We start from the raw sequence: 288,358 nt of genomic DNA, 5'->3' as shown, positions 1-288,358 counted from the left end.
CACCATGAGGCTAGTTATACACAAGAGACTTAAGCAGTGTGGTCCAACTTCGGATGCCTTAAAAGATCAGAGGAGGTAGACATTTGTTATTTGATACTATACTCACTAGTTACTTCATTTTTGCATTAAGATATACTCTTGAGCCAATGAATTGTTCAGTTAGTCACTGAACTGTAATAAAGGTAAGAATTATTCTGGTGGTAGACTTGTATTTCTATCTCAATTCCACACCATGTCAATTATTGGGTATTAGGAAATTTGGTTATTCTCCTGAGACTCAGGGCACTAGTGTGTAGCAAAACTGTAGTTCGACTTAATGATGTGTGGACATGCACAGTCCCGGGCTTCCTTCTTCACTGTTGCTGGGGTTTGGTTGGTTGGTTGGTATGGTTTGGCTTGGCTTTGGTTTAGGCTGTTATGAGACATGGAGCTGGAACTTGTGATTTTCCAGTCTCACCACCTGAGTGCTAGGCTGGCAGATATGTGCCACCAAGCCCAGCTCATGGCCTGGCTTCTCAGAAATGTTACTTCTCTTTCTCTGAACAACTTTCTGTTGATAGTCACTGGTAGATTCTATACGCAATGGATAGCAAATTCACTTAGGCTAGTGGTTCTCAGCCCATGAGTCGAAGCTCCTTTGGGAAGCAGAACATCCCTTACACAGGGATCACATATCAGATGTCCTGCATAACAGATATTTACATTATGGTTCATAACAGTAGCAAAATTACAATTATGAAAACAATTTAATGGTCATGGGTCACCAAAACATGAGGAACTGTATTAAAGGGTCCCAGCAATAGAAAGGTTGAGAACCATTGGCTTAGGTGCTCATTAAAGTGTTTTATATCCTTAAATATCTCATTTTTAGAGATAAAAAGATTTTCAAGACTCAGGAGCTCAATGATAAGGTAGTCTTCATGTAATGACCCATTTCATGGCTAGAATTCACATCCTATAAAAGTTTTAAGATAAAACAACAACAAAGCCAGGCATGGGGGTGCACGCGTTTAATCCCAGCACTCAGAGGCAGACGCAGGCTGATCTCTGTGAGTTCAAGGCCAGCCTGGTCTACAGAGTGAATTCCAGGACAGTCAAAGATACACAGAGAAACTCTGTCTCAAAAAACAAAAAACAAAACAAAACAACATTTAAAAAAAAAAGCAACAAAACCCTAAACACCAAAGAGCTATATCTGTGGGCCCAGCCACATTTTAATATTAGATTGGAGTCACATGGTACCAAGACTATACCCAGTAGAAAGGAAGGAAGTGGTCACCTCAACTGAAACAACACAATAGTGATGAGATCACACCAGAAAAGACATGATATTAGAGCAACCACTCGCCCTATGACAAAGCTCCCTTGGCTTTATTGGTAAGGACAGGCTGAAACCAGTACAAACAATTTTGTTTCTAACCCTGTGCTTTGCCCGGAGTCGTCTCCAACACAGCTGCCTGAACTGGTAGGATGGGAAAGGATTAGGGTAGAAAGCAAGATGCCTGCTCAAGTTACGCACAAAAATCTATTTTAGATGATTTACAAATAAAATTACTCAACGCTACTAGGAGATAGGTTAGGCCAAAATGTTTATCATTTTGTAGCAGACTAAGTTATAGTCATACGACAAAACTGTGTGCGGCCATCAAAAGGATATTTTGAAAAGCAGGGCGTGATGATGCATGCCAATCAATATTCCTACTGGGGCAAGTGGATTGAGAATTTGAAGCCAACTGGGCTACATAGTGAGATTTTGTCTTGAAAATTTTAAAAAAAAATCTTTGGAACATTTAATAATACAGAAATATGTAGATTGTTGGATGAAAACAAGTTGTAAGTGGTATGTAAGCCGGTAGCATAGTTCTGAAGAAGGGCTGGAGAGAGCAAAGGGAAGGAAAGGGAGGCAGAAGGAAAAGGAAAGGCGTGGACACATGTATATTCTATTAGTAGTAATTTACTATGGAAAAATAGAAATTTGGGTAATTTTTTAAAATTTTACTTTGCTTTTAAAAATGATCTGTGTTTCTTACACTGTATATGGATTGCCAATAATTTTGAAGCTACTTCTATTTTATATAGCATGTGTGTTTGTGTATATGTGTGTGCCACAGTGCACGTGGGAGTCGCAGGGCAACTCCAGCAGATCGAGCTTGGGTCATGAGGCTTGGTGGCAAGCCCCTGTACATGCTAAGCCGTCTTGCTGGCCACTGAAGCTATATTTAGAAAAAAAAATTGTCCAAATATCTATATCAACTAAAAATAATAACTGGAGGAAGAAATTATAAAAGGTAAACTAGTCCCTATCAATGTTTAAAGTAAGTTTTTAAACGTCTTTTGCTTAAAATAGACAGAATATACCAATAGTTCTGTGACAGTAAAAATAACAGGTAGCCAATACAACCGTGTGACACCCTCGCTGCTTTTACAGAATCCCCAGTTTAGTGTCCGAAAGGCTGCCCAGTCACGTGTTAGCCATTTCTACAAAACCCGTGAATCTTCACATACCAGACAGCAAAAGGAGCCTGAATGGATTGCACTTCTACTCAGCAGCCCAAGGCCAGCCCCTGTGCCGGTACTGAAGGCTGCCTAACCAATACAACAGAATTCCCTGCCTTTCAGTCTTTTCTAAATAAATATTAAAAAATAAACACACACAAACACAAAGACACAACTTTAAATTTATAGATGGCACCAGCCTAGGAGATAATAGAAAAAACAAACAAACAAAACTCAAAAGTATCAAGAGCCCAGAGTATTGAAAACAAGTTAGAATTCAGAATCCGAACCAGAGCAGGAAAGAGGTGAGGAGTCCAATTCTCTCCCTGGGTAACACCAGGTAAGGAGTTGCAAATGCCCTTAGAGTCTTAAGAAAAACTACAGGGGCGCTGTGGACCCCAGGAAAATAAACATACAAGCAATGGTTTTTCCTTTTCTTCGGCTGCTTATCAATGACAGTGCGTTTCCTTTGTGTTCAAGGAAAGTGGGTCTGGAGTTGCGGTCACGTGACTAAGGAATGGTGCAGTATTCACTCCTGCTCTTCACACCAAAGACAGGCTAGGCTGCTTTCTTAAGGTCAAGAAACTAGTGAGTGACCAGGTGGGACTCTAACCCAGGCAGCCTGTTTGTGGTGTGGGTACCCCGAGAGACACACTATTACACACGACCCGCGTTTGACCCTTCAGGATCCACACAAAGGTGAAAGGAAAGAATTGACCCCACCAAAGCTGTCCTCTGACCTCCACATATGCTGTGACCCACAATGCACACACACCATGAGTGCATGCAACACAATAATAGTTGATAATAATAATAATTGATAGCAGTAATAACTGATCATAACAATAATAGGGTTTTTTTTTTAAAAAACTCCTGGTTTTGATTGCGTTTGTGCTGTTTACTGCAGCCCCACAGAGAGGTTTAAGGGGCCCAGGGTCAGGGAAAGGCTGAATTCAGCCACTTCAGGCTAACAAACAAGACAGAGGAGTTCACCCCCTTCCCTGGCATAAAAAGGTACAGCTGGAGCCATGTCAGACCACATGGCGAAAGTTCCAAACGTGGACACCCTCCAGGAACACTTGAACCAATACCAGGACAACTCCAAACTAATGTCTGGGGATCTGTAGCCGAAAGCTTGGCCATGTCTCCCAGCAGGAACAGTGTGAAGGGCCATCCCTTATGGGCTCAAGGCATCAGCTTCACAGAGATAAACCCCGTGCTCTGAACTGAGACCAGCCTGAACTGGCGAGCACAAACCTCCGTAGAACTAGCTGGACATCTGGTAGCAAAACACCACTAAACAGCGCCATAGTATGTTTGCAGGCCTTAGGGCAAACCCACCACACGTCCGAAAGTAGCCCAGGATTGGAGTTTACCAGGGAATGAGTAACTCAGAAAGAGGTTTGCAAACTGTGGGTCTAGACCAGATGGAAAAACAAGCTACTGGCTTCCATGAAGCCAGCACATGGTGCCAGCAAAAGCCGACTCCTCCTCCAGGACCACATTCGGGGAAAGAATGGGAATTATAGTAATTGGAATCACACATACTTTCTGAGGCAAAGAAAGTCCCCACTATGAAACCAAAGGAGGTTCGTTCGCATGGTCTCTGGTTCATTGAGACACTTCTGCCTGGCTCCCACACCCAGTGCTGTGTTGGGCGGGAGGGGGGAGGGGTGATTCAAGCAGAAAACAGTCACCACAGCCAGGAGAACACAGTCTTCTGAATGAAATTAGCTGTTGTTTTCCTGCCCACCCCCTTTGGCCTTGAATGATATTTACACAGGAAATATGGAAAAGGTAAGGCTATGATTAAGTTTGTCTGTGCTGTGAGGTGGAAGATAAAACAGACACATAACGAGGAAGCTGATAAAAATCTAAAGGGATTTCTACAATAAAGACTTAAGTAAAGAAGAACGTTTATGGATACGATTGATGAGGCTTGCAGAATGGTTCAGCACATAAGGCACTTGCCACCAAGCCTCATGGCCTACATTGAACCCCTGGGGCCCACACGATGGATAGCAAGAACCGAATCTTGCAAGTTTTCCCCTGATCTCCACCAATGTGCCATGGCACAAACATGTGCACAAGCATGTGTGTGAAAACATACACACTAAGTAAATAAAAAACAGAAATCCTTAATAATTTAGACCTCAGAATTTCCATTCTGTTTATTCCCCCATAAATCTCCCTGAAGCTCTAACATTGTAGATGCAAGAATTATCGTGTAGCTATAAGATGTAAGAATTACCAGAAGTCTCACCAACCTTGCACACCTAAATGTCTTAAAATATTTCTCACTAGGACTTTCACTTTGGGTCAACTGTATCACAACTTGTTCCACCCACGCTCGTGAAGATCAACGCCATAGGCATTAAATGACCATCACTTATTCATCAAATGCGGCGAGAGACCAAACAGGCAAATACCAGTGTCTCAGAGGTTATGATCTGAAGAGGAAACATAGAACCATGCAAAACTGTACATAGATTTAAATGCAGATTTTAACACACTGAATCCACCACATGGCCATGCACGGTGGGTGAAGGCACGACAGTATAGGCCAAAGGCTGCGCTGGGCATGCTAGAGCTGCCAGGCTGGACAGGGAATAGAGGGCTCTGTCGCCTTTGTGTCAAGGTGAGGCTTAAGAGTGGTAGGTAGGTAAGGTAATAGGTGTCCAATTCCAGCCGCAAAGCTGGCCAGGCTTCAGAGCTGGCACTTATGTAAACACTCAGAGCCATTCACCTTCCTCTGCAAAGCAGACCAATCCTGCCCACCCCCCAGGTGGCACAGAGGGTAAGGCGAGACTCCCGCGGCACATTCTCGGCAGCCGGCTGGTGCTCAGGAACTATTAACACCATGCCTTTCTGTAATTTAGTCTGGAACATTTTTCTGTCCCGGTGTCATGACACTTGACAAATCCAAATGTAAGGGTTTTTTTGGTGGGGGGGGGGGGGTTGCGGGGGGGGGGGGAATGGGGCTCTTCTATCTCACAGTGACTTCTAAGCCCCACCTCCTCCCCAGTAGTGAGTCCGATCGGATTTCACTGATGGCTCTTAAGAGAGGTAAGTCATCCGTACTGCTCCCAAATAAATACAAATGTTTCTTAATTTACACCTCTGAAAAGAATCTCTTTTTGCTTCGGGCTTTCTCAAACTTAATTCCATTCTTGCCAGGCCTCTCCTTAGACCCGTGTAATCATCTTCCGCCATACCAACCTACTCAAGGAACTGTTAGCAAGAACACAGTCCCCTTCTGGCCTCCGGTTGGCTTGTGAGCTTTGCTGTTTCCACTGTCATATGCATGTGGATAAAGCCAGCCATCTGTGCTAGAATTTCTCTCCTTAATTGCTGGAGACACTGCGTAGGACCGTAGTGATACAGTTAAGAAATTGTCCTAGCTGACCATACTGTTACTATGATGAAACACCATGACTGAAAGCAAGCTAGAGAGGAAAAGGTTTATTTGGTGTACACTTCCACGTCATGGTCCATCACTGAAGGAAATCAGGACAGGAACTAAAGCAAGGAAGGAACCTGCTCCAGGAGGCAAGAGCTGACGCAGAGGCCTTGGAGAGACATTTATTGGTTCATTCCCTCTGCCTTGCTCAACCTGTTTTCTTATAGAACCCAGGACCACCAGCCCAGGGACAACACCACCCACAATGGGCTGGGCCCTCCCTACCAATCACTAATTAAGAAAATGCCTACACCCTGATCTTATGGGCACAATTGAGAACAATTGAGAATATCTTCTCTCAGGTGTCTATAACTTGTGTCAAGTTGACATACAACTAGCCAGCACACAAATCTATCACCAATACCATTTATTTAGGGATTCTGCTGATAGGCAGACAGTGCCTCTGGCCTAAACACCATGAGGAAGAAGGAAGGAATAGTCAGTTCTCGAGAAGCCAGTTCAGATGAAAATGAAAAGTCCCGAAGTGATTATGCCTTCTTTCTCTTAATGGGAGGAACTTGTCCTTCTGGTTTTGAAATGCCAGCATCCATTTCGTGCAGCCTGACACCTACGACGCAGTCTGATCCCTTTGTTTATTTATTCTACGGTTTCTCCTGATGTCATGTGGGAAGGAAATGAGCAGCTGAAAGCACCATGACAACACAGGTCAGACATAAGACACTTGACCTTCCTCAGCTAGAAAGTAGCCCCCTGGTCTATCCTGGAGAGCACCAAAGACTCCTATGACAGGACTAGGTTTCCAGTGGAGTTGTGCAGAAAGACTATTCCTGTCAGCAGCAGAATTTTAAATTCTACATTTACCACAGTACGTGGAGAAGCTGCATGCTTCCCCTGTTCTACAGTGCATTCTTTCTGACAGGAACAGGGCCCGTAGACATTCAAAGAAAATCCCTAAGAACATTTGTTTGCTAAAATAATTGTTTATTTTGCAATTAATGGCTTCTTCACGCTGAGCAAATATGGCCATTACCATGGAGAGAAGGAAGCTTCCGTAGAGAACAGACATGGGTTCAAAGAATAAAGGGCAAAAATGCCATCGTTATTTAACGTTTAAAATTACTAAAATGATAAATTTGATTAATATTATTAATATTAATATAGCATTGAAAAGTCTTATATGCATAGAATCTATAATTGCTCCTTAGATTAACAAGTCAAGGAAATCGGTATTTATGCAGGACTTATCAGACAAAAAATCCACAGAAAGCAACTGATTCTTTTTTTAACATTTTTTTATTTATTGAAAACAGATTATTTTCCCGTACAATATATCTTGATAAGAGTTTCCACTCCCGCTACTCCTCCCAGTTCTCCCCACATCCCCTCCCCTTCAGATCCACTCCCTTCTGTCTCTCATCAGAGAAGAATGGGGTTCTAAGAGATAACGACCAAATACAACTATAACAAGATGAAGCAATAACTCTCATGTCGAAGTTTGGGCATAACATCCCAACAGGAAGGAAAGAGTCCCAGAAGCAGGCGCAGGAACCAGAGGTCCACTCATTCTCAGTCAGGAGTGCGCTAAGGATACAAAACTAACAGCTGCAGTATACATGCAGAGGACCCCTGCAGGCCCTGCGCCTGCTGCTTCAGGTTCTGCGAGTTCCTATGCGCCTTGCTTAGCAGATTCAGAGGGCCTTGCTCTCCCGCTGTCCTCCATCCCCTCTGGCTCCTATCTGCCTCCTCTTCTTCCGGATTCCCTGAGTAGGATCCTAGGGGAGAGATCTGATGAAGATCCCCAACTTAGACTCCCTCTCCACATAGTGTCTGACTGTGGGTCTCCGCAGCTGTTCCCATCTACTGCCAGAGGCAACCCCTCTGATGGTGACTGGATAAGGCCCCACCTCTTGATATAGTAGAATTTTATTAGGAATCGTTTTATTGATTTTTTTTTTTCAGACCAGAAGTTTTGGTTTAACCCTAGGTCTCTGGGATGTCTAGTCTCTAGTTTTTGGTTACCGAAGCAGTGTTGGGTGTGGGTTCCTTCTCGTGGACTGAACCTTAAGTCAGATCAGGCATTGGTTGGCTAATCCCACAAGTTCTATGCCACTATCACCCTGGCATATTATGCAGGCAGGACAGACTGTAGGTGAAAGGTTTTGTGGCTGGGTTGGTGTCCACATTTCTCTTTTGGTCACCTGCAGAGTGCCCCTCACAGGTTGAAGCACTCAGGAGAGAGGGTCCTACACCTCTCCTGGGCTACACAATAGAGCTGACCCTGTTCACAGGAGAGTGGGTGAACTGGCCCTGAGGATATGAGAACGGGAGAGCAGGTCACAGCCCTCTCGCATGCCATCTCGCCTGGCCCTATTTTCTAAGTCTTAATACAATATACATAAATATCACACAGATTAACTGGAAAAAAATGTATCACCTGAAGATAACTATATACTGTAATAAACCAAACTTTTAGGGCTGGCGCACGCCTTAAATCCCAGCACTTGGGAGGCAGAGACAGGCAGATCTCTGTGAGTTTGAGGCCAACCTGGTCTACTAGAGCTAGTTTCAGGACAGGCTCCAAAGCTGCAGAGAAACTTTGTCTCGAAAAACAAACAAATGAAAAAAAAATTATCTAACTAGAATTAAAATGTATTAATAACTAAACTTGGCAAATACCTTGAAAAGCACCTTTGTATACTTTGAATCTTGTCAAAAGGACTCTGAGCACTTCCCTGGAAAATGTCCCCTCCCTGCTGAATATACTCCCTGTTGCAAATCAAAGCAATGAAATCAATCCACTGACCTCAGAACTCTCCTGAAGCCCTTCCACATGCACTTGTGAGGAAGGTTGCTAATGGTGGTTTTCCTACTCCAAGGCTTTAATTTAACGATGTGTTACACAACTCAAACATGTTCATAGTCTACCATTAAAATAGGTAAGCAGAAGGAAGAAAGCTAAGATCCCGTAATTCCCTATCTCAGAGGTAATAGCTGTTTCCTATCTTGTATACTTTCAATTAACCTTTCAGCAACAAGTCCGTCCCTCCCACCGAGTACTTACTCCCTAACAGGACTTTCACCGTATTTAACCATCCCCCATTTGTGGAGGGCTCAGCTGCTCCCACTGGTTTTTGGCCATTGTAATTGTGACGCCCACACTTTGGCTAGCTCATCAGATGTTTGCTTTGCGTAGAGGGTGGAGCTGAGCCTGAGTCTAGTTTAAAGATGGTCCCGTCAACACTTGCAGGATGTGGAGTGCTGAGCCTCCTACATTAGAGGAGCGGAGCAGAAGTGCTCCCAGCACTTGGACCAGCATGTCTTATGGTCCAAGGAAGGAGACAGAATCTAAAGACTGATGGGAAGGAGGCCTGGGAAGTCAGTGCAAGATCCTCATGGAGTAGGCCCCAGGGCAGGGCTGTCTTCCATGACTGCCGGCCAAAGAGCCTAGGTCAGGTGAAGGGCTGGACACATGAAATTGCTCTGTGGGTGCCAGTCACCTTCCTTCCCAGTCATCCCAAAGCTTGCCCCGTATTTAGTGATCAAGCAGGAGTCAGTCCTGGGGTTGTGGACATACATATTCAACAACATTGTGTATCACTGGAGCCAGGGACCAAGAGGAGGATGGTGCAAATTCTATTAAGATTTTCTTCAGATCTTTCTTTTTGAGTTTATCCCACATTCTTTCTGCGCAATTTTGTAAGTTAGCACGCAATAGGCTGCATCGTGGCATTGCCACGCACGAGTGTCAATGCACGCATGAGCGTCAATGCACGCACGAGCGTCAATGCATGCACAAGCGTCACACATGGATGAATTTAACCTCCCCCTTTCTGTTCTTGCTTTTTTGAATCCACCTTCACCTGTACATTCAGTGTCATTATAAAATGATAATAAGGTTATTTACTTTTTAAAATTACAATACTGCCCAAACTCAGAATAAAGCATGACATTTAAGTATATGTTTTCATTCCTCTGAAATGGAAGCTTTATATCCATTTGTCCAAAGCATCTTCTTCTATTCCATCAGTCTACACGATTCTCCTCAGTCAGAGAAATGACCGACTGGGAACTTTGGGAGGATTCCCTGCTTCATAACACCTGCCCCAGTGACCTGAAACTGTAGCCAAGAAATTCATTTTGGAGTCTTTTTTTTTCCTGAGACAACATCTTATATAGCCCAGGCTAGCCTTGAATTTGTCATGTATCTGAAAATGACCATGAACTTCTGATCCTCTCGCCTCCACCTTCAAGTTCTGGGACCACAGGTGAGTCTTGGAACTTTTACTTTCAGTCTCCACCAACGTCAGGAGAGGAAGCAAGTAAGTCCCAGAAGCTGGTAGATCCCGGAGGCTGTGGGAGGACAAGCTGCCATGGTAGAGGTAGAAGATTCCAGGAGGAGGAAGATGAGACAGGGAGTGGGCAGGAAAGACATCTCCCGGGAGGACACATTTAACCTGGCTGCAAATGCAGAGGCTTTCCTAGATGCAGCACCACCCGTTAGGCTGCTGCCAAAGTGCCTTTCATCCTCTCTCAAGCCAAAAGCTGACAAATAAGAGCACAGGAGTGACAGCCACACCTTGCTGGAGCCAGGGGAATGAGGTGGAGGCTCTCTAATGGAGAAGAGGGCAGGAATGTGGTCCGTGTCACTGCTCTGTGGCCAGGTTGTTTTGTTCTGTTGGTTCTCCATGTATTTCCTTCCCCATTTGCACCACATCCTTTATATTCAAAGCTGAAACTTCAGATCAAATGTTGCAAACACTAAGAGGTCAAAAAAAGGCTCTCAGTGGCTCAACCATGCAGCCGTGATGCAATCACCACAGTCCTGAGCACCCAGCACAGGATGGAACATTTGGAAATGGAGGTTTCTATGAGAAACCATCACACTTCGCCTCTTCCTGCAAGCTTAGTCGGCTCTCTGGGTGGGCGAGGAGGGAGAGGAAAGACACGCAGAGCGTCTTTCCTTCATTGCCCTTCACGAGACCCCTCCCCAGAATCTGCATCCTCCATTATCAACTTAGCAAGCATCCTAATCTCCTTTTCCCATTTTATCATGAGACTGTTGAAGATGGGGGAAAAAAAGGTTTCAGGGGCTGATAAAATGGCGACAGAGCCTACCACCAAGCCTGAGAGCCTGAATTTGATCCATGGTACCCACACGATGGAAGGAAAGAACTAATTCTTGAGAGTTGTCCTCTGTCCTCCGCATGCACACTGTGGCATATGCACACACAGAAAGACACAGCACACATGCATGCACATGCCTTTTTCCACATGCACACTGTGGCATATGCGCACACAGAGAGACACAGGACACATGCCTGCACAAGCCTTTTTCCACATGCACACTGTGGCATATGCACACACACAGACACAACACACACGCTTGCACATGCCTTTTCTTTTAAGGAAGGAAAGTCTTTATACACACTGAAGGCCCTCCCTGCAGAATGTGCCTTCAAGTTTCCAGAGCTGTGTCCCTCATTGACCTTACAGATTGAGACTCTAAATGACCTGGAAGGAGTTGACTCACACTACACCAGAGAGCACCTTGTTCACAATGTCTCCTGCTTTGGAGCACCCGAGGACACCTGAGGACTAGTCTACCCTTTGTAATTACTTGACTGGGTCTGGTTTAACAACATTCTACAGACTGGGTACATTAAACAGTATAGAAATTTACTTTCTCACCTCTCTGTGTGTCTCTCTGTGTATCTCTGCCTCTCTGTGAGTCTCTGTCTCTGTCTCTCTTCTCCCCACCCCCCCTCATCTCACTATGCATCCCAGAATGGCCTGGAACTCTCAATTCTCCTTCCTCAGCCTCCTGAGTGTTACAAGTTTGTACTAATTGGCTTTGGGGCCATGCAGATGTCAACCTACTGATCTCTTTTTACAATAATATTAACCATGATTGGGATAAGCTCTCCTTTTCCTTCAGTTCCCCCTTGACATTGTAGTCTGTGCCTCCACAACCAGCCACATTCTAGATCACGGCTATGAATAATGAATTTGGATAACAGTGGGGGGGGGGCACAGTTCCTTTGATAAATCTGTCTTCCTGCCCTCAGGTAGGACTTTCTGGGGAAAACAATCACCCTATTGAGTTAAGTAAACCAGGGGGACAGACTTGAACCTCGCAAGACACAGCCCAAGGTAAAGAAGATGACCACTATGGCCATCGGGTGGTGCAGCGCAGGTCACACCCTGCAGCCAGGTGCACTAGGACTCCCGAGCAGCAGGCCAGGAGTAAGGCGGGCAGGAACCACCCAGGCTTGACAGCCCAGCCTAGGGGTGACTCATCTGTTGTTCCCTAGAGCCAGGAAGAGCATATGGTGTTACTGTGGTAGGCGTTGCTTCGTTTCTTATCTGAAGCAGGTACACGGTACTTTTTCTTTCTTTGTTTCAGTAATGCTAACAACAAACATCAACTACTCAGCTTATTGAATATTATCATGTGTTATCACTATTTAATACAGAAAGAAACCAAAGCATGGAAAGATTAGATTCATTTATCTAAGGTTACCCAGTTAAGCAAGAAGAAAACAGTATTTGAACTAAGAACTTGGACGATGGAGCACTTGGCTTCTTCCCTGTTTAGATCTATCTCTGGGAGGTAGCATGATTTGGCCAGAACCCCATAATGAGAAAAGCACAAGTCCCAGCTTCACCCTCTTAGTGCCCTAGTACCACAACTGTGACCAGGGACAAGTTAATCTCACTGCGCTCAGTTGCCTCATACTCAAAATAGAGACAGCTAATAAAACTTCTAATCAAAGTAACAAACATCATTATTATTTTTCTTTTTATTTCCTGGATGGCTATGACTAAAACTTTATCAGTCCATACTAGTGAAGTTGTCTTTAAAAGATGTCGTGCGTTACAAGTTTACATTAATTAGTACTTCTAATTTGAAACTACTTTTGGAGGGGGGCTAAAATGATGACTCAGCCGTTGAAGGCATGTGCTGCTCCTCCAGAGGACCCAAGTTTGGTCCCCAGAGCCCACAATGGGCAGCTCACACCACATGTCACTGCAGTGCCAGGGAACCTGATGCCCTCTTCTGGCCTTTGAAGGAATCTACTGGCAAATGGCATACACTCACACAGACACACACACACACACACACACACACACACACATACATGTGAAAAAAAAGGAGGGAAGGTATGCCTCTAGTTTATTCTTACAAAAGTGTAAGCTGGGCTCTTGTTTTTCTACCTCCTCTCAAAAATCACTACTGATTGCTTATTAACACCACATCATCATTACCCCTACAGTTTCTCAACCCCTTAGGTGGACTTGATGGCTAGTTTAAAAATGCATGTTTTAGCTTCTCACGCAGGCTTATAGCAACAATTTTCGTAAATTGATCCTTGTTAAAGTTCTCAGAGGCCTTGAAGCACAGGTGACCCTATCAAAAAATATATCTCTTCACTTTCTGCAGGGACATTTTTTGGGCTGAGCTGGGCTGGGCATGTTCATAGTTAATTGACAGTATATAACAGCCTACTTTATTCATTACATTTCAAGAGACATTACTTTTTTTTGCCTGAGTTATGAGTTATATCTTAATGCTTTTCCTTCCCAGCTTAGAGATTTGAATCAAAGCACATGGCGTTGGACAGCCTGGCTGACTCACCTTTTCCCTAGGAAAATGGCTTAAGGGAGAATGAAAATGGAGGATTGAGACTCGCTCGCTTTGAAGCAGAACCTTATCAAGGAGAGCAGCGAGGGGAGAGTGGACAGAGAGGACCTGCTGGGTCTTCCCCATGCAGTATCCAGATCTTCTGAACGGAATAATCAGCAAGATGAGATTTCTTTCCTCCACCCTTCAGCCAAGGTGTTGCCCATTAGCCTGGCACAGAACTGAAGCCAGAACACAGCATTTTTCTTCTGAACCTAGTCCCATGCTCTACAGAATGACGTATGTGCCACGCACATTTAGCTCAAGTGCACAGTCTCTTAATGCTTACGGTGATCGCCCCATAATTGCTTTCTAGCTATCCAGTCAGCAGGCTTTTCACTGATGGTAATGTAAAAATATGAGCACAATCCAAAACACAAACCAGTTCCAATTAACAGACCTAGGAGACATTGATTCTGCTTGATGAGTGTACATGATCTGTCTGTAGAGCACATCTGTGGTTAAAAGCCTCCCTTATTTGCTAGAGCTGGGAGAAGACCAGCCAGCCTTGGGAAACCCTCTCTCTCTAGGTGAACGATGCAAGGAAGACTGGATGCTTTTCTAGTCCGTGTGACTTTCATTCTGCTCACAGATAAATGGACAAGACTCGAGGTTGGCACTATATTTTCCCATCAAAATAACTGTATGGAGGATACTGAAGATTTGAAAGTATGTTTTCCAGATGTTTCTGTTTTTACGCAGAGATAGTGGTGATCTCAGCCTTGGTGTCAGAAGCCTCTGTTTGCAAGGCATGACAGTTAATGCGGAGACCATAACTGGTCCTGAGAATAAAGCAACGGTTAAATGCTTAGCCCTAGATGGGACATCTAGAGCGCCCCTTCCAAGGCCCAGGGAACACTGTGGGAGGCTGAATGAGAAGAATATAAGAGCCAGAGGATGGGGAGGCGTGATGTGGAGCATTGTCCTCAGGACATGACATGAATGTTTCACTTATGAACACAGAGCAGTGTGCTTACCTATACAAGATGTCAGCATCCCACATAGAATGGGATAGGGCTCATGAGACACTACTCTTATTCTTTGAAGGATTATGCTATGGGCAGCTAATAGTTGCTGGAGAAGGAGGAGCCTCTTTCTTCAGTGGTGTAGCCACTGGTAAGTTGCCCATGCTCCTGTAAATAACACCCCACCCATGCTCATGCAAGCAGTCATAGTTAAAGTCAGTGGATCTCTCTCTCTCTCTCTCTCTCTCTCTCTCTCACACACACACACACACACACACACACACACACACAAGACTGTAACTAGTAGGAGGGGAATTTGTTAGGAAAACAAAGGGGCCTGGCAGGAATGGGAGGGGCTTGGGTAAGGAGAGCTGTTAAAATGACCAAAATTACATGTGTGTGTGAAATTGTTCAAAACTTAGAAGTTTTTTATGATGATGTTTTTATTTTTTTTAAGAATCTGAAAATGTAAGAAAGACTGCTGGGGAAGGGAAACAGGATGGGGAATCATGTAGAGAGAGGAGGGGATGGGTAGAAAGGAGGGGGACCAGAATTAAATCACAATGCACACATCTAAGAAAATGTCATGATGAAGTTCCACTAATTTGTACAATTAATATACATTAATCATTGTAAAAAAAAGCCTATAAACGTAACTACTAGGGAAACAAAATATCCAGTTTGAAGCATGAGACCGAAACAAGACTTTCTCTTTAAAACAATAGTTGTGGAGCTAGAGAGATGCCTCCATGGTTAAGAACAAGTACTGCTCTTCGGGAAGACCAAGTTCAGTTCCTAGCACCCAAGTATGGCAGTTCACAACCTCCTGTAGCTCCGGTTCCAGGGATTCCAACACCTTCTTCTGGGTTCTGAAGGTGCCTGTACACATGTGAGCATGCACAGACAGACACTCAGATACATAAAAATAAAATAAAAATATTTTATAAAAAGACGTAAAAGTGATCATAGCTGTAAGCAGTATGCACTGGAACACACTTGTAATCCCAGCATTTGGTACCTGAGGTAGAGGAGGACAGACTCAAGGTCAGCCTGTACTACATGGCAAGACTCCATCTAAAAGAAATGATAATAATTCGGGAAGGGTTCCTCAAAATGTAGAATTACATTAAGTAGGGCCCTCCAGTAAATCCATCAATGACTTCCAGTCAGATCCTCACAGCCCTGTAACATAAGAACAGTTTTAGACCCACAGAAGAAAACCACTCTGAGTGCTCAAGTGGCTGATCAAATGTAACAGGCTTCTAAGGTGATAACAGAATTTGAACCCAGGTCCTGTCTAGCTTGTGATCCCGGATGCTTAGCCTCTGTCGGCTGACTTCTAGAAAGCTGTAACAACTTTGGTAAGTCTAGTCCTGGACGTAGGGTTTCATGAAACAGCTTCTTTTTGAGATCTCAAGACACATGTTTGTTAAATTAAAAACATCAGTGAAGTTGAACTAAAACAAACTCCTCAGCGCAGTAGACAGGGCATAGCCCTGGCTTTTGCCGACTCTTACCTTAAAGCCCTGTTTCTAAGCAATCCAAGTTCAGGTCTCTCGTGTAGCTTCCTTTTCGAGCTGCTCAGTAACAGGCCTCCTTGTTTAAATGAGGCTGGATTTCTTAAAATTCCTCACATCCACCTGTCCTTGCTCTATCCCAGAAGCTGCCTTTCCCTTTGGAGAGTTAAATGTGGCTACAGACTCCTTGCAGCTCCTCCCTTAAACAGGTGGTGCCTATTTTCCCACCTGCTCGGATCTGGGCTGACTTTGGGACTTGCTTTGGGTCACAGAATGTGGCCGAAGTAGCATCCATGACTCGCAATGCCCCCACCCGCCCCACACGGCCACCCCCTCCTAAAAGGCCCATAGCTTCTGCTTTCACTCCCTATGAAAAGAGAAGCTCACACGCAACCGTCCAGCTGCGACAGAAGCGAAGCCATCTGGGACCCGACCACCAGCAACCGCAAACAGCTGTAGAGCAGAGAGAAGCTGTTCTGAGCTCTGACCAAACTGCCAAGCCAAGGAACAGTGACCAGTAAATGGCATAGCTTTCGCGGCCAATAGTTTGGAGGTGTTTTGTAACACGGCATGAATACACCTAACCCACGCTGGAGCATCCTTCCTTCCCAGTGTGCCAGCTACACACTTCTTAACTGGGCTCCAAAATCACTCCATGTGAAGCTTTCCCAGGTGGGAGAAGTCAGCCTCCTGCATAAACTCAGCCTTATTCAAGGCACAGACGGTGGGCCCTGTCTAATAGGGTTCTAAGAGCACAGACATCCTCTCCTTTCTCTCTCTCTCTCTCTCTCTCTCTCTCTCTCTCACACACACACACACACACACACACACACACACACACACTCACTCTCTCTTCCTCTTCCTCCCCCTCCCTCTCCCTCCCTTCCCCCTCTCCTCCCTCTCTCTCTTTCTCCACTAGTATCTTCCCCACCTGCAGGAGATGCCCAGGACTTTTCAATTCTTCCTTACTTTTATGTAAGAGCATAAGTGCCTATACTATTTAGGTTTCTATTGTTGTGATAAACACCATGATCAAATGCAAACTTGGGGAGGAAGGGGTCTATTTCATCTTACAGCTTATAGTCCACCATGAAGGGAAGTCAAGGCAGGAACCTGGAGACAGGAACTGAGGCAGAAACCATGAAGGGGTGCTGCTTACTGACTTGCTCCTCATAGCTTGTTAAACCTGCTTTCTTAAATAATCCAGGACCACCTGCACAGAGGTAGCACTGGATTGGGCCCAGGGCCCACCCACACCAATCACCAATCAAGAAAATGCCCCACTAGCTTACCTACAGGCCAGCATGGTGGAGGCATTTTCTCAGCCGAGGTGCCCTCTTCCCAGAAATTCCTAGCTGGTACCAAGTTAACAAAAAGCTAATTGTTGAACATTAACTTCTAAATTAAATTTTAAGAGGTACTCATAGAGAGAAAAAGCTGTGGTTTTTGGTATTTTTTTCAGTATTTAAAAAAAAATACAGAACTAGAGACTGACTCTAATATAAGGTCAATTTCCAAAGTGGTGGCCAGTGGTGGGGGCAGAGCATGGTCACTGACCCAACTATGAAGACACATGCAATAACTACATATCTAGCTTCAATAGTTAATTGAGTCTCCTTAAGAGAATCTCATGGAACCTGGCAGCTCTAAAGCCCCAGTGAGCCTGTCTCTGTCCCATGCCCAGCACCGGGGTTCTAGATGATTCCAGCCTTAAGACTCCGTGGGTTCTTTGTGGGGCATTCTAGGTATTGAACTCAGATCCTCACACTTGCCCGGCCAATACTCTTACAGGCCCGAGTAATCTCCCTAGTTTGTTTGCTTGTTTTTTAACATGAATTTATTAGAATTTGTATCCCTAGGCAAAAAAATACTCAACTGCCAATACAGCCAGTGTTTGTTCCATTCAACAAGTTAGCACCCACTTGTGGTCAACACAGGACAGCCACTTCCAGGGCCGCTTTCAGAAAGGTTGGTTCACAATGGCTTCCACAGCTTATAACATGGACCTTTCCCCTTACTTTGGTAAATTTATTCTTTCCTTTTTTTTTCAACCTGACAGCAATAATCACAATTTTCCTTTTTTGAAAAACTGTGTGTGTTAGATATGTGTTTGTGCACATTGCAAGCACATATATGTGGGGGCCAGATGTCAATACCAGGGGTCTTTCTCTGTAGCTCTCCATCCCTTTTTCCTTGAGGCAGGGTCTCTCACTGATCCTGGAGCTTACTAGTTGGCTAGACTAGCTAGTTGGTGGGCTCTGAGATCCACCTGTCTCTACACATGCAAGCACGTGCGTGTGTGTGCACGCGCACACACACACACACACTCACCAAACTTTTACTTGGGTGCCAGAAATCCTCACGTACACACAACATATACTTTATCAATTGAGTCATCTCCCAGGCCTCAAGTTTGCGGTTTCCTGAGATCATTTTAGGCTCCTGTCTCTCCTCCAAATAACATTTCGCATGTCAAAGAGCCACAGCATTGCATAATGCAAACCACTGTGGAACGACTCAAAGGGACAGCGACACCATTTTTCTTCTTAGGGTACTGAAGAACCTGAGACCCGATAGGCCAGAGACCTAGGGAGAAACAAACACTGCTGTTCTGCTCAAGGAACACAGCAGTAAAATGACTCCTAATGACATTCTGCTATCCTCATAGATCAGCGCCTTCCTCATCCACCCTCCCCAGAAAAGCTTCCTTCTGCAGCAGATGGGAGGAAATGCAGAGAGACCCACAGCCAGGCATTGTGCAAAAAGAGTGAGAGATCTTGGAACACTCCGCTCTACAGCAGATCTCTCCCTCAAATCCCTTCACTCAGAAGAGGAAGCAGAAAGAATTTAAGAGCCAGAGCGGATGGCAGAATGGAGGCTGTCTAGGCACAGCGGGGCTAGTCTACAAATGAACTCAGGGGCTGAGGCAGCCTGCACAGGGCTGCACCAGATGAAGTACTGTTGCTGAGGGAAGAGGACATGTGCTCCTGTCCCTAATCCAGAAACCCTATCCAATTGATAACAAATGAAACATTGGTTTTCTCTAAGGGAGTCTCACTGGGGAAACAAACCGCTCTTCAGGGTAGGCCCCAGGCCCAGCAGTGAATGAACAACACAAAATGCAACAGCTTCTTTGGAGGTTCTTTGTCTCATAATGTTAAGCTGAAACATTGGCTTTCATTTTGAGGTTTTAGGGCTTTTTGTTTGTTTGTTTGTTTTGTTTTTATCTTACAGATTCTTTGCTTCCCATTTGGGATTGTGTGTGTCTGTACATGTATTTCTGCATCTATATGTGTATGTGTATGTATGTATCTGTCTGCATTTCCCGTACTTTTACTTCCACTCTTTTTCTTGTCTGATTGTTTTGTCATATTCTGATTTGTTTGGTTTTTATTTAACTTATTGTATTTTACTTTTTTATTATTCCTTAGATGGCTGGTTCGCTCTTTTTGTTGTTGTTATAGTTGTTTTTCCTAAGAGAGACAGAAAGGGTATGGATCCAGATATTGGGGGGGGGGGGTGTCTTGGAGGAACTGGGAAGAGTAAGGTTAGGGGAAACCATAATCAGAATATATGAAAAAAAAATCTTTTCAATAAAAGAAAAATAAGTAATCTTTATGTGGGGAAAACCAAATGTCCTTATCTGGTTTATACAGTGTTCCATACCTGTTGAACCTGATCTGTAATTGCTATTTAACACTATGACTTGAGCATTTCTTTAATTAGAAATTCAGTCATTCCCTGAACCCGTCCTGTAGCTCTGTTTTCAGATTGTCAAAGACTCTTTTTTGCAGTATTTGCAGCCCCGGCAAATACCGGCTCCTTACATCTTAGCTTGAATGGTTTTAGATTTTTTTTTCCCAAGTAAAATATAACAAAAGTGAATAAAGAAATGTCCCTACTCAAAATAGATGAAACATTCAACAATGAATTTAACAAAATATGGTCAATTCTTGAATAATAGTATAGACTACAGAGTCCTATAAGAGACAGAGAAGGTTAACCCTGGAGGGCTGGACAGAGGAAGTTCATAAAGCAGTCCACAGTTGGAGAGCTGGGTGCTTTTTGATGGTTTGTCAGTTTGCTAACTCATAATTTGCAATATAGAGACAAAGTTTCTGGAACAGAGCAGTTCTGCTGGGTGGGAACCAGTCTGGCCACACCTTGCTTAGTAGGCAACAGTCAAAGGTTTCCTGGACACAGCACTCTGCCCAGAGCAGGTTTGGAAGAAGGGAAAGAAGCATAGAGAACAGCCCTGCAGGGCCAGGGCAAGTATGAGCACGAAGGGCCCCAAGAAGCCTGGCATCTTCTCTAGTGCACAGGGACTGTCCCTGCCACCCCTATGGCTCCATCAGCACCTCACTGTGCATTTCCATGCCCACATGTGACACAGAACACCCAGTGCTGCTCTCCCTGGCTCTCCTCGCCCTCCGGTAAATTCCAGAAGCCATGCTTGGAGAACTAGAGACTAGTATAGAGAATAAAATGTAAACAAGTCAGAAGAAAAATGACTTGTTGGAAAATCAAGACACGAACAAAAACAACTTTAAAATCATTGCACTAGAAAAATCTTAATGCATGAAACCTTGACTACATTTTCATTGAGATGAGAATTATATGTCCTTTTGACCTTGGAAACAATGAACTGGGAGCTTCCAGGACCTCCTAACCCTAGAGTGCTTTGGACCTTGCTACTATGTATTTATTGCATAGGAAACAAATACTCTTCCAGCACTGAGGATATCATCCCATGGTGAACATTTCTTGGTTGTATACAAGGCCCTGGACTCAGTCCCCACACCATAGAGAGACAGGAGGAAGGAAAGAAGGGAGAGAAGGAGAATGGAGGGAAAGAGCCAACAAGATCTTCCAGGTATGAGGGAAGGTGTTCCCTCCAACAGTGACCAGACATCTTTGAAAGCGGACAAAATGAGGAGTGAAGTGGACCACGGATTTGACTGTGTGTGCCATCTGTTCATTCTTTGCGTGACTTTCATGGTTTGACCATCTTATCGTGCAGATTTTATGTACTTGTTAAGGGGGGTTCTGCTCTCCAGCATTACCCCAATGGACTCCTCAGACCACATCTGAGCTAGCCAAAAGGACCTTTGAGATGGGCAGAGAACAGACTCTGCCCAAGGCTTAGAAAACACCCCCACCTTATCGAATGTAAACTGTCATACGATGTCTTTATCAATGCAACCCAGACTTCTGAACCAGGAAACACACCGATGGAAAGGGATGTTCTGTGGGAGTTTAAAAGGCTGAACAGGAAGAGCCAGAGAGAGAAAGAGTTTCAGGGCTTGATCCTGCCTCGGGCATTTGGCATTAACCATGTGTACAGTAGAGATAATGACAGAGACCTTTAAGATGTGTGCAGGAACAAATGAAATAAAAACCTGGATACACAAGACTTGCTTTGATAAAGGGAAGAGGAAGTAGGCTGTTGCTGAGCTCAGGCCAACAGGCGGGGCATCTGAATCCTTCAGAGGAGTTGGGGTAAAACAGGGATTGAAATCCTCCCAAAATTCCCATTTTCATTTAGAAGAGTATGTATTTGCTTATATATATAGTTTTTTATTTGTGTTGTGATTGCATATGGAGCCGCTTGCCTCAGGGCTGTACTGGAGGTCAGAGACTAACTTTTCATAGTCAATTATCTTCTTTCACTTGATTTCGCTTTGTTTTGTGTCTCTCTTGCTTCTGCTCCTCTTTGTCCTGCAGGCTAACTGGTTCTTGACCTGAAAGATGCTTCTATCTCTGCCTCCTGGCTAACCATGGGCTCACAGGTGCAGGCCATCATGCCTGCCCTTCTCTGCAGATTCAGGGGATTGGCCTCAGCTCATCGGGCTTACACACCAAGCACTCTTGTTCACTGAGACACCATCAGCTCCTTATTTGCTCAGTTAAGTCATTTTCTTAGAGAAGATGACCATTGCCAGTGGACTGGCTTCTAATGGTTATCTGATTGGCAAACTGGCAGAGAGTTCTCTGCTCATTTTCACTCTTAATCTCTGACTTACCGTTTGCTTCCACAAAAGCTAGATTCATTCTATTGTTTCAATGTATCCATCAATAGTATGGGAAAGACCATGACCTGAGCATTTTAGGAATACAAACTGCGCAAGAAAAGAAAGGTGCCGAAGAGACCTCTTAATTTTCTGTTCCTCATTTGATTGGTCATCTTTTTTATTTTCATTGTTAAGCAGAATTTTGCAAGCCAAACATATAAATAAAAACTAAAAGATGGAAGGCCTTGAAAAGGGAGTAGAAAAATATTAACATGAAAGACAATGCTAAAAAAATTTTAGATGTGTATTTCAAAAACAATTTACTAACATCTGTTGTAGGTGGAGCCCCACATTGGGCACCAATCTGTAGTGTTAGGAGTGTGGGCCCCTTGTTCCATCCCGCCCAGCTAGCTCAGTCGGTAGAGCATAAGGCTCTTAATCTCAGGGTCGTGGGTTCAAGCCCCACGTAGTCAGGGAGAGCTGCCATGTCAGACATGCTGAATCTCTCTCAGTAAGCCATAGTCAAGTGGCGAAACAGATTAATAGAAATGGGTTAATCAAGATGTGAGAGTTAGCCAATAAGAGGCTAGAGCTAATGGGCCAGGCAGTAATTTAAATTAATACAATTTCCATGTAATTATTTCAGGGGTGTAAGCTAGTCGGGTGGGATGGAACAAACGGGCCCACGCTCCTAATACTACAAACATTGAATTCCTTTTCATTAAATAAATGTCCACCCTTTCTGGCTTTTAATAATTGCCCTGGAGAGCCAAGAAGCCAATATTTGTGTTAATGGTCAATGTAAATGGGAGAGTTGAAATGCTCTGATTCATAGTGAGTCAAGGGTCAGGGCAGCAGTGCCTGCCCAGGGCCGTCCGTGGAGTGGACCAGCCCTCATTTATGTGTGGACTTTGACTTATACCTCAGGTGTTTACCTTAAAGAAGCTCAATGAAGTCACTTCCTTTTAAACGTGTGAGTTGAATACAAGATCTTAGACCGATAGTAAGAGAATAAAGGTGAAAAGACCTGAAATGCTCACAAATGTTCCATGTGTCTTCAGGGAGCTACTCCTAGCCAAGACCTGTGACAAACTCATAGAGAAAGTGGCGCCCAACATGAGGGCTTAAAAAGGACAGAGAGAGAGTTTAACACAGCTTTTTGCTGTTTGCTGGTGGAGTATCGCAGCTCCTTTAAGAGATTTTCCTGATTCAGCTGTAGTAAGAGAAAAAAGCCACGCCATTTTAAAATGCGGCTTCCTGGGCCCTGCCGCTGGTGCAAATTCTGGCTATGGAGCATTCATGGGCTCAGATATTTGTGTGCCCACTCAGAGTCAGGAACAAAGTAGCTGAGACCATGCCCATGGCTCAGCTCTTCCTGCCTGGGTAGGCAGCGGGATCAGGTCTACTAGAGTGGCGGTTTTGAAATACCAGTTTCTAGGCTGTGGCACCATTGTGATCACTGTCTGGCTCCTGCGGGAGACAGAGCTTTTCAATGGGGTTTGTGAGTAAAGTGCTACAGCTTGCTTGATGGCAACTGGACTTGCTGTGTGCCTGAAAGGGGGCATTACGCGCGGCTCAGAATCACAAGTGACTCAGAGGCACAAGCAGCTCCGCCATGCTAGTGGTGCCATGTGCATGGCCCAGAGGCACAAGTGGCTCTGCCATGTTGGACTGGGCGGGGCAAGCAAGCAGTACCTGTACTTGACCTGGGAATTGTCGCAGCTAAGATTCTTAAGAGCTTAGCATTGTAAAAACTCTTCAAGACAGTATAAAGTTAAAGATAATGCAATAGGACAGATTCAGACATAAAAGACCTCTAAATGGGTCATAAGTGTTAGACATACATAGGCTTTGGAGAGAGAAGAAATAGAATATGGAGAATAAAGTTAATGCCTTTTAAAAAAAGTTAAAGTCTTTAAAGAGACAGAGTACAGATAGTTATAGATTAAAATAATATAAAGAAAAATAAGCCACGTAAAAATGGAAAATTCACAGATAGTCTGGACTATGTATTTTATTGTATTTTCTTTAAATTTTTTAACTGTGAAGAAGCTAAGTATAGAGATACATCTCATTATATAGGCTGCCAAGCTAAACCAGGATGTATATTATAAAGGTATCTTGACTTCAAAATTTGGGTCTAAAGATATGATGCTTTAGAAAAGAGGTTCTTCTTTTGCTTTCACAGAAGATGAGAACCTGTGGATTGCTTCCAGACCAATAATATGGTTTCATGAACCCTGCCCTCCTGAAAGGTTGCTAGGAACACCCTCTAAAAATTACTTCACTTAACTGCCGACTGAGATGAACCTAGCAGACAGGTTATACTATGAAAGACCTGAATAACAGTGCCTCCATTCAGCACGAAGCAGTTTGGAGAGAAATAACTGCACCCATATTCCCAAATATTGTTTATAAATGTTCTTTTACATTTAAAGGGGTATATGATGTAGATATGAATAATTTACATTGGTATAAATTTTGTTCTATGTATATGTATTTCTGATCTTGATTAAAATATTGTGATTGTGTAGTTCATTTAAAAATGTAATGTTTAATTAGGAAATATAGGTTGTTAATGTATAATCATCAATAATAATCAAGCTTGTAGTCATGTTATTTAAATTTTCTAGATGTGCATAGATATATTTCAGATAGGCATTCTTCATATCTTTCAAAGACTACAGAATATGTTTAATGTTTTAATAACTTGGGGTTTTTCATGACAGTGAGACATATCTGCTCCTGGCAGCATTAAGCTACTTCCTGAGGAAGATGGGCATCGAAGAGGCTCCTTATGGAGTTTGATAGCCATTTGGGCAAGAAAGTGCTCTTGCCTGGACTGTTGCATAAACTGGACATAAAAAACCTGCAGAGAGAGGACCACTGAACTTGCCTAAAGGTGAGATGTTCCTTCGGGGTTCCTGATTCATGAAAGAGTCTGCAAGACATTCTACAGGATATAAAAGAAAGTGACTGAACTGTCTTTAAAATTTCCTGCTTCATGGAAATGTCTGCTGGATACTATGGGCCTGTAGGCTGAAGATGGATGCCCCAACAGTACAAAAGAACTTTGGGCAACTGTCCAGGCAGCAAGATGTTGCTGTCATTTCTAGAGTTTTGGAAGTTGCTTACTTCTTGTTTACTTAGGTAGTATTATATCCTTCTGAAGTCTTTGATGGAGTTGAAGAATGGTTAGTTATAGTTATAGTTTTCCTTAGTTATGATAAAAGATAAAATAAATCTAAATATTGTAACTGTCATTCTTACTTGATAACTGTTTTGCTATATGTAATTTACTATGTTAAAGTTAAAGCCTTTCTTTTTTGTTTAAACAGAAAAAAGGGAAATGGTATAGGAGGGTCTTCTGTCTATGTGTTACTTTCATTGGTTAAATAAAGAGACTGCATTAGCCTTTTGATAGGGCAGAAAATTAGGTGGGCGGAGGAGACAGAACAGAATTCTGGGAGGAAGAAAGCAGAATCACAGGCTAGCAACATAGACTTCTTGGGACCATGGACAAAGATGGTCTTTCAGAAGCTTTGACCTAGAAATCCAAATGTTTAACATTTCACATAGAGTCCAAGAATGGATGACAGGTGGCCAGGTGGCTGGGGTCATTATGAATACAAACTGCCTGGGTTCACGTATCAGCTCCCAATGACATTCTCCTTGTGCCTTTGGGTGAGACACTTTACCCCTCTGTCTGCCTTAAATGGCACTGGGGCATTGTGGGGTTGTGACATCTGTGGCATTGTTGTAAGAAACACATGAGCTAACACCTGTTCTATCTTTATGCATTTCTGGGGGGTGAGGAGGAGGCATTGAGACAGGATTTTCTCTGTAGTTCTGGAGCCTTTCTGGAGCTTGCTCTGAAGACCAGGCTGGCCTCAAACCAGGCTGGCCTCAAACTCTGAGATTCACCTGCCTCTGCCTCCCAAGTGCTGGAATTAAAGGTGAGAGCCATGACTAACTAACACTGTTATTTCTTAAAAGTGTCGATATTTTTAAACAGTAGTGGGGAGTACTCAAAAAAAAAAAAAGCCCTCATACCTGTTTTAAGGTTGTTGGTTTTCAAATGAGCATCTAAGCACTTTGGCAATTTTTTAAGAATTCTGGTTCTTGGAGGAATTCATACAGATCCTCCCTCCTGGAGGGTTTGGAGCCAGACTGCAAGGGTGGAGATGCCTTTCTCAGCTCACCAGGGCTACATGGTGTTACATAAACCATTGTCTTCCCACCGTGCATCCCTTCTGCTACTGCCCTAAGGAAACTGCTAAGAGATGACTCTTGAACACCCGCTCCCTCAGGAATGACATCACACCTCCTGGAACCTAAGACCACCAGCCTCCTTTCTCTTCTCTTTTCTTCTCTCACTGCTTTCTCTTCTCTCTTCTGGCACTGGCCAGCCCCTTCCCAAGGCTCCCGCCACCCTACCCATTATGCTGTGGCTGGTGACACCAGGGTAGTATGAGCTAAGTAATTTTTTTTAAGTTCCTATGACTTGTGGATTGGTCAATTAAGTGTTTTTTCCTACTCAAATAAACCATATATATTAGATGGCTTTGATAAGGGTGTAAGAAAACAAGTGTAAGTTTTCCTCCTATAGTAGAGAATGTGAGGCTCCAAAAGTTAGGATCTATCAAAATAGAAGAATTTATCCAGTTCCTGCTTTACATCTTTAACTAGCTTTTCACATCTGCAAGAACCACACTGAAGCTGTGCACAGCGGCACGCAGGGGCACATGCCTGCAATCCCCATACTAAAGGGCTGAGGCCCACGCAGTACAAAATGCCAGGCTGCATAGCAAGTTGCTATCTAGCCTGGGCTACATAGGAAGCACCTGTCTCACAACACAAATAACAAACGTAAAGGGAGCACAGCAGCTCTGACAGTCTAGAAGATGAGGAAGTCCGTATGAAATTGTTGTGACATATGTTGCCCCTAGGATAGTGTTTCCTCACTTGCTCAATTTTGTGTTTTAGTGTTTTTAATTCATTTTTCCGGTTTCCTTTTATGGGCTTCTGGTTTTGACGTCATTCCTCCGTATGAGGCCAAAAAGAACAATTACAAAATGTGCCCACTAACAAGTTCCTCCTCTGATCCCTAGGATCATGTTTGCTTCTCTTTAATCCTCCTTTCTTAAATGCACTTCGGTAGAAATGCCTTCACAAGTTTCTCATACACCACACCCTTTAAAGTGATGGCTCCCCAGAGCCAGAGGCTCAAATCCTATGCTGCTTTGCATAAGACTACAAGAGCCCTGCCATTACAAAGCAGACTTGGCCACATCCTTCTACCAGCGTGCATGTGGGTTGTTTACCTCCTTGAGGCTTCCACATAGACCAGGAAAGGAACAGAATTTTTTAAAAAATAAACTGTTGTGTTCTCCCATTATTTCAAAGACTCACACTACGCCACTAGATGTGGGCCACAGTGAGCAGAAAGAGGGGTGACTTTGCCTATGGTCATGGTACCTGCAGAACTCCCGTTGGAAAAGATTCTTCCATGCAAAACCGCCTCTTCCTTTTCTAGTGCCTCCTACTCTGCTCATTGTGAGTGGCTTCAGGCTGAAAGAACTCTAGCTAGTAAAATTTCAAAGTTATTTGTTCCCTTAAAAAAAAGTCATTAAAAAAAAAGATAGAAGGACAAAGTTTTAACGTGGGTTATGAGCATCTTCAAGTTGGGTGTGGTTGGTGTGTGCCTTTACGTTAGCTCTCTAGATGGGGGTAGCAGGATCAGGAGTTCAAAGCCCTCCTCAGCTACATAGCAAGCTGTGAGCCAGACTGGGCTACATGAAATCATGTTTCCACAACAACAATAAATAAATTTCAGGAAAATATAAATAACACACTTCTAATTTCATCAGTTTATCTTAGAGCTATAAAAAATATAATAAAGCAATGATGCAGATGAGCCCAAAAAGAGTAAGAATTATAGCGAATTGTTTGCAGGTGCCCAGGCAGCTCTCTTTTCCCCTTAGCACTGACCCCGGTTCTCACACATCCTTGGCTAGTTACCATCATCAGAATCACTCCTGTTTTTCCATGGACATTTTCTTAAACAGCTAAAGCTCTTAAATTGAGGCATAATTTGCACATTGCTTGTTTTAAAATCCAGTGAATTTTTGATATTACAGAATTATTCACACTACCATCCCAAGGAAACTTAGTCTTTAGATACCCCCCCCCCCTCTCTCCTCCCCAGGCCTCTACATTTTAAATACCAGGCATATGCCAATGACTCTCAAATCATAACTCCACCCTGGACCTCTTTCTAGACTCCAGACTCGTCTCTCAACGTCTGATAGACATCTCAAACTTGGCATGCCTCAAACCAAGTTTTGATCTTTATACCTAAACTCGTTCCTCCCGACAGCCTTCCCCAAACCAATTACTAGAAGCTTCTGTTACAGATTCTCGTGCCAACATCCTAGAGTCATCCTTGACTCCTCTCTGTCTTTACATCCTAGCAACCACCCCATTAGAAAATCTGCTGACATTACCTGTAACGTACGCCCAGAATGCAGCCACTTTGGATACCTGCACTGATGCTCTGGGGTCCAAACCACCATATCCCTCACTGCCACTATTAAACGGTACCATTACAAGTCTCCTGGCCCTGTACTTATCCCAAATACACAGCCAGAAAGATAGGAGTCAGAGTGATTTCTTTCAAACTTGGATCCGATCACATTAGGAGTCTTAGCAAGACTTTGGAATGACTTCCCATCTCACACAGAATAAAGCCAATGCTCCACAATCACCCTGCCCCTCAGTTCCTGGTCTTTCCCTGTGATCTCTCTGCTTCCTCAGACACGTCTACCTTAGCATACTACCTTTAACCCCTTCTTTTCCTTCAGTAAACTGTTCAGCTGATCTCTATCTCCTGTAAGCCTTTGTTCAAGTATTTGTTCTCATCGGAGCCTACCATTATCATATAGGTGTGTGTTATATAATAATTTATATAATATTATATGTGTATATACATATATATGTATATATCGCGTGTGTGTGTGTGTTGCCTGTGTGTATGTCTGCGCACTACCTCTGTCATTGACCAAGGGGTCAGGAAGAGGACATCAGATTCCCCTGAAACTGGAGTTAAAAATGGTTGTGAACCACCATTTGGGTACTGGGAATCAAACCTAGGTACTAGGTCATTTCTCCAGCCCAAAATCTTGCAGAAAATATAGAAAAATACATTTGTGACACCTTGGCATGAAATTTTTAGAAACAAGACAAAATATGTACAAACCAGAAATTAAAATACTGGCATAGCTCTACATTAAAAAGCATGTGCGTAACAGCAGGCCCAATAAACAAAATTAAACAATGTGCCACTGTCTAAAAGCTGATACATGTACCTAAACAAGGACGGATCTCTGCTGTTTATATATTCTCCAGATAACCACAAGTTGTTGTCAATGTAAACGTTGACTGTATCACTCACAGAAGAGGACATCTTTCTGAACAGTAAGGATGCCTATGAAATGTGTTCTAGTCTATGATCACAGAAGAGGACGTCTTTCTGAGCGGTAAGGATGCCTATGAAATGTGTTCAGTCTACAACTGATGCACAACCACAGTGATGGAGCCTTCATCAAGACTGCAGCGCAATGACAAAGCACTTGCTTAGCTTGGGCACGGTCTTGGGGTCACTCTCTAGCCTTACCACACACACAGACACACAGATACACTTACGCATACAAATATGCACACAAACACATATACACACATACACACAGTCACACACATGCACACACAATACACACATACATACATGCTCACGCACACACACAAACAATCCTAATAATATGAAATCTAATCTATAAGGATGAAAGGGAAATAAAATTACTCTATACCCTGGATGGGCTTATTAACTGGGCTTCGGAGAACAATCTGGCAATACTTAGCAAACCTGAGAGTCTGTAAATCCTAGAAATGTAACTAGACAGCCAGATATGGTAGAGTATGCCTGTAACACCAGCACTCATGGAGGCTGAAGAAGAAGAATTACCTCAAGTAGTGGGCCAGTCGAGGCAACATAGAATGACCTTCTCTCAAAAATGCAAAGAGAGGTGGGGAGAGAGAGAGTAATGTTCTGACAGTAGCTCTCATATATGCACACACCATTGGTATAGGCATGCTCGTTGTTGATTTGTTGGAAATCACCACTCCCCAAAAGGTAAGAATTTAAATTTTTATCAACAAAAGATTATGTAGATAAATTGTAATACTATACGAAGAAAGGTCACTAAAACAGTAAATGGCAAAAAAAAATATAATTGTGAGCTGGTTATGTTTTGTAAGGCTTTATAAGTTGGTTGTTTTTTATGTTGGTGTTTTTGTTTGTTTGTTTTGTTTTTTTGAGACAAGGTTTCCTATGCATCTGAGGATACCATTCAACTTCTAATCCTCTTGCTTGTATCTGAAGAACTCAGTGTCCAAGGGCATGTAATGACTAAGATCATATTTTAGTATGTAATTACATTCATTTTAATGATACAAAATTTATAAGCATGCATTCATCAACTATAAACATAAAACATAAACAGGGGGAAGTATCCATGTGTCACAGTAAATCATAAAATGACCAGAATTTTCCACCCTTCTGCAAATCAAGTCCTCTCCATATAACTCCACCATTCCAACCAGTATATTTCCCCACCCTTGAATGGATTGTTTCTGTGAATGCTTTCCACCAACAGGGTGTAGAGGCAGAAATATTTTGCTGGGAGCCCTGCACACTTCCATCCCACTCTCCCTCTTAGACACCTACCACTGCCTTATAAATAAATCTCAGTTAGCCTGACGCCTGATGAGCAATACACAGCCCAGACAGCCTCCCTGCCCAGCCTACAATCAACTAACTGACAGGTATATGCTTTAAGCCCTGCCAAAACAAACCAACAACCAGACACCCTGCCTGTTGACCATAGGCCAGGGTAAGCCTGGTAGGGTACGCCTGGTCTACTTCCTATCGGCGGGAACACCAGCTGACCTGTGGACTTCTGAGCAGCAGTAAGTGGAGGTTGTTTTTAGTGACTCCGTTTGGGGAGGGGTAAGGGTTCGCGCATAGCAGGAGATGACTAAAGCTTATATGGTTTTCAGAGCTGATATATCTAAGGGAAGAATGTCGTAAGGAGAGATCCTTTCACCTTTAAAACAAACTGCTTTGCAGTGCTAGGAATAAAAGTCAAAGTCTTAGACATGCTAGGTGTCTCAGGTAGGATTACTATTGCTGTGATGAAACACCATGAACAAAAGCAACTTGGGGAAGAAATAGTTTATTTCACTCATAGCTCCATATCACAATTCATCATCAAAAGCAGTGAAGGCAGGAACTCACTCAGGGCAGGGCCCTGGAAGCAGGAGCTGATGCAGAGGACATGAAGGATGCTGCTTACTTGCTTGCCCCTCATGGCGTGTTCAGCCTGCTTTTTTTTTTCATATATATATTTGATTTTTATTAAGCTCTACATTTTTCTCTGCTCCCCTCTCTGCCTCTCCCCTCCCTTTCAACCCTGTCCCAAGGTCCCTATGCTCCCAATTTACTCAGGAGATCTTGTCTTTTTCTACTTCCCATGTAAATTAGATCCATGTATGTCTCTCTTAGAGTCTTCACTGTTGTCTAGGTTCTCTGGGATTGTGATTTGTGGGCTGGTTTTCTTTGCTTTATGTTTAAAAACCACTTATGAGTGAGTACATGTGATAATTGTCTTTCTGGGTCTGGGTTACTTCACTCAGAATAATGTTTTCTAGCTCTATCCATTTGCCTGCAAAATTCAAGATGTCATTATTTTTTTTTCTGCTGTGTAGTACTCCGTTGTGTAAATGTAGCACATTTTCCTTATCCATTCTTGTTTCCAGGTTCTGGCTATGACAAACAAAGCTGCTATGAACATAGATGAGCACATGTCCTTGTCAGCCTGCTTTCTTAGAGAACCCAGGACCACCAGCCCAGGGATGGCACCCCTACCAATGGACTGGGGCCTCCCTATAAATCACTAATTAAAATAATGCCCCCCAGGCTTGCCTGTTATAAAGGCATTTCTCAACTGAGAATCCCTCCTCTCAGACAGCTTTCACTGGTATCAAGTTAACATAAAACTAACCACCACGTTAGGTAAGTTGTCTGCCATTGTGCTATATTTTAGCTCTACAGTTAATTTTTTTTAAGGATTTGAATGTTTCAAATGCTTGTTATATCTTCATAGTAAGGGTTGGAGAGATGATTCAGCAGTTAAAATTGCACATTGTTCATCAGGAGCACCAGAATTCAGTTATCAGCACCCATATCAGGCAGCTCACAACTGTCTAAAAGTCTGGTTCCTGGAGGACACAAGAACATCCTGCCATCTCCAAGTACATCTGTGCTCACTTACCACATCCACAAACAGGACACACAGACACATACTCTAAATTAAAATAGATTTTTTTTAAACCTCCGTTAATAGTAACCTGGTAGCCTATTCTGCTGTTTTATTGCTGTGGATACCTGCCATGATATCTCAAAAGTGTAAAGAAGCAGGTGCCCAGTCTTTCCACTTTTATAAAAGACCATGTCTGTATGAATATGGGAGGTGTGACTAAAAGATTTGCCTCATCATCTGGTTCCCACGTAGACTGTCTACACAGAAACTTGGACATAGTACACTTTGACTTATGTAACTAACCTCATGGACCACAGTGACTCACACAGAACACATATTTTGGTCACACCCCATGGTGTGGTCACACATAAACAGGAGCTAGGTGAAAATATCAAACCTTCAATTAATCAGAACTTAAGAAATAAACTTACCTTCATGAAAAAAAGATCTAAGTTTAGTAGGAAACAAACTGGCATCAAATATTTTTGTTTGATTTTTCAAAAAATTTGTTTGATTTTCAAATTGACTCCTGGGCCCAGTGCAGATTCATACACTGCCATCCTCGTGCTTAATATTCAGTGGGGAGAATGCATAAACCTACTGAGGAATATGTCTGTCAAGGACTAAGATAAATGGGTTTTCTATTTAATATTTATTTAACCAAAAAATTAATTCAACTGCCATTCCATCCCACTGAACAATGATGATATGATGATATGATTATAGAATAGAATTGTTTATTTTAGTTTTGTTACGAGTCTAAGATTTAAAAGCATCCATACCATAAGAGAATGCAGAAATAAAAATTATAAGTAATCTATTGAAAATCGGGCCTGTCCAGAATTCCAACTCCTCTTGTTGAAAAGAATCAAAAGCCTTCCAAGGAATTAGAATCCCCAATTTTAATGGGATCCTTTTTATCCCAAGCCACACAACTGAATTAAAATAAAAACATGCCCATGCTCAAAACTTTGGGCCCCAGCATGAATAAGCAATATGTCCCTCTGCCTTTAGAGTGGGAATGTAATTGATCTTTTTACAGAGGAAAGAATGGAAAGCCTAGCACAAACATCATTCCAGGTGGCAGGATATGAAAACGGACACGTGTAACCAAAGCCAGAAGAGCCTAATGCAAGGCAGACAGTAGGAATGGAAAGTGTATACTCTGCAGCCCTTCAGACTGCCAAGGCAGAAGAGTCAATCATGGCTACACTCTACTAAACATTAATTTAATCTATAACTAAAGGGCAAGCTAATTCTTTCCCATTAATCACGGATTAAGCATATAGATGGGCCACTTTCTAATGCTTCTACCATCTACAATGATTAAGATGAAATTTTATTAATTGGGATTTTAGGTATGATTTTGGTGTTTGATGTTTTAAGACAGAGATAAATTCTCCTGGTTGACCTTATGTAGAGCAGCCTGACTTTGAACTACAACAATCTTCCAGCTTCTGCCCCCTGAGTGCTGGAATAATGAACATGTAACACCACATCTGGCCTATTAGCTCAGGCTTCTTATTAACTAACTCTTACATCCTACATTAACCCATAATTCTTATCTGTGTTAGCCACATGGTTTGGTACTTTTTAATCAGTGAGGCATTCTTATCTTGTGTCCTCTGTGTCTGGGTGATGACTGCAGACTGAGCCTTTCCTCTTCCCAGAATCCTCCTGTTCTGGTCGATCCACCTATACTTCCTGCCTGGCTACTGGCCAATCAGCATTTTATTAAATCAATAAAAGTGACAAATCTTTATAGGGTACAAGACCATTGTCCACGGCAGTCCTCTGACCACCACATATGTGCTGTAGCATGCATGTGAATACACATGATAAATAATGAAATTAAATAATAACAATAAACAGTACAAATAAAGAGGTCTGAGCTGGGAGAGATGGGACATGCCAGTCTTGGGAGCACAAAGGTCCTTGGAAAACCAGGAATGTTAAAACTTGGGATTGTCTCTTCAACAGGAGAGATATATAACCTGTTTTTCTATGAAATGCAAAATAGGAACGGTTAATGCACACTATCTGTGGAGCCAGGCAATACCATGTTCCCACAATCAGGAATAGAGATGCTTAATAGTCTAGGTGACCTTTGTGTTATCTGTGTAACCAAGGGGCTCCCCCAAACTCCCACAACCAGACCCAGAGGTTGTGGAAACCTAAATGACCTCTCTATCATCTGTATGACCAAGACCACACCAGATCCTCCCTAGGCCCTTAAGATAACACATGTAGCCTATCTGTAGATCCCATCTTCCTGGAAAAAGTAACATGTACTTTGAGGATAGTTTCAATATAATTTTTGCAAATATGCCTCTTTGTGCACATGGGATCATGTACACCAGGAAACTTTTTTCTAAAGTGTATTGTATTTAATTATACCTGCAATAAATTGCCCTGGTGACAGACTCTGAAAGTTTTTACCAATACCAACCAAGTCATGTTGAACCAGATTTCATCCTCGCCTCACACAAAAATAAATAAGTAATAAGACTAGAGAATAAGCCAAAGAGGTGAGTGAAAGGGTATTTTGTGAAAAAATTTAAAACTTAATTGAAGAAAACTGCCTGGGGAGACAAAAGGAACTATTGAGAGCAGGTGAGTAAAGAAGGGTGGGAGAGTGTAGGGGAATAGGCTCAATATGTTTGGAAAATACTTTTTGTGTGGAAATTCAAAAAATAAATAATTTCATACGAAAATTTTAAAAATAAATACTTTTTTGAAGACAATCACACCACTGGAGTAGGAGGACATACAAACTATGACCACTGTGACAAACACAGACCAGCACTTACTTTCATAAAGTTTCGTGGTGACAGTGGCATTTCACCACAGCAGCAGAAAGAGAACAACCCTTGAAGTTCGAAACACTTACTAAGTGATCTGTCAGACACATGAAAATTAGTGTCTATTCTAGAGAATTTTCCGGGGATGTCGCTCAGTGTACAAGCACTCAGCAAGATGTACAGGGCTGTAGGATCACTCCCCCAGTAACACGCACACCCACACACACTATAATAAGAGAATTCTATAAGCCACTATCTTTCGGTAACACAGAATTGTAACAGCAAGCACTTAGTCATTGGGGCAACTATTCCTGAACTTTCTAGGACTACAGAATGTAATGGTAAGGGTGGTATATAAAGTTTAGACAATAGTGCCATAGTGGAAAATATTTTTCAGTCATATAACAGTCTGAAAACAAAACAATGAGGAAGTCAAAACTCAGACACCTTTGTGTATAAAACTATTTCATTAGTAGTCAAAACTCAGATGCCTCTGTAGTCAATCTATTAGAGATTATTTAGCAAACTTTCGGAAGAAGGTCAGGCTACAGCCCTGATTACTGAAGACAGCATGTCTGTAGAAGTGAGCAGAGTACAGTCTCTACTACTGCTTTACCCTGGGCTAGGCACAATTTCAACTTTGAGACAAAGTATCCAATTGATTTGACCTGTTAGCAAAGCTTCAACCCCAAACCAAACTCCACAGCAATACGGGGTCTTTGTCCTCAAATAGAATATGTTCGTTTACTTAACTGTAATTTTGAAATAATATCCAGAAAAGAATCTGTTCAGACATGTTCTTTTTTAAAACAGACCTCTAATCCAAGTGTGCTGGCACATACCTTTAATCCCAGCACTCAGTGGGCAGAGGCAGGAGGATCTTCGTGAGTTCTAGGTCACCCTACTCTACACAGAGAGTTCCAGACCCGCCAGGGATACATAGTGTTATCTTGTGTCCTGGTGAGGTTTTTTGCAACATTGACACAAGCTAGAGTTACCTGGGAAGAGGAAACTCAGTTGGGAAAATGTCTCCATCCAGATGGTTTGTAGGCAAGTCTGTAGGGCATTTTCTTAATTAACAATTGATTTCCAAGGGCCAGCCCACTGCACATGGCAAGCAGGTCAGGTCATTCTGGAGTTTGTAAGAAAGCAAACTGAGCAATCCACTGGGAGCAGTCCAGGGAGCAGCAGTCCTCTGTGGACCCTGCTTAAGTTTCTGCATCCAGGTTCCTGCCGTGCTTGAATTCCTGCCCTGACTTCTCTCGAAGTAAAACAAAGTAAACCTTTCCTCTGGAAGTCGTGTTTGGTCCTGGTCTTATCACAGCAATGGAAACCCAACAAGACACTGCCTCTCAATACATAAATAATAAAATTGAACATACATACAAATGCTGAATGTTACTATTCTTTTCATCTTTATTTCCATTTTAATTACTTAGTTTTCAAGATATATCCCATCATATTAGATATTGTTAGTTAATCTAATGTCTTATCCTATTTTTTATTAAAATATTTATCCAACCCTAGTCATGCCATCCAGGCAATAAGAAAGCACACATGGTGCTAAAGAAGCTAACGAAAATAGTTCCCAACTATTTTGTCATTTACAGCCATAACTACAGATGAGATCCCCATGGTGTGTGTTTGAAACTAGAATAGAAATAAAGAATTCCTCTGGCTCGTGAGCTCTGATCATACAGAGTCTGCCTGGAGCACTTTTGAGAATTCTAGGATAGAATCAGGGCTTGGAAATTTTTCCCAGATCAATTAGTAAAGCTTTGCCATGCACGTGTGTGATTCTATTCATATTTTACTTTCAGGACTTCTTATAGTGTTTAAAGAAAAGGGGCCGGGTCTGGAATATTGGCAATACTTTAAAAGGAAAGGAAGAAAGGGGGAAGAGGGAGGGGGAGGGAGGGAGAGAGGGAGGAAGGGAAGAGAGATGCAGAAAACTGCTCAAAGGCGATCTGAAAAGAGGGTTTTCCAAAGAGAAGTGATCAGTGTGTCATAGGTCATATCTACCTGGAGGGAGAAAACCTGAGAAACGGCAATGCACCAGTGACCTCTGCAAAAGCAGTTGTAGGTTTGTGGTGGGATGTACAAATATTGAGATTGAGGAAGTACAGAAGTGAATACTTCCTACATTTTTCTAGAACTCTCAGCTCCTTCCCATTCCATTTTGTTCCTTTATGTACAATAGCGCATGCTTGGTTCTGGGCTCACTTCTTTGTATTATTAATTCTAAAATGTAGCTCTGGGCTGTTGGCTTCTAGCATACTCATATTTCTAGGAGATGACTTTTTCTACAGACACAGGCAGTCCTGCGAGCATCTTTTCACTCTTTTCATGCTCGGCCAGCACCTACTTTGCCGGTATTTTGTGGGTATGCTTGCTTTTGTTTTACTCCCATTAAATGGTGTTCTCTATTTCAAAAACAAAATATTTTATCTCTATGCAGTGTTGACAACTTCTCAGACAGATTAGTGTCCAGGACTTTCTTCAGTCCTATGCATCCAGAGCTGACTTGGTCTAATTTGTTCATCAACTAGTCTGTGTCTTTAAACTCTTAGAATGTTTTTAAAAATATGAGAAGGTTCAAGTAATTAGTTATATCCTTGTACAAATTCTTCCCTAACGAATATTTATATCACAGTGTGGTTGAAAAGGAGAAATAAACATGTTCCCCAAATGGGATCTCAATACGAATAATTGCCAAAAGTGCAGGCAATTGTACACACAAATCTGAAGATACCCAGTGGACATAGGGTTCGACTTACCCCAGACTGCAGCCTAGAACCTGGAAACACCAGTTTCTGCTCCCACATCCAGCCTTGTTCCAGAGAGAGGGTTGTTCACAGTGTTTCTCATTAATCTGATCTTGCCACATTTTGATACTTCTCAACAACAACAACAATTAAATCAAAGGAATGGAAAGAAGTTAAGTGGGAGAAATAAGTCAGAAGCAGATGAGAATCCTTTTCCTTCCCCACCTGACAACGATAAGGTGAGCACGTGACTTACCGGGTCAGAGAGGTGAAAAGTACCTGTGACTTACTAGGTCAGGGAGGTGAGTGAGATTGCTAACGAAGACTGGTTTCAAAATCAATTCATTCTCTTTTTTTTTTTTAGTGTTTGCAGGTGTGTGTGTGTGTGTGTGTGTGTGTAGACAGGGTCTCTATATATAATGTAAATGGATCTAAAACTGGTACTCGTCCTGCCTCAGCCTCTTGACGGCTGGGATTACAGGCATGCACCACCTCTCATGGCTTCAGGTTTGAATTTAGTAGCTTTTAAGAGAAAGAATTCATATGCAAATTCACTCCAAACCCAGTGTTGGTGAGTCTTTGGTCATTTTTTTTAAGCTCTACAAGGTTATTGTGAAGGTAAGTTGCCATCAGTCAACATGAAACATGCTGGAATAGTCAAATCAGTCTTGTACAACTCAGGATAAAGAAATGCCATCTGAGAGACACGTCATGAGTCATTACGTGACTATTGTGGCTATGTCAGGAGCTTGTGGAACAAGAATAAATTAGTCGCTATTACATATTAACATAAGATTTGTTTCATATAATTTAAAAGTCAAGACCAAAGCTCGAGAGACACAACCTTCCAGCTCATTACTTCATGAGCATATTAATAGTACTCTCTCCATTTATTTTTATGTCTAGTAAATATTTAGTCTTACAAATTGGAGAGACAGTCTTAAATCTAGATGGTCTAACGCAGAGCCAAAAAAAAGTTTCCGTCTGTCAGAGAAGACATTTTTCATTTTCTGTGTATTGAGGCTCAGCAAGAGAAATGCACTCTGCTACAAAGCTACACCCTGCCCTAAAGCCTATTGCTTTAGTAACTCTTACACTAAGACTTTTGTTGTTGTAAGTGGAGAATTTTAGAGCAATATCTTGCCATTTCACACTAAACACTTAAAAATCCAGCTCTAAGTGGCTGTGTGAGATCTTCCTTTGCATTTGCTAAATGTTAAGTGAACTCGCCTGTGTTTGCCATTTAAGTTGGGTGATAATAGTTTATCCTGTTTTTGCTGTGTTCTAACAGTACCATATATTTTATATAAATTGTCTCATTCAACATTCACTATGATTGCATAAGTAAATATCATTCTCTTCATTTTACAGCTGAGGGAAGGAAGGCTTAAGGAAATTAAATGCCAAAAGGCAGAGCCAAACTGAAGTCACTTCTCTTGAGCCTTGTGGGAGTGAAGAAATGACAGATCGAATGTGAACAGTTGTCAAATTCAGGAGCATAAAAATCTGAATGTTCCAGAAAAATCAGCAGTAGTGAAATTCTACTCCCCTACCAATAATTTTGAAGAGTCTCGGGAACTCAATAAAACCTCAGTGATTGACAGTTATTGGATTCTGCCTGGACTTTGATGGGACCATTAGTAAGGATAAGAACTTCATTATGATGGCAAAAATAGTTACTCTCCTGCCTTGAAATAATTACACGGACACTGCATTCTTTTAAACACTGGTTGGCCCATTAACTCTAGTCCTTACAGGCTAATTCTCATATCCCGATCAACCCATCTCTAATAATCTGTGTAGCATCAGTCTTACCAGGAAAAATTCTAGCCTACGTCCATCCTGGGTCTGAGCTTCATGCGTCTGCCTGGGAGAGGGGAGCATGGCGTCTCTGCTCCAGAGAGCAGAGCTGTCGAGTCTGAGGTCACTTCCTCTTCCTCCCAGTATTCTGTTCTGTTTACTCCTCCCACCTATGTTTTAACCTATGAGGGCCAAGCAGTTTTTTATTGCTTAACCAATAAAATCAACAGATTGATATATGACACTCCCACATCACTTTAGTCCTACTGATATTACATTAAAGACTCATGTGGTCAGAAAGAGAGAGATGCAGTAAAGAGAGCGTCAAAGACAAAGAAAATGTTTAAATGATTTACAGTGTTAAAAATATATGCAGACTAAAAGTTAAAGTTCTTAAGGTAAAAAACAAAAATAAGGAAGAAAGAGAGTAGTTGGGTGTGGTAGCACACGCCTTTAATCCCAGTGCCTAGAAGGCAGAGACAAACAGATCTCTGTGAGTTCAAGATGTAGCAGTGTACACCTTTAATCCTAATGCCTGGGAGGCAGAGACAGGCGGATCTCTGAGAGTTCAAGGACAGCCTGGTCTACAGAGTTATTCCAGGTCAAAGATACAGAGAACCTGTCTCAAAAAGCAAAAAATAAAAGTAAAAATAAACAAAATAGAGATTAAAATAAAGAGCACAAAGATGGAAAATACACAGAGAATTTTGATACTGTATGCTATTATGCTCTGTTTGAATTGTTTGAATGCTAAGAAAAGAGCAACAGCTGCTAAAAGATATTTGTTTATAAATGCTGCTGAACTAATCCAACATAGATATTTTGAAAATGCCTTGACTTTGAAATTTGGATCTAAGGACATGATGCTTTGGAAAGGAGTTTCTTATTTTGTTTTCACAGAGGATGAGACCCTGTTCATTTCTTCTATTCCGATATGGTATGATGGACCACGGCCTCCTGAAGGGTTGCTGTGAACATCTTCAGAAAATTGCTTCAAAAAAAAAAAAAAAAAAAAAAAAGGGGGCTGGAGAGATGGCTCAGCGGTTAAGAGCATTGCGTGCTCTTCCAAAGGACCTGAGTTCGGTTCCCAGCAACCACATGGTGGCTCACAACCATCTGTGATGGGGTCTGGTGCCCTCTTCTGGCCTGTAGGCATATATGCAAAACAGAATATTGTATCCACAATAAATAAATAAATATTTAAAAAAAAAAAAAAGAAAAAAAAAAAAAAAAGAAAATTGCTTCACTCAACTGCCAACTGAGATGAAACTAGCACACAGGTTATACCATGAAAGACATAATTAATGACGCCCCCATTCAGCAGGAAGCAGTTTGGAGAGAAAAAACTGTGCCCATGTTCCCAAATATGGTTTATAAACGTTCTTTAACATTTAAAGGGGGATATGATATAGATATGAATAATTTGTATTAGTACAGATTTTGCTTTATTGATAGAAATTTAAGGTCAATATTGTTATATGTATATGTATTTCTGATATTGATTAAGGTACTGTGATTGTGTAGTTCATTTAAAAATGTAATGTATATAGGTTGTTAATGGATAATCATTAATAATAGTCAAGTTTGTAGTCATGTTAGTTAGATTTTCTAGATATATAGATATATATTTCAGTTAGATCGGCATTCTTCATATCTTTCAAAGACTACGAAATATGCTATTAAATGTTTTAATAACTTAGGACTTTTCATGACAATGAGACACTCTGCTCCTGAATAAGAACATGAAATACTCATCCACTTCTCCAGTACCATGTCTGCATGCTTGCCACCATTCTCCCTGTCATGATAATGGACTAACCTCTGAAACTGTAAGCAAGCCCACAATTAAATGTTTTCTTTTAGAAGTATTACCTTGGTCACGGTGTCTTTGCATAGAAATAGAACAATGACTAAGACAATAACTAAAACAGGAGATGAAATAACTGTTGACTTTGGAGTTTAATGGTTGTTGTCTTTTGAGCCATAAAACTCTCTTTATGGTTCTGGAAAACCATCTAAAAGGAATTGTTTCACCTTCTTTATCCCCTGATGGGTGCCCTACCTTCTGAACATGCCCAGGCTGAGCCATTCAGCCACTTGCCAGCTGTGAAACACTGGCCTCAATTTTCTCAATCCTTTGTGTGAAGATTTGGACTGTGTGGTGGTGGAGGTCTTATCCGGGACCATATTCTATAGACATAGAATCTCCTTTTGTGATATTTCTAAATTTCTGTCCTTAAGCAAAACTTATGAAAATCAACTCTAAGGCAATAGCTATGAACCATCATCCGAATAAAAATAGCCTGGTTAAAGATGATCCCAGATCACCTTCCAGGCATCTTTATTTGCATTCTTTCGGGGAATGCACCCTCGTTAGTCTTGGTTCCTTTATGCCTTCCACTCAAAGAGAAAGGGTTCTCTGCCCACTGTCTTCTTTGGTTAAAAGACGTTCAGTGCAGGCAACTGACCCTAAACACTATAACCAGTGTTTCCTGGCTTGCTGTTACCGTGGAAGGAAACCCTGACGTGAGCACATCACTCTGGCCTATCTGGATAAAATTGTTTAGTCTTTGAGTTAAGTATCTTCTGCCTTTAGTCCTAGCACTTAGGAGGAAGAAGTAGGTGGGTCTTGATGCGTGCCAGGCTAATCTAGACTATATAGTAAGTTCCAGGCCATTCGTGATTGCATGAGATACTGTCTCAAATGAATGAATAAATAATAAATGTATAATGTAGTGGTTGGAATATGAATGGCCCCCATAAAGTCATGTATTTAAATTTCAAAACAGGAGAATATGTAAGAAGCTTAAGGACCATTCTCATGATGTATTGGCAATGAATGCAGCTGCTTTTTTCCTTTGTCCAAAAATAATCTGCCTGGGGCTAAATTGAAGAGTTTTTAATTAAGGGGGTTGGCAGAGATTTCAAGGCAGCCTTGTATTAACTATGTCACATGGTTATTAGTGGCCACTCTTGTGCAAATCCATAGTGAAAAGAAGCAAACTGAGCAAGGAAAAATACAAAATGTACAGTTTGGAGAGAAAAAGAACGTCAGTAAGTATAATGGAGCTAAGTCCGGTGTTCAGGGAAATTAAAAGTTTAAAGAAAAGCCTGATGCTAAATGGACTAAAAGGAGTGGTAGCTTCAGAGCAAGAACCCACCTGCTGTAGGAGGCTGTTTGTTCATTCCCGGCTGCCCAGACCCAAAATAATCACACAGAAACAATATTATTTCAACCACTGCTTGGCCAATCACTTAAGCGTATTGCTAGCTAGCTCTTTTATCTTTGGTTAACCTATTTATTTATTTATTTCTATTTATTTATTTATTTGGTTTTTTTTCTCTGTGTAGCTTTGGAGCCTGTCCTGGAACTAGCTCTTGTAGACCAGGCTGGCCTCGAACTCACAGAGATCCACCTGCCTCTGCCTCCCAAGTGCTGGGATTAAAGGCATGCGCCACCACCGCCCAGCAACCCATTTCTATTATTTTATGTTTTACCATGAGGCTCGTGGCAAGGTTCCAACTGGCAGCTCACATCTGTCCCCTCTGGCAGCTACATGGCATCTCATGACTCTTCCTTCTTTCTCCCAGCATTCAGTTTAGTTCCTCCCCTCCCCACTCCCCACCTAGATCTACTCTGCCCTATCACAGGCCAAGCCAGATTCTTTATTCATTAACCAATAAAAGCAACACATATACAGAAGGACTTTGCACACCACTCACCCAGCTAACGTTCCAACTTCTGAAAAGGAACTAAAGAAATGTTTAAGCAGTGAAGGAAACCATCAAAAACACAAAGCTTCTAAAAATGTGTCTGAACAAGGGGGCCATGTTCTATCAGCAAGCAGAAGAACGTGGCATCTTCAACCATGTGGTTTTGGCTTTAGAATCAAAAGTACAAGAAATGAGTTGTTGGAATCTCCCTCCACAGCTAAAGAAAGTCTCTGAGACCAGGTGTGTGTCAGGGGTGTCCCTGCATGGGGGCTCAGAGAGGCCATTGTGGGAACGTGAAGCTGGATATCATTGGAGGCCCCAAAGCTGGAGATGCCAGAGCCATGAAATGCCTGATAAGGAGAGCTGCTGATGGTGTGAAACCAGCCCAAGAGAGAGGGAGTGTGTTTGAGTCAACTAAACCAAAAGGAGCTGGAGATCTTAAGTGCGCTTTGACATCAGGCATAGAGGTGCAGAGTTTGCAATTTTCCCAGCTGGTTTTCAGTCTTGTTTTGGTCCAACATTTCCTCACTATGCTCCTTTTCCTCTTTTGGAATGGTAATGTATATTCTGTATCATTTTATGTTGTAAATATGTGATCTGCTTTTTTATTTTGATTTTACAGGGGATTACAGTTAAGAGATTACCATGAGTCTCAGAAGAGACTTTGAACTTTGGACATTTTTTTTTCTCTTTGCTTTTTTTTTTTTTCAAATCAGGTTTCTCTGTTTAGCCCTGGATGTCCTTTGTAGATCAGGCTGGCCTCAAACTCAGAGATCTGCCTACCTCTGTCTCTCAAGTGCTGGGGTTAAAGGAGTGCACCACCACCACCACCACCACCAAGCTGAACTTTGAACTTTTAAGTAGTGCTGAAAGTATTAAAGACAATGGGGACTTTTGAAGTTGAACTGAATACATGTTCTAAATATGATATGGCTACAAGCCTATGGGGGCTAAGGAATAGGATGTGGTGCTTTGAATAAGAATGGCCTCCATAGTTTCACATATTTAAACAATTAGGGGATGGCATTATGTGAAAGAATCAGAACATTTGTCACTTTGAGGTTTCAAAAGCCCAAACCAGGCTCAATGACTCTCCTCCTGCTACCTGCAGATCCAGAAGAAGAACTCTCAGCTCCTTCTCCATCATATGCCTGCCTGTGGGCCACCATGCTCCCTGCCATGATGACAATGGACTAGACCTCTGAAACTAAAAGCAAGCACCAATGAAATGTTTTTTTTTTATAAGAGTTTTCATGGTCGTGGTGTCTCTTCACAGCAATAGAACATTGACTAAGACATATAGTAATAAATATACAGATATCTACTGTCTCTGGAAATATGCCTGTATGAATTCTGTTCTAGTTTGGTGCTATAGAGTTTATGTAGCCAATAGAGATATCAGTGTCAAAAATTGCCGCAGAAACACCTGATGCTACCACACCAACATGGCCAGAAGAAAGAGTAACAACAACACTATTAACAGGGTTGCTTGTAATATGGGCTGAACTCACTTAGCTACATAACCAAGAATGACCTTAAACCTCCTATTAGCCAGCCTGTACCTCCAAAATGCTGAGATTTCAGTTCTGGGCACCAAAAACAGCTGCGATTCTGGAAGTCTCAGCTACCCATTTTCCTCAGAATTTTGCTAGATTAACACCAAAAGATCTATGTCCCAAACCAGAATGGAGGGTCATCCTAATAAAAATGTTAGTCCAATCATTTTCTCTTGTGTTTTTTACATTTGTTTGTGTGTTTGTTTTGATGTATGTGTGCATAGATGAGGTGCTTTGGGGAGATCAGAGAACTACTTTTGGGAATAGTTCTTTCCTTCTAACTTTGCGGATCTCAGGGACCAAAGTCAGGTTGTCAGGCTTGGCAGCAAACACCTTTTCCCTCTGCCTGATCCCAGACACCTAGCCAACTCCCCAGGGCTAGTGAAGCCATGGATCTTGAAGGAGAACCGACAGTTCCTAGTTTCCTAAGACAGCACAATCCCTAGCCACGGTTCAAACATTCGTCCTTATACCTAAAGATAAGTACTGTCTTCTCCCCTTCCCACAGCAAGGAAAGTTCTTTCTGCAACAGTTGAGGACCATTAGAGACATCTCAATCAATCAAAATCAGTCCCAGGGGGTATGCCTACTGTTGTTTTTTAAAAAATGCTGGGGTGTCCCAGGTGGGCTGGTGGAGCCACGCAGAGCTGCGCAGGTCCCAAGGTGCTGGCGGCTCCAGTGAGAGCCAAGCGGCTGCAGGTTCCCAACAACCGGCTGCTGGTTCCAGAGCAGTGGCCTGAGCAGTGGTGGCAGCCACATGGCAGGAGATAGCGGGGCCCTGGGAGCAGCCATTCCCAGGCAGAGACGGCTGCCGGTCTCAGAGCAGTGGCGGCGGGCCATGTGGCAGCAGGAGAAGTGGGGAGAGAGGCAGAAGTGAAGCTGCCTCTCCAAGAGGAAGATGAAAAAGAGAGCAAGCTCAGGCTGGAAGCTGAAGATCAGCCTGCCTCAGCGAATGGGGAGGGAGTGGCATGGCTTGTCTCTTAAAGGGACCAAAACCATAACACCTACAAAACTCACATACTCATCTAATGACTAGAATTAAATACAGTCTATTAAATTATTCAAATTGTTCTTCAGTATAAATTATGCCATTGATTAGCTTTATGGCGAACTACTGGAGGTAAGCTAAATATTGTGACATTATTTAATTGAAATAAATGTCTATACTTCAATTCATGGTAATTTTTACGTCATTAACTCTAGGAATTCATTTTTATAGTCTATAATGAATTTTAAATAAAAGAAACTGAGCTAAAAAAAAATACTCACATACCTCAGTCTCAGGGACCATTTCAGAAGGGTAAGTGGAAAGATTGTAGGAACCGTAGGATTGGGGAGTTTGCTGTGAGGCTCCATCTCCAAGGAAAGTCAGAAGCTACAACCCACGAAGTCTCAAGATCATGGCTGCATGGGATGAACAAGCACAAAACCAGTAGACAAGCTAACACAGACAGGGGAAAGCCCACGAGGCCTCAGTCCTACACAAAGAACCACATGTCGCTAAGGCATGCGAAGAACAGGACAAAATGTCTTCCCCAGGCAAGAGCACGCCCACTGATTGCCCAGTGCCAAACAGCCGTGAAAACACACATAAAAGTAACAGTATACAGACTGAGAAGGTGCTTATGTAGTTTGGAATTTACACATATTTATAAACACACACACACATATATATATATATACCTATATTCCATTACAGTAATTATAATAACAATTAGTGAAAAGGGGGACATGAATTTGAAAAAGAACAAGGAGAGATAAACGGGAGGTTTGGGAGAAGGGAAGAGGAGGGAGAAATGACTTAACTGTAATAATTTCAAAAATAAAAGAAGTAATTAAGATAATAGCAAAAATACCTTACGGATTGGTTCTCCCTAACAGGAACTGAATTGCTGTTGTTCCCTTCTAAGATAAAAATCAGATAACCCCTATCCTGGCCACCAGGGAATTCTTTGGTTCCAGCCTCTCTAATTAATTTCTAAGCTTCATTAACCTTGAAGTCCTTAAAGCTCTAGGCAAACATACAGAATCCCTGTCTATTCACCAATTTTAGTATTCTTTTTCATGGAATTTTTTTTTCTGAGACTGGGTTTCTCTGTGTAACCCTGGCTGCCCTGGAATTCACCCCACAGACCAGGCTGGCCTTGAATTTAGCCTGCCTCTGCCTCCCGAGCTGGGATTAAAGGCGTGCGCCACCACTCCCAGCAAGTGGAGATATAAAATTCTTGTCCCTTACTTAAGTTTTTAAGTGGATGTTTGCATCTTCATCCATAAACCCAAAAAAACACAATTAATCTAGAGGAAAATGTGATTCTCAGCACTGTGAAGAAAAGATTGGTGCTCCCCACCCTCTCCATGCTGGTAAATGTTTGTTTGAAGATCTTGGACTAGCCACTGTGTCCAGTGGTAGGCGCCATGTCCAGTGGTGGGCGCCGTGTCCAGTGGTGGGCGCCGTGTCCAGTGGTGGGCGCCGTGTCCAGTGGTGGGCGCCGTGTCCAGTGGTGGGCGCCGTGTCCAGTGGTGGGCGCCGTGTCTCAGTGGTGGGCGCCGTGTCCAGTGGTGGGCGCCGTGTCCAGTGGTGGGCGCCGTGTCTCAGTGGTGGGCGCTGTGTCTCAGTGGTGGGCGCTGTGTCCAGTGGTGGGCGCCGTGTCTCAGTGGTGGGCGCCGTGTCTCAGTGGTGGGCGCCGTGTCTCTGTGGTGGGCGCCGTGTCTCAGTGGTGGGCGCCGTGTCTCAGTGGTGGGCGCCGTGTCTCAGTGGTGGGCGCCGTGTCTCAGTGGTGGGCGCCGTGTCCAGTGGTGGGCGCCGTGTCCAGTGGTGGGCGCCGTGTCCAGTGGTGGGCGCCGTGTCTCAGTGGTGGGCGCCGTGTCTCAGTGGTGGGCGCTGTGTCCAGTGGTGGGCGCCGTGTCTCAGTGGTGGGCGCCGTGTCTCAGTGGTGGGCACCGTGTCTCAGTGGTGGAATGTGTGTGCAACACTCACAAAACCCTGGAATCAATATCCAGCCCCTCAAAATAAACTAAATAACTACCAAAGCCCCCAGTGCCTCTGTTTTCCTTTCTGAAGTCACTATGTCACATGACACAGAGCAGTGGTTCTGGCCCACTGTCTTTATCTCAGCACACAGCCCTTGACAGGCCCTCACGTGAGTACTTGGATAGCAGTAACTGAGTGAGCAAGCACTTAAGTAAGTAACAGACGGCTCAGAAGGTACAGTCTTCGCAGCTGGGAAGGACAGAATTCAAACCTTGCTCTCTAGGCCCAGCCCTGCTCTTGCCTTGCCAGGCATTCTCAAACAAGCCGCTTCTCTGAACCTCACTGTATACTCTAGTGCCTCACAGGGAAGCTGTGAGGGCTGACTGAGAGAAGGCAGCACACAGTAGGTACTCAAGAAAGAGTGGTTGTGTGAAGAGTTCCCTCATGATAGAAATTGCAAAGTGAAAGGGGGGATCCTTACATTAATGGGGAGAATCGAAAAGTTTCAAAATCATAAGTTTCTTCCATTCTGATAAAATCATGTTCTCAGAAAGCACATTTTTAAACTTAGCTTAGGTTTTTCTATATCTATATTTCAGATGGGCAGAGGTCCTCAATTATCATTTCACATAGACTATCCTATCTTAGTGTCTTTATATTTATTTACTTAGTGTATTGCTGCGTGTGTGTGTGTGTGTGTGTGTGTGTGTGTGTGTGCAACCACAGGAGCCAGGGTACAGGTGAGGAGAACAGAGGACAATGCAATCGTTGGTCCTTTCCCTCCACCATGTGGGACCTGGAGCAAACTCAGGCTTTCTTTGTAGCAAATGCCTTTGCCTGCTGAACCATCTCATGGATAGAACTTTAAATGTGTAAAACAAAAAATAAATAAATAAATAACATTTATAATTTCAATGAGCTTTTAACTCATTAATATTTATTTATGCATGTTCATGCTGTGTATGGTGTGGGGGTGGGGGTGTATGGTGTGTGTGCCTGTGCATGTGTGGTGTGTGTGTGTGTGTGTACAGTATGTGTATATGTACAGTGGTGTGTGTGCCTGTGCATGTGTGGTGTGTGTGTGTGTGTGTGTGTGTACAGTATGTGTATATGTACAGTGGTGTGTGTGTGTGTGTGTGTGTGTGTGTGTGTGTGTTTGACTCTGAGGACAAGTCTGGGCTGTGGCATGGGTATGGAAGTCAGAGGGCAACTTCAGATATAAGTTCCACCTTCCACCTTGGTTTTGAGGTAGGTCTCTGGTTTCTGCTGCTGTTCTGTGTACTCCAGGGCGGTTGGTCCAGGAGCTTCCAGGATACTCTTCTGTCTCCACCTCCCACCTCCCTGTAGGAGTGCTGGAATTACAGAAATGCACAGCCCATCAAATTTACCTGGGGCTGAGAACCCTAACTCAGGTTATCAGGTTTGTATCAGAGGTGATTTTACCAGCTCAGACGCCTCACCAGCCAGAGCTTTTTAATTATTCACAACATGTAGGAAACAAAGTTCAGAATGAAAAATAGCTATGATTTTATTCTTCCAGTACATGAATTATGTGTATGAATATTCATATATACTATATAAGTCATATATTTAATAAAATAATATGTTCATATAAATGTCTATGGATTTCACATAATAAAAATGAAATCAGGTAATGAATATCTTTCTTTTGCTGTTTTTCTTTCAAGACAAGGTCTTACTCTGTAGCCTAGGATAGCCCAGACTCACAATATCCTAGCTCAGCCTTCCACAGTGTTGAGGTTACAGATAGGCACCACCGTATCCAGCTATAGTTCTTTCTTTACCAACACAAAAATTCCTCTTCTGAGATTCTCTAGAATTTAATTCTTCCTTCAGCTTATTGCCACTGCCTTACTTTAGAAATAAATGTCATGAGCCACAGTAGAAACAGGACCAGGCTGGCCAGTCTCCCACGTTCCTCAAGGAGCTGGAAAGTACGAACAACCCCCTCTTTAGAGGAGCTCGGTTCAGGGATTTATCGGCTTCCATATACGTGAGACTAATGTTACATAAACGACAATGCGCTTCACTGCCGCAGATTTAAGCTATTGCATTTTTCTTTTTGTTTTTTTGGGATTTGTTCTTATTGTTGTTGTTAATTGTTCTTGGTGTTGAGGATCAATTCTAAAGCCTCCTGCATGCTAGGCATGAGTTCTACCATGGAGCTATATTACCAGCCCCAGGTACTACATTTGGGGGGATAAGTTGATGTCTGGTGTGGTGTTTCCAATGAGAATGGCTCCCATAGACTAATATGTTTGAATGTTTTGTTTCCCAGATGGTAGAACTGGAAGGATTAGAAAGTGCGGGTCATACATACACCTTATGGTTGTTGTCTCAACATGTAATCTCTTAACTACTGCTCAAATAGCAAGCACGCCTGCCTGCTGTCATATTCCCTGACATGATGGCCATAGACTGGCCTTCTAGAACTGCAAGCAAGTTCCCAATAAAAGCTTTCTTTTGTAAGCTGCCCTAGTCATGGTATCTCTTCACGGCAATAGAAAAGTAAGACAGCAGATATCCATCAGAACACACAGAAGAGACATTTGACCATTTGGTTTGTTTTTACTACAACATTGTCTTATGGAAGATACAACTTGAAAATCCCTCTACTTTTTTTTCTGTAATCCCTTGTCCCCCCAATTCTGCCTGATGATGATAGACTGTCCCCCACAACCCTCTCAATTCCTTGAGATATCCTTTCTGTGCTGAAGAGATTGTGCCTTTGGATTCCTATTGCTGTCAAGAGATACTGTGATCACGGCAACTCTTACCAAGGAAAGCATCTAATTGGGGGTGGCTTGCACTTTCAGAGGGGTTCAGTCCCTTATCCTCACGGCGGGAAGCATGGTGGCATGCAGGCAGACACGGTGCTGGAGAAGGAGCTGAGGGTTCTACATCTTGGTCTGCAGGCAGCAGAAGCAGTCAGTGTGCCACACTGGGCATAGTTTGAGCATAGGAGACCTCAAAGCCCACTCCCACAGTGACACACTTCCTCAAACAAGGCCACACCTACTCCAGCAAAGTCACACCTTCTAATAGTGCCACTCCTTACGGTGGCCATCTTCTTTCGAACCAGCACAGATGAGAAAGTTAACTCCATGTTCTCCAGACTCTACACATCCATGGCTTTGCTGTTAGTTTGTTCTGTCACTCAGCTGTTATTGGTATGGGGGGGAGGGGGTCCTGTTGCTTCTGCTGTCGCTGCTATCCTGCACTGACATCAGAAACCAGCTTCACAGCCTTGCAATATTCACTGAAGAAGAGTAGCTCTCCAAGAATCCCCCAGGCCTTCAGCCCAAGATTGGGATTCTGGGGCATCTACCCTCAGCCTCTGCAGTGTGCAGATGGCCAATACATACCAAGAAAGCTAATCCAATAAATCTCATGTGTAAAATGTCATTCTATCAGTTCTGCTCAACCTTAAGAACACTTTTGGCAAGGTCAGAGAGGGCAAAGAGATCCAAGTGGTGGTAGCTGAGCAAGCTGGAAAAGCTCGCAGGGATCCAGCTAATTCCAGCTCTGACATTGTTCTGTGAGTAGGAAACAAACAGTGAACTTTGAACAGGCTTGACGTGATTTGCGATACTGTTGTTTTTATTGTTGCTGTTTGGTTTGCTTGTTTCTTCAGATAGGGCCTTGTGGTTCAAAGCCAGCCTGGTCTACAAGAGCTATTTCCAGAACAGGCTCCAAAGCTACAGAGAAACCCTTTCTCGAAAAAGAAAACAAAAAACAATAACCAAAAACTTGGTATTTAGCCAAGGTTTGTCTTGAATTTCTGATCCTTCTGCCTCCACCTCCCAAGTGCTGGGATTATAGTGCAGGACACGGCATCTGGTACCAGACTCCCCTAGAGCCGCTCTCAGGGAAGAGGAGTTGTAAGTCCGGCGATGGTGGCGCACGCCTTTAATCCCAGCAGTTGGGAGGCAGAGGCAGGAGGATCTCTCGGAGTTCGAGACCAGCCTAGTCTATAGAGGTAGTTCCAGGACAGGCTCCAAAGCCACAGAGAAACCCTGTCTCGAAAAACAAAACAAAACAAAACAAAACAAAAAAAAAAAGCGAACAATGCAGAGGAATTATCTGCCAGTGAGAGGATTGCAAGAGAAACGAGCCAGCAAGTGGCGATCTGGTTTCAGATATGAAAGAAAAGACCCTCCTCTAGAGGGAATGGAACCTTCTAGCTCTGGCCCATATGTAAGGAGGTTAGAGGGAAAGGGGGCTGCTTTTTGCCTGTTGGTCTACTGCCTGCTAATGTGGCAGCTACGCTGTTGCTTCTGCTGCCACTGTGAAGGTCTGAGCAGCTGGGCGTCAACACAGGAGAATTATGGGAGAAGCGAGTATGGGAGGCAACAGAGACCAGGCACTCCTATCCAACACCCTGAGCTTGAGGTCTGTGCCAGAAATCCTGAGGGAGACGGCATGACTTTTCAACAGAACAGGGGCCAAATATACAAATCTATCAAAATCAGTGAATAGATAGTATCCAGAGGTGAGTGGTATAGAAATTCACCACGGAAGTGACATAAAGAGAAGCCAGGACTTGGAGTTACACAAGGCACAAACTGCACTGGCTGCGGGTAGCACGTATCAGAAACATGTGATCAAATATTTTGCTAGAAAAGACATGCTTCAATTACTCATCATGGATCATCAATATTGCCTAAAGAGTCCCATAGTGGGATTGTAGAAACCACCGATCTTAATCCAAATAGTAGAGTAGGCTAAAGGCTCTGTACTTGGCCCATAGTTTCCTGGGACTTCCTTCTGTAGTGCCCAGGATCACACTTGCCTAGGGCATAAAAACAACAGGATGATTAATGGACTGTGTCTTAGTTCAGTGCTCTCTCCTCTTTGTCTTATTTTTTTTTTTTTTTTTTTTTTTGGTTTTTTCGAGACAAGGTTTCTCTGTGGTTTTGGAGCCTGTCCTGGAACTAGCTCTTGTAGACCAGGCTGGTCTCGAACTCACAGAGATCCGCCTGCCTCTGCCTCCCGAGTGCTGGGATTACAGGCGTGCGCCACCACCGCCCGGCCTCCTCTTTGTCTTAAAAGAAGTACAAATCAGAATAAAAAATGAAATTTGGGGGAAATAAAAACTTCAGCCAGGGGAGAAATATAAATTCTACCCATTCACAAACTCTGTCCTATGAACGGTATGTAGTGTAGAACAGATGTCTCTAGATCTATAGACGAATAAAGCGATGGTGCAGGAAGCGAAGGATCTGCCACCAACCTGAGGGCCGGACTTCTGTCCCCAGGATAGGTGCGGTGTAAGGAAAGAACCAACAAGTTGCCCTCAGACCTCCACATCCATGTTCACAGGTGCGCACGCGCACACACACACAAATAAATGAATGTGATAAAAATATTTGTGAAGCCAGATGTGGCACATCTGTAGTCCCACCACTTTCAAGAATGAGGCAGTGGGGTCTAAACACTCTCTTTTATTTTTTATTTATTTTTTAAATTAATTAATTCATGTATTTATTTATTTAGACATTTGTCCATTCATTCGTTTTTGTTTTTGGTTTTGAGACAAGGTTTCTCTGCATCCTGCCAGTGGCTCAGCCTCTGTCCCTGTAACTACCCTCTATGTTCAGCAAGCAAACTCAAGTCTGTCCTGGAATTCTCTCGCTGCAGAACATGCTGGCCTGGAACTCAGAAACTAGGATTAAAAGCAGTGCTACCCGCCACCAACCAACAACAGCAACGAAGAAGAGCAATGCTTGGTACTGAACCCAAGGATGAAATGCCAACCCTGCTTAGGGAGAGGTACAATAAGCCCCCTGACAGCCTGCTCCAGTAGCGAGGAGAAAAGTGGGCAGTGAGCAAACAGACTCTGTGCCTCCATTTACCCAAGATGCTGTTGATCTCCTGCAAAAACAAGCCACCATGGAGAAAACTGCTGTTTACCCTGCCACAGTCTCCCGCCGGGACTCCTGCAGGGACAGTGAGTCTGTGCTCTGCCCCAAGAGGACAGACACAAATCTCTCCATCCATGTCTTAAAGCACAGCCACAAGCACACACACATTCATTTCCATGGAAGGAAGGAAGATGAAAACTGCCTGGGGTCCAACATAAATACAGGAAGAGAAAGAGCAGAAGGGGAAGTAAGCTGGTCCAGACATCCGGTGAGTCAGGGGTGAAGGGACAGCATCCTGCCAGTGGCTCGCCCTCTGTCCCTGTAACCACCCTGTGCGTTCAGCAAGCAAACACATCAGAGCCACCTTAGGTCTGGAACGGGCCCAGCGTAGGGAGAAATTAGTAACAGAGCTTACATGCCAACAGTGAGTATCTCAAACTTCAGACCTTTGTTGTTCAAGAGGACTATCTCTCTTGGGGGCTAAAGAGATGGCTCAGACGTTAGAGCACTGAATGCTCCTTGGAGGATCTGAGTTCAATTCCCATCTCCCACACGGCTGCTCACAACCATCTGTAAGTCCAGTTCCAAGGAATTTGGCAGCACCTACTCCACAGGCTCTAGGCATGCACATGGTACACAGACATACATATGTGCCAAATACCCACAGTTAAAAAGAAAAAAATGAATGTCATAATTTCTAAGATGGCATCTGTCAGGCTCTGGGCTGTATCTCAGTACAGAAAAAAAAAAGTCTCATTTGGTTATAATTTTCCAAAATGAAAATGGCTTGTGTCTGCTTCTAGAATTGTACTTCATTCATTCTTCATAAACTACTCTGGAGACAGGAAATATGGTTTAGTGGCATGATGGTTAGTGCTAATTGTCAGTTTAACAGAATCCACAGTCACCTAGGAGACGGACTCCCAGGCATGACCATGAGGGATTATCTCGATACATTAATTGATGGAAAAGACCCATCTTAATTGCGAAAGGAACCATTCAGGGGGTCCAGGCCTGTATGAGTGGAGGAACAGAACTAACTGCATAGCAGCATTCACTCATTGCTCTTTGCTGCTTGACTGTGGAAGCAGTGTGAGTAGCTGCTTCGAGACCCTGTAGTCCTGACTTCCACGCCATTTCAGACTGTACCCATGAGCTACGAGTCAGACTCCACACACACACACACACACACACACACACACATTTTAAATTATTCTTGGCAGAGTATCTTACCACAGCAATGAAGGAGAAAAATAAAAACTAAAACAAGCAGGACCCAGCTGTTGAAAATCAGATGTACTGACAGTATCTCATAGGATCAAAAGGATCAGAAGCCTCAGTCCCAAGCCATGCCCGTGAGAGGCAAGATTGCTGCTGTGGCCACTAGGAAAATCAGGTTAACCACGTCACCTAGATACTATTGAATTATTGGCCCATGTACCAGAGTGTTGATTCTTTTCTAGGCCTTTCTTCAGAACAATTTTCAGATTTCACCCACACGCCAAGGCTAAGCTCCCATGGTTTCTCTTCCTTGAATCTTCATTATTCCTCCCTGACAGCACACACTTGTGCCTTTGTGTCTCAATTTCTCTGCCGAAATGAAATGTCCTTACTCAGGACTCGGGCTCCATTCTTCAGTCCTGTCCTGTCCCTGTAGTACCTAGCATGGCACATTTGGATAAAGATAGAAGAGCCTTATATCATCCCGGGCACTAAGGAAGCATTAATTAATTAGTTATAAGAATAGACAGAATCTTTCTAGATGGTTCTGGGTATATTTAGCGGGCATGTATAAGTACATCTAGAAATAGTACTGTCTGAATGAAGCAGAAAGTGAATAAACCTTCATGTGATGTTGTAGAGGGTTCATGCAGCTTGTCAAGAGATAGATCAGATGAGGTCAAAGCCCTTTCCAACTCTAAATCTTCATAATACTGTATTTCAGTTGGTTGATTGGTTTTGGTGTGTGTGCGCGCGCGTGCGTGTGCGTGCCGCGCGAGAACTGAGCTACCCCCTTCCTTCAGGAACAAGCTCCCTTGCCAGGTTACTTCCACCTAACAGAAAGCCAGATCCTATAAAGAGTGAAAGACTGATTTTCTATTGTTGTTTGTCTTGTTTTGTTTTCTCTGTCTTTTCAGTAGGAGATAGCATATGGGCTTTAGTGGACCTCCTTTCCCAACAACCGTGAGTCCCATATGAGCAGCGCAGAAAACAGTCAGGAGAGCTGATGACGTGGTACTTGAATAGACCACACTTCCTGGCTTGAACTTAGCAGGGTGTCCTCACTCCCACACTTCCTGACTTGAACTTAGCGGGGTATCCTCACTCCCTAAAGCACACAGACACTGCTGGAGCCTACACCCAGCTGTATGGAGTTCTACCCTGCAGTGGAACTTCAGGCATCGATAGAACGCCAAGGTCAAATTTCCATTGTTTCGTGTTGCCAATCTCACCTGCTGGTTTTACGTCAACTTGACACAAGCAAGAATCATTGGAGGGGAGCGAGCCTCAGTTGAGAAAATGCCTCCATAAGATCCAGCTGTAGGCAAGCCTGCAGGCATTTTCTTAATTAGTGATTGATGGGGGAGGGCCCAGCCCATTATGGGTAGTGCCACTCTTGGGCCGAGGGTCCTGGGTTCTATAAGAAAACAAGCTGAGCAAACCATGAGGAGCAAGCCAGTAAGCAGCACCCCTCCCTGGCCTCTGCATCAGCTCCTGCCTCCAGGTTTCTGGCCTGTTTGAGTTCCTATCCTGACTTCCTTTGATTTGAACTGTGATGTGGAAACAGAAGCTGAATAAATACTTTCCTCTCCAAGTTGCTTTGGTCCTGTTGTTGCATCACAGCAATAGAAACCCCAACTAGACACTGTCTATCTCCATAGCTTCTCATCACAGTGTTCAGAGCGATGCTCCTTCCTATCTGGTGCATATGTACCTTTACATACAGGAAACACTAAAAGACACAGAACTTAGAAACCAAGCAATAAATCATAAACATATATCGATAGGTGATAACAATTTCTGTATTTAAATTGTTTTGCTATTTGGAAAGAAAAACTTTAAAACAAAACGACTGTTACTAAGTATTATAAAAATTCATTTATTTATGTGTGTGCCTATGTCTGTGTATATGAGCATGTATGTGTGCAGAGACAGGCTTGTATACATATACAGGCAAGAAGAAGGCATGGGTGACCTCATGTATCATCTTGGCCCATTCTTTCCAATACAGGATCTCTCCCTGAACCTGGGATTCATGTTTTCTTAGTTAAGCTAAAAGGCAGCCATCTGCAGAGATCCTCCAGTTTCCACCCCTATCGGAGCTGGAGTTACTGACATGTGCAGGATGCCAGGCTTATGTGAGTGCTGGGGTCTTCACTCTGCTTCTCACGATTGTGTGATAGGTACTCCTAACAGCAGAGCCAATGAAGACATCATTGTCAACAGAGTCTTCTCACCAATCTACCTCATAACAGAAAATACTTTGTAAGCATAGCACAATGTTCTCCAGCTAGAGATTACTCTTAATATAAGCCAGGCATGGTGGCACATGACTTTCCGTTTATTGAAAATATTTTTTTCGTGAAATATATTCTGATTATGGTTCCCCTTTCCCAACTCCTCCCAGGTCCTCTGCCTCCCCATCCACCCAACTTCACACCCTCTATCTCCTCTTTAGAAAATAAAGAAGCAAACAAGCCATAATAAACTAATAATAAGAAAGAGAAAGCAGAAGAAATGCACACACAAACAAAATCTATAAAACACAGAATCAAAAACATAATATATAAGCAAAAGAGCAGTAGGAGAAAAAAATGCCCAAATAAAGCAATATGAACAAAAACATCATTGAGTTCATTTTGTGTCATTCCTTGACTGCTGGGCATGGGGACTTATCCTTAGGTGTGATCTTTATAGACCCAGTGAGACTCCGTTGGAGAGAACTAATTTTTCCCTTGCAAGGGATGTCTACTGGAGGTAGTGTCTTGATTGGGGATGGGAGCCCATGGTCTCTTCCCCCATCTCAGCACTAGGACCCTGTCTGATTTGCACCTCTGTGAGTCCTAGTGACACAGGATTTTAATTCCAGCACTGGGTAATATGACATAGGTGGATCTCTGTGACTTTGAGGTCAGCTAGGTCTATTTAGTGAGTTCCAACGGTAACACAAAGAAAACCTGTCTCAAAAACAAACAAACAAATGACCAGCAACAACAATAAAACCTGAGTTTAGATGCCCTGGACCCACATAAAAAGTCAGACAGGATTCCAGGCTCCTGAATCTTAGCACCAGGAAGGCCAGCACAAGTGGATCACTGCAGCTTGCTGGCCAGCCGGTCTATCTAAATCAGTAAGTTTCAGGTTCAGCAAAAGATCCTGTCTCTGCAAGGCAGAGAACAACTACCAAAGATGCCTGCACACAAATACACACTACCTGCACACACACACACACACACACACACACACACGATCCAAAACCCTCTGGGAAAAACTATTCTGAATCCTGCCAAATTTCTTTGGAAGAAACAAATCTAGGCGTGTAGTAAGACAAGCGACCGGAATCAGACAAGTTCCAGGGCCGTCAATAATTCCTTGGGCAGCTGTAAAGCTGACAGCACATCCATTCATTCTCTTCCTCAGAAAAAACACTAGCCTGGGCATGGAAAAACCCCAAATCCAGTACCTCCACTTTCTTAAACCTCTGGCAAGCCAATCTGGAAACCATGATTAATCCCTAAACAAACAGAAAATAGACTCTGGAGTCCAGAGGAGACAAACCCGAGCCAGCCGCTGGAGACTGACTGGACTGAGTCAACTAAGCTACCCCTTGTCTTAGTTTGGGGTTTTTATTGCTGTGAAGAGACACCATGACCATGGCAACTCTCATAAAGAAAACAAGTAATTGGGGTGGCTTGCTTGTAGTTTCAGAGGTTCAGTCCATTATCGTCACGATGGGAATCAGGGCAGCATGCAGGCAGACATGGTGCTGGAGCTGACAGTACTACATCTTGCAGGCAACAGGAAGTTGACTGACAGTCACACTGAGGGAAACTTGAGCAAAAGAGACCTCAAAGCCCACAGTGACACACTTCCTCCAACAAGGCCACACCCCCTAATAGTGCCACTCCATTTAGGGCCATTTTCTTTTAACCCACCACCCCCTCCTGTGGAGCAGGCTCATTTGCCACATAATTTTGCCTAACAGAAAGGAAGTCTGATGAAGAAGAAACCGAGTCATCATCGTAAATGGTTGAATGTAAACTGGTGTAAACTGTTGGGGGATAATATTTTTCAGGTGTGTGACTTTTGTTTATGTGGCATTTGTTTAACTCTGTGAAGCTGTGTTACTGTGCCTGTCTAAAACACCTGATGGTCCTAATAAAGAGATGAACAGCCAACAGTAAGGCAGGAGCAAGGATAGGCAGGGTCAGCAGGCAGAGAGGATAAATAGAAGGAGAACCAAAAACAAGGAGCAAGAAGGAGAAGACAAGGGGGCTAGCCACCCAGCTACACAGCAAGCCACAGAGAAAGAAGCAAAGAATGGTATACAGAAATAGGGAAAGATTTTTTTAAAAGCCCAGAAGCAAAAGGTAGTTGGGATAATTTAAGTTAAGAAAAGTTGGCAAGAAACAAGCCAAGCTTTCGAGACCAGCCTGGTCTACAGAGCTAGTTCCAGGACAGGTTCCAAAGCCACAGAGAAACCCTGTCTCGAAAAACCAAAAAAAAAAAAAAAAAAAAGAAACAAGCCAAGCTAAGTACAGGCGTTCAATAGTATCTGTCTTGATTTATTTGGGAGCTGGGTGGTGGACCCCTCAAAAAGCCAAAAAGTCTAAACATCATACAATAGTAAACTGGGCATATGCAGGGATCCCCAGTTCTGTACAGTTCAATAAAGAATGGACCATAGCCCCTCATCCTTGCCAGTTTCTCCATGGGTGGGAAAATACCTAGATCTGTCTCTACCATCAAGAGCTTCAGTTTAGCCCACTGTGTGGACCATCTTGCTACAGCATGAATGTGGCTGTTGCCACTGCCAGACATGGCTCTGATTCCATCCCAAGACACCTCACTTTACATACACGCAAACACTGCAGCTTCAAGCTTCAATGAAATCACCTTGCAGAGAAGGTTCAAGATGATGAGATCATTCATGTGGACGCATCAAAAACAATTTTACAGAACAAATCAATGTCCTTGGGTTTTGTTTCTTGGTTTTGTTTTGTTTATTTTTGTAAGGAGATTTCACAGGGTCTTCTTTACACTCATCATCCTCCTTCCTTGGTCCAGCACATCCTGTTCTTAACTACTTGGCCCTGGAAGTTTCTTCTCTGCTGTTGAGGATCTGGCTTCTGGCTCTACCAACTCCTTTTCTTCCTCTGTGCCCCCCACCCTCTTTCTGCAGTCAATTCACCCCTCTCCCAAATTGATATCATTTTACTATGTACACGTACCTTTGACCTTTCTATCTCTTGAGAGTATAACCTCACCTTGAGGTATTTTTCCCCCTGAAGAAAAACAACCTTCCTTTTGTTTGGTCATTTGAATACATGTTTGTTTAAATGGGGTCTCTTGTAGCTCAGACTCACCTCAAATTTACTATGCAGGTGAGGATGACCTTGAACTCCTGATCCTCTGCCCACTTCCACCTGTCACTGCTGGGATTACAGGCTTGCCCTACCATTCCCAACCACAGCATTTAGTATTAAGCTCTTTCTTCTACTCACTGCATTGGCACAGGCGGTCCCTCTCTCCTAGGGGAATGTTGGGCACTTTGTTTTTCCCTGGGTTAATAAGCACAGTTTCAAACATGCAGTAAATTCTTAGCAAATACCTATCAATCACAGAGTCTCTGAACTACGGTCTAACTGCAGTAGGCATTCCTTACTCAGTTTGGCTTTTCATGGTTTCAAGAACCTGAAAATATTAGAAAAGAAATTTCTAGAAATAGGTATGAAGTTTGAAATTTTCCACCACGCTGATGAAATCTCAGCTGCACACATGCCATACACACAAATGCACGAAAGACAAGACCAACTCTGCGCCATAGGGCCGATGAACTACTCTTAGTCTCAGTCTTTTCATGGTGTCCCATATTTCTTTAATATTTTGTGTTAAGAATTTGTTAGATTTAGCATTTTCTTTGACTGATGAACCTATTTCCTCTATTGTATCTTCAAAGACTGAGATTTTCTCTTACAACTCTTATATTTTGTTGTTGTTTATGCTTGCATCTATAGTTCCTGATAGTTTATCCAGATTTTCCATTTCCAGATTTCCCTTGGTTTGTGTTTTTTTCCCCTTGGTTTTCTTCAAGGGATTTGTTGATTTCTTCCAATTTTTTTGGTTGTATTTTTCTCCATTTCTTTAAGGGATTTTTTTCATTTCCTCTTTAAGGGTTTCCATCGTCTTCATAAAGTTTTTTTTCAGGCCATTTTCTTCTGCTTATCTGCATTGGAATGTTCTGGTCTTGCTGTTGTAGAACCACTAGTTTCTGATAGTGCTGTCTTGTTCTTTATGTTGCTGACTGTATTCTTATCCTGTTGTCTACCCATCTCTTCCTCCAATTGGAACAAGTAGAGCCTTGTTTTGGGGGGCCCTTTCCCCCCCAAAACACAGTAGTTTGGGGCTGTGGCTCAGTCGATTGCTCCTTCAGGTGTAGGCCTTTTGTGATTGTTCCTCCTTCTGTGATCATGCCTCAGGCCCGAGGCTTAGATGGTCATTCCTCCTGGTGTTGGCATGGCTGAGGTTGAGACTTGGGTGGTCAGATAATTTCTGGAGGTCACTGCTGCTGTTGTGGCCCACTGAGTTGCTGCTCACAGGTCTCCTTGCTTCCTGTCCTGCTCCTAGTCCACCTGCTGCTGCTTATGCGTCTCCTCCTGGTGGTCTGGCCCCATCTGGCCTGTTGAGCTGCTTATGCTTCTTCTCCCAGCAGCCTGGCCTAAAGCATTTTTTTTTCCATCTAGTAAAATTTGCCATTGATATTAAAGTGTAATCATTTTCTCGAGGCTGGCACCAGAGATGACCTTTAATTACCCTGATTTCCATATGATAAATAGTTCCACGGGAAAGGACAGAAAGTCTGTTGACAAGAGCAGACTAAGAAAAACAAAACAGGAGGCCTTTTTGCTTAGAAAAAAAATTTGCCTAAGTTAGCAAGCTGAAATCAATCGAGCTGCAAGTACAGACAAATGAATGGCCTTGGGATATGAAAGTGGCTTTTATTCACGAGGAACATGCTTCATAAGAAGTAAGGAAAGAATTTATATCTATAATCTGTGTTACTTGATAAAGTAATTGAGCTTTTTCAAAGGTGTTTTGAACGTCCTAACGCATTATTTGTCTTATAAGCGATGCATCTCAGCAGAAGCAGACACATAAACACTCTCATTTAATTCTCATAACTACTATATGTGCAGAGCGAAGTTTTTAAAAAAAATCATTGTGTTACAGATAAGTGAAAGGAGCAGTTAACTGACTGGCTCAAGTTTAGAAAAGAGGGAAATACTCGACTCGAGGAAGCTCCGACAACTGTTGCATAGCCCCATGTCCAGGGACCTGCGTTTCCTGGTTAGCCGCTGTGATTAATTATGATTACTGGATTGAGGTGGTTATACGAGTGAGGCAGGGAAACAGCATTCTGAGTGAAGCTCTGAGCCTCGCTCTGCGCAGAAGCTGCAAAATTAACAGATGAAATAAACCAGCTGGAAGGCTGACTAAATCTGGTCCCCAGCTCAGGTGCAGGAGCACTCCAGAGTATCTGAAGGCGACCTGCGGCTCATTATAACACTAACATGCCCACCCCTGGCTAGAGAGTCAAGATGCTATTGAGGCATGCAATCTGTGAAGCTGTATGTGCCATTACACATAACAGATACAAGCATGTGCAGAAACTCCCACACGGTCAATACATTCATGCCATGTAAGTGACAACCCCCAAAGTCTATGCGCTCGGGAGATGGCTCAGAGTTAAAGTGCATAAGCAACATTCCTGGAGCTTCCTTTTTTAAATTAATTAATTAATTTGCTCTTCTCTTACATATTTGATATCGATAGAAGTTTCCTCTTCCTTCTTTCCTCCCAGTCCCTTCCCATGACTGGAGTTTTGATTTCCAAAACACACCTAAATGCTGGGTAGGTGTGGCAACCAGCCTGCAATTCTGGCTGGCCTTGTAAGACAGACAGGACACCTCCAGAACAAGCTGGCTGGTAAGACTAGTCATATTGGTGTGCTCTGGGCTTCCTTAGTTATCCTCAGTCACCTGGGTGGGTCATCTGATGGCTTTCAAAGTGTGTGTGTTCAAGTGACTCAAATTTTCCTGCCTGTGACCCTAAAGCACACGAAGAACGATGCTGGCGATTCTGCTGTGGGGGAAAAAAAAAAAAAAAAAAAAAAAACCTTAAAAAAAAAACTGCTTTCTTAAGGTGGAAAGGTAAAAACATCAAGAAGGAAAGAAAAAAAAATGTGTTGTAGTTGCTAGGATCCACAGCCAGGACGAATCATCTCTCTCCATGGAATTCTGAAGGGGAAAGGTGGTATTTTGCACTCACACCTCAGGCTGTAAAATGTGTGTAAATGCTTAGTTGAGAAGAAAAAATTCATTAAACCCTGGGTTCGGTACTACCTGTAGTTTCAGACATCCGCTGGGAACTTTGGAATAGATCCTCCATAAGGGAGGGGGGGGCACTGATATCCTCAAATATCATCCGTGGGCACCTCCAGGTTTTCCCACTCTGGTGTTTTAGGACAAAGAATTTAGCAAGGACACCATCACAGCAGAAGCAGGGATGGTTTGTTAGAAAACGATGCCCTTCCAACAGAGGGAGTGGGGAACAAATAAAGAAGCTGGAAAAATCCCACACTAGTGAATCAACGGAACACCTGAAAGCCCTAGAACAAAAAGAAATAAACTCATCCAGAAGGGCTAGATGACAGGAAACAATCAAACTGAGAGCTGAAATCAACAAAATAGAAACAACAAAAAAAACAGTACAAAGAATCAATGAGACAAAGAGCTGGTTCTTCTAGTAAATTAACCAAATAAACAAACCTTTATCCAAACTAACTAAAAGGCAAAGAGAGATTATCCAAATTAACAAAATCAGAAGTAAAAAGGGGACATAACAACAGACATGGAAGAAATCCAGAGAACTATCAGGTTGTACTTTGAAAACCTGTACTACACAAAATTGGAAAATTTAAAGGAAATGGACAATTTTCCAGATAAGTATCACATACCAAAATTAAATCAAGACCAAATAAGCAAATTAAATATACCTATAACCGCTAAGGAAATAGAAATAGTCATCAAAAGTTTCCCAACCAAAAAAAGCCCAGGACCAGACTGTTTCAGTGCAGAATTCTACAAGATTTTCAAAGAAGAACTAATACCAATACTCCTGAAATTGTTTGAAACAATAGAAACAGAAGAAGCATTGCCAAACTTTTTTTACAAGGCTACAGTTATGCTGATACCCAAACCACACAAAGACACAACTAAGAAAGAGAATTGCAAACCAATCTCCCTCATGAATATTGATGCAAAATTACTCAATAAAATACTTGCAAACTCAAAAAAAAAATGGAAAAAAAAATACTTGCAAACTGAAAACAAGAACACATCAGAAAAATCATCAACCTTAACCAAGTAGGCTTCATCCCAGATAGGCAGGGATGGTTCAACATACAAGAATAATATGTCAATGTAATCCATCATATAAACAAACTGAAAGAAAAAAATCACCATGTTATCTTACCAGATGCTGAAAAGACCGTTGACAAAATTCAGCATCCCTTCATGATAAAGGTGTTGGAAAGAGCGGGGATACAGGGAACAGACCTAAACATAATAACGGCAATATACAGCAAAACAACAGCCAACGTCAAACTAAGTGGAGAGAAACTCAAAGCAATTCCACTGAAATCAGCAACAAGACAAGACTGTCCCCTCCCTCCATATCTATTCAATATAGTACTTGAAGTTCTAGCTAGAGCAATAAGACAAAAAAGAAAATTAAGGGAATACAAATTGGAAAAGAAGAAGTCAAACTTTTGCTGTTTGCTGATGATATGATAGTATGCATAAATTACCCCAAAAATACCACTAGGGAACTCCTTCAACTGATAAACAGCTTCTGTAATGTGGCAGGATACAAGATTAACTAAAAAAAATAAATCAGTAGCCCCTTATATACAAATGATAAATGGCTGAAAAAGAAATCAAAGAAACATCACCATTTACAATAGCCACAACTAACATAAAGTGTCTTGGGGTAACTCTAACCAAACAAGTGAAAAACCTGTATGACAAGAACTTTAAACCTTTGAAGAAAGAAATCAAAGAAGGCATCAGAAAATGGAAAGGTCTCCCATGCTCTTGGATAGGTAGGATTAACATTGTAAAAATGGTAATCTTACCAAAAGCAATCTAGAGATTCAATGTAATACCCAGCAAAATTCTTCACAGACCTCAAAAGAACAATACTCAACTTCATATGAAAAAAACAAAAGACCCAAGATAGCTAAAACAATCCTGTACAATAAGGGAACCTCTGGAGATATCACCATCCCTGACTTCAAACTCTACTATAGAGCTGCAATAAAGAAAACAGCTTGGTATTGGCATAAAAACAGAAAGGAGGGAGGCTGGAGAGATGGCTCAGTGGTTAAGAGCACTGACTGCTCTTCCAGAGGTCCTGAGTTCAATTCCCAGCAACCACATGATGGCTCACAACCATCTGTAATGAGATCTGGCACCCTCTTCTGATGTGTGGGCATACATGGAGGCAGAATGTTGTATACTTAATAAATAAATCTTTTTAAAAAAAAAACAGAAAGGAGGACCAATGGAATATACACATCTATCAACACCTGATTTTTGACAAAGAAGCTAAAATTATACAATGGAAAAAAAACATCTTCAACAAATGGTGCTGGCATAACTGGATGTCAACATGTAGAAGGATGAAAATAGATCCATATCTATCAACATGCACAACTCAAGTCCAAATGGATTAAAGACCTCAATATAAAACCAACCATGCTGAACCTCACAGAAGAAAAAGCGGGAAGTACACTAGAATACATAGGCACATAAGACCACTTCCTAAATATAACCCCAGTAGCACAGACACTAAGATGAACAATTAATAAATGGGACCTCCTGAAACTAAGAAACGTCTGTGAAGCAAAGGACACGATCAACAATATAAAATGGCAGCCTACAAAATGGGAAAAGATCTTCACCAACCCCACATCAAACAGAGGGTTGATCTCCAAAATATACAAAGAACTCAAGAAATTGGTCTTCAAAAGAACACATAATCCAATTTAAAAATGGGGTACAGACCTAAACAGAGAACTCTCAACAGAGGAATATTAAATGGCTAAAAGACTCTTAAGGAAATCCTTAGACATGAGAGAAATGCAAATCAAAACAACTCTGAGATTCCATCTTACCCCTGTCAGAATGATCAAGATCAAAACCACTGATGACAACTTATGCTGGAGAGGAAGTGGTTTAAGGGAGCACTCCCCTTGCTGGTGGGAATGCAAACTTGTACAACCGCTTTCCCTTTCAGCTTCTGCTGGCTGCCGACTTTATTTAGCTAATGACTGTTTCACTCTAGGCTCTGCCTCCATGGTCACATTGCTTTCTGTCTTCAACATATTACCTTCCACTGTCCCTTATAAGGATACATGTGAAGACAGTTAGAACCCACCCAAATCTCTAGACTTTAACCACATCTGCAGAGATCTTTCTCGAGAAAGAGTAATATTTATAGGTTCCAGGGATTAAGATGTGGCCCTGGAATTTAGCATCTATAAGACTCATCTAGAGACTCTATAAAACATGGCTTTGCAAGGCCTTTTGCTGAGTTTCTCATTGGGAAAATCCAGAATAAAGTCTAAGACTCTGAATTATTGACCTATCGCCAGGCAATGCTGCTGCTGGTCCTCCTGTGAGCACCAGTAATTCATATGTGATTTAAAATTGATCTTCCTAGGCAGGTGTGGCAAAGCATGCCTATATTCCTAGTACTTGGGAAGATGACACAGAAAAGTTCAAACCCCAAAACCAGACTGAGATAGAGTGAAACTTAAAGAAAAATTGTGTGTGTGTGTGTGTGTGTGTGTGTGTGTGTCCCACCGTAAGCTGTATGCTGTCAACCTTTTTGTCTGTCTCTGGTATGTAATCAGATGAGAGCTACTGAGCAAGCGTTGCAACAGGTCCATCTTTCTTACAGATCCTGACAGCTTTCTTCCCCCCGTTAGACTTGTGCAGCGAGACAAGCCCTAACAACACGTCTGGTCCTCCCACTGGTTTCTCCGAGAGAAAGGACAGAATAATTCCTACACCTTACGCTCAAGGACCCACAAAACAACTTTAATCCACATCACCTTTCTTATAGCTAGCATCTTTGGGGCTCTCCAAATGTTCTCTGCACACTTTTCCCAAGGGCAAGACCTCCTCATGTGCTTTAGGCAGAAAGACTACCTCTCTGCCTTAACTGACATCCTGATGTTCCCAAGGTCCACGGCATCTTCTCTGCCTCCCTCCCCTAATCAGTATAGCCCGCTCTCTACACAGCACTCTCTAGAGCACTCGTGATATATCTTCTATCTTGAATCATAACTACGTATGTATATCCTTGATTGATTGTAGACGTCATAGGGTAAAGTGCAAGCTTGCTTAATTTCCCTTCTTGTGTGACCGGTAAATATACATAAACACAATGGTGTCTGTCATTTAACGCTTTGCATCTGCTCTAAGTTCTTTGTGGCTGATAGGCACACAAATGCTGTTGTTATCTTTTTGCTTTGGGGACCTTGCACCATACATCTTTGGGGGACCCCCCCGCCCATCCACGTTTGAAACTCTTGATGGCTGCTGCCAACAGATGTACTTCCACACAAAACCCATCTTCCTCTCCAGGTCTCTCACAGACATGAATTCTTTTCCTAGGGTTTTTTTTTTTTTTTTCTGTTTTTGTTGTTGTTTTGGGGGTTTTGTTTTGTTTTGATTTGATTTGATTTTTCAAGACAGGGTTTCTCTGTAGCTTTGGAGCCTGTCCTTGAATTTCCTAGGGTTTTAAAAATAAGTTTCGCTGGGCAGTGGTGGCGCACGCCTTTAATCCCAGCACTCGGGAGGCAGAGGCAGGCGGATCTCTATGAGTTCGAGACCAGCCTGGTCTACAGAGCTGGTTCCAGGACAGGCTCCAAAGCCACAGAGAAACCCTGTCTCGAAAAACTAAAAAAATAAAAATAAAAAATTTAAAAAAAAATAAGTTTCTAGAGAAAATGAACTCCTTCCTGTCAAGTAGAGAAGCAGGGGTATGCTCTCCTCTTGGGAAAATAAACTTGAGAGACTGAGTTAGCACACCACAAAGGAAATAAAGAGAGGGGAGACAGGAATCCGGGAACTGCAGGCTCTGCTTCCACACCCTTTCCCTGGTTTCTTCCTATATGCTAATTAGCTTGCCACAGCACCTGCTCTGACCCGTCAGGTTCTGCCACTTGCAGTAATAATTGCGAAGGGTAAAGGGACTGATTGTCATCCCTTAAGAACCTCAGGCTAAATAAGGAGAACCCAAAGAAAAACATATAGGCATCCTCCTGAATATTAACCTTCAGCAAGCGATGAAAGGAGACAGAGACAGAGACCCACATTGGAGCACAGGACTGAAATCTCAAGGTCCAAATCAGGAGCAGAAGGAGAGAGAGCACGAGCAAGGAACTCAGGACCGCGAGGGGTACACCCACACACTGAGACAATGGGGATGTTCTACTGGGAACTCACCAAGGCCAGCTGGCCTGGGTCTGGAAAAGCCTGGGATAAAACTGGACTCTCTGAACATAGCAGACAATGAGGAATACTGAGAACTCAAGAACAATGGCAATGGGTTTCTGATCCTACTGCACGCACTGGCTTTGTGGGAGCCTAGGCAGTTTGGATGCTCAACTTACTAGACCTGGATGGAGGTGGGGGTTCCTTGGACTTCTCACAGGACAGGAAACCCTGATTGCTTTTCGGGCTGAGGGGGGGGACTTAATTGGGGGAGGGGGAGAGAAATGGGAGGCGGTGGCGGGGAAGAGACAGAAATCTTTAATAAATTAATAAATTAAAAAATTAAAATAAAAAAAGAAGGTTTAAAATAAATAAATAAATTAATTAAAAAAAACAATTATCAAGCAAGACTCAGTTACAATATCCAGTATATTTGTATTTGGCAAAATTAAAGAACATACTCTATCATCTATCTTTAAAAAAAAAGAACCTCAGGTAAGTGTTGCCTCCATTGTCCTGAGAAGAGAGGCAAAACCCCACACTGTAGAATCTCTGACCCTCTCCATATATATATATATATATATATATATATATATATATATATCACAAGCTGCCCTCAAACATATTGGGTATAGCTTATCACTATAAACCTAAGCAGCAAAAAAAGATAAAATGAAATAAAATAAAAATGGAAGCATCTGGAGAAAACTTCTGCTGAGGTCATGGCAGCATTTCTACTTTGATAGTTAAAAAGTTCATGGAAGTGAAAATTACTAAAATTTATTATATACATGCACAATTTGTCAAAGACTGTGTTTGGCTTTGGAATGGGCTCAGAAGAGCATTTTCAGCTCTCTTACCTTCTCTGGCACCTCCTGAAACGTAAAGAAATGGTTGGCTCTCTTAGTCACTCACCTGTCTCTCCTTACAGAACACCTTTAAGTCCAAGGAATTCATTTATGAACTTAGTAACTTTGGAGTGTCCCCTTGTGTTACCTATTGGGGTCAAATACAATTGTTACCGACTTTTATAGTGTTTGAACACACACAAACATCCCTGAAGGGTACACCGAAATGAAACAGCAAATTCCGACATCAATTCTGAAGCTCAAATCCCGTACAATAATACTAATATCAGGCATTGACCTGTCTGCATATTACTTTTGGGGTGGGGGCGTGGAGACAGGGTTTCTCTGTGAAACAGTCCTAGCTGATCTGGCACTCACTCTGTAGACCAGGCTGGCCTCGAACTCACGGAGTTCCTCCTGCCTCTGCCTCCCATTTGCATTAAAGGCGTGCGCCACCACCGCCCGGCAGCATCCTACTTTTTAATGTTGTGGTGGTGATTTTGTTGTTACCTATCATTCTGATTTTGGCTTTGGTTTTCTTAAAACATGTTTTTAGTGTGTAGCCCAGGCTGGCCTCAAGCCCACATCAATTCTCTTGTCTCAGCTCTGTATACCAGTCTGGCCTCGAACTCACAGAGATCTGCTTGCCTCTAACTCCCGAGTGCTGGGATTAAAAGTGTATGCCACCACAACCTGGTGAGTAACATTATTTTTAAGTGAATTTCCAATTTAAAAAATCAAGGTAGCCAAACTATAAAATGCTGTTACTAAAAAGTTCTGAACAAATATACTTTGCTTTCATGTGAAAAATAAACAGCTTTTTCATCTCCAAAGTATTTCTTTTTGCATTCTAATTTGCATTATATGTTTTAGTTTGTGTTCCTTAAAAATAGTGATACTACAATATATAACTTCATATTTTTAGGAATACTAAAAACTCTAAACCAAATAAGTTGGGCGAAACTTGGCTGAAAAAAAAAAATCTGTGGTTAAGAACTCCTGGTGGTTGAAACGATTTGCCTCTGAGCTATACCATTTCAGTTTTACACATCAGCCAAGCAGAAGCCGCTGGTTGCTAAGCAACAGCTCATATCTTTCTCTCTCTCTCTCTCTCTCTCTCTCTCTCTCTCTCCAGAAATAGAATACATAGAGGCTGTTTTTTAGAGATGTAATATGCACTATATAAAGTTAAAGAAAGACATACAGTTCAGCTGTTTGCCAGAATGATGCTATTGACTTCATGATAGTAGTTTGAGTAATCTGAGTTTTTGGACCTATGCATCTGAGAGTAACTCTACACTTGTTATTTCAGGATCTTCTAGGTAAAGAAAATCTCTGAAGAATTCTAGAAAATGAGCCTTTTTATTTTAATTTTTATTTATTTATTTGAGACAGGGTTTCTTTGTGTAGTCTTGGCTGTCCTGGAACTAGCTCTGTAAACCAGACTAGCTTCAAACTCAGGATGACCTGGTTGCCTATGCCTCCCAAATGTTTGCACAAAAGGCTTGTGCCACCACCATCCTGCTGAAACCAAGCTTTTGAAGTATTTTTTTTTTCCCTCTATATCCAAAGTGGCATTGCTCCTGCAGCCTTGCCATCCTGACTGAAATGATGTCTTTCAGGGTCTGGGCTTTCCACCAAGTGCCATTCACTTTTGGTTCTTTGTATCTGAGGTAGTTTGAATGTAATTGGCCCCCATAATATCAAAGGGAGTGGCACTATTAGGAGGTGTGGCCTTATTTGACTGTGTGTGGCCTTGCTGGAGGAAGTGTGTCACTGTGGAGGCAGGTTTTGAAATTCTCTATGCTTAGGATACCACCCAATAAATCGGTCAACTTCCTGTTCCCTAGAAGTCAGGACATAGCCATTACCACCACATCTGCCTGCATGCTGCCATGCTCCCCAACCTGATGATAATGGACTTGAACTTCTGAAACTGTAAGCAAGCCACTTGAATTAAGTATTTTCCTTTATAAGAGTTGCCGTATGGTCATGGTGTCTCTTCACAGCAATAAAGTCCCTAACTAAAACAGTATTTCTCACAGAGACTGGATATTTTACAAAGAGCTAGCACTGTCCTGAGTCACAGTATCTCTCAGTTCACATTGAATTTGCATTAACCAGGTGGGAAGAGCCAAGAAGTTGTGGAAGGTGTGCAGGGTGTGCAGCCTCATCCTCCAGACAGGGCAGGACCTCTCTAGATGCTCCTGGGCATCCCAGACCATGAGGTTTTCTTTTTCTTTCGTTTTTTTAAATCTGGTCTTTCAAGACAGGGTTTCTCAGTGTAGCCTTGGTTGTCCTGAAACTAGCTCACGTACACCAGGCTGGCCTCAAACTCACAGAGATCCGCCTGCCTCTGCCTCCCAAGCACCAAGATTAAAGGTGTGTACCACCACCTCCTGGCAAGGCCACAGGTTTTCACCACTTCATTATTGTCTTGTTTACAAGGTGGTTTACCCATTGCCTAACTTCTGTCTCTTTCTCTCTTTAAAATATATCATGCTTTGGAAGACGCAGAACTAGAATTATATTAAGGAGTTCAATTTGTTAACAACTTTACAACATTAGTTTTAATTCAATTTTATGGAAACAGGAATGAGGGCTTAAAGGCAACCCAAAGAATCAAAGATCCACACAGGGGTGGTTTCAGTCCAGAGAGATCTGACTTTGTGTCAACACATCCGCCTGTGGCCACATGCTTTGTTTACTCAAAATAGATCATGTTACAGATGTTCCTAGGGGACCCCTTTAAGTAAATACTGCTTCTGGGATTGGTTTCCTTTGTATAGTACACATGGTTTGTTGCTGCTGCTGTTTAAACTTGACCATAATGCAGACAGAGTGGCACATGCCTGCATTCTCAGCACGTGGGAGGTGGAGGAATGAGGATCAGGGGTTCAAGGTCAGCTTCAAACACACAGTGAATTTGATCCAGCCTATTGAAGACCCAATCTCAAAAAGAAAGGAAGAAAGCACAAACCAAATAAACAAAAAACCTCAACATAGACTACAAACATAGCAATAAAGGAGCTGGAGAGGTGGCTCAGAAGTTAAGAGCACCAACTGCTTGTCCAGAGGACCTTGGGTTCAATTCCCAGCACCCACATGGTGGTTCACAACTGTCTGTAACTCCAGGTCCATGGGATCCAACACCCTCTTCTGGCCTCTGTGGGCACCAGGCATGCATGTGCACAGACCTTTAGGCATGTAAAATACTCATATACATAAAAATAGTAATAATACAAAACAGCTTTCTTTTTAACTTCTAAAGTGAATATGTTGGTAAGAATTCATCAATTGTTCAGAACGGGTCTAATCAGTCAGTGGAGAAGACTGAGAAATCACATTATTCAGTGTGTGTGTGTGTGTAAGAGAGAGAGGAGGAGGAGAGAGAGAATATGAGCTTATACTATAACATGCATGTTGAGATCAGAGGATAACTTGTAGAAGTTAGTTCTCTTCTTCCACCGTGGGGATCTTGAAAATCAAATCAGGACATCAGGGTTGGTGGCTAGTGCCTTTACCTGCTGAGCCATTTTGATGGCCATCAAGTTCCCAGTGTCCTCTGTCTCTCTGTCTGCCTCTCTCTCTCTCTCTCTCTCTCTCTCTCTCTCTCTCTCTCTTTCTCTGTAGTGTCGTTTAAATTTCTTAAACTGAGAATTGGGAACATAGAAAGTATATCATGTATTTCACATGCAAAGGTATCCTAGGTTTGCTCACAGCAATAAAAAAATAGAGAAATAGAGCCGGGCGGTGGTGGCGCACGCCTTTAATCCCAGCACTTGGGAGGCAGAAGCAGGCGAATCTCTGTGAGTTCAAGACCAGCCTGGTCTACAAGAGCTAGTTCAGGACAGGCTCCAAAGCCACAGAGAAACCCTGTCTCAAAAAACCAACAAATAAAACAAAAAGAGAGAGAAATAACAAACTAACTTAAAAAAAAAAAGAATGGCCTTATGAATTCAAGTCTTGTTTAACCTTTTTTTTTTTTTTTTTTTTTTTTGGCTTTTCGAGACAGGGTTTCTCTCTGTAGCTTTGGAGCCTAATTCTGAACTCCCTGTGTAGACCAGGCTGGCCTCGAACTCACAGAGATCCACCTGCCTCTGCCTCCCGAGTGCTGGAATTAAAGGCGTGTGCCACCACCACCCAGCTGAACTCAAGCCTTGAAAGAAGCATCCTGAGCTGAGGCAGGAAGCAGCTGGTGTTCTGTGAGAGCCAATGAAGTGACCAGTGCCAATTGCCATAGGTATCCCGAAGCTGATCAGACAGAGGCTGATCTTGGGCAAACCTGTGGTACTCCATTGCTGAGCTCCAAGACAGAAAAAAACACCTGGAAGGGCAGGCACAAGGCCATAGGCAGGTAAGAGAGGGTGTGGCCCGTGCCAGGAGACCTGGCCAGCAACCTGAAGGAGGAAGACTCAGATCCTGTGCCGGCTGGTGAGAAGATATAGGAGTCTGAGATCAAATGCCCCATATAAGTGCCCGGGACCTGAAGGTTCAAAAACAATGCCTCTCAATGCCTCTCATGCAACTCAAGCACAAGCGCAGGCAGTTCCAGGCTGGCTGAGGCTGCAGGTATAAACCCAAGAAAATTCCTTCATGCTGTGAACACAAGGCCTCTAGGCTGCAGAGGACATCATCGAGAGTGCCCAGGGAGGAAGACACCAAGAAACAAGGCTATCTTCTCCTGTTTGTACTCAGCAACCTTGGTGATTCCACAGGCACTCACTGAAATGCAGAAGTCTTCTTTCTTTGTTTTGTTTGTTTTGTTTTTCTTGTTTCTCAAGACAGGGTTTCTCTGTGTAGCCCTGGCTGTCCTGGAACTCATTCTGTACACCAGGCTGGCCTTGAATTCAGAGACACACCAGCCTCTGCTTCTAGTGTGCTGAGATTAAAGGTGTGTTCCACCAAAGCCAGGCTTTAAAAAAAAAGAAAAGAAAAGAAAACAACAACAAAACAAAACAGGGTTTTGCTTTGTAGCTCCGGCTTGTTTAGAACTCTCTCTGTAACTCCGACTGGCTTGAAGCAGTTGGTTCTCTTTGAGTGTTAATGGCCCAGCTACAAAGTGAGCTACCCCTAACGACAAAGTGAGCTACCCTTAGCCAGACAAAGTAGTGCACATCTGTTATCCCAGCCAGCACTGGGGAGGGAGAGGCAAGAAACCGGAGTTTGAGAGCTAACATTACCTACATCATGAGTTAGAGGCCAGCCTGGGTCTCAAAAGTAAAATGAAATAAAAAGAAAAGATCTAGCCAGTGAGATAGCTCATAGGGTAAAAGCATTTGCTGTCAAGCCTGAGAACCCAAGTTCCAATGGGGAAGAAGAACACCCCCTCCCACGAGTTGACCTCTGACCTCAGGTATGCTGTGCGGTCCATGCATGTGTGTGACAAGCATGGACAACCATAGAGGAAATCGATAAATAAATGCAACAAAGTAGTTTAAAAGTAAAAGTTCTAAGACTGGAGTATAATCATTTAAGTCTTTATTGTTATACCTGCCTCCTCTCCTTCCTCACTCTTGGGCTCAGTGTAGGAGAGGTGTTTGTTCACCTGTAGTACAGGCAGGAATTATTTTCTCCTTGAATTACTTCCCCAAATGAGGTAGACATTCAAGATGATGAAAAACATAAATAAAGCCAGAAAAAAATTCTAGAAAACATTGTATAATAAAATTAGTTTAAGAAGGGGGCTGGAGAGATGGCTCAACAGTTAAGAGCACTAGCTGCTCTTCCAGAGGACCCAAGTTCAATTCCCAGCACCCACATGAAGGCTCGCTTCAGGTCTAGGGGATCCATTGCCCTCTTCTGGTCTCTGCAGGCACCAGGCATGCACAGGACAGCAAAACCCCCAAGCATGTAAAAATCTTAAAAAAAAATAAAATGGCTGGGCAGTGGTGGCACACACCTTAGGAAAATAAATTTGTTTAAGAAAATCCCACCAAGGCCTGGCGATGGTGGCGCACGCCTTTAATCCCAGCACTCGAGAGGCAGAGGCAGGCGGATCTCTGTGAGTTCGAGACCAGCCTGGTCTACAGAGTGAGTTCCAGGACAGACTCCAAAGCTACAGAGAAACCCTGTCTCGAAAAACCAAAAAAAAAAGAAAAAAACAGAGGGCTGGAGAGATGGCTCAGTGGTTAAGAGCACTGGCTGCTCTTCCAGAGGTCCTGAGTTCGATTCCCAGCAACCACATGGTGGCTCACAACCATCTGTAATGAGATCTGGCACCCTCCTCTGGTGTGCGGGCATACGTGAAGGCAGAATGTTATATACATAATAAATAAATATTTAAAAAAAGAAAAAGAAAAGAAAAAGAAAATCCCACCAAGCAGTGGTGGTGCACACCTTCAATCCCAGAACCAAGCAGTGGTGGTGCACACCTTCAATCCCAGAACTAGGAAGCAAAGACAGGCGTATCTCTTTGAGTTCAAGTTCTAGGATAGGCTCAAAGGTTACAGAGAAACCCTGTCTCGAAAATATAACCAACAAAACAAGAAAGGAAGGAAGTCCCAAATGCACTGATAAATCTTTGTTAAACTTCTCGTTTGTTCGAGGTTAGCCTAATCTATAGAGCAAGTTCCAGAACAGCCAGGGCTACACAGAAAAACGTGTCTCAAAAAACCAAAAACAACAAAGCAAAACAAAAGAAACCTTCTTGTTCAAACCAGGCATAGAAGTTTGATCATACCTGTAATCCCAGCACTGAGTAAACAAAGACAGGAGGGTTGCCATAAATTTAAAAGTTTAAGACCAGACAGGGCTATATATATATGATCTTACTATGGAAAACCTCTCATCCCATTTCTCTATTTCATTCATTCTGTGGGCAGCATCATACCCTCCCCACGCTAGGCACACAGGATAGAAATACATGACTCTGATTCCCACACTAAAGAGGAAGCAGATGCCCAAGCTTGAAATGGCAGCTTAGAGTGAAAATATCCAAATGGAAAGAGGAACAGGGGACAAACGACAGGGACTAACCATCCAGGAAAACAGAAATGAGGAATGCTTCTATTAAAAAAAAAAAAAAAGATGCAATGAGAAACTGACTATGGTGGGCACACCTGCTGCCACCCCAGCATTTGGGAGGTGGAGGCAAAAAGATCAGGAGTTCAAAGTCACCCTTAGCTTCAGAACAAGTTCAAGGCCAGCCTGGTCACCAAGAGATCTTGCCTCAGATAAACAAATAATAGTGGAGAGAAGCTGTGCCTTGAGGCACGAGCACAAAATTTCACAAAGAAAATAAGTTTGGTCCCTGATATGGTTATACACACCTTTAATCCCAGAACTTGGGAGGCAGGGGTCCAGGGATTTCTGAGTTTGAGAAAAGTCTGTCCTACATAGTTAAGTCCAACCCTGTCAGGGCTGTAGAGTGAGATTCTGTCCAAAAGAAAAGAAAGAAGGGAGGGAGGGGAGGAAGGGAGAAAGGAAGGAAGACAGAAAGACAGGAAAGGAAGGAAGGAAGGAAGGAAGGGAGGGAGGGAAGAAAAGAAGTTTGAGTTTCAGAGTTAAAGTTTAGAGTATGTGCAAAATTCAGGAAGACAACAGACCCTTGTGTGTAGGAGGCTGAGAACATAGCATAGGGCCAGGCCACTGAGGAAATTTTTTTTAAAGATTTTTTTTATTACAGTGGAGAATTTTGACTTTATCCCAAGGGCAGGAGGGGTTGGTGAAGATTCTAGAAAGCAATGGAATGTGTTAGAGATGAGAGTGTTGTCTAGTGTGACCAGATAAAAATAAAAACATTACTGTGGCCAGGTGTCCAAGCGCATGTCTATAGTCCCAGCACTCAAGAGACAGGAGTAGAAAGATTCCGAGTCCAAAGTGAGACCTTCTCTCAAAACCTCTTCCCCTAAAAAGTATAATTAAGGAAAACTGGAAGAAGAGGGTAGAAAAATGCTTACATGTGCTGATTTTTTTTTTTCAAAACAAGGATTTTATGGAAACATCTAAAATCCAGTCAGGAAACCAAAACCATTGATATTACCCAAGGCCTTAAAAAGGGTCTTAGGAGACTCAAATGCAGGAGAGCTGACAGATTTCAAAAGCAAGAGAAAGAATTAAGTGAGGTCTTTCACTGAAGCACTTGCCATTCTCCAGCCAGCGGACTGTAGACTGCTCCGGGCTGGCAAGCCAGTAAGAAATCCACTTCTTCCTACACTATCCCAAACCTCGAAATACTTTAATGGGAAAAACAATGACTAGAGAGACGATTTAGTCAGCAACGTTTGCAAAAGGAACTCAAGGACCTAAGCTCCCATGCAAAGAACCAGACACAGCAGTGTGCACCTGCATCCCAGGGCTGAGGACACAGAGAGAGAAGTTTCCTGGGATTTGCTGGCCACCTAGCCTAGGCAAATCAGCAAGTTCCTTATTCCGTGAAAGATCCTGTGTTTTTGTTTTTGTTTTGTTTTGTTTTTTTGATTTTTTTGAGACAGGGTTTCTCTGTGGTTTTGGAGCCTGTCCTGGAACTAGCTCTTGTAGACCAGGCTGGTCACGAACTCACAGAGATCCGCCTGCCTCTGTCTCCCTAGTGCTGGGATTAAAGGCATGTGCCACCACGCTGTCCTTTAATTGGGTGACATTAAAGGACGCTAGGTGGTGGTCTCTCTTCTGAGCCTCGCTGGGTGTTATTTTTCCCCTCTAGCCCAGCCTGCGTCCCCGGATTTCTCGCTGCCTTTTGGGGCTGGGCCCGTGTGTGCTTTCCCGAGCGGCTTTTTGAGATGACTGGCTTCCTTGCTTTTGCCCCGTGGTGAAGCATGTCAGGCGTCCCCGCTTAGTGGTTTGTCGCCCGTTCCGTTTGGGTGGTGGAACCTGTCTCTCGATGCTTCTCCCTTACCGTCCGGGTGCTTTTGTTTTTTTTTTTTTTGGCGGCGGGGGGCGCGAGGACCAGGTTGTGGAGCTCCCGAGTCTCCATGGTCCTCTGCTCCCATGTGCTTCCCGAGCAAAATAAATAAATTAATTTAAAAAAAAAAACCAGGGTGGGTCTGGGGTCCACAATTCTCATTTTGATTGGTGGTGTTTTCTGCAAGGGTCTCCTTTCTTGCAAAGGGAAGTTTCATTGATGAGGGAAGGGGACTGCATTTATCTGTAGATACAAGGACACATATTTAGATTACAATAAGGAACTATGCTGGTGTGGTAAAATGGGTAGTTTTCAGGTTCTGCTCCAAAATCCATGACTTGACCAGGCCTGGATACTCAACTAGAACTCCAGTGCCAAGCCTGAGTCCCCTCCTGCTGCGTAGGTCTTAAGTCCAACTAGAGGTCACCGCCAGTGACATCTCCAATCCCTAAAGCTCAGGGAGCATTGTTGAAAGAAGGGATGGAAGGGTTGTAAGAGCCTCTCTCTGATCGGGGAGTTTGCTGAGAGATTCTGTCTCCTAAGAACGTCAGAGGCTACACCCATAAAATCTCACCCACAGGAAGGACTGCCTGCGCATGAGCGGAACAAGGACAACAGTAAAGTGGACGGAGGGAAGCCCATAAAGCCCCAGTTCTGTACAAAGAACTATGGGCAACTCAGCAATACTGAGAGTGGGAGAAACAGGCTTTCCGAGGCAAGCACACCAATTACTTATACAATAGAAAATGGCAAGCCCTGAAGGCATGCGTGCAAGTTTCGTTATATAGACTGAGCAGGCTATATCTAGGAATATATATATATACATACATGCGCGTATCAATAATTAATGGAAAAGGTCATGAATTTGAAAGAGACCAAGGAGAAAGAGATAGGAGGATGGGGGAAGGATGAAATGTAATTATATTACATTGTAATCTCAAGATAAAATAAAATAATTTTTGAAAAATAGAAGGGGAAGTGATTGTGGAAGACATCTGAAGTCAATCCCAGACCTCCACTGCACTTACACGCACCTGCGTGTGCACCCAGCCTCTCATATGCACACACACAAGCACACACACACACATATTCATGCACAAAGGGAAAAGTAGCAGTGGAAATACATAAAAACATTAACAGTCGTTATCTGTGGAATTGTGGGGAAGGAGATAATTTTTTTATGTTTTCATAAATGCTCAGTTGCAAGCAAATATGACTGTTGCAGTCCTTGGAAATTTTATTTAAAACAAGATAGCTCTATTATCGCTTTGGCAGTAAGTCCGCGCCTAAGAGGGAGATGGGGGAGGAGGAGGGGAGAGAGAGGAGAAAGAGGAGCTGAGCTGTGGTTGCCATGCAAAAGGAGATGCAAAAAAAAAAAAAAAAAAAAAAAAAAAGGAGATGCAGTTAGGATGACCGAGGAAGCATTCATGTTTACACTGACCACTGTGTAAAATTTGAATTTTCTTCTATTCCTTTTTAAACTTGATGCTTGGGGTGAGGGAAGAGGCATGAGAAAAGGGAGGGAAGGAGGAGACTACACTGGACACAAGTCTATGTGGCAGTAGTCAGTCAGGGTAAAGCTGTGGATTCAGAAGACCCTCTTCCAGAGACTATCCCATCAAGGACTTACACACGCCTTGTATTTGCAGTAATTACCCATGATTTAATTAATTTTTTAAAAATAAAAACAAATGGCAACTAGCCCGTCATGGCTGCTCTTCTCAACCTGAAGGTCTAGACTCGCTGTGGAAACACACCTGTGCTTGTCTCCCCCTTGAGGAGCTCATACCATGGTCACTCGGGTGTGTCTTACTTTCTCCTAATCCTGCTGCTTGAGCCTGTGTTAAAATGTCGGTATAAAATCTTTTTTTTTTTTTTTGGTTTTTTTTTCGAGACAGGGTTTCTCTGTGGCTTTGGAGCCTGTCCTGGAACTAGCTCTGTCGGTATAAAATCTTGAACGCTGCTCCAAGGTTCCTGAAAGGCCTTTCTTAAGTTGTTTTGGTGGGGTGTTCTCCAACACCAACTGTTCAAAAGCACAGTGAATACCTGACATAAGAGGGGATACATGGAGAGGGTGGCCGGTAATGGAGCGGTCAGAAAGAGTAAGTGGTAACAACAGTCCTTAGACTTATCCTTGAGTTCCTGGCTTGGCCAACAGAGCTCCCTAATGTGTCGTGGGAAGTACATAAGCACCGTATTTCACAACCAAAATTGACCTAATAAGTTATAGAAGTTTCTTTTGGAGAGCTATATCCCTTTCATGGAAAATATCTTTTTAAAGTGTAATGGCTAAAAAAAAAATAGTTCTTTGTTGGAAAGAAACATAAAGAGGACATCCCCAAATATCCTACCAAAGATGCTGTAGGCTCGGTGCCTGCAATGCCCTAGCTGATGCTCTGGAGCCCCGTGGCTCTTTCTTCCGCTTGCATCACTTTCTCCACCTGGGTACTCGTTACTATGTAACCTTTCCAGTACCGCCTCCTGCCTCTGCTCTCAGGAGGAAGTCTCCAATGGGATGTTTATTACTGTTCCACGTTCAGTTCGCCCTGGCTGGTCTAATGAGAAAAATAGTCTTCAAGCCATACACTAATGACACTACACAGACTCCCGGGGACTTCAAAGGGCTTAAGATAATTAGTACACATGTCACTTCTCTACTTTAGAGGCAGAGAACCTAAGGAACAAGAAATAGAAATGCTTTAATCATAAGCCAATTGAGAAAAAGCGATGAGCTGTAAGTGCTAAATTCACAGCCTAATTGTTTTTTTCTCCATTGTTTTTTATGAATATTAAGAAAGGAATAAACCCTATTAAATCTGTCTTAATATTTGGAATGGAAAAAATGTCATGGGAGCTTTAAAGTCCCTTGGACATAGCATCTTTGTGTTGTGATTTAAAAAACAAAAAAGAATGACATCAACTACACTAAATGCAAAGCAAGAATGCAAAACAAGTTTTGACTACTTCTCAAGGTAGGGTCCATTACACAAAGCATTGAGCCCATCACGTACAAGCCTTTCCTCTTCCTATGCAAATGCCCAAGCAGGGTTGGGGATGGAGCTTGGGCCAGGGCACTCGCCTAACAGGCAGTAGGCCTCAAACCTTAGGGATTTCCCTTTGGCTATTCTTACTGTTCGTTTTGTCTGACTTTTTTGGAAACAGAGTCTCACTCGGCAGCCCAAAGTAGACTTCAACCTGAGGCCTCCCTGCCTAGGATGATGGGTGAGCCACCATGCCCGGCTTCCTTTGGCGTGACCGTGTTAACATGCTCACAATCAGCAGCAATCTTCTCCAAACAGAAAACGGGGATTGTTGGGTGGAAGAGACAGTGAAATTACATACGGGGCATATCCATGGCCACCAACTCTAAAGTACTTACTACCTGCCATTCACTTGAAAGGCTGACGGCCCTGCTCTGGAGTACAGACTCCACACGTTGTGATCAGATGGAAGTGACATGAGCAAGATCTTCAGCTGATGGATCCAGATGTAAATAAATGGGCATTAAACAGAGGGTCTTTTGCTTGCTTCTCTCTCCATCTTCCCTCCCTTCCTTCTTCCTTTTTTCTACTCGAGCAGATTACAATAGGTGAAAGTATTGGTTTGCAGCAGGGTTAGCATTCGCTCACAATCAGGCATTGTTAGCTGAAGCAGGGGACTCTGGCCGAGAGCAGAAGCAGAGCAAATGTTCCCAACACCAACAGGCCCCTGTCTCACACAGCTCAGAGCTCCATCACCCTGAGATGACAGTCCAGTCAAAAAAAAAAAAAAGCAGAAGACCTGAAATTGCATTTCACCAAAGCTTCTTTTAAAGAGAGGGTGGTTGTTGTGTGTGTGTATGTGAATTACATTTTAATTTACTGATTTTCCATGCATGTGCACATACCTATGTATGCCACACTGTGTGTGGAGACCAGCAGACAATTTGCAGGAGTCACTTCTCTCCATTCATCATGTAGATCCTTGGGATTAAACTCAGGTCTTCAGCTTTGACTGCAGGTGTCTTTACCCCCCCACTCCCCACCCCCACCACACACACACTGAGCCATCTTGCCACCTCCTCCCTCCCCCTGTTTTTTTTAAACCTAAAGGCAACTATGAGGGCTCTTTGTTGCCTCCAATATGTTTTCCTCACCCTTTCTTGCTGAATTGTGGGCAGGGCCCTCAAGTTTGCTAACTGTATCATGAATGCATATTCAGATACCCTTTTCATTCCCAAAGGCAGACACGGAAATCTCAACTCTGAACACAGTTGGCCCCAAGGTTCTCAGTAAGGCATTGTGCCTCTGAATTCCAGTCCTCGCCCGATCAGGACTGTGCAGGTGGCACAACTTTAATGGCAGAACAGGTTCATCTCTGTATCCATTTAACGCACCTCCTCAGTTGTTCTTGTTTGGAAAGACCTAAGGTTTGCTCCAGTGAATGGAGAACGCATCTTCCTAATGAGCGGACCACCAGCTGACGGAAAAGAGGAGGACGAAGGCTTTGCAAGCCGCTGTCAACACCTGCACCTCATTCAAGTGGGGTGAGCAGAATAGCGTTGGAGAACTCTAAGCAAGAGAGTGAGTGGTGTGATCTACTCAAGCTTTTATAAAGACCGCCGTTTTTATTGGCGTTCCTCAATCTGTCTGTGTATGCACACACACCCATATACATGCACAAGTGTGGCCAGGTGTGTGGAGATCGGAAGGTAACATGTGAGCCCACTACGTGGATCTTGCAGATCTAGCTTCGGTCATCGGGCTGCCAAGGGCACCTTCGCCTGCTCAGCCATCTCCCCAGTCCTTTTTGGTGTTTTTGTGAGAATTTTTCTACGAGCCTTGACTGACATGGAATTTGCTGTGTAGACAACTAGCCTCAAACTCAGGCAACATGGCTGACTGAGCGCAGAGCTTCTGAGATATGAGCCACCACACTCAGCTTCCTTTCCCACTTTTGTTTGTTTTTGACATGGGTCTCTCTTTGCCTGACTGGCTGGTCTCAAAATCATGGGCTCATGTGATCCTCCAGAGTGCTGGGGACTGTCACCAAGAAGAAGGTCTTGCCTCTGTTCTGGGATGCTCAAAGGACAGACTTCAGTGGACAGATACAGATAGCTCGTGCCCTGGTTTAGCGAGGAAGACAAAGCACAGCTAACCCTCCAGAGAGACACTGCAGTAGGCTGACCCAAGGTGAGAATAGCCGTCCACTGAATTCTGCTTTGTGGATTTTCAGGATTTTGTTTGTATGAGTGTTTGTCTGAACATATGTCTGGGTGCCACTGACATGCAGGGTGCCATCAGAAGCTAGAGGAGCACATGGGATCCCCTGGAACTGGAGTTACAGAGTTGTGAGTCGCCATGTAGGTACTGAGAACCTAACCTAGGTCCTCTGAAAAAACAACATATGCCTTTAACTGCTGAGCCATCTCTCCAATGCCCGCTTGATCAGTTTTTAAAGGTCTGATGGATATTTATGAATGGATAGAATATTCATGGATAAAATGACCTTTTCCCCAACTGAATCACAGTGAACTTATCCTCCCACGTAGGGTATTTTCCCCCACGTGAGCCTCTCAAATAGCTCAAGGAGGAGGGCTGGAAAGCCACAAGGTAATGAAATTATACCGAAAGCAGAGTCTTTTGAGGAAACAGACATTTTGCTGGTGTACATGTGTATTGCTGCAAAAGTTCCAGGGAAACTTATTTTCCAATTTAGCAAGAAGAGCCCAACTGACGCTTCCAAGGGAGATAAGCCACACAGGGGCATGCTAACCATTGGAAGACACGATTACCAACATCAGCATCAGTTCCCTTGTTTCTTTCCATCTAATCCCCTGCCTGCCCAAGTACAGTTGCAGTTTCCCTAGCTCCATCCCAGCTAACTCTCCGCCCAAACAGGAAGACACAGTTACAGAGGTACAGTTACAGTTTCCCTTGGTCACAGCACATCCAATTCACTGCCTGTCTGGTCTCCATGCAATAGGAACAACCCTAATGCCAAATCCAGCTCAGGTTATTTGTAAAACAGACTAGGCAGTGTTTTACTTACTTAGTATGTCCTTTATATTCTGTAGAGCACGGTCTTACTGTGTAGTTCAGGTTAGCCGTGTGTCTGAGATTCTTCGGCCTCAGGCTCCTGAGTGATGGATTTACTGGCATGAACCACCACCACATCCAGCTAAGGCAATAACCACAGGCTACCCATAACTCACCAATTCAGAGGCTTTCAACAAACCTTAACAAAAGAAAAGAAGGAACTGGAGAGATAGATCTCAGAGTGGACTAGGGTCCAGCTCCCAGCCCAGCAGTTCACCATCATGGAATCTGATGCCCTCTGACTTGCAAGGGTACCTGCACACATGTGGTACATGTACATTTACACAGGCATGCATGCACATAAATTTTAAAATCTTTGAAAAGAAGGAAGCATAGCTGAATGCCTACACATTTTAAGTAAGGGAATTTGGTTCTGGGTAAAAGCACACCCAAAGGTTGACAGTTCTGTCATCTGAAGCAGGCGCTTGTCAAAGTGGGAGTGTGGTGCAATGCTATCACAGCTATTGCTGGTTGAGAGACCTGAAACGGGAGAGGAACAGAAGGGTCAGAAGCTCCAGGTTCCCACCTAATGGATCTGAAGTAAGAAGAATAGTCAAGGTGGACAGTGGCTGAAGGTGAGAAGATGGGCTGCCTTGAAGATATCAAAGTGGAGACCTTCAGTTTTGAATGCGTGAGGAAGCCAGATATTACAATCTGGGTGTAGTCTCTACCGTCATTAAAAATAATTTTTGAAGGATTTTGTAACAATTCCACAATGTGTTAGAGTCATTGCACATAATTTCTGGGGACAGATTTTTAAACAAACAAACAAAAAAAAAAAAAAACGGGGAAAATCCTGATATGGTGGTGGAATACTTGTAATCCCAGGACTAAGAAGACTAGGGTAGGAGGATCAGGAGTTTGAGGGCACCTGGGCTACATAGCAAAGTCCAGGACTTTCTTGCTACATATTGAGACTCTGTGTCAACACACACACACACACACACACACACAACAACAACAACAACAACAACAAAACAACAGCACAGAATAATTTCACTCATCTTAAATTCATTTCTCTCTTCTTTTGAGGAAGCCTTACTAAGGAAACAGCTCAAACTGTCCTCACTGTCTCCGACTCACAATCGTCCATGGAGGGGCATGCATGTGTCACCAGTATCCTTGGGGTTCGAGGAAGGTCCACGGGCAACAAGAGGGGGTTGGTCTCTCCTTTCACCACGTGGATTCCAGGGACTGAACTCAGGTAACCAGACTTGGTGGCAAGAGCCTTTACCCACAGAGCCATCTCCGTGACTCTTATGTGGCAAGTCACCTGAGAACAGAGACAGACAGACATACCAGTTATGACATAATGATAATAACCCAGGAAGAGAGGGAAGAAGGCCCTAGGAGTAGCACTTTCCTAAGGATCCTTTGCCTGGCTGATGTAAAAACCTCAAATGTAAACTTGAATCATCCATCCTCGAATCAACCAGCATATGGCATCCTGCGGAGAACTCCTTTGTCTGGACCAGGGGTGGACCTGGAATCCTGGAGCACCTGGCTGACTCTGCTGGGTGACTCAGACAGTGATGGACCCACCTCCCAGTGCTAGAGGGCTGACTGCAGTATCTCCTAGAACACAGCCTAGCGAGGGGAGTTGAGAGGGAACACCCAGCTGGGCCATCCTAAAAACTTGTCTAAAAGGAAGAGTTCCAGGACTGGAAAGATGGCTCAGTGGCTAAGAACACTGGCTGCTCTTACAGAGGTCCTGAGTTCAATTCCCAGCAACCACATGGTAGCTCACAACCATCTGTAATGAGATCTGGTGCCATCTTCTGGCGTGTGGGCATACATGGAGGCAGAATGTTGTATACATAATAAATAAATAAATAAATAAATCTTAAAAAAAAATAAGAGGAAGAGTTCCTTTAAAAAATATAACAACAACAGAAGACTTCAGTACACTTTGCTCTCAGCATTGAACCTGACAAAAAAATGACCACTGAGTGGTACTGTTATTGAGACTACTTCTGAAAAAGCTTAAGTAGCACCCCCAAACCACACACATTTTTGGTACATAGATGCATGATCTGAGCGATGTGGCTTTAAGGAAAAAAAAGGCACTAAAAAACCAGAATAAATGTAACACGTCAAAAGTATTTCAAAACACATAATATTTTCTTCTTTCAGGGCAGCTGTGCCCCCACTGTCCTGAAGTCTTATGGAATACACACTGTAAACAGAATTCCTTGTCCTTGGTCTTGCAGTAAACACTGGCGAGCTCTCGGTCCCTGGGCTCTGATTCTGGAGGGCTCCTGGGAAAAGAAAGAGCAGGCAAGTTTATATACTTATTCTGAAACTGGATCATCGGGTCTGAAATGATAGCTCTTGGATTTTTGTGTGCTAAAGTTTCACAAACAGAAATGATTTAAAAACGTATAAAGAGATGCATAACAGAAACATGAGTGGCGCCTGCCATTTGGTCACATGGCATCTTTCACACTCAGAGGAAGGAGACCTTTGGCAGGGACAGTGATGGTCCTCTGTACTGGCTGCCTTGGTCAGGAAGGCAAGATGAAAATATTCAGTACTTTTCATTCTCTAGTTTGTCAAGAGAAACCCAGGGATATCTGGGAGCCAATAAAGCATCAGGCACTGTGCTGGGCTCAATAAAAAAGGCCACACACACACAAAAAAAAAAAACTAGACTTATAACTGTCCTGTTTAAGAAGCCAGGAAGCTAGGGGTGTAGCAGAGTGAGAGGAAGTGGAAAGTGTACACAAAGCCCTGGGATCAATTTAAAGCACCCACAAAAAACAAAAATGGTAACTCTATAGATACAATTGAAATACATTATATATTTATGAAGATGTACAATGAATTATGTAAAACTAACATATGTTAATAAAAACATTTTTAGAAAGTAATCCTAACTATTAGTAAACAAAATTTATCCGAGTCTGTCATTGTGGACTGATCACTTTCACTAAGGCCCAAGAGATAACATATAGAAATACTGAATTTAAGCCCACAGCACCAAAACTGTGTGGTTTATCTCTACCTGACTTTCAGAGACATAAGGAGGCGGGGAAGAGGAGTGAAGAGTTGACAGAGAGAATATAACCGTTTTGTTACTTTGTTGTTTCCTTGTTGTTCAAGCTCCTGCCTAAAGCCCGCTGTTCATCTCATCCAGCCTTGCACCTCCGTTTTTTCAGATGATGCTGAGCTGAATGTGTCAGGGGTCCTCTCTCCTGGCAACACCTTAAAAAGGCAGTCTATATGCTAAACCACTGAACTGTGCCTGGCTTTTAATTTTTATTGTTAACATTTTTTAATTAGGTGAGTGGGTGGGGAGGGCAGGGGAGTAAGCACTTGAGTGCAGATGCCTCCAGAGGTCAGAGGCCTCAGATCATCTCGGAGCTGGGGATACAGGTGGCTGTGAGTCCGGTGATGTGGGTTCTGGGAGTCAAACTCTTAACTGCCATCTCTCCAGCCCTGTTCCTGCTTGGTTTGTTCGCTTGCTTGCTTGCTTGCTTGCTTGCTTGATTTGGTTAGTTTGGTTTTGAGACATTGGCTCCTGTAGCCCAGGCTAGCCTTCGATTTACTAGGTAGCCAAGAACGACCTTGAACTTCCGATCTTTCTGCTTCTCCTCTTAAGGGTAGGTATTGCAGGCCCCACGCCAACACACTGACTTTATGGAGTGCTGTGTGCCTGCTAGGCCAGCACTCAGTGAAAACACAGCTCCAGCCCTGGATCATATGTTTTAAAAGCGACAATGTAATCTCTTTGTGACCTCTCCTCAACATCCTAGTTCTGTAGCAAGGACTCTGGCAAAAACAGAGTGGAAGACAGTTTATTACACAGTAACAGAGGCACTCTCCAGGGAGAGAGACCACTGTCTGTAACCAGTGAGTCACAGGTTAGTCAAGTTTTACCCATTTCCTAGCTTTCCTGAAATAGCTTCCCTGGAGGGCATTTTACTGCCCAGGTTATCGGCAGGTCCATATGGCTTGACTCTTGCAGGCTACAGTAATGGTACCTTCTTGTTGTCAGGAAGCCTCTGTTGATAGGCATCTTATAAATTTAGGGCTGCTGGAACCAGCTTGAGATAGTAATCATTTAATGATGGTCAGAGTATGACTCAGGTCTCTTCCAAGCAGTAATTAGCATCCTGAAGTGACAGGCCCAAACAGTTGACTTCAAGGCAGGAGCCTGGCTCTAGTGTCCTCCTTCAAGCCTGCTGATAGCCAATCAGACATCTAACAAAAGTATTAATCCTATCCAATCATTTAACAATGCTTTTTACAGGTTTGATTATTTGTTTGTTACTTTTAAAAATTCTTATTTTTTGACCAGACTTAGACATATAAGTTCTTAGGCAGAAACAAAGCAAAACAAAACAAAACCCTGTACCCCAGCTATCTGCTCTCAGTATTTCTCTTTAGTATCATTATTTTATTGGGCAAAATGAGAATATTCTGAAGACTCTTCTAATTTCTTTTCAGTGCATTTTCCTCAGAGCAATATTTCAGTGTAATTTTCCTCAGTTACAGTACACATACATGGAAATACCATGCAGGTACAGTACACATACATGGAAATACCATGCAGGTACAGTACACATACATGGAAATACCATGCAGGTACAGTACACATACATGGAAATACCGTGCAGGTACAATATACATACATGGGAATACCATGCAGGTACAATACACATACATGGAAATACCATGCAGGTACAGTACACATACATGGAAATACCATGCAGGTACAATATACATACATGGAAATACCATGCAGGTACAATACACATACATGGAAATACCATGCAGGTACAATACGCATTCACGGAAATACCATGTAGGTACAATACACATACATGGAAATACCATGCAGGTACAATACACATACATGGAAATACCATGCAGGTACAGTACACATACATGGAAATACCATGCAGGTACAGTACACATACATGGAAATACCATGCAGGTACAGTACACATACATGGAAATACCATGCAGATACAGTACACATACATGGAAATACCATGCAGGTACAGTACACATACATGGGAATACCATGCAGATACAGTACACATACATGGAAATACCATGCAGGTACAGTACACATACATGGAAATACCATGCAGGTACAGTACACATACATGGAAATACCATGCAGGTACAATATACATACATGGAAATACCATGCAGGTACAGAACACATACATGGAAATAGGTTGCTGGGTTTTGGGTGCTTTGGTTCCTAGCTTCTGTGCTCTATTCGAGAGTTTTCTGACAACATATTGGTGGCTATCATCTTCTTTAGAGAGACTGAAAATTTTGCAGATTCTGCTAGTTCTTCTGGATCCAGGATAATAGGTCATGATAGCATCTGTCAGCCCAGCGTTATCTTTCAACAATAACAAGTTGAGAACCCTCAGACTACAAAAACAGTGCTTCTCAACCTATGGGTCACAACCCCTTGAGAGTGGCTGACCTTTTCACAGGGGTAGCATATCAGATATCCTGCTTATCAGATATTTATGTTACAATTCATAACAGTAGCAAAATTACAGCTATGAAGTATCAGCAAAATAATGTTATGGTTTGGGGGTTACCACACCATGAAGATCTATATTAAAGGGTCACAGCATTAGGAAGGTTGAGAATCACTGGGCTATAACAGTACATCCTCAAATATTTGTGTGCTTTCTCTCTCCAGGTATCCTTGAAGGCCTCTACTCAGTAGAGGCACACTCTGACTAGGGTCAGGACATTCTGCTTCATGGCAAAATCTTGTTTGTTGTTCTCACCACTGATTAAGATCACACAGAGTTCTCTGTTCTTTGCCCAGAACTACAGCAGCCTCTGTGGTCAGGGTTTCTCATACTAAGTCTAGAGTTGATGGTGGCTATCCGGTGAGTTTCTAACATCCCGTGTCTGGGAAGACGTTCGCTGCCATCTTGATGTTGCTGGGGATGCCAGGAAAAAGAAGAATTTGATTGTTCACTTGGTTGTGTTCTGTTTGGTTCTGATGGTTTTGGTTTTGAGACAAACTTTCACTCTGTGACCCAGACTGGCCTCCAATTCATGGCAGTGCCCCTGCCTCAGTCCCTTAAGTGCTGGAATTACAGGTTATAAGCATGAGCCACCAAGTCTAACAGATGTAACAAAAATGCAATGTTGGAAAACATAATCAAGGTTTTACAATAAAGCACTCTTCCTTTTTCACTCAAGAGGGTACAGGAGCATACATCCAGTAAAACTATACACATGCATACACAGTGTGTGTGTGTGTGTGTGTGTGTGTGTGTGTGTGTGTGTGTATGACACACATTTAAGGCAAATGATCTTGCTATGAAACCCTGCCTGGCCTTGAATTTGAACTCAAAATCTTCCAGCCTCACTACCCTAGTACTAAAGTCAACAACTTTTTTAAATGCAAGATTTCATTATGTAGCCCTTGAACTCTCGACCCTTCCTCTCAAATACTGGAATGAGAAGCATGAACCACCCTTACCTAGGTTGGACAGATATCACCAAAGCTGGCCTTGAACTCCTGATCCTCCTGACAAGAGCTGAGATTATATGCAACGTCACACAGAGCTCAAATGTTTTTTTTTTTTTGGATGATTTATTTTTCAAAATAAATCCTACTTTAACATGCTAAGCAAAAGGCTGGGTACTGGTGGCACACACCTTTAATCCCAGAACTTGGGAGGCAGAGACAGGAGGATCTCTATGAGTTCAAGGTCAGCTTTGTCTACAGAGCAAGTTCTAAAACAGGTTCCAAAACTACAGAGAAACCGTGTCTTGAAAAAGAAGGAGAAGGAGGAGAAGAAAAGAAAGAAAGAAAAAAATTTTGAGCAAAATGGCTAAGCAGGACTTCACATGGTATAAGGAAAGAACCAATTTCTACAAGTTTTCTTCTGACTTTTTCATATGTACCATGGCATGCACATACAAATAAATATACATACAAACATAATAAATATGTCACGTGGGAGACCAGGGTTCGATTTCCCGACGGGGAGCCAAAAAAAAACATAATAAATATTTATAAACAAATTTTAAATAACTACTGAACTGTTAGTTCTACTACACAGTGAATTTCAAGCAAAAACTAGAAAAAATGCTCTCTGAATTCCAAGTCATTGTTTTATGAAACATTACATCTAAATAATCCAACATTTTACTTATAAACATTTACATGTATGCAAGCAATGAAGGCCTTTCTAAGCAAGTTGAAGCTCTTTACAAGTTAACTAGAGTCTCACTGAAATATTGAAGAAGAAAATGATTCATGACACTTATTAATGACAGTAAAAGCAGAAGGGATACAGGAGTGGAGATTCTCAGGAGGAAAGAAAGATTGGCTAACTTGACTTGAAAAGAAAAGTAAAGCCGGGCGATGGTGGCGCACGCCTTTAATCCCAGCACTCGGGAGGCAGAGACAGGCGGATCTCTGTGAGTTCGAGACCAGCCTGGTCTACAAGAGCTAGTTCCAGGACAGGCTCCAAAACCACAGAGAAACCCTGTCTCGGAAAACCAAAAAAAAAAAAAGAAAGAAAAGAAAAGAAAAGTGAGACTTTCCAGCCAACACGAGAGTCTTGGAGCAGGTGAGGTGAATAGAAAATGGCTAAGAAGAAAAAAAAAAAAATGTGAGCGTTCTGGGGAAACCAATCAAGCCAGAGCCATATCTTACAGAAGGAACAGGAAAGCGGTTAGATATTAGATAAGAGTATTTAGATATTAGATGAGATTATTTAGAAGGATTGTTACTAAGACTAGACTGTGAGACATGCCCCAGGAAGGAGTCTACCAGGCTCAGCAGAGGTGGACGGTAGTTTGGCTAAGTAGAGACACGGTCAGCAGCACAGACAAAGGTTCCTTCTATGAAGCTGGCGATCACAGGGAGGCTGTAGTTTCCCTTGAAATGGTCCCTTTTATTCACAGCTGAACCTGTTTTATGTAATGAAGAGAACCCTTTGGGCAGTTGGGGGAAAGCTGACTTCAGCACTATGAATGTTCCTGTCCGACTCCTGAGTTACAAATTCTGACACTACTTTGGATGAAGCAGACAAGCATAGGGAATGGCTTAGCAACCAGGATTCTACTTGGCTTGGGCTGCACATATACCCCTTTTCTAACAAAGCAGCTGGCAACCTGGACTCCCGCCTGTATCGAACTGCACACACATCCCTCTTTGAACCAGGGAACAAATTTCTTTGCCTATAACAACCATCATAACAACTCCCCTTTTATAGACAGTTTCTCTACATATATATTTCAGGATATACATGGCCCAGGAGTGAGGTCATCAATCCAGCCCAGATTGCTTTGGGACATATGTGCAGTAAAGCAAGCTTTGTCTTCTGAACAAATATTTAGAGATAATCCTCTATTTGTAATCTTATGACTATATGACTATGGGTAATTGAGAATACATATGATAAACATCAGAGGCACCATGGGAAGAAACAGGCACAGTAGAAAAAAAAGGTCATACTACCCAAACTCATCAATCAAAATATAGAATCGCTCAAATTGCACCCCTTCCTAAACAGCTCCTCCTTTCCCTAAAACTCTGTCTGTCTCTTCAGAGTCAGAAGCAGCGAAGACATGGCTTCAGTGCTTTTCACCTGACCTAGTATTTTACCACTTTCTTTACCAGCATTGACTGATCTGAATGCCACAAATGGACAAGCCCAGGCTTTGGAGGACATGGTATTTAAAGCATGAAGGTGGCTCAGACCAGACCCTTTGTGCAGCGTGTTCAACAGCTGACTTACAGGTGTACAAACAGTTACAAGCTGAGCAAAAGTCCTTCATTTCTGAGAATGAAAGGTGGATGGCAGCTATCTAAGGAACTCAGCCTGATGGAAGGGCTGTGTTTGTTTGCACAGATTAGTTACCCGCACAGGCTTTATCAAGACCAAAGGTGATTTTTAATTCAACAGATTATCCACAGCCTGATTCTCAGGAACCTGTTCGTTCCTAGGAGAGGCCTGCGGTCACGAGATGGCAAGTGGCACATGGCTCAGTCACCTGTGGAGTCAGAGGGAGAATTACAATTTAGATGTCTTTGTTGGCCTCGCTCTCTGCTCTAGACTCAGGCATTCCATTCCATAAAGCAGAGTAAACATATGTCCGCAAGCAAACGGAAGAGGCAGGTTTTATAAAGTTCGGAGGCGGCAGACACGATCGTCAACCCAGACTGGCCATCTTCATCACTTTCCCTGAAGGCAAGGACAAAGGAACAAAATGAAATAATAAAATAAACTCTATCAACTAGTCCATATCTGATTACTTCAAGTCACTTTTCTGTGTGTGGAATTAATGCAGATGCAATTTATTATCGTGTCAGTGAACACTGACCTCTTTGGGAAATTTAACTGCTATCTCTGTAACCTTATTTTCTCAGAAGTTCAGATAAATTAGTTTTAACTTTATGATGTAAGAACTTCAGCACAGAAGGCCAGCAGGTTAGCTCAGTGGAAAAAGTAGCATAACACCTGAGTTTGTCTCTGGGACCCACATGATGAAGGAGTCCTGAAGATGACCTCTGACCTCCACATGTACGTCATGGCATGTACCCACACATGTGTTTACTTTATCAAAACTTTCCTGCAGGCTGGTGGTACAGCTCACTTGGCAGAGTACTTGCCCCGCACATACAAGACCCTGGGTTTGATCCCCCCACCACACACTATTTGGCTTGGTGACCTAAATCTATATATAATCCCAATACTGAGGGGGTAGAAGCAGAAGAATCAGGATATCAAGGTGATCTTTGGTCACATGGTGAGTACAAGGCCAGCCCAGACTACTTGAGACTCTCTCAAAAGTTCATACAAGGTGACTTTAGGGTGGGTGACTCCATTGTGATTTTTAACCTCATCTGTAGGGAAGAAGATTAATCCAAAACGATGGCCTCCTAGAATTTCCACCTAACAGTGGAAAATGGCTCAAAACAGCTCGGTATTTTACTGTGCAGTGAATTATGACTTTCTTTATAACACCCATCTCAGAAGCCAGAAATGTAAAATCTCAGGGCAGTCAAAAGAGAGACCAATTGGAAAATATGGCTCAGCAGGTAATAGCTCTTGCCACTAAGCCTGATGACCTGAGTTTAATACCTGGGACCCCCACAATGAAGGGAAGGTGACAACTCCCAAAAACTGTCTCTGGCCTCCGTATGTCCACCATAGCATGTGCACATGCACATGAACACAGACACACTAAAATTAATAAACGTTTTGGTCTGGAGAAAGGGATCAGTGGATGCCTTCCTTACCATGCCCGCTGACCTGAGTTCAATCCCCCAGACCCACACACTGAAAGGAGGGAACCAACTTCCACAAGTTTTACTCTGATCCACGTGTGTACTGTGCATTATGTGTCCCTACATATACATGCATAAACACGCAAACATGCACAAGTAAATAAACATATTTAAAGTTAATTTTTAAGCTGACCGCGGACGTTCTGAATCACTTCTGTGACACCCTTTGGGAAGTTGCAGCCATCACTCGGAGGAACAGAATGGGACACCATTCCACGCTCCTTCATCCTACCTGTGGATCAGCAACAACAGCATCTCACTGCCTTTCTTATCAGCTCATCATGCGGAGGAAACACAGGTATCTGCTTCAGTTAAAATACCTGGAACACATTGAGTAGAAAACCCCTTTCGTTGGCCTCTCTACTTCCAGCCCTTCTCTCTTGCCAATCAAGCATAGGAAGAAACTGAGGCCCAAGAAAGTTGAATCACCAAAGATTCTGAAGTATGTCTGTCAAAGGTCAGAAAGGAGCACAGGGAATTCCACTTGGGTGTCCGGCCAGCCTTCCTTCTGCCAACTCCAGAACTGTAACTACAGACTAGACACCATAGCAAACACACTCTTGGGATGAGGACATTACTTTATATTTTTTCCCACGTTTGTTATTTTGCTTTTTTTTTTTTTGTCCTCAAGCTGCTTATGATGCTGTTCAGCTGTGAAACAGAATTGGCTCGGATCTGGGTGTTGGGGGTGTGGTGTGTGAAGCTGGGCAGGAAGTGCTCCTGACTCACCAGGAAGTGGCAGGTATGGTGGGGTGTGCCTTTCATTCCAGCCCTCAGGAGAAAGATCTCTGAGTTCAAGGCCAGCCTGGTCTACCGAGAGTTCTAGGTCAGCAAGGGCTGCACAGTGAGACCCTGTCTCAAAAAAAAAAAAATCTGTGTTCTGTACAGTCCAGAGAATGGTCTGTAACATACTTTTAGTTTTGAATGAATTTATTAAGTGTATAGCAAGCCAAGCTAAAGAATAAATATCAAATAATAGTTAGAGAAAACATCAAATCTGAGGCTTAAAACATTCAGCAGAATTTCCCTGCTGGGAAAGCACCATTGAGAGCAGCAGCTGGAGTTCTCAATAGACTCCCAGCAGGAGTGTCTGCCGGGATGAGTCTTCTAAATAACAGAAGTCTCGGCAGAAAGGCAGCAGCATGGAATCCAGGGTCTTGCAAACATCCACCAGAACTAGTAACTGAGGAAGCCTGATGAGGGCCAGCTGGCCTTCCACACAGTGCATCCTAGGCTCAGCAGAGAGGATGAGGCTTCCATGCAAAACACAACAACAGAGAAGATACAACCCAGTAACTAAGGCATTCACAGCACCCAGCAAAAAACAACTGAAGATGCTGGGATGGTCTGTTAAAGATATGGCTGGGCTTTCTCTCCCTGGGTGAAGATCCCACGGCTGAACCTCCAGCTTCTCTCTCCCAGGGGACTTTTATACCATGGGAGAAGCAATAACAACACCGCCAGGAATGTCCTACCTTCTGTGTGTTTGCTTTTTAAAAATATTTTAAATGCCGGGCGGTGGTGGCACACACCTTTAATCCCAGCACTCAGGAGGCAGAGGCAGGTGGATCTCTGTGAGTTTGAGACAAGACTGGTCTATATAGCAAATTCTAGGACAGCCAGGGCTACCCAGAGAAAGAAACCCTGTCTCAAACAAACAAAAAAGTTAAATGATGTGTATATTGGGGTAGTATGCACATATGTGATTACAGGTGCCCTTGGCATCCAGAAGAGAGCATCAAAGCCCCTGGAGTCGTCCATGTAGGCTATTGTGAGCTGCCCAGCATGGATGCTGGGAATCCAACTTGGGTGCTTTGCAAGAGCAGTACAGAAGCACAGCTCGCACTGTGGTTCTCAACCTTCCTAATGCTGCAACTCTTTCATACAGTTCCTCATGGTGTGGTGACCCCAACCATAACATTATTTTCATCACTACTTCATAACTGTAATTTTGCTACTGTTATGAATCACAGTATAAATATCTGATATGCAGGATATCTGATATAGGACCCCTGTGGAAGAGTTGTTCCACAACCAAAGGGATCCTGACCTATAGGTTGAGAGCTACTCTGAGCTAAACCATAGCTCCAGCTTCTCTTCTAGATGTTTTTTAAAGACAATGATTTTACTGGGACAGTTTTGACTCTCCCTAACACAGAGTTGGAAGAACTAGCCTATTCTCAGACACAGAGTCTTGGAGTATTTGATACAAACATGAGCATGTCTGGAATGACGTGGGGGACAATCCTGCTTCCAGAGCCAGCTTCTCAATGACCTCACACATCACATGACTCCCAGCATAACGTTCTTTGATGCCTGGCTGTTGTGAGGTGAACAAGGACACACGACTATTTTCATCCCTCTGTTTCCAGTAGCGTCCCTCTCTTTGATGCTGCTGCCCATTCAATGGACTTCAGAGATCCCATACGACTAAAAGGTACCATTTCCCAGGTCAAAAAAGACATTTCATTTGAAATACGTTTTGTTGTTGTTATGTGTGTGTTGCTGGGGTGGGTGCTCACTACAGCACACATTCAGAGGTCAGCACAGACTTATGAGAGCCGTGCGAAGATTAAAGAACAACTTTTGAGAGTTGGCTCTCTCTTTCCACAGGGACTCTGGGGATGGAGTTCCAGGTTGCCAGGCCCGCTCACCAAGCCCTCTTATCCACTGAGCCATCTCACCTGCTCAACAACAACAACAAAAAAATCCTTAGCTCTTTACATCGAGAACTTCGTTAAGAACTTACAGTCCCGCTTGGCCCAAATAGCAACAGGAATTCAATGTATACACAGCCAACAAATGAACGAGGTCTCTGGGAGAAAGCCTTACATGTGGACGGCACAAAACTCGCAGGGTTGCACATTTTGGGTATGTGGAGACTTCTTTGCAAAGGACTGTTTCCTATGTGGCCCAGCACACTTCTGCAGAGTCAGAATTTCTAGTCTAATTGGCACACTGTGGCTCCATGGCACGCCATTTTCTCCTAGACGGATAGGGTCACACGCACTCTGGGTAGTCTGCCGAGTACTTCTTTCACTTTTGTTTATAACATTCTTACGCCCTCGTCCAGATGATCAGGACCCTTTGTGACCTCACAGCCATCTGAGTAGAATTTAGAAAGGGCGTGAAATTACAAATGGGAACGTTGCTGTCACTTGCCCTCATGAGGCTAATAAGCTCATTGATACCAATGCTTGGGTACCAAATTAGCACCCTGCTTCACCATTTCTCACCCTAACAAGCCTAGGAAGTAGTTCTCAACCTCTAGGCCACGGCCCCCTTTGGGGGCTTGAGTATTGGATAGGTTGCACATTAGATATTTATATTATGATTTATAACAGTAGGAAAATATGTTATGAAGTAGCAACAAAATAATGTTATGGTTGGAGGCCACTACAACACAAGGAGCTGTATTAAAGGGTCACAGCTTTAGGACCGAGAAGTCGTGCTCTAAAGTAACCTTGACAACCAATTGGAATCAATGTCTGCAATGTCTGCATTGAGATCTCTTTGCAGTTCTAGAGTTAAATTAAATTACTAAAAAAAACCCTAGCTCTTACTTTATTACTATTTGTGGATTGTATGGTGGTAGTGGTGTGTGTGTGTGTGTGTGTGTGTGTGTGTGTGTGTAGTGTGTGGTATGTGTATGGGGGGTTATGTGGTATGTGTGTGTATGGTCTGTGGTATGTGTGTATGGTGCATGGTATGTGTGTATGTGTGATGTGTTGTGGTGTGTCTGTATCTACATGTTTGCACACACCAGTAGAAAGGTACACATGTGCATGTGTTTGCATGTGGAGGTCAGAGGTCAACATTAGGTGACTTCATCAGCTGCTCTACACCTTAATTCTCTCACTGAAACTAGAGTTCATGAAGTCGGCTAGACTGGCTGGCCAGCGGCAGCCTCGGGGATCCTCCTGCTCAGAATCGCCAGTGCTGAGATCACTGTTGTAAAAGCCCCAGCTACCCTAGAACTAGCCCTGTAGACCAAGCTAGCCTTGAACTCCCAGAGATCTGCCTGCACCTGCTTCCTGAGTACTGCTCAGAGCAAGTTCCAGGACAGTCAGGATCACACAGAGAAACCCTGTCTCAAAAAAAAAAAAAGGCAAACAAACAACAAAAATTTTAGTTTCCTTTGTGTTTAGGTAATCACAAAATGTTTTCATTATGTATTGAACTTACCTAACCTTGAGAGCTAGCAAAAGTAATCATTACGTAGGCGTTATTAAATATCGACAGGTGTGCTTAGGAACAGCACTACTCAGCTGTAATGGATAAGCACTGTGAGCAACTAATTCCAGATCTTGTTTATAGTGTTCCAGAGTCCCAGCAGAGAATTTTTGTAATGGTCAAATCTATCTAGTGTAGCATAAAAAAAAAAAACAAACCAGAAGAAAATAAAAACTCAGCAAAAGCTAAAACCCCATAACTTCTGCTAGTAAAATAAACTCTATAATCAATTACATTTAAAACCATGAATCCAACATCTCACTCAAACATTACATGTGTGTTTACATGTTTTTATGTGCTGGTGTTGTTTACTTTCTTTCCTGTTGGTACTAGGAATTGAACCTATCATGCCTGTGAGACACGTGTTCTCGCACACGGTGACAGGCAGTTGACCCTATTCCAACAGATTGCACAGAGTCCACGAGCATCACAAATTACAATAAGTGGGTTCTGAGAGGATGGAGAGATAGGAGAAAGAGAACACAAAGCTGGGAGGGGTGAAGTGTGGGGATGTATCTAGTAGGAGTTGGGGGAGGAGTGTGGGTGAGTACACTCTGTATAAATTGCATTGGTGTAATTTGTGACCTGCCACATGGACAGTCTAAAGTGACGACATTCTATCTGTGATTCTCCACCCCCTTCCCCCTCCAAAAAAAAAATTACCCCAAGAAGGTAGTAGGACACGCTGGCTTACTTTAAGTTTGAAACGTAGCTGTTTTCCCTTTCAGAATTTCATTAGAATTATTAATTAGTGAAGTTATTGTCATCAGGCTACAGGCAGTCATGATGGGACACTGGCGGGAAACAAAACCTGCTTCGATTCCAGGTATTGGCAGCAAGTATCTATGAATAAAAGATGCTGCAGGGTCAGTAAAAGGGCAGGTGAGATGGGAGGGCCTCCAGAGGAGAGCTTTAGTAGAGACGTTGTGGCACACACCACAGGGGTGGGGCTCCAAACGGGAAGAGGAGGGACAGCAAGTCTTGCGCTCCAACACTTTTTCTTGTTTAAAATAATACTCCCCACCACGATGACAATGAACTGAACCTCTGAAATTGTAAGCCAGTCGCCCCAATTAAATGTTTTTCTTTATGAGAGTTGCCACGGTCATGGTGTCTCTTCACAGCAATAGGATCCTACGACGCCTGTCCTGCTTTAAACCATGGATAAGTACACTTTGATTCTTGTGCCCAGTCTTCATTCAGATATAAGGGTGCTCAGTTTGTCAAAGTTATGAACGATAGTTCCTTAAAGCTGTTTGAATTTCTTGCATGTAATGAATTTGTTGTTCCCATCCCCCTTCCTTCTTTCACTGGCCCTTCTTGATGAGGTCCCCATCTCACCCTCACATCTGCTTTCTGTGTATGCCAGCATGAACCATTAAGCCATTTCTATTATAAGCACTTATGAGAAAAGGCTACCTTGAGAAAACATGCCCGGAACACAGCTCCTTTGATGGCAATATACAAACAGGGTTTATGTGGGGAAAGGATATGGCAACGGCTAGATGTTATGTTACAAGTGATGAAAAGTCGAGTTGCCTGCTATAAAAAGAAAAACAAAACAAACAATAACAACACATACACACAACCCTCTAATGATCCATGTTAAGTCCAAGGCTCAGTTGTGGCTCGATTTCAAGGCAGCATGCTGGGTACATAGGCCTTTCTCTGTCTCTGTATGTCACTTTCCTCTTCGCTGGGACAGGCAGACTTTCTCCAGCAGAAGAACCCCAGCAACACCAGGCACATGTCTTCCACATTCCTGGACAGCTTGTGACCAAGGTGCGATGACTATTCTTGGTTTCAACTCGACCATATCTGATATGAGCTATAATCCAGAAATGGAGGGCACACTTATGATCCAGATTGCGTCAAGAAGAATACACACATTTGGCACTGACTTTGGGACTGAACGACGCGTCTTTAGTCTAAAGGAAGGGGGTGTGTTATTTCTTTGTCTGCTTGCCTCAGATACACACACACACACACACACACACACACACACACACAGAGAGAGAGAGAGAGAGGAGAGAGAGAGAGAGAGAGAGATTCATTTTATAAGTTCTGTAACTTTAGAGAACTCTGTTTAATAACAAGGGTTCAGTATCATTGGACTCATTCTGTGGCTAAAATGTGCTAGTCTTGAAAAAAAGGTTGAAAAACGTAGATTTCTACAACAGTTCCTGTGTGACTAACTTTTCAGCTGTGAAAACTTACAGTTTTGAAAAATGAATATTATGAATTCATGGAGCTATCAACTCATCTAACGACCTCAAAGTTTGATGGCAGAGGAATAACACTAGACAGAGAAAGGCTCTTATTTAAATGTCGTTGAATGAAGCTTCCCTTGTTTGTTCTGCGTTCTAGCTGAAGCCCCAAAGCCATGACTAAAGAAACATTCACTCACCCCCACCCCAATTCTAAAGAGAAACGCCTCACACATGTACATGTGCGATTCTTAGTCCAGTCTAGTATCTGTGCAAACTTCACCTGTAGCTTCTGTGTAAGTACAAACTATGAAAGGTCACTGAAGAAATTCAAGACAGGAATTCAGGAGTAAGGAGTGTTTGAGCCTCCTCTTCCCCCTGCACCCTCCCGTGCTTTTCTTCCCTATTGCATAAAGAGGGGATTAAGGAGGGGAGATGGGTACCTCCCTTCCTGGTGGTAAGTGTAAGTTATCAGATGGGAAAAACCAATGAAGAAGCAGAGGGACTGCACCTGTGTCACTTGAAATAGCACAGGCAGGTCAGTCTTACTGACAAGGTGACAAACTGCACAGAAAACAGAGTGACATTGCCGTGTTTCTCTTTCAGTGTTGGGGGACTAAAGCCAGGATCTCACCCTGGAGGGCAGTGACCCCAAAGGTCCTTGATGGGAACATATGTAATATGTTCTGGGATGGAAATAGAGACCAAAGAGATTGCAGAGAAGCAAGAGAAAAAGGAGACAGGACGTGAGGGTAGAAGATGGAGGTGCTATTCAGCACCTTGGGGTCAAAAGTGAAGTAAGAATGTGAGAATGAGAAATGCCTTGAGGTGGGCAGAAGGGAAACTGAAATAGACAGGACGTTATGGTTTGGATGGAATTGCTTGTCTCATAATACCTGAAGGTGAAGCTTAGATACCCAAGAGGAGCAGAAAGCAATGAGATTTCTGGGAGGTGTTTTATATGTGTGTGGAGGGGATAGTCAGAGAGTTAGATAATGATCAGTCTACTTCCATTTGGACAGCAGAAATCCTATCCATCCAACACCTCACTACCTTCTAAAAGGAGACCAAAAAAAAAAAAAACTACCTATAAATTTTAATTCAACTAAATTATTTATTTTTCTTTATTTTTTGAGATTATGATATAATTACATAATTTTCTCCTTTCGTTCCTCCAAACTTTTGTCTATTCTTCCTTACTATCTTTCAAATCCATGGCCTCTTTTTTATTTTTTATTGATATTTATTGAGCTCTACATTTTTCTCTGCTCCTCTCCCTGTCTCTCCCCTCCCCCTTTCAATCCTCCCCTAAGGTCCCCATGTTCCCAATTTACTCAGGAGATCTTGTCTTTTTCTACTTTCTACTTCCCATGTAGATTAGACCTATGTAAGTCTCTCTTAGTGTCCACATTGTTGTCTATGTTCTCTGGGATTGTGGTTTGTAGGCTGGCTTTCTTTGCTTTGTGTTTAAAAACCACGTATGAGTGAGTACATGTGATAACTGTCTTTCTGTGTCTGGGTTACCTCACTCAAAATAATGTTTTCTAGCTCCATCCATTTTCCTGCAAAATTCAAGATGTCATTATTTTTTCTGCTGTGTAGTACTCCATTGTGTAAATGTATCACATTTTCCTTATCCATTCTTTGGTCAAGGGACATTTAGGTTGTTTCCAGGTTCTGGCTATGGCAAACAATGCTGCTATGAACATAGCTGAGCACATGTCCTTGTGGTACGAGTTAGCATCCTTTGGATATATACCCAAAAGTGGTATTACTGGGCCTTGAGGAAGGTTATTTCCGAGAAATCGCATGGTCTCTTTTTTAAAATTGTTTTGTGTGTGTGTTCTTAAATCCATAAATGCAACCTTCTCAGCCTGTATAATGTTACCTGCATTGGATGTATATGTTCTCAGGTATTGGAGAACCAGGTGTGCTCTTCCCTGGGGAAGACCATTTCTCCCACGCTCAGTAATCCTTAGTTGTCTGTAGGTCTTGTAAATGTAGTGTTTAGACCTCGCGTGCTTTCCTATCTACATCAAGCAATTACTCAGTAGATACCTGCTGTGAAGCATCAAATAGGCTAATATGTCATTTGGTAGAATAAGAACCGGTGTGGCCTACATCGCGGATCAGAAAGGTGTGGCCCACAGCGCAGATCAGAACAGTGTGGCCCACATCGTGGATCAGAATGGTGTGGTCTACATCATGTGACCTACATGGTGGATCAGTATGAGGAAAGCAGTGAGGACGCACTTGACTTTCAAATTGTTTCAAAGCCAGAGGCTGTAGCCTTCACATGTAGTGTGTGTTTGTTAGACTCGATAAGGAAGCAGTCCCTTTCACAGAAATGGTTACTTCTTGCAAGTTTCCCACGAGTGGTGTGGGCTCCAGAAAGTACGAACAGCTGTGGTTATTACAAAGGGCACAGAATAATATAATAAATGGCACAGAAACAGAACAGCATGCAGAAGGCCCACTTAACAGTCTGTTCCTGCAACATTTCGGCTTACACAAGATGAAAGTTTGTTTCTTTTTCACATAGAAGTCTACAGTCCACCCGTCCAGAGAAGACACAGCAGCCCCAAGGCCAGTGGGAGCTGGGCCAATCCTACGGCACTGCCTTGCTCTTTCTTGTGTGTGAACTCATGGTCAAAAACAGTGACTTGGCAGCGTGAGGTGGTGGCAGTTCATGCCTGTCATTCCAACACTCTAGTAGCTGAGGCACTGGGATTACTGTGAATTTGGGTGCTACACAGTAAGACTTTGTTTCAAAAAGAGGAAAAAAATGACTTGAATTGATCCATCACTTTTAACCTTAACCAGCAGGAAAAAGCAGGCATTCTGAAGGACATTTCTGGTAAGTCCTCACACAGTGCAAAACTAGGTGCAAAGGAGGATGGGAGCCAGAGCCTTCCGTAAAGAAGAGGAGAGTAGACAATAGAGACAACTACACATTCTAGCAGCACACACACACACACACAAACACACACACTGCCACCAAATTTTCACTGAACCCCCTACCCTGCCTAATTTACTGGTTTATGGCACCTTGCCCAGAATCCCACCATTTTCCTGACTAGTAAGACATGAGAGATGATTAGGAAAGAATGTATTTCACATCATAATTCTGTCCCTAAGGACATCAGTTACAAAGACACCTGGCAGAGAGGCATGACTATCAAGGAACAGAAACAGAACAAGTCATTATGACTTTGTCTTTAGTAGTTGGAAAACTTGGCTCTCACTACAACATAAAAGCTTTATTTCGTTTTGTTCAGATGAGGCTTACAATGTAGCCCTGGCCTAGCTCTAGTGTTGCATATCTGTACTTCCTGGTTGTCTTCAGATAACCAGAAACAGTATGGAAGAAGGAAGAGCATTAGGACCTAATTACTATCCCCTTTCTGCTTTTTCCTGTGCAAAACTTCTTAACTTCCTTTGCTGAGTGGTCAGTTTATACTGGCAACAGCTGGCTGGCTGCTGTAATTGAGCTATACTGTGTAACTTTCGTTCATTAAGTTTTAAATGAGATCACAACAAAAAAAAAATCTCTGGACTGAACTGTGAAGAACACGCAACCTGTTAATATGCTCTTGTTTCTACACTTGAGTTGCGACGTGACATTAAAACTTGTATGAAGGCTATTTCTTCCGTGTCTTTTTTTTTTTTTCGAGACAGAGTTTCTCCGTAGCTTTTGGTTCCTGTCCTGGAACTAGCTCTTGTAGACCAGGCTGGCCTCGAACTCACAGAGATCCGCCTGCCTCTGCCTCCCGAGTTCTGGGTTTAAAGGCGTGCGCCGCCACCACCCAGCTTCTTCCGCGTCTTTATTTTCAACAGTCAAACTGAGTAAACAAAGAATTTTTTTCAGGCCAGACGTGGGTGCACACGCCTATAATCTAATCTCACGTCTTGGAGGATGGAGGCAGAAAGATACAGACTCCAAGGTCATCCTCAGCTGCACAACAAGTTTGAGGCTAGCCTGCAAGATCCTTTCTCAAACAAAAACAGAAAAAAAGGAAGTTTGGGGGGGTTGTTTGGTTTTATTTTTATCTGTTTGTTTGTTTATTGTTTATTTATTTTTATTTTGTTATGGAAAGCCTAGAGTTCCCTGGCTGAACGTAACACCTGTGTGGCCCTGTGGCTACATGTCAGCACATGAAAAGTTTTAGTTTGTGTTATTTTTAGAGACAGGGTCTTTTTTTTTTTTTTTTTTGATTTTTCAAGACAGGGTTTCTCTTTTGCTTTGAAACCTGTCCTGAAACTAGCTCTTGTAGACCAGGCTGGCCTTGAACTCACAGAGATCTGCCTGCCTCTTCTTCCCAAGTGCTGGGATTAAAGTGTGCACCACCACCACCCAGCCTAGAGGCAGGATCTTAAGTATCCCAGTAATTTCTCTGCTGCAGAATGACCTTCAAGTCAGAATGAATGCTTCAGGAACGCCTTTCCAATCTCCTAAACCCAGAACTTCTGGAAGACCTTTCTATCAACTGAGCTTCTTCTCAGTCCTAAAAGGAGAAGTTTGAATTCCTTAGTGACTGTCAAAAAGGAAAGAAACATCCGGGTGTTGGTGGCGCACGCCTTTAATCCCAGCACTCGAGAGGCAGAAGCAGTGAGTTCGACACCAGCCTGGTCTACAGAGCTAGTTCCAGAACAGGCTCCAAAGCCACAGAGAAACCCTGTCTCGAAAAACCAAAAAAAAAAAAAAAAAAAGGAAAGAAACAATCAGGGAATCCTCATTGCTAGAGTAGGAGACTTGAGTGGGTTTCAAAATTTTAGCAGTCATGACTTTCAGACAACAACTAGAACAAGGCCATTAGTGAGATTGTCTCCTCAGATACTGGAGTAACCAGAAAAGATATTCAGCACTAAAATATTCTGATACATAGTTCAAGAATTTTCTATCAGATTTACAAATAAATAAATGAGACAGTTTGCTTCATTCTGGTAAAAAAAAAAAATCTAGAGAGGGCTTACCAGAAAAATAGAGTCTTTATAGCAGGGAATGAATATTAGAGAAGCAATATTTTAGGATGGCACCGAGCTCTCAATTTTTATGCATTACAAAACATAACAATTTCCAGTGACCTACTTTAATGGGAGCATGGAAGCTGAAGGATTTTCCCCTAGGCTTCCTGTGCCTTTTTGTGATACCACTAGTTTGTAGTTCTTGCTCTTAAGATTTTACTAATGTGCCCTGAAAATACTTTCAAGAGCCAAAGGGGAAGAAGAAAAAGAAACTGAGGAAATTGCAGCATTAACTGCAAGGAACGAAACGCAAGAAACAGGCACTCCAGTCCTTTAGAATTCAGGAGAAAACTGGAGTGGAGGACGTGAGCTGTGCTCTGCCAAGCTGGACTGGCAACAGCTTGCATTAGGTACAGGACATACAGAAAATGTCAGCAATTGATTAAAATAATGTCACATGGCACCGGCGTTTTCAGATGTAAACAAAAGCCCTTAACATTAAGGTTAATGTTAAGACTGATTTATTGAGCATCAGAATTGTTAAGTGGGTAATGTTTAACTAAATCAATCTGCCATAATTAACATGGCTATTAAGTAAGAAAGATGGCAAGCATTCTGAGGGGAATGAAGACTGTTCATGTGCTTAGATACAAAGGGATCTGCAGATGCTTTTAAAATTTTCAGTCGGGAAGGAAAAGTTGTTAAAAAACCTGTCAAATGTTTTAGGGTCCTTTCCCAGAGACTGAAACTCAGCAGCGGTAGGGAGGAGTTTCTAATCTCAGCACTACTGTTATCTGCAGCGTGAGAGGATCATTTTCTTCTGAGTGCTCTCTGCACAGAGATGTACTGTGTGCACCGAGGTAATCAGGAGCACTTCAAGGCCCTTGATTAGCAGTAGTAAGGACTTACCTCCTAGCTGTTTCCAGACATTGCCAAAGGTCCCTATTCCCAGGAAAGCCTAGGGACTTGTATGCCTAGTAAGAACAACCAGGTGATTCTTACACTTTTGGGCAGTGATGACACTTGTCAGACACTGAACTAGTATTGAGGGTTGACCCATGTCCTCTCTCCTCAAATTCATGTCGAAGTTTTCATTCTCAGTGCCTCCAAGCATGACGCCATTTTAGCTAAGTTGCAAACTTAAAACAGAGTCATATTGGAATACAGTGGCCCTTACTCCAAAATGATTGATAACCTCTTAAAAGGGGAAAATTTGGATTACAGGCAAGCAAATGGAGAACATATCAAGTCAATATTAGAGTCCAGTATTGGTAGTGTGTTCCTGTATTTCCAGCACTTGGAAGGCTGAGGCAGGAGGATCGTAAGTCCAAACGCAGACTGGACTACATAAGACCCTGTCTCAAACACACACACACACACACACACACACAGACATATACACACAGAAAGAAAAAGAGAGCACACAGAAAAAGAGAGAAGGGGGAGGGAGGGAGGGAGAGAGAGAGAGAGAGAGAGAGAGAGAGAGAGAGAGACTTTAACTACACTGCTGAATTCAGGAAACTACCAAAACGTAGCTGCATGCTTGGAGCAGTTTCTTCCCTCACCTCAGAGGAAGAACCTTTAACTAGTCCCTTGATCTCAGACTTAGCCTCCTATAACTGGATACAAATGTTTGCCCTTTAAAAGTCTAAGGTAGCCGGGTGGTGGTGGCGCAAGCCTTTAATCCCAGCACTTGGGAGGCAGAGGCAGGCGGATCTCTGGGAGTTCGAGGCCAGCCTGGTCTACAAGAGCTAGTTCCAGGACAGGCACCAAAGCTACAGAGAAACCCTGTCTCGAAAAACCAAAAAAAAAAAAATTAAAAAAAAATAAATAAAAGTCTAAGGTAACTTGTTACAGTAGTCCTAGGGAAAATGCACATTGAGAAGAAACAAATCACTGGCCAGAGTTCAGTATGCGACAGTATTTATTTGCAGCATGATCAAAGAGAGAAATGAAGATGATTGTCACCAACTCCTAACTCACCTGACCAAAAGATGCACATAATAAACTAATAATGAGCAGTCTTACAAAATCTGTGCACATGTGTTTGTGTGTTTGCAGTGTTGGAGATGAAGCCCAAGGCCTTGAAACCTTAGGCAAGCACTCTACTGCTGTCTTCAGCCCAGAGAGCAACATTGTATCATTTGTTACTGCTAAAGACATAATGCAAATAATCATTTATGGCTCACTTTCAAGTGTCGGCAGACTGAGATGCCTGAAGGACAGATACAGTATGTAAACCATGCCATTATTCATAGAGAAGGAAATATATCAGGGTCAAAAAGCACTGGCTCTGCTCACACTGTAGCTTTAAGAGAAGTGTTGACTCGAGTTGACTCTTTCAGATTACAAAGGCGCTATTTAGTGTACAGGGAGTAGGGCCATGTGTCCAGCAGACCAGTCATGTGCCTGTCCCAAGTGAGCAAGCAGTTCATAGTCTTTCACAGCCAGGAAGAGCTCAACAACTGTGTACCCTAACAGTCCCATTTGCAATACAAGGAATGGACTATCAGAAAGAGAAATGCCGGGTGGCAAATGCCAGTCTTTTTCTTTTTAAGATATAAAAAAAAAAAAAATCATAGCAGTTGACATGTTAGTTCCTACTTCCTCCTTTCGTTGAAACAAACAACAAAAAAGGAAACAAGTCTCCTGGCCTCAAGATCTCATTCCAAAAAAGTAATGAAGGCCCTCCAAATTTATATTTCCTGCCCCATAACCATAAAGGAAAGAAAGAATCGTCAAAGACGTGAGTAATGTTTACAAATTGAGCGGGTTGACCAAAGACAAGGATCTCTGTGAGTTCAAGGCCAACCTGGTCTACAAGAGCTAGCTAGTTCCAGGATAGGCACCAAAGCTACAGAGAAACCTTGTCTCAAAAATACCAAAAAAGAAAAAAAAAAGAAACCTAGAACCCTTTATGTAACTCTAATATGTGTATGGTTTACACAAGTTCGGATATAATCTCACCGAACCCCCTCATTTTCCATCAAAGAAATTTCCAGTGCGCCCTTTAGAGTCACAGGAAGCGGTTGTGGAGCCCAACTTAAATCACTTTTGACCTAAACAGATTGCCTTCCAGGGACAAGGTGGGGGGTGGATAGTTAGACTCTGGCTTGTTGGTTAGAAGGCCCCAGGAGGTAGAGATAGGGACTAACAATTCTCCAAGCTACTTTCTTTGCCCAAAGAAGGCGAGACAAGTGAGAACTGACTACCAGGGGACAAAATGTAGAAGCGAGCACTTTGTTTTCCGGCACACCGGTAGGATCTCTTCAACTGTTCTCACCCACTCACTGAACCCTCACCCAAAGCTGGCCAACGAGGAGTTGGCCGGTCAGGCCTTCCTCTCAGACTGAGCCCTTTTTCCTCCATTCCTCCTTCCTCCACCTCCGGGGTAGAGGCTCGTGATCCACTATGGCCAGGGTCCCACAACAGGCAGCTCCAGTCTAGGCTGGTTGCCTAGAAGTCAGTGTGACGCTGAGAACTCTAATCGCCACGTCGGATCTCGGGAGGAGAAGGCAGAGCAGGTGAACGAGGCAGGAGGGAACCGGTTCCTGGTCGGTGGGGAAGGGCGAAGCGAGGGCGAGAGGCACGGGAGGGACGCGCGAGATAAGCAACGCGAGGAGCGGCCACAGCCGCCCAGCTCCCCGGGATCACCTTGCGCTGACCTAGTTCAGCGCCCAAGGCAGGAGGGGGCGGCCAAGGAGGAGGGCGGGGAGGTGGGCGGGGCTTTGTCCAGGGGCGGAGCTTCAGAGCGTGCTCTTTCCGGGAGCTCGCCTGTGATTCGCCCAGACACCCGAGCCGGAAGCGGCCGGGGAGGCGTTGGCGGCCGCGCACGTGGTGACGTGCGAGGGAGTGCGGCGCGAGAGCGCGCGGCGGCAGCGGCGGCGGCAGTGTGTCCCGGACGCGCGTGGAGGTCGGTCGCTCAGAGCTGCTGGGCGCGTCGTGGCGGCGAGCGAGTTCTCTGCGAGTCCCCCGTGGTCTACCGGTGCCCGCAGCCTCCCGCCCGGTCGCCCCGCGCCCCTTCCCGCGCCTTCCGCCTGCAGCCCGTCGAAGCTCTGGAGATGAATTTCGCCATCTCTTCAGAGATGACCCAGGTACGCGGGCGCCGCGGGAGGAAGAGGGAGGGCGGGGTGGGGAAAGATGGTGGTTGTGCGGGGCGTCCCGCTCTCCCGGGGGAAGCGGGTGCCGCGGAGCCCCTGCTCGCACAGTTGCCGGTTCGCGTGGGCCGAGCGCTGTGGTCCGGGACCTCGCTCCGCCGGGGCGGGGACCGTCAGGCTTCAGCGCGGAGTGACGGAGGTCCCTGGGACCTTGCCCCGCGAGTCGCTAGGAAGGGTGACCCGCCGGAAGAGAGCGGCGGCGGCCACCGCGGAGCGTGGGCATCGTCTCTCGCTGTCAGAAGCGGGTCCCGGCTGCGAGTCGGGACTCCGCGCGCTAAGACTTCCCGCGGCCCGCGTGTGGGAACACGAAGCCGGCCTTCTTAGAGCACATCGGCTCTCGGGGCTTGGCGTGGGGTGGCACGGAGTCCCTGGTCGCCGTGGACCGCAGGGTCCTTTGTTCCAGCTCCACGTTGCCCGCTTTTCTTGCCAAGCGCGGGGAGAAGGAGGCGGGAGGAGCGAGGGAGCGGCTGCCCTGACGTGTCAGCTCTGAGTGACTGCGCCGCCGGCCAATCGCGGCCGGGGGTGTGCGGGCGCGGGCGCCTCTCTGCCCGCCGAGAGCGCGCCCCAGGCCTGCAGCGCGGGGTCCCCGAGCGGCTCCCGGGCGCCGGCTCCACGCTCTCTGAAAGAGATAGGCGGAGAGCGTGGTTTTTGTGCGCTCACCCTTTTTTTGTGAAGGACCTCGTTGTAGGTTCCTGATAGGAAGATATCGGGGAATGTCAGAGTGGAGGTTTAACCACGGAGATCTGACAGCCCACCCCCAACTTCAGAACTGTTTTTGCCCTTACCCTCAACACGTAGTAGACAGTTATTTCGGACAGCAGACATTTCAATCAAAAAGAAATCGGACGTCCTAAAAGGGAACGTTACGCTTAATGACTGTTGTCAGTAGTGGAGGTTAGGACACCCGACATCAAGTTCTTCGGAGTTTTTGTTGTGGTCTCCCACTTTGCCCATACACCATAAGTTTTGAAAGTCTAGTACACAAGCGCACCATGGCCATATATTTTTTTTTTTATCCTGACACCAGTGGTTGATATAGGGGAAATACTGATGAGAAAATAGTTCCAGGTTGAAGCCTGCTATAAAACTTATATCATTAAAATGTGGAGGGTTTTTTTGTTTTGTTTTGTTTTTCGAGACAGGGTTTCTCTGTAGTTTTGGAGCCTATCATGGAACTGGCCTCGAACTCACAGAGATCCCCCTGCTTCTACCTCCCTAGTGCTGGGATTAAAGGAGTACGGCACCATCGCCCTGCTATCATAAAAATGTTAAAGGTGTAGTTAAGCCTGACTGTAAACACTGACTGGGTAGAATTGGATTGAAACCAGTATGTTCTAATGCCACCAGCAGGCATTATATTAAACGTCTACACGTTAATGACTGATGACTTTGTTACAAGGTCTGGATTAGCTTTCCTCTGATTTTTCTTAGTAATGTAAAATCCCAGATTAATAAGTAGATACCCATTTCTATAAGCTGTCTTAATTTATACTTCTTATATAAGTGGGTGGTTTGTCTTCTTGCTTTTAATTGGTGGGATCTTTCATTTCTTTCTTGAATGTTTTAGGTATCATTCGAATGTGGTTCTTCAAATAAGTTTCTTTGAACGTCTTGGCTAGTGACACTGATGTGACTCACCCAAAAGAATTTTTTTTTTTTTTTGGTTTTTCGAGACAGGGTTTCTCTGGTTTTGGAGCCTGTCCTGGAACTAGCTCTTGTAGACCAGGCTGGTCTTGAACTCAGAGATCCGCCTGCCTCTGCCTCCCGAGTGCTGGGATTAAAGGCGTGCGCCACCACTGCCCGGCTCTCACCCAAAAGAATTCTTAGCTTTTTAGCAGTGTGCTCTTATACTGCAGGTTGAGTATCTTCCTTTCTTCTGTTGGCGTTAAAGTATTATTGGTCTACAGAGCAAATTCCAGGACAGGCTCCAAAGCTACTCGGAAAAAAAAAAGGGTGTGTGTGTGTGTGTGTGTGTGTGTGTGTGTGTGTGTATATATATATATATATATATATATATATATATATATATATGCACATATACATACATACATAATACATTGTAACTGGAGTGATTTCTGTGATTTTATTTAACTTGTAAATGTCAGTGACCACCTTGTTAATGTTTCTAACCCTCCAACAGTATTCTTTACACTTTGATGTCAGCTTGGTCGTCCAACAAGTACCTTAGTATTAAAACATCCCAAACTGTTCTTTTTCCTTCCTGTTTTCCTCTATGCAATATCTAAAAATGACTTGCTGATAGCCAGATTGATACAGAATCTTCATTTAAGTGTATTGTATCCTATGTTTTCCCAGGTATGCCCCCTCCACACTCCTTCTCAAATACCCTTTCTTGAGTTCTTAATTTGGTCTCCATACTTAGCATTGTTTAAACCTTTAAATAAGTTGGTTACTTCCTCTCCCACCATGTACCATGTGCATCCTGCAATCTACCACCTATTGAAACCAAAATAGCTGCAGTTTCTGGAATATGTGTGCTGTCACACCTTCCCTTTCCCTTTGCTTGAGCTGCTCTCTCTGCTTTATTTGACCTCAAACATTTGAGGCTGCAAAATTGAGCTAACTCCATTTGTTCTAAGCATTTTATTCCAGGTTGTGTCTGCCATGTTTAGCATCACAAATGTTTGTAACTCAGTGGTTAAGTGCTTGTCTGATATTCATGGGGCCCTGGGGCGGGAATTCTTAAATTACTTTATAATTATCTGTCTTGGAAAAAATTATCTTTAAATTTAAATATTGGTGGTTTACCTTGAGCTCTTAGCAATGTTTTGAAATGTGATGTTTCCTTTTGCTTAGTGGAGGGTGGGGAATGCTTTGCGTGCTGTTTTCACAGCTCTGTAAAAACCTGTTGGATTATGCTTCACTTAAGCTAATCTTGTGGGCTGTAGGACTCTCGAATTCTGAATAGTAAAAGCAAGTCCTCTGACTTCCTTTTCTCGTCCTGACCACACGAAGGAACTTGAATGTGTTTAGCAGTATATATTCCTTTTGACCCCAATTTCAGTCTTAAAAATAGACTTGTTCAAACTGTTTTACAAAACAAAGTAAGTTTTATATTACATGACTTTGGAATGCTTGAGCCTTGGTTTGGCTTTTGAAAGACAAAATTTCTCTCTGTTTTTAGATGTGATTAGTTATTGTGCATGAACTTTATATACAAAATAAGAAATGTGAAACTTGATACTTTGTTTTTTAAAAATTTTATGTGTGAATGCTTTGCCTGCATTTATTTATGCACTCCATAGGGGATGCCTGATGTCCAGAGTCCAGAAGGCATCTGATATACCCCAGTTTACCTTCATTAAAGTGAATATGAACTTTCATAAACTAATGAAATATCATTAGGACTTGAACTAGCTTTTAAATCAAATGCAGTTGTAATGTTTGGTAGATGGTGACAAAGGTGGAGTTCATATTAAGGTTTTTCCTTGAGTCTCAGCCCTAGGCTGGCCTTGAAACTCACTGTAACTCAAGCTGGCTTTGAACTCTTAATCCTTCCATTTCATTCCAAGTACTAGGAATGTTGTGTGCTATCATGCCCATCTCTTATGTTAAGATCTTAACAGGTAAAAAGTTGGACACTAAATAAAAAGGCCTTATTCTTTCACAAAATTCAAAATGACACTGTACAAGTGCTTATGCCAGAATTACCTCAAAAATTCTCTAAGTTTTCTCTTTAATGACTATAGTAATTTTAGTGCCCCCCCTTCCATAAATCTAAGCTAGACCATCCAAATAACTGTCAAAATAATAAACACTGATCCAGAAGTTGACTCTTTGAGAGGACCCAAGATCAATTACTAGCATCCGTGTGTCTGGTCACATGTCTGTAATTCCAGTTCCAGCATACTGACTGCCTCCTTCTGGCCTCTGAGGTCACTGCACACATGCTGGCAAAACAAACTACACATAAAATAAAAAGATAAAATCTTAATGTCAAATTTAAAGAATAATAAACATGTGTTTTATTCTTGGTTAGATCAAAACAAGTTTTCAGACATACACTGAGTAAAACTAATTCAAATTTAAAATGTTTATAAATCTTTTATGTGTTCTCTGTATGCATGGGGGATGGGATTACCTGTTTTCAGAGAACGTTTGTTAAACTAGCTTCATAAGAAAGGGTAGAAATTGTAAAGAAGATATTAACATTATAAGATGGTATGACAGTTTGGTCTAGTTTGTTTTTAAGACAGTCTCATGCAACATAGGCTGGCATCAAAAATGAACAGGGCAAGCCTCATGGTGGTGGTACACGCCTTTAATCCCGGCATTGGGAAGCAGAGCCAGGAGGATCTCTGAGTTCGGGGACCGCCTGGTCTACAGAGCAAGTTCCAGAACAGCCAAGGCTACAGAGAAACCCTACATCAAAAACAAACAAGGCAGAGGATTTGCCTGGAAGCAGAACACAGAACAGACAGTCATGCATACCTTCAGAGAAGGTTGTGAGTGTGAAGACTGGGAACACTGCTTCCTAGATCTAGGGAGTTGGCAAAGGCTCCATGGCTAGAAGAGTTCATCTGTCAGGGATTGGTTGTCTGTCTTAGTTTTCCAGGTAGAGAGGGAACTTGAAACAGAGGCAGGGGTGAAATGGCAAGCACTTTGGAGAACAGGGTAAGTCTGGCTTGTGTATGTCTGGGATTAGTGCCCAAAAGTGATTTCTTGACTGCTAAAGCAGACATCTCCTGTTTGCATATTACATATTAGCTGGAATCTAATAGTAAAGATTTTTAGAGTTTTTATTTGTCCTTTATTTCTCAAGCTAGCATATCCCTCTTGAACAATAAGAGAGGATTTGAGAGAGAGACAGGGTTTCTCTGTAACTTTGGAACCTGTCCTGGAACTAGCTTTTGTATACCAGGCTGGCCTTGAACTCACAGAGATCCAAGTGCTGGAATTAAAGGCATGTACCACCACTGCCTGGCCTGAGAAAGGATTTTTAAAAAAAAAAATCATTTTTGAGTATTTGCATGTTAAATGAAAAGGAATTGTTTGTATGTAGTTTGATTTTTTTTTAAATATAGTGTGAATTTATTTTGCCATTTACTTTGTATGATATATTGTTCTGTCTAGATGAATGGCAGACTGATTCCTGTGAATATCTAACTTACATATGCTATTGTTACAGATTATGATGCATGATTATCACAGAAGAAATTCATGTCTATAGCTTTTAAGGACTTGATTACATCATTTTCAAGCCTGATAGTTTTGGAACCACCATTAAAGCATAAGACATCTACCTTCACACAACCACCTCTCTTCATACCTTAACGAAGTGCTTTGTTTCAACACTTCTTTGTCTTGGATCATTTGCATCCCCATCTCTCATCAGTAATAGTTGGTAAGTGAATATTCTGGATGTCTAGCATTAACAGTGTTTGGGGGCGGGCAGGGCTTGTGAGCTGGTTCTTTGGGAAAAGGCACTTTTTTGCACAAGCCTGGTAACCTGAGTTTGATCCCTGGACTCAGGTAAAGGTGGAAGGAAAGAATGGATTAAACAAAGTTGCCGTTGACTTATATACACTGGGGCTGGGGCATGTTTTTCCCCCACATAATATATTAATATGTATAATATTAATATGTATAATACGTATATATTAATATATAATATTAATACATATATTAAGACACAGGCTTTCCAAAACTGTACTGAGAATACAGTAATATATATATATAGAATCACCTCTCTTAATGTTTAAAGGGGCAGAGAGGTTCCTAATCATTTAACTAAGAAAACATTAAAAACATTAATTATAGTGTGTGCATACATGTGAGTAACAGAGTGAGTGAGTGGTAGGTGGAGTGTTGAGGTCAGAAGACAAGTTAAGAGAGTTTCCTTTTTCCATATGGGTCCTGGGGGGTTAAATTCAAGTCATCAGGCTTGGTTCTAAGCACCTTTACCTTTTTAGCCATCTTGTAGGCACCTGAAAAGCATTTTTATCATTTTTTTAAAAAAAATAAAATATAGGGGGCTGGAGAGATGGCTCAGTGGTTAAGAGCATTGCCTGCTCTTCCAAAGGTCCTGAGTTCAATTCCCGGCAACCACATGGTGGCTCACAACCATCTGGAATGAGGTCTGGTGCCCTCTTCTGGCCTGCAGACATACACACAGACAGAATATTGTATACATAATAAATAAATAAATATTAAAAAAAAAGAAAGAAAAAAAATAAAATATAAATATTATTCTTTTCTCTTTCCTCCATTAGTTTTCCTTTCTGTAAACTATTTTGACTTTAAAGTTGCCTTAAACTGAAGCCTCAAAGCATGCTACTACTTTTTGTGGTGTTTTATGTAGTCACTAGTTTTATAAGCTATGTCGAAAAACATTTTTGAGGACATTAGGGTAGAGGTGTAGCTCAGTGGAAGTGCCTGATTAGCATATTTGAGGCCCTAGGTTCTGTTTCCAGGGTTATATCTGGGAAATGGTGTCTTTACAAAGGTTTTGCGAGGAGTAGGAGCACACAATCCCATCCTCTGGTAAAGGGAGGGGGATTGAGGAGGTCAGGGCCAGTCCCAAGTGCATTCTGAATTTAAGCAAGACTGAACTGTATGAGATGTATCAAAAAAATGAACATTGATTTCTTTTTATCTGAGAGTAAAGGAAGGACAGCAGCTAAGTCCAGGAGAGTCTATGTTCACTCTTAAGTCACTCGTCTCTAGGTTTTGGCAGGACAACGTTTATTCTCCTTTAGAAGGAATGTATGTCAGGCATGACTGTTGATGTTCACTGCTGTGTGAGCACGTTTAAGACCTCGGGTCAGAGTCAGGGCAAAGCTTGAGCACCCTGAACCAGTGTTGTTTTCAGCCAGGTTTTTCTGTGGTAAATTTTTTGGTGTGTTGGTAAGAGAATTTGGGTATAAAGATACACACACATTATTCTTGAAACGGTCTCACGTGTAACCTGGCTGGCATTGAACTCCTTGTGCAGACCAGACCAATCTGAAATTCCAGTATCTACCTGCTTCTTTACCTCCCTGACTGAAAATAAAATTTAAAAAAAAAAAAAAACTATTTACATGTAAAATAATTAGCTTTTTTTTCCTGTTTAGCCAAATTTATAAGGAAAAATGATTCCCAATGGATATTTGATGTTTGAAGATGAAAATTTTATTGAATCTTCTGTTGCCAAATTAAATGCCCTAAGGAAAAGTGGGCAGTTCTGTGATGTTCGACTTCAGGTATTTAAACTCAATTTATTATTTTTTGTTACTAAAAAGGTGAACTTCAAAAAAGCCGTAAGTTAGACTTTCCCCTCTAAGCAGGCATTTAATGAGATGAATAGGTTGTTTTTGAGATTTTACTTTTTCTTTTATATGGATGGGTGTTTTGCCTGTGTGTGTGTATGTCTTTGTACCATATATGTACAGTGCCCGAGGAGGTGAAAAGAGGATGACTGGAATTACGGATGGTTGTGAGCCATCATGTGGGTGCTGGTCCTCAGGAAGAGCAGCCAGTGTGCTCTTAACTGTATTTTTCCAGCTGTGAGATGACTTTTTTAAAGACTGTTTTAACTAGAAATAGGAGACAGGGGAAGCTAGTATGTTAATTAGCTAGAGGGGTATATAGTCCACAAGACTTTTCTCACTTCAGTTTTCCCTATTTCAGGTCTGTGGTCATGAGATGTTAGCACACAGGGCTGTCCTGGCTTGCTGCAGCCCGTATCTGTTTGAAATCTTTAATAGTGACAGTGACCCTCATGGAGTTTCTCACGTGAAGTTGGATGATCTCAATCCAGAAGCTGTTGAAGTCTTGCTGAATTATGCATACACTGCTCAGTGAGTACTTTCAAATGGACCAGAAAATCAGCGAATAGAAAGATACTGAATTTTAAAGCCTTGGTATTACAACTTTTATTAAAGACTTTTTTTGTTTTTAAAGGTTGAAAGCTGATAAAGAGTTGGTAAAAGATGTTTATTCTGCAGCAAAGAAGTTGAAGATGGACCGAGTAAAGCAGGTAGACTATTAGAAGTTGTGGCCGTAGTAGACTAGAAGGGTGTTCTGGGGGGTTAGAATGTAGAAATTGTCTGAAAATATTTTATTGGACTGTGAAAAAAATTTTACTAAGAATTTGGAAATTCTGTCCCTTCCCCTCTTAACTGAGTATGTTGTTTTGATGCTTAGGATTTCATAATGTAGAAGTGATCACCTGCCTCTTGACTGCAGTTTTCTCTGGCATAATGGCAATGCCAGAGTCTTTCTCAATGAATTTTCCACTCAATTTTTTGTGTTTAAACTACTTGTATGTTTTTTGTGATGATGACATAGTATTGGGAAATCAAATTAGACAAAACGCTATATCTCTTCTACAATGGATATATTGATTTTTGACAGTATGTAAAATAGCATTACTTGTAATAAAAGGTTACTACACAGAACTGTAGCTTGGCCTTAACATGAACCTTTCTGGCTTGAGCATAGTCTGAGATCAGTTTCAAGATTTTATGTTCACCCCACAGCAATGCGAAATCTGTTGTGGAATTAAACTGGTATTGACAGTATCTGATGGCATGAGTTAATGTGTATGTGTATGTTCTACACACATGTGAGAAGGTGCCTGCAGAGACCGGAAGACAGTGAATCCCCAAGAGCTAGAGCTACCAATGACTGTGTTACCTGCCTTATGTGGGTGCTGGAAACAAAGCACGGAGCTCTTGTAAAAGCAGCAAGTACTCTTACCCACCAAGCCATCTCTCTAGCACCCCCAGTCACTGGAATAAGGGCCAGCAAACCAAATAATTTCTTAAAGGACCAGTGTTTTTTTTTTTTTCTAAAAGTTTTATGAAGAATAGCTATGTAGATTCAATATGTTATCTATGCTTTGTAGTCACTGACAAGAGCTACAGTGTGACAGACAAAATGGCTGGCCCACAGCCTAAAGCACATGTTGCTTTTGCAGAGGATTCATGTTCAGTTGGTTCTGAGCACACACAAGATGGCTCATAACCATCTGTAAATCTGGTTCCAGAGGTTTTTATAATGCCCTCTTCTGGCAAGCAAACGTACACGCAGGCAAAACATCCATACACATAAAATGAAAATAAATCTTTTTTAAAAAAGAATCCTATGATTAGGCCAGCAAGGTGGCTCAGGAGGTAAAGGTGCCTGCTTTGTCAAGCATCGGTGACCTGATTTCTTTTTCTTTTTTTTTTTTTTTGGTTTTTCAAGACAGGGTTTCTCTGTGGTTTTGGAGCCTGTCCTGGAACTAGCACTTGTAGACCAGGCTGGTCTCGAACTCACAGAGATCCGCCTGCCTCTGCCTCCCGAGTGCTGGGATTAAAGGCGTGCGCCACCACCGCCCGGCCCGGTGACCTGATTTCTAACCCATGCAAAAAATAGAAGCAGGGAACCCATCCACACAGTTGTCTTCTGATCTCCATGCATGTACCACTTCATAAATGCACACACATACACCCGTAGAATAAATCTTAGTCAAAATCCCATTATGCACATGTGGTTTCACATTGCAGCTTCTTCCTAATACAGATGTTCTTTTTCCAAAATTATTTCCTGATTCTCTTCCCTTCTGCTATATTACATGTGCGCTGAACAATCAACTTCTCTACTGTTATGCCTACTTACATCTAGCCTTCCAGAGAGCCATATGTGACTGCTACTGTTGAAAACACCCAGAACCTGCTCTGCATTTGCCACATCTGCTGTTACACATTCTTATGTGGTGTCTTTAATGTTTCTCATTGGCCTTTTGTTGTTTGGTTTTATTTTCAGACATCTTGGTACTACTACAGGCCAGGCTGGGTTTAAATTTAGATGTCTCCTATCAGCCTTGCAAGTGTACCAGATTCTAGGCATCTGTACACCACCATACTCATATCATTTGTACATGTGCTGTCCCGTGGTTAAGTTCAATGCTATCCCATTGTTTAGTCTGATTTCTGACTCATCTTTGTATTTCATGTGGTGTTTACATATTGACATTAAATATTCAATAAACTATGCAAATGGCGCATCTATCTGTATTTCTTTTCCAAGGTCTGTGGGGATTATCTACTATCTAGAATGGATGTTACTAGCTGCATTTCTTACCGAAATTTTGCAAGTTGTATGGGAGACTCCCGTTTGTTGAATAAGGTTGATGCTTACATTCAGGAGCATTTGTTACAAATTTCAGAAGAGGAGGAATTTCTTAAGCTTCCGAGACTAAAGGTAAGGAGCAGGCCAGATACAATACAGATAGATTGATATTCTATAGCTGCAGACACAGTCTTTGTCAAGTGAATAAGGGTTACAATAATGCTGATAACATTTTAGTCGTTGTTACTCTTAGTGTAATGAGTTTCTGCTTCCCAGTTTGTTTACTTCCTTTATGTAGACTTACTGATTTTCCTGCAAATTAGAGAAAATTTATGGAATGCAGCTTTTTTAATACAATATTTTTTTCTTTTTTAATACTTTTTTATTGATGTTTATTGAGCTCTACATTTTTCTCTGCTCCCTGCCCTGCCTCTCCCCTCCCTCCTTCAAATCCTCCCCCAAGGTCCCATGCTCCCAATTTACGCAGGAGATCTTGTCTTTTTCTGCTTTCTACTTCCCATGTAGATTAAATCTATGTATGTCCCTCTTAGTGTCTGCATTGTTGTCTAAGTTCTCTGGGATTGTGGTTTGTAGGCTGGCTTTCTTTGGTTTATGTTTAAAAACCACCAATGAGTGAGTACAATACAATATTTTTGAGAATTTTTTAAAAAGCATACAATATATTTTAACATTCACTCCCAGGTCCACACTTAACTTTATATCCTCTCAAATATTTTTTTTTTGGCTCTGTTTGTGCTATTAGTGATGGGTGTGGGGCCATCCCACAGCCTAAGAGGAACCTCCATCCCCAGAAACCATCAGCTGTTGGTAGCTCATAAACTAGTGGTGGAACTCCTGAACCTTGCTCCACTGCCCTAGGAATACAGCTTTTATTATGAAACTGAGCCTCTGAAGCTCAACTAGAATTTCAAAGCCGATGTGAATGTCACTAGTTTTTGTTTTATTTATAATTCTAGTTGGAGGTATTGCTTGAAGATAATGTCTGCTTGCCCAGCAATGGCAAATTGTATACAAAGGTAATCAACTGGGTGCAGCGTAGCATCTGGGAGAATGGAGACAGCCTGGAAGAGCTCATGGAAGAGGTTAGTTTTAAAGTAAATGGGATCCAACAGTTCTTACAAATTATTTTTGCTATAACATGAAGGATTCCCTTTCACTTTTATTTTATAACCATGACCCTAAAGAATTTAAATTTTGCTATAGGTACCCCTAAGCTGAGAAACAGGGGGGGTGTCCAGGTGAGCTGAATGAACCGTTCAGTTTGGTTTTCTGCTTTTCTTTTTTTTTTTCCTTTTTTTCTTTGCTTATTATGTGCTGTTAACTTTCTTTAAAGTAGCATGTAACTTGCTTTAGAAATGGGAGGTGGTACTGACATTTTCTGTAGATTCTTAATTTTTCTTCACAGGTTTTTGCTTTAAGTATGACAAGTAGGTAAAGCTTCTAATGGTTGTTCCTCCCCATTGGTTTATCTCCCCATAGGTTTATTAACAAAACTAGGATCCCCAAGACTGAAGAGCCAAGAAGAAACCTCGAGTGTATTGACACGTAAAGAAGCAGCAGTCCTGCCCCATTTCTCCTAAGAAAAGTCCGCTGTGGGCAGAGGACGATGATGATTTAATGGTGTTTACTCCTTTACAGGGTTCTTACTCTAAAGCTTTGTGGTTTTCAATGGTGTTGTTCATACATACAGTCAATTAATTTGGGGCTACTTTTTAAAATACATAAAATTTGATGGAAAAGTTGGGACTAGTCCATGTGATGGTTGGAGCAGTGGAGTGTATCATTCCACAGAAGCCCGCCATGCTCAGTAAAGTGTATCTACTCTGTTAGGCCTCAGTCACTACCATTACTGCATTCTAAAAAGGCTAGCAGGTGCTCTTTCAATTCTGTGCCTTCCCACGTAGGAATCAGATGCATTGGTCATGTATTTGCATCTGTGGAGGAAGATTGCAACTTGATTTGTTTCTTTATGTGTTTTTCTTGATATTACCTACAGGAGAGAAGTACATTTATTCAAACCATGCCATTTATCTCCAGAGGTGTAAACTATTTAATGTTTTATTGTAAATATGTATATTTAAGAATATATGTGTTGTACTATGCCTTTTTTTTCTTAATGTCATATAATAGAAGCTATGAAAACAATGAAGATTTCTTTCAAGCCAATCAAGCCAAGGACTCTCCAGCCAGTATTAGAAGATTTTGTATTTGATTTTGATTTTTTTTTGTTTTGTTTTGTTTTTGTTTTGCTTTTTACATTTTTACCACCATGACATGTGTTTTTCTTTACTTCGGGATCCTGCCAGAGTAAGATGTCAAGAAGCACACTGGAGGTTACCTTGAGGCGATTGTAATCTGCATACTAGCGAGTAGCCATGGTGACAGTAGCCACATGGGTGTTCTGTTGCTGTTTTGCAGGTTCAAACCTTGTACTACTCAGCTGATCACAAGCTGCTTGATGGGAACCCACTAGATGGACAGGCTGAGGTGTTTGGCAGTGATGATGACCACATTCAGTTTGTGCAGGTACACATTGCACAGTCTGAGGTAACCTCAGGTTAAAATTAAACTGGAAAATTTTATAGCTTTCTTAAATTTTCCTTTAATAAAGGAAAGTGGACGAATTTCATTGTTATAACTGGACAGAGACATTTTGGGGGGAAAACAAGCATATTTTACAGCTTTCAGCATCTTTGCCACACCAGTCAGTAGACGCTAACTCAGCAAATTAGATAAACCCATTTACACCTTTGCTCTCAAAATACAGTTCACGACTAGTAATAAGAACAGTAAAAATGAAGCATTATTTTAGGTTTTTGTTATTTTCGTTAGATTTTTTTTTAAAAGTTGTTTGTAATACGCATGACTAATAGAACCAGTTTTAAAAACAAAGTAGTCTTAGATTGTCAATGGCTGTGAAAGAAATTTTGACTATTTTCTTTAATTACTAAACTCATGAAATAGAAATGGTATCATGATTTATAATGTTAAGTTTATACAATGTTGATCAAGTGTTACAATGTGATCTGGATGTTTCTTGGGCAAAATGTATTAAAACAGTATAGTTCCATTGTGCTGATTGAGTTACTTTTGTAACCTTTTATTAAACACATATTTAATTCAAATTCCTTTTTAACAATAGAGAACAAACATCTGAGGTATATGAACAATTTTAACTTATGGACACTGACAGTATAAAGAAAAGTAACGCCTTTGATTGTTTTTGTGTGTTGGAGATAATTCAGTACCCTGCATATACTTCGCCTTCCAACACTGAGGAACACACCAGCAGCTCCATAAATTGTGAATGTCACAGTGAGCTAGTCAGTAAACCATGCTCTTATAAAGAATAGAATTCTAGTGTCCCAGACAGCTCTTTCCTCTTACCTCTTTTCAGTCACCACCCTATACTGTCCAAAGAAAGACAGTATCCTACCTTGGGACACAAACATACTTTGCCTGTTTGGAATTTTTATAAAGCAGTCATGCTATGTGCATTCCTTTTATTTGGCGTTAGCTCAGCATTGTGAAGGGATATGCTAGAGAGTAAACCTGAATCACAGAGTATTTCCTTTACAAGTTGGGTCAGTGCTAATGGACTGACTTGTGTGCTTGTTAGTAGATGGTAGCTGTCTGGTATCCTGTGGTAGCAGTAGGTATTTCTAAAGAATTTGGGGACTTGAGTTAGCCAAAAGCTCTGTTTGTGTTTGTACTTGGAACATCTGGGGTTGTTTTCTCTGTTAACTGTAAACAGCGTAAGTGAACACTTAGAAAAGTAGATTTTCTAATGGCAGAAGAGTAAATGTCAGTCAGCGACAGGTTATGATGCCTGGTGTGAGTCCACAGCATATGTAGCTTCTGTTCCAGCACCTTACCAAGGTGGGAAAACATAGTCTGAGAAAAGGCGTCTGCCATGAGAAGGCCTGAAAGGGGGGGGGGGGGGGGGGCTGTGGTGGACCTGAGGTGGAGGGCAACATGTAGAGCAGGCTTAGGATTTAGAGGCTTTGTCTTAGAGAAGCAGATAAAAGATTATCTGCACAAGGGTGCTGCTCGTGGGGTGGCGGTCTAGACTGGAAAGTAAGCATGTACAACTGGTGCTCTTTCCTGTAGGTGGCAAGAAGAGTTATTTTGTTTTTGTTTTTAATTTTACTTTAGCCGGGCGGTGGTGGTGCAGTCCTTTAATCCCAGCACTCGGGAGGCAGAGGCAGGCGGATCTCTGTGAGTTCGAGGCCAGCCTGGTCTACAAGAGCTAGTTCCAGGACAGGCTCTAAACTACAAGGAAACCCTGTCTTGAAAAAACCCTATACCAAATAAATGCTCCACAATTGAGCTAAGCTATGCACAGCAAGAATTTAGACAAGAATACTATATTTTTAATATTTATATAATATATAAGTAATAATATATAATAATTTAATACATATGTTAAAAATTTAATTTTGAAAGTTTAGAGAGATGTTATCAATTCTATTTCTAATTGACATTATTAATCATAGCAAATGGCTATAATTGTTAGATATATATCTCTGGACTATATGGTCCCAAGAGATTTGCATTTTTTAACTTTGTAAAACTGTTGACTTAGGCTTTTTTTAATGATCAGACACAGAGGGTAGAGTAAAGCTTGTAAGAGCAGTTTGGAGACTATGGCAGGTTTAAGTTTTCAAGAATGATGAGGGGCTTAATAATCTAAAGACACTGGGGAGCCTATACATAGATATCCAAAGGTTGAGGGTGGGTTTTAAAAGTGGTTTGGGAAAGTCTGAGATTACTGAATGTGTATGTAGGATTCTGATCTTTCTTTGTTAAAAAGTCCTAAATAGAGATTGTGGATCAAAAAAGGTGAGAGGTTATACCATAGATTTCACAAATAGGAAAAGCAGGTTGAGAAGAAGCCTGGAAAATGGGAATGTAATTAGAATCTACTTAAGCTGTGAGAGCTACCTAAGGAAGAAGACAGTATGGAAGCCAAAAAAGATGTTTCCCAGAAGATTTGATAATACGATAGGGATGAATTCTGTTTGTGTAAGATTTTGAGGACTTGTTTATCAGGCGTATTTGTTAAGTAATGCCAGTAGTCTTTAGTGGTATAGTGCCATTTGCATTCATGTTCATTGTCTCAGTTATAGCATATGTTAAGAGTGGGTTTACTGCTTGTAAAGCCTCATAAGCATCATCTGTTTGTTATTTTGTGATACTTAGGGCCTTTCTACAGATTGAGGTAGAGATTTTATTGTATCTTGTAATGATCTTTAAAAAGTTTTTTTTTTTTAACTGTTTCTCTGTTGCTTTTTATTTCGGCTAGCAATGTAAGTTTCCATCAGAAACTGTACATGTTTGTGCTGTCTGTTCCCCAGGATAAGTGGGTGAGCAGAGTTTACCAGGTACTGAAGTGTGATGCCAGTTCTTTTCATGGTAGACATCTTAAGGTTCTGTATCACTGTGTAGTTCAGGCTGGGATTATGGGTGTGCACCACCAACATACCCAGCACTCATGATTCTATGTGATTCTTCTTCTAGGAAGTAGGCAGGGGCTAAGGTAGTTGAAAGCCATCTACAAAAGAAGCTCATATACAAGCATGCGAATTGTCTAAGAATCATTTGTTACCATTCCTATAATTTTGTGAATGGTTCTTTTAGTATTACTAAATTTCTGATTACTCTTATGTATGTGTTTAGTAATAGGCAACCCTAAAACGTACACTTACCTGCTTCAACAATTGACACTCTCCTATACAATGCTTTCAGCGAGGTTGGCAGAATCTGTGTGTGCTCACTCTTGGCTGACATTGTATGAAGGATGCTTCTATTACAGTTTGGTTAGGTTGACAGTTTTGTGCATTGAACAGATAAGTTATATATATTTTTTTCTCTTTCCTGTTCCCACATTGAGATATCATCCTGGTAGTTGGTCCATAACATGTGTTTTTGAATTATTTAAATTGCTCTTTTTTCAGCAGCAGTTGTATAGATATAGCTGTTTCATTTTAAGTGGTGGTATTAGTGCGGCAGGGATTTGTCAGCTGGAAAGTTGGTTTGTGTTCAGTTTAATGTGCTGTGTGCTGTGTAGGTGGAAGGCGCTCAGTGTATCAGCAGTATTGCACAATAGCTCAGGAACAAAGGTACAGCAGGATGCTCACTGGCTAGGTTTCTGTAGCTGCCTTTTGATTTTGCAGAAAAAGCCACCCCGTGAGAATGGCCATAAGCAGATAAGTGGCAGTTCCACTGGATGTCTCTCTTCTCCAAATGCTTCAATGCAAAGTCCTAAGCATGAGTGGAAAATCGTTGCTTCAGAAAAGACTTCAAGTAAGTTTGTCTTCAGTTTATCTATTTGTAAGGATAGTTGTCAGATTACTTTGAGATTGACTAAGGACAAACTCAGAGCAATGACATTTGGAAAACCATAGCAGAATGTTCTGATCTGGAGACTGGAATACAATTCAGAATCCTCTAACCACCCCAAGTATTAATAGTTCATGGTAAACACGGAGCTTTTGTGTTCACAGATAACACTTACTTGTGCCTGGCTGTGCTGGATGGTACATTCTGTGTCATTTTCCTTCATGGGCGGAACAGTCCACAGAGCTCACCAACAAGTACTCCCAAACTGAGCAAGAGTTTAAGCTTTGAGATGCAGCCAGATGAACTCCTAGAAAAGCCCATGTCCCCCATGCAGTATGCACGGTCTGGGCTAGGGACAGCAGAGATGAATGGCAAACTCATAGCTGCAGGTAAGATGAGAACGATGAGTGTGGCAGACAGGCCTGAAGATGAGCATTTATATTGACTTGAGGCATGAGGGCTGGAGGATTCAATATGCTTTATTTCAAAGCAGAAATAACATTGCTATATTGAATATGCCTAACTTTGGTTAGAGGAGATCTGTGCCTGTTTTAAATTAAATGGGGGGTGGTATGCTAGGGCATGAACCCAGGCCTCAGTGCTTACTATACTAAGTGCTGTAGTACACCTACCTATATGTTTAAACTACAGATTCCTAATTTTCAAGGCAAGACTAAGCAATGTTACTCCTTGACTCTTAGGAATGTTAAATACCTTCCTCATTGGGCACATTGCTTTTAAAGACATCCCGGTGGGGCCTAGTTACATATAGTTTTTAATCTTAGCACTTGGGAGACGAAATAAGAGGATCATAACTGTTAAGACCAGCCTGGGAGACACATTTTAAAGTTTTTATGACTCTTATCAGGTGGTTACAACAGAGAGGAATGCCTTCGAACAGTTGAATGCTATGATCCACATACAGATCATTGGTCCTTCCTTGCTCCCATGAGAACACCAAGAGCCCGCTTTCAAATGGCTGTGCTAATGGTAAGCACAGTATGCCCTTTTAGCTTTTTTTTTTTTTCCTTAGAACTTCCCAGGGGAAATTCTCACATATTATTTTTGACATAGGGACAGCTCTATGTGGTGGGTGGATCAAATGGACACTCAGATGACCTGAGTTGTGGAGAAATGTATGATCCAAGCATTGATGACTGGACCCCTGTTCCAGAGTTGAGAACTAACCGTTGTAATGCAGGTAATGATACTTCTCTTCTGAGACAGCCCGTGTTTTAGTCCTGATGATTAAATTACTAACACGTCTTTCACTGTCCTAGGAGTATGTGCTCTGGATGGGAAATTGTACATCGTTGGGGGCTCCGATCCATATGGTCAAAAAGGCCTGAAAAATTGTGATGTATTTGATCCTGTAACAAAGTCGTGGACAAGCTGTGCTCCTCTTAACATTCGTAAGTTGATCTGTTTTGTTTTGGGGGGATAGGGTTTTACTATGTATTTCTGGCTAGCTTGGAACTTTCTGTGTAGACTAAACTGCTAGCCTTGAACTTATAGTTCTTACTAAAGATTTTAAATTAATAGATTTTTTTTCTTTTTTTAGGTAGACACCAGTCTGCAGTTTGTGAACTTGGTGGTTATTTGTATATAATTGGAGGTGCAGAGTCTTGGAATTGTCTGAATACAGTAGAACGATATAATCCTGAAAATAACACCTGGACTTTAATTGCACCCATGAATGTGGCTAGGCGAGGAGCTGGAGTCGCTGTTCTTGATGGTAAGTATCCAGACTTGGAGAAGTAAATAGTATGAAGTGATAAGCGTTAGTTCCCAAATTCCAAGAAGGGTCACTTGTACACTTATATACAGATCACAGGGACTTGTGAAATGGCTTAGCAGGTTGAATGCCCCAGATTCAATGGAGTTAGATTCCCCGGAACCCATGTTAAAATGGAAGGTGAGAACTCACTCCACATAGTTGTCCTCTGACCTCTACATGTGTTCTGTAGCATGTGCATACTTGAACCCATGTCACACACACAGTCATGATCTTTTTAAATTCACATGCACTCTGTGTCTTGTGACACAGAGGGAAAACATCCCTAAGTATCTGACATATAACTTAAATATATTCATTTCCCCATTTCTTGGTGGGTATTCTTAACCAACTTCCAAATTTCCCTCTGTGAGCTGTATCCATAATTCAGGCTTGGATTTTGAGTTGACTTTTCTTCTTTTAAGGATAGTGATTTTTAAGAATTTTATTTCAAAGCATAATAAATCTCTCCAACAGTAAGTTTTGTTTTGTAGAGTGTCCTTTCACTGAGTCTTTATTGATTGTTTTACTGCCTTTTTATATAATTAGTTAATATCATTGGAAACAAAGCTGAATCTTATCAGGATTGTGGCTCAGCCAGCGTGCATTAAGTGTGCTGATGTAGTAGTTAGCAGCTCCTGACCTTTATTTTTTTAAATATTTATTTATTATGTATACAATATTCTGTCTGTGTGTATGTCTGCAGGCCAGAAGAGGGCACCAGACCTCATTACAGAGGGTTGTGAGCCACCATGTGGTTGCTGGGAATTCAGGACCTTTGGAAGAGCAGACAGTGCTCTTAACCACTGAGCCATCTCTCCAGCCCCCCTCAGCCTTTTGTGATCCCTGTCAGTGTAGTTACAGCTGCATTCATGCAAGCTGGCTAAATGATAGATGAGAAAATAATGTGAGAATGAGTGAAGTGTTTTCCCAATGGAGTTTATTACTGAGTTTTTGTTACAGTTTAATTATTGGCACGCTACTTTGCATAGAACTTGAAAGTAGTCATAAATATTTCTGAACATTTGGTATGAAGTGACATTCATACCAAAAATTGTATGCAAATGAAAACTCTTAAGTCAAGTCATCTAGTCTGTTTTCTGTAACTTTTTGCGGTGAATCAGGGCCTCACTTTTGCTGGACAAGTGTTCACACACACACACAGCCCCTCTGCAACAACTTTAAATATACAGAACTGTGCTAGTTTGTCACTCACATCTTTAGGCAAGTTTTCTACCTTCTTTATGTCTCTTAATTCTTCGTCTGCGAAATAATCACAATAGTTAATTGCCAGAGGATGTGGGAGATGTACTTAAGATGGTTCTGTTTCTGCCCTTTTCTTCCTGTAGTTGCCTAAGTTTCTGTAGGAATGGACTATTGTCCATTTAGCTCATCTTATACCTATGGTTTCTAGTATCCTTGCCAGAATTACACAGACCTTTCTTTTTGTAAGGCAAAAATTTCCCTATGTAGCCCAGGCTGACTTCAAACTGGTAGTCCATCATAGGTATTTAATTAAAACTTTTTTTTTAAACAGAATGGACAGATATTTCTACATAAATCTATTGGGAGTTTTAGGTTTTTGTTTTTCTGAGCCTCTTTATACTAACTGTCTTGTTTCTTTTTAAGGGAAACTGTTTGTTGGTGGTGGCTTTGATGGTTCTCATGCCATCAGTTGTGTGGAGATGTATGATCCAACTAAAAATGAATGGAAGATGATGGGAAATATGACTTCACCAAGAAGCAATGCTGGGATCACAACTGTAGGGAGCACCATTTATGCAGTAGGAGGATTTGATGGCAATGAATTCCTGAATACGGTGGAAGTCTATAACCTTGAGTCAAATGAGTGGAGCCCTTATACAAAAATTTTCCAGTTTTAACAAATTTTAAGAACCCAAACTAACAGGCTTAGTGATGTAATTGTGTTTAGTAGAGGTACACTTGTGAATAAGGAGGGTGGGTGGGGTAGATGTTGCTAACAGCAACACAAAGCTTTTGCATATTGCATATTAAACATGCTGTACATACTTTTGTGTTTGGAAAGGAATGCAAAGATGAAGGTCTGTTTGTGTATTCTCAAGGTGTCTTTGGTTATTTTACTTCTTGAAGGTTGATACTATAAAAGAATAAACCACAAATTGATTGGGAACATCATTTCAAGTACCTGCTCCTCCACATTTGTTTTGCCTATTTGCACATTAAATGACTTTTCCCTCCTCCAATCTGTCTTCAGGGGCAAGAGGGTAGGGTTTAAAGTAGGCAGTTGGATTTTTTAAGGGCCCTTTTTCAATAACTGGAACACTCTATAACCAGATACTTATTTAAATAGATAACAATGTCTATTTTTGTTTTTATTAAAAGAAAGTTGACATGCCTACCAATATTTAGTCTTTTATGATTACATTTTTATAACTTTTTATATTCTCAGCAGAGTCCTTTATCTGTTGAAGTAAAATGTGACAGATCCAAGCAGAGTGGCAGTGAAGGATGCAAGCGGGGTATTTCTTTTTTAAGTGCCCAGAATGCAAATGTAAGCATTTGCCGTAGCTGTACTTTTTTCTTTTCTATTTGAGAATGCAGTATCAATGTTTATTTGGATGGAGTTGCTGAACAGTAACATGGTAATAATTCAAACTTGGGTTTGACTGACTCAGATTAGGACGTTTAACCTGTCTTTATTATTTATCACTAACAAAGCAATTGTAAGTGGAAGCCTTTGATTGAAAAAGATTAAACTATTGGGTTTGTGAATGCACCCTTTTTCAGAACTGTTTTGTTCAGTTTTCTTAGATTAATATTGGCTGGGATGACTTGGTGTCTGATGTGTAGTACTACACACCTAACTTATGGTGCCCAAATGAGCAAATCCTAATGCTTGCTGCAGATGCAAACACATTAAAGGTACTTTGCAGTAAATTCTTGCACTGTGGGATTAATGTCCAAATGTGGTTTGTTACTCGATTCATTCATTACTTACAGTGTGGGTGTCTCATCCCCCCAGTTAAGGATGAGCTTATAGTATTAGTGGAAAATACTTGCCATATCTGAAGTAAGGGATGGTGTGAGGTTTGTGTTTTATAGAAACACTGACTTGGGGTATCGGTTATCACCTCATTTCTCTGGCATACAACCATCAGGAAAGTCAGTTCACCTACTACGTACTTCTTTTCCTGGTTTGATTTTGGGTTAAACTTGTTTGGCAGGTTAGCAGATCTGATGTGATCTAATGACTATTCCTAAAACAGATCTCTGTACTCTTGTTCAGCCATGAAATAAAGTTTTGAGTTGAGGGTCTTAAAAAAAATTAATTCTCATGCTGGGCGGTGATGGCACATGCCTTTAATCCCAGCACTCGGGAAGCACAGGCAGGCAGATCTCTGAGTCCGAGGCCTGACCAGGCTCCAAAGCTACAGAGAAACCCTGTCTTGAAAAAATACCCAAAAAAAAAAAAAAAAACCAAAAGCAAATCCGTTCCCACTGTATAAGAAATATGCTTCATGAAAGTTTGCCTAAGTTCACTGTTGGTGACAGAATGGAATTTGTTGCCTAAAAGCATGCTTTTAAAGAAGAAACAATAACCTATCTCAATACTAAAACAACCAGATAGTGCTCAGCAACCAACTAGTGTTTAACCTACATTTGAAACTTGTATTTTCTTTTTTTTATACAACATTCTGCCTCCATGTATGACTGCACACCAGAGGAGGGCGCCAGACCTTTTTACAGATGGTTGTGAGCCACCATGTGGTTGCTGGGAATTGAACTCAGGACCTCTGGAAGAGCAGCCAGTACTCTTAACCACTGAGCCATCTCCCAAGCCCCCAACTTGTATTTTCTTTAGGTACAGAAAAAATGGCATTGTCTGCATAAAAATCAGAGGTTTATGTTATTATGTGGTCTGGAATAATTTTAAAATACTATTGGCAATAGTCCTGGAACTTACTATATATTATCATATTATCCAGGCTGATCTTGAACTCACAGATCTTTCTGCCCCTGCCTCCTGAGTGCCAGGATTAAATGTGTATGTCACCATGCTTAGTGATGCCATACCTTTTTAAATATTTCATTTTATTTTTTAGTGTGTATAAATATGTATGTGTAGTGCATGTGTGTAATGCCCACAGAGGTCAAAAAGGTGTTAGATCATCTGGAACTAGAATTATATATGGATGGTTGTGGGCCAACACGGGGGTGCCGAGAGCCAAAAGACAGGATCTCATAAGGTAGCACTCACTAGCTGGTCTCTTGTCTCCACCTCCCAAATGCTAGGATTAAAGGCACGCAGCCCCCACATCCAACTGAGTTTTTGTTTATTATGACTTTTAATGTATTGTTCTATTGTTTATAGAGTAGCTTAACACTGTTCAGTGTTTTACAGTTCTCTAAAGACAATCATAAGGAAGAATGTGGTAGAATGCAAGAATCATTATTACCCAGTCACTATTTTTAATCTAACTTTTAACATCTGAAGGAGGCAAAGGATAATAGAACAATCTTGTCATTGCAGGGTCACCTCAGGTGCCTGAGTCACAGCAAAGTCTCTAGTATTCTTTCTTTCCTTTTTTTGTTTTTCTTCAACAAAAAGGATTTTAAGGCTCTGTGTTAACATAAATTAACTGAGAAGGATCTGAGTGGTAACATAGATTAACAAGAAGGGAAACAAAGCATAAAGTGGGGTGAGTCATGAAAATCAGAATGAATGTATCTAGTCTTTTCGAAAGTCAAACAAATCCACCCTTACCAAAGTTCAGTGCGGGTGGGCTATAAAGGAACAGCTGCCACCAACTAAGTTTTATCAGAAGTTAAAATGATACAGTGACAAGTATTTGCACAGTGGCCAGTAAAATACGTAATTTACAGTGGTACATACCTGTAGTCCCAGCATCGGAGGCAGCCTATTAACACACATAATGTGTTCCAGGCCAGCCAGGGCTACACAGACTTTATCAAACAAAAACCAGCTTTTGGCCAGTACTTGAAATTGTTAGGGGCTTCACACAGGGCAGACAAATATTGTGCCTGTAACCCTAAACTCATTGCTAATCTTACTGATGCTACAAATGTATTAAAATATCCAAGTCATGGGCTGGAGTGATGGCTCAGAGGTTAAGAACACTGGCTGTTCTTCCAGAGGTCCTGAGTTCCAATTCCCAGCAACCACATGATGGCTCATAACCATCTGTAATGAGGTTATGGTGTCCTCTTTTGGCATAGAGGAGTACATGCAGGAGGAACATTGTATGCATAATAAATTTTTTAAAAAAATGAAAAAAAATATCCAAGTTGTTAGAACATGCAGAAAGAATTCCTAAGGTGCAGGAGGAACTACAAGATCATGTAGGCACTTTGAAAAGTGCAGTTCAGTAATATCTGGGACATAGTAATTACATTTGTAGTTATTTATAAAAAAATTAGATTCGTTCACACCCAAACCTGTATGGGATTAGAGCTCCCAGAACTGAAAGCCACAGTAGCCTACCAATTGATTAATGGCGTGAATGGGATAAAAAGAATGATGGTACTGATAGATTGCAAGCGTTGAGCAATAAAAATCTGCCCATGCTTTGACAACACATACTAAGAGCCATACAGAGATTAGCATGGCCCTATACAATGATGTCATGCAAATTTGTGATGAGTCTTCTCCAGCTCATTTTCCAGGGGCATTTAAATCTTTAGGGGGACACTGTAAGAAGGATGAAAACCTTGGATTGTCTTTTCAACCATGAATCATCATGACAGTCCTCCTTTACTCTGTATTCATAAAATCTATACAATACGAAGTGCCACTCACAGCACTTGCAACCCAGAGACTAGACAAGCCAGCCTGCCTGTAGTTTCATTGCTCTTAGGATCTTTTGCTAATCAACCCACTAGAGTGACTAACCCTCCATGTAAAAGGGAACTACACTATCCTATGTTTAATTCAGTATGACCAGTTGTATCAATGTTGACAAATTGACTACTTAGACTTAAGCTCTATGGTATGCACTGGTAACAAGCTACTTAATAAACTGAAATCATTGCATCTCTATCAGATCCTGGAATGTGCCCCATAAGACATTCTTCTGGAGTCAAAGCACCTCAAATTTTGCCTAAGGGATTTAGCACTATGTACTGCATTAAAGGGTGTGATACCTGCAAGCAGACAGGAGAATCCCTGGGGCTTGCTGGGCTAGTCTAGCTGAGTCAGCGAGATGAAGGTTCACTAAGGGAACATTTTTCAGGAAGTGACTTGATCACTCTCCACCTTATTTTCGAGATAGTGTCTGGCCAGTGAGCTCTGGGAGTCTTAACTGTCTCTGCCTTTATAGCATGAGGATTATAGGCAGATGCTGCTTTGCCTGGCTCTTTATATGGAAGTTGGGAATCTAAATTCAGATCCTCATGCTTCACAGCAAGCAACATGGCAGCGCATGTCTGTAATGCTAGCCTTAATGAGCCCAAAGCAGGAAAAGTGCCATAAACTCAAGGTCAAACTGACCTAGCAGGCCAGCCAGAGGTGTAGTCTATCAGTCTTAAAAACCAAGGAAGACCTGACATGATGACTCTCCTAGCCATTGAGAGATTCACGGTCCTGCTACAACAGTCAACTGTCCACAAACCAACACATGGGATTTTTTCACCCTGCAAACATAAAAAACAGGATCTGCTCAGTAGATCCTGCACCACTACTACATATCCAGAATCAATTCTTTTTACTGGGAAGACTCACTTTTATAATCATACCTTATACTCATCTCAAAGTATTTGGAAGTAAACTGAAAAGCAAAATATTACTAAAATAAGTTATTTATTGTTATTTAAAATAAACATTTATTATAGAATATCAAATTTGACTTAATCTAATATATTAACAAAAACATAATACACTTCAGTAAACAAGGATTTCCAACTTAATGTATAACTAAGTTAATTAAACACTTGAGCTTTAGGTAGGGGCAAAGAGCAGCCACTGCCATCTAATTCCCCAAATCTATACTGCTTCATATTTAAGGGGCAACCTCAGAGGAGGTTCTTCCCCATGGGAAATGCACAGAAAAATGACACAGCCCCCAAAGCAGCTACAGAGGAGAAGGTGCTAGATCAAAATTCTACTTCATATCCCTGAAGGTGGTGGTGGGTTTTCCCACCAGTTTTATAGAAATGGCAGTTTGTTCATGAAAACAGCCCATTCATGGAATGTTGTAGCATGGTCATGTCTTCAATCTTGGCTTGGCAGTGTCTGGTCACATGCCCACATTCAGAGGAGAGATGCTAAGGCTGGGCTGCCATCATGTCACAGTGATTCCTGCCTCAGGAACACTAAGAAGATGCTCTCTTCTCTTTAGAGGTAGGAAGTATTGTCAATTCCAGAAGAGCTGGGTCTACAGTTTACCCTACATTGGATTCAATGAGATGGTCAATAAAACTTTTTTCTGTGAAAGATTTTTTGTAATTATCCTACATTTGGTTCAACAAAGCAACCAGTTTGAAAGTTACTGGGTTACTCATAATGATAGATGTCATTCCTCCCAAGAACTTAAGTCCTGTTGTTGAACATATCTTCATACCATCCTCTGTTTTTGGCTTCCATACAGACAGATGCATGACACTGCTGCATGGTATATTCCATCTCAATCAGTTGGCGGCATCCAATGGTTAATTTTTCCCTAGGGGGAAAAAAGAAATAGTAAATCACCAGCGGATAGTCAGAAATCCCAGGACTCCAGAGGCACGCAGGTATCTGCGAGTTCCAGACAACTTATGCTATGTAATGAGTTCCACTTTAGCCAAGGCTACATACCCTTTCTCAACAAGTATTTATTTGTAACTGTATGTATAAATGTATGTCTATGTATGGGCTTATGCATATGGATGTAGTGCCCATAGAAGCTAGAAGAGGGTGTCAGATCCCCTGGGGGTCAAATTATAGGTGGTTGTTGGCTGCTCAAGTTGAGTACTGGCAACTGAACTCTAATCTTTCCCAAAAGCAATGAGACCTCTCAACCCCTGCACCATTCTCCAGCCCACCCTACATTTTACCCCTGGACCCCTAAGGTAGAAAGAAAGTGTAACATGAGGGCCTGCTCTTGGAGTTTCTGTCCTGCCCAGTACCCCACAGCTGGCAAGCCCCAAAGAAAAATCACACAGTGAGTCTGCATTACTTATAAACTGATTGGCCCATTAGCTCAGGCTACTTATTAGCTCTTGTAGCTTATATTAACCCATTGTTCTTATCTATGCTAGCCACATGGTTCAGTACCTTTCTCAGCCAGGCAGGTTACATTCCTCCCATTCCAGCCCAGACCACCGAGAAGCAAGATGTAACTTACCCAGCTGAAAGGTACCGAGCCATGTGGCTAACATAGATTTTTATAACTTATGGAGGTCTCTGTGTGATTTTGGGGGGGGGGTGCTTGTCGGCTGTGTGGTACTGGGTGGGACAGAAACCCCAACAAGCAGCCCCTCATGTTCCAGGAAAGAAGTGATTCTCCATTGTCCTCTACCTTCACATGTGTGTTATGGTACACACACAATTCTTTTTTTATTTTTTTTTGGGGGGGAAAGGTTTGTTTGGTTTATACTTCCATATCATAGTTCATTAGGAAGGTTATTTTGTTTTTTTTTTATTTTTTATGTATACAATATTCTGTCTGTGTGTGTATGCCTGCAGGCCAGAAGAGGGCACCATACCTCATTACAGATGGTTGTGAGCTACCATGTGGTTGCTGGGAATTGAACTCAAGACCTCTGGAAGAGCAGGCAATGCTCCTAACCACTGAGCCATCTCTCCAGCCCCATAATTCTTTTTTAAAAATGAGTTATACAGATGGGTGTGATGGCTCATGAAAGGTAGAGCAGGAAAAACCTCAAATACTTAGTGAGTTCCAGACAAGCATGGACTACAGAATGAGCTTCTATCTCAAAAAAAAATAAAAAAAAGAATTGTAGATATTTACTGTATATGGTATGGTTTGAAATATGTATACATTACAGAATTGGCATGTTGAGGTATTTAACATACATTATGTCCCAAACATCTCTTGAACTACTACTCATAACTGATGTTTTGTGTCCTTTAATTAACATCCACCCAATCTTTCAACCACTACCTCCAGGCTTGTTACTCTACTGCCTGTTTTTGGATTCCAGTATTTTGGCTCTGCACAAAAGCAAGCTCATACAGTATTTGTTTTTCTGCTATCATAAGACACTCAACATAACAGTGCCCAGGTCCATCCATATGTCTACAGCAATAGGATTTCCTTCTTTTCAAATGCTAGACACTGTTCTAAAGAGCATTTTCCCTTATCTATTCCTTAGCTGGTAGGCATTTAGACTGATTCCATATCTGGTCTACTGTAACTGATGCTACACTGAACATGAAAGTGAAGAAATCTGTTAAACACAGTATGCCCATTTCCCTTAGATATATTAAAAACTCTATTTGACAGTTCTGAGGATTAAAGCTAGACTTCAGCATGTGAGACAAGTGTTCCACCAGGCAATATTCTTAATATAATATGACAATTTGAGAGAAGATACTCTTCTTAGCAAAGAGCACAGATTCTTAAATACCCAACTGAGATTTCCAGCTGTAATTCCTAGAATTCAAAAATAAGAGTTCCCATGGCAGAATTCTGTAAATAAGCAAAGTTGAATCTTTAAATAGAATACTGTGGGTTGAAACAGCCTAAGTTTCTGCCTAACTCTCTGAAGGACCTCTAGCTTATGTTCAGATGTCATCAGGGACTAAGTAGCACTGCAGAACAGATGGCTACACTGTATCTACTTCAGTTGGGGAGTTAAAGGTGAACTGTAAAGGGAGAACCCACTCCAGCAAACTTCCTCTGACCTAAGCATTCCCTCATCCCAAATAATAAAACCACTGCTGTAAGCCAACTAGCAATTAACTGAAAATTCACACTCTAAACCAAAGGTGAGAAGGCACCAGATTTCATCATAGATGGTTGTGAGCCACCATGTGGTTGCTGGGAATTGAACTCGACCGCTGGAAGAGCAGCCAGTGCTCTTAACCTCTGAGCCATCTCTCCAGCCCCTATTTAGCATATTTCTATCTACTAGGTGGTCTCTGTACGTTCAGGAAGATTACTTAGTTATCCAGTACAATGTCTATGCATGTTAGGTATTCAAGATAGGGTAATTATCTTCTTTACATTAAGAATGTCATGACTAGCCAGGTGTGGTGGCACACGCCTTTAATCCCAGCACTCAGAAGGTAGTGGCCAGTCTGGTCTACAAAGTGAGCTCTAGGACAGTCAGCTCTTATAGAGAGAAACCCAGTCTTGAAAGACAAAAAAAGAGAATGTTATTACTTCCTTGGCTTCTAGGATGGCTCAGAGCTATGTCCATAGTGTTAGAAAGGACTACAGCTACCTCTCCTCCCACATGATGGATCCCTTGATAGAGGGTACCAAGGGAAAAAGACCAAGTCAAAATACAGGATTCCATGAGAGGAAGGAGAGACAACAAAAAGTAAATATACCATATATGAGCTGCCCCTCTTCCTGAGGATGTGTGGCTTCTCAGAGAGTGACTAAAAACAATTTGTGGGTGGAGGATGGGAATGACGGACAGATGAGAGAATATGGAGAGGATTAACTGATACTAAACACCTTTCTAAAAAGCTGTATGGAAACGTATTACAATGGAAGCTTCCTAAGATTACGCGAGCAGCGCGCGGGGCGCACACACACACACACACGCATGTAAAAGAAATTTAAGTGGAATTATCCTAACAAGATTACAACACCAAACTAGAGATTGTGCACTACCAGGAATGGGTTGCTTCTTTTTCAGCTGTTAGTCAATGGGACCCAATAGACAGCCCCAGACACAATCAGCTACTGGCACTGTTCTTGGTTACCTTCTAGAACTTGACAGTAAGATCCTATTGCTGGAAACACCACATAATTGAGTCATAAACATGGAGAGGTTGTGACCTGGAAGCTTCATCCAACTAGTTGGCTCTTAAAGGGCTGGAAGGTGCTAGGCACACTACCAGAGGAGAAAAGTAATCATCAATCTCACTCAGCCATGAGCCCTCTGAGCTACAATAATAACTTGCCTGGCAAGATATGCCCACTGGTACAACAGTGGCATGAATGTTACAGGGTAACCAATCAAATTCTGGCAGGATTTAAGGCCTGTTTCAGAAGATGGACCCACATCTAGCACTGTTAATGACACCAAGAACCTGTGACTTGATAGATGATAGGCCATTGGAGAAAACCTACTATTAGTAAGTCTGCTGAATGGGCACAGCATTAAAATGACTCCTAATGACTTATTGCTATACATAAATGCTTGTCTCAACCTTCATCAGAGAAGCTTAATGTAGGAGATGGTGATCACACGGAGAACCATAACGGTCAACACATAGAGAGTCAGTCTTAAGAGGCACTGAGCCCTAAATAAGACATTTATATCATACCTTCCCTTTAAGGCTAATGGATCTTTGAGGAAGAAGATGGGAAGATTGTAAGAACCAGAGATAGTAGCTGATGTCAAAGAAATGGTGTTTTCTATACATAACAGCAGGTGAACATATGAACTCATAGACAAGACTTGCACAAGCTCAAGCCAGACAAAATCAAAGTATGCAGGGAGGGAGGTATGGGCACATATAATCTCATCCTTCCATGAGGAGTCATTGGCATTTCAGAGTTATAAGGAAAGGCAAAGCCAGTATTTAACTGTATGACCTCTATATTACCACATTCCATGGCAGGTCCCACACTCAAAGAGCAGTTGGTCAACATATACTGGATTTGATGAGGAAAGAGGGAGGAGAGGGAGAGAGAAACACATAAAGTTGGGCGGGTAGGGAGGTAGGAGAGGTGAATATGATCAAAATACATTGTATGAAATTCTCAAAGAATTAAAAAATATTATTTTAAAAAATTTTGGCTTTGAGTTACCCTAGGTCTATTTCCTATACTTAAAATTTTTGCTGCCAATTCTTTCCAACAACTCAAAAACAAAAAGTTTTTCAAAAAAGTCTTGTACAAGGTTGGAAACAGCAGAGATGAAAATGTTTTCTTATAAAATTCTTAAAAAAAAACAAAACCAACAAAAACAAAAAACAAAAAAGAACAAGTCCATATTCCTATCCTTGGTCATTTACTCTACATTTGAAAACAAAAGAACGTATCCTTCAATAACCAAATCTATTTCTGTATCCTTCCTTTTCCTTCCCTACCCTACCAGTTAGGAGGGGCTCCCTCTCCTCTTTAGCCTGGTGGTGCTAAGCTCCTTCCCTTCCTGTGAGTCAGTGTTCTGGCAACAACCACTCAGTTATTTCCTGCAGCAAGTTGTCAGTGCAAAAGGCTGCTGGGTGTAGTTAGTGTGGTGACGGAGTTCCTGAGTTCCTTCCCTCAGGACTCACCTGGTGGACAGATAACCAGCCTCTGAACTCCATTCTCCAGCACCTCCAGTGTGTCACATCCCTTGAGCACTCACTCACCTCTTGGTAACAGGGCCCTTACAAACATGAGAAGCAGCCCATTACATTTTTGGATACTACCTAACTGCAAGGTGATTATTCCTTGGTGTCTATAAAAGCCATTTATCTGAGTCCAAGTTAAAATGAAAACTATTTCTACTTTCTTCCTCTGATAGTCTTATTAAGTTGCTACACCTAGCTTAAATATGTGATCTTCATGTCTCAGCCTTCTAAACAGCTGAGATTACAGGTATGCACCACACCTACCTAACACTCTAGAGTTCTAAGTTCACATAGAACAGATAGATATGGCCCATATTTTTGGACACAATCATCTATAAAGATAGATGGTGATGCATGTCCACAGTCCCAACTACTACAGAGGCTCAGACAAGAGGACCTGCTGGCCCTTACAAGTTTAAAACCAGTCTGAGCAATATAGTAAGACTTTGCCTCAGAGAAATAAAAAAAGATCATACATACATGCATACATGAAAAAACCTTGAGGTTGAACATTTGAAAAATCACTTTAAACTATACAATTGATAAATTAACTTATGCTTTTTACATATATGAAATATTTTGTACCAATAAAAGTTAAAAAAAATAATTAAGAGGGGTTGGGAGACAACTTTGTTACCATGTTTGCCATGAAAACACGAGGACTTGAATTAAGACTTCCAGCTTCCACATGAAAAACCAAGCATAGCAGCATCTGCCTATAATTCTCATGCTATGGGGGCAGAGATAGGCAGATTTCTGGAGCTTAGTTGCCAGACACTATCTCAAAAATAAGGTGGAGAGCGATTGAAGAAGAGAGCCGACCTCCACTGCTGGCTTCTATGAGCTTACACATCGATGTTAACACACACACACACCATAAAAAATGAGTTTGCCCTCACACAGTGATAGTAAGCAGGGTAAAAGTTTGTTATAGATATGCTGGGGGACATTATTTATTACAGCAGATGACAATATTCAAGGTGTCAACCTACTAGTTTTCTGATGGACGAATCTCGTTTTGCAAGGCCTGCGAGAAATACAGAGTCCTGAATATCTTTTGCTTCTGTCTATAATTTTACAAGTGCTAAATTGTATTCTTTCCCTAGTGGCTATGAGGAATTCCCCACAGCCTGTATCTAATGTATGTGTATCTCATGAATACAATCCTGATCTACTGGACATTTTATCTGTAGATTATCAAAAACGTAGCTCCTCCTTAGCTGTATTGTCAAATTGATATTAACACAGTTAGCCTATACAGAGTCTTGATAATAAATACAAAAAGATGCTACTCAAGTCAGGGGTTATAAGTTTCTATTAAGCACTTGAGAGGCAGAGGCAGGTTGATCTTTGTGAGTTCAAGGCCAGCCTGGTCTCCAAGAGCTAGTTCCAGGACAGGCTCCAAAGTAACAAAGAAACCCTGTCACGAAAAACAAAAACAAACAAAAAGAGCCATCAAGTGACATAACTTCAAAGTAGCTTTAGATCAGACCAGGTGCCTTGCTAATGGGTTTTAAGATAAACTATTCACAGAAAAGTAAAATCTTATTTACAAGAACACATAGCCAGCTGTCTGATTTGTTGAGTCAAGGTAAATAATGCAAAGCAACTTAACTGTGATGCCAGGTCTAGCTGATAACCTAGGATGGTGATTAACTTTCTATATAACTTCCCAACCTTGGTTTTACTGGCCTTTGTTCAGATACCATGGGAAAAGATTCTCTAAAGGGCCAGGGCTACAAAATACAAACTAACTTAATGGCCCTAGGAAAGAGTTACAAGTTTTCCTTTTTTATGGTCAAGTGTTACATGCAGGACAGAAAAATACACTTTAATATTTAAAACACTTTTCATGTCATTGTGCTTTGGAGAGTGCCGCCTGAGTGACCCCGCCCTCTGCCCCTCAGCTCATGGCACAGTGGTTCAGCTCCAACAATCTGCACTCTGACAACACATTGCTCTTTGCAAACAGTCTCCAGTCCAACAAAGTCCAGCCTTTTACAACTACTAACCACAAACTGTTAGTTTAAAATGTTTATACATTTAGAAGTATAGGATATAGCATGCAATTTCCTTATTTCTTTTAGTTTCCTTAGTAGTTTAGCTTTATAAGACTACCTCTATAGACAACAAAAAGATTTCTCCCTTTGCAGCTGTGGGTTACCCATTAGGAAGTTGACTGAGTGAAATGCTTCTTCTTTGCTACGTGACAATTTATCTGGATTTACTGTACTGTGAGCTATTGGAACGACTCTGATTCTTATCATTTACTTAAGAAATAGTATATGACCTCAGATGTAATGCCTAAAAGACTTTGTGGATCTTTATAAGCTGTAAAGAACAAAGAGAAATGGCAGAATTAACATGGGAGAATAAAGAGTGACACCATCAGGAAAGTGTGCTTTTTCCCCTCTAAAAAAAACCTTAGGTAGAAATGCTGACTCTGTGGCTTTCTCTCAGAACCCTGGGTGCAGTCTAGGAGCTGGCGCTCCATAGTCAAAGTTATAGATACCTCATTATCACATATAGATGTGCTTACCGATACTCAGTCTGAGAAACACAATCATAAAGTTCCTGGGCAGTAAATCTGACATTTTTGCTTACCTGAAAAGAACCAAAAAACAGTTATTAAGGAGATATGTTAAACTAAATGAGCGATGAAAGCACAATTAAAATGGGGGATATTCTGAGAGCGGGATAGCAGATCTTCAGTCACCACCTAAATGAAAACTAAGACAGGAATAGGAAGAAGTTTGGTGACTAAAATGTTAATACTGAAGTATGTGTAAACGTTAGTCCTATTATTACAACTCAATCTAGTCCCAGAACTAAAAATAGTAGAAACAAGATGGATCTAAATTAACAGGAATCTTTAAAAAGCACATTACTTTGGCATTCAATTGTACAGAAAAAATACTGTAAGCTGTGTGGAAAGGTCTGATTTAGGAAAAGGTTGGACTCACAGGTAATTCTGCCCATCCCTCTTTTCTTCCCCATCATTCCTTCCTTCCTTCTTTCATTTCATTCATACATTCCTTTTCTTCCTCTCTCCCTACTTCCTTATGGCTCTAGGAATCAAACTCAGAGTTTTATACAAGCTAAGCAAATACTGAACCTAGAACTATACTCTAGCCCATAAATACTTCCTAAAAACCTGTATTTTAAAGTGTTACCCAAAGACATAATTTATAAAACCACAAATATAAGAGTCCATCATTCAAACTCTTGTACACCTGAAACACAAAATGAAGGAATCTTGGTTTTTTTTTTTTTTTAATTTATTTTATCATTAGTGTGTGAACAACTATCAGGGAAAGAGGCCAATGTTGAGAGCCAGTTCTCTCCTTTTGATGTTGGGTTCCAGGAATGAAACTTATATGACCAGGCTTGCACAGCAAGTTGTCCTAAAATATTTATTTCTTAAAACTCCCTATTTCTGATGCAGACAATGTTGTATTTTTTTAAAGATTTTTTTATTAATGATGTATACAGTGTTCTATGTATCCCTGCCCACCAGAAGAGGACACCAGATCTCATTACAGATGGTTGTGAGCCATCAGGTGGTGGCTGGGAATTGAACTCAGAACCTCTGGAAGAACAGTCAGTGCTCTTAACCTCTGAGCCATCTCTCCAGCCTGACAATGTAGTATTTATATACAAGGAAGAACCTTGAAATTTGTATCAGGAAATTTTGTATGTCTTTTTGTTTTTGGTGCTAGAGACTGAACCCAGGGCCTTACTAGCCAAGTACACCCAACGAGATAGACACCTGCCCACAGAATTTCATTTTTAAAGGTGTACCTACGTTGTTCTTAATTCATAATCCTCCATCTTCTTCAACAAACTGCCCACCAGAAGGTGTCACTTCAGTGGGTGGTAAATTCAATAAATAATATAGTACTATTTAAAATTTCAGAAATCTGAAACTAGTGGAGAGAAACTCAATAAAACTATATTCTATTCCATTATTTTCAAAACTATATAAAGAGCTTCAGATGCAGCTCACTGTACAATATCCAGCATTGTAAAAGAAGCTTGAGTTTTACTAGCCAGTCCATATTTTCAGTGGGGAAAAATATCCCTATTCTGATTCACTTAATATTACTTTAAAGGTTCTTATATCATGCAAATGATCAATAAAGATCAGGGTAGTAGTTATTTGAAAAATTCTGTAACTTTCTTCAATGTTTTCTTACGACATTACCCATACTTATGAAGAAATACTTCATTTACTCTAAGTTAAATTCTATAAAATTTTTAAATACAATTATTTTAGAGCGGGGGGTGTGTGGCTTACTGGTCGAATGCTAGCCGACCATGCATAAGGCCTGGGGTTTGATCTCAAATACTGTCAAAATACATGAGAGGGATATAGGTATCTTTAGTTTATAAATATACATACTTTTAAAAGTTAATATAATACTAGTATTTTTCCTAAAATGAGGATGTGTCTATATATTAAATTTCTAGTAATACATATATTTAATATTATACTTAATGACTGATGAAATTAATATATAGTGTATCATAATTTTATGTGATTTATAATTCTTTAACTTTTTGGACATGTATCTACATGTGTGTGGGTGTGCACAAGTGGGTATATGTGTGAAGGCTAGAGGTTAACATTAATTATCTTCCTCAATGGCTCTCCCCTTTATATATTAAGGAAGCATCTCTCACTTGAACCCAGATGGCCAACTTGCTCCCAGGATCCTATCACTGACTCACATGTTGGAATTACAAACGTGCTTCCATGCCAACCTGGTCTTGATATGGGTCCAGTCCTCAAGTTTGCATAACAAGTGCTTCATCCACTGACCCATTTTTCCCAGTTTTTGTATTTAAGATTTACTTATTTTAAATCATGTATACAAATGTTTTGCTTATACACAAGAATGTGCATCATGTGCATGCTTGGTGCCCTCCAGAGGCCAAAAGAAGGTACTGGATTCCCTAGACCTAGAGTCACAGCTATGAGTCACTCACTATATAGGGTCCAAATCTTGGTGCTCTACAAAAGTAACTCTGTCTCTTAACTACCAAGTCATCTCTCTCTCTCTCTCTCTCCAGTCTACTGGGTTTTAGATTTGGGGGTTTTGTTGGTTTATTTGTTTTGGTCTTGATCTATCTGTCTGTTTTGAGATACTCACCATGTAGCCTTGGCTGTCATGGAACTTGCTACATAGACCAGACTCTTCTTAAACTTGGAGATCCTCCTGATTCTGCCTTCTAGGAGCTGGAATTCCAGGCATGAGCTACCATACCCAGCCCTATAATTTTGTTTTAAAAATCATTTTTTTCAAACATACATTTGGAATTAAACCATCATGAGTCTAGTTTTTCCTTTTGTGCATGTTTTGCCCTTGCCCCACATGCCAGGACCAACAAGGTATAAACCCAGACAGACCATCAATGTCAACAGGCTACAGATGTTTGATCATAAGAGAAAGAGAATAATAGTCTGTTTGGTTAGTGGTTGGGAGAGAAAAACATGATATAATAAAAACACACAATAATTCTTAAGTTTCTAAAAGATCTTATTTTAAAAAGTACCTAGAACTACCCTTTAATTTTAAAATCAACCATTCCCATATACTGAGAGATTCAATATAAATAAAGGCAACATGACTCCACATTAAGTTAAGCAACTTATAAAGCACATAGTTAGCTTACTAATAAAAATTAAAGCGCAAGTTCATGAAGTCTATACTCATTAATTTCAACTATTAAGACATTTTTTCTTTACTCATTTGGAGGCATTTTAAATTACTGTTACATTTCTATGTATGAATACATTTATATATATATATATTATGTATCTTTGTATGAGTGTGACAGTCTTATGTAATACATAATATAGATCAGACTCAAACTCTATATGTAGCTGAGGATGACCTTGAACTCTTGATTCTCTTGCTCCTCCCAAATGCTGCACTATGTTACCACTGTGGCTGTAAATGCACAATTTTAAATCCAAAGAACAAATAACTAAATGGTGTCTTGCCCAGCTTCTGACTAGGTTGTTAATGGACAATATGCCATACAAAAAGTTACATGAAGAACTAACCAGGCATGAAAGTAAAAAAATATATTCAAGGAAGTTTGACTCCCTAAAATGTGAAGCCCCAGCATGTGCTGCTCCTTCACTGAGATCATTTATAAATATAACACATAAGCTAGGAGTGGTGTACAGGCCAATAACCCGAGTTCTCAGGAAGGTGAGGTAAAATGACCGGGGTTTAAGAACAGTCTGAACTACATACTAAGTTTCAGGCTGGCCCAAGCTTTAGCACAAGACCCTGTCTCAAAAACAAACAGGGCCTGGAGAGATGACTCAGCAGTTAAGAGCATTTGATGCTGTTCCAGGGGACTCAGGTTCAATTCCCAGCATCCACACGACAGCTCACAACTGCCTGTAACTCCAGTTCCAGGGAATCTGACACCTTCTCACAGACACATAAGCAAACACCAATGCACATAATAAAATAAATTTAAGAAAACAAACAAACAAATGCACAACAAAAGACACCATATACACATAAAATTGAAAGACAGGATAAAAAATAGCAGCAGAGAGCGTTTAACAAACAGGAATTAGGGCTGGAGAGATGGCTCAGCAGTTAAAGCACTGGCTGCTTGTTCAAAGGTTCTAAGTTCAATTCCCAGCAACCACATGGTGGCTCACAACCATCTACAATGCAATCTGATGTCCTCTTCTGGCCTACAGGTATACATGCAGACAGAAACAACACTATATACACAATAAATAAATAAATCTTTAAAAAAACCCAGAAATTAGAAATCAATAGAGCACTGTCCTTGGATCAGCAATGATAAGGAAAACATGGAGGTCAATGTAGAAGACACACTGCAACCTCACTTCAGTTCTTAGTCGAGGGTCTATGCCATTACTGAGTAGAAAACTGAATCATATTTTCCTTGAAGAAATGGCTCCTCTTCTCTGGAGACCATTTTAGATAGGTGAACAGGGTAGGGTGGTACAATATTTATAGTTGTCATAATGGCTGGGATAGCTCCATACACTTAGTACCTAAGGAGCTAGGATATAGAACATCTTGCATTCATCCCACAATGAAGCAATGGCCTGCCCAAGATGTTAAGTTCCCCAATAAGAAAGAATTCTGTGCTGAAACAAGTATATTTCAGGACTCTATTGTAATTTCACTTAGGGAACAAGATAAAAATTGGTTATGTTATTGGTAAGGAATAGATTGGAGAAGAAGATACAGATGAACAAATGCAGCAAGCTACTATAAAACATGAAGACTATAGTTAATAACATCATTAAATTTCGGATTGTTTTGCTAAAAAGGTAGATTTTAATTTTATTGCCCATTAAAGGGGATATTATATAAGAAGGTGGTTCTGTTTATTACTTGAATGTAATAACTACTTGTTTTTTTAAGATAAAAACTTTTAGAGTGTGGGTATGTGCGTCTGTGCACACAAACACCCACAGAGGCCAGAAAAAGGCACTGGATCTCCTGGATTATATAAGCAATATATGCTGTTAAAAGCTGAGCCCCACCTCCATCCCCCTTTGTTTATTTTTGTTTTGTTTTGTTTTTTGAAACAAGATTTCTCACAGCCCAGGCTAACCTGGTACTTACTACGTAGCCCATAGTGATCTCTAAATCATAATAATTTTCCTGCCTTAGCCTCCTGAGTCCTGAGACTATAGGCATGAGCTATCATGTCCTACAAAACATTATCTTGTGTATCTTAAATATATACATTTTTTTTAAACAGGTAGAAAAACAAATGTCATTGGCAAATTTTTATGACACTCTCAAGTTTTAATTTAGGCCAGTCTGTATAAAACAGAAGATCCTGCATCAAAAAAAATTTCATTTAAAGAAAATACCAATAGCAATCTTATTGTACTTATATTCATACAATATAAATATTATGTGAATAATATATAAATTTTTTTTCATACCTCATACTTGACTAGGAAGTTATAGAGAGTCTCAACATCTTGAAAATTACTATTAGGAGCTAAAATTCTAAAAAAAAAAAAACAAAAAAAGATACATTAACAAAAGAACCATGGAAATTAATTTTTAAAAACCTTTTATTTTATCCTTCAAACTTACACATATCCATGATTATTATGTTTATTCAAGCCATTAACTTAATTCAACTAAGATTAATTCATTAAAATATTTCAGCTACTTTAATATCTACACATTAGCTATCACAAACATTCTTCTTTTAGTCTGCTGAGACAGTTTCATATAGACCAGATTGTCCTCAAACTAGAAATATAGCCAAGGCTGGCCCTGAAAACCTAATTGCCCTGCCTCCACCTCTCAAATACTGAATTATAGGGCTGTGCCACTGGACCTACCTGCCATAAACATTCTTACATGTGAAATTATTTTTTTTAAAATATTTATTTATTATGTATACAATGTTCTGTTTGTGTGTATGCCTGCAGGCCAGAAGAGGACACCAGACCTCCTTACAGATGGTTGTGAGCCACCATGTGGTTGCTGGGAATTGAACTCAGGACCTTTGGAAGAGCAGGCAATGCTCTTAACTGCTGAGCCATCTCTCCAGCCCCCTTACATGTGAAATTATAATTCACATATTACATTATAACAACGCATAGTTCTCAAAAGGTAGACAGAAATGTAAATTTATACCCTATCTTTTAACTGCAGATTTCTTTCTATAATGTTTAGCCAGTTCAAACAGACAACAAATAAAACTAACAGACACCTAAAAAGACTGTAGCCAAATTCAAATAACACTGAGCTATCTATCAGCACAGCACTCTATGAAAACCAGTAATTAATTAGGCGAGTACTGATGGAAGTAACACAGAACAAATGATAGAAATCTTGAATAAAGGACTGGAGAGATGGCTCAGCGGTTAAGAGCACTGTCTGCTCTTCCAAAGGTCCTGAGTTCAATTCCCAGCAACCACATGGTGGCTCACAACCACCTGTAATAGGGTCTGGTGCGCTCTTCTGGCCTGCAGGCATACAAGCAGACAGAATACTGTATAAATAATAAATAAATAAATATTTAAAAAAATCTTGAATAAAAAAGAGGGCAATTATTTTCCACCCTCTAATAGTTAGGTATTCTTTTTGTATATAAAACTTATTTGTTTGTTTGTTTGATGGCTATGGGTCTTTTGTTTGCATGTATGTCTGTGCATTGAATGTCTGCCTGGGGTCAATGAGGCCAAAAGAGGACACTAGATCCCCTGGGACTGGAATTACAGACAGTTGTGATCCTCCATGTGAGTGCTGGGAACTGAACCCAGTACTCTGGAAGAAGAGTACTGTTCCATAACCACTGAGCCACTGCTCCAGACCCTTACATGATTTTAATGTTTATAACATCAGTATGTAGAAAATTAACATGGAAGGTTATCTCCTGTTTAAGACGAGTATTGGCTTCACATTGAGTTCCAGATACCCTTGGCTATTGACCCTTGCCTCAAACAAATACATAAATATAATAGAAAAACCTTTATTATTTATTTATCTATCTATCTATCATAGGTTTGGAAAAGCTTCTTCAGACAGGGTTTCACGTTATAGAATATTAAAGATAGGTCACATTTGTTTCTGCTGTGGAATATTTGTTTTGCATTGTATTGCATTCTTTTCTGTTGCATTTGTTTAACACTGTGAGGCTGTGTTACTCTGTCTGTCTGAACATTAGATTGGTCTAATAAAGAGCTGAATGGCCAATAGTGAGGCAGGAGAAAGAATAGGTGGGGCTGGCAGGCAGAAAGAATTAATAGGAGGAGAAATCCGGGAAAAGGAGATAAGGGAATAAGAGAAGGAGGAGAGGACACCAAGGGCCAGCCACCCAGCCACACAGTCAAGACACATACTAAGAAGGAAAGAAAAGATATACAGAAATAGAGAAAGATAAAAGCCCACAGGGCAAAGGACAGACAGTATAGTGTAAGTTAAGAAAAGCTGGCTGGAAACAAGCCAAGATAAGGCTGGACAATTATAGGTAAGAAAAAGCCTCTTTGTATGATTATTTGGGAGCTGGGTGTGGGGCCCCCAAAGAAAAGAGTCAAAGAGAAAAAAAAAACAACAACAACAACAAAAAAAAAAAACCAACTAGTTTCATGTAGCTCAGGCTGGCTTGAACTATGTAACTGAGGTTATCCTTTAATTTCATCACCATATATGGATCATATTAAGAATATCCTTAATAGATCTAGGATACAGAAAAAACTATGAAAGTTATAACAGTAGCATGACTACCACAAACACCTTCATCTAGTTTAAGCCAAAAAATAAATGAATGGTACTGTAACGAATAAGAAATCAAGTCATTTTAACTCTTAAATTCCAAAGGACTTTTAACCACCACAATAACCCTAGGCCAATCATAATACCACAGCAAAGTGAAGTGATCTCAAATTTTCGGCTATATTTTTGTAGATTATTTGTCTTTATTATACTTAGGAAAGCTTCTAAAGCTATTTCATAGGACACAGTCAAAATCTGAAATGTACTCTGCTGTCTTTTTTTTTTTTTAAGATTTATTATTTATTATGTATACAGGCTCTGCCTACAGGCCAGAAGAGGGCACCATATCAAGTTACAGATGGTTGTGAGACACCACATGGTTGCTGGGAATTGAACTCAGGACCTCTAGAAGAGCAGTCAAATGCTCTTAACCTCTGAGCCATCTCTCCAGCCCTACTCTGCTGTCTTAAAAGGGGGACAACCCATTATATCTTTGTTTTTAAAGATTTATTTATTATGTATACAACATTCTGCCTCCATGTATGCCCGCACGCCAGGAAGGCGCCAGATCTCATTACAGATGGTTGTGAGCCACCATGTGTTGCTGGGGGACTTGAACTCAGGACCTCTGGAAGAACAGTCAGTGCTCTTAGCCACTGTGCCATCTCTCCAGCCCCCATTGTATCTTTAAAATGTCCAAAAATTTTAATAATTCCAGTTTCAATGGAAAAAGTTTTCTCCTAGCAAGTAATTTTAAAATACAACCTCATGTCAGGCTATGGGGGCACACAACTTTAATCCCAGAACTTGGGAGGCAGAGGCAGGCAGATCTCTGAGTTCAAGGCCAGCCTGGTCCACATAGTGAGTTTCAAGACAGCCAGGACTACATAGAGAAACACTGTCTTGAAAAACCAAAAAATAAGATAAAATAAAATAACAACCTCCTAACCAAAGAGATAAACCATAAATAATCACACACACACACACACACACACACACAATGCATATATATGTGCATACACACACATCAGGGAGGGAAGGGATCCATAAGCAATTTGCTATATATAAAAAGACAAATGTAGTATCACTATGTACAGTCACACTATGTGCTTATTATATAAGAGCTTCTCAATCCTAGGTATAACTTTGTACCCACAAAGCAATCAACCTCTCTTCTCCCTCCCTCCTACTCTCCTCAGTCTCAGGTAATTATGATTAGATTCACAAAGTCTATGCATTCAACTGTATATTTCAAAATATCCGAAGGAAGAATTTTGAATGTCTTTATCATAAAGAAATGATAAGTGTTTGCGAAGATAGCTAATTTTTTGTTGCTGTTGTTTTTTCAAGACAGAGTTTTTCTGTGTAACAGTTCTGGCTATCCCAGGATGGCCTTAAACTTACAGAGATCTCTGCCTGCCTCTGACTCCCAAGTGCTCGGATCAAAGGTGTGTACCACCATCACCAGTCAAAGGAGGTAGCTATTTTAAAAACCTGATCTGAGTATCACACAATGTGTACAAATATTGAAACATCACATGGACACCCCTAAAAAATAATCTTCTATATTCCCGTTTATCAGTTAAAATGCAAAAATGTCTCTCCTTCTACAATATGGGTCTCTGGGATCTACAATATGATTTCTAGGTGGTGAGATTTGGTGAATAGGTAAATGGATAAAGAAAATGTTGTATATTTACACAATGGCATATCACTTAGTTATTTAAGAAAAATAAAAGAAAAATATGAAATTTTCAGGTAAATAGTTGGAGCTAGAAAAAAAATTATCCTGAGTAAAGTAATCCATATCTACAAAGACAAATATAGTATGTATTCTCCTATATGTGAATATTAGCTTTTAAGTAGTTGATAGAAATGCTATAGTCCATATTACCACAGATGTTAGGTGTAGAGTAAAGGACTGAAGGTAGGATCTTCCCAGTAAGAGGAAATAGAATACACAGTCATGGAGAGACAGGGAGGGAAGACAGGGAGAAACAGGTAACACTAACGGCCATTTGAGGGCCTACTATGGTAGGAGATTCTTAAAATACATACATATATGAAATAAATTTAAATAAACCACCAAATAGTAGGGGAGACAAAGCCCCAACTGACTTCTCTAACTACTAAATGAAATCTCCAGTACCAGGTAAGGGTTTCATCTAATTGAGCTGTTGAAAGGGGACTCACGGAAATCCTCAAATAATTCAAGTAGCTGTTGCTTTCCACAAACTGATGGTAAAGCCTGATTACTGAAGACAACACCTACATATCTCACTGAACACAGAGATGTGGAACTGGCACCTAACTAGAGCTTCATTCCATCTGAACACTAACTGATCGGAACTAAGGCCCAATCAATGACATCGCTCAGGTGGCCAAGACTCTGAGACCAGAGAGGCCATGGACCTAGAGGGAAAGCCAAACACTACTGTTCTGCTAAAGGAATGTGGCAATATAATGACCCTTAACAACATCCTGCTTTACCCACACATCAGGTCTTGCTCAGTCATCATCAGTGAAGCTTCCTCCTGCAGTAGATGGGAACTAATACAGAGATCTACAACTGGACAATGGGTAGAGACTGAGAGAGATGTCTTCACCAAACCTTGGGGCTCAGGGAACTATGTGGAAGAGGTAGTGTCTTCCATCCCCACTGACTCTGACACACCTAGAAGAAGGTCAAACCTCTATGAGTAAATATCTAACTCAAAATAAGAAAGCTCATTACTAAAAGACAAGCATTTTGTTCAAAACAATTAGTTTAAATGCTGAGGAATCACTTCTAAAACTCCAAGTTGAAGTTTTAAAGGTTACTTACAAAACATTTGTTTCAACAACTGGCAACTACAAGTAGGCTAAGGTGTTGTCATTGAGTGAACTGATCCTCCTTTTAAAAGACAGGGCCAAGCCGGGCGGTGGTGGCGCACGCCTTTAATCCCAGCACTCGGGAGGCAGAGGCAGGCGGATCTCTGTGAGTTCGAGACCAGCCTGGTCTACAAGAGCTAGTTCCAGGACAGGCTCCAAAACCACAGAGAAACCCTGTCTCGAAAAAACAAAACAAACAAACAAACAAACAAACAAAAAAAGACAGGGCCATGCTATATAGACTAGTCTGACTTCAAACTTGAGCTCTTCCTGTCTCCGTGCTCTGAATGCTGAGATTATGGCTATAAGCCACCACACTCCGTGAGGAATGAAGGATGAGCTTTTATAAATAACCTTGAATAATCTCAAGAGCTCAGCTATCCAAACATAGTAGTATGTCAAAAAGTCATGTTCATAAAATAAAATTTTAAATTCAAAAGTGTTTAAAGCACCAGTGGATCTGAAAAGATGCTGTGATTATAGTTCTTTTTTAAGAATCATACATTGGAGGAACTGTCTGTGGGTGGACATGGTCTGTTCAAACGTCAAAATGGAATAGGACATATGCAAGGCCTTGGGTTTGATCCCAGTACAGGGAGAAAAAACGGGCAAGAAACTCACAGCCAATTAATTTTTAGAGATTTCATAAAATCACACATCAAGAAATACATTAAATCCCAGATCTTAGGTTGGCAATTATTTTAGAAAACAGTTCCAGCCGGGCGGTGGTGGCGCACGCCTCTAATCCCAGCACTCGGGAGGCAGAGGCAGGCGGATCTCTTGGAGTTCGAGGCCATCCTGGTCTACAAGAGCTAGTTCTGGGACGGGCACCAAAACTACAGAGAAACTCTGTCTCGAAAAAAACCAAAAAAAAAAAAAAAAAAAAAAGAAAACAGTTCCAAGGGCTCAGTGGCATAGAACACCTTCTGTACAAACATGCAAAGATGAATTTGAAGCCCTAGCACCACAGAAATAGTGCTCCTAAAACCTCAGTTCCGTTAGTAGATACAAGGGTCAACTGGAGCTGTCTACTAGTCTAACCTCAGAAGTCTCTCTATCTTAAGGGAATAAGGCAGAGAGACAGAACAGGACATACATGCCTCTGACCTCCACAAACATGTAAATGTGGAGAGACCTGCACAAATGTGCAAATACACCACACACACACACACACACACACACACACACACACACACACACACAGAGGAGAGAGAGAGAGCGCGCTCTCTTATAAGGTATTTCAAACCAAAACCACAAGATGTGTTTTTAAACAACTAATAAAAATCATCTTTTCTTAAAACCAAGCACAGATTTAATTTTTAAAATGGCAATTTATGATTAGGTCTACACAGTCAAACACACACATGTTAGTCGTATTTATTCCTCTATCTAAATACAACTAAACAAAACAAGAAAAACAAAGTCATCTAAACTTAAGCCTTAGGCTGGGAAAATGGTTCAGCGGGTAAAGTGCTTACTGCAGAAGCAAATACTAGGATCTGAGTTCAGACATGACTATGCACACCTGTCACCTCAGTGCTAGAGTAGAAACAAGATTCTGGGGCTCACTGGCCAGTCAGTCTAGTCAAAATGGCAATCGCCAGGTTCAATGAAAGACCCTGTCTCAAAAAATAAGATGAAGAAAGATTTGAGGAAAGTACCTCAACATCAATCACACACACAAACACACACAGGACAAAAAAGGAGAGAGAATATGTGCTTCAAAATGCACCAAGTTTTCTCACAGAAGACTAACTTGTTTCTCCCATTTTCCTCTCCTACAAAGGATACAGAATATAGGAAACTAAGAAAGGTAAATCTAAAAGCCAATCATCTGCTAGGTGTAATGGTGCACACCTTCAATTCCAGGACTCAAGAAGCAGGGGCAGGCAGATTTTTGTGAGTTTGCAGCCAGCCTGGTTCAGACCGGACCAGTCAAGGCTATGTAGTGAGACCCTATCTCAAAAACAGCCAATAGTTTCTAACTTGCTAGACGACTCCTAGCAAGTCTAAATTAAGCTGATAAATGTAAGATTTATAAACTTTAGATTTAATACAATGCTTACCTTTGAATTCCTTCAAGAATATCCTTTACAGCTGCCATTAACTTTTGAAGATATATAAATGCTTCTTCAAATGATGCTATTTTTGAAGTGGTCAGAGTTGAACTTGAGTCCAGTGTCTGAAACACATCTGTGCTAAAAAAAACAGAAAGAAAAAAAGTATGTGCTCATTTAGTACTTATAAGTGTTTTCATTGATGACACATAAAAAATAATATGAGTAATCTTTTGCAATGCTCATCTATTTAAGTAGGAAATCAAAGACAGTGACATGAGAGAGGTCTGGGCTAACATCCACACAAGGGATCTTGGTCACACACCACACAGACCTAATTTAAAGGGAACTTCACTCTAAAAGAGCACAGAGATGGAGGGGAAGTAATACTACTAATAGACATACAAGTCTGTACTCCAGAACATAAACATGAAGAATTAGGTATCAGATTAAATAAAAAACTGGATGTTTATCCTTGTAATTCTACTTCCAAAAACTTATTGTGAATTAAGAATTAGAAAAAATAATTAGTGAAACCTTTAATATTTACTTAATAAAATACTAAAGTATTTTTAAATGTTTATGCTATATATATGGGTCAAAACTAAAAATAAGATGACGTATTGTAGTACACAACTTTAATCCTAGCAGTTAGAAAGCAGAAGCAGGCAGATCTAAGTTCAGAGCTAACCTAGTCTACACAGTGAGTTCCAGGCCAGCCAGGGCTACATAGTGAAACCCTGTCTCTAAATACATAAATAAATATTGACTTAGGTAACAGCAACTATATTAAAAATCAAAACGCATTGTATTGTATCTGAATGGTGTCCTCCCCAAATTTACATTCATCTAGAGCAATGCCTTCTTAACCTATGAGTTATGACCCTTTGAGGTCAAATGACCCTTGCACAGAGTCACCTAAGACCACCTGCAATATCAAATATCTACGTTATGATTCATAACAGTAGCTAAATTACAACTATGAAGTAGCGATGAAAATAATTTCATAGTTAAGAGGTCACCTCAACATGAGAAACTTATTAAAAGGCTGCAGTGTTAGGAAGGTGGAGAACCACTGTGTTAGAGCTTCAGTATGGACCTCACTTGAAACAGGTCTTTGGCAAATGTAAATGGTTCAGCTAAATAAGGACTGGATTAGAGTAGGCCACACTCTCTCCATGAAGACAAAAGCAGAGACTGGAGGGACGCAATTACTAGGCAAGGACTGAGGAAGACAAAGACAGAGCAGATTCTTACTTAGAGTTCCCGCCAGTCTTTTGTTTTTCCACTTAAAGGCCTTCTTAACAACGACTAAATAAATTTCTGCTACTTTAAGATACACAGTTTGTGGTGAATCATTATAGTTTCCCAACAGAAACATTTTAAACCAGGCTTATGTATGAAAGCTGCAATCTACTTTCAGACTCATTAGATTCAACATTATGAAATAAGCTATTCAACCGGTTAATCAGTTCATAGAAAATTAGGAACTATCAAAATCAGTTTTTTTATTGGTTTTGCCTGCCTAGTATTATTAATGAAGCCACTGAGAATAGTAATAACAAAGGTAAAAGGAATCGTAACTATAAATCTTTCTGCAAACCAAAAATATACATTTAAACAATTACCTCAAAAACTTGAATGACAAACTGCAGGAAACCTTTTTGTTTTCCAGACAGGATCTTATGTAGCCCAGGCTGGCCTCCAAGTCACAGCCATTCTGTCCCACCCTCCTGAACAGTAGGATTACTGTATCACCATGCCCAAATAAAAGATTATTGTTCGACATGAATCAGCAATACAAAACACTCATCCAATTTCCTCGTAAATAGACAATAAAAACCTGACCTGATATGATGCAAGTTCAACACTGATTAGTAAGGCACAAAAATGATGGCATTTATAGTTGTATCTAGAACTTGTCTGTTCCTTTTCCTATTGCTATAATAAAACACTGTGACAAAATCAACTGAAGGGAAAGGTTTCCTTCAGTTAACCGTGAGTATGAATGGAGTCATAGGAGCTTGAGAAACTGGTCACATTGCATTGACGGTAAAGAAGCAGAGAGCAAGAGATAAATCTACACTGCTTACTTCCTCTGCTTCAGACATCCAGGACCCAGCCAGAGAATAGTGCTGCCTACAGTCGGTGGGCCTTTCTACCTTAATTAAGAAATCAAGATAGCCTTCAACAGGCACAACCAAAGGCCCATCTTCCAGATGTTTCTAGATTCTGTGAAGTTGATAACACTAACCATAAGTGTATTCTAGTAACTTATATGAGTAATTAAGAATAGACTTACCAGACCCCCAAATGAGCATTTATTTGTGAAAGAATTATGTTCAATAAATTCTTTTGCAATTCTGGTATACAATTAGGTTTGTTTAAAAAAAAAAAAAAACTAGGGGCTGGAGAGATGGCTCAGTGGTTAAGAGCATTGCCTGCTCTTCCAAAGGTCCTGAGTTCAATTCCCAGCAACCACATGGTGGCTCACAACCATCTGTAAAGAGGTCTGGTACCCTCTTCTGGCCTGCAGACATATATACAGACAGAACATTGTATACATAATAAATAAATATTAAAAAAACTAGGCTAAATAAATATGTATTGTTAAGACAATATAAACATCATAACTTACTGAAATGCTAATATATACACAGTCTGTTATTCAGAAATAGCATGGAGCTCTCTTAACATGTGGTACAAATGCATGAATATTATAGATCAACTCCTATGTTTTCAAGTATCTTTTTTGACAGGGTTTCTCTGTAGCCTTGGAACCTGTCCTGGAGCTAGCTCTTGTAGACCAGGCTGGCCTCAAACTCTGCCTCTGCCCTCCAAATGCTGGGATTAAAGTCATGCACCACCACCCAACTCAAATATTTTTTATAGCAGCCATTCCTGCCTCCTATAAAAGGTAATTTTCTGTAAACAAGAACATTTGATTAGCCAAAGCACCAAAAATATGTTGAGTAGAAAAAGAAACTGATTCATAAAAAATTACAAATTTTTGTAGTTTTTAATTCACAAGCCAGATGTAGCTATCTTTTTCATATGATGGGTTAGAAAGACAAATATCAGGCCATAAATTTGTTGAAAAATGTTTAATTATAGCCAAGGAATAAAAAAGGAGCCTAAGAACAAAGCAGACAAATGGGAGGGTAGAAAAAAGGGGAGATAGGTGAGAATGAGGCACAGGGAATATGCAATATAATATACCTGTGGCAGTGTGGCGCACGCCTTTAATCCCAGCACTCGGGAGCAGAGGCAGGCAGATCTCTGGGAGTTCGAGGGCAGCCTGGTTTACAGCAAGTTCCAGGTCAGTCAGGGCTACACAGAGAAACCCTGTCTCAAAACCCAATAAAATAAAATCAGAGGTTTTAAGTGATATAAGCTATCCTAACAGCACCTGTCTGCAAAACTATTCAAGGGGAATGCAGCCCAGGTTCAGAACACCCGTCTAAAACACAAGTGGTCCCAAACAATGGTAGGAAAAAGGGGACAGCAAAATGGCTTCAACAAGTACAATCTACTTGCTGTTAACCCTGATGCCCTGGGCTTGATTCCTGGAACTCACACAGCAGAGGGAAAGAACCCATTTCTGCAAGCTATCCTCTGACCTCCACACTATGACACTACTACACACACATACACAAATATAAAATAAAAATTTTATATTTTTTAAATGATCTCTGTACCTCATTTCATTAATTCTAAAGTGTTTTATGTTTATATACTAAAGTAATAGTATTTTCCTTTTAAACAATAGTATTTATACACCTTTAAACTTTTTTTTTTAATTTATTTATTTATTATGTATATAACATTCTGCCTTGATGTATGCCCACACGCCAGAAGAGGGCACCAGATCTCATTACAGATGGTTGTGAGCCACCATGTGGTTGCTGGGAATTGAACTCAGGACCTCTGGAAGAGCAGCCAGTGCTCTTAACCTCTGAGCCATCTCTCCAGCCCACACCTTTAAACTCTTATATGAATTTTCTTTAATAGAAGGAACTTTTCTCAAATTATTTCCAATTTAATTACAGACTTGCAATCTGCTAAGCTGCTGAATCAATCTAAGTGACTCACAGGTTGTAACCTATGCAAGCAATGTTCCTCATCATGATTACAATAGAATCACCTAGGAAGATTTTTTTTTTGGTAATTATTAATTTTTATTTTGTGTGCCTTGATGTTTTGCCTGCATGTATGTCTGTGTGAAGGTGTAAGATCTTGGAGTTACAGATAGTTGTGAGCTGCCATGTGGGTGCTGGGAATTGAAACCAGGTCCTTTAGTGCTCTTAACCACTGAGCTATCTTCTCAGCCCCGAGAGATTTTTTTAAATGCATTCTCAGGCTCAACTCTTCCCCTACTGAATCCAAATTTCTGGGAATAGTGTTTAAATATAGAAACAAAATTTTTTTCAGGTAATCCTAATGTTTACACTGATTTAAACATAAATATTTCTAATGCACCAACAGGACCAAAAGCCCATAGTACAATAAAATCAAAGCCCAAACACTAACTACAGTAGAAATTGTAATAACGGAAACCCTACAAAAGCAAACTTGTAATGATAAAGTGGAGGATGTCTTGGGAATGTAGTACCTGTTCTGATATATTGAAGTCCAAACATTCTCCAGGATAGACCATATCTCTTGATGCCTCGTGAACTGGGGAAGAGGAGAATCCGAGGAAACAGTGACGTCTTGGTTATGAAGCTTCACCAAAGAAGTGTCCTTCTGCTTTTTATTCACTGTGCTTTCTGAAGAATCTGGCTTCAGTTTCGTCTTGACCTATGACATAAGAATTACATAAAATGCGGACCAGTCCTTCACTAGCAACTGAGAAAACAGTCACTAGCTTACTGGACATTCTGGTTACTCTTTCATATGTACAGAATATTCCTAGAAAAGCACAAGACTTATAAAAAATATTATTCTTTCATGCTTAAATCAAATAATATATCAGTTTATTTACTACAGAGATCTTTCTTACCTAACATTCAAATGTCAATATATTGTATGGAGAGACAAAGGGCAAACTAGATTGATTAAATGGGCAAAGGATAGGGGGATAAATAAGGAAATCAGGAAAGGGACTATTAAAGGCCATTTGAAAAAACATTTGGAAATCTACTACTGTATAAGTGTCTTTTTTTTTTTAAATATTTATTTATTTATTATGTATACAATATTCTGTCTGCATGTATGTCTGCAGGCCAGAAGAGGGCATCAGACCTCATTCCAGATGGTTGTGAGCCACCATGTGGTTGCTGGGAATTGAACTCAGGACCTTTGGAAGAGCAGGCAATGCTCTTAACCTCTGAGCCATCTCTCCAGCCCCTATAAGTGTCTTAAAATGTATATATATATATGAAAGGAATCTAAATGGAGTCACTGAATAATGGGGGACACAATAGCTCCACTAGACATCTTATGCCACCAAGCAAAACCTCCAATGGCAGAAATGGGTTACATCCTGTTGAACTGTTGGTCAAAGCAGCCCCATGGAAACCCCAAACATCATAGATGACTGCCAAGGCTATTGATTACTCTCTGCAATCTGACAGTGCAGTAAGACCATATTGCTGAAGACATCATTTACACATGCCATGTAACATAAAGAAGTTGAGCTGATGCCTAACTACAGCCTTCACTACAACTGACTGTTCATGGTACTGGAAGATACACTACACGCTACCAGAGGAGAATATTTCCCAGCAACAAACCCCATGGCCTACAAAGTTAACCAACCTACAAGATATACGTGTGCAACAGTAAGACAAGTGTTATAGGAATACCCAACCACTTTCTGATTGGAATTAAGGCCACTCCATAAGATGAAATCTATATCTGATGCTACTAAGTGGTCAAGAACCTGAGACTAGATAGACTGTGCACCTAGGGAAAACCTAATACTATTATTTACAAAAGGAACATAGCGATAAAATAATGTCTAATGACATACTGCTATACACATAGTTCAGTGTCTTGCTCAACCTTCATCAGAGAAGCTTCTTCTTGAAGTAGATGGGAACTAACAAAGAGACCCACAACTGGACAATGTGCAGAGATTGAGAGACTTACTCAGTCCTAAATGGAATGTCATCAAGGCTCAGGAGTCTATGTGGAAGAAGAGATGAAAAGACTGTAGGAGCCAGAGGTGACAGAGGACACCAAGGAAACAATGTCTTCTAGACACAACAGTACTGAAGCACGTATGAATTCAGAGACTGTAGCAACACACACAGGGCCTGCACGGGTTCAAACCACATGGGGTCCCAGCACTGAGAGGGTCAAATGGACATAGGCTCTCGTGTCTGACCAAAAAGTTATTTGCAATTGATACCTGCTTGCAAAGGCAAAATTAGTTTTCTCCACTGGGTTTATTAGCCATATTTTAAGGCTGCCCAGGAGTAGCTGACCAACATAAAACGAAAAATCACTATTTCCCTAGGACTAAGTTTCCACATTAATAAAAGAATGATTTCCAAAGTTAGCTTAATACTATTTCTATGCTTTAAACTGTTGTGGTTTTTTTTTGTTTGTTTCTTTTTTATATTAGCTTACTCAGTCCTTGTGACTACATAGTACTATGACACAGAACTGAAACCCTATGAAACAGAAACAATTCAGACTTTGAAGTGAAGGAAACAGAAATACAAAGATTAAAAACATCATGCAAGATAACTCAAATGGTAAGAAGCAAAAGAGATTTGACTCTCAGCAATCTAGAAAGCTATGATCCTACACCAAATGCAGAGGTATTACCATGCTGGGGCAGAAAGCAAAAAGAGATGATCTTCTCATTTTCCCTGTTTGTAGTAAATTATGAACTTACTATATATAAATAATGGCCCTATATATTTTTTCCTGAAATTAATTTTTGTGGCAATACTGGGCTGGAACTCAGAGCTACACCTCCACCCAGATAACTGCGTTAATATCCATAAATGTTTAAAACTGAGTATTTGCCTATTTCTCCTTTGCTCTGGCCCTTAAATCTGAGTATACACAATCATGCAAGTAAATTTTTTTAAAAAAAATAAACATTTATATAGCACTTACTATTGGCCAGGCACTAATTTCTTCAGTTAATAGTTCATTCTTATGGCAATTCTAAGTCATGAATTATTATTGTACTCATAATACAAAAAAGGGGGTAATGATTAAAAAGAATTTAAAGAACTAGAGGAAAAAAAAATCCTGAAACAACAACAAAAAAAATCCACAGGTCAGAGTCCTGAGCAAGTAAAACCTAAAACTAATCAACAAAATTGATTTGAATTATTCTAGCATAGTGATTGATCAAAATTTTGGGGTATCTGGGAAGTAACAAAACAAGGATGTCTTTTCCTACTTCCACCCCTCTTACACACATAGCTGAAAATGGTACTAGTTAACTGTTTCATCCTAGTTTCTCAGAAGCTTTCCAGAAGCAAATAGAAGATGAGTAATTCTTTTCTTGGTTTTCAATACTTGATAACTAAGATTAGGTGTACTTCTCAAGTTATTATATTAAGAAACCTTATTTTGGAAATAATGTATTTATTGTTCAGGTTAGAAACATAGATAGATATTTGAGACATGAATCAAATTTAATGAATTATCCACACAATGTCTAGCAAAATATATTCTAGGGTTCAGAATGTATCTCAGCTGATGGAGAGCTTTGCCTAATATGCATGACACTGTTGATTAGCTCCCCAAGCACTACATAAACAGAGCATTATAGTACACATCTACAATCCCAGTACTCAGGAGATAAAGGCAAGAGTACCAAAAAATTAAGGTTATCCTTGGCTACATTGCAAATCTGAGGCTAGCCTGAGCTACATGAGACCCTGTCTCAAAAAAAAAATCTCAAAATTTATTTTGTTATTGTTTAAATTATCTTATGTGTATCAGTGTTTTGTCTGCATTCATGTATGTGTACTGTGTGCATGCCTGATGCCAGAAGAGGTCAGAAGATGGTATCAGAACCTTTGAAAGTAGAGTTAAGGATAGTTGTAAACCACCACGTAAATGCAGAGAACTGAACCTGAATATTCTCTAAGAGCATTAAGGACTCTTAACTGCTAAGCCATCTCTCTAGCCCCTCTTTTTTGTGTGTGCACAGCTTTCTCTTGTCCATAAATGAAATAATATAAAATTCAACAACAAGAAAATAAAATCCCAAGTTTATAGTGATATATACCCATAATGTCAATACTACAGAGTACTAAAAAAAAAAATCATGCATTTGAAGCTCGGTGAATTATATAGACAAATTCTATCTTGAAAAACAAATAATTCAACTATTCTGATATACCTTCCATAGAAAATGGATGTTCCATACTCTGTAATAACACTGTCTATACTTCAATGTACTTAGTATTTACTCAATGCCTTTAGAATGCTAGGGTAAGTCACGGTAATATATCCTTTTATTGTTGGCCACTAAATCCACATTTGAAATATATGATTAACTACTCTAAATATTACTCATAGGTATCTTACCTCTGCAAGTACTTGAAGTAGTTTGTTTACTTGCGCAAAGGTCTGTGGAAGAATGCCATCATAATTTGACCTTGTACTGAAGGCATGTAACAAACTTTTAGAATCCTGAAGCAGGAATTTTACTGTTTTAAAATCCACTGCATTATTAGCTGGTAAGAAAAAAATTAAGAAAAAAATTTGAGAGAATAAGCATACAACATTTGCAACACTAAGTATTAATTTTGCAATTTAAAGAGAGTAGACATTTACACATACATGTCACAACTAGCATGTCTCTCTGGTACAGAAAGCAACAACTGAACACATTTATTTATAGACAAAGTGTTCATGTTGAATCTGATATTGTTTTCGGATTCTAGGAGTTCCTTGAATACAGCCAACTTCAAAGGATAGGAAAAGTGAGATATTACATTCTTCAGTAAAAGGAATTAATCACCAGACAAAAAGCCCAAGCATGGTGTGTTCAAAGTTGAAGCTGTCTCACATCCAGATGACTATCATAAAGGAAGAGTCATATAAGGGACAAGCATATAAGTCAGATGTGACTCCTACCATGATTGCACAGCTATCATGTAATAACTTACCTGAAATTCTATCACATGAAAAGTAAAACAAGATTTATTGAAAATAATGTGTTATCTCTCTGCATACAACAAAAGTTCAGCTAATAAAGAATTTGGACAACAATAAGAAAAAAAAAGCTGTAATTTTCCTCCTGTAAGTTAAATTAAGATAATCTACCATAACTTTCTCTCAAGAGGCTAAGAATATTTCCACTAATTCCGAAGTTATTGGTAACAATCATTTCAAAGTTTTAAAAAGTTAGGAAGAAGACAGGCATAGTGGTAAATGCCTGTAATTCCAGTGCACAAGAGCAAGAAGCGGGGAAATCGCTATATTGAGAGTCTGTCTCATACAAACATGATGGAAGAAGGTCATTGGTTAAATAAAAAGAAACTGCTTGGCCCTCATTGGTTAGAAGATAGGTGGGAGGAGTAAACAGAACAGAACGCTGGGAGGAAGAGGAAGTGAGCTCAGACTCCACAGCTCTCCTCTTGGGAGCAGACGCCTCAGAGAGATGCCATGCTCCCAGCTCCCAGGCAGACGCATGCAATGAAGCTCCGACCCAGGATGGACATAGGCTAGAATCTTCCCGGTAAGCGCACCTAGGGGCGCTACACAGATGATTAGAAATGGGCTAAATTAATATGTGAGAATTAGCCTAGAAGAGGCTAGATAGAAATGGGCCAAGCAGTGATTAAATGAATACAGTTTGTGTGTTGTTATTTCGGGCATAAGCTAGCCAGGCAGCCGGGGTGCTGGGGACGCAGCCCTGCCGCCCATATTACTACACAAACAAACAAAAAAAAAATTTTTGAAAATGAAATAAAAAAAATGAGAGAAAAGACAAATCTTTCTGTCATTAAAATATAATGCTAAGTAGTTGCTTCCAAAGGCAGAAATCATCACGCTGCAATATTTGCTTTGCTTCTATTTTAATGTTCATGGTTTCAGAGGCTCTGTACACACACACACACACACGTGTGTGTGTGTGACCGTGTGTACATGTTCATGCACAAGGAAGCAGAGTAAAACCTCAGGCATTCCTCTCATAGGTGCTTTCAAATAAGATCCCTCACTGGCGTGCACAAGCCCAGAGATCCACCTGTACTCACCTCCTATCCCTATATATCATCACCTCCCTATCCTTGTATACAAATACATACTCCTGCACCTGGGTTTTTGACATGGGTTCTTGGGCCGGGACTTAGATCCTTTTGAGTATGTGGAAGCACTTTACTGATTGAGCGATACCCTCTTCTACAGAAACTATTATATTTAAAATTAAGCATGGCTTTCTATTGACAAAATGAGCTAAAAATGAATAAGGCATCCCTATGTGTCACTTACACAAGAACTTGCTTATGAGATTCTGAAGGAACAAATGAAATTTTAAAAATATATATTTCAAAGGCTGGAGAGATGGTTGAGCTGTTAAGACTACATGTACTTGAAGAGGACTTAGATTCAATACACTTATATGGTTGTCAACAATCCTAACTCCAGTTCCAGGGGATTTGCTGGCCTCTTCTGGTCTCCATGCATGTAGTACACATGCATGTAGTAAAACATCCATATAAGATAAAAATAGCCGGGTGGCGTTGGCGCATGCCTTTAACCCCAGCACTCAGGAGGCAGAGGCAGGTGGATCTTTGTGAGTCCTAGGCCAGCCTGGTCTACAAGAGCTAGTTCCAGGACAGGCTCCAAAGCTACAAAGAAACTCTGTCTCAAAAAAAAGATAAAAATAAAATCCTTTTTAAAAGAAATAAATTTACTAATAAATTCAATAATTCTTTTATTATTTTTTTTTTTGAGACAGGATCTCCCTATGTATGCTGACTGGTCTGGAACTTGCTATATAGATCAGGCTGACCTTGAACTCAAGCACTAGGATTAAAGGCATATGCCACCACACCCAGCAATATTTAGTAATTCTAAATTACTAGGATATTTATAGCAAAGATTCTTCACTTTATCCACACCCTGCCTCCCACACCAAGTCAACATTTTTTTTTGACAAGAATACTTTTAGTTCTTTTTATAGTCAATGACTAGTTCAAATTTCTCTGGGAAAGAAATAAAAGATGTTACATGTGGTTCAGAATCGATGAACTGCCTAAATCTAAGAAAAACTAAACTGTGACTCCAACTACAGGAGACCCTCTGCTGGCCTCTTTTCTCACCAAGCACACATGTGGTATAGACATACACAGACAAAATATGCATACACGTGAAATAATTTAAAAATAAAATACAAAAAATGGTATTAAATGTCTGGTAAAGATATGCTTTCATGTCCAATTGGTTGGTTGTCCTAAGCATCTTGAAAAATAACCTCTACCATTAAAGAAATGCCCTAAAAGTGTCTTTTTAAAAAGTTCTCTTGGGGCTGGAGAAATGGCTCTTGGCTGTTCTTTCAGAGGACCCCAGGTTCAATTCTGAGCACCCACATGGCAGCTCACAACTGTCTGTAACTCCATTGCCAAGAGATCTGACAACTTTACACCAATGCACATAAAGTAAGTTAAAATAAATGTTTCAAAATTAAACAAAAGTTCTCTTAGAAAATAAATTTAAAAAAAATTAGATGGTGGTACACGCCTTTAATCCCAGCACTCGGCAACACAGAGGCAAGTGGATCTCTGCATTCAAGGCCAGCATGGTCTATAGAGAGAGTTCCAGAACAGTCAAAGAGTTATATAGAGAAGCCCCAGTTCAGAAAAACAAAACAAACAAATTTAAAAAAAAAATGTTAGCTTCTAACTAGGCCTGGTGGCCCACTCATGTAATCCAAGCCCTTGGGAGACGGGCAAAAGGATCGATGGTTGTACTGGGTAGTTTTGTGTCTACTTGTCACAAGCTATAGTCATCAGAGGAAAGAGCCTCAATTAAGAAAATGTCTCCCTAAGATCAGGCTGTAGGAAAGCCTGGGGCATTTTCTTAATTAGTGATCAATGTGGGAGGGCCCAATCCATTGTGGGAGGAGGTCACCCCTAGGCTGGTGGGTCTAGGTCCTTTACAAAAGCAGGATCAAGCCAGTAATAAGCAACATCCATCCATGGCCTCTGCATCAGCTCCTGTCTCCACATTCTGGCCCTGTTTAAGTTCCTATCCTTACTTCCTTCAATGATGAACTACGATGTGGAATTCTAAGCCAAATAAATCTTTTCCTCTCTATTTGCTTTTGGTCAAGGTGTTTCGTCATAGCAATAATAACCTCCTAACTAAGAAAATGGGCATTCAAGGCCAGCCTAGGCCTTGAAGTTACAGGACAACTTGACCCTGTCTGATAAAACAAAAAACTGAAACAAATAATTGGCAACTTCTAACAATCAACATTTATTCAGTACTTACCATAGATAATATATAAGGAACTGTGTCCTAATTTCCTTTCTGTTGTTTTGAAAAATTACACTGACCAAAGGAACACAGGATAGGTTTACTGAGTTTACTATTCCAGGTTACAGTCCATTACTGCAGGGATGGCATGGCAAGAATTTAAAGAATTGCAATCATAGGAGTAAAGAGAAACAAATGTACCCTTCCTTGTTTGCTTGTTGCACTATATTCAACTAGCATTCCCTACCTTTACACAGTTCAAGTAACAGCCTAGGGAATGATGCTACTCACAGTAGGCTAGGTCAAATATCAGAAGCTCTCCTCTCAGGTGATTCTATACTGCTGCAAGTTGACATTTCATTTTTTAAAATTATTTATTACATTTATTTTTTGTGAGTGAGCATATGTGTATCATGACCATGACACACATGGAAGTCAGAGGACAGCTTTGAGGAGTGAGTTCTCTCATTTCACCATGTGGAGAATGGTGATCAAAGACTTCTAGGTGTGGTAATGTGGGACCCTCACCCCTTATTCTCAAAGGGACAAAAAGAAATTTCCTAACAGAATGTTTTAAAATTAAAAACACAGACTAGCCTCACGTTCCCAGAAAGACAGCACTTTCCTTCCTCCTCCCATCCAGGAGATTCCAAACATAAGGACACTCAGCTCAGCCCAGCCAGCCACCTGGTTCAGACTTATAAAGATGGCCAGACTCAGGAACAGGGTGGCCTTGCTCTAAGAACAAAGAATCAGCTGACACAGCAGGATGGGACAGAGCAAAAGACCTTGGACCGTGCCAAAACAGCTTCAAAAAGCCTCTTTGTAGTTACACCTTTAAAAGCCTACCCCACAGAGTTGATACAACTCCTCTCTACCTCACTGCAGCAGGGGTTAGAGAGATAGGTTCCAAATTGGTTAGTATTACGCTAAATAAACCTTGCTTATTACAGTCTGGGCCTCTCTGGGAAAACAGCAGTAAGCGTCTTTACCTGCTGAGCCATCTCTCTGGCCTGCAAGTTTTACACTTTTACACTTCAGTAACAAGGCAGAGAGCATGATGTATGTGATGTACACCTACCTAGAATATGCCTCCATTTTTTTGGTCTTAACTTCTAAAGAACTTCCTATTAAAATGTGTGTTCAAATGCTACAATAATTATTTGTGTAGGTTTTGGTAAATCTTCCTTATTTTTTATTACCTGGATTTTGTGCCTTTAAACTCATTTTTTTTTTTTTTGGTTTTTCGAGAGGACTGGGGATTGAACCCAGGTTGTTATACATTCTAGACAAGTATTCTTTCACTAAGCTACAATCCCATACTTTTGTTTTGTTTTATTTTTGTTTTTCGAGACAGGGTTTCTCTGTAGCTTTAGAGCCTGTCCTGGAACTAGCTCTTGTAGACCAGGTTGGCCTCAAACTCACAGAGATCCACCTGGCTCTGCCTCCTGAGTGCTGGGATTCAAGGTATGCGCTACCACTGCCTAGCAACACTCCCATACTTTAAAGTTGATATCTTCAAGTATTCCTTGGTTGTTTCCCCACCTTATTTTTTCAGTTATCATCAATCCTGGACCTCTACCTGAATTAGTTAGCCAGCAAGTCCTTGAAATCCACCTGTCTCCATCTCCCAAGCACTGGGATTAGAGCACACTGCCACACTCAGTTTTTCTTGGGCTCTAGGGCTCTAAACAGAGGTCATTATGTTTATGCAGCAAGTACTTTACCTACTGTCTTACTTAGGGATTCTATTGCTGTAAAGAGACACCATGACCATAGCAACTCTTATAAAGGAAACCATTTAAATGAGGTGGCAGCTTATAGTTTCAGAGGTTTAGTCTATTACCATCATGGTGCGACATGGTGGCCTGCAGACAAACATGGAGTTAGAGAGGTAGTTGAGAGTTCTGTATCTTGCCCAGGCAACAGGAAGTGGTCTGAGACACTGGGTGTAGCTGGCTGGAGCTTCCCTTGGGGGCCACTTTCTTCCAAACCACCACACCTACCCAGTCATCTCTTCAGCCCATTTTGGTTCATCCTTTCCCCCTCCCCCCCTTTTTTTTTTGCCCCTTCTGCTTTTAAAAAGGGTCCCATGTAGGCTGCTCTTGCACTCACTAGTAACAGTTTATCTTGAACTTCTAATTTTCCTGCCTCCACCTCCCACATGCATATACCAACATATTAGATTGATTTAAAGTTGTACAGACAATTGTGAAAGAAAAAAATAAAAAGATTCATACCTTTCAAGAGATTTTCATATAGGCTCTCAATAGTTAACAGCAAATTATTTTCCACAACTAATCCAAATACAGCCAGCCAATGTTTTTTAAAGCACTGCAATAGATTTATTAGAGTCCATGGTGGTTTCAAGTACAGCACCTAGAAAGTATTACAAAATTATCATCTACTGTTTATTTACCTGTTATTTAGACATACGTATGTAGGAACTTATACATATCCCTAATGAAAATACAGCTATTCACACTTTTTATATTAAGAGGTGCTAATCACAATTTTAAAGAGGTAGGTCTATTACAGATTAATTTTTATAAAATTCATATTATTAACCTTTAGTTCCATAACTTTTATAAAAAAAAAAAACAACCAACTCTAGTTAGAGAAGTAGTATAGTTTTAACCAGAATGGTACCTCAATCTATTTTTTTCTTTTTTTAAGTTAATGCTTTTGCTATATTTTATGTGAACAAGTGTTTCCTGCATATATGTCTATGTACCACATGCGTGTCTGATCCCCACAGCGGCCAGAAGAGAGCATCAGATCCCCTAGAATTGTAGCTACAAATGGTTATGGGTAGCCATGTGGATGCTGGGACCTGAACCTGGCTGGATCCTCTGCAAGAACAGCAAGTGCTCTTAACACTGAGCCACCACTCCAGTCCCTCAATCTTCTCTTCTATATGGTCATTTCCATAAGCAAAACAATCTAAATATTTCATACTAGAAGAGGGAAAAATCTATATGAAAAATAATCAAATGCAACTGTCACTTGCTACACTCTTACAAAAACACATTTATAGATAATTGGTCTCAGTTTAGGAAGATATCAATGCCTTTTTCTTTTTTTTTTTTTGGTTTTTCGAGACAGGGTTTCTCTGTGGTTTTGGAGCCTGTCCTGGAACTAGCTCTGTAGACCAGGCTGGTCTCGAACTCACAAAGATCCGCCTGCCTCTGCCTCCCGAGTGCTGGGATTAAAGTTCTGAATCATTCATACTTCTATGAAATATCCAATATATAACAATCCTCCTAAATCTTTTATTCTTCTTCATTATTTTTGGATAACAGCAAATATATCACACTGGCAAGTTTTAGAATCTTATTGAATAGCTAGCACAAAGGCATCAGCTACAAATAATGGGTTATAACATTTCTCTTAGCAAAAATGTGAATTTGAAACAAGTATTAAACTAATTTTTAGAGCTGGGCAGTGGTGGTGCAATCCTTTATTTTCAGCACTTTTGAGGCAGAGACTAGTAGTTCTCTGTGAGCTCACGGGCAGCCTGGACTACAAAGTGAGTTCCAGGGCAGCCAGGACTGTTACACAGAGAAACATTGTCTCAAAGAACCAAAAACTAAACCAAAGTAATAAACTAAGTTTTATAAGTATGCTTGCTAAATTTGATGTTTTAGTATTGAAATTTAGGATGCTTGCTAAATTTAACTGTAGAAAAAAAAGACATTAAGCTAAAGAAATTAAAAATTCCTTAATTTTTAAAAACAACTTGTTTAACTTTATTTTTATGTGAATTGGTGTGAAGGTGTCAGATCCCCGTAGTTATAAACGGTTGTGAGCTACCACATGGGTGTTGGGAATTGAACATGGGTCTTCTGGAAGAACAGCCAATGCTCTAAACGCTAAGTCATCTCTCCAGCCCCCAGAATATCTTATTATGACCAATTTTTACTCTCATATTTACATGCCATAAAAGTCAAATATAGAGTGAGATACGGTGGCGTATACATTTAATCCCAGCAATGGGGAGGCAAAGGCAGGCAGACTGCTGTGAGTTCAAGGCCCACCTGGTCTACATAGAAAGTTACTAGATAGCCCGGGCTACACAGAGAAACCCTGTCTTGAAACACACACAAACACAAAGTCAAATATACAGACATTTTTGTCATACATTTTGAACAAATCAAATTGAATGAGCAAAGTATTTATATATTGTCTATTTTGCTTGGTCTCTTGTACCCCAAGCTCACTATATAGCCAAAGATAATCTTGAATTCCTGATCCTCTTATATATACCTTCAGGTGCTAGGACTATAGGCATGTATATCAGAAACAATTTATGTGGCATTAGGAATAAAACCTGCAGCCTTAGGTTGCTAGGCAAACATTCTACTAACTGAGCTATATCCTAGTCCTTGTGCAAGAACTTTAAGGATTCAATTTAAGCTCTAGGAGGTCAATGTATCAAATATTCACAGTAGATGCACAACAACTCTTAGTTAATTTAAAACAAATACAGAATCTTCCCTTGGAGTACCTTTTCTTTCTCATTTTTCCTTAATATATCAATATGTTCAAAGTGAAATAAATACTATACAAACCTAGCCTATAAGAAATGTTCATCATATAATTATCAAAAAGTTATTACAAGGCCAGCAATGGTTCAGCATATTAAGACACTTGTCACCAGGTCTGACAACCTGGGTTTAATCATGACAGGAGAGAATCAATTCCTGCCAAGCTGTTCTCTGACTTCTACAGGAGCACCAAGGCAAACACATACCTGCATACATGTACACACTTGTGCACACACAAAAAAACAAAATAAATATATAAAATCAATTTGAAATTTTTTAATTATTATAAAACTTAGAAAAATGTGATAAGGATTACTGTAAAGTTTTTTAACATACACAAATATCTTCTAAGATAACCAATCATCAATAATAAAAAGAAATATCAACTAATATAACTATGTACCTCCATCCAAAGATTTCCAAAAGCAATTTTCATTTCTGTTTCTAATATTGAAGATAAAGCTGTTCCAAAAGATTTTTCAAAATCACATATAATGTGCTCAAGCACAATGGACAGTCCAGAATTTGTAGATTCTTCCTTAGATGTCTCCTGTACAGGTGCTGTTTCTTTAAAGACAAAGTTTCAGGTTTTACCAAAAGAGGTTATCTCTTGTTTTGAGACAGGGTTTCAAGCAGTACAAGTAGGTCTCTAAGTTACTGTGTAACTGAGGATGACCTTGACCTTCTGACCCTCTTGTCTCTATTTCCCAGTGCTGGAATTACAAGCAGGCATCGCCATGCTAAGTTTATATAGTACTAGGATCAAACATAAAGATAGGGTTATGCTTGTTCTAGGAAAGTACTTGACTAGCTGAGCTACATCCCCAGTCCCCGCTTAGGGTTTTTGACAAAAAGCAAAAACAACCCCCCCCCCCCGAAAAAAACCCTAAAACGTTTTTTTACTCAAATGGAAATATGAAAAAAAAACATGTTATTTTAACTAAAATAAATTTTATTATTATTTTTTGTGTGTGTAGCAAGTGCTCTTATCCATTAAGCCATATCACTGGCCTCATTTTGCATATTTTTAATTATTGACCATCTCTTAACATTAACGTACTGTTTTTATTATTTAAAAAATATAAATGAACAAAAAAACAGTAAAATAAAAAAATAGCAAAATGAAACAATGAAACAAGAAGCCACCCCCCCCCACACACACACACACACTGTTAGTCAGCTACTCCAGGGCATTGGGCCTATCCTGGAGTGTGGTTGATATACCCAGCCAGATTCCATTGGAGAAAATTGGTTTTCTCATTCCAGCAGGTATCAATTGCAAACAGTTCCTTAACTAGGGGAAAGACTTTGTATATATATCTTCTCAGGGCTGAGATGAATTTTATAATTTTTTTTCAAACAGAATAATTATAAGAATGCCTTATTTTCTATTTACTTTTTAACTACCTGGCAACTCCATCAAAATTGGTTTTCTTCCCCAAAATGGTGCATATTTCAACCCATATCAATAAAGTGTTTTAAAATGACCAAAGTTTCTGGCTTATCTACAGCCATGCCAACCTCCTTTAAAATAAGCTTTTATAAGTTCAGCTGTTACCATTTCATTAACATTATCCTTTTATACTTGAAAAATCACTACAATTTCTTTACAATAAATTCAAATACTAAGTGACTCATCTCCACAGACACCAGCTAAGGGTTTAGAGTGACAGTAATAGAATGGGCAAACTGAAGTTTACTCCTGAAAAACCATAAACTATAATATCCTGTAATTCCTCCCAAATATCATTTTGAGTATCATGACAAAGATACACTATTCTCAAAAAGGGAACAAAGCAGTATATATGAGTGCATTAATATTTATACAATTACTTAGATATACAAGTATATCTAATGTAAAAAGTCAACAATTGCTTTTTCCACAGAGAAGAGGCCAGAAAAAATAGTCAGATTCCTGGAACTAGAGTTGTTTGTGAATGTTGGCAAATGAACTCTGGTCCTGTGAAAGAGCAGGAAGCACCCCTAAGTACTGAAGGAAAGTTCCCCAGAAAAAGAAAAGTTGTAGTGGCATATTAATTATTTTGATAAATAAATCTTGCCTGAATAAGAACTCAAGAACAATGGCAGTGGGTTTTTGATCCTACTGCACGTACTGGCTTTGTGGGAGCCTAGGCAGTTTGGATGCTCACCTTACTAGACCTGTATGGAGGTGGGTGGTCCTTGGACTTCCCACAGGTCAGGGAACCCTGATTGCTCTTCGAGCTGATGAGGGAGGGGGACTTGATTGGGGGAGGGAGAGGGAAATGGGAGGCGGTGGCGGGGAGGAGGCAGAAATCCTTAAATAAATAAATTAATTAAAATAAATAAATAAATAAATCTTGCCTGAAGACCATAGGCAAAGCTAAAGCCACCACAGATCAAGTAGGTATTGTGACATCTTTAATCCCAGGATTTGGGTGACAGAGTTAGATGGATCTCTGTGAGTCCAAGGCCACTTTGAGCTACACAAGATAAATGCAGAAACAAATCCAGGGGATGGTCCCCCACCATGAATCCCAGTACTAGGGAATCGTACACCCTTAATCCCAGCTCTAGAGGGTATATAAAATGAGAGGAGACAGAGGCTTGGTCTGTTTAGTTTGCAGTCGCCCAGCCTTGGTAGAGGTAAGACTTCTCTAGCAATGTAGTAGTTCATCAAATATCAAATCATAGAATAGATCATTCTAATAAAAAGTCAGTACTGCCCTTATATTTCTTAATTATTAGTTTAAACATTAAGAAAAAATTATTTTACTAGAATTGTATATCTGATTTTTCTGTATTAATAAAGTATTAGGAATATGAAATTAATTTTTTTTTTGATTTTTCGAGACAGGGTTTCTCCGTAGCTTTTGGTTCCTGTCCTGGAACCAGCTCTTGTAGACCAGGCTGGCCTTGAACTCACAGAGATCTGCCTGCCCCTGCCTCCCGAGTGCTGGGATTAAAGGCGTGCGCCACCACCGCCCGGCTATGAAATTAATTTTTAAAAAAATTAAAAAGTTTCACTTCAAAAGAATACTTACTACAACCATTAATAATTTAAAAGATACATTTTGCAAGGTACAAGTTCTGCCCACAATGATTATAAATAAGTAAATGTGAGAAAATGAATAAAAATAAAATTGGTAAAAGTATATGGAGATAAACAGCAAAAATAGTAATGCTTTTGCATTTTTATAATTTTCATTTAATACTTGAGTAAGTATTCTAAACTTGCTATTATATTTAAAATGTATTAGATAAAAATGTATTATTAGTTTTAAATGTTTCCAAAAATATTAGTGCACAAGAGGTACTTCTTTCTAATCATTAATAGTAAAATTACCTGCTTTCAGCGGTTGCTTAGAAATACAAGGCTGAGGACACACACTTGTGTTCAGAGCTAAAGATACTATCTCTGCATCCAATTCTTCTTTACTGAGTGACTTCACACCACTTATCAGTCCTTTACTTCTTAAATTTCTATCATCCCTGAAGGTGTGGTTAAGGAAAAAAAAAACATTTTAGAAGATCAACTATATGTCAATTCAGAAACACAAGTTATCAATATAAACATTAAAAATGGTTAGAAATTTAGAAATGAACTCGATAAAAGCATTTATATGGGACTAAAGGGGTTGTTTAGTGGTTAAGAGTACTTCTTGCTTGTTCAGAGCACCAGATGCCCCTGGCATCTGAGGGTTCCTGCACTCATACTCACATGCCCACACATACATAAACAAAATTAAAAATTATAAAAATAAAACTTAAGAAAGATTAAGGCTTAGATTATTTGAAGTTTCTATAAACTTCTCTTTAAGCACTAGCAATAGCCCATAAATTTCATGTGGTGCCCTCCAACCGTCATTCAATGTTTGTACTTGTGTGCTCACACACACGTGTCACATGCACAGGTGCCGCAGAGGCCAGGAGAGGCTGTCAGATTCCCTGGAAGTGAAGAAGTTCTAGGTAGTTGTAAGCTGCCCGATGTCTGGTTGAAAATCAAACTTAGGTCCTCTGCAAGAGGAGTGCATGCTTTTAACTGCTGAGGCATCTCTCCAGCTCCTAAGCATCTTCTTAAGAAACAAGGGAAAAAGGGGGAAGAAAGGCATACCAGTACTTTCTGGGATGATCAATATGTTTTATATATTGAGAGAAATATGAACCATGCTACTGTGTCAATTTGATAATGCTGATAGTTATTAATATATCTGTGCATTCCAACAAAAGTACATTTTTTTCTCAAAAACAAATAAGTAAAAATAATCAAGCTAGGTAGGGAGTGAATAAAGATACGGATGACAGAAAAAAACAGCAGACTCTTAATAATTGTTGTAGTTACATTAGGATTCCATTCCTCCCTGCCTTCTAGAACTGGGAATTGAGTCTAGGGCCGCATGGATGTTAGTAAGAGCTCTGCCACTCAAGTATATTTCCAGTCCCAGGAGTTTATTTTTCACTTTGAATATTGCTGGAATTCTTCATAATATAAATAAAGAAGTACTGTTTAATTTTTAGAACAATAAGGGCAGCGAGTGAGGAAGTAGAAAGCATGATAGTGTTAAGAGTAGTAAAGGGGAAAGTAGCATGATTTAATGTGGAGTGGTGGCAGGGAGATAACAAAGAGACCCAGCAGAACAAAATATGAAAGTATGTTCTTTACACTAGGACTCAGCATAGGACTTTGGAAACAGATCAAATATGGCGCTTTTCACTCACTTAAAAAATAGTTTAAATTAGGCAGAGTTCAGGGAGTCCTGAGGAAGAGAGGAAAGAAGGATTGAGCCAGAAGGGTCAATGGCACCACAAGAAACCAGGGTTCACAGGGACCCACTATCAGGGAGTCCATATGGTTGACCTAGGTCTTCTGAATACATGTTATAACTGTGTAGCTTGGTATTCTTGTGGGGCTCCTAACAGTGAGCAGGGCTGTCTGACTCTTTTGCCTGCTTTTGGAACCCTTTTCCTTCTACTTGGTTGCCTCATTTAGCCTTAATATGAGGGGATATGACTAGTCTTAAAGCAACTTAATATACCATGTTTCGTTGATATCTCTAGAACTGTCCTTTTCTGAAGAGAAATGGAGGAGGAATGGATCTGGGGAGAGCAAAGATGGGGGGGGGGTGGGAGGAGAAGAGGAAGGGGAAATGAGGTTGGGATGTAATACACGAGAGAAAAATAAATAGAAGGAAAAACCAAGAGTTTATTTTTTTAATAATGATAGATTTCAAATGTCTTCAAAATACAAGTAAAACTATCAAATAAGTAGGTGAATATATTAGCCTGGAACTTAGAAGAATCATATAGACCTGAGATATTAATTGAAGTTGTTAGTTCAGATAGTTCAGATAGTAAATCTAAGGGAAACACTTAAAATAATCTGGAGCAGTAGATTCTGATTCCAGATCTCCTAATCTCATGAGGAGTCTGCTTTCTCATCTCTTTAAATGAAATTCGCTTTCCAAGGTTTCAAAGAAAATAATGCATAGTATACTGTATTGTGTTTCTTCCTATTACTACTTCAACAACTGATAACAAGTGTAACATCATCACCATCATTATCCATGCAGCCAAAGACATGCACCCTCACAATAGGTACAAGTTGGAAGAAGACTTCTACAGCACACATTTAAACATTTACAGTATCAACATTTAAAGAAAAGCCCTGTTGAGTGCAGCAGCACATACCTTTATTCCTACTACTCAGAGCACAGAAGCAAGTGGGTCTTCATGAGTTTGATGCCAACCTGCTTTACAGAAAAATTCTAGGCTAGGCAGGCAGTGGTAGCTCATGCTTTTAAACCCAGCACTCAGGAGGCAGAGGCAGATGAATCCCTGAATTTAAGGCCAGCCTGGTCTACAGAAGAATTCCAGGACAGCCAGGGCTATAAACCCTGTTTGAAAAAGCCAAAAGGAAAAAGTTCTAGGCCAACCAAGGCTACATGGTTATATGAGCTCTAGGCCAACATGAGCTACATGGCTACCTTGTCTCAATTTAAAAAATTAAAAAAAAAAAAAGATTTGACCATGTGCTAGGCACTACTCTAATTCCTTTACATACATTACCTAATAAACCTTATGAAGCAGGTATTCATCCTTCTGTTTTTTAGACACAAAGAAGCCAAGTTAGAAAAACTGTGGAGAGTCATACACCTGATAGCTGGTAGACCTAGGACTATAGCCAGGGCAAATTTACTGCAGAAGAGGCACCCACAAGGTAATGTAACATAAGGTACCTTCTCCTTGTATATAAATAAATAACCAAATTTTTGCCTCCTATGACGAAAATTCTTTACGATTTCGATATCAACTTTCCATTCCTCAAAGTATTCTGAGTAGTATATCGGTTATATTGAAATAAAAGCTCATTCACTTAGTATCTCATTCCTCTGGGATCGTGTATCATAAAAAAAATAATAGCTGAGTATGATTTGTGGCAGATTTAGAAAATTGTTTGATCCTTAATTTGGTGAATAAAATTTCTAAAAATTCTTTACCATAAGCTATTATTTTAAAAAACAAAACAAAAACACAATGACTATGACACTCACGTGCACAGAATAACAAGAGAATATGGAAATAATTCCTGGTACTGAAGACAGCACTTTAATACTCGATCATCATTGTTCTCATCACTCAATCCATCTGCAAATGGAAAGGTAACTGTCAATAAGTATATCAGAAATCTAGACATTGCTTGAGCATGTTGACTCATGCCTGTAATTCCAGTATTCAAGAGGCTGAGGCAGGAAGAGTGTCACAAATTCAAGGCTGGCTTGGGCTACAGAATAAGACCCAGGCAATGGGGAAAAAAAGCTAGGGAGGAAGCAGGGAGGGCTGGGATAACAGTTCAGGTAATAAATAAGTGTCTGTTTCTTCAGAACAACTGTGTTTTCCCATGTACAGGTGCACATACACAAATATGTATATACACACATCAGAAAAATTCACCTACACAAAGATAAGAAATCAGGATATCTCCTGAGTAATCTAGGCAATATTTACACATTAAAACTATGTAGGTTTTAAGGCAATGAAGCTACTCTGATACCAGCACAGTGGATACATGTCACTATATAGTTCTCCAAACCCATACAATATAAACTAGGCGACAATGATGTGCCAAAGTGGGTTCACTGATTGTAATCCATTTCTTTTTTCTTTTCTGGTCTTTTGAGAGAGAGGGTCTCTCTGTAGACTTGGCTGTCCTAAAACTCACTATGTAGAGCAAATTGGTTTTGAACTCACAGAGCTCTGCAGGCAACTGCCTCCCAAGTGCTAAGATTAAAGGCGGGAGCCATCACACCTGGTTGTAATATATTTCTTTTTTTTTTTAAAGATTTATTTATTTATTATGTATACAACATTCTGCCTCGATGTATACCCGCACACCAGAGGAGGGCACCAGATCTTATTACAGATGGTTGTGAGCCACCATGTGGTTGCTGGGAATTGAACTCAGGACCTCTGGAAGAGCAAGCAGTGCTCTTAACCTCTGAGCCATCTCTCCAGCCCCCTGTAATATATTTCTTACTCTGGTGAGAAGTACTGATTATAAGAGAATTATTATGCATGAGAATAGAAAGAATATGAGAAATTTCTATAACTTCTGCTCAATTTTGCTGAAAAGCTAAAACTTGTCCAAGCTTTTATTTTTTAAAACATATCTGAAAGACAGAAAACTCATTCAATAAAATAAAGACAGGAAAACAGTATCTTCAGAACTCTGATCCAGACATCACAGTCTATAACTAAATTTCTTGTTATCTGTTTTTCCTTAACATCTAAAACACTGCATTTAGAGAAGTACAGGAAAGGAAACATGACTCCTTGCCAGAAAATGCAAAAAGTGAGCATACACTGGCAGAGTACAGGAAGGGTAAGGAGTTCAAAGTCATCTGCACTTACATAGTGAGCTCATGGTCTGCCTGGGCTGAGACCACATCTTGAAAAACCAAAAAGAAAAGAGAGAGGGCAGAGAAAGGTAGAAGAGAAGAGGAATAGAAGGGAGAAGGTAGGGAGATAGAGGAGGGAAGGAAGAAAAAGAAGGGAAAGGGTTAAAGAGAGAAGACAGGAGAGGAACAAGAGAAGAAAGGAGGGAGAGGGAGTAAGAAAAATGCAAATCATTATAAAAAAAAAAGGGGGGAAGGTGGGCTGGAGAGATGGCTCAGCAGTTAAGAGCACTGGCTGCTCTTCCAAAGGACCTGGGTTCACTTCCCAGCACTCACATGGCAGCTCACACCTGTATGTTAACTCCAGTTCCAGGGCTTCTGACACTCTCACACAGACATACATGCAGGTGAACATCAATGCACATAAATAATTTAAGAAAAAGGGAAAATCCAAAGTTCTATAGCATAGTCAAGTATGCATAATAACTATTATTTAAATAAGAGGGGGAATCTAAAGTTCCATAGTACAGCCAAGTATGCATAAGGAACTATATAATCATTATCTGTAGCTGGGCAGTGGTGGCGCACGCCTTTAATCCCAGCACTCGGGAGGCAGAGGCAGGCAGATCTCTGTGAGTTCGAGGTCAGCCTGGTCTACAAAAGCTAGTTCCAGGACAGGAACCAAAAGCTACGGAGAAACCCTGTCTCGAAAATCAAAAAAAAAAAAAAAAATCATTACCTGTGAAATACTAACACAGCCTAAGAAAGAATAGAAAAAACAATAAGACAAAACTAAGGACTCCCAAAATGAGTCAAAAATTGCCACAGTACCCTTTCCATTTCACATTTTAATAAAGGACTATACCCTGTTAATTTTTATATCACTTCCTTCCAGTAATAAGCCAGCACCTAAACAAATCTTTATCAAGGATAAAGATACCCAGGAACAACAATACTTACAAAGTTTTTGGGATGCCAGTTGTAATGACTGACCCCACAGCTTTCTATCTTGACTTCTGAGACTTTCGTTGATGAAGTGAATTGCAGGCACAGCTTTGTGCTGGACATGTTTTAATAATTTTCCTGCCTTCATGCGATCTAGCTCTTGCACAACCACCCAGGGAATTATTAACACAAGTGTGTCAAAGCCTAAAAACAGAAAGATTTCTTAGAATCCAACATGCATTAAGTTTCTACATCAGTTTCTGTAGAAGTCGAAGTTTTAAAGTACACAGCCTCCAGGCCATCTTGATGGCTTTATGAGCAAGTACATTTGCTGCCAAGTCTGAGGACCCACATGGTGGCAAGATAAACGGAGACTCCTACAAGCTGTCTGCAAGTTATTCCCTAACTGGGACACATATCCTATGGCGTGTTAAGAATTTAAATATTAAAAACTACCAGATTACAAAAAGAATGAATTTAGCAAACATGAGTCCTATACTCAAGGTTTGCAATTGAAACAATTTCACAATAAACAAATAATTTTACATACTGTTAATTTAAACCATTTCTTTTTTTTTCTGTAACTGGATATTTCTTTTCAATAATAAGCCAACACCCAAACAAATCTTTATCAAAATTTAAATATGCTAAGTGGCATCCAAAAGTATATTTTAAATTTCTAGATTAGAATATCTTTTAAAAAAATTCAGACGATGTAATACAACTGTGAGAAAAAACAGCTATTAATATAGAATATCAACTCAAAAAAGAAAATCAGAATCTGTGAATTTTTATATATACCTGGTATCTCTGTAGTCTTCAAAATTTTAACAAATTTGAGATGATTCATCAGAATATTTGTGTCAATAACAATTAGAAGCTTTTTGTCTGTGGCAGTATTTACTGGAGAAGAAGAGCAGAGGTAGGATTTCACAACACTTGAAAATACATTATGACCAAATTTGGGGATCATAAAAGTACAATTTATTGAACTTAAAAACCTGTCTTGTAAGCTTAAGAGTAAGAGGTAGTACTATAATTTTTATAGTGAATTCAATATAGCATACTAATTTAGATAACCTTATTTGAGACAGGAATATATATAAGACTATAAAGAACAGGCTGTCCTAGAACTCTACATAGCCCAACATAGTCTTGAACTCTTAACCCTCCTGCCTCAGCTTCCCAGGTGTTGGAACAACAAGCATGCACCATGTCCAGTATTTTGAATAACTGTTATTATGTGTTCCCAGCATTAAAAATTTTACTATATTAACAAGGAAATCATGAAAATAATACTGTTAAGCAAACTGCCTTCTATCTGATCAGCGCTTTTATATGACTAAAAGAACTAAAAGTTGTAAATGAGAGCAAGCATAAAAGACAGTGCATAACCCGATTATTCTTGAGAAAATGTCTAATGGTCTAATAAAATAAGAAATTCACGATTATCATTTTAAATGAGCACGTTGTAATACTTTCATCTGTACACTGTAAAACCTGAATGTTAGTGCAACAATTCTTAGAAAAAAAGCACAGATCATAAAAATTAACAGAGTATACCAGCAGAAGAATGCACATCATCTTCCACCAAGTCAATTTCCATACTCATTAATTCTCCGGAAGGTGGAACCACAGGTAAATGCACACTTTTTCCCACACGTGCAGCATGGAGCTCTTCTACTATCTGCATCTAAATTGTAAAAGACCCCAGTGAAATATCTGAGTTACTTACTAAAGATATTTAATAAGAAAGCAATACATCACAAACACCTTAGAGAAACAGAGACAACACAATAAAGCATATGGATTTATAACCACATGGTTTTAAAATCAATTCCTTTCTGTAGCCTTAGGCAAGCAACTGTTTTACTACTTTAGAACTTGCCCATCTATAAAGAATATTAAATTTGTCTATTTTATGATTTTTATATAATTAAGGTTAAGTCATGTGAAGTTCCTTGCCTAAAACCTAGCATATAGACAACAAAATAAGTTCACTGTCATGTCTATTTCGTCTCACTTTGAAGAGTCGGCTTTCTCTATCTTAATGTGTGTAAACTGAGTGTGAACTAAGGCAACAGCTGAGAGCTTGCCCAGCATGTGTGAGCCCCTGGATTCAATCCCTGGCTCTGTGTGTGAACTAAGTGTGAACTGAGGCGACAGCTGAGTGCTAGAAAGTTTGCTCAGCATGTGTGAGCCCCTGGATTCAATCCCTACCTCTATTAAAAACCAAAAATGTTGCCGGGCGGTGGTGGCGCACGCCTTTAATCCCAGCACTCGGGAGGCAGAGGCAGGCGGATCTCTGTGAGTTCGAGGCCAGCCTGGTCTACAAGAGCTAGTTCCAGGACAGGAACCAAAAGCTACGGAGAAACCCTGTCTCGAAAAAAAAAAAAAAAAAAAAAACCAAAAATGTTTCATCCAATGTCCTTGACACTTCTAATATTGTTTATCCTCTATCAGAAACTAAGCTAAATCTTTTATTATTAATTGTATTATACTTTAAAATTTTATTTGCATTGGGCAACACAGGAGTGAATGCATACAAGCATCTTTACCCCCCAAGCCATCCCATTGATTCTGCACTATAAATCTTAAGATCCTTCTCATTTTACATGTACTTCTCTGATGGTATTTTGATATAAAAAAATTAAATATGGCTGGGCATGGCATCACACACATACAATTTCAGCACTCGGAAGGCTGAGGCTGGAAGATCATGAGTTCAATTCAAGGCTAGCCTTCTTTACACAGCAAAAACAAGGCCAGCCTGAGTCACACAGTGAGAAACTGTCTGATTTAAAATTTAAAAAAAAAAAAAAAGAAGAAACAAGAATATGTTCTATCTTTAAAGCAGTCAGGAGAAGTCTTTTATCAAGGGGCACTGACTCATAAAACAGGAAAAACAGTATTACAAATAAAAGTTATCAACAATATTAAAGAGAAAAGTGCAAAATGTTAGTGAATTTTAATTTACTCAGGCAACATAAAATTTACACAATAACCTTATAAAGATAAATCAGAAGATTCTAGGTAGAAAATATAGCAATAGACAAGAAGATAAAATACTGTGGACTTTTATTTGACAATAACAATTTCATCTTATTGCTGAGTTGAAAAATGAAGAACAGGTTGGGGTCACATTACATTTTGGCAAGTCTAGGTATAAATATGCAAAAGCATAGCATTAAATCAAAATAAATTTAACTTGTAGTACATGAACACCACCTTCTGTCTAAAGTAGAGTAGCTTATTAGAAACAAAAGCAAAGTCTCCCAGTAACCACCCCACGCTAGGAGAACCTTATACTGCTAGACAAGCACTCTACCACTGCATCGCATCCCTAGCCCCTACGAATGGTGTTTGATGACCTAATTAAAACTTACAGACTGATCTTCCTAGTAAATCAATATACAGAATTCTTTTGGAGTTTAAGTTGAGACATCATTATTTTCATACTTTTTTTTACAGATAGTTTATTAAAAGTAGCAACTGCTTAGCTAGGCATCCTGGCATATACCTGTAACTACACCATTCACGAGGTCGAGTAAGGAGGATCACAAGTTTGAGATGATCCTAGGCTGTATAATAAGACCCTGTTGCACACTTTTACATACACAGAAAGAGAGAGAGAGAGAGAGAGAGAGAGAGAGAGAGAGAGAGAGAATGAGAATGAACTGTTTGAATTTCTTTAAATAAACAAAATAAGTAAGTGCATCAGTAACCTCTTCATCTGTATCTTGGATGTTCTCAGACGACACCGAAGAACATGGTGTTTCAAAATTCTGAAATGAGAAAAGGATTTTGAGTTAAGCCTTATGTGGTGTATAACAGCATCACTGAATTCAAGTAGTCAGCTACTAGAACTGATACTCATCCTGCCCCCAACAACAAAAAAATAAAAATATGTATTTATGTTTGTGTGTGTAAGTCAGAGGACAACTTGGCAGAGTCAGCTCTCTCCTTCCTCCGTGTGGGTCCCAAGAATCAAAACAAAGTCATCAGGCTTGGTGGCAAGTTGCCTTCATCCACTGAGCCATCTTGCCAGCCCCCACACTATTGACAAAGAAAAATGTTTCCAAACATTAATAAACACCCTGAGAGATAAAACTGCGCCTGTATGAGAAATCACCTCTAGAAAAGACCTGTTCTCCCAAGTCATAAAATGTGAGTCATACTCCTTAGGGCTTTCAGTCATTAAATATTCTTCTTTCAGTAACAGAATTATATGCTAACATAAAGACAAATAAGCAGATTTTCAGTGGCAGAAAAATTTTATTTAGAAACCACTGAATCCTTCACAGCCCTTTCTAAAACCAAGTGCAGAAGTCATTGAGCCATTTCTAAAAGTGACCTGATCAACAAAACAAAACAAAGAAATTTGAGGACTGTTTAACAACTAAGAAGGCCAAAACCATAGAGTTGCATTACATGTAGTGAGAGCACCAAAAATCTGTTTTATTGTCTGTCTTCTAATAGAGAATGGAAAAAAAAAAAAAACCTTTCCATAAACTCCAACTCTGTGCCAGCACTTTAATATATTATGACAAAATCTCCCTCTTACTTTAAATATAATTAAAATTTCTTTAAGGTTTTCTTAAGCTAAAAAGTGCCAAGGAAGATAGCTAAAATAATCAGAACTGCTTGTAACTAGATATTCTAATATCTATGTTATCTTCTTTAGGCTGGTTCTACTTGACATCACATCAATTCCAGAGAGGTCAATGAATCTATCACCTAGTAGAGGAAATTCATGTTATCTTTGAAACTTCCTAAGCCTATTACAAATAGAAATATTACTGGGCACTGAATTAATGCTAAACCTTCCTATACTATGCTTTATTAAATACACTGACTGTGGATAACAAAGTGACTCTGAATGGAAAAATATGATGATCTTGCTTCCCCGATTACCTCTCAGTGTCTCTCTTCCATCTACAAGACACAAAACGAAACGCTAGACTTTCCTATGAGAGTCTTAGTTACTGTTCTATTGTTATGAAACAACACCATGACGAAGGCAACTCTTATAAAAAGTACAAAGGTGACCTATAGTTCATTACAATATTATAAACCACTAGAAGAGATTTAAGATTCTAATTTAAGATATGATATGTAACACATAAAGTTGTATGTATGCAGAACCACATATAACAAGTATACACAGAAAAGCCAGTGCTATGCAAATAAGCTAAAAATCCACACTAAAGTAACATAAACTGCAACTCTTTGTGCAGTAGATTGGAAGTTGAGGCCTGGCAGTAGTGACACACGCCTTTAATCCCAGCGCTCGGGAAACAGGGGCAGGTCAATCTCTGTGAGTTCGAGGCCAGCCTGTTCTACAGAACGAGTTTTAGGACAGGCTCCAATGTCACACAGAGAAACCTGTCTTAAAAAAACAAAAATAAAAACAAGACAAGACTACATTATCTACATGACTAAATCTGAATCAGCACTCTATGATTATCATCAATAACAGAAGCAACTAAAATTTGAACATTTCAAATACTTTATTTTATACATTACCTGGGTACAGTTTTCCTTAGAATCTGAATTATTAACTTCTGGATGCTCATGAAGGTCTTTTCTTTCCCCCTCACAGACAGTCTGCTTACATGTGGAAGCTGAAAACAAGTTTCCAGCTTTGTGCCTGGTCAAATCCAATGATGTCTGGGAACTTTTCAAGCACTCCTTTTTTTCCTGCTTATTCTTTGATTTTCTAGAATCTACACTGAAGACGTTTCCTTTTACAAGCTTCTGGATGGCACCAGAGGGCTTTTTGGGAATTTTGAAGCTGATCTTCTTCCTTCCAGAGTCAAACGGTTCCTTGATTATATTGTTGAAATTATAATTCTGAGGAAGCTGATTTTTCTTATATTTCTCTAATTCTTCAGAACTGTCTCTGAGTTTACTGTTCTTTTCTTTCTTGACTTCTTTCATATTCTCCTGAATAAGTGAATGAGGCCATTTCTTTTCCTTTGTCCAGCTTTCAGCTTTAGATTTCGTATCTTTGGTAATTTTAATGCTGTGATGTTTTTTTATTTCATAATCAAGCTTACTTCCCATATTTGTCAATTTACTATCTTTAAGTTTAGTATCTTTAGTTCCATTTGATGAACAACTCTGTGAAGTAACTTGATTGTTATTTGAATATGATGTTACTTGGAGTTTAGTAGGTCCTTCAGTTGAAGAACTGAATTTTGGTCTCTTTCTGGGTGTGTCAACTTCTACATTCGATCTATAAAGCAGCACAGATGTGTTATATTTGTTTACATACTGTTGAAATGTATCATTATGTTAAGAGTTAATTGGGTTGGTTCTACACTTAAAAATAAAAGAAACAGGGCTGGAGAGATGGCTCAGTGCTTTAGGAATTCATACCACTCATACAAACGGCCTGAGTTTCATTCCCAGCACACACACACTGGGTAGCTCACAACTGTCTGTAACTTAATGTACACATTATTCTTTTTATATTTATCTCCATTATTAACAAGAAACTCCTTAACTATAAAACTCTTTGAAGTTTTTATCCAAATAATAAAGAAATTAAAGAAAAATAATTTCCTTCTCTCCATCATTCTTCACATTTGTTAGCTGTATTCACATGAAGGCTAATTAACATAATTTTAGAGCCTTGTCTATAATTTAGTAAATTACATGTTCTTTCACAGGTAATCTATAAATAATTTCTAAGTAAACTTTACAAGTTCTCTACAAGCACATAAAATGAAATCATGTATCTTATTATAATTATGTATGGAAACCAGTCCCCTAGAGTTGATAATAATCCATACCGAGTCTGAGATGAAGTCATGTATGTTATTATAATTATGTATGGAAACCAGTTCCCTAGAGTTAATAATAATCCATACCGAGTCTGAGTGCATTTCGTTTATACAAGAATTTTGATAAAGTTTTCTAATTTCACTCAACTTTTCCTTTTTATTTACTTTTTTATTTTTGTTTTTTCAAGACAGGGTTTCTCTATGTAGTCCTGGAACTCACTCTGTAGACCAGGCTGGCCTCAAACTCTGCCTCCTGAGTGGTGAGATTAAAGGTATGTTACAACCACTGCCTGGCTTTTTGCTTTATTTCCTCAAATGTTTTCTTAAACTTCTAGTAATCTATGATATTACCAGAAATATCTGCATGCAAAACAATACTAAACAAAGTAAATAAAAAGTTTACCAAATTTAAACATTTAGTCTTGGGCCAGCAAGGTACTTGCCACCACTAAGCCTGACAACTTGAGTTCAATCCCTGGATAAATAATGGCTAAAGAAACCTACTCATACAAGTTGTTCTCTGATCGCCACATACATACCAAAGCACATTTGTACTCCCCAGCATAAAATAAATATAAAAGTAATTAAAATTTAGATAAGCAAATATTTAGTCCAGATGTTTATCATGGTGCCTCAAGATAAGGGAAGAGGATCATGAGTTGAAGATCTAACCTAGGCAACATGACAAGCTCCAGGCCAGCCTGCTCTACATGGCAACAACCTGTCCCAGAATCCCAAGGGTAGGGATATAACCCAATGACAGAGTGCTTGCCTAGCACATACAAGATACTGGGGTTCGAGCCCAAGTACTGGGAAAAAAAATCTTTTAGTGTCATTAATTCTGAGTTAAAACTGTAAAAGATGTGAATAAAAGAGAGAATTTACCTTTTCAAATCTTGTTTTCTGTTTGTATTATAGTATACAATGTCTGTATCATCTGATTTCTGAAATTTAAAAGAAAAAATTATTTAGAAAATATAAATAGTGTACTGTTGTTACAGTTACAGGGAAGAAAAATGGGAAACGTCTGTGTTCATCAACAGGCTGTCATAATAGTTTACTTAATCTTTCCAATCATCTTGGGCCAGACATTATCATCTTTATTTTATAAACAAAGCACGCAAAGCTTACAGAGTTTGGCATCTTTCTGATCATCACAGTGGAAGTAGGTGTCACTATCATGATCCAAAATACATCTGTCTGACTCAATTCCACTGTCCCAGATATGTACTCTGAGGATCCAGACACAAAAAGATAAAGAAGATATAAAGACTATGTATAAAGGAGTCTTATATAACTAAATGTCAAAGTAAAATACAGTCAGTATACGCTAAGATTTCAAAACACCATCACTAAAAGGTGAAAGATACTCGTGAAAAAAGATAAACAGAACATATGTGAAAGATTGAAAGCAGTAAGTGAAAAGAATTCAGCAGAAAAAAATAAATTAACTAAGCTAGAGGGAGAGTGATTTTGTCATAGAGCAAAGAGAGGGAAAAAGGGCAGTGAGGAGAGGATAAATTAAATAAATAGCTAAGATTAGACCAAATTTAATTTGGCAGAGGACAAATAAGAAGATTGGGGGTGCTGGTAGTGTGTATACTCAGAATGTGTAAGTGTAAGGTCTTGGGTCTAATCCCCTGCACTAGAACACTGATATAAAAAAACAATAAACTGCCAACAAAATCTCCTAGTAATGGAATATATAGAGCCCAAACTGGCCATCTTCTCTAGCCAGGCAGGCTCCTAGCAGTAGAACTGGGAGGTCTATCCAGCTACATCCAGCTACAAAACCTCCAGTCTACAATTTGTCCTGCCTGCGAGATGTATTAGGATAATGGTGTGGCAGAACTTGTGGGAGTGGCCAACACATGACTGGTCCAACCTGTCACCCATATGAGAGAGAGCCTACAGCCTATGCCTGGCACCGCCTGGAGGGCCAGGAACCAGAGGCAGGACAGCCCAGAGACCTGGAAAAGAACCAAATACAATAAGCAAAGAAAAAAAAAGTCAATGAAATGATTTCTAAGAATATTCTGCTCTACTCATAGAACAGTGCCTAGCCCAACTGTCATTAGAGGGGCATTATTCAGCAACTGATGCAGACACACACAGTCAGAGGGGTAGAGGACACCAGGAGAACAAGGCCCACAGAATCAACTAAGCAGGACTCAGAGGAGTTCACAGAAACTGAAGTAACAAACACAGACCCTGCATACACCTTATGGTTGCGTAGCTAAGTATTCTAGTGGGATTCCCAACAATGTGAGTAGGGTGATATCTCTGACACTTTTGCCTGTGCTTGGGACCCTTTTCCTCCAACTGGGTTGCCATGTCCAGCTGTGATATGAGGGTTTGTGCTCAGTCTTACTGTATCTTGTTAAGCCATGTTTGATGGATATCTGTAGGAGGCCTGTTTTTCTTTATTTTTTAAGGGAAACTGAAGAGGAGTTGATCTGGGGGAGAGTGACTAGGAGGAGTGGAGGAAGAAACTGTAGTGGGGCTGTAATGTATGGGAGAAGAATAAAAGTTAAAAAAATATCATTTTAATCTTTTGTAACATATCTTTATTCTTTTCTTTCTTCCTCTTTCCTTCCTTTCTTTGGAAATAGGAATCTCATTCTACACCCCAAGCTGAACTAGAACTGTATAACCGAGGCTAACCTCAAATTTGTAGAAATCCTCCTGACCTTTAGCTTCCTGAGTGCTGATATTCAAGTGTTAACTAGACTGTGGAGGTGAAGACAAGTGAATTCTGGGAGCTCACTGGCCAAACAGCCTAGTCAAATCAATAAGCTCCTGGTTTAGTGAAATACTGCTTCCAATATAAAATGAGAATGACTAAGGAACACATTCAATATTGGCTTCTTGCCTCCACGTAACATGTACACACAACCACATGAACACACACAGGCACATGTATACCAAGACACAAAATTATACATCCCTGCTTGTAAAAAAGAAAAAAATATTAAAACACAATTCTGTATACCTAGAACTTTAACTACTCCTCCTTTATCCACCACTTTATCGCAATATCACTGAGATCAATACTTCATGAGTGACCCATAAACTACCTTCATGTGTTTAATTGGCTGTTGTTTTAACCATTAATGAAAGAACAGACAGAACTCTAGATTTGGCTCTGTTGCAGCATATAATTTTATATTAATGAACAAATTATTTGATTTTGTATATCTAAATTTCTTATCTCAATTTCTAAATCTGGGAGTGTAAGCAATGTATCTGTTTCAATTACTTCAAAAGGAAAATGTAAGCCAAGTCTGGTGGTACATGCCTATAATTTTTACATTTAAGAAGCAGGAAGACGCCGGCAGTGGTGGCGCACACCTTTAATCCCAGCACTCGGGAGGCAGAGGCAGGCAGATCTCTGTGAGTTCGAGACCAGCCTGGTCTACAGAGCGAGTTCCAGGACAGGCTCCAAAGCCACAGAGAAACCCTGTCTCGAAAAACCAAAAAATAAATAAATAAATAAATAAATAAATAATAAATAAATAAATATGACAGTACATATAAGAAGACAGAAAAACTCTCTAAATTTATTTTTATGTTCCCTAATGCTATGTAATAGGGTCTACCAACATAAGAAATAAAACCTGCTGGGGTGGTGGTGATACACACTTTTAATCCCAGCCCTCAGGAGAGGCAGGGTGAGACTGAGGCCAGTCTGGTTTATGTTATCAAGCTCCAGGAGAGCCAAGGCTACATAACAAAAACCTGTCTCAAAAAAAAATAAAAACCTGAAAAATTACTTTTGGCAAATAAAAGGAAAAACAAAACACTGGTTTGCTTTCACAAACTAAGCATAACAGAAAAAAGTTACAGAAAAATACAGAGAGAAGTTTTATATCATAGACCCTCTAACTGTACGTTAAAATTTTACTATGTTAGCACTAGTTGCTCTTCCAGAGGACCTGAGTTCAATTCCCACCAACAACATGGTGCCTCACAACCATCTGTAATGAGATCTAGTGCCGTCTTCTGGCCCGCAGGCATACACACAGACAGAACACTGTACAGATGATAAATAAATCAAAAAACAAAACAAACTTTACCACGTCTACGTACACTAAGGATCACATGCCTATAGTTTCAACTACTTGGAAGAGTAAAGCAGGACTGAGTCATCTAATAGTTCAAGGCCAGCCTCAGCAATGTAGTCAGAGTCAAATTACAAAGAGAGAGATAGAGATAGAGATAGAGATAGAGAGAGAGAGAGAGAGAGAGAGAGAGAAACAAACCCAGGCAGTGGTGGCGCACGCCTTTAATCCCAGCACTCGGGAGGCAGAGGCAGGTGGATCTCTGTGAGTTCGAGGCCAGCCTGATCTACAAGAGCTAGTTCCAGGACAGACTCCAAAGCTACAGAGAAACCCTGTCTCAAAAATCCAAAAACAAACAAAAAATAATAAAAACTTCAAGATAAATAATATTTATTGAGCTATGGTATTTAAACACTTACCAGTTTTCTCTTCTTGGCTGAAATAGGTTTAATACAGTGTGCTGAACTAATAGAGCCTGCTGAGATTTCTCCCTCCTTGTCCTAAACGTCATTCAGGAGGAAAAAAAATTAACGGAAAAACACAAAATAAAGAATAATTAATTCACTATTATAAATTGACATTCTCATTTAAAAATGATCTCTGAGGACATCTAGAGACACAAATTTAGTAGAAAGGGAGCTCAATAGAGACTCCATATATTCAGTCCATAAAATAAAGTCAGATGTCCCACTTTTCAGTGGATCTTGAACTCAAAGGGCTGAAGGCTGAAAGCAATGTTGTTTGAAGTATCAACTATGTACCAAAGATGTATCAAACAATGACGCAAGTCTTAAATAAATAAATACTGTTCTTGCCTCCATAAAGTTACAATCTAGTGCAGAAATTTACAAATAAACAACTAATATGTTTAGAATGTCAGATGATGTAAAGAGAAAATCTCAATATTGAACATCCATGCCCCAAATACAAGGGCACCCACAGATGTAAAAAAAACACTTCTAAAACGTATATGACACATTAAACCCCACACACTAATAGTGGAAGACTTCAACATCCCACTCTTACCACTGGACAGGTCTGTCAGACAGAAAAATAACAGAGAAATAAGGGAACTAATAGATGTTATGACTCAAATGGACTAAACCGGCATCTATAGAACATTCTATCCAAACATAAAAGATGTATCTTCTTCTCAGCAGCTCAAGGAACCTTCTCAAAAATTGACCACATACTTGGTAACAAAACAAACCTCAACAGATAAAAAAACTTAGAATAACCCCATGTATCTTATCGAATCACCATGGCTTAAAATTAGAATTCAACATCAAAACTAAATCCAGAAACCCAAAAACACGTGGAAATTAAATAATGCTCACCTAAAGCATCAATGGGTCAAAAAAGAAATAAAGGGAGAAATTAAAGACTTCCTAAAATTCAATGAAAAGGACCATACAACATACCCAAATTTATGGAACAAAATGAAAGCAGTGTTAAGAGGAAAGTTCATAGCACTAAATGCCTACATAACGAGACTGGAACAATCCCACACTAGTGGGTTAACAGAACACCTCAAAACTCTAAAACAAAAAGAAGCAAACTCACTTAAGAGAACTATACAGCAGGAAATAATCAAATTGAGAGCTGAAAGCAACAAAATAGACAAACCTTTATCCAAACTAATCAAAAGGGAGAGAGAATATCTAAATTAACAAAATCAGAAATAAAAAGGGGACATAACAACAGACAAGGAAGAAATCCAGAGAATCATTAGGTCATATTTCGAAAGCCTGTACTCCACAAAATTGGAAAACTTAAAGGAAATGTCTTGGAGAGAGTCAGGATACAAAGCTTTTTTGGCATCTAGGAGGAAGGCAAGGTTGTCCACTCTTTCCATATCTATTAAATATAGTTCTTGAGGTCCTAGCTAGAGCAATAAGACACCAAAAGGAGATCAAGGGGATACAAATCTGAAAAGAAGAGGTCAAACTCTCGTTATTTGCAGATATGATAGTTTACATAAATGACTCCAAAAATTCTACCAAGGAGCTGGGGGGGGGGAGTGGCGCACGCCTTTAATCCCAGCACTCGGGAGGCAGAGGCAGGTGGATCTCTGAGTTCGAGACCAGCCTGGTCTACAGCACTAGTTCCAGGACAGGCTTCAAAGATACAAAGAAACCCTGTCTCGAAAAACAAAAACAAAACAAAACAAAAACAAACAAAAAAATTCTACCAAGGAACTTCTACAACTCATAAACACTTTCAGTAATGTAGCAGGATACAAGATTAACTCAAAAAAATCAGTAGCCTTCCTGTACACAGATAATAAATGGGCTAAGAAAGAAATCAGAGAAACATCACCTTTCACAAGAGCCACAAATAGCATAAAATATCTCAGAGTAACTCTAACCAAACAAGTGGGAGCCTTGTATGATAAGAACTTTAAATCTTTGAAGAAAGAAATTGAAGACACCAGAAAATGGAAAGATCTTGCACGTTCGTGGGTAGATAGAATTAACATAGTAAAAATGGCAATCTTACCAAAAGCAACCTACAGATTCGATGCAATGTCCATCAAAATCCCAGAAAAATTCCTCACAGACCTTGAAAGAATACTCAACTTCTTAAGGAAAAGCAAAAAACCCAGGATAGCCAAAACAATCCTGTACAATAAAGGAACTTCTAGAGGCATCACAATTCCTGACTTCAAACTCTACTACAGAGCTACAGTACTGGAAACAGTTTTGTATTGGCATAAGAACAGACAGGAAGACCAGCGGAACTGAATCAAAGACCCGGATATTAATCCACATACCTAAGAACACCTGATTTTTTATAAAGAAACAAAAAAATATGAAATGAAAAAAACAAAGCATATTCAAAAAATGATGCTGGCATAACTGGATATCAACATGTAGAAGAATGAAAATAAATCCATATCTATCACCATGCACAAAACTCATCCAAATGGATCAAAGACCTTAAATAAAGCCAACCACATTAAACCTCATAGAAGAGAAAGTGGAAAGTACACTTTAACATATTGGCACAGGAGACCACTTCCTAAATATAACTCCAGTAGCACAGACACTGAGAGAAACAATTAATAAATGGGACCTCCTGAAACTGAAAAGCTTCTGTAAAGCAAAGGACATGGTCAACAAGACAAAACAGCAGCCTACAGAATGGGAAAAGATCTTCACTAATCCCATATCGGACCAGAGGTCTGATCTCCAAAATATACATAGAACTCAAGAAATTGGTCATCAAAAGAACACATAGTCCATTAAAAAAATGGAGTACAACCGGGCGGTGGTGGCGCACGCCTTTAATCCCAGCACTCGGGAGGCAGAGGCAGGCGGATCTCTGTGAGTTCGAGACCAGCCTGGTCTACAGAGCTAGTTCCAGGACAGGCTCCAAAACCACAGAGAAACCCTGTCTCGAAAAACCAAAAAAAAAACCAAAAAAACAAAAAAAAAAAAATGGAGTACAGATCTAAACAGAGAACTCTCAACAGAGGAATCTAAAATGGCTGAAAGACACTTAAGGAAATGTTCAACATCCTTAGTCATCAGAGAAATGCAAGTCAAAACAACTCTGAGATTCCATCTTACACCTGTAAGAATGTCCAAAAATCAAAAACACTGATGACAAGTTATGCTGGTGAGGTTGTGGCGTAAAGGGAACAGTCCTCCATTGCTGGTGAAGAGTGCAAACTGGTACAGCCCCTTTGGATATCAGTATGGAGATTTCTCACAAAATTAGGAAACAACCTTCCTCAAGACCCAACAATAACACTTTTGGGTATAAACTCAAAGGATATTCAATTGTACCAAAAGGACATGTGCTCAACTATGTTTATACCAACATTGTTTGTCATAGCCAGAACCTAGAAACAACCTAAATGCCCCTCGACCGAAGAATGGATAAGGGAAATGTGGTATGTAGGGCCCGGGTCTATCCTTGTTCCTGGGGTGCAAGGACAGTTTCTGGTCAGCTGACAAAGCATTCAGTCTGTGCCTGTGCTCCCTCTGCCCCGCCTGGTGATCAGCTGTAGGGCATTGACTCCATTGTTGGTATGGTAATTTCCCACATGCCTGGGCGGAGGTCCTTGTGCAGCAGTTAGGTACGTAAGGATTTCCCCAAGTTTGAATAAACGGCATTCGGCTGATCTCCTTTCGAATGACCCAGGTCTCTTTGTGTGTTCTTTCAATCTCCAGGCCCTTGCCCGACTTGCATACGGTACAGTGGTGTGCAAACTGTACCGAGGGTGTCACACAAAATCGGGTGTTACAATTGGAGGCAGCACTGGGATAATCATAAGCAACTGCAGTCGGAGACCCATCTGCGAGATCAGAAAGTAGGGATCCCTGAAAGGTTGCCCTCAGGAAGGCTGGCCAGCAGGTAAGAAATTGAGGGGTGAGGGTGTATTGGTTATGGGTGCAAGTAATTCTGTTCCAGTGTTAAGGGGCCGGTTGGCAGGCCAGTTGTTAGCTCTTTTGGAGAAAAAAGGCACCGGTATTAAAGGTGAGACAGTACAAGAGATCGTTAAGACGGTTTTAGAGTTTAGTCCCTGGTTTCTACGTTCAGGGGGTTTTAATATTACTGATTGGGAACAGGTAAAGGCTGATCTTCAAAATGCACTGAAAGAGAGAGGGCCAGAAGTATTCCCCATAGCAATATTTTCGCTATGGCATTTAGTCAGAGATGCTCTTCTCAGTGATGATGTAAAAGTAAAAGAGCAATTAGAGAGTTTGAAGAAAACCCTTGAGGAGATTCAGGAACTAGAATCTGTGAGTTCTATTAAGAGTTTTGAGGAACAGGAAGTATTAGAAGGGATATAGAAGAGGAAGAAGAAATTTTAGAAAAGGAGATCGCACTGATAAAAAAGAAGTTAGAAAAAGAGGAAAGGAAGGAAGCAAACAGAGGTGTCTCCATGAGACCTCTGCCGCAAAATCCTTGTACTATTGCTTCTGCCCCTATAGACTTGGAGAAATCCAAGAGATCCAAAACAGGTTAAATAATCTAAGTAGAGAGAGGCAGATTTATCCTGTTGTGGAAACTATTAATCAGCAAGAACAGAGGATCAGGCAGCATAACCCCTGGCCTTTAAGGATATTAAGCAGTTAAAAGAAGCAGGTGTGGGCTATGGAGCTCATGCTCCTTTCACTGTAGCTTTATTGGAATCCTTTGCAGAACTTAACCTTACACCCAGTGACTGGATGCAGCTTTGCAGGGCTTGTCTTTCAGGGGGAGATTATTTGTTATGGAGTGGTAAAATGCAGGAAAATTGCAAAAAGACCGCAGGGAAAAATGCCGAAACGGGTTTCCCCCAGCATAACCTTGACATGTTAACTGGTGAAGGACAATATGCTGGCTTAGCAGCACAGACTGCATATGATCCTGCGATTTATGCTCAGATAGCTGCAGCAGCTGTTAAAGCTTGGAAAACTTTACCTAACAAAGTTTCTAAGACCCTTCAAGGATCTTCAGAACCTTATTCTGAGTTTATTGATCGCCTTCTACAGGTGGGAAGTCGCATTTTTGGGGATGTGGACTCAGCTATGCTGGTCATTAAACATTTGGCCTATGAAAATGTTATTCGGTTTTGTCAGGAAGTTTTATGCCCCCATAGAAATGGAGATTTAAATGACATTATCCGATTATGCAAAGACATTGATGGTACTCCTGTGTTGGGTCAGGTATTTGTTTCTGACCTTAGGGAGAGTCAAGGTGGAGCTAAATCAAGAAGTTGTTTTTAATGCAGATGATCAGGACACATTAAAAGGAATTGCCCTGCAGATAAAGGGATGGTTAATCAGTCCAGGACGTAAGCCAGGTGTGCTGGTACAAGCCATTAATCCCAGCACTTGGGGAACTCTGTGAGTTCAAGGCCAGCCTGGTCTGCAGAGTAAGTTCCTGGAATAGCCAGAGGCAGGACTCATAGTGTCATCCACTTCTTCCTAAAAAATTGTTATCTTGTACCCATCAGCTGTGCTATGTGTTATTCAGAAACGGTATAAACTTAGTTTACAAACTTTTGGAATGTTACCTGATAAGGTTATTACACCATATACCCAGGCAAAAATAACTTGGTTGCAAAATTTTGCTAAAGATTGGACCTTGTTTTCATGCACCAATCCCTGCAAGCTCGATAATCATTATCCTTCTGATAAGTTGGTCACCTTTTCCAAAAATCATCCGGTATGTTTCCCCAAAGTTATTTCTTTGCAGCCTCTGGCAGGGGCACGAAATGTGTTTACTGATGGATCTTCCATGGGGAGAGCTGTGGTAACCTCCCCTCCTGATTTTGATATCCAGCCTGTTAATACTAACTCTGCTCAGGTGGCTGAATTGGTTGTTGTCCAGATGGCCTTACAGAAATATGCTGATATTCCATTTAACCTTTTTACTGACAGTCAGTATATAAACAAAATTCTTGCACCGTTGGAAACTGCAGCTTATATTGCCTCTGTATCTCGAGTCCAGATGCAGTTATTGGCTATTCAAACTTTGCTTTGGACCTGATCTGTTCCCATTTACGTAGGGCATTTGTGGGCTCATACTGATCTCCCTGGTCCTTTGAGTGAAGGGAATGCATTGGCTGATCAGCTTACTCGCCAAATTTATGCAATGAGTCAGGAATCTTATGAAGCTACAAAATAAAGCTCATAATCGTTTTCATCTCAATGCTGGGTCTTTAAGGTTTCATTTTAAGATATCTCGAGAGCAAGCCACTGATATTGTTAAAAAGTGCTCTCTGTGTACAGAACTTTTAACTGTTTCCCATTTGGGAGTTAATCCTCGTGGGCTTGCTCCTAATCATTAATGGCAAATGGATGTCACCTATGTTCCTTCTTTTGGGTGCATGCAATATGTTCACGTAACTGTGGATACATATCCTCATCTTATTTTTGCCTCAGCTCATACAGGAGAAAAATTACGAGATGTTAGAAGTCATTGTCTCCAGGCTTTTGCCTACATGGGAGTTCCAAAAACTGTAAAAACTGATAATGGGCCAGCCTACACCAGCACTGGCTTTGCTAAATTTTGCTCTGAGTTCTCTATTTCTCATAAAACGGGAATACCTTATAATCCTCAAGGACAAACTATACTGGAGCGAGTGCATCGTAAGCTCAAAGCCTATTTGCATAAAACAAAAAAGGGGGAATATGGTTCCACCCCCAGAGACCATTTGTCTTTTATTTTATACATTTTAAATTTTTTGACTGTTGATGCTCAATCTCATACCGCTGCTGACCGGCACTGGCGGCCAGATTCTTCCAGGATGCCTCATGTCAAATGGAAGAATCTAGCAGATGGCATCTGGTATGGTCCAGATCCTGTACTGGTGTGGGGAAGAGGGGCTGTTTGTGCTTTCCCACAGGATGCTGACAATCCAATATGGGTACCTGAGCGGCTGATGTGGATTTTCCTGTCCAGAAGCCTGAAGACAGGACAGACTCAAGAGATCAAGAAGATTCTGGCTTGTCAACTGAAGAGTTGCGGGATTCCTGAGGAGCTGGCTGTGGTGGTCCAAGTGCCAAGGATTGTTCCTCTACCTTTCAACCCATCCCAAGATAATGCAGCCATTGCTGTGGCTGCCAGAGCAGCTGGATTTTTCATTAGTCAGTCAGTTGCTTCTGCTAGCACAATGGATACCTTCTCAGGGCAGGTTGCAAATGCCTTGGCCATTCAAATTTATCTAAATTTACAAATGAATATTGCAGTTAATTTTGCTATTGGTTGTGGTTAAAGACCACTGCTAGATATTACAGTAAAAGTCTTATTGCTGTTATACATGGACCCTGGAGTGCACCAATTTACAAATTGGCTCTTGAGATTATATTAGTTAGCTATACCAGGGTTCCTTTCACCAGTGCTGAGACCTTACTTAAATGGCTCCAATTTGGGCAGACTTATTAAGGATTGAGCACACACAGTTTCCTTAGGAGTGCTTATATATGCTGGAGCATCATCTTCATGGTTTCATCATGCCAGAGCCAAAGGCAAGCTCAGGTCAATGTTGCCATGTGGCGAGTCCTCTTAGCTACTGCCCCAGAGAATCTTTCAGCACAAATCTGGCTGAACTCGGTGATGGATGACTAGTGAGCCAATGATGGGAAAGGTTTTTGGGGGGCTGCCCCAACCTAAGACAGGAAATGTGTTTTGACCTGGATGCTTTCCCATGATGGGTAAGGGGTATTGCCTGACATCCAATGCCACCCAAGACAGGCCTAGTCATAATTTATATAAAAGGGGGACCTGTAGGGCCCAGGTCTACTCTTGTTCCTGGGGTGCAAGGACAGTTTCTGGTCAGCTGACAAAGCATTCTGTTTGTTCCTGTGCTTCCCCTGCCCCACCTGGTGATTAGCTGTAGGGCATTGACTCCATTGTTGGTATGGTAATTTCCCACCTGCCTGGGCAGAGGTCCTTGTGCAGCAGTTACCGACTTGCATACAGTACAGTGGTGTGCAAACTGTACTGAGGGTGTAACACAAAATCGGGTGTTACAGTGGTACATTTACACAAAGAAGCACTACACAGCAGGAAAAAAAAATAATGACATCTTGAAATTTGCAGGCAAATGGATGGATCTAGAAAATATCATATTGAGTGAGGTAACTCAGACCCAGAAAGACAAATAATACATGTACTCACTCATAAGTGGCTTTTAGACATAAAGTCAAGAAACAGCCTACAATTCAGAATCCCAGAGAACCTAGACAACAATGAGAACCCTAAGAAAGATATACGTGGATCTAATCTACATGGAAAGTAGAAAAAGACAAGATCTCCTGAGTAAATTGGGAGCATGGCGATCATGGGAGAGGGTTGAAAGGGAGGGGAGAGGAAGGGAGGGAAGAAGAGAAAAATGTATAGCTCAATAAAATCAATAATAAAAAGAGTGTCAGGATGCTTTGGATGAAAGAAAAAAAAAAGAAAGTGGACAAGAAAGGTGAAGTGGTATTAAGTAGGAAGATCTGCAATTTAAAATTTTAAATACAAGATACCATTGATAAACTAACAGCTGAATAGAAACCTAAATAAAGAAACAAGGGCTGGGTATGCAGCATGCATAAGGCCCTGTGTTTAATCTTCAGCACTATATATACCATGCACAGTGGCACACATATGCAATCCAAGTACTCAGGAGTTGGAAACAGGATGACCAGATACTCATTCCTAGTCCCCCAGAATTTGAGGCCGGCCTGGATACTTAAGACCCTATCAAAAATAACAAGAAACGTGGCTGAAGAGATGGCTCAGAGTTTCAGAATACATACTGCTCTTACAGTGGACTCATTTGGTTCCAGACACCCGCGTCAGGCAATTCACAACCTGCAAATAACTTAGTCTTAGGGGATCTGAAGCCCTCTTCTGGATTCCTCAGCACCTGCATGTACATGTTCAGATATACACATAGGTACACACTTACACACATAATTTCAAAAGATCATTTTTAAAAATAAAACAGTGTATTTTCAATTTAAAGGGAATGACTGACTGACAAGTGAGAAACCCCAGAGACAGAAATGCTCCTCAGAGGCTGGAACAAAGACACCATTAAGAAGAAAGTAATGTTAAGATGAAATGGGGAAAGTGAATGGCCTTCCCAGTCCCAACAAGAGGCTGTTAACATGGAAAACCAAAAGAAAGTACAGAGCAGAGAAGTGACACAATCTGACTTCTAATGTAATAGGACCACATTCACCACTGTGTTAAGAATAAACCATGAGGGAGGCAAGGCAGAGACAGGGAAGGATCTAGAAATCAATGGAATAACTAAGGAAAACAAATTCTTTGCTTAGATCATGGTAACAGCAAGGGGGAAATAGTGAGACTGTCAATATGTTAAAAAGGGAAGCAGATAGAAATCACTTATAGACTGGCTGCAGGTACAGGCTAACTACCAATAACTGAAAAAATGGAACTCTAGTTCATTAAATTAGGAAAAGTGAGCTTAGGTACTTGAAAAGGTATAGCTTAAGAAAATGAGTAAGAAAGCTGGGTGTAGTGGCATACCCCTTTAATCCGAAGAAGCAGGTAGATCTCTTGGGGTTCAAGGTCAGCCTGATCTACGGTGTAAGTTCCAGGACAGCCAGGGTGGTAAGTAGAGACACCTTGTCTCAAAAAACTACAAAGAGGAGAGCAGGGGGGGGGGGGGGAGGAAGGAAGGAAAATAGGAAGGAAGGAAGGAAGGAAGGAAGGAAGGAAAGAACAAGGATAAGAGCTATATATAGTGACACATGCCTATAACGCCAGCTCTTAGGAAGACTAAGACAGGAGGATGATAAGTCTGAATCTAGACTGTGCTACATTAATAAGGCCTTGAAGATCATGCTTCAAGAAAAAAAATACATGGTGGAACAAGCAAAAGAAATATGAGAAACAGTCACCAAGAAATAAGGAAAATTAACAAAGCAAAGTACCCCAAAAGTGAAATCAGAAAAGGGTTTCAAGGAGAAGGTATAACTGACTACAGCAAACACTGCTGGGATGTCAAGGAAGACAACTTTGTCAGAGTTAACTGATGGAGTTAGCAACACAGAAACTACTGCTGGTATTGAAGGGATCATATACAGAGAAAACTATTCCCCAAGTCTCAATTTCTTATCTGTGATATGGATAATAAAAGTAAATAACTCACATATTTGTGATAAATTAAGTAACACCAAGAATGGAAAGAAATGGCTTTCCCTTGGGACTGATAGGCAGAACAAAATTCTTAAATGTCATTATAAAATTAAGGTGCTTCTTTTTCTTTTCTTTTCTTTTTTTTTTTTTTTTTTTTTTTTTAGAGAAACGTTGTTGTTTAATGGTAAAGCTCAGCACACTCCATCACCAGGACCAGCATGGAGTCGAAGCAGCAGGGACGGCTGGGTGGCCCCATGGAGCCTCACATGGCGAAGAGGATGAGGAAGGCGACCATCAAACAGAAGAGCCCCATGGCCTCAGACAGGGCAAAGCCCAGAATGGCAGAGGAGAAGAGCTGTTGCTTGAGAGACGGGTTCCTGGCATAGCCAATAATCAAGCTACCAAACACTGTTCCAATGCCAGCCCCGGATCCAGCCACACCAACAGTGGCAGCCCCAGCACCAATAAACTTGGCAGCTGTGTCAATGTCCCGGGAAACAACACTGGTCTGGAATTCCCGTCTGGCCACCTGGAGAGGGGAGCTGCTGCAGGAAGGCTGTTTAACCTGTTTAGATGCCTCCTCTGGTCTACTCAAGAGGGAGGCAGACACAGGCCTGATTAGACCCCTGGTACAGGAGCGGATCAGAACTGGAGTAACGAGCAGTACCTTGGTGGTCTGCATTTTTCAATCTGCACTCCCACTCCCCTGCAGCCCCTGCTCGGCCCACGGCACTCTCGCTCCGGTGCTTCTTTTTCATTACATGATTTTTAAAAAGAGGTATCATTAGATCAGCAAATTAAAATTCTTACCTCAATAAACGTTGAAGAGGTAGTCTGTTTTTTCTGAGACTTTTCTTCTTTCTCACAAGATTCTTTGATAGACATCTTGAGAAACTAAAAGAAACATGCAAAACATATTTTTTTTTCTCCACAATAAAAAGTTTATCACAAGCCACTCTTCTCTTAGTTAAATAAGACTCGAGTTTTACAAAACAATTTTCATTTTCTTGCCAAATCCAGCACAGCAAAAGCTAAAACTTGGGGGTTTCTGGGAAAGATCAGTGACCAAAGAGATTCACAGGGACTCTCTGGGTTTCTTTCATTGAAGAAAGCAGAACTTTTATTTTACTGGGAGTGCCAGGCTTAGATAGAGTTTTAGAGATACAGGCTCAAAGACATCTCAAGGCACCAAAGGGTACAACTAAAGGCATTTTCCTTCTGGCTATTAGATGACCCAGAAGTTTTCCAAAGACTTGGTAAAGCCGCGGGAAGGATTCTGTATTACAGATTGCTGTTGACTCTAGGTATGCCCTTTCAAGGAATTTCTAAATACTCTCAAGATGTAGTTGTTTGCCCTCAGTGTCTTTTCTTATATTCTCTTGCCTAAAGGTCTGCTCCTTCAGCTTCATCAATCAACTTTTCAGGAATGGTTCTCAAGACAAACCTTTGAAACTCTGCCTTTTACCATAAGCATCAGATTAGCATTTTGACTGATTATTTTGCCCTACCTACACCTGAAAACATATTAACCATAATTCTGCATTTCTCAACACTATGTGATATTTCAAACAAATGGCATACGTTTTTCTAAGCTCCAGTTTCATCTTATGCAAATAGAAACAACTTATCTCTGAACATTTTTGTTTTTGTTTTCATTTTGTTTTTAGAGACACGGTTTCTCTGTATGGATCTGGCTGTCCTAGAACTAACTTATAGACCAGCCTGGCCTCAAACTCAGTGATCCAGCAGCCTCTGCCTCCTGAGTGCATGGATTAAGGTTGTGCACCACCACATCTAACCCTAGAACATTTTTTAAGAAGCCAAAGAGTACAGTAGATATAAAAATTACTTTGACATTGGTGAGATGGCACAATGGACAAAGTCCTTTCTGCACAAGTCTGATGACCTGAGTTTCATCTCCCAACCCCACAGTAGGAGAGAAGTGATTCCTAAAAGTTGTCCTATCACTTCACACACACACTGTGACAAGCACCCATACTTAAGCACACACAATAATAAAATTTTTTAACTACTTTGCACAGTTATATATAGTAGAATCTAAATAAAAATCTATGTGGTTGGCTTTCTATTAGACCTAGAGTTCCTTGAAAAGTGTGCTGCATAAAAAACTTGGAAGGGAAATAGGCTTAATAGATACAATGTGCCTATAATCTCAGCATTTTGGAAGCTATAGCAGGAGGATTGCTCCAAGTCCTAGGCCAGATGGGTCTACATATTAAGTTCTTCAGGGTAAGACTCTATCTAAAAGAACAAAGCAAAAACTGGAGAAATATTCAAGAATGACTAAGTAAATGAATGAGTGAATTCATTCTCCTTAATGTATCAACTTTTTTATTCTGAGTTATTTCCAACTCTTTCCTAAACCACAGATTCTCTGTTCATTTCCTAACCCAGTTTCACTTTTTCAGTCTCACTTTAGACCAAGTCAATACCATTAGCCAATGACAGAGAGAGAGAGAGAGAGAACGAGAACAAAGCAACAGAAAAAAAAATGTGTTAAGACAAGCATAGCCATACCTTATGGTCATAAACAGTCTCAAGCTTGTGGGCACTGGTAGTGCAGAGAAGCATCTTGGGGTGGGATATGGTGGTCAAAGATTGGACAAATCACCAAGTCTGTGAGGGCAGGACAGAATGAAAGTGAAGCCTGAAGAACAGTTAATAGGTGGCGATGGCAATATGAATATAACAAAGACTATAAGCCAAGTAATCCAATTATTCCTGGTTAGTCATAAATCAAATAGGTAAAGGTGTATAAAATTAGATCTCCCAGCATTAGGGAGGCAGTGGCAGGCTACACAGATAACAAAAAACCAAACCAAATAAAATAATATCTAATTCCTGGCTGGCATACCCTGCCCCAAACTCACCAGTTTCCTCTGCACACGTCTCTGGTTCCTACATAACTCAGCCAATTTGGCTCTGCCAGTCTTTTGGCCCAGGCATCTCTCTTGGTTGGTGGCTCCTCTCCCCTCCCCTCTCTCCTCACACATCCTGGCTCAGAGTCATAGTCATTCTAGACTCTCCCAGATGTCTCTGTCTCTGCCTATGTTTTCCCTCATATATGTACAATAAACCTTTTCCACCACTGTACCTAGAAGCAGTCATTTCCTCCCCCTCTTTTTCTTTCTTTTTTTTAAAAAATGTCTAATGAACTTGAATAAAAGAAAAATACCGGTAGGTAATGAAGTGGGGAAGAGACTTAAAAAATTAACACATGAACAGTTAACAAACTTCTAAGAACAATCTCCTAAGTATCAAAAATGTTTGCCTTCAAGGATAGTCTATGGTAACAGTTCAATTCATGCTTTTTCTCTCTTGTCTAAAGAATTTAATTCCAGTAGCATGGACGATACAATAAAAAAAAGAAAAAGAAAAAGAAGAACAACAAAAAACTCGCGAGCCTGGCCTGGTGGCCCATGATATCTGTAGTCTCAGCTACTTAAAGGCTGAGGCAGGAGGCCAGACTGAGTCCAGGAATTCTAAGTCAGCATGGATTGTTTCTTTCTTTTTTCTTTTTTCTTTTTGGTTTTTCGAGACAGGGTTTCTCTGTGGTTTTGGAGCTTGTCCTGGAACTAGTTCTGTAGACCAGGCTGGTCTCAGACTCATAGAGATCAGCCTGCCTCTGCCTCCTGAGTGCTGGGATTAAAGGCGTGCACCACCATTGCACGCCTTTTTTCTTTTTTCTTTAATATTTATTTATTATGTATACAATATTCTGTCTCTGTGTATGCCTGAAGGCCAGAAGAGGGCACCAGACCTCACTACAGATGGTTGTGAGCCACCATGTGGTTGCTGGGAATTGAACTCAGGACCTTTGGACGAGCAGGCAATGCTCTTAACTGCTGAGCCATCTCTCCAGCCCTGCATTGTTTCTTAATATAAGACACTGCTTACAGAGTATGAGGCTGCCTTTGACATTTTTGCTGATCCACCTCAGTTTGATGTTGTTGCTTTGGATACATTAATATTACCTGAAACTTCTCTTCCAATGAGATAGTAGAAAAAAAGCACCAGACAATGCACTATCCAAGGAAAAGCATCTGTCACAGTTAGGACTTCTACTGAAGAAATAAAGATGATGACTAAACACAAGCTGGGAAGGAAAGGGTTTATACTTCCATATCACACAGTCCACCAATAAAGGAAGTCAGGGCAGGACAAGGGAGGCACGAGCTTATGCAGAAGCTATGAAGGAGTGTTGCTTACTGGCTAGTTCAGTCGGCTTCCTCATACACTCCAGGACCTCCTGGCCAGAAGTGATAGCTTTGCCCTCCCACATCAACTACTAATTTAAAAAGTACCCTAACCCGGTACTCAACTTCATTTGGAAAAAAAAAAAAAAAAGCAAAACAATCCTGTACAATAAAAGAACTTCTGGAGGCATCACAATCCCTGACTTCAAACTCTACTACAGAGCTACAGTACTGAAAACAGACTGGTCTTGGCATAAGAACAGAGAGGAGGACCAATGGAACCGAATAGAAAACCCGTGTATCAATCTACACATCTTAGAACACCTGATCTTTGATAAAGAAGCAAAAAATATCAAATGGGGAAAAAAAGTATATTTAACAATGCCAGTGGTGCTGGCATAACTGGATATCAACATGTAGAAGAATGAAAATAGACCCATACCTATCATCATGCACAAAAATCAAGTACAAATGGATCAAAGGCCTCACCATAAAACCAGCCACACTGAAGCTTATAGAAGAGAAAGTGGGAAGTACACTTGAATGCATTGGCACAGGGAACCACTTCCTAAATATAATCCCAGCAACACAGACACTGAGAGAAACAATTAATAAATGGGACCTCCTGAAACTGAAAAGCTTCTGTAAAGCAAAGGACATGGTCAACAAGACAAAACGACAGCATACAAAATGGGAAAAGATCTTCACTAACCCCACACATCAGAGGTCTGATCTCCAAAATATACAAAGAACTCAAGAAATTAGACACCAAAAGATCACATAATCCAATAAAAAAAATGGAATACAGACCTAAACAGAGAACTCTCAACAGTGGAATCTAAAATGGCTGAAAGACACTTAAGGAAATGTTCAACATCCTTAGTCATCAGAGAAATGCAAGTCAAAACAACTCTGAGATTCCATCTTACACCTTTAAGAATGGCCAAGATCAAAAACACTGATGACAAGTTATGCTGGAGAGGTTGTGGGGAAAAGGGAACACTTCTGCATTGCTGGTGGGAATGCAAGCTGGTACAGCCCCTTTGGATGTCAGTGTGGCGATTTCTCAGAAAATTAGGAAACAGCCTTCCTCAAGACCCAGCAATACCACTTTTGGGTATATATCCAAAGGATACTCAATCGTGCCACAAGGACATGTGCTCAATTATCTTCATGGCAGCTTTATTTGTTTCCAGAACCTGGAAACAAAGTAAATGCCCCTCAATTGAAGAAAGGATAAGAAAAATGTGGTATATTTACACAATGGAGTACTACACAGCAGGAAAAAAACCGACATCTTGAATTTTGCAGGAAAATTGATGAAGCTAGAAAACATTATTTTGAGTGAGGTAATCCAGACACAGAAAGACAATTATCACATATGTGGTTTTTAAACACAAAGCAAAGAAAGCCAGCCTACAAACCACAATCCCAGAGAACTTAGATAACAATGTGGACACTAAGAGAGATTTACATAGAGAAAATCTACAAGGGAAGTAGAAAGTAGAAAAAGACAAGATCTCCTGAGTAAATTGGGAGCATGGGGACCTTGGGGGAAGGACTGAAGGAAGGAGGGGAGAAGCAGAGAGGGGAGCAGAGAAAAATGTAGAGCTCAATAAATATCAATAAACAAACAAACAAACAAAGTATCCTAACCAAAAGAAGTGGCACATGCATTTAATCTCGGAATTCTGGAAGAAAAGACCGGCAGATCTCCATGAGTTCCAGGCCAGCCTGGTCTTTTTGTTTCGTTTTGGGAGGTAGTGGTGGTGGTGGTGGTGGGTATAGTGTTTTATAATGAGTTCCAGACCAACCAAAGCTATAAGGTGAGACCCTGTCTCAAAAAAACAAACAAAAATGGAGATATTTTCTCAATTAAGATTCCCTCTTCCCAGATATGTCTTTACCCTATGTCAACTTGACCTAAAACTAACAAGCAAAGCATCCCTGTGTGCTGTGACATTCTTTAAATTCATTTTGCCATAAAGTTTACATTCCTTTATATGCAAATTAAAACAAATAACTTAAGAGGATTTTCTGTTTGAGCAGTTCTCTAGATTCCAGCATCTTAAACTATGGGTTACAATCTTATATTAGCAACATTAAAGGGTTGCTGAACACACAAAGACTAAAATTAATTGAAAGTAGTGTGTAATGAATCCTAGGTGTTTCTGGCTATACTCACAGCACTGCATCAAGTGACATCACTGCAGCCTTGAACACAATACAAATGAACTTTGTATTGCACATGCCTTCATACCCACAAAACCCTAGCTAATGCTATCTTTAGTACCTTCGCTCATATTCATGGCTGCTGTATGGCATGAACTGCAGTGGTTTTTTTAAGTTTTTTTATTTTAATTATTTATTTATTATGTATAGACTATTCTGTCTGTGTGTATGTCTGCAGGCCAGAAGAGGGCACCAGACCTCATTACAGATGGTTGTGAGCCACCATATGATTGTTGGGAATTGAACTCAGGACCTTTGGACAAGCAGGCAATGCTCTTAACCTCTGAGCCATCTCTCCAGCTCAAACTGCAGTGTTTTTACTAGACATGCAAATTTTTACTTATAGAAACACATTAATAATGGCTTGATTACAGAAAACAAAGAATTTTAATATCTTCCTACAGCACTCAATTACTACATCTTTGGACTATATTGTTTTAGAATGCTTGCATGCAAATTGTTGTTTGAGTTGCTGACTTCAGTTTCTTTCATATTTCAAAAAAGTTAAATTAATTTTGGTTTGAGATTAGAAAAAAATTTCCAATAATTTTTGAAATGATCATAGACACATTTCTGTTTGGTACCCATTACATATTTACGTGAAGCAACAACGTTCTCAGCACTGATTATTATAAAATCAAATAATCATCTCTGAAAAGCTAAAGTACTTACAGTATCAAATATTCAGTTAAGATTTAATTATCTTTTTGTCTTTGATAACTCATGTTAGGGAAAGCTAGACACCAAGTTCTAAATGACACTCAAGTAGCCCACGGAAAGTCACACCCAGCAACCAAAACCAAGTTTCAGACAAGGGAGTGACTTTGAAGCTGACCCTTGTCAACTCTTTACATGACAGTGGACCTAGCAGATAGCTTGGAACTGTATCCTCACTAAATACTCAAAGCCACTTCTGCCCAGGAAGCTAATTTTAATTTTTAACTCCACAAAACATTTGGCAGTTATGTTTATTATTGCTTTAAGATATGGAAGAACAGCTGGAAAATGAAGACAGACATAGGCGTACCTCTGAGTTCGAGGTCAGCATGGTCTAGAAAGTAAGATCCAGGACATCCAGGGCTACATTGAGAACCCCTATCTCAAAAAATAGAAAAACAAAAAGATATAAGATAGCTTATTTGGCAATGCAACTGTTTAAGAATACTCTCTTAAGTCTTCAAACTGAAAATTCTTTCATACTTAGGAATTCTGAACTGAAAGTGCCACTGAATCCCCTTGCTACCATTAATTTAGTGTGTTGTTTAGATGGCATTAAATGATATTAAAATATTAAATCAAGCTTTCAAATTAAGAATCTAACTGAATGCTGAGGATGTCTTTTAAAGATAAGATACAGTGCTTGCTGTCCGTACCCAAAGTCCTGGAGTTCATCCTCAACCTCGCAAGGGCTGCCAAGAGCACAGGAATGAGGGGTGGGGTGGGGGTTCAGGAAATTAAAGATACTGTCAAGTCTTGGATGGTACACTGATATAGTTAACATTTCTTTAAGTTGTAATTGGTGCCATTATCGCATTTCTAATGACTGTTAAACAGTCAGTCAACTCTACACACAAGAATACTCATCAAGGGCTGGAGGGATGGCTCAGAGGTTAAAATGCTCTTCCAGAAGTTCTGAGTTCAATTCCCACCATCTCTAATAAGATCTGATGCCCTCTTCCGATGTGTAGGCATACATGCAGACAGACTACAGTATACATAATAAATATTTTTTTTAAAAAAAAAAAGAATACTTGTCAAAAAGAGGTGATAGACTGACAAAAAGCGTTTTAGCTGTCTTGTAGTATCAGGCCTCTGCCCTACAAGCTTGTGAGCTAAACAAATACTCTACCACTGAGGTAAGCACATTCGCAGCCTTAAAGGGACTTTAGAACTTGCAGAAGATTCCTGGACAATCTGTTTACAATAAACCGGGAAAGGAAAAACACCTTCAAACACACTTTCTACTTAGAAAGGGCAATGAGAAGGTGAACTTCCAGACGGCACTTCACAGGGTCACACAATCAAGTGTCATTTCTTACGCTTTCCCAAATAGGAAATAGACCAGCGAGCAAAGACTTGACCACCCTGGAAGTGTGGGTTTTATACCTGCCTTTAACATTCAAGACAGTCCCAAGCGGGGCAACCAAAAAGGAAATTCATTTTTTTTGGTTTTGTTTTGATGTTCGTTTGTTTTGCTTTTTCCGTCTGCTCCAATGTGCGTCTCAGAAATAAAGGGAAAAAGAACGAGGGATGCTTCGGTGCAAAACAAGCCCAGGATAAAAACGATAAAATCTGGGATGCGGAGGATTCACTGGTCCCCTACCTAGGAGAATCTAAAATGCATCTAAGTGTCCCATGCGCAGATCTGTTTTTAAAAGTCTAAAAACAGGTCCAAACAGCCAAAACCATCTCCCACAACCACACCGCGCTTGTTCTAGTAACAAGGAGGCAAAACAGTAAGAGAAAAGAGAGGTCTGCTCAGAAGCCTGAGGAAAGTTGGGAATGGGGGGCGGGAGCAGACCCAGGACTCTTCCTCAGCGCGCCTGACTGAAAAGCGCCACTGCGACCCCTGCACAGCTAGGCCCACCCCCTCGGAAGCCGCCATCCCCCACAGCTCAGCTGGAGCAACCTGGCTTCCAGTCACACCCTCCACAGAGCGGGGCCGACAGCCCGCCAGCCCACAGAGCCGTCCCGCCACACCTCGGCCCGCAGTTCCCGAGCCAGACAGGCATCCGGGTACCGGAGCTAGGAACGGAAGGCTCAGCGAAAAGCCGTGAGTCCCGAAAACCCTAACTTACCAGAGGCGGAGGCGGCGGCAGCGGCGACTCCCAAGTCCCCGCGGGTGCCAAAGACGCCTTCCTCGAGCCCGCTGCACGCTGGGAAATGTAGTTCTGTGCTCTGACCCAGCCAAGCGCCGAACAATCCAGGGAATTCTAGAGTTCTCGGAGATCTCTGTGTACTTCCTCCGAGGACCGGAACCGAGCCCCGCCCGGGGTGAGACGCGATGCTCCTGGGTATTGTAGTCTTAGCTCGGTTCGGTGGCGGCCAGTGGAGCCCAGAGGCACCGAGGAAACGGAACTCTTACTCCTCATTGGACAGTGTCCACGACACGCTTCTGCGCAGTCTGTGGTGGCGTCGTAACGCCTCAGGGAAGGGGAAGCCAGTGAAGGCTCGCACCGCTGCTTCTGGCCCTCTGTTTTTCGGCTGGCGTGGTTGTGTCACTGGCGCTTAGCTGTTCGTCTGTGGCACCCGTGCAGCCTTCCCATTTGCTTCCCCCGCCCTGGATCCAGCCCTGTGGGCATTAACGTCAATTCTCCTGCTCCGTCGCGAGTCCCCTCCGCGACCCCTGGCACGGAGGCCGTAGCTATGGAGAATATGGCGGAGGAGGAGCTGCCACCCCAGGAGGAGGAGGAGGCCCAGGTCAGGGTCCCGACCCCGACCCCGGAATCGGCTCCGGTCCCAGCTCCGGCCGCAGATTCGGCTCTGGACTCGGCTCCGACGCCGGACTCGGCTCCAGCCCCAGCCCTTGCCCCGGCCCCGGCCCCGGCTCCGGCCTTGTCCCCGTCCCTAGCCTCTGTCCCCGAGGAGGCTGAAAGCAGTAAGTGTAGACGGCCTGATCTTTCTGCCGCAGAGAAACGAGTAACCGTTCCTCGCTGGGGAGGCCCTTCTCCGGGGTGGTTTTTAATGTGGAGAGGCAGATTTAGGGAAACGGGAGAAGAAGGAACGAGAGCGGCAGGAAGGAGTACAGAAAGGAAGGGGGTACCTCCGTAAACCTCGAGGACATCATCATGAAAGATACACGAAGGCCAGGGGTGATGCAGATAAAATAAACACTGAGATTAGTGGCTGTGTCGGTTAGTGTGTCTAGTAGTTTCCCTCTCAACCCAGTCTACAATAGTTAAATAACCCCTTTCAAGTGTGGTACAGTAACGGAGGCAGCCTCTGAGGTGAGAGCCTGTCAAGATTTAGAAACTGTAAACTGATTTTTCAATCAGGACGTACATACACACTCAGGTGGATTTGTCTTACTAAATTTTCTGTAGAATATCTTGCTTTTCAACAGCATTTGAAATCCATATGCTGTATGGAGGCGGACCTGCTAAAAGCCAATTTAACTTTGTTCTTCATTCCATCAGAAGACAATCGTGAAAATTTAATAGTCAATACTTCTGTTCCCTGAATGTGTTTATATGTGCTCCGAGTGGTTTATTGGATCATATAGGAAACACAAGAGTCAGCAAGTTCTTTCAACAAATCTTGTAGTCCATAAATTGATCTTTATACTCTTTCCAAACTATCACTCATGAGAAATTAATACATATATACGATTTCTAAGCCAACTTGGGGTTTGATGTATATAGAACACTCATAATCTAAGAGAATTATTTTGCAGTTCTAAAACTACATTTAAGAGTTGCAAGGCTAGTCACAGGCAAAACAAAATCAGACAGTGGGCTTCTGATCATTTGAAATCACAGGTTGTAGTGGAAAATAAAGCCTTTATTTCTTTTTCTTTCTCTCTTTACAGTCTGATGAACAGAGAGTTTCATACTCTTAAGGAAGTAGCTACTGCCCTCCTGATTATGTTTAAATAGAAGTAGTTCAGCAGTTTGGGGAATGCATGCCTTCTTCACCCCCTTGACATGGGGCATTGATAGTGGCTCCACGTGGTAGTGCATGCCAGTAATCCTAGCATTTGACAGCCTTGCAGGAGGGCTGTTAAATTTTTTAATTGATATTTATTGAGCTCTACATTTTTCTCTGCTCCCCTCCCTGCTTCTCCCCTCCCCTCTTCAATCCTCCCCCAAGATCCCCATGCTGAGGGCTGGCAAATTACAGATCAACCTGGTCTCTTTAAGGAGACATCTTCTCAAAAGTGTGTATAAGTGTTAGGGGACAAGGGTTGGAAACATTTGCATTATAAATGCTAAAATAAATGTGTAGCCTGAAGAATATGCTGTTTAAGAAAGCTTCAAACACATGCTAATCATCTAAAAATGTATTTTCAGTTGATCTAGTTATCCTTTGAAGTTAGTCATAGCAGCCAGGCAAGATGAAGATGGCAATTCTGAATTAGAGTTGAAAATTGAGGAAAAAGTAACAGAAGTTGTGAAAGAACCTTCTACTATATTTGGTTTATCTGATTTAACAACAGGTTTGCTTTCTTGATTATTAGTATGTTACAAAAAACAAGTTGACTGCTTTAAATACAGAATGATATCGACCATGTTGAGCCAAAAAGTGATTTTACAGATACTTTTAGGCTTATCATGAATTTCCAGACAAGTTTTTTTGGTTTTTAATTTCCTTCAGTAGCGGACAGCATTTTCAGTTTGCCTCTCCTAACTTAGGCTCTTTCTCTTGTTTTGCACTACCTGGCAGAACATTTTAAGCACACCTTTATATGTACATGTGGATTCTTTTTTGACCATTACTATCAATTCTAAAAACTAAGGATGCTTTTTTTTCCCCCCCTATATCTCATTTTAACTTTTTGAGCACGGCCTGGTATGTGAAGTTAATCAAGCCTGTAATCCCAGCCTTTGGGAGACTGAGGTAGGAGAATAATAGATTTCAAGCCAGCATGTGCTGCATAGTGAGTTCCAGTCTTAGCTATACATTGAGCCCTATCTCAAAAAGTAAAGTAATACAGTATTTGTCACTCTGCTTTTGTTTAGGAAATTGTCTTTTGAGCAGAAATGTCTGATGGTGTTTGATTCCAGAAGTTGTGATAAAAATGTGCTGCTAGCTTCAAAAAGTAATGGTTGCCGGGCAGTGGTGGCGCACGCCTTTAATCCCAGCACTCAGGAGGCAGAGGCAGGTGGATCTCTGTGAGTTCGAGGCCAGCCTGATCTACAAGAGCTAGTTCCAGGACAGGCTCCAAAGCTACAGAAAAACCCTGTCTCAAAAAACTTTTTTTAAAAAAAGGCTAATGATTTTTAAAAACTTCTTAACTATCTTAGTGCCTGCTTAGTACCAGTTCTGTGCTTGACATTTAGCCACCAGAAGGATGAATCAAGTACAACTGCTGCCTTTTTATTGTTTACTATGAGAAAGAAGGAAAAAAGGACACAGGTTATGCACATGTGTGAATGAGTGGACTGAGAATGGAGCTGGTAGACAGGGAGGTGGTGGCACCAAAAATTGAATTAAAATATCTGAGGCTTTAAATTATTTAGCATATTGACTGAGCCTGAGATTTATTCCATTATCTCTTTCTCTTTGGAGATGTTCACCTGTCCGGTAACATCCCCTGGCCTTGTGCGTTTGGGTTCCCACTCTGTAAGTATTCCTTTCCTTTGGAATGCCCATGTATTCAGAATGCTTCGTCCTTAGGAAAAACAAATTGCAGTTTTATCTGTCTCCTTTTCTGCAGTGCCAGAGTCCTGAAACGATATCTGCACTGGTTTTTGTGCTGATATTTTATTTGTATTTTAATAAATAAAAGCTTGCCTGAAGATAAGATTGCAAAACTAAGCCACGGGCCAGGGAGTGGTGACACACACACTTTAATCCCAGGAGACAGAGGCAGATTGATCTCTGTGAGTTCAAGGCTCCCCTGGGCTATACAACATCGATCCAGAAACAGACCCAGGTGGTGGCCACTCAACACCTTTAACCCCAGTGTTTGGGAGTCACACACTTTTAATCCCAGCACTAGGTAGGTAGAGAGAGGACCATAAAGGGGAAGAGACAGGAACTCACTGGAGTGTGGAGTCTGAGGATTCGTGAAGACAGGATCTTGCTCTTTCGGTCTGAAGATTTGGTAGAGGTAAAAGGTCTCTTTAGTGACTGGATGCTTTGCTTTTCTGATCTTCAGCTTGAACCACAGTATCTGTCTCTGGGTTTTTATTATTCATGCTACAGGTTTTCTGGATTTGCTTTCTCTTTCCTTTTGGTTATTTATTCTCTGCACTTTTTCAAGATCACAGGAAACTGGATGGTGGTGGCATGCACCTTTAATCCCAGCACTCAGGAGGCTGGGGCAGGCAGATCTGAGCTTGAGGTCTACAGAGTCAAGTTCCAGGACATCCAGGCATACGCAGAGAAACACAAGAGACCGTGTACTAATACAGTAGTGTTTTCTTGTTTATTCCAGCTGCAATACTTAGTTATGTGCATTCCTCTCTTATACTTTTCTCCTTTGGCTCCTCCTCTGTTCACCCTGCCCATTTATTCTTTCAGATTCTACTTTCCTGCTTCTTTTGACTCAACTTCTCTTTCCAGTCACTTGTAGATTATTTACTACTTTACTCAGTAGCAAATTTAACAGTTTGAGAATGCAGCCCCCACCACTTACACATACATACCAAACAAAAGTGTATGGTCCAGCATATTTTAGGAAGCTTAACTCACAATTTACAAGCATTTAACTTGAGGAATGTGTTATGTTTAGGAAATCTGAAAGTGCATAACAGACAAAAATGGTTGGGAAATATAAACTGCATTAGAATTGAAACACATGTTAGTTGTATTTAAGAACTAATTTTCAGGCATATGAGATGGCCTTGTAGGTACAGGCATTCACAGCCTGGTCTTCAGATCCAAGTTCCAGGACAGCCAGGGCTATACAAGGGAAACCCTGTCTGTTTGTTTGTTTGTTTGTTTGTTTGTTTGTTGAGATAGGGTTTCTCTGTGGCTTTGGAGCCTGTCCTGGAACTAGCTCTTATAGACCAGGCTGGCCTCGAACTCATAGAGATCCACCTGCCTCTGCCTCCCAAGTATAACTACTATGTTAAAAAATTAACATCTCAATATCTTGGCTGTAATTAAAGCTCTTTGAAGACACAAAACATTGATTATAGTTCTCAGGCTGTTTTGTACAGGGTAGAAATTTTAGTTTTGGGGTTGGCCTCCTGCCTCCACCTCTGTGTGCTAAAGTTACAGGTGTGCACCCCATATCCATTTATGTGGTCCTAAGGTTCAGACTCAGGACTTCCTGGATGCTAAGCAAGTATTCTACCAACTGAGCTACACCTCCAGCCCCAAGGGCAGAAACATTTTCCATGGAATTACCTTGACTAAAGCTGAAAGGTACACACTGGAGTTTTTCTCCGTAGCATTTGCCTTCTGAAGTACACTTGCCATTTTCTGATCTGAACTATAGCCGTTCCCATGAGGTACTAGACTCCATACGATAGGAAACAAAAGTGTATGTCTGTATGGTGGGAATAACTAAAAATGGAACAGGGGAAAAATGCTAGAACAATTTTCTAACTCTTTAAATTTCTTTTCAGAGAGACATATCTCAATTCAAAGGCGGCTTGCTGATCTGGAGAAGTTAGCTTTTGTGGCTGAAGGAGACATTGACACTGCCAGTTCGTTGAACTCAGGTAATCTGGATCCAGGTATACCCATGTTTGGGGTACACACACACTTTCTGTTTTGTTCTTTTTTTTTTTTTTTTTTGAGACAAGGTCTCATATCTTGTTTTCATTGTTCTGTTTTGTCTTTTTTTATTTTTTTCTTTCTGCAACATTTAACTTTCAGCTCATGAAAACAGTTTGTAAGAATAAATTTATTCCTATTGAACTAGAACAGTAGTACTAGTTCTATAAGGTGGTAATTGAATTAGCAACAAGTTTTGGACATCCCAAAACACTGCCTTAAATAGCATAGCAGGGACTCGAGAGATGGCTCATTGATGAAGAGCACTGGCAGCTCTTCCAGCGGATGTGGGTTCAAGTCCCAGCACCTGCATGGTGGGTCACAACCATTTATAATTCTAGTTCCAGGGTACCCAACGCCCTCTTCTGGCCTCTCTAGGCACCAAGCATGTCCATGATACACAGACATATATATTCAGGCAAAACACTTACACATAAAATAAAAATAAATTAAAAAGCAGGTAAAATTCTCTGGTACAAAGTGGGGGCAATATAGTTGGAACAAAGTTCTAAAATGTTGTCAGTGCTCCACTCTCCTGCCTCTACCCCACTATTCATCCTCATATTTTCTCTCTGTCCCTCTCTTGGCGTGCATGTGGGAGTCAGGGTGACATATGGAGCTCAGTGCTTTCCTTTCATGTGCGTCCCAGAGACTCTAAGACTGGATGGCGAGTGCCTTTGCCCACTGACCCATCGCCTCTGCCCCTGCTCTCTGTTCTAAGTGCTTAGCCATTGCGTCTGCCAGTGCCCTGCTCTTCTAAGTGCCTAGTTCTCGTGTTTGTTTAAAATAAGCAGTGTATATTCAAAAATGAATTATACTTATTCTTGCATTATTCTGTGCGAAAGATTTTTGCATTAAAATCATTATTGATTTGTTATTTCTGTATATTTTATTGTTTTAAGCTTAAATTTGAGACTGTAGTTCTTATTTGTTTAACTACTTATTGGCAATATGGGTCCTGGGCATTGAACATAGGTTGTCAGGCTTGGCGGCAAGTAAATGCCTTTACCTATCGAGCCACTTGCCAGGCTGAGATTTTAATTCTTGGACATTTTATCAGAACTGTTATTTAAAATGTACTATATTGCTAAGTTAATGCATATTTTAATGATCTTTCAGGAATACTCCATAAATAAGGGAAAACATAAATGTAGTGATACAGTGAAGGTCAGGATGTGATGGTTTTTCCAGGTCCCTGGCCTCAGAACAGCAATGTATTACGCACTATCTTCTATTTTTCTTACCGTGTCTTTTAGCTGTCTTCGCTACTGCCAGGGTAGTAAGGGAAGCACCATAGCAGATGCTTAGGCACCTCTGCCCAACACCTGCCTTCTAGAAATGCCACATTGCTGGTTTTCCATTCTCAGGTGCAGAGTGGTAGACTCCCTAGCAAAAGTTTAGTTTTAAAAAGTTTATCACTTTTTAAACTTCTCTGTTCCTACTGGAAACAGCTGTCATCAGCTAGCCACAAATAGCAGAGTTTGAAGGCTAAAAAATAGTCATTGTTCAAATGCTACAATTCTTCTGAAGGACATCGAGGATCAGAAATAAATATATTCCTGCAGTTAAAATCTTTGTCTAAGAAGGAGGGTGAGTACATGGAGAGGTTCCCTGCTGCTTTTGTTGCTGAATCCAGGCATTAATAGCTGATAATCTACGCTTTTTCTTCTCTTTAAGAAAACAGTCATACTTGTCCATTGTGCCCTAAGGAAAAATTCAGAGCTTATAATAGTCAGAAGCTCCGTCGACACCTTCAGAATTTACACTGGAAAATCTCAGTTGAATTTGAAGGTTAGTATTTCAAGTATTTTCACTTTATATTATGACGATTTAATGTATTTAACAAAAGACACTAAGCACATGACAGTTCAGTGGACATTTCTAATCATTTGTGACTGCGATGTATTGGGCAACTCTGATGTGGGGGTCCCTGTTGCTTGTTAAACAATGTTTTATTAGGTTTCTTTTCCTCATGTAGAACAGCTGCTATTTTACATATAATTTTAAAGACAAAGTAAATGCCAAAAGCAAGAAAATAAAATAATTGGTACCAAGAAAAAAGTCAGTAGCTGAAATTTTCAGGATGTTAATAGAATATAGGATATTCAGAACTAGCTTTACTATAGATAAGGGAAAATAATTAAAAATATACTAAGTATAATGACAAAATGATGTAATTTGAAGGAATAAATTTTTAACAAGTTGGTTCATAAGAAAAATAATAAAGTTGAAACTAAGATCATGTTAAGAGACTAGATTCTGAGGCAGTGAAGTACGGTATCTTTTACATTTTAAAATACATATATTAATCCTTCATGTGAGTGTCATACCAATAAAATAACCAGTAGACAATAGTAGAAACACAGTGGTAGATAGATGTGTGAGGATAGTCATTGCATCATGTACTTTGTAACAAAAACTGGGAATTAAAAAGAATATTGACTGCATTGTGGCATATACATTCTAATGCAGCCTCTAATAAGAATGTGTTCGACATAGCCTAGCAAACTTTGAACTTTCATTTCCACAGTAAACTACAGTCTAAGTTAGGTTTCTATTGCTGTGATAAAACAGTGACCAACAGCATGTAGTTCACCATCCATGGAAGTCGGGCAGGAATTCAAAGCAGGAACCTGGAGGCAGGAGCGGAAGCAGAGACTGTGAAGGTGCATAGCTTACTAGCTTGCTCTTTATGGCTTACTCAGCAGCTTCCTTTCTTGCTTTCTTTCTTTTCTTTTCTTTTTTTATAAGACAGGGTTTCTCTGTGTAGCCTGTACCAAGTCTGTCCTGGAACTCGGTTTGTGGACCAAGCTGGCCTCAAACTTGGAGATCTGCTTGCCTCTGCGTCCTGAGTGCCAGAATCAAAAGTGTGCACCATCACTGCCTGGTTGCCAGTATTTTCTTGTATTTATTTATTTAAGAGAGACAGATTTTCTATGTATGTCACCCTAACCGAAATTGCTCTGTAGACCAGGGGCTGGCCTCAAACTTACAGAGATCTGCCTGCCTCTGCCTCCCAAGTGCTGGGATTAAAGGCATGTGCCACCACTGCCCAACTTTAGCTTGCTTTTTTATAGTGCCCAGGGCCACCAGCCCACTGGTGGCACCACCCAAGGTGAGCCACATTAATCAATAAAGAAAATGCTCCACAGTCTTGCCCACAGTCCAGTCTAGTAGTGGCATTTTCTCATATGAGATTATTTCTTCAAAATGACTCTAAGATGAAAGAAATAGTCAATGTCGCTACTAATGAAATTAGCAATATGTAAGATATATTTTATAATATTTCACCTGAATAAAACTGAAGTTCTTCTCTGAAGAAAATCCTCTGCATTGCAGTCTTATACCTACATATGTATAGAATACACATACACCCTCTCTCTCATACATGCAGATCCATACACACTTGTATATGATTATGTGAGATAGAAATTGTTGAATATGTGGGCCAGTCAGCATCCTCTCGCTGAGTTAATGATTACTGGGAATGGGAGAGACATTTTCTTAAGTAGGGTACCCATGCTTCTGAAAGCAAGCCCTCACCTTCGCTCCTGTAAGTAACTAATGAAACTCACTGGGTCATAATTTTTTTCCCCAAAAGACATGATGGTAGAAAGGGATCAGCAGGAGTGAGATGGAGACAAGGTGTGAGAGTGAGCAGTAGAGATATACATTTGGGAAATGTCCGAATCTAGACAGTATTTAAAGTCATGAGATTCAACGACATAGATAACCTCTGGGCCCCTCAACAATATGCAGTGGGGGAAACAATGTAAGCATGAGAATGAGGGGAGGTGACTGGGTTGGGAGAGTCCTTCTGTCAGCAAAATAAAGCTGAAGCGATCTGGTTCAAGGAAATTCATAGGGATGGAAATATAACTCAACTGTAGAGTAATTCCTTAGCATGTAGAAAGCCCTGAAATTTATCTCTGGAATTACCCAAAGAAAGAACTGAAGAAAAGGGATAGTGGTTTGTTCAAAGACAGGATCTCAAGTAGCCCAGGCTGACCTTAAGTAGCTGTGTAATTGAGGATGACATCATTCTCTGGCTTCTACCTCCCAAGTGCTGGGCTTACAAGCATGCTACACAATACCTAGTATTTTGACAAATATATTTTGAGATGACCAGTAGTCAATTAAAATTCCTTAACAAGCGATTAGAATTAGGAGTAGTCAATTAAAATTCCTTAACAAGCGATTAGAATTAGGGGTCTTAGTGTTGGGAATAAGTTAGTAACTAGCACTATATTATCCATTATACTTGAAATTCCTTCTCATAAGAGATCATTGAAGTCATGAGAGATGTTAAACGTACTAGAGAAAAAGTATATAGTCACCAACCAAGCTTAATAAATATCTATATTTAGGGTATGAAAAAAAATCTAAAGATCAACACCAAAAACTAAGAATAATAAATTCAGAAATAAAGTCAAACATTTACAGGTGGGAGGAAAACCAAGATTATCACCTGTTATTTTAGTAAAGAAGCAAAGAAGATGAAGTTCAAGGTTGAGAATAACAATCTCAGTGCCAGAGAACAAATCATCTTGACAGAACTAGAATTTGAACACAGGTCTCCTATATTTGCTTATATTCATATATCTGTCTCATTTATTAAAATAAGTGTTGTTCAAGTAATTATGATGTTACAAATAGAAGAATAATCCTAATGATTCTTCCTTTTTTCTTTTTCTTTTTGAGACAGGGTTTCATTATACAGCCCTGGCTGACCTGGAATTCACTATGTAGATCAGGCTGGCCTCACACTCACAGAAATTCACCTGCCTCTGCTTCCTGAATGTTTGGATTAAAGGCATGTGTCAGTGCACTGGGTGATCCTAATTATTTTTTAAAAATTAAAAATATACTTATAACTTTGAATGCCAGTAGGAGTTTAATGAATAATAATAATAACACAGCTAGCCATTTTTCATTCTAGGCTACAGGATGTGCATCTGTCACTTAGCTTGTCGGCCAATAAAACCAACCATTGTTGGAGAACAGGTAATCAGATGCTTGCTCTTATTTTTAAATTAGTTGACTTTAAAGAAAGCACATTTTTTCCACTCTTGAAACTATACTTTGCCTGGGCTTAAGGGATGACTGAGCGGTTAAGAGCACTGGCTGCTCTTCCAGAGTTCCTAAGTTCAATTCCCAGTACCCATATGGTCTCTCACAGCCATCTGTGACTGTAGTCCCATAGGATTGGATGCCATCTTCTGGTGTGCAGATGTACAAGTGGACAAAACACCTACATACATAAAGTATATAAATAAACTGCCAAGAGCCAGTTCTCTTTCTGTCACCTTACCAAGTCCAGTACTCACAAACATATTACAGCTTAAAACTCACATTTTATTGTCTTAGTAACAACCTGCTTAAATGAAATGTTCCATTTGGTAGGTTTCCAGCAAATTGGGTGCCCATTACCATTGCATCATTTGTTCAGCGACAATCACCAGAAGGACTGACATGCTAGGGCATGTTAAGCGCCATGTGAATAAAGGAGAAACTAAGTCCAGATACATTGCTGGTAAGTTATGCAATCTCACTAACTTATTAAGAATTAAGTCTTTAAAATAAAATGATCCAGTTATTCTTTTCAGACATTAAGTATATAAACATACTGATTTAACTAAATTATTTGGTTGACATTGACAGATAATCCATAACTTCACATTTTTTTCTTTCTATGATGTTTCCAATAATGTTCAGCTATTCTCAACAGATATTAGTAAATGTTATAAACCAGGAACCTTTTTTTTTTTATGTGGCGGTTTTTCAAGACAGGATTTATGGATTTATCTGTGTATCCCTGGCTGTCCTGAAACTTGCCTTGTAGACTAGACTGGCCTCAAACAGAGATCTGCCTGCCTATCTCCCAAGTGATGGGATCAAAGGCATGCACCAACATGCCCAGCCAAACTAAGTAACTTATGAAAGAGTTTATAATTATCTATTATGAAAAATTATAGAATTATAGTCATAGGACTTTTATATCAGTAACTGTTTTGCTTATTGTGGAAAATACTGGGAACAGGATGCCCAGTGGAAAAGACCTTTATTGTGAATAATATAAAATCTCAAGGGTTAGGTTAGCAAAAGCTGATATTGTGAGATACAAGACATGCCTCTTCAGTGAGTAAACATTAGAAAAGGTTACTTTTATTGATGTTATAGAAAGGGAAATATGGGTGTCATTTAATGTCCTGAATATAATACTGACCAAAAAAAGGACAGATAAAGACTATAATTATTTTTCAAATATTACATTTGTCTTACCTCTTGAATATTTTAAATATATATGAATCTATTTTCATAACAGTATTCCATTTGAGTTTGTAGCTGAAGGATTATAATGTATACTAAATATAAAATGTTCCTGTCATTACTTAATAGCCATTTGAATGCAGTTCAGTTTAAAATTATAATTGTGAGAAAGTGAGACCCACAAGATTGCTTAATGGGTAGAAGTCCTTCTATGCATGCCGGGTAAGCTAAGTTCTACCCCTGAATCCATAAGGTGGCAGGGGAACACTGACTACCCAGTGTTCTGAACTTCAGGGGTTCAGAAAATACTAAGATTCTTACTCAGCCCACTAATGGAAAGCAAGCATATAAATACTCAATTTCTTTTTTTTTTTCTTTTTTTTTTTTTTTTTTGAGACAAGGTTTCTCTGTAGCTTTGAAGCCTGTCCTGGAACTAGCTCTGTAGACCAGGCTGGCCTCGAACTCACAGAGATCCACCTGCCTCTGCCTCCTGAGTGCTGGGATTAAAGGCGTGTGCCACCACCGCCCGGCTAAATACTCAATTTCTATAGTATTAAAGTACCCTCTTTGGCCATCCTGTGAATGCATAATGTAGCATAATGAATCATAAAAATATTCTAGGATTTTTGCTATCTGAAGATATTCTTGGGTTTTATAATACTGGTATAGTGATAGGATACACAGAATTTTAAGTGGATGAACGTACTCGCATTCACCAAATACCTGCCGAGGCACAACTTTTTCCACAGACAATTGAATAAATTCGTTCTGTGACTTTCTTTTGTTTTTTTCTTTCTTATGCCTACTGAACTGTTTGCTTTAGAACAAAATGATATAAAGCTACGTTATGAAATGTATTCTGTTAGATATTTAGCATTATTTTCAATTATCCTCTAGTAACAGTTTTTTCTTCTATTTTAGCTTCTACTGCCAAATCATCTAATGAAATTTTGAAGGAGACAGATACAGATATACAAGTTTTTCCTAACTACTCTATACCTCAGAAAACAGATTCATATTTTAATCCCAAAATGAAACTAAATCGGTAAGATTGATTGAAAATAGAGCAATAGACTTTTCAGATGAACTTCTTTCAATCTCTCTGTTTATATATATTAAGATTTAAATCTTCTATTTAGTATTTTTCTCAAAATCTACCAACCCAATTTTTCAAAGAATAAAATAGGCCTAACTATGTAATTAAACTTGTACAGACTGGTGGAAAGTCTTATTTATTAAATAAATGGATGCTTGTTAGATATAATTCAGTTAGATTCATAGTTTAACCTCACAAAACTTATAGGTCTTGAACTATTAATTTGAGAGTGTATATAAGGTAGATAGATACGTTCTTTATTCTACAAAGTTGAAACCATAATACAGCAAAGTTACTTCAGATTATTCTTTCTTTCTAGTCAGCTAATATTCTGTACGTTGGCTGCTTTGGCTAAGGAACGAAAACCTTTGGAGTGTTTAGATGCCTTTGGAGCCACTGGTAAGTAAAAAAACTTAATTTTTCAAATTTATTTTGCCTGTGTGATGTTTATCAAATCCATGCAGTACTTTTAGAGGCCAGAAGAAGGCATCAGATCCCCTGGAAGTGGCATTAGAGATGGATGCAAGCCATAATGTGGGTGCTAGGTCCTCTGGAAAAGTGGCCATTGCTCTTAAGTTAAATCCACCTCCCCAGCGCCTATATAATGTCTTCATTAGCTGCACATGGTGGTGCTGCTCAGCTTTAATTCCAGCACATGGGAAACAGAGGCAGGCGAATCCCTGTGAATCCAAGGCCAGGCTGGTCTATATAGAGAGTTTCAGCATTGCCAGAGCTACATAGTGAAACTTTGAATCCAAAAAAAAAAAAAAAAAAAAAATCAAATTTTCACATAAAAAAGTTTAAGATCCAAGGCAAGATTTTATATTTTTTATGGAATTTTTTAAAAAGATTCTATATAAAAATAGACAGTGTAATGAACTAATTCCCTTGTGTCGCTTCAAGTATAATTCACGCATGTTCTGTCTTAGTCTATCAGTATCTCCACAACTTCAGATTTCATACATTAGTCTCTTTATTCCCATTAATTTAAAATAAATTTGGACATATTTTATGTATTAAGGGAAAAAAAAGCCAAGCAAGGGATCAATGTATGGCTGACCTTCGACTCTATGACCTCCTGATCCTCTGCAGCTTCCCGTGCTGAGATAGCAGGACCATCCTCCATACTCAGGCGTCTCTTTAAAATAAAGCTATAATAGCATTACCATGCCTAGAAAATGAAGGCTAATTCAGACATCTAAACATTTCTAAAAATTCAAATCAAAATCCGAAGAGTCTATATTACCTTGACTCAAGTCTACATCTCTTTTGTTGTTGTTAGACACAGTCTTACTCTGTAGCCTTGGCTGACCTGGAACTCACTATGTACCACAGGCTGGCCTCAAACTCAAGAGATTCTGAATTCCAGCTGTCTCTGCCTGGAATTAAAGCCATGCATTGTCGTACCCAGCTAAGTCTCTTTCTTATATGGTCTCCTTTCATTTTGAATGTGAGAGAGAGAGAGAGAGAGAGAGAGAGAGAGAGAGAGAGAGAGAGGGAGAGGAGAGAGAGAGAGAGGAGAGAGAGAGAGAGAGAGAGAGAGAGAGAATATGTTTATTGAAGAATCGGTTTTTTGACATGTACTTTCTGCACCTAGATTTGTATTGTCTCACTGTGGCTTATGTAACATACTCCTACAACCTGTACTTTTCCAAATTGCTCTGCTTCTCAAGTAGCTCAGACTAGCCTTAAACTGACCACACGACTGAATATGACCTTGAACTCCTTCCAAATAGTAGCTATATACTTTCACATCCGACAAGAAGGAAAACAATTGTTTTTCTGAAACAGTGAAGAAGACCAAGCTAGCTCTTGAACTCTGCCTCTGCCCCTCAAGTGCTGGGACTAAAGGTGTGTGCCACCACTCTTAGCCAAAAAACAAATATTGAAGGACATTTGTTCACTGTAGTCAGGTAATAATTAATAGCTCCTTTTTGTGTTTTTCACTTGTTCTTTGTTATTGTGAGAGAGTATGTGTGGGTCAAAAGAAAACTTTCAAGAGTTGCTTCTCTCATTCCACCTAGATTTGGGAACCAAACTCAGGTAGTTTGGCTTTCAACGCAAATGCTTTCACCTGCTGAGCCTCCTTGCCAACCTTTCTGTGGGCTTGGATGATCCTTGCCTAGCCTTCGGCACTTTATTTTGTTCTAATTTTGGCTTTCTAAAACTGGCTCTCTCTATATCTCAGACTGGTCTAGAATTGAATGTTTAGCCCAGGCTGTCCTTGAAGTGCTCCTTTTACTGCTGTGTCCAGTGTAGGAGTCCAACCTTCATGTACAATGCCAGTCCGCATTGAAACCAAAAGACTTTTAGCAATAGAGAAAAGAAAATAGAAACAGCAATTTCTGAAAGGCCATTCGTGCACGTCACATGTCTTCATAAAGATTAACCGAATTACACTCTTGACAAGTGTATACTGAAAACGAAAGCATTTAAAAGCATGGACTCTGGGTCCAAAGTCTGTGGGTTCAAGTCTTGGCTTCATCACATGCTACTCTGATGCCCCCAGGAAATTGTGTTTTGATTTTTTTCATGTATAAAAGGGTACAGGGGGCCGGGCGGTGGTGGCGCACGCCTTTAATCCCAGCACTCGGGAAGCAGAGGCAGGCAGATCTCTGTGAGTTCGAGGCCATCCTGGTCTAGAAGAGCTAGTTCCAGGATGAACCAAAAGCTACGGAGAAACCCTGTCTCGAAAATACAAAAAAAAAAAAAAAAAAAAAAAAAGGTACAGGGGATAATACCCATACAAGTATTAAAGATTTAAACTTCAATGCAAATAAAGTCATTGGAACAGTACTTACTAAGGAAATGCTATAGAAGCATTAGGTTTCATCTCCATTGTATTATTAGTACTAAAACCATTCTTTAGTAAGATATCCATTTAAAATGGTAGTAGTAATGAGGTAATCCTTCTAAGATGAGCCATTGAAATGTGAACTTTGAATTATTTTTTTCTGTCTGGTATATATATGTATATGTACATGTGGGTGTGTATGTGCAGAGGTCAACACTGGCTCTCTTCCTCAATTGCTCTCTACCTTGTCTTTTGAGTCTGGATCTCACTGAACTTGGATGGAGCTCACTGAGTTGAGTAGATTGGCTTGAGTAGCAAGCCCCCAGGAAACCTATCTTCACCTCCCAGAGATCGGATTGCAGATCCTTACTTGTTATACTTGGCTTTTCATGTGGCTATTGAAGATTAAACCTCACTTCCTAATGTTTGTATGCAAGCATTTGACTGACTGAGCTCTCTCCCCAACTCAGTTTTTTATTCACTCTTTCATGATCAAATCAGCCACCAGTTTTGTTCTGATTTGGGTTTTCTGTGTGTATGTACACACAACTCTATGTACCCCAGGTTAGTCTTGAACTCACAGAATCTGTCTTCCTCTGTCTCCCAAGTGCTAGGATTAAAGGCGTATGCCACAATGCCCAGCCTGATTTATCTTTTATAATGTAACTCACTCTCCTGTCCTCTCAAGTCTATTGCACTAGTCTCTGTGTTCGCAGTCATTTTCCCGTGTCACACAGGCAGCCGTCTCTGAGCTCCATAGGCTGATTCTGCAGTTGGCAGCAGCGTCTCGATTACCTGAAGTCTAAAGTGCTCCACCATCATTTCTGTCACATTCATGAACCTTTTTCCAAACTTATTGCCATGTTCTTCCTTACATATTCTGTTCTTTTACCTTTTAAAATCTGAAAATATTAAAGCTGATGCCTACAAAAGGTATATTCAACATTTTTATAAACTTCTGGACCTGGCACCATTTTCTTTTTATTGGCTTCTCAACCATCTGAAAGTCAGATATCCTGGACCAGCATCACTAAAAGCAGCTCCGGCAGAGCAGTCACTACTATTCTGTTCTTTTTAGTATATTTGTAAATTGTTGGTAGCTCTGTGTCAGTTTCTTTACATGTCTATTCCCCTAAAATGACAGTCTTAGAATTTATCCCACAAGTTTAATATGAGAGTCTGAAAAAAATTACATAAAGTCTGTAACAGTAGACAAGATTTTATTTCCATTTGTACAGTAAAAGTGTGTAGAAGGTATCAGTATTTCAGATGGTGTGTTAGAGATGCATGTCAGTTGGGTTTATGTCACTATTTCCAGTTAGAAAATGGTTTTAGTTCTCATCCCCCACCCCCTCCCCTCTACTTCCTCCCTTTACCCCCAGCTTCCCCGGGAGATCTCATCTATTTCCCCCTCAGGGAAATCCATGCATCCCTCTTAGGGTCTTCCTTTTTACCTAGCTTTTCTGAGGTTGTGGGGTGTAGTCTGGTTGCCCTTTGCTTTACATCTAGTATCCATTTATGTGAGTACATGCTGTGCTTGTCTTTCTGTGTCTGGGTTACCTCATTCAGGATGATTTTCTAGTTTCATCCATTTGCCTGCAGATTTCATGATGTCAGTTTTTTACAGCTGAGTAACTCCACTGTGTAAATGTACCACATTTAAATGAATAAAAGATGTAAAATAAAAAAGGAAGAAAATGTTCTTTATGCCCTTTTTAGTAGCTACAGAATGAGCTACCCAAGTGAGTTCTTACTGCATATACAAAGTTGTTCCTTTTACCGCACAATGGTGCGCCTGTGTGCTGTTTGGAAATTTTGGCCTAGAAAGGTTATTTCTTCTGTATTTCATTTTGTAATTGTGCATGTGTGAGAATGTGGGCATGCATGTGGCAGGGAGGGTGGGTGGACGACTTTGGAGAGTCTGTTCTTTCCTTCTTCTATAGGTTCTGGACCTCAAAATCATTATCTAGCTGCTCAGAGAACACTTTTGCCTCCTGAGCTATCTCATTGGCCTGGAAGTTATTTTTCATGTTTAAGGGAGACAAGCATATTAGTGCATGCCTACAATCCCTGCACACAAGGAGGCAGAAATAAGAGGATTAATATTTCATAGCCAGCCAGGAATTGTGGCACACAACTTTGATTTCAACATTTGGAAGTTAGAGGCAGGTGGATGTCTGTGAGTTCAAGAACTACTGACCCTGCCTAAAAAATAAAATATTTGAAGACCAGCCCAGGCTATAATCAAAGTACACTGTCTTTGTTATTTTTATGGTGCTTGAGGGTAAATTTGAGCAGCAGGACTTTCACCTGGCCATCTTTTTCAGCAGGGTATCACCCTGTTAGCATACTGTATTCTGGGATTCATAGACATGACGATTTGGAGCGTGTGTGTGTATGTGTGTGTGCGCACACGTTACTTATAAAATGCCTACCATTTCAGTTATTAGTTGTTGCAACTTGATGTATTTAATTATTGTCTTCTCCCCCATTTTCTCCCAAGGAATAATGGGATTGCAATGGGCAAAACACCTTGGAGATGCAGTCAAAGTTACAATTAATGACTTGAATGAAAACTCTGTGACTTTGATTCAGAAAAACTGCCACTTAAACAAATTGAAAGTGGTGGTAGACAGTGAGGAGAAAGAAGAGGGTGATGCCCTTGAGGAAGATGACACTCTTGGTGATATCCAGGTGACCAGGATGGACGCCAATGTACTGATGCACCTGAGATCTTTTGATTTCATGTAAGTGAAAAACATTTGTCAAGTAGATTAAACAGGTCTACTGAAGGTGGGTGCTTTCAAATTAAAGAAACTTGTGGTGGTTTATTTTAATACAGTTTTTGGCCTTGGCCTGAGATTCCCAATAAGAAAAATTTCAGACTTCCTGGGAATGAACTTTTTCTCTTAGGCTAATTTGTTCCATGTGTTTGACATGTCACTGACTATTTTATTTATTTTTAAAACCTAATTAAATATTTAAAAGAGGTTGGCAAAGTACACTTTTTCCGCCTCAATTTTTTGAGACAGTCTCCCTATTAGCCTAGGCTGACTTCAAACTGGAAATCCTCCTGCCTCCACCTCCTCAGTGCTAGACTACAGGTGTGTTGCCATCACACCTGGCTGGCAAACTACTTTTGAACCTGTGGACTTTCATCATTAGAATAACATTGGTATCCTGTGGCCTATCGATGCAAACTCAGATATGTCTGTTTTCTTTCTGATTTTAGACACCTAGACCCTTTTGGAACATCAGTGAACTACCTAGACTCTGCATTCAGAAACGTAAGAAACCTTGGCATAGTATCAGTGACTTCTACAGATATCAGTTCCTTATATGCCAAGGCACAGCATGTTGCCCGGCGTCACTATGGATGTAACATTGTCCGAACAGAGTATTACAAGGAACTAGCAGCCAGAATTGTCGTAGCTGCAGTGGCAAGGTACCAAATTGCCAATGGTGTTCCTAATGTTTTAGTGTGTCTCATGATCTTAAAGGGATAATACTATGAATGAATGCTTATTTTTGAAAATATGCGTGAATTTTTAAATTCTGTATCCCTTATATGTAATTTTAATTTGATTTATTTTATTAATTTTATGGTCTTTTCTTTCTTTTTTTTCCATGTATTCATTTATTTCATGTGTATTTCTATAGGTGCATGTGTGGAGGTCAGAGGACAGCTTGGAATAGTGGGTTCTCTCCTTCCACCATGTGGGCCTGGGGGTCAGCCTCAGTTCTCAGGCCAGCAGCAGCACTCTTACCCACTGAGCCATTTTCATGGCCTATTATTCTTGTGTTTTGTTAGAACTTAAACATTTATATCTGAAATACAAAAGAGAAACAAAGAAAGTAAAAGTTAATTTCAGATCTGTCTTAATTCAATGATTACAAGAGTAGGGAAGAGGTAGCAACATAAAAAGGAGAAATAAAAGTTATTTTTAGATTTATAAGCTATTTGAAAGATCTTTTCATCTTCGAATAGTCTGAATAAAGTGATGGCTTCTAACTTGATTCTGAAAATGACCTTGTAAAATGGAAGGTTGTAAAATGGAATTGAGAACTGTTGAAATGAAGAAAGATTATTATCTACCATATACAGAATTTTATGCCACAAAAAAAATATTTTCAATATTTATTTTTGTATTTGTGTGCATGTGTACGTGTGTGTGTGTACGTGTGGATGTGTCTGCCACATACATGCAGGAACCCACTAGGGTCAGAAAAGGGCATCAGATCCTCTGGAGCTAAAGTTACAGGCATTTGTGAGCCACATGTGCGTGCTGGGAAATGAACCCAGGTCTTCTGCAAGAGCAGCAAGCACTCCTAACTGCTGAGCCATCTTTCCAGCCCCCTGTAAGAATAACTTAATAATGCAGTTTGTTACTTAGAATATCATAATGGATGATCAGCCTATTCACTTGCCACCCAAACACAGGTTCTGCAGCATTCCCGTGCGAATTCTTACCTCAGCGTAATTACAGGTTCTTAGTACTCCTCGGGCTTCGGCATGTGTGAAGTGAACAGCAACCCTGATGCACAGTTCGCACATGATGCTGTGTACTCAGGCTTGGGAGTGGGGTGTCTTATAGAAGCTAATCCAGAGAGTCCACACAACCGCAGAGGAAAGGGCCTTGACTGGCTCTCACTGCATAGTCAGCAGCTAGCAAATAATCCTGCATACAGTCAGTAGTCAGTAAATGCATGTGGTTGTAAGAAGCTTTTTAGTACAAACTAGATTAAACTCAGAATAGTGGTCATGATTACAGAGAAGAGTCATGTGGAATGACAGAGGCTACAGTCCCAAGCTATTCTGAAGGGGAAATGTCTAGAGACAGAAGACCTGGACTAACAACCCTCCTTTCCTGTATTTCAGTCTGTGTGAGTCGTGGTAATGATCCTTTGGAAGCACTGTTACTAGAGATTGAGTTTCCCACAGTCCACCCATAGTTTGCTGTCAAGTTAGCACTGTCAGTACAGTGCTATACAGAGGAAATGAAGAGCCATCAAAATAGCTTGTGACTTTTTTTTTTTTTTTTTTTTTTTTGACAGAGCTGCAGCGCGATGCAACAAAGGCATAGAAGTGCTGTTTGCAGTGGCTCTGGAACATTTTGTTCTGGTAGTTGTGCGGGTCTTAAGGGGGCCTACTTCGGCAGATGAGACTGCCAAGAAAATCCAGTACCTGATCCACTGCCAGTGGTGCGAAGAGAGGATCTTTCAGAAGGATGGTAACATGGTAGAAGGTGAGCTGAAGCCCATCACATCCTAATCATGCGTGCTAGGCTTTGCTTTCAAACATTACTGCTGGGGAGGTGAGTTGAAGCACACCTGGGACACAGCAGCTGTCTTACCCATTGCTGTCCTATTAAGTTCTTGGTATTTTTTAACGTGGGTTTTTTAAATGTTTGTGGGTGTTAGGCCTACATATATATCTTGGTATGTGTCTGGTACCTGCAGAGGCCAGAAGAAGGCATTGGATCTCCTGGAAGTGGAGTTACAGACAATTGTGAGCCTCTGTGGGTGCTGGAAATCAAACCTAAATCCTCTGGAAGAGCATCCAATGCTCTTAACTGTTGAGGTATCTCTTCAGCCCTTGAATTAGAATTCTTAAGAACTCATTATTTTAAAAAAAAAAATTAAAATAGTTTACCTCTTGCTGTATATATTGCCAGTATTTTTATTTCTTGCTTCAGTTTCTTTCTTTGTTTTTTAAATGTAGGTTTTGTTTGTTTCCTGATGGTAAAGTTACATATACTCTGGCTTTTATTTACAAAGGCATTCCTGTTCCTAAGTACTTCAGGGGGTTTAGGTTTTAAAACTGACTACCCGGCACATCTCCTCTATTAGACTATACATTTTCTATTTTATACTGAGTCCATATCTACTTGAGTTTGTTTCTGACTGTTATGTAGCTAATCGTACACCTCTGTCGTCACACCAACTGCAGAGTGTCTCACATATCACAGCCATTGATGACCTTGAACTTTTTTTTAACTGATTTTATTTACTTCCTGTCTATATATGTATGTGAGTTTGCCATGGTGTGCATGAGAACGTCAGAGTACAATCTGTGGGAGTCAGTTCTTTCCAAGTCATGTGGGTCCCAGGGATCAAACATTAGTTGTCAGCCTTGTCACCAAGGTGGCAAGCACCTTTACTCTTTGAACCACCTCACTGGCCTTAGCCTTGAACTTCTGATAGTCCTGCCTCTACCTCAGAGATGCTTAGATTCTAGGTATACTGCCAAGGATATACTACCAAGCCTGGTTTGTGAGGTGCTCTGGATCAAGCTCGGGTTTTGTGCATTGCTAGGTAAGCAAAGCAGTCTTTCAACTAAACCACATCCCCAGGCCTAACTTTTATTTATTATGCTAGGGATCAAAACCAGCCAGGCAATGAACAACTGAGCTATTTCTCCTGCCCTGTGTAACAGAATGATAATATCAAATAGACTAGAACTGATTGATTTTATCAGGCTGTTCCAAAAAAGCCAGTGATCAATCTAGGAATAACCTGGAGTTGGGGGAGTTTAGTTGAAGAGAGGGGGTTTTTTTGTTGTTGTTCTTGTTATTTGTTTTTCATTTCACAAGACAGGGGTCTCACTATTTAGCTGTCCTTGAACTCACTATGTAGACCAGGCACGCTGACCTAAAAATATGCACCACCATGCCTGGTAAGAGGTTCTAATTTTTTTTTCTAAGACAGGGCTTTTTTGTGTATCCCTGACTGTCCTGGAACTCGCTCTGTAGACCAGAGATTCACCTGCCTCTACCTTCCAAGTGCTGGGATTAAAGGCGTGTGCCACCACCGCCTGGTGAGGTTCTAATTTTTAAAAGGACTCTTTTTAAGGGCCGACAGTGCAGCTCAGTAGTAGAGCATTTGCCTAACATGAATGAGGTCCTGGCTCAACCCCCAGCACCACTAACATGAATAAATAAATAACCAGTCTTCCATAAGACTGCGTTTCAGTCCCCAGTACCCACACAGCAGCTGCCTCCAACTCTAGTTCCAGGGGATCTGACACCCACACAGATACACAGATAAAAACATACAAGCAAAATAACAATGCACATAAAATTTTAAAAACTAAAATAAAATGAAAATGTTAAAAAATAATAAGACAGTTGCTTTCTGATTTTTTTTTTTCGAGACAGGGTTTCTCCGTAGCTTTTGGTTCCTGTCCTGGAACTAGCTCTTATAGTCCAGGCTGGCCTCGAACTCACAGAGATCCGCCTGCCTCTGCCTCCCAAGTGCTGGGATTAAAGGCGTGCGCCACCACTGCCCGGCTGCTTTCTGATTTTTAACCATTGCCTGTGACAGACCAATGACTACAAAGGAACAGTGAGCACCTGCTTTGTTCTGAGACAGTGAAGAGATGTTTCCCCGATACTTAACCATATTCATATACCCAGTTATATAAATCTAAGTATAATACCATTCCAAAGGCTTTGAGGTGGCATTCCCCCATCTCTGTGGGAAGTTGAACATTACTAATTAAGAGCAACACTATTTTGATAAACCAGTGGTACTATTTATGGAACCAAATTGCTATTTTTAATGATCATATCCACTTTACCTTAAATCGGAACTGTTCAACAAAAATATTTTGTTAGCTATTCATGATCTGTATTCTGGTTTATGAATCAAATTATGGTACACATTAAAAGTAATGAGACATTTATTTTATAATGAATAAGGCAGTGGTATTACTCACTAGTAGCCTTTTTAAGACAAGCCATTAAGTCTGCCCTTTCTCCCTTCTTAATTCTGGTGAATATCATTTTGTCCCAGGGATATTCTCTCTAGGATTCTCCAAGTATTCTGCCCACTGTCCTCTCCCAGGTAACACCTTTGCTCTTTGCATCTGTGTAGAGAATCCAGCGGCCTGACCTGGCTTCCACCCAAACAAACCAAGGAGATTTGGTCCAGTCTTAATTTTGCCACCATTTTCAGTGTAGTGCTGGGCACACTTTTGAACAAAAAATCTTCTTCCTTTTCTCAACATCACCCATTTTTAACTAATTTTTTCCCCACTGCTCAACACTGCAGACATTTCCACCTGAAGCTGAACATCCTGGTCTTGTGGTTGAAGTTTTTAACAGTGACTCCCTTCAAAAGGCTTTAAGGATTACATTTTCAAGTACACAAAAAATTCTTAACACAGTACCTGGTACATAGTAGGTCCTCAGTACATAGTTATTAATATAACAGTTATATCACTTGCATTTGTCATTTATCCTTTATATTTTTGTGTTTTGCTTTTACAGAAAACCCATATAGACAGCTGCCCTGTAATTGTCATGGAAGCATGCCTGGCAAGACAGCAATAGAACTCGGGCCTCTGTGGTATGTGCCTAAAGACAGTCTTGAGTTTGATTTACTGGTTGTCTGCTTTTGATGTCTTAGCAAATAATTATGGCTCCCCTTCTCCTGAGACCCTGAAGTATTTCAGATTTTCTCTAATTTTCTAAAAGGTGGTAGACCAGAAGAAAGGCTGGATATGCAAACTAAATAACTTGTGTCTACGTCGTAAGAAAGGCTATTTGGTTTTTGGAAGGTGGTGTCTCTAAGGTGAGGCAAGGTCTCAGCAGTTGGGAGCCCTTGCTTTGCAGAGAGGATGGACGTTGACTTCCCTGCACCCATCAAGTGGCTCACAGCTATCTATACCTCCAGCTCCAGGGAATCCAACACCACTGCTAACCACCACCTCCATAGGCACCTATACACACATGCACATTCCCACACACCATACTTAATTAAAAATACAAGAAATCTTTTAAACACAGAGTCCCATACAACAGGCAAGCCCTGACTTCAGACTTGCTGATTTGTTGTTGTTGTTCACCTCTTGTGTGTGATGGCAGGTGCATGTGTGCATGCCACGGTGTTACGTGAAAGTCAGAGGACAGCGTGCTCAGTCCTCACCTCTGCCTCTTGTTCTACCACTGTGCCTGCCAGGTGGAGCCTCCACCACCTAGGTCTCTATAGGAGCACCAAGATGAGATTAATCCCTTACAAACATTCCAAGAGTAATTGAGCAAGCCCTACCTTCTAGTACTTTCTAACCTATATCATCTCCCACACAATGATCCTACTCACTGGTTACAGAACAGAAATTGTCACTAACAGGTTGCTGGCTCCAGAAAGATGATCTAGCCTAGCCCAGTCAGCTCCCTCATTTCATGAAGAAGGAAATTATGGGATGGTGTTTTTAAATGCTTGCTAAAACTGACCAAAATAATTATTATAGTTGTTATTATTATTACTACTATTATTATTATCTATTACCTATTATTATTAAGTATTGGTGTTATTGTTATTGTTGTTGTTATTATTGACCTAGAATTTAGTTTTTCCAACTTCTAGGCCTGAGTCTTGTCTTTGACTTCTTCCTCACAGCCATCAAGCCTTTTCCCTCTCCCCAAACCTCAGTTTAGTAATACATCCCATCTCAAGTCTCTCAGTGTCTCGACCTAAATAATCTCTAAATTCCCTTCAACATATCTTACATTGACTACTCATTTTGTACTTTAAATGCCCTTTAGTATATGCTTACTGTCTAATATTTTATATTTACCACTTTATAGCTACTACTCAGTGAAGAGCCTTTGTACAAAGCATGGTAATAGGCTGTCTCATTCCATGACAAGTCTGTGAGGAATTTTATTTACAGTAGCATGATTAAGACACAGAAGGAAAGATGGGGCCTGATGGTGTAGGCCAGTAATCCCAGCTACTCCTGAGACAAGAGGATCACAAGGTCCAGGCCTGTCTACAGTGACTTTTTGGACTCTATCTGTGAGTTCAAGACCAGCCTGGGCAACTTAGTGAAACTGTTGGGGAGAGGAGAATTGAAAAAAAAGAAAGCCAAAAATACAGATTCAGTGGTAAAGCATTTTTGTAGCATGCAAACTCCAGTCCTGGGAGGAGAACACAGGAGTTATAGTTCAAGTTGAACTACATTGCTAGTGGGTGGAGCCAGGATTGGAATTTCTGTGGTTTAATTCACATTTTGTCAGCTACGCCTATGCTGTTCAAATTAAATGGAGGCATTCACCCCTGAGCCTTTTTGAAACAGGGCCTTACTCTGTAGCCTTAGCTAGCTTGAATCTCCTGTGTAGAGCAGGCTAGCCTTAAAGTCACAGAGACCCACCTGTCTGCCTCCGCAGTGCTAGGCATTTTTAACTATAGTCCTCACACAGGCACCAACACAAAGGGAGACATACTGTTCCTTGCTAGATGCACTGTGGAAGTTTACGCTTGGCATTATGTTCTGTCCGGTTAGAGTTTTGCAGGCTGTTACGGAGTCAAGTTTTCTTTTCGGTCTGTGTTCTCCACAAACCTACTCCATGTTTCATAGCATTCTGCAACTTATGAGCGCCAATAAGTTCTTGTTGATTTTATGTGAATGAAATTTTTTGGCTAATCTTAGTAGTTTCCAGAGCTAACATGATTAAAAAGGATGAGAAATTAGTTTGTAAAAATACTAAATTAGAAATTCTTGAATTTCAATATTATTCTATCTCATAACTTGTTATATATTTTAGTTAATTAGAAGACTTTTTTAAGTAAATAAACATTTCTCAAATCCAGTTTTCTATTTATTCTCTTCCTTTCCAGGTCAAGTTCCCTTTTCAATACTGGATTTCTGAAAAGAATGCTATTTGAGTCTCTTCACCATGGTTTGGATGACATTCAGCCCCTAGTAAAGACGCTGATCTTTGAATCAGAGTGTGCTCCCCAGAGTCAGTGTTCAAATCTCAGCAAGCAAGGTGACTCTAGCTTGCTCGGCTATCCTTGATGTTATAATCAAAATGATGTAATATGCTTTAATTTTTTTATTTTTTTGAGGCAAGGGCACATGTAGCTCATGCTGGCCTTGATTGTTTGTTTTGGTTTTTTGAGACAGGGTTTCCCTGTAGCTTTGGAACCTGTCCTAGAACTAGCTCTTGTAGACCAGGCTGGCCTCGAACTCACAGAGATCCACCTGCCTCTGCCTCCTGAGTGCTGAGATTAAAGGTGTGTGCCCCACCCGGCTTCCAGGCTAGCCTTGAAACCCTTATTTTCCTGCCTTTACCTCCAAAGGCTGAGCATCTACTGCCATCGTGCCACCCCTCTGTCCTCTTTCTACTCTTCTATAAGAGACACTGTAGGTGACTGTAAAAGTAGATATAGCCCAGACTTTTGGTGATGCCCATTGAAAGGCAGAAAGTCAATTGATATCACTTGGTAAAGCTGATTGTTATTCCTTAGATAGGCATTTGTCAGTTTGCCTGGCTTTGATCTAAGGGAGGGCATAGTAGTCTTTATGCTTTTGTAAGTACTAAGAAGAGGCTACTATTACAGACTTCGAATTATCATTTGCTTTTCTTTGGAAGACAGGATCTTCCTGTGTAGCTAGACTGGTCTAGAACTCAGATCTGTCTGCCTGTACTTTTCAGGTGCTGAAATAAAACATGTATGCCGCCATGCCCAGCCAAAAATATATTTTTAAATTTATTTTATTATTATTACTATGTATGTGTTTGATAAGTATGTGTAGGCATATATGTGGAGGTCAGACAGACTTTACAAAGTCAGGTCTGTCCTACCTTTACATGGGCTCTAGGAATTGAACTCATTGCAAGCGCTTTTACCAGCTGAGCTATCTCACTGGCCCAGGAAGTTAAAAAACATCATTCTTACATATTCAAAATGTGGAAGGGATTCCAGTTTTATTTAAACATTAAATTGCTACTTAATGTCACCTATAAATATTTTTCCCGTTTGTTTTTATTTTAGAAGAAAATGGTGTATTTATTAAAACTACCGATGATACCACAGTAGATATTTACAGTGCACAGGGTATGTATATTTGTACTATATAACTGTTAAGAATCAGTGCATTCTAAATGTGTCTTAAATACAGATTTAAAAACAGAACATAGATAGCATTAAAGCTGACAAGCAACAGCCTATAATTCCAAGCTATAATATCGTAGTAGTGATTGCTCACTTAAATAGTCAATGGAAAGAAAAACTTAAAATTCCTGTTGAGAGTATATGCTTTAATAATGTGCCAATCATGTCATTTAGCATCTTCATCTAATTTGGTAGAATGCAAGTCACTGAAAATGATAGTGTGCTGAACAGCACTTGGCTCTCAGCACTGTTCCACGTCATTGTGTTGGTAGTGGATCATTTACCAGAATCTTCATTTTTAGCAGAAATGTCTTAAATCATTTTAAGAATAGAAAGTAAAACAAATGCTTTAACATATTTTTTAAAGATTTATTTATTATGTGTATTGTTCTGCCTGCATGTATGCCTGCAGGCCAGAAGAGGGCACCAGATCTCATTACAGATAGTTATGAGCCACCATGTGGTTGCTGGGAATTGAACTCAGTACCTCTGGAAGAGCAGCCAGTGCCATCTCTCTGAGCCCCTCTTAAATCTAATCTAAGATAAGGAAGTTGAACTACCCTCTATGGCTGTTCTGTGTCATAGACCTTTATACTTTATATCAGCGCAGCACAGGAGAAAAGAGAATCCGTATGCTGCTTCTAATAGTTACTATTAAGATATTATGTTGGATTTCTTCATCGTAGGCTTTTCTATAATTTGTTCTATATTACAGATGTATTTTTTTCATTAGATGTCACACTGATCATGTAACAATACAATCATATTTTATTTATCTGGTTTAATTTTAATTTGGGGGTCCCAAATCATTTTCATTTTATTGTAAAGAAGAAACAGTTAAACAATAATTTATCTTTGGATATGATTTACCAGTTTCATGCAGTACATTTGCTTTCTAGGCACTTGTGTTTAAGCAGGTATCAATTGTTTGTCCTGAAGAAATAGCATGTGAAGAGAACACCTTCATATAATCAAGGCTTAGCTGGGTACCATGACATATTCCTGTAGTACCAGCAATGGCAGGAGGACCTCTTGAGCTTACAGCTTTAAGACAAAGCTCTTGTCTAGCCTAGACAAGAATAAGACATCTATAATAATCATAGGCTGAAAGTTGGAGCAAAATTTCCTTTTAGTATTTGAAGTCTCAGTTGCTGTGTGTGTGTGTGTGTGCGCGCGCGCGCACACATGCACACACTTGAGCCTTTGGAAAGATGACCTGCCGGAATAACTTGTCTGCCTCCTTCCACCTAAAATGGAAAGACTAAGTACAGTGTTGAGAAATAGGCAATGGGATCATGTATTATATTTGATCAGTCTGTGACAGCACTCTTGAAACTCGTGTGTATAGCAGGGAAGGTGTGTGCAGGTGTGAGTGTGGTAAGTCAGAGTCCAGAGCACTGGGTCACGTGGAGCCACCATGTGGGTGCTGAGAACTGAGTGTTCTTAACTGAGACATTTCTCCTGCCCTTTTTGATTTTAAGATTTTTTTTTTGATAATTTCATACATAGTGTGGTTCTGTTGTTTTTCACATTCATTGAAGACTTACTATGTATCAATAAAGCATTCAGGTATAAAAAAATGAATGACATTGCCCCGAGGAATCTAGAATATAATTTATAGAGAAAGGATTTACACATACAGAAGACCTGCATACAAGAACAAGGAAAAAGAATGACAGACTTTAGTCAGTCTGGTGGTGCAGTATGTTCTCTAAGGAATGGAGAAGTCATAGGCCCTAGGTTCAGTAACAGGCTTCATACAGGAAGTACAAACAGAGCCTCAAGGAAGGTACAAGGAAGTCCCGACTCAAGCAACAGTTGAACACATTACATGAGTGAAGGACAGTCTGAATTCTGTAGCCAACAAAATTATAAGGCATTCCATCCGCAGTGTTTAAGAGCATACTTATTCTGTGTGTTCCAGGAAAGAGGAAAAGCAGTGAAGCAATGATAAATACAGCCAAGAAGCAGAAGATCGAGGCCAGTGCTGCGCATCCTCCCTTCTATTACAATATCCACAGACACAGCATCAAAGGGATGAATATGCCAAAGTAAGGCCACCCGTGGCAGAATGTTTATCTCATATTTTAATAACGTTGTGATTTAAGTCAAAACATAAGAACCTAATAACTTTTACTTTCCCTATTGCAGGTTAAAAAAGTTTTTGTGCTGTCTTTCCCAAGCAGGCTTTCGAGTAAGCCGAACTCACTTTGACCCAATGGGTATTCGTACAGATGCACCTCTGATGCAGTTCAAATCTATCCTGTTAAAGTACAGCACCCCCACTTACACTGGAGGACAATCAGAAGGTCCCATGCAGTCAGCATCTGAGGATACGGCAGCTGACAGGGTTGAAATGTCAGTGAAGGACAAAGCGGAAGCAAGTGGCTGCAGAAGGTGGTAAACGCAAGAAGCGTTTCTTCTCAGGGTTCTTATGATGGCCCCATGACTCTGTACCAACCGTAATCCTTTTTTTATTCTTTCAACTTAGTGATATAAGATAAAAAATTTAAAAAGCATTGTTTTCATTCAGAAAATTGGCTGTTTCTGACTTGGCTGGTGTGAGAGCTTTGCTTTTTAAGTTTTTATTATTTTAAAGAAAAAATTTAATAAAAACATTTCACGATGAAACCATGATTTTGACTGAGCTCACCTTACTGTTCAGTAATCTAGAAATTTTTCATGTTTCTCTTGGAAATTGAGCATATTCTGAAAGTCATCCTTTATACTTTCTGGCACAAAGGATTAAACCTAGAGGCTCTGGCTCTCCAGTAGCTGGGATGCAGGCATGCACCAAGTACCCAGCTTAGCATTGATTCGTGATAGCATCTCTACTGGTTTATGGTGTCTATTCTTGTATATAACATACAAAATAAATCTGGAGAATATAGTAAAGTAAATATAGTAAAATAGTAAGAATAGTAAATGTTCTTCTACATGACTCACTTGAAATACAATTCTAAAAAAAATTCTTATTTTTGAGAAGTCATACTTCTCATTGTTTTCCTTGAAGCTTTTTAGAAATTCAGTACTTGCCTGCTACAAAACTACATTTTTACAAGTTTATATTCTAGATGACTAAACTTCAGAATAAGACTTTTGTCAAAATAACTGATGTCATTGTTATAATAATATCCACAAATATGAAATCCCAGAGGGGTTTTTTGTTTTGGTTTGGTTTTTTGTTTGTTTTGTTTTTCTAAGCAAGGTTTCTCTGTGGCTTTGGAGCCAGTCCTGGAGCTAGCTCTTGTAGACCAGGCTAGCCTCGAATTCACAGATCCACCTCCCAAGGGCGTTCTTGGTTTGTTTTTTGTTTGTTTTTTTTTAGTGGGGGGGAGGATGGGTTCTGTTTGTTTTGTTTTTGAAACAGGGTCTGAACTATAGTGCTGACTGACCTGGACCTCACTATGTAGATCAGGCTGGTTTCAGATTCAGAGATCCTCCAGCCTCTGCCTCTTGTACTGGAATTAATGGTTTGTGCTACCACACCCTGATTTTTATTGTCTTTATCTTGTTTTTAACAAGACAATACATAATACATTTTAGCAGGTCAAATTAATTCTTTGGAGAAGGAATCGGTCTAAGATGTATTGTAAGTACACTAATAATCTTCATTTAAACATCAGCCACTAAACTAAAAGAAGATGATTTGAGCTATCTGACCTTATGTTTTCTGGGTATCCTATACTACACGATATACATTATTTTATATATTGAGAGCACAGTGCTGGGAAACCTGGAACACTATCGTGGAAGGATGTATTTTTACAACCTAAAGAATCTCCTCACCCCCAAAACTATCACATTGCATTTCTACAAGAATGGAGTAGTCTGTCTGTGCAAGCCTTTTTTTTTTTTTTTTCACTTTGAACTGCATCTTAGTCCTTCTCTCACCCAGTTCCTTGGAAAGCACCGTTCTCTTCTATGGCTCTGAATGTAATTTGCTTAGATTCCGTATGTGACACCATGTCTTTCTCTGCTTGTTTATTCACCTTGTTTATTCATCATTCAGATTCAGCCATGTTGTCACATAATTTTCTTCTGGTATCCAATATATCTACACTTGTATACACACTCATTCACCAATGCTACATAAACAAAATGCTGATCATTTTTTAACATGCCTATATTTCATGTGAATGGATGTGGCTTGAATGAAAAATGTCCTCCTTATATTTGGGTATTTGGCCACTTGATTCCCAGTTGGAGGCACTGCCTAGGGAAGTTTAAGTGATGCTGCCTTGCTGGAGAAGTACATCACTAGGGACTATACAGCTTTTCCCTAACTCCTCCAGTTCCCTCTCTGGTTCCTGCTCCCTCCACTTGCTGCCATTCCTCCCCACCATGTTGGACTCTTATTCTTCTGAAACATAAGCCAACACAAACACTTACTTCTTTTTCATTTATTTATTTATTTTTGATTTTTTGAGATAGGTTTTTCTGCAGCTTTGGAGCCTGTCCTGGAACTAGCTTTTGTAGACCTGAAACTCAGAGATCCGCCTGCCTCTGCCTCCTGAGTGCTGGGAGTAAAGGCATGCGCCACCACCGCCCAGCTATAAATGTTTCTTACAAGTTGCACTGATCATGACATTTTATCAAAGCAACAGAAAAACATCTCTAATTGTGTCATGGATATTTGTTTTGGTTTTTGGTGGTGAATAAGTACATAAAATATACCCAATGCATCTAAAGTGGCTAGCACAGAACTCTATGTAGACCAGACTGACCTAAAACTCAGAGATTGGAATGCCTCTGCTTCTTGGGTGCTGGAATCAAAAATGTGTACCACACCCAGCTGAGCTTTCTGTTTAGTATCTGAGGGACCTCTATAGTTTCCCATAATGGCTACACTAACTTACTTCCCACAAGGTATTCTGTTTTCCAAAACTCAGATACTAACCTTTTTTCTCTAATAGTAGCCCTTCTAATGTTCAAATAAAAATAAACAGTATATTGGCAAAAGAGCAAGGCCCCAGCTTCTTGGCAGGCAGAGGCAGGAAGACTAATCATTTAATCTCCAAGGTTTGAAGCCAATTTGAAATACCTAGAAAAACTTCATCTAAACAAATAGAAGGGCTGAGGACCTGTAGCTCTGTGAAAATGCTCTACTGTGAGGAGGGCCAAGTTAAAACTCAGCACGCATGTACACACATTCACGCAGGTGCACACGCACCAGGATTTGAATATACATTGCTCTGAAAAACATACATAAATGATGATTGGTAAATACATGAAAAATGTTCAACATTAAGTTATCAGGGAAATCAAAAATAAAACTACAATGAGCTACCAGTTAAGACTGCTTTTTTTGTTTTTTGAGACAGGGCTTTTCTGTGTATCTATGGCTGTCCTGGAACTCACTCTGTAGACCAGGCTGGCCTCGAACTCAGAGATCTGCCTGCGTCTGCCTCCTAAGTAATGGGATTAAAGCTGTGCGCCACCAAGTACGGCAAGATTACTTATTTTTTATGGGCTGGAGAGATGACTCAGCAGTTAAGGGCACTCACTGGCTGCTCTTGAAGAGGACCTGAGTTCTATAACATGTCAGCTCACACCTGTCTTCAATTCCTTCTAGGGGATTCATGCCTCTGCTGATACCATGCATGGAATGAATAGGGCAAAACAAAAACACACAAAAGTGTAATTTTTTAAAAACGTTAATTTTGGGGTTTCCATATTGTTCTTTTTGCCTTTAAACTGAGTTGTTGAAGGCCTTTATTTCCTAGTGACAGGGTCTAATGTACCCTAGGCTGGCCTTTCTATGTAAAGGCTGACTCAGTCTCTGGCACTCCTCTCTCTGCCACCCTAAGCTTCAAATCACAGGTATGCATTGGCACTCTGGTACTACGCAAGTTTTACACTATGCTGGGAAGCACTCTACTAGTTACAGCTGCATCTATATCTAGTCAAGAAGGTTGACTTTATAGCTCCAAATGTAAACTACTCTTTTCCTATAATCACGCTCAGAAGATTGGTATAAAAGGTATGCACACAAAGCTGGGAGGATGGTGACACACCATTAATCCCCAACACTCAAGTCAGGAGACAGGCAAATCTCTGTGAATTCAAGGATTGCTTGATTTACAAAGATTTCCAGGACAGCTACCTAGAGAAAGCCCATTAAAGAGACAGAGAAAGGGTAGGTATACATATAGAAATGCAACTATGTTTAAGTTGAAATGTTCAAGAAAAATGATGTCCTCATAAGGTTCAAATGATTAAAATTATACAATACATATTACAAAGTGATAAAGAACCAAGAAACTTAAATATAAAGGGATAAAGAAGGGCTGAATATAAGAGCCACAAGTTATTAAAGAGTATTCCTTGGTTTTATGAATAAGTACATAAATATATTCAACAATGTAAGTATAAAGTTTACTGTGAAACTCCACGGCTTCCATTCTGAAGGTCGATTCTAACTACATAATATTCAGAGATGTATAAGTGTTGAGTCTGCTTAATTTTGGTATTTTTATTTGAAAGTTTATAAACTCAAAATAACTTTAAAAAACTAACCAAAATTGGGTGGCACTGGCAGAAGACATATAAAATCAATCTCAAAGTTCAAAATGAATCTCTTACAAGTATGAGCAACTGATTTTGCACAAAAGTTCCACAACAATTCACTAAAGAACTTATTATTCTGTAGTTAAGAAAACTAGATGTCTACATGAAATAAATGAAGGATGGGCCCAGACCTTTTGCCATATACTAAATTCAGAGTGAGAGTCACACAGGTAATGGTACTTGCTGCCAAGCTTGATGACCTGAGCCTGATCCAAAAACACACATGGTAGAAGAAAACTGACTTCACAGAAGTGTTCTGAATTCTGTGGCTGAGGCATACAAGTAGGACACAGACATAAATGCAGGCATATTACACATATAATTTCTAGGAAAAAGAAAATAACATTCTGTGGAAATAGTGAGAAAACTGGAATCTTATTCATTATCAGCAGGGATGTAAAACAGTGTGGAGAGCCACTATGGAAAACTGTTTGAAATTTCAGAGATTAAAAACAAAGAGTTACAGTATGATCTAATAATGCCATTCCTATTTGTACCCAAAATAGAAATCAGGAGCTTAAGTGTTTCATAACGTTCATTTCAGTATTAGAATAGTAATACATGCCCATCAACCTACTAAAAATATGCAAAATGTGTATACATATGCCATTCAGTACTAAAAATTCAAATTGGTATATCCTCATAATTTGAAGGATTCTAAAAACACTACAAATTATATTTCTATGATGTACATAAAACAGTCAAATTCTAAAAACAAACAAACAAATAAACCAAACCCTAGAACAGAAGTGATCAAGAGATGGGCAGAGGAGTTTATAAAAATTATTTGTATGTACAGTTTGTTTGGAAAGATAAAAAGTTTTGGAAATACAAGTAATTCTAATTTAACAGTATAAATGTACATAACAGTGTATCTGTACATACAACCATTAAACTCCAACCCACTCCCAAGAGGAAAAACGGTTAAAATAAGTAATGTCTGCACTTATCGTCCCATTACTCAAGAGACTGAAGCAGGAGACGAATTTGAGCCCTGGAGTTCAAGGACAGCTGAGCAACAACAGCTAACCAATCCTGCCCAACTAGTGTCATCTGTAGACTTGGTTATATCCGTGATTATTGGAGTGAGCTGCAAAATCCTGTGAAACCAAGGTTGGTTAATTGCAGCCAACAGTATTTCTTCTCCCAAATCTAGACTCCACCCCCCACGCAACAAGCATGCACACACACACTGCATACACAATGCACTCAATGTTCTACCATTACCTATGTATTTGACAAAGGAGTACACATGTACTAACTTCACTAAATGATGCAAAGTTTATGTGCTTCCACAATGACAGATAAAAACACATACATTCTCTAAGCACAAACTCCATCACAAATAACTTTGTTTAAAGATAAAATTTCAATTAATAACCACATTGAGAATTTATTTAATACAACCACTAATCTAATATGTTAACAACAAAATCTAAGCAATTACATCACAAAACAAGGGTTATATCCAGCAAACATGCATAATAATCTATACAACTTAACATTACCCCAGAAGAGGAATTGAATATAAAAGTTCTTATAATTTTGGTGGTTTTCAAATCTTATGGCACAGATTACCAAAAAAACTGTAAAAACAGATTTCAAATTTTTTCAGTAAAATGGTAAAAAATTGAGTAAGCCTTTAAGTTTTCATACTTGGCTCAAGTTAAAACATCAAGCTGGCCCCAATCTGTCAAAACAGACAGATAAATATTTATAATGATTGGACAGACTTAGTTACAATGGTACTTGGAGGTCTACTTCCTCCTATCAAAACCCTTTTGTAAGGGTTAAATTTTTCAATGCAAACATGTCTTCTGTAAATACTGTGAGAATATAAACTTGGAGACATATAGAGAATCAGGACAGAAGTGAAAAATAAAACTTAAGTCAATATTATTTCTGACTGGTCAGCATAAAGCCTTGTGGCTCCCAAACTATCAACACTGTGTCAATACAAAACTAAGAATATGAGAATGACTACCAACTGGCTGACGTTCTACAGAACTGTCTCAGTATGGAAGCAATGATCGCACTTGGTTAGCCTGCTTCTACAGAGTGTAATCAGCAGAGCCCTAAGTTTATAAACACAGGGCAGCTCAAAATAAAAAAATTCTTCAAACAGAAGCAACCTTTCTGTTTCATTTTTAGTTCTATGTGTCATGTTATTCTTGAAGTAATAAGAAAAGAATTAGAGGACGCTTTGAACATATCTTGTACTTTTCATCAAGTCTAAAGTGCAAAATATCTCCATATCTCTGGTATTTTAATAGGGAAAAGCATTAAACATTTATAATAAAGAAACTGAACAGTAAAAGTAATATAGAAGAAAAGAACTCTTAAATGTACAACTGAGGAATACATTTTATTACGAATTTAAATTTTTCTTTCTTCGGTGAAATCTGTAAAAGAACCATGTTCTCAAAGAACTCTGTTGATTCTCTTCCCATGACCAGAAATTCTAAACTTATAGAAAACACATAAGGAGGGGGGAGACAAAAAAAACCAAAAACATTGCATGACAATGGACACCAAGTTCATAAAGAACTTCTTTTTAAATGAGATACTATGTAAGAAAATACCATGAAAATAATAATCCTATGAGAATTGTTTAAGCACAGTAAATTTGAGCCTCGGTCTTCGTGAAGATACTAGTTTATATAGAAAACTATAAATATACAAGACTCCAAGGGAAAAAGTCAGAATACATATTGTCTAACATTCTTTAGGCTACAAAACTTTTGAAAGGAAAAAGGATGGCTGATGGCCAGCTGAATCTTAAGCCAGGTGTGGTAATCACGCCTATAATCCCAGTATTTGGGCAGGAGTGGGCCAAATTCAAGGCCACCCTGGACTACTCATCAAGTTCCAGGCTAGCCAGGGCTAATGAGACCTTGTCTCAAAAGATCAAAAACTGGAAGGGGGAAGAAAAGGAAAAAAATACAGACCTACAAAAAACTCCTAGGTCAAAGTGTCCTCCTGAAAGGAACCAAACGTTCTGTGGAATATAACTTATTTATACTATTAAGGGGCAGGGAGACTGAATTACTAGAGTCTTCTTAAATAAGGGAAAATGAACCTCATAGTGTAAACAAGTCTGGCTCAGAAGGAAAACTGAACATATCCCAGATCTGTCCGTGAAAGTAATGATGGTGCGTCTTTATATTAAAGAAATAGGCTATAAAAAGTTCAGTCTCAGAATTGATTTTTAAAAGCTTATTTGTGCTCCTTGGTGGGTGCATAATAAAGTTCCATGGGTTTGTTCACCTTCCAGTATTTCTCACTGACCAATTCCAAAGAAAAGGAGCCATTTAATACCTGAAACGAAGAGAAAAGCACAGTTATGAAAATGCATGGTGCTCAGGAATAGTGAGACTAAACTGACAGACAAAGACCAAGAATCTTGCCTGCAACAGAACAAAGGCATCACAAAGCCCTCAGTCGGTCTCGGAGGTCTTACTCTTACAGGTCCCGCACCACTACTTGCCAGTGACAAAGAGCTCACACTGTCAACAGTCATGATGCAAATACTCACAGTGAACTGGCCACTGGCTGTCGCTATATAAATGGTGTACTGCTTCTCACTGGCCGTATCAAGGTTCATCTGGTTTGATTCTCCTTTGCTTCTAAGTTCTTCCAAAGCTAACCTCACAGCCAGATACTTGGATAAATGATCAACAGTAGCATTGCCTGAAGTCTTTATGTATCTAAAAGAACAAAGCATTGAACACTTCATTTTTAAGAGTATATAAAAAAATTCCTAAATTATAGAGCTATAAAGTTATGTAAAACATATATGTTCCAACCGTTGAAAATTATTAGAAATTTACTTCTCTATAAGAAGCAATGACAGACCATAAAGGCTCAACACCCTACCTTCATTAATAGATGACACAAAACTATATATATGTATGTATACATACATACATACACACACATATATATACACACACACAGTGTACAAATTTTAAAAACCAGTAATAGCAACAACAACAACAAAAAAAAACAGCACATCTTTCCACCTCAATTACTAGAACCTATTGACCACAGTAAGAGACACATTAAGAATAAGAGCAAATTGTCTTCAGAATTGGCATTTCTGGTTTTGAAGACTGAAGCAGAACACGGGTGCTGATCTTGGGACCATTCATTCGTTCATTTCTTTTTTTTTTTTGGTTTTTCAAGACAGGGTTTCTCTGTGGTTTTGGAGCCTGTCCTGGAACTAGCTCTTGTAGACCAGGCTGGTCTCGAACTCACAGAGATCCACCTGCCTCTGCCTCCCGAGTGCTGGGATTAAAGGCGTGAGCCACCACCGCCCGGCCCATTCGTTCATTTCTTAAGACTAGGTTTCTCTGTGTAGCTCTGGCTGTCCTGGAACTCATTCTGTAGACCAGGCTGGTCTGTCTCATGACTGTTGAAATTAAAGGCGTGTGCCACCACCCCCTAGCTGATCTTGGGATTTTAAAAGCATGATACACTGTTCAATTACTCATACAACAATATTTGGTGCTTATTTGCACTTGCTGGCAGGCACCATGTGACCGGTGTGGAAATTCAACCTTGCCACTGTGAAATACAGAGCCTATTCTGGATTGCCTTTTTCTTCATCACCTATGAGGGCTGATCCTTTGTGAAGGGCTTCTTGTCTTGGGAAGAAAACAAAGAAAAAAGGAAAAGGAAAGGAAGGGAAGAAGGGGAGGGGAGAGAAGGGAGGAAGAGAAAGGAAACAAGCAATCTAGGCAGCAGTACATTCAAACTGAACTCTAAAACTAGGATGCCAAATGCTAATTTTATTTCAAATACAAACTTTCCAATTAAATTCCACATTAAACATTCTGAAACCAAGTAATCTGAAACCAATTCACACATTACCTTGTCTGTGCACTGTCATCCTTTTCCATCAGTGTTGGGTGGGGCCTGAATACTAGTTCGATTTCACTAGCACCATCCATTACTGGATCAATGGCCACTGTTGCATTGTTATTATCAAGTTCAAGCCCAGAGTCATCAGATGTTTTGGTCCGTTTGTTACTAGGTCCTGCTTCCTGATTGCTATGTGTGGATGCATTACTACAGTGTGAACTGTCACCATTATCTTCTGCTCCACTGCCGTTTTCAATCTGTTGCTTCTTGCCTCGCTGTAATCTAATTAAGAAGGAGGAAAAGAAAGAAGATTTACATTAGGGTCTTTAAAGCATCAAACTTGAAGCCAAGTTTTATACTGAACATTAGAATTTTGTTTGTTTGCTTTTTAATCTTTATTTTCATTTTATATGTATAAATGTTTGGCCTACATGTGTCTGCACACCGTGTGTGTGTTGCCTGCAGAGGCAGAAGAGGGTGTTGGCTCCCCTGGGACTGAAGCTATATGGTTGTGAGCTGCCATGTACTAGGAACTAAACCCAGTCCTTTGGAAGAACCATCTCTCCAGGCCTGAACTTCTGAATTCTAAAACTTAAAATACAAGGGATAAAATTTGACTAGTGAATTTGGTGAAAAATCTTGTCATTGTTTTCCACATGTCCCTCAATGATCTAGAAAGCTCACCATGAACACATATAAAAGATTTAAACACACTAGGCACATTTGTGCACACCTTTAATCCCAGCACTCTGGGGGCAGAAGCCACAGACTATAAAAATATTTCTTTTTAACCTAGGATAAATGTGTTTCTCATGAGACCAAAGTGAGTAACTATTGAGTCTTTCCAACTCAGCATTGTGTAGTGCTCTAAAAATAAGTAACACTGAATCTTCTTTCTGAAATACAGTTGTAACGCACAGAATAGAACTCATCTTTTAACTTTTACAGCAAAAGGGATTTTGATCAATGTACTTCCAAATCACCCAGAACCTAAAAACAGTTATGTGGAGGCTGCAATGACTTGATCTGGGATGAACCTGAAGTCACTCTGCAATACAGCCAAGTGACAGCCATTAAACAAACAAGCCTTTTACTGGCATCTTATTTGGAAAACGATGATCATCCCTGAAAACTGATTAGTAAACTAGGAGATAAATAAAAACAGAAACAAGAATAAGCACAGTGCGCTAGAAAGTCTTCACACTGAATATGCTAATTCTGAAACGCCTTTTAGATCTAAGAGGAGACCAAGCATGGTTGAATATACTGTTAGTCCTGATACTCAGAGGGCAGAAACAGGCTAATCTCTGATTTAAGACCAGCCTAGTCTACATAGCAAGTTCCAAGTAAACCAAGAACAACCTCTTGGCTACTCAAGAGGAAATGAATTCAGCCTAAAATTCAATAGTCTAGTGTGAGTATGTATGGATGGTCATTAAAGCCTGAAATTAGATAGTCATCTGTAGACCAAGCTACTGTACTGAAAGTTGAACAATAAATGATGGTAGCAATTCCACTTATAAGAATTAGAGAAATGAAACTTTACTAACTTTGAAGGAATAGTTAATGACAACAAAAAAGGCAAAATAAGCACTCTCCTGAAATCCTAAGAAAACTATTAAAAGAGGAAAGAGAAATAGACTGTATTAACTGCTGCTAGGTACAATGAAGTCTTCAACTCTATCAACCATCATACTGCATAATAAACACAAACATCACTACTAATTTTCACAAGGACATTACGACAGGGTAAAAATGAACAGCTCACTAAAGGAGACTCACACCAGAGACAATCCCCTCGATATATTTACTCTATGCAGAAGAGATGTTTTCTATTTATTATTATTGGGGGGGGCGAGCACATGGTGGTTCAGCAAGGATATGAGTCAAAGGACAAAGGTGCTTTTCTCCTTCCACTGTGGGTTCTTTCTATTATTTTAGATGCAACATCCTGGAAGTGTGCATCACCCCTCTAAGAAAAGATGGTGCACTGAACAAACTACTCACCACTGCGCTAAACTTAAAGAAAAGGTAAAGTCAGGATTCCCTAAGTATCTGGACATGTCCCACCTCTCCTCCTCTTCCGCGTACCTGTTCATGGCCTGGATCTTCAGCCCTTCCTCAATGCTGTGGCTGAGTGCCTGCTGGTTATTGTGCTTGTTGATCCTGGCTAACACTCTCTCTTGATGAGCTTCATACTCATCACGACTTGGATAAATTTTGCTGATGAGTGCATCAAAATTTGGGTCTGGCCTTAGTGATCTCTTAGAAACTAATTTTTTCCGACAGGTAGGGCATTCTTTGTTGCTAAATTAAAAGAAAAGAAAGAAAATGTAAATATGACCGTTGGGCTAAAAACAAAAATATCCAATTTCTAAAGTTAAGTTATCTTTACTATCACAAAAATATAAAAATAGTTAGCTGAACTCTGTGAAAATTAAATAAAACAGGTTAATCAGGATTTCAAAAACCTTAGCTGATATACTTGTGGGGGAGGGGCTGAGGGCAGGGTATTGGGCCTCACTCATGCAAGTTCAGCACTTGGGAGGCTGAAGCAGGAAACTGCATTGGAACCCAAGGCAAATCTGAACCACATGGCAAGTTCCAGACTAGCCCGGGTACAATGTTTTTGTTTTTGTTTTTTAAAAACCTAGCTTAAAACAAAGAAATAAACCAGGCGGTGGTTGCACACGCTTTTAAACCCACACTGGGGAGGCAGAGGCAGGCAGATCTCTGTGAGTTCAAGGCCAGCTTAGTCTACAAAGCAAGCCCAGGACAGCCAGGACTGTAACACACAGAAACTCAGTCTCTAAAACCCAAAAACAAACAAACAAACAAAAAAGAAAAAACTCCAAATTAAAATCTAGACTTCGCTCTTTCGGGACTTGGCTCCAAGATGACCAAAAAAGGAGAAACAACGGTCGTGCCAAAAAGGGCCGCGGCCATGTGCAGCCAATTGGCTGTACTAACTGCGCCAACTGTGTGCCCAAGGAAGGACAAGGCCATTAAGAAGTTCGTCGTAGAGGCGGCTGCCGTCAGGGATATATCCAAAGGAAGTGTCTTCGACACCTATGTGCTCTCCAAACTCTATGTCAAGCTGCATTACTGTGTGAGCTGTGCTATTCATAGCAAGGTAGTCAGGAATCGATCCCCGGAAGCTCGGAAGGACCGAACACCCAAACCACGATTTAGACCTGCTGGTGCTGACCACGACCTCCACCAAAGCCCATGTAAAGTGCTTCATAAAGATGGAAGAAAACACCTTGGAAAAATAAAATGGAACTTAAACTTTAAAAAAAATAAAAATAAAATCTAGACTTCACACTTTTTAAAAGGTCATGTTCCCACATACTTATAGGCAACGTAGTCCCTAAATTCCAGAAAGCACTGCTGTACTACAAGCTGAGATCCAGTAATGATTCATTCCAACATACCCACTTCTAAGGGCTGTGATAATGCAATCCGCACAGAACCGATGCAAACACTCCTTTGTAGTCATGGTGTTCTTCAACATATCCAAACAAATTGGGCACATTAATTCACTGTGTAGACTTCTAGGTGAGACCACAATTTCCAAGCCATCTGTTATTGCCTCCTGTAAAAGAGTGACTACTTAATCTCTTCTTAATTATTGATAAATAAAAACACACACAAGTACTGGAAAATCATAAAAATGAACATCTATGACCATCACCCAAGTCACCACCACAGCCAACTCACAGCCATTTTGTCTTAGCTAAAATATTCCTCCAGGCTCTTGAACCCCACCACCTCTGCACTATTTTAACAGCCCTTAGTACCGAAAGGGTGACAAATGAAACAATGGACCATGACTGTAATTTAAGCATCTGGGAGGTGGAGGCAGGGTAGTCAGAAGGTTCAAGGTCATCCTCAGCTACCAAGTGAGTTTGAGGCTACGCTGGAATATATAAGATTGTCTCAAAAAATTTTAAGATATTGAATTCTTTCTGTCAAGTTCCCATTTTCCTTCCTTTTCTTTTGAATGCTCCTCAGTCTCCTTTACTGGATCTTCACCCATTACCTAATTTCTAAACAGTGAAAGCCTCTGGATGAAATTACAGATTTTATTCCTCTCTCTTGGTTCTCATACCCACAAATGTACTGACAATCCCTAAATTTTTCCATTCTCCCCCAGACTCCAGTTAGGCATCCCTGCCTGTCCAGTCCGTGGGCAAACTTAAAATGAACAGCATTTATTTATTTATTTATTTATTTATTTATTTATTTATTTATTTATTTGAGATTTCTGCCTCCTCCCTGCCACAGCCTCCCATTTCCCTCCCCCTCCCCCAATGAAGTCCCCCTCCCTCGTCAGCCCAAAGAGCAATCAGGGTTCCCTGCCCTGTAGGAAGTCCAAGGACCGCCCACCTCCATCCAGGTCTAGTATAGTAAGGTGAGCATCCAAACTGCCTAGGCTCCCACAAAGCCAGTACGTGCAGTAGGATCAAAAACCCATTGCCATTGTTCTTGAGTTCTCAGTAGTCCTCATTGTCCGCTATGATCAGCGAGTCCGGTTTTATCCCATGCTTTTTCAGACCCGGGCCAGCTGGCCTTGGTGAGTTCCCGATAGAACATCCCCATTGTCTCAGTGTAGTGTGGTGGTTTCTCAGGAAATTCGGGATCAAACTACCCCTGGACCCAGCAATACCACTCTTGGGAATATACCCAAGAGAGGCCCTATCATACAACAAAAGTATATGCTCAACTATGTTCATAGCAGCATTGTTTGTAATAGCCAGAACCTGGAAACAACCGAGATGCCCTTCAATGGAAGAATGGATGAAGAAAGTATGGAATATATACATATTAGAGTACTACTCAGCAGTAAAAAACAAGGACTTCTTGAATTTTGGATACAAATGGATGGAAATAGAAAACACTATCCTGAGTGAGGTAAGCCAGACCCAAAAAAAGGAACATGGGATGTACTCACTCATATTTGGTTTCTAGCCATAAATAAAGGACATTGAGCCTATAATTCGTGATCCTAAAATGAACAGTTTTAAGCATGCTTACTTCCAAGCTGACACTCCTCCCATTCCTGGCCCATTTACCTTCTCCAAATGTCCCCCCACTTTTCCCATTATTTCCTTACTGAAAAGGAAACTTTCCCCCTTACTCAATTTCTCATATATGTAATTTTATGAATATTGAGTTATTTGGTCTCTATAAATTCTGTAGGTAAGGCCACATAATATTTTATTCACTACTATTCCCCTATTACCTAGCAGAGGCTGGTATGGAAGTACGTAACTCATTTGTTGAATGGATAAAGTGTCAGTCAACACATGATTCAGGACTACTATTATATAAGTTTATTGCTGTTAAGTTCTCTTTAAGTTTTCATTTTCTACAAAGGTATCCCGGTTTACACAAATCTATTTCCCAAAATTACAGTAGTCTGTATTACCTGAGGTGTTCGTTGTAATTCGTACAAACTGAGTTCCCATGTTTTGCTTAATGGTTGAGTTCCATTTGTCTGCACAGCCTGAGACATTGCTAGGAATAAAAAGGAAACAAAAAGATTTAGTATTTGTAAAGAAGGTGTTATGGTTCTAATGTATATGTATTCCCCAAACTGGGTCCAAACTTTAAGGTTTAGAAAGCAGTAATACCTCAGCACACCTTTAATCCCAGTACTATGGAGGCAGAGGCAGGAGGAAGAGCTCTAAGTTCAAGGCCAGCCTGTCTACAGAGCTAGTTCCAGGACAGTCAGGGCTATACAAAGAAACCCTGTCTCAAAAAAAGGGAGGGAGGGAAAGAAAAAGAAAAGAAAAGGGAGGGAGGGCGGGCAGTCGGTCGGTCATAAAATATAGGACCTTCCTACTCCAACTGAGAATATTTGGGAAATAGCAAATACAGAATACAGGCCAGGATTTTTCTCTGAAGTTACTTATCTTTATCTAGAAATGGGTTTTGTCAAAAAGGAGCACAAGTGCTTTCAATTTTATTTATTTATTTTTGGTTTTTTGGAACATGGGGTATGAAGGAAGCAAAGAAAGTCTATAATTTACAGGACACTAAGGAGAGGACAAACGGCTTGCACTTTTGGAAGCTCTCAGAGGGACAAAGAAACTAGGAATAAAGGTTTAAAGAAAAGATGGTCTCTGGTTCATAACTGTCATGGTAAGCATGGCTCTACTCTGCCATACCCATGACAGCTGACACACTTCTGCAACCACGAATAGTAAATCCTTCCTGCTTCATTTTCACAGATATTTAGGCCACAGTGACACACAACTAATACAGAAAGTTGGTACCAAGGAAGCAGGTCATTGTGGTGAGAAGACCTGGTCAAAAGATTACTTAGCACCTTGGAACTTGTTTGTGGGAGAATTCTGGAAAAGTTTAGAGAAGCTACTTAGGAAACGTGTACAGCAATGAGCAAAGAAAAATATAAGCAGATTTACTTATTTGATAGGAACTAAAAAGTTCCTAACACCAACAGGAATGCAAAGAGCAAAGGTGAAGCTTATGAAGTTTCAAACTAGAGACCACTCATGTTACATTCTCACCAGGATGTTGTCTACAATGTCTCTGTGTTTAAACTTACTTACTTACTGCTTTTTCCAGATAGACAGACAGACAAGGCTAGGTTTCTCTGTATAGCCCTGTCTGTCTTGGAATTCCCTATGTACACCAGAAGGAGTTGAGCTGTCCTGGTACAATGTTAACCAATCTGTCCTCGAACTCAGAGATCCACCTGCCTCTGCTTCCTGAGTTCAGGGATCAAAAGTGTGCCCCACCATCACCCGGCATGTTTATGCTTTATTAAAGGTGAAGTTTAACAGTGACAAGCTAATTAAGTTAGCAGGGTGATGTGGGAGTCCCCCCTGTGTGCTGTGATTACCATTAATGAATAAAGAAGCTGCCTTGGGGGGCTGGAGAGATGGCTCAGCGGTTAAGAGCATTGCCTGCTCTTCCAAAGGTCCTGAGTTCAATTCCCAGCAACCACATGGTGGCTCACAACCATCTGTAATGAGGTCTGGTGCCCTCTTCTGGCCTGCAGGCATACATACAGACAGAATATTATATACATAATAAATAATAAAAAAAAAGAAGCTGCCTTGGCCTGTTGATAGGGCAGAACTTAGGTAAAGGGCGGGGCGGGGGGGGGATGAAACTGAATGCTGGGAGGAAGAAGGCAGAGTCAGGGAGCTACCATGGAGCTACCATAGTCAGACATGCTGACACTTTGCCGGTAAGCCACTGCCATGTGGCGATACACAGATTAATAGAAATGAGTTAAATTAAGATGTAAGAGTTGGCCAATAAGAAGCTAGAGCTAATGGACCAAGCAGTGTTTTAATTAATATAGTTTCTGTGTGATTATTTCGGGACAAAATGGCCAGAAACAACAAGCAGCTCTCTCCTGCAACAGCAGGGAAATTTTCAGGGTACAACAGCATACAGCATTCAGCATTTATTACTGCTGGCCACTTTTTAGCTAAGTTTATAATGACAGAAGCCAAAGGCAGAAGAAAAAGATTTGTCAAACATGCAGTCTGCCCTGAAAATGAGTGAATAAAAGATATGGAAAAGAAAGGCTCATGAGCCAGGCTGGCTCTTACCTACAATCCCAGCACAGAGAAGAAAAACTGCAAATTCGGAGCCAGGGAAACATTCAGTAGGCAGCCACTAAGCCTGACAACCTAGTTCAACCCCTGGGACAAAGTGGAGAGGGTGAGTTCCACAGCTTGTCCTTTTTCACACCTGCCACAGTGGCAATGTACATATGCAAACACACACAATAGACTTAAAACTTAAAAAAGATTATGTTGGTGATGGTGGTGCACAACTTTAATCCCAGCACTTGGGAGACAGAGAGACAAGCAGATCTCCAAATTCAAGGCCAGCCTGGTCTACAGAATGAGTTCCAGAACAGTCAGAGCTACACAGAGAAAGCTCATTTGGAAAAAACCAAAATAAATAAAAAGAAAACAAAATTACAAACCAGGCAGTGGTGGGGCACACCTTTAATCCCACCGCTGGGGAGGCAGAGGCAGATGGACCTCTCCAGCCTAGTCTACACATCAAGTTTCAAGTCAGTGGAACTCTTTTTCCAAATAAATAAATAAAGGGCGCGAGAGAGGCAGCAGCAAATTCGAAGTCAGCCTGGTCTACACAGCAAGACCTGCAGGGACAGAAATGGGGCGTTTTGTTTGAGATTTTATCCTTTTAAGTCACAAGCATGCTACTCTGGAATAGTAGAAAAGATAACCTTAGGAGCACCTCAGGAACTGGCAAAGCCTACCTACTCAGTGCAGGCTCCAGGATGCAAAACTGTAACTTTTGAAAGGTTTTTCCCTTGGGGAGACTCTGTAGTGCCATACTCCAACAAGAAAAACAACAGAATTAATTTTCATGGTTCAGAAGCCTTAGTACTTGAGTCCACTTGTAGCCATGTCTAAGGCAATGGGTCTCAACCTGTGGGTAACAATTTCTTTGGGGGGGGGGGGTCAAAGGATCCTTTCACAGGGATTTAAGACTGTCAGAAAACACAGATATTTACATTACAATTCAAAGCAGTAGCAAAATTACAGCTATGAAGAAATTATAGTTGGGGGTGACTACAATATAAGGAACTACATTGAAGGCCACAGCATTAGGAAGGTTGAGAACACTAGTCTAATGCAACCAAGATACAAGTACAGCTGGTGGCATACCTGATACCTCACAGTGCCTTTAGAGAGGTCTTTATGACATGAAATGTGAAGACAGAAGGCACAGGCTCTTGACTTTGCCTCCCACCTCTAGCAGTTACTAGTTATGGTTGTCACAGATGGACGTCTCTATGTCCAAAACACACAGGCCCTCCTTTAAAGTGGTATCAAAAGTAGAATCCAGGGTTTCCCAAATACTAGGCAAGTATTCTCTGCCACAGCCACGCCCACAGCTTTGGGGGAATAATCTATAGGAATCAATGTTTTGTAAGGTCGTTGGCAAAGTTTAATAAGATGTTCATATAAAGTGCCCGGCACATTCCATAAAACCAAAAGACAGCATCTTTTCTATGTATTTCAATTTAAAGAAGTATTATTTCTTCACCCTCTGACATGCAAAAGATCAGGAAAATGTTATTTAACACCCCCCCCAACTTATCAAAACTCCACACTAAATCTTCTTCAAAAGGTTTAGTGGTTATATCGAGGGGCTCAGGATGTACCTCACCTGGCAAAATGCTTACTTAAAATTCATTAAAACCCAGAGTTCAACTCCCCAGCCCTACTGCCAACCCATACCAGTACCCACGGCACTCAGGAAATAGAGGAAAAAAAAACACAACAGGGTCTTCCTTGAACTCTACAGCAAACTGTACATTTGGCCTGGGCCCTGTGAGACTCTGCCCATAAAGATTTAAAAAAAATAAATAAATTGGTAGGTGGACTCAAGACTGCTAACTGGAGACTTACTCTATAACAAACAAAAGTTGACAGGGCAGATTTATCCATCTTCTGTGTTAACAGCCTGTATGTGGCTTAATACTAAATGCAGTATTTAGAAACTTAAAGGGAACAGAAATGTACTGGAGACAACTATAGCTAATATTTCACGTTAGATATTCTTCTAAAATGTTTCTTGGGTTAATCATTCAACCTCCAAACTCAATCTTTTAAGAACATTAGAATATATATAGGAAAGGTACATTGCTGCCCAACAGAATGGACACTAGGCTAACAGCACGGAGAAACCATATAACCTTTAACCTTTAGTTACACTACGAATAAACAGCCTGAAGGGAGACTCGGGAGGCAGATGTAGGTGGATCTCTGTGAGTTCGAGGCCAGCCTGGTCTACAAGAGCTAGTTCCAGGACAGGCTTCAAAGCTACAGAGAAACCCTGTTTCGAAAAACCAAAAAAGAAACTATATTCTATTTTGAGCTAAATTCTTATGTATTTATGCCTACAAATGTTTACCAGGTGCTTAAATTGTGAAATCTATTTACAGCACCTGAAATAAAACTACAGTTCAGTAGGTAAGCAATAAATCACACTTCCTTTAAAACAGAAAGACCCTGAGTAAATGAGGTTATTTAGAAACATTCATTTATACTCAGAAGAAGGACTGCTGTTGTTAAGACATTATTACACATTTAGTGCTTTAAGACAATAATTTATTCTCATACACATAGGTCTGGAAGCCAGAAGTTCTACAAACCAAGGTGTTGGCAGGGTTACTCTTTCTCACAAGAATGATTATCTTTTTGACAATGTCTGATGTGGGATTCCCCTCTGTATGCTATGAATATGTTTTATTACCATTGGTTAATGAATAAAGCTGCTTTGGCCAATGGCTTAGCAGAGCAAAGTCAGGCAGGAAATCTGAACAGACATATAGATAAACTAAGTGGAGTCAGGGAGACGTCATGTAGCTGCCGAAGGACACACCAGAACCTTAGGAACCTTACCGGTAGGCCAAAGCCTCATGGCAATACACAGATTGATAGAAATGGGTTCATTTGAGATGTAAGAGCTATCTAGGAATACGCTAGAGTCATTGGCCAAACAGTGTTGTAATTAATATAGTTTCTGTGAGATTATTCAGGTCTGAGATGCCAGGAAACGTTAAAAGCAAAATCTCTGCTTACACTGTCACTTACAAAAGTCACACTGGAGAACAGCAGAACTGAGCTTTAAAATTTATATCTATAAATCTCTGATTTTGTGTTGGCCCCATTCGTATCTATCTTGGGTTGCATAAAGCGCATCAGGAGGTAGGTGGGGCCTTGATGGAAGTATCTCCTATTGCTTTTAACTTTGGGTAAATGCATTCCTTGGTGTGTGGCCACATCATTTCAATCTTGGTTTCTGTGGTCACACTGCTTTCTCTTCTGTTGCTCTAATCTCTCAGCGGCCCATTCTTATTAAGAACATGTACTGACATTCCCAGGCCCACTGTTTCAAAATTATTAATTTTATTATATATGCAAAGGCCTTCTTTCTGGCAAAGTAACATCTTTTAGAGAATGTAATATGTATATACTTGGGGTTTATTTTTTATAACTCCTGTGAAAACTAACACACCAATGATAACTGATTCTCCACTAATAGCACTTAAAACTATCCAGCATAAGATTACTTCTCTTTAGCTTTGTACTATGAAACAGACAACAGGAAATATCATTTCTACATTATCCCATTTACAGTTTCCTTCAATAGTCTGAGATATATATACTCTTTTAAGTACTACAAAATAACATAGAACTTCCTCTATTTTTAACAAGACATTCACCATTTTTATTCCATGGTTAGTGTCCTTCTTCCTGAATAGAGCAAAATAAAGATCACTTCAAATCCATTCTCCCATCTCTAAATTTTTCCTTTACTTCTTCCATTGTATTTTATAACATGCAAATGAGCAAACAATTTCTTCCTTAATTAAAGTAATGTTTGCTTACAAGATACAGATGATAGGTTTTAGAAATTTACACAGGGAATAAGAATTTCCAAGTAAGCAATCCAACTGCTATCGTAACCCTGCCTACAGTGACTGTCACTCATAGATACAACCTTCAGCACGATAATCTAAAGCCAGACACCAATCTCTGCAGACTCCTAAAGACAAAGAAGGTGCTCTTCACTTCTCTATTGAAAAGCTTATTGTACTTAACACCTGGAACACTCATCTGAACTACTACTGCATTAGCTGTACTTCTTTTAAAAAAATATTTATTTATTATGTATACAATAACTATTCTATCTGGCATGTATGCCTGCAGGCCAGAAGAGGGCACAAGACCTCATTACAGATGGTTGTGAGCCACCATGTGGTTGCTGGGAATTGAACTCAAGACCTTTGGAAGAGCAGGCAATGCTCTTAACCGCTGAGCCATCTCTCCAGCCCCTTAGCTGTACTTCTTAAGAATTCCTAACTACTGTATTTCTTTTACACATTATGGAGCACAGAGAAGAAAGTATTCAGGTCGACTTTCCAAATCTTTATTATCCAGTATTAAATTGTCTTTTTCTTTGTTTTTCCCAAGACAGGGTCTCTTTATGTAACCTTGGCTGTCCTGGAACTCACTCTGTAGACCAAACTAGCCACAAACACAGAGATCCGACTCCTGAGTGCTGGGATTAAAGGTGTGTACCTCCACCACCCAGCCTGTTTTCAGAGAACTGATAGACCCTTTAATATTATTTGTTAAAAGGAAAATAAATGATAATAAAAATAATAAAGACTTTGGAAGTTTCATTTAAAATGTAGACCCACACAAGGTGGCAGTCTTTATAGAGTAACCCACTCTTCTGCCATCCTATCTCATCTCCTCTAATGCTAAGCCTCTACACAAAGATATTTTATTGATGGCTCACTTCTGTCTTTCTCTGTGGTTTATGGATACACCTACAATGGTCCTGCAATGGTCAGTACTAGCTATCTCAGTTGCAATCTACTTTTCTTTTGGTCCCTTTACCCAACCATATTTTTAGCAGAGTCATAATAAAGAACGGTGAGAAAACGTTCAGTAGAGGCTTGCACTGTGATAGGAAATGACAAGCTCCAACAGTCCACTTACTGGCTAACGGACAGGACAACACCAATGTATGCTTTCACACAACTTGATAAATAACACAAGGGCACGAATTAAGTGAGGAATAAAAAGCTGACAAAGCTCCCTAGAGGAAAGGAGTCCTCCTTGGAGAAGGGTAACTAAGTAACTAAGTGAGGAAAGAAAGGCCATAGGACAAAAATAATCAAAAGCAGCACCTGACAAGGTGGGGCATACTAGGGCATTCATTATGAACTGAGTCAAGAACTCAGCATGACAGTGCATTGTTTCCATCCCAGTGTGTGTGAGGCTGAGGCAGGAAAACCAGAAGTTTGAGGACAACCTTACTGCAAAGACAGAAAAGGAAAGGAACCGCATCAAAACAGGTAGGGAGAATAGCAGGTAGCAAAGCTGAAAATGTAAACTAGAGCACTTTTAGAGAACTTACATGTAAGAAAGATCCGTAGCACATAATGTGGTGAGACTGGCAGTTTAGGCAAAACAAAACAAACACCTCTGGCTAAAGTAGAAGACAATTTAAGAAAAGCAGAAATCCTAATCAAAACACTCAAACATTAACATTCCAGTAGACAAAAATGATGGTATTAGAGCTATTAGCAACAATTAGCTGGATAGGGGAAAACCAAGGATGATTAAAATATATACCATATAGGAAATGAGGAAGAAAATAATAAAAGGCTCCCAAACTTGTGACTGTGTAGGTGCTAATACTAAAAGTAAAACAGGAAATGGTGTTTTTGCAAATTTCTATTCTAAACATACTAGTAGATGTTCTAAGACCAAGCAGACAAAAAAAAAAAAATTTAAAGAGACAAGAAATAAAAGGCACCCAAAGCAGAAAGTAATTCTGTTCAGATGATATCATCTGATATGAAGAAAAGTGAAAATTCCACTGAACTATAAAAACTGAACCAATAAAATCAGTTGAACAGAAATTCAAAACACTAAGAATAAAGAATAAATGAACAGGAAATAAAACAATTCCAATTACAGTCACATATACACAGGCTCACACACATGCACAATAATCCAGGGCACTCGCCAAGCAAATATAAGGCCCTGGGTGGTGCGGGAGGCCCTCCCACTCCTCCAGCTAATAGCCGCTGAGATACCAGCCCATTGGGGCGTGGTCTCTCTCCCTTTAAAAAAGCAGCCACTTCCCTCTCCTCTCTCTCTTCACTTCCTGCTCGCCAGTGACTAGACTTCCTTCCTAGTTGTGCAGAGGGCTGACAGTGATCTGTAAGTTTTTTCCCCTTTAAATAAATACCACCCTATTAATCATAATTCCAAACTGGTGTGGCATTGTTTATGACTTACACCTTCAGTTGGCACCCAACGTTTGGTGTTAGGACCTCTCCTTCCCCCACTCGGCTGCTGGCCGCGAGTTCGGCTTGGCAGGAGCCCTTCCTTCCTCAGCCTCCGGGTGTGCCTTGCAGCGGTGGCCTTGGCCTCCCCTCGTGGATTTAAACTCCACAGGCCTGTGTAGTCTCCGCCCGCGTGGTTTGCTCTTTTCTAAGTCATTTTTAAATCTCCCTTGCAAGCACAGCTCTTAAATGGAACGAACCAGAGCATGCGGTTGCTGAAAGCTGCAAAACCTCAGGGTGACTCTGTCACGTGGAGGCATAAGCGGCTTCCAGGTTGCTCTTCTCTACCCCTGGATTCTGGGTTTCTGGTTCCGTCTCTGGAATTGATTTAATTACATTTACTTTGTTGAGCAACTTACATTTTCCAGTTTTTAACAAATACTACGCAGACTCTGAAAAAGGACCCTGTTTTCATCGAGACTTGGCAACAGCGCCACCTGATGGATAATAGGTAATATGGCAGTTTTCGTTTCCAACCCGAATATTACTGTCTGGTTACCAATACAATGGGTTATATCATGCAAGGTTTATATGAATATGGGGATAACTTAATTTACTGGTTACTAGGTTTCAGTATTCTTTTGCATATTCTATCATTTAGGAAGAATATGGCACTCCTAAGAACCATACAATCTTTATTAGAAACTCATGCAGGTCAGGAGATTCAGGATGCAAAAGAGACAATAATAAAGACAATAATAAAAAGACTTGAAATGATTGAAGAAATGATTGGAGCTGGTGAACGGAGTAATAAGGCACAAGGACAGGATACAATGCCAACACCAGCTATTAGAACTGGCTTACCCAAGGTTTTAGCGGCATACCCTATACTTAATTCTGACAAAGCGTCAACTTCTAAAGGCTCAAAGGGAGTCAGAGAAGCTAGATGGACGCCAATAGCAATGAATGATCTAAAAGAAATTAAGCAAGCTATTGTTAATTTTGGCTTGCACTCTGCATATGTAAAGGAAATGATAAGGACTTGGGCTTCTAATGCTAGAGCTACCCCCCATGATTTCCATCAGTTAGTGTCTGCAGTTTTAAATAATGGACCTTCCTTGATGTTTGGAATTTATTTCAGAGAAGAATCCAAACATATGGAACAGCAAGGAAGAGCAAAAGGTGTCGAGGTTTCCCAAGATCAAATTCTTGGTACAGGAGAATATGCTGATCCACAGGTCCAAGCTCTTTATGACGATGAAGTACTGTGTCTATGTCACCAAGCAGCTTTAAATGCGTGGAATAGGATACAAGATCCAGCAAAAAGGGTTGAATCATATACCAGAATTAGGCAGGGACACAGAGAACCCTTTATTGACTTTTTGCAAAGATTAATTAAGGCTCTGGACATAGGGGTAAAAGACCCAGAAGCTAGACGAATACTTCTTGAATCTCTAGCTTTTGAGAATGCAAACATAGAATGCAAAAAGATAATAGGGCCTTTAAAGTCTAGATCAGCACCTATGGATGAATGGATTCAGCATACGATGAATGTTGAGACGTTTAGCTATAACGATGAATCTTAGGTAGGAGAAGCGATTTCCACAGCAATGAGGAGACATCAAACTGCCAGGTGTTTTAATTGTGGTAAATTAGGACATCTGAAAAGGGATTGCAGGCACAGAATTTCTAGGAATAATATCTCCTCTGGGAATGACAAAAATAGGAGACCTAGGCCTTCAGGTATATGTAAGAGATGCGGTAAAGGCTGACATTGGTCCAACGAATGCAGGTCAATAACAAACAAAGCAACCCGATACCATCGGGAAACTCCTTGAGGGGCCTCTCGCAGGCCCCCAAACCAACAGTGGCCCAGTCATTCCCAGTCACAGTGGAGAACGTGCCTCACCAAGAATATTAAAAGCTCCAATTTCTGCTGTAAAAAGTAATACTGGTCTAAATGATGAATTACGTGTGGAGGATGAGTCAAAAAAACCAGTAGGACAGAGTAAACGTATATTTTGGCAGACTTCTATTAACGATCAAAGACCAAAGCTAAGAGTCTGTATAAATGGCACTTTTATTGAAGGCTTATTAGACACAGGTGCGGATGTAAGTATCATTACCCCAGAATCTTGGCATCCAAATTGGCCTCTTCAAGAGGTAGATGTTCAGTTCCTGGGAATTGGAACCCTATCTCGTGTAAAACAAAGCACAAGATGGGTTGAATGCATAGGGCCCGAAGGACAAATAGGAAGACTAAGGCCATATACAGCCAATATTGCCATAAATTTATGGGGCCGTGACCTGCTACAGCAATTGAATACCCAGATTAACATTCCTGTAGTTCCAGGAACTCATAATTCTGGGAAGGATATGATGAGGTATTATGGAAAAAGGTCACCAGCCATTCAGGCTGTACAAGAACATACAGCAAATACCAAACCTTTAGAGGTACCAACAGCCCTACCTTTAAAATGGCTAACTGAGAAGCCAATATGGATCAAACAGTGGCCTCTAGCTGAAGATAAACTACAGGCTTTGGAACAGCTGGTGCAAGAGCAATTAGATGCTCAGCATATTGAAGAATCAACCAGCCCTTGGAATTCTCCTGTGTTTGTTGTAAAAAATAAATCTGGTAAATGGAGTATGGTGACAGATCTAAGAGCTGTCAACAAAATAATTCAACCTATGGGCCCACTACAATCTGGAATTCCTTTGCCTTCTCTGTTACCAAAAGGATGGCCTCTTATAGTTATTGATTTGAAAGATTGTTTTTTCACTATTCCGTTACAAGAAAAGGATAGAGAAAAATTTGCCTTCACAGTGCCTACTTATAATAATTCTCAGCCTAATAGAAGATATCAATGGACTGTCCTCCCACAGGGTATGTTCAATAGTCCTACATTGTGCCAATATTTTGTAAGTAAGCCATTGGAAATAATTCGTAAACAATTCCCCAAGTCCATAATTTATCATTACATGGATGACATCTTGTTATCTGGTTCAAATAAAGATACTTTAGAAAGGATGTTGGAAGAAGTAAAGAAAGTCTTGCCTAGGTGGGGATTACAAATTGCCCCTGAAAAGATTCAAAGAGGAAATTCTATTAATTACCTAGGTTACAGAATAGGGTTAGAGAAAATTAAAACACAAAAGGCGCAAATTAGGAGAGACCGGTTAAAGACTCTTAATGACTTCCAAAGATTGTTAGGAGACATTTCCAGTCCACGACCAGCTGTTGGGATAACACCTGATCTAATAGTTCATTTAAACAAAACCTTAGATGGTGATAAAGATTTGAATAGTCCAAGAAAACTGACAGCTGAAGCAGAAAAGGAACTGACAATGATTGAGGAAAAATTACAGGAGGCACATGTGGATAGGGTGAACCCAAATCTTAGCTGCATCCTAGTCATATTGCCTTCCAGAATTTCTCCTACGGGGATTGTAATGCAGAGGGAAGATATTATTTTAGAGTGGATATTTATACCCAATAAACCAACTAAAAAATTAAAAACTTATGTGGAAAAAGTCTCTGAATTAATTATAAAAGGTAAGCTGAGACTTCGTCAACTAGCAGGTATAGACCCAGCAGAAATTATAGTGCCTTTTACTACTGAAGAAATAAAAAAGTTATGGGAAGACAATGAACCGTGGCAAAGAGCTTGTGCTAATTTTTTGGGAGAAATTAATAGCAACTATCCCAAAAGTGGTAGACTTAACCTTATAAAAAGAACTTCTTGGATTTTTCCTAGAATTGTACGTGATGCTCCAATAACTGGAGGCCGTACGTTCTATACTGATGCAAATAAATCAGGGAAAGCAGGTTACAAGTCAGATGAATTGAGTAAGGTGGAACAAAGCCCTTATAATTCTGTCCAGAAGGCAGAATTATATGCCATTCTTATGGTGCTAAGGGATTTTAAAGAACCTCTTAATATAGTTACAGATTTACAATATACAGAAAGAGTTATCTTGCATATTGAAACCGCTGAATTTATACCAGATGACACATAGTTGACTTCATTGTTTATCCAGGTACAAGACATAATCAGGAACAGGCTTTGTCCGATGTACATAACACACATCCGGTCTCATACAGGTCTGCCTGGTCCTCTAGACCAAGGAAACGCTGAGATCAATCAATTATTGATTGGAAGTGTGTTGCAGGCCTCAGAATTTCATAAGAAGCATCATGTCAATAGTAAAGGCCTAAAGAAAGAATTTTCCATTACTTGGCAACAAGCTAAGGACATTATAGAGATGTCCTACTTGTTCTTTCTATAATCAAGCACCGTTGCCTGCAGGGAGTAACCCAAAGGGCACTAAGAGAAATGAAATCTGGCAGATGGATGTGTTCCACTTTATGGAATTTGGTGAATTAAAATATGTACACCATACCATAGACACGTATTCAGGTTTTCAATGGGCTACTGCCCTGAGCTCAGAAAAGGCTGATTCAGTAATCACACATTTATTGGAAGTTATGGCCATAATGGGTATACCTGCACAAATAAAGACAGATAATGGTCCAGCATATGTATCTAAGAAAATGAAATGCTTTTTTGATTATTATAATATAAAACACATTACAGGTATACCAAATAATCCTACAGGTCAGGCAGTTATAGAAAGATCAAATCGTACTATAAAGGATATGCTGAACAAACAGAAAGGGACTGAAAATACCCCCAGAAATAGATTACATAATGCTTTATTAACCTTGAATTTTCTTAACGCTAATGAGAAAGGAACGACAGCAGCAGAAAGACATTGGATAATGGAAAAGTCTGCTGAACTAAATCAACCGATTTATTTCAAAGATGTGCTGACCTCTCAGTGGAAGCCAGGAGATGTGCTACGTTGGGGAAGGGGTTTTGCTCGTGTTTCCACAGGAGAAGAAAAATTGTGGATACCATCAAAATTAATAAAGTTTCGATTTGAAGAGGAGAAACCTCTTGGAAAGGAGAAATGACAACTCATCCACAATGATGATATTCATACAGGTGGTAAGAAAAACATATAGAATGGGGGCAGGGTTCTGTTCTTATCTCCACAGGAAAACACTCATCTTTGAGAAATTCAAGGGACCCTGGATGTTTGGATACTGACAGATGGAAAAATACCTGCACAATAGGAAATATCAAGAAAACTGAATGGGTTGTGTAAGTAATATTAAACCCTATTTCTAAATTTATAAAGCTGGTTTTGAAGTTGGACTCTGGCTCAGTCCCTCTCCAATTCCAAGCCTGTTAGTAAGAGAAAAACCCAGAGTTTCTGGAGTTTCTGTCTCATGTCAAGAGCCATGATATGGGACAGAAAGAAATATGAGTTTAGAAAACATCTTTGCTTTTCTTCGTATCTATCATACTTTTCATTGAATATATCTATCATGTCTTTCAGTGAATATATATATATGTCTATATATGTCTATATGATTAATGTTTAAGTTTTTCACAATGAACAATGAGTTTTTCCTGAAGTGACATTTGAAGTTTCCAGGAAGAAGATGGGGCCCCATAACAACAACTCCACCTGGTTGATATGACGTCATGATAATGATACTGATAGCGCTACTACAAGACCTGCTTTGGGTACCAGCTGCACAAGACAGTTCCAACTTGATTAGCTGAAATGGTGCACATCTTATACAACATTTTGGCCAGACCTGCACAAAATACTCAGAGACTATTTGCAATTTTAAAAGACATTGGTCTTGAAATTTAACCAGCATTTTACTTTCACAGGATCCCCCAGAAAGAACGTCGCCCCCATGACAGCTGGAAGTAATTCTAGAGGACGACGTCCCCTCTCCCAGTAAAGTTTGCCCTTGGGTTTAGGGACATCATTTAGGGGTTGATTATAATTAGTATACGATTGAGGGTTGGGGGAGGAATTTTATAAGCTCAAGGATCATTTTGAAAAAAAAAAAGGATGATGGGATAATAGATTTATAATTGTGAGTTACTGTTTTTAGACAAATATATTGGTATTGATTCTTGTATGTTGATACAAAGTTAAATTATATTGACTATTGTATGCATGCATGTTTCTACCTCTGTTTAAAACATTTTTTATGTATTGACATATATTGTATTGATATATATTGTATATATTTACCATATTGCAGTGTACATTTCTACCTCTGATTAAGATACTTATATAATATTTGTGTATTGATATATATTTACCTACTGCAATGTATATTTATACATTGTTTATATTTGGAGGTCATTGTCCTCATTTGTTTCACAGTCGTTTATTGTCTTAGTCTTTTAGTTAGATAGATATTGAGATTTACATAGACTAATAGTCATCTAAGTTTGTCATTTATAATTAGACTAATCAGGTTCTTTAGATATATAGAGATTATACTCAGTATAGATAATCTTCAACTTCTTCAAAGAGCTGTAGAAAATGGCCTTTAATCTAACTCAGAATTTTGTGGTAGTGAGACACAATTGCTCCTGGCAACACCACTCTATTCCCGAGAGAATGTTGAGCACTAAAGACACTCCACCTGGAGCCTTTCTTTTTGGCAGAACTGGCCTTGGGGCAAAGAAATGCCCATACCTCAACCACTGACAAAGATACAGAACATGCATCAATGGATAAAACAGGACTGTCATATCCTGCCAAGACAGGGTAAGATAGTTTGAAAAGTTGCTTGCCTTTGAAAATGGTATGTCAGTTATGTTAGGCCTTAGCCAAAGTTGGTTGCTTCAACGCTGCTAACGTGACTTTGGGTGATTGCCCAGGTAGCTAGTTGTCTCTGTGATTTGTTGCATGTTTTGGAAGTTGTTTTACTGAACTTCCTAATTACCCAGGTAACATTATTTCCCTTCTCAGATCTTCGATGGGGTTGAAGACTATATAGATGTAGTTACTTTTCTCTCATGACTTGGCCAAGTTATTTATTATATAAGACCTAAGCTAGTTAGAATAGGATACTTGTACTTATTGTATATAATTTCATAGTAGGTTTAGAACTCTCTTATTTAAACAAAAGGGGGAGGTGTTGCGGGAAGTCCTCCCACTCCTCCAGCCTATCGCCGCTGAGATACCAGCCCATTGGGGCGTGGTCTCTCTCCCTTTAAAAAAGCAGCCACTTCCCTCTCCTCTCTCTCTTCACTTCCTGCTCGCCAGTGACTAGACTCCCTTCCTGGTTGTGCAGAGGGCTGACAGTGATCTGTAAGTTTTTTCCCCTTTAAAAAAATACCACCCTATTAATCATAATTCCAAACTGGTGTGGCATTGTTTATGACTTACGCCTTCACCAGGGTTGAATTTTAAGCACAGAAAAATAATAGTCTTCTACCAGAAAACTATATTCCAGTCAGCAGTGAAACACAGACACAAAGATACATTACAAAATATCATCAGAGACATTTTAATGCATAGGTACACTGATGTTCACAGTAACAAATATTACCCAATGACCCATTTCATTTTCCAATTTTAAATGGTGCATTACTCAGAAATAAATTTAAGCAACACTAACAAAAAATCAATACTTTCAAAATCACTAAAAAATTTTTTAAAAAAAGTATAAGCCGGGCAGTGGTAATGCATACCTTTAATCCCAGCGCTCAAGAAGCATAGACAGGTGGATCTCTGAGTTTGAGGTCAGCCTGATCTACAGAGCAAGTTCTAAGACAGCCAGAGCTACACAGAAAAACCCTGTCTGTCTGAGACAGAGACCCACACTGGAGCACCAGACAGAAATCTCAAGGTCCAAATCAGGAGCAGAAGGAGAGAGCATGAGCAAGGAACTCAGGACCACAAGAGGTGCACCCACACACTGAGACAATGGGGATGTTCTATCGGGAACTCACCAAGGCCAGCTGGTCCGGGTCTGAAAAAGCCTGGGATAAAACCGGACTCGCTGAACATAGCGGACAATGAGGACTACTGAGAACTCAAGAACAATGGCAATGGGTTTTGATCCTACTGCACGTACTGGCTTTGTGGGAGCCTAGGCAGTTTGGATGCTCACCTTACTAGACCTGGATGGAGGTGGGGGTTCCTTGGACTTCCCACAGGGCAGGGAACCCTGATTGCTCTTTGGGCTGACGAGGGAGGGGACTTGATTAGGGGAGGGGAGGGAAATGGGAGGCGGTGGCGGGGAAGAGACAGAAATCTTTAATAAATAAATAAATTTTAAAAAAAAAGAAAAACCCTATCTGAACAAACAAACAAAACACTGTCGCCTGAATTCTAAATGTTCTTAATAAAAACCCAGAGTCAATATTACGGGGTGAAAGCTGAGAGATCAGAGAAGCAATGCAGCCACAGTCACTAAAATGACCTCTTACCTCGACCAAATCCTCAGACTGACTGCTTCAGACTGCACCTTCAAACTTCTGCCTCAGACTGCAATGAGCTCCTGTCTCCTCAAGCCTTATATTCTCTTTGCCCAGCCATATCACTCCTGTTTCCACCTCCCTAGTATTGGAATGGCAAGTGCTGGGATCACCTTTGTGTGAGCTGTTTCTCTTTTCGACAGATTCAATCTCAGGTAGTCCAGGATGGCCTTGAACTAACAGAGATAGATCCTCTGCTTCTGTCTCCCGAGTCCTGGGACTAAAGATGTGTGCCACCATTCCCTGGCACTATACAATGCAATCTTTCAAGACCTCAGTGAGCACCTTCCCCTCCAAAATAAACACATAAACAGATAGATAAATAAATAATCACAAAGCTCAGGACTGGAGAGATGGCTTAGCAGTCAAGAGTGCTCACTGCTCTGGCAGACCTCAGTACCCAGAACCATCAGGCAGTTCACAACCACCTATACCACTAATTCCAAGGGATCTGACACCTCTGGCCTCAAAGAGCACCTACATAAAGGCTCACACACATACATATAAATAAATATAATGAATAAATAAAAACATCATTAAAAAGAATCATAAAAGCCCATCTCAAAGTTCATACAGAATCTCAAGAAACCTAGAATAATCAATATAATGTTGAGAAAGGAAAAAAAGAATTTGTGTTTAAAATTTAGCATGAACCTACATTTCTCAAAATGATGTGGGTTGGAGAAATAGCTTACAGCCTTGGAGCCAAGATTATTCAAATGGGGAAGGGAGAAAAGAATCTTTTCAACAAATACTGAGAAGATTCACGTACCCACGCGCAGACAAATGATGCTAGACCCAAATCTTACTATACACAAACTATCTCTGACACTGGATTCTGCAATACTGTGGGGTATCAAAATCACAGAAGAATACTGTCAAGAATGAAAGAAAAAGTAGCCTACAAAATGTAGAAAATATTTGGAAAGTATCTGGTAAGGAATTAACGTCTAGGATATAGGATACATTAAAGAACAAAAACTGAAAGCAATAAAATAAATAGCTATTTTTTAAAAATAGACAAATAACTGATATACAGATACTTCTCCAAAGATATACAATAATAATAAACAAAAAGAGGGTTCACTCACATTAATAATTAGATAAATGCTAATAAAAACCACCTCTCCTCCCTTTCCCGCCTCTCCCTCAAAAGCAGTTTTCAGCTTTGTAAAATGCTGCTGCCACAAGGTGGAGACAATCTGATAACAGGAATACTGGTTACTGAAATAGGAGCAAGGACAAACTTTCCATGCTAATGGAAAGAGTCCAGCTTCAGTTCTACAGTGAACTAAGGCTAAACACTTTAGCTGAAGATCCAGTTTCCTTATTTATAAATTTATATTAAGTAGCCCCAGAAGCATTTTTAATGCTCTAAGGAACAGAATTTGCCTCATTCTCCTAAGCTGATATAATGAATATACTTAACAGCCTTGTTCAGCTTCAATACCCTAACCATTATTACAACCTTTACCATCCATCTTTTCTTTCCAAAGCAAGCCAAAAAGAAGCAAACAACACATTAATCTACACTCAGAAGCCAAGCATAGTGGTTCACACCTACAATCAAAGAGCAGGGGAGGGAGGGGAAGGAGGAAAAGGAGTTTAAGAGCAGCTCTAGCTACATATGAAGTTCAAGGCCAACCTGGGCTAAATAAAGATGAAGTTCCTTGTAGAAAGTTGTATTTGTAACAAGAGAATAACCGAAGCCAGGCGTGGTGGTTCGTGCCTTTAATATCAGCACTTGTGAGGCAGGAGGAAATAGACCTCTGAGTCTGAGGTCAGCCTGGACCTCAAACCCTATCTCGAAAAACCACCACCAACAATGGAACCTAAAAAACTCTTTGAATTAAAAAAAAAAAAAACTAAAGGGAAAAATAGCCCTTTTGAAAAGAAAAAGCTTTTGGAGCTCCAAGTTGTAAAGGCCAGATAAAACCCACATGCTTATAAGAGGAAGCATAAAAAATAAACCAAAACAGTTAAGAACAAAAATCCAAAAGAGAAAAGTCATTTTGTAGGCTTTTTCTTTCATTCTTGACAGTATTATTCTCAGTCTAGGGAATAATGCTGCTACCAAGTAAACCAAATATGGCCTGTAATCCCTGCACTCAGGAGGCTGAGTCAGAAGGATCTAAAGTTCGGAAGCCAGCATGGGTTATAGGCAACTGTTATAGGTAATATTTATTTACACTGCTTACCACTTTATCTGAAATCCTATTTAATTCTGAGAGTTTCATGAAGTAAATACAATTACTGACTTCACTTAATAAATAAGAAATAGATGTTTAATAACTTAACAACATAACATAAAGGACTCACTCGTCTCACGGTAATCTTCAGGAGCATGATTCAGTCCTTGTCCTAACCGCCACACCCAACAGGACTGCCATGGTAACAATGTCATTAGCATAAATATTTGCTGCAAGAAGGGATTCTTTTTTTAAAAAAAAATCACTAAAAATAACAAGGATCTTGAGTTTGAGGCCAGCCTGGGCTACACAAGTACCAGACCAACATGAACTACTGACTGAGATCCTGTCTCAAAATAGCAACAATGTTCATTTAGCAAAAGGAGCTCCAAGTTGTAAAGGCCAGATAAAACCCACATGCTTATAAGAGGAAGCATAAAAAATAAACCAAAACAGTGAAGAACAAAAATACAAAAATCTGAGGTTTATCAAAGCTCGCAAAAGCAGGAAAAAAATTCTCATGGTTGGTACACTGAAATTGTGACTTTAAGTAAATGAATCCATAGGTCTAAACATCTATGAAATGGTGTTTCAAACCTTTTTCCTAATGCTGCGACCTTTAATACAGTTTCTCACATGTGATAACCCCCAACCATAAAATTATTTCATTGCTACTTCCTAACTATAATTTTGCTACTGTTATGAATGGCAATATCTGACATACAGGATTTCTGATATGCGACCCACAGGTTGAGAATTGCTGTCTTAAAGTAATGTGGAAATAATGGAAGAAGTTCCATTAGAGTACGTGTATCACGTATATATGCTTACACTTTGTGATGCCTACCTACTAAAGCAATGCTGTTTAATCATTAGGTGTGTGTTGGTGGCGCTGCTACAGGGACAGAACCCCAATGCACGTAAGGCGAGAGGCCTCCCAATGACAAACAGCTCCAGCTGTTTCCCTTCTACTTTAATTTTTTAACAAAGAATTTTACTAGGTAATCCAGACTAGCCTACAATGTCCAGAGATGTTCTGCAATCCCTCTCCCTCTTTAGAAAGAGTTTCTCTGTATAACTGCTGTGGCTGTCCTAGAATTTGCTCTGTAGACCATGCTGGCCTCAAACTCAGAGATCCGCCTCCCTCTACCTCCCAAATGCTCAGATGGTTCACCAAGTGAGCCACCACTGCCAGAGAAGTTTTGTGATCTTGACAGAGTTAAATCTGGTGTGGTGATGCACACCTTTAAGGCCTCCCAATGACTAACAGCCCCAGCCCAGGCTTTGATAAACCCAGAGGCAGGTGAATCTTGTGAATTCAAGGCCAGCTTGCTCGACAGAGTTCCAGGACAGCCAGGACCCAGGGGTACATAGTGAGGCTCCTTTTTAAAAACTAACAAAGCATAAACAAACAAAACTAAGAGAAAACTATACACAATATACCATATTTATGGGAGCTTAAACAATAGCTCAGAAGCGAGGAAGCCACAAGTAGCTCACAACCAACCTCAGTTCCTTAAGTACTAGGCATGCACATGGTACACATATCTACATGTAGGCAAAAGCAATCATACACACAGAATAAAAGTAAATCTTTAAAAAGAAAAATTCGTACACAAAACTGGACAGACCTGTAATCCCAGTCCTCAGGCTGAAGTGAGTTCAAAAGAAATCTGAGCAATTTGGTGAGACCACTTAAAAGACGAAAAGCAAGGGTGGGTCTACTACTTCTGGACAATCAAGGGAAGAAAAAGGCTACATTAACCCAGTAGCATGGTCTTTGGGACACTATAGTGTTCACTCTTCAACTTGGGAGGGGGGCAGGGATAATGGTGGTTCAAACTGAAGCTATTCCTGCCTCAGCATTCCTCAGTGCTGAAATCACCACTTCTTAACAAAAAATCCTGCAAACCCAACAACATTCTTAATGTTTTCTGTCTGTAGCTCCCACTAAGAATCTGATGAAGAACCCTCACCTCTGAGAAAAAAAAGCATCATCAACACAGTATATCTACAATTCCTCCCCTTCCTGTTCAATCCTTACAACTGTCTATCAAATATGGAAATTTAACCTTCAGTCATTGCCTCTAATCCCAGTCCTTGCCAGGCAGGTGCATCTCTGTGAGTTCAAGGCCAGCCTGGTCTGCACAGCAAGTTCCAGGACAGGCTCCAAAACTACAGAGAAACCCTGTCTCAAAAAACAAAGCGAAAATAGAGCCGGGCAGTGGTGGCGCGCGCCTTTAATCCCAGCACTCGGGAGGCAGAGGCAGGCGGATCTCTGTGAGTTCGAGACCAGCCTGGTCTACAAGAGCTAGTTCCAGGACAGGCTCCAAAACCACAGAGAAACCCTGTCTCGAAAAACCAAAAAAAAAAAAAAAAAAAAAAAAAAAAAAAAAAAAAAAAAAAAACACCAAAGCGAAAATAAATAAAATAAACTTTAGTCAAAGTTATCACCAGGATAGGGTATAAGCCACAGATAAATGGATCTCTCTTTTCTTTCTTCACATACATTCCTGCTTACAATGGCTTTTTAAACTTTTTTTTAAAGTCATTTATCTCTTATCATCTTTACAAATAATCATCAGGTCAAATGGACTGGCATATAGACACATGAATACACAAACACACTCAGAACACCCAAGATCTGCTTGTAGTTGGAGTCAGACCTAGAAACCAAGTAAGTAAGCCTCTCCCTTCACCACCTTTTCTAAGAGTTGGCTGGGGGTTGAGCCTAGGGCCTTAGGCAAAGGAGGCGAGCACTACCCTGAGCTGGAACCCTAGCCCTACAAATCAAGTTTCTTATTGCCAACTTTGAAGCTCCCTTCTACTACACACACTACCCTTTCAGTAATATATAGTAAGCCTTCAAGAAGACAGCTAGCTGAGTTCCAAGACAGCCCTCATGTGCTAAATTAAATTCTGCATAGAAAACAGTGTAAATAGTGAGAGCTTAATGCAATTACTGACATGGAGATATACGTATTTTAAAAAATAAACAATTAGTTTTAAATCAATATGGTATGTGTGTGGTGGAAGAAACCAGCGGAAAAATCAAAGCAAAGTACTATATAGGATCTACACATTTCACAATAGCCAACTAGTAATAGTCACCAATACAATGAAGGAAAAAGTGAGAATTGATAAAATCTGTCAAAATAAAGGAGGAACTTGTTTTCTCTTTCAGAAATAGCATTAAGAAAGAGGTTTTAAAAAGTCTTCTGAGGGGGGCATTAAAAAATATTTCCTAGTTCTAAAATCAGAAATCTAAAGTTGCTTTTCTATCATTTGCCGGTGTTATAACTGTTTTCAATGAACTAAAGTGAACTCTTACACCCAGAAAAACTAAACTATTCTTGAATGGTCTAGGAAGGAGGAAACATGTCTGCAACAGCTTATTCCCATTATCCACTAAAAAATCCTGGACACACCTATATACACAGCACAAGACTTAAGGTACAAGGAAACAAGTTTTTACAATTTCAATGGATAAGGTACAAAATACTTAATTACGTGACAAAATTGAGATTGCTCATCAAAACAGCTTTCAAACGAGGCAACAGACACAAAAAGAAAATAAAGGTGAATTTGATCTGAACATAGGATAAAAACAATGCTAGTCATTAAGCTTAGCTAAGCAGAGGAACAGGAAGCTGGCTGCTACGTCCTTTGGGCTCCCAAAACACACCACTCATCTGTTACTGCATTTAACACACCGTACAGTGGTTTGTTAATTCCCCTTAAAGACAGAGCCCTTTAATGTATTTTTCTAATTCTAATTCCTAGCAAAATAGTCTGGCACAACAGAAAATGATGAATGTTTTTTGAAAGGGAAGATAAGGCAGAGTTTCCTATTAAAATTACTGTATTTTATCATGTGCCATTGTGCAGGTCTTTTATTCACTGTCAATTCTAAACCACCCTCCTAAACCAGTGTATGGAGACAAAGTAAAATTCTTCACCCAAATTTCATGGTTCTTCTGTCAGGAGGGTTTCTGCTAAGTTTTGCTACTAAAGGTAGGATAATGGTGACTGGAAAACAGGAATAGGTCTCTTTTTAAAAGGCTGCAGTAAAGTTGAAACTGTAGTCCGCCCATGGCTGAGGTGGCAGAAACTGGCTCTAGCCTCCTGCATCCTTTGGTACTTCCAGAGCCAGCCATCACACATCTTTCTGTAAACAGCTGACCTCTACAAAACCTAGTTCCATGGACCCTCTTCTTAAACCTCATAAGGTTTAACTGCTATTAACATTTCCTTCGCTTTTATAACCATCTAACCAACTTCCTAATATTAAATATGTTGTTCTTACTGAAGCTAGTATTCTTTACTGAGACTTAGTATATGTAGATGGATGTTTTCCCTATGTGTATGTGTATATAGGCATATAGTGCTGGCAGAAGCCAGAAGGAGCATCAAATCTGCTGGGATTGGAGCTACACCTTGTTAAGATCCACCCTGTGAATCTGGGAGTCCAAATCCAACTGTGGTCTTCTGGAAGAGAAGCCAGTGCTCTTAACTGCTGAGCCATCTCTCCAGTCCTCTAGACCCAGTGCCTCTAACTGCTGTCATCTGAGATACCTTGCTGCCTCAATAAATTTGAGATTATTTTATAAAATCCATTTTTAAAAGGCTAACTTGAAATCAGTCATTTGTTTCTGTTAAGGAGAAGCAAAAAAGTCACTCAACTTTTGTTTGTAATCCAAGCCATCCAGCTTTGGAATAAAGAACAAATAAAAAGTGAGGATAATTCAAACATACTCCGTTCTTTACTACAGCACAGTCAGACTGCTGACACGGTGGGAGTTGATCTACACTCCAGTGTTCTCAATCTAAGTGAGAGGTAAGGCTGCTACATGTGGGGGTTTTGTTTGGTTTCTTTTTGCTGCCAATCTGGTCCAGATATGCCCCCTATCATTCAAGGAAAGAACTAATGATTCGATCCAGCACTAAAGCAAGCCTGAATTTACCACTCACTTTCAAGCTGGTTTTCTCAGTGCTGGGATTAAATCTGGGTTCTACACACGCTAAACACAATCCCCTCCTGGCTCCAAGCATAATTTTTACATTTTAGACACTAACTTTGAATTCTAATTTCTTCATTTAAAAAAAAAAAAAAAAAAAAACTCCACCACTAGGATGGGCATGGTGGCCCAGCCCTTCATTCCCAGCACTCAGGAGGAAAATGCAAATGGATCTCTGGGAGTTCCAGGCCAGCCAGGACTACACAGTGAGACCTTGTCTCAAAAATAAAATCACAACTCCACTCTACAACATAGAAAAAAAAGCTTCTTTCAAAAGAGCCCCTAAGCAACACATGTTAAAAGCAAACAAGAGAAACCCCTAAGACATTTTTTAATCTGCCTGCTACTTACCACTTCGTTAGCATGCCTTCACTAAATATTTCAACTAAAGTTAACTTTTAAAGCGATTTCTCACTATTTAATACACATAAACTAACTTTTTTTTTTTTTTTTTTTTGCTTTTTCGAGACAGGGTTTCTCTGTGGCTTTGGAGCCTACCCTGGAACTAGCTCTGTAGACCAGGCTGGTCTCGAACTCACAGAGATCCGCCTGCCTCTGCCTCCCGAGTGCTGGGATTAAAGGCGTGCGCCACCATCGCCCGGCATAAACTAACTTTTAAAATTTTAACGGATGGCAGCTATGTAGAAGCAATTCATTCTCAACATGTGTGAAGACACAGGAATCTTTCTTTGGAACTTCTGGTGGCACAAAGCAGCTCAACATCTAATCAAACAAACTACCTACCCATCATACCCATCCACTTAGCTGCCAAATACCCACAAAGCTTTAAAACAGAATTCTAGTGGCGTTTCTCTACTCAGAACAAAATCGGTAACAGACCACCCACGGACAGTCAAGGACTCAGTATCTAGCTAGCTACTGCCTATGAACAGAAGTACAGCTAATTTCTAATTAATGGGTCTCATTACAAATTCAAAACATCTATGTGAAACCAAACTATACACACCCACATATGAACTAACAAAGACCCACAGAATCCAGAACCACAAGTGTCCAATTTTTTCCCCCTTGGAAGACTGGGTCTCACTATGTAGTCCAGGCTGGCTTGGAACTCAGAGACTGCTTAAGTGCTGGAATTAAAGGCATGCACCATTACATCCAACTGAGTGTCCAACCTTTTGACATTGTGACAAGATGCTGTCATCTACAAACTTGTTGGGTCCCATTCTTAGCTATCCAGGAATGTATGTGGCCTAGGCAACAAGTTGGGCACTCATGAATGTTGGGAATAAGGATCTTGACAAAATGGACTGGTCAGGGAGTGGTGGCGCATGCCTTTAATCCCAGCACTCAGGAGGCAGAGGCAGGAGGATCTCTGTGAGTTCGAGGCCAGTCAGGTCTACAGAGCAAGTTCCAGGAGAGGCTCCAAAGCTAAAGAGAAACCCTGTCTCGAAAAAACATAAAAAGAAACAGACAGACAAATGAATGCAAGAAATCAAGCAACTAAAATATGATTATCTTTCAAGCTATGTAACACTAATTAGCAATCTGTATGTTTGCAGAGAGTGTCCACGATCTCAAGCATTCTTCCTCTCTAGATTACAAACTGGGGCTGGGTATGTAACTGGGTGGTAAAGCTAGTGGAAGGGAAGTGCTGCTGACTGACCCAGAAAGTACCAACACTCTAGCTATACCGTCAGACCTATAACCCCAGCAGGACTTCCAGGAATCCAAGGAGATCCCATCTCAAACTATGATACATTTTTCATTTCTCCAGAATTTAAGAAAACAAGTCATTTCAAACTATGAGGTGAAGTCTCTTTAAGTCATACTAGAAGCATTACCATAATTTAACAAAGTCCTTTTTTTCCTCTGGATAGCCCTGGTTGTCCTAGATAGCCTCAGTAGACCAGACCAGGCTGGCCTTGAACCCAGATATTTGACTGCCCCTGCCTCCCAAGTGCTGGGATTGATTAAAGGTGTGTGCCCTACAGCCCCACTTAAAGTACATTTTAATATGTACTCATTTCTCTTGCTAGAAGGACTTATGCTTCTTTGCTAATGTATAGAGATTAAACTGTCCCTGAAACATCTGGTTATATATTACTCATTAGGCATGCATCACCTTTATTCCCAAACTGCATAATATAAACACAAATCTTGAGTAAGTCAGATTAAAGAGTATAGGTCTGACATCAGAAACCTACGACCAGTGACAGACTAATGAGATTTCAAACATGTTTGCTGACTTGGTCTATATTTCTATATACTCTACATATGCACTGTCTTGAATGATACACAGAAGAAAATAATAAAATAAACAAGAACAACAAAGCCCACTAAACTCCCAGTATTTGGCATGCCTGAACTATCTGTTATATGACTTGTTCTAATTTGAGGCTTTCTGTGCAGCACATTTGAGGACCATTATCTTATTTTTTTTTTCAAATACAAAGACTGGCAGGACCCAGCCAATTATCCTTCCTAACAGGTCCTTTTAGAGGTTTGGTCTTTGCTTGCTTGGTTGTCAAGGCAGTCTCATAGATCCCACGCTGGGCTTTAGGTAGCCAGGGATGACCTTGAACTCTGGAACACCCTGTCTCCACTCCTGAAGACTAGGTTACAGATGCGTGTCTACACTCCATCTATAACTAATGTCAAGTGTGCATTCCACAAAGGTGACTTAGAAATTATTAAAGAAAACTTGGAAAAAGTAAAAAGCCATATTTGCTGTGGTACCCCTAGAAAAAGGAATGTTACATACTTTTCAGTAATTTTCCTAAACAATGGGTTATGTGTACCATCAAGACTTCACTAAAGATACCTGTTGGTTATGACAAGTACAAACTTCAGAGGGCAAAGAGGTATATCCAGGAGTAATATTGCTGCCATTTGAGTTCTTTATATCAAAGGATCAAATTTCAATTTAAGACACAAAATATAAATTGTGGTATTGAATGTGTAATCTCAACACTTGGAAAGGTGAAACAGGAGGATTGCCTTAAGTTACTTATGGAGTTAAGAAGCCAGTTTATAGAATGGGTTGCTATCAATCTGAATTATTAAAATATTCAACAATTAAAAACATTAACTACCAAGTCCACTAAGCACTCTGGTTGATTATCTCGGAACTACAAAAAATAAATTATTTAATGCAAACGGCCCATGGTGCTTTTAATTAAATGATCAGCTTCAATTACTGACACTGTGCCTCCTTTTCTTATTTTCAAAAGAACCGCATAGTACTAAAAAATGCTTAATGCACAGCTAAGACTTTTCACACACCGCACAGAAGTCTGACATCTTCACAACGCGTTACAAAGCATACAAACTTCCGACAGTCTTTTAAAGACACCCAAAGGAGACTGGGGGACATGACCCGGTTATTTTAGTGGGCAAAATAATCGGAATGAACCTCAAAGTTTGCAAGACCGAATTTTTTTTTACCAACAGTGTCTCTGCGAGTACGAAGAGGACTTCTGTAGCAGGGAAATGATCCTAACCACTAGGACCGGGGCTGGGGAGTCGACAGAGAATCAAGGATTTCGGCACAAACGTCCCGGGTTCAAAACGCGAAGCTGCCAGAACAGACCGAGCCGCCCCCTCCCCCAACGCCACCTCGGGGGTGAGCCCGCGGCTCACCGAGGCAGCAAGAGATACTCCGGAGCAGGGAGCGGCTCTCCAGGAATGTGGGGCCGGGAGAGGGTCTCCGGCCCACCCCGATCCTGGGTACCGAAGGCAGGAGGGTCGTCAACCCCAGGCGCCCCGCCCCGCCCCCACGGCGAGGACCTCCCGGTCGCGCGGGGAAGCCCGGGGGGAAGTTCGCGTGTCACTCCGGAGCCGCCCGTGAGGCCCCCGGCAGCCGTAAGCCGACGGCGGCGCCGACGCGCTCCACGGGAAGGGCTCCCGACGCCTCGCCAGTCCGGTGCTCACGGGTCGCGAACAATGAGCCCTCCAGGGCGGGCCGCGAGCGGCCGAGCGAGCGGGCGACCAGGGGCGGCGGCGCCATCGCCTCACGGCTCCTCGCGGCCCGCGGACACACACACACACCCCCAGCCCCGCCGCCGCTCGGGCCTCAGCCAGCCCCGCGTCCCTCCTGCCTGCCGCTGCCTGCCGCCGCTCCCCGCCCTCGCATCCCTCGCCGTCCCGTCCGCCCCGCTCACCAGCTTCTGCCCCAACCCGGGGCTCCGTTGGCCGCGGCCGGAGCGAGACTCGAAGATCAACCGCCGGCGCCGCCGCACAATATGGCGAGCCTCGGCTTCCGCAATGGAGCTCGGGAAATACAACAGGGGCCGCTCAATATTCATGAGAGACTGGGGGGGGGGGGGGGGGGGAGCCGGCTCGGCCGGAGCTGCGGGGAGGGCGGGAAGGAGCGAGTGAGGAGGCGGAGGCGGGGGACGCGGACGTGCACCGCGCGGGGAGGCCCCCGGCGAAGGGGAGGGGGCGCACGCCCCCACCGCCCGACGCCGGCATGCCACGCCCACATCCTGGCCCCGCCCCCGCCCGCGGCCACACCACGCTGGGCGCCCCCGGCGCGGGCGCAGCCCCCAGTCGGAGCCTGCTGCCTTGGGCGCCTCCGTTCTGTCTGCGTTCCCAACCTGGAGCCTTTCTCGGCCTGCCTGGGCCCACAGATTGCGCCTTTCCGCCCGCTACTGAGGTTTTTAGACTTGGACTCCTAGCCCCTGACTTCGGCGTCCTCTTACACATCCCAGCACTAGAAATCCTCAGGATTTCAGCGGCAGAACTTTCTGGACTTTGGCTGCCCTGCATCCCAGTCTACCTCTTTGCTGAGTAAACTCTCAAGAGCTAAGGAAAGTGACCTTCAACTCTGGAAATGTGTGCTTGGGCGCCCGTTAGCATTTGTTTCTACTGACCCCCCTTCCTGCTGTTTATATCAACCTCCTTGGCTCTTTGAAATCATGTATTATCTTCAGAACGTGAACTTGAGAACTTAAGCAGCTATGGATAGTCTAGTCATCTTTACCCCAAACAAAACCAGTTAGCCTACAAGAAGTTTAGTAATACCTGCATTTACATTTTAACCTAAAGAAGTAATAAATAAAAAAGTTTCCTAACTTCAAAATGTTACATTGAAAAGATAACCTTAAAAAAAAAATAACGAAGAATAACATGATAGATCGGAAGGCACTCGCAGCCTGAAGAATAGACTGCGGTGGAAACTGAGCAGCTGAGCTGGCTTAGAGCTTCCAGTAACATTATGGCATTTCTTTTCTGTGGCTTAAATTTTTCCTATTGTATTATTCAGGGTTTTCTATAGGAACAGAACTAGTAGAATGAATATATTAAATATATGTATTATGAAAATTAACAGGGAATTTATTAGGGTGATTCACAGGCAATGGTGCAGCTAGTCCAACAGTGACAGTCAATCTCCGAAATGAAAGGCCAAGAATCTAGTTGTTCAGTCTGGGAGGCTGGATGCCTCTGCCCTGGTCTTCAGTCTGTGTTGGAACCCCAGAGAAAGAGGTTTTAATATTAGCAAAGTAATGTCTCAGCAGCAGAATACAGGACCGCTCTGCTGAGAGTGAGGGAAAACCGGAAAAAAGGCAAAAGCTTCCTACTTGCACGTCCTTCCACACCAGAAGATTTAGGGTGGGTCTTCTCACCTCAGATGATTCAGTATTTCAATATCTCACAGATGTGCCCAGCTCCTTGGGTTTTTCTTGATTCCAGATGTAATTAAGTTTAAAAACAAACAAACAAAAAATAGCCTTCGTGTTTATTCGTCCATTCTAGCAATTAATTCTCTGACTTTAAAAAGTCCTTCAGTTAAGCTTTCCTCAGATGTGAATGTTTTCGGAATAACAACAGACGCTCTGCTCCTCTGCCTCAGAATGTTCAAAATTTAGAACTTTTGTGAAGCACAATTAATAAAAACTCAGAGAAATTGGGGTTCAACCTGGAAGTCAGAAAAGCAAAACAGTCAGCCACTGGCTCTTACCTCTACCTCAGTCGGAAATGGCGATCCTGCCTCCAGGAATCTCTGAATGAGACCATGCCTGAAGACTGTGTCCTCCCGGTTTATATTTCTCTCTAGGGCTGGGATTAAAAGGTGTGCGTCCCCACTGGCAGACCAGTGGGGCTGTGTGACTCTTCAGGCAAACTTCATTTATTAAAATACAAATGAAATACCAATACACTTCTGCTCTAGTTCAGATGCTTTTGGAAGTCATGATGTGTGACTGGACTAAGCGACTCCATTAATGCTGAGGAAAGTGATCACTTACAGAAAGCACAGAAACTTTAGGGACGAGTTTAATATCATACTTAGTCACAGTAGGGTTGTTGTAAAAATAGAAAACTTATGTGATATTTAGATTAAAAGTTATTTAAAAAGTTAGACCTCAGGCTAAAATCCTTTAATTGAAAGATAGTTCTGGCAGATTAGTGTAACTTCTTTCATCTCTTTTATCTCTTCCCTCCGACAAAGCTTGGCTTGAATCCTCCCAGACTGGATCAAACAGGAAAGGTTATGTTCTGGCACCTAGTAACAAACATCTCTAAAACCTTCAGCTTCAACACGTCAACAGTTCATCGCCTGCTCATCCCTGGTGCTTAGTGGGGATCAGGTTTACTGTGCCCGTCTCTCTAGGGACCACACTGACAAAGCCACCATCGTCCCTTAGCCATAAGTGTCGTATTAGTAGGGGATCTCAGGAGTAACAGAACTCATAGATTGACTCTCTCTCTCTCTCTTTCTCTCTCTCTCTCTCTCTCTCTCTCTCTCTCTCTGTGTGTGTGTGTGTGTGTGTGTATATATATATATATTCTCTCTCTATATATATATATATATGTATATAGATATATATATGGAATTTATTAGAGTGACTTACAGGCTGTGGTCCAACTAATCTAACAAGGCTGCCTATGAAGGGAAAGTCCAAGAATCCCGTACTTTAGTCCACGAGGTAGGATGGCTCAGCGGGTCTTCGGTACACACAGGAATCTTGAAGAAGTGGGCTCTAATGCTAGGGAAGGAACGAATTTGCTAGCGATGCAAAAGGGAGCAGGCAAAGAGCAAGAGCTCCCTTCTTTCACGTCCTTAAATAGGCTTCAGGCAGAATGTGTGGCCCAGATTAAAGGTGGGTGTTCCTGGTTCAAAGATCCAGATTAGTTAGAAGTGGATCTTCCCGCTGAGCAGTGGCCCACACGGTTAGTCCCAGTACTCTGGAGGCAGAGACAGGTGGAACTCTGTGAGTTCGAGACCAGCCTGG

At 40.7% G+C, this 288,358-nt stretch overlaps 5 protein-coding genes across 12 annotated transcripts; 2 read left to right on the top strand and 3 right to left on the bottom strand.

Moving 5' to 3' along the window:
- The first annotated feature begins 110,167 nt into the window (after positions 1 to 110,167).
- LOC121455007 (influenza virus NS1A binding protein) lies at positions 110,168 to 131,486 on the top strand. Of its 2 annotated transcripts, XM_041662478.1 has the most exons (15): positions 110,168 to 110,308; positions 115,521 to 115,736; positions 117,448 to 117,576; positions 118,004 to 118,173; positions 118,277 to 118,352; positions 120,389 to 120,562; positions 121,408 to 121,533; positions 122,870 to 122,977; positions 126,628 to 126,757; positions 126,958 to 127,182; positions 127,662 to 127,783; positions 127,868 to 127,994; positions 128,074 to 128,205; positions 128,355 to 128,528; positions 130,197 to 131,486. In XM_041662478.1, exons 3-15 carry the CDS (start codon positions 117,466 to 117,468, stop codon positions 130,448 to 130,450), a joined length of 1,929 nt encoding a protein of 642 aa, XP_041518412.1. In that variant the 5' UTR covers positions 110,168 to 110,308; positions 115,521 to 115,736; positions 117,448 to 117,465; the 3' UTR covers positions 130,451 to 131,486. The 2 variants fall into 2 exon arrangements, with proteins under 2 accessions (XP_041518412.1, XP_041518413.1); XM_041662479.1 differs by lacking the exons at positions 126,628 to 126,757; positions 126,958 to 127,182; positions 127,662 to 127,783; ... (2 more) ...; positions 128,355 to 128,528; positions 130,197 to 131,486 and having other exon boundaries at positions 121,931 to 122,977.
- A 3,797-nt stretch (positions 131,487 to 135,283) lies between these two features.
- Positions 135,284 to 212,798, bottom strand: Swt1 (SWT1 RNA endoribonuclease homolog). Of its 6 annotated transcripts, none has more exons than XM_041662959.1 (20): positions 212,666 to 212,722; positions 205,957 to 206,055; positions 204,229 to 204,312; positions 193,242 to 193,322; positions 189,647 to 189,705; positions 187,500 to 188,211; positions 185,699 to 185,758; positions 183,537 to 183,666; positions 182,775 to 182,876; positions 181,989 to 182,177; positions 179,688 to 179,781; positions 176,483 to 176,628; positions 173,561 to 173,724; positions 170,851 to 170,989; positions 164,711 to 164,859; positions 160,818 to 161,005; positions 156,215 to 156,346; positions 148,988 to 149,054; positions 143,564 to 143,628; positions 135,284 to 136,225 (listed from the first exon to the last, which is right to left on the bottom strand). In XM_041662959.1, the coding sequence occupies exons 2-20, from the start codon at positions 206,008 to 206,010 to the stop codon at positions 136,096 to 136,098; spliced, it is 2,745 nt and encodes a 914-aa protein (XP_041518893.1). In that variant the 5' UTR covers positions 206,011 to 206,055; positions 212,666 to 212,722; the 3' UTR covers positions 135,284 to 136,095. The 6 variants fall into 6 exon arrangements, 5 of the variants coding, with proteins under 5 accessions (XP_041518893.1, XP_041518894.1, XP_041518895.1 ...); XM_041662960.1 differs by lacking the exon at positions 212,666 to 212,722 and adding an exon at positions 210,895 to 210,917; XM_041662961.1 differs by lacking the exon at positions 205,957 to 206,055 and having other exon boundaries at positions 212,666 to 212,798.
- LOC121455306 (ATP synthase F(0) complex subunit C1, mitochondrial-like) lies at positions 203,633 to 204,153 on the bottom strand. The gene has a single exon (XM_041662964.1). The coding sequence runs from the start codon at positions 204,098 to 204,100 to the stop codon at positions 203,681 to 203,683; it is 420 nt and encodes a 139-aa protein (XP_041518898.1). The 5' UTR covers positions 204,101 to 204,153; the 3' UTR covers positions 203,633 to 203,680.
- Positions 212,799 to 212,917: 119 nt separating the features above from the next.
- On the top strand, positions 212,918 to 242,956 carry Trmt1l (tRNA methyltransferase 1 like). Of its 2 annotated transcripts, none has more exons than XM_041663010.1 (15): positions 212,918 to 213,465; positions 218,105 to 218,200; positions 219,933 to 220,046; positions 223,195 to 223,259; positions 223,659 to 223,788; positions 225,447 to 225,570; positions 225,941 to 226,020; positions 230,919 to 231,162; positions 231,648 to 231,860; positions 233,471 to 233,661; positions 236,686 to 236,764; positions 239,039 to 239,190; positions 240,200 to 240,262; positions 242,244 to 242,370; positions 242,471 to 242,956. In XM_041663010.1, exons 1-15 carry the CDS (start codon positions 213,234 to 213,236, stop codon positions 242,721 to 242,723), a joined length of 2,163 nt encoding a protein of 720 aa, XP_041518944.1. In that variant the 5' UTR covers positions 212,918 to 213,233; the 3' UTR covers positions 242,724 to 242,956. The 2 variants fall into 2 exon arrangements, with proteins under 2 accessions (XP_041518944.1, XP_041518945.1); XM_041663011.1 differs by having other exon boundaries at positions 212,941 to 213,287.
- Positions 242,957 to 247,644: 4,688 nt separating this feature from the next.
- On the bottom strand, positions 247,645 to 285,435 carry Rnf2 (ring finger protein 2). The gene is made up of 7 exons (XM_041662871.1): positions 285,287 to 285,435; positions 257,184 to 257,272; positions 255,187 to 255,347; positions 253,844 to 254,059; positions 251,762 to 252,034; positions 250,425 to 250,596; positions 247,645 to 250,207 (listed from the first exon to the last, which is right to left on the bottom strand). Exons 2-7 carry the CDS (start codon positions 257,268 to 257,270, stop codon positions 250,106 to 250,108), a joined length of 1,011 nt encoding a protein of 336 aa, XP_041518805.1. The 5' UTR covers positions 257,271 to 257,272; positions 285,287 to 285,435; the 3' UTR covers positions 247,645 to 250,105.
- Positions 285,436 to 288,358: the final 2,923 nt, after the last annotated feature.

Source organism: Microtus oregoni, unplaced genomic scaffold (genome assembly GCF_018167655.1).
Source record: "Microtus oregoni isolate MIOR12 unplaced genomic scaffold, Mior012 000013F_ref0000133, whole genome shotgun sequence".
In the NCBI taxonomy this organism is placed as follows: Eukaryota; Metazoa; Chordata; class Mammalia; order Rodentia; family Cricetidae; genus Microtus; species Microtus oregoni.
The sequence above is the reverse complement of the archived record's forward strand: the minus strand, read 5'-3'. Positions and strand labels throughout refer to the sequence as shown.

What these genes read in the sequence shown, in the direction of transcription:
- LOC121455007 (XM_041662478.1), top strand. Translation starts at nt 117,466, where the DNA reads ATGATTCCCAATGGATATTTGATGTTTGAAGATGAAAATTTTATTGAA. An exon ending in AGATGGACCGAGTAAAGCAG is followed by an intron (nt 118,353 to 120,388) that starts GTAGACTATTAG and finishes TTCTTTTCCAAG; the next exon opens with GTCTGTGGGGATTATCTACT. An exon ending in TTCAAATGGCTGTGCTAATG is followed by an intron (nt 127,784 to 127,867) that starts GTAAGCACAGTA and finishes TTTTTGACATAG; the next exon opens with GGACAGCTCTATGTGGTGGG.
- LOC121455306 (XM_041662964.1), bottom strand. Translation starts at nt 204,100, where the DNA reads ATGCAGACCACCAAGGTACTGCTCGTTACTCCAGTTCTGATCCGCTCC.
- Swt1 (XM_041662959.1), bottom strand. Translation starts at nt 206,010, where the DNA reads ATGCTTCTCTGCACTACCAGTGCCCACAAGCTTGAGACTGTTTATGAC. An exon ending in CCTCTTCAACGTTTATTGAG is followed by an intron (nt 193,323 to 204,228) that starts GTAAGAATTTTA and finishes AATGACGTTTAG; the next exon opens with GACAAGGAGGGAGAAATCTC. An exon ending in GTTTCTCAGACTGAGTATCG is followed by an intron (nt 136,226 to 143,563) that starts GTAAGCACATCT and finishes TTTTCCCCCTAG; the next exon opens with GGAAAAATTAACCATTGGAT.
- Trmt1l (XM_041663010.1), top strand. Translation starts at nt 213,234, where the DNA reads ATGGAGAATATGGCGGAGGAGGAGCTGCCACCCCAGGAGGAGGAGGAG. An exon ending in CAACCATTGTTGGAGAACAG is followed by an intron (nt 223,260 to 223,658) that starts GTAATCAGATGC and finishes TCCATTTGGTAG; the next exon opens with GTTTCCAGCAAATTGGGTGC. An exon ending in GTCGTAGCTGCAGTGGCAAG is followed by an intron (nt 231,861 to 233,470) that starts GTACCAAATTGC and finishes TTTTTTTGACAG; the next exon opens with AGCTGCAGCGCGATGCAACA.
- Rnf2 (XM_041662871.1), bottom strand. Translation starts at nt 257,270, where the DNA reads ATGTCTCAGGCTGTGCAGACAAATGGAACTCAACCATTAAGCAAAACA. An exon ending in GATGACAGTGCACAGACAAG is followed by an intron (nt 250,597 to 251,761) that starts GTAATGTGTGAA and finishes TTGTTCTTTTAG; the next exon opens with ATACATAAAGACTTCAGGCA. An exon ending in CAGCCAGTGGCCAGTTCACT is followed by an intron (nt 250,208 to 250,424) that starts GTGAGTATTTGC and finishes TCTTCGTTTCAG; the next exon opens with GTATTAAATGGCTCCTTTTC.